General features: G+C 41.1%; 17 protein-coding genes and 7 long non-coding RNA genes across 38 annotated transcripts; 9 read left to right on the top strand and 15 right to left on the bottom strand.

Annotated features, from left to right (window-relative positions):
* Nucleotides 1–14,540: 14,540 nt before the first annotated feature.
* LOC146521143 (uncharacterized) lies at nt 14,541–17,989 on the top strand. The gene is made up of 3 exons (XR_014871575.1): nt 14,541–15,861; nt 15,958–16,302; nt 16,388–17,989. It is a non-coding gene; the product is annotated as an uncharacterized LOC146521143 (long non-coding RNA).
* A 1,450-nt stretch (nt 17,990–19,439) lies between these two features.
* On the top strand, nt 19,440–21,986 carry LOC146521142 (uncharacterized). Its single transcript, XR_014873243.1, has 2 exons — nt 19,440–21,727; nt 21,898–21,986. It is a non-coding gene; the product is annotated as an uncharacterized LOC146521142 (long non-coding RNA).
* A 5,785-nt stretch (nt 21,987–27,771) lies between these two features.
* On the top strand, nt 27,772–29,875 carry LOC146521141 (nuclear factor 7, brain-like). The gene is made up of 2 exons (XM_085154442.1): nt 27,772–27,921; nt 28,023–29,875. The coding sequence occupies exon 2, from the start codon at nt 28,040–28,042 to the stop codon at nt 29,423–29,425; it is 1,386 nt and encodes a 461-aa protein (XP_085010568.1). The 5' UTR covers nt 27,772–27,921; nt 28,023–28,039; the 3' UTR covers nt 29,426–29,875.
* A 1,120-nt stretch (nt 29,876–30,995) lies between these two features.
* Nucleotides 30,996–38,798, top strand: LOC146521140 (uncharacterized). Its single transcript, XR_014873223.1, has 4 exons — nt 30,996–31,497; nt 32,171–32,545; nt 32,669–32,770; nt 33,299–38,798. It is a non-coding gene; the product is annotated as an uncharacterized LOC146521140 (long non-coding RNA).
* Nucleotides 38,799–51,113: 12,315 nt separating this feature from the next.
* LOC146521139 (nuclear factor 7, ovary-like) lies at nt 51,114–53,591 on the top strand. The gene is made up of 2 exons (XM_085154425.1): nt 51,114–51,246; nt 51,348–53,591. The coding sequence occupies exon 2, from the start codon at nt 51,365–51,367 to the stop codon at nt 52,754–52,756; it is 1,392 nt and encodes a 463-aa protein (XP_085010551.1). The 5' UTR covers nt 51,114–51,246; nt 51,348–51,364; the 3' UTR covers nt 52,757–53,591.
* Nucleotides 53,592–56,470: 2,879 nt separating this feature from the next.
* On the bottom strand, nt 56,471–63,468 carry LOC146521138 (uncharacterized). 10 transcript variants are annotated; one of them, XR_014873205.1, is made up of 5 exons: nt 63,125–63,462; nt 62,712–63,005; nt 58,975–59,598; nt 58,034–58,869; nt 56,471–57,949 (listed from the first exon to the last, which is right to left on the bottom strand). It is a non-coding gene; the product is annotated as an uncharacterized LOC146521138 (long non-coding RNA). The 10 variants fall into 10 exon arrangements; XR_014873207.1 differs by having other exon boundaries at nt 58,034–58,858; XR_014873202.1 differs by having other exon boundaries at nt 58,034–58,195; nt 58,283–59,598; nt 63,125–63,460.
* Nucleotides 63,469–63,658: 190 nt separating this feature from the next.
* LOC146521137 (nuclear factor 7, ovary-like) lies at nt 63,659–70,028 on the top strand. Its single transcript, XM_085154432.1, has 2 exons — nt 63,659–63,811; nt 63,913–70,028. The coding sequence occupies exon 2, from the start codon at nt 63,930–63,932 to the stop codon at nt 65,316–65,318; it is 1,389 nt and encodes a 462-aa protein (XP_085010558.1). The 5' UTR covers nt 63,659–63,811; nt 63,913–63,929; the 3' UTR covers nt 65,319–70,028.
* On the bottom strand, nt 69,283–78,144 carry LOC146521136 (stress-associated endoplasmic reticulum protein 1). The gene is made up of 3 exons (XM_085154598.1): nt 77,876–78,144; nt 74,560–74,635; nt 69,283–70,965 (listed from the first exon to the last, which is right to left on the bottom strand). The coding sequence occupies exons 1-3, from the start codon at nt 77,957–77,959 to the stop codon at nt 70,925–70,927; spliced, it is 201 nt and encodes a 66-aa protein (XP_085010724.1). The 5' UTR covers nt 77,960–78,144; the 3' UTR covers nt 69,283–70,924.
* Nucleotides 78,145–79,878: 1,734 nt separating this feature from the next.
* LOC146521135 (C-type natriuretic peptide 2-like) lies at nt 79,879–83,476 on the bottom strand. Its single transcript, XM_085154588.1, has 3 exons — nt 83,163–83,476; nt 82,358–82,456; nt 79,879–81,781 (listed from the first exon to the last, which is right to left on the bottom strand). Exons 2-3 carry the CDS (start codon nt 82,454–82,456, stop codon nt 81,470–81,472), a joined length of 411 nt encoding a protein of 136 aa, XP_085010714.1. The 5' UTR covers nt 83,163–83,476; the 3' UTR covers nt 79,879–81,469.
* A 5,549-nt stretch (nt 83,477–89,025) lies between these two features.
* Nucleotides 89,026–97,012, bottom strand: eno3 (enolase 3, (beta, muscle)). The gene is made up of 14 exons (XM_085153756.1): nt 96,865–97,012; nt 93,854–93,943; nt 93,678–93,773; nt 93,536–93,594; nt 93,364–93,433; nt 92,365–92,498; nt 91,968–92,084; nt 91,777–91,882; nt 91,352–91,549; nt 90,538–90,614; nt 90,176–90,300; nt 89,989–90,097; nt 89,369–89,427; nt 89,026–89,280 (listed from the first exon to the last, which is right to left on the bottom strand). Exons 2-14 carry the CDS (start codon nt 93,936–93,938, stop codon nt 89,211–89,213), a joined length of 1,305 nt encoding a protein of 434 aa, XP_085009882.1. The 5' UTR covers nt 93,939–93,943; nt 96,865–97,012; the 3' UTR covers nt 89,026–89,210.
* A 3,762-nt stretch (nt 97,013–100,774) lies between these two features.
* On the bottom strand, nt 100,775–104,707 carry LOC146521133 (profilin-1-like). The gene is made up of 4 exons (XM_085153758.1): nt 104,563–104,707; nt 104,304–104,442; nt 101,292–101,484; nt 100,775–101,201 (listed from the first exon to the last, which is right to left on the bottom strand). Exons 2-4 carry the CDS (start codon nt 104,439–104,441, stop codon nt 101,104–101,106), a joined length of 429 nt encoding a protein of 142 aa, XP_085009884.1. The 5' UTR covers nt 104,442; nt 104,563–104,707; the 3' UTR covers nt 100,775–101,103.
* Nucleotides 104,708–119,190: 14,483 nt separating this feature from the next.
* On the top strand, nt 119,191–123,896 carry LOC146521132 (nuclear factor 7, brain-like). Of its 2 annotated transcripts, XM_085154440.1 has the most exons (4): nt 119,191–119,343; nt 119,445–122,662; nt 122,826–123,006; nt 123,378–123,896. In XM_085154440.1, exon 2 carries the CDS (start codon nt 119,462–119,464, stop codon nt 120,845–120,847), a length of 1,386 nt encoding a protein of 461 aa, XP_085010566.1. In that variant the 5' UTR covers nt 119,191–119,343; nt 119,445–119,461; the 3' UTR covers nt 120,848–122,662; nt 122,826–123,006; nt 123,378–123,896. The 2 variants fall into 2 exon arrangements, with proteins under 2 accessions (XP_085010566.1, XP_085010567.1); XM_085154441.1 differs by having other exon boundaries at nt 119,191–122,662.
* A 3,537-nt stretch (nt 123,897–127,433) lies between these two features.
* Nucleotides 127,434–137,465, bottom strand: LOC146521131 (uncharacterized). The gene is made up of 3 exons (XM_085154422.1): nt 137,091–137,465; nt 134,470–134,649; nt 127,434–129,075 (listed from the first exon to the last, which is right to left on the bottom strand). The coding sequence occupies exons 1-3, from the start codon at nt 137,260–137,262 to the stop codon at nt 128,012–128,014; spliced, it is 1,416 nt and encodes a 471-aa protein (XP_085010548.1). The 5' UTR covers nt 137,263–137,465; the 3' UTR covers nt 127,434–128,011.
* Nucleotides 137,466–149,313: 11,848 nt separating this feature from the next.
* On the bottom strand, nt 149,314–154,665 carry LOC146521130 (uncharacterized). Its single transcript, XM_085154424.1, has 3 exons — nt 154,326–154,665; nt 152,470–152,664; nt 149,314–150,971 (listed from the first exon to the last, which is right to left on the bottom strand). The coding sequence occupies exons 1-3, from the start codon at nt 154,495–154,497 to the stop codon at nt 149,947–149,949; spliced, it is 1,392 nt and encodes a 463-aa protein (XP_085010550.1). The 5' UTR covers nt 154,498–154,665; the 3' UTR covers nt 149,314–149,946.
* Nucleotides 154,666–155,605: 940 nt separating this feature from the next.
* Nucleotides 155,606–163,976, bottom strand: LOC146521128 (putative C-type lectin domain family 20 member A). Its single transcript, XM_085154504.1, has 4 exons — nt 163,453–163,976; nt 157,906–158,289; nt 157,465–157,809; nt 155,606–157,379 (listed from the first exon to the last, which is right to left on the bottom strand). Exons 1-4 carry the CDS (start codon nt 163,523–163,525, stop codon nt 157,177–157,179), a joined length of 1,005 nt encoding a protein of 334 aa, XP_085010630.1. The 5' UTR covers nt 163,526–163,976; the 3' UTR covers nt 155,606–157,176.
* On the top strand, nt 160,534–161,355 carry LOC146521129 (uncharacterized). Its single transcript, XR_014873247.1, has 3 exons — nt 160,534–160,608; nt 160,709–160,853; nt 161,178–161,355. It is a non-coding gene; the product is annotated as an uncharacterized LOC146521129 (long non-coding RNA).
* A 7,671-nt stretch (nt 163,977–171,647) lies between the features above and the next one.
* On the bottom strand, nt 171,648–173,724 carry LOC146521127 (nuclear factor 7, brain-like). The gene has a single exon (XM_085154805.1). The coding sequence runs from the start codon at nt 173,449–173,451 to the stop codon at nt 172,066–172,068; it is 1,386 nt and encodes a 461-aa protein (XP_085010931.1). The 5' UTR covers nt 173,452–173,724; the 3' UTR covers nt 171,648–172,065.
* A 12,392-nt stretch (nt 173,725–186,116) lies between these two features.
* On the bottom strand, nt 186,117–200,837 carry LOC146521126 (C-type lectin lectoxin-Lio3-like). Of its 3 annotated transcripts, XM_085154555.1 has the most exons (5): nt 197,878–200,837; nt 188,309–188,692; nt 187,868–188,212; nt 187,687–187,782; nt 186,117–187,619 (listed from the first exon to the last, which is right to left on the bottom strand). In XM_085154555.1, exons 2-5 carry the CDS (start codon nt 188,355–188,357, stop codon nt 187,501–187,503), a joined length of 609 nt encoding a protein of 202 aa, XP_085010681.1. In that variant the 5' UTR covers nt 188,358–188,692; nt 197,878–200,837; the 3' UTR covers nt 186,117–187,500. The 3 variants fall into 3 exon arrangements, with proteins under 3 accessions (XP_085010681.1, XP_085010679.1, XP_085010680.1); XM_085154553.1 differs by having other exon boundaries at nt 186,117–187,782; XM_085154554.1 differs by lacking the exon at nt 197,878–200,837 and having other exon boundaries at nt 186,117–187,782; nt 188,309–189,038.
* Nucleotides 200,838–220,697: 19,860 nt separating this feature from the next.
* Nucleotides 220,698–222,080, bottom strand: LOC146521125 (uncharacterized). The gene is made up of 3 exons (XR_014873233.1): nt 221,837–222,080; nt 221,496–221,673; nt 220,698–221,289 (listed from the first exon to the last, which is right to left on the bottom strand). It is a non-coding gene; the product is annotated as an uncharacterized LOC146521125 (long non-coding RNA).
* Nucleotides 222,081–223,614: 1,534 nt separating this feature from the next.
* On the bottom strand, nt 223,615–228,270 carry LOC146521124 (nuclear factor 7, ovary-like). The gene has a single exon (XM_085154447.1). The coding sequence runs from the start codon at nt 227,994–227,996 to the stop codon at nt 226,617–226,619; it is 1,380 nt and encodes a 459-aa protein (XP_085010573.1). The 5' UTR covers nt 227,997–228,270; the 3' UTR covers nt 223,615–226,616.
* Nucleotides 228,271–232,651: 4,381 nt separating this feature from the next.
* Nucleotides 232,652–249,627, bottom strand: LOC146521123 (putative C-type lectin domain family 20 member A). 2 transcript variants are annotated; one of them, XM_085154709.1, is made up of 5 exons: nt 249,054–249,625; nt 234,625–235,008; nt 234,187–234,531; nt 234,013–234,101; nt 232,652–233,929 (listed from the first exon to the last, which is right to left on the bottom strand). In XM_085154709.1, the coding sequence occupies exons 1-5, from the start codon at nt 249,091–249,093 to the stop codon at nt 233,840–233,842; spliced, it is 948 nt and encodes a 315-aa protein (XP_085010835.1). In that variant the 5' UTR covers nt 249,094–249,625; the 3' UTR covers nt 232,652–233,839. The 2 variants fall into 2 exon arrangements, with proteins under 2 accessions (XP_085010835.1, XP_085010834.1); XM_085154708.1 differs by having other exon boundaries at nt 232,652–234,101; nt 249,054–249,627.
* Nucleotides 249,628–255,334: 5,707 nt separating this feature from the next.
* LOC146521122 (putative C-type lectin domain family 20 member A) lies at nt 255,335–262,914 on the bottom strand. 2 transcript variants are annotated; one of them, XM_085154706.1, is made up of 4 exons: nt 262,760–262,914; nt 256,460–256,843; nt 256,022–256,366; nt 255,335–255,936 (listed from the first exon to the last, which is right to left on the bottom strand). In XM_085154706.1, the coding sequence occupies exons 1-4, from the start codon at nt 262,797–262,799 to the stop codon at nt 255,650–255,652; spliced, it is 1,056 nt and encodes a 351-aa protein (XP_085010832.1). In that variant the 5' UTR covers nt 262,800–262,914; the 3' UTR covers nt 255,335–255,649. The 2 variants fall into 2 exon arrangements, with proteins under 2 accessions (XP_085010832.1, XP_085010831.1); XM_085154705.1 differs by lacking the exon at nt 262,760–262,914 and having other exon boundaries at nt 256,460–260,673.
* Nucleotides 262,915–268,700: 5,786 nt separating this feature from the next.
* LOC146521121 (C-type lectin lectoxin-Lio3-like) lies at nt 268,701–270,041 on the bottom strand. Its single transcript, XM_085136652.1, has 3 exons — nt 269,651–270,041; nt 269,477–269,565; nt 268,701–269,393 (listed from the first exon to the last, which is right to left on the bottom strand). The coding sequence occupies exons 1-3, from the start codon at nt 269,967–269,969 to the stop codon at nt 269,268–269,270; spliced, it is 534 nt and encodes a 177-aa protein (XP_084992778.1). The 5' UTR covers nt 269,970–270,041; the 3' UTR covers nt 268,701–269,267.
* A 4,700-nt stretch (nt 270,042–274,741) lies between these two features.
* Nucleotides 274,742–275,484, top strand: LOC146521120 (uncharacterized). The gene is made up of 2 exons (XR_014870002.1): nt 274,742–275,232; nt 275,315–275,484. It is a non-coding gene; the product is annotated as an uncharacterized LOC146521120 (long non-coding RNA).
* Nucleotides 275,485–278,736: the final 3,252 nt, after the last annotated feature.

Here is a 278,736-nt window from a genome sequence, read left to right as displayed (position 1 = left end):
GAGTAGGGGTGGGCGATATAAACGATATACGATAGAAACTATATAAATATGGCCAACGATAGAGATTTCAAGGCTTGATCAGCCTCAATTACAGCAGCACAGCTTAAAATTTTGAACCCATTTTGTGTTCCCAAAAAAGACCTTTTTGTATAATTTTGAAATATGCATTATTTTTCACTTTTAGGTAACCTTACCTTTGTTTTAACCTCTGCCAGTTCATATTGTACCTTTACCATTTCAAGCTATTCATTGCACTTGAATGACTTGGTATGCAATAAATAACTGGAAAAATTGGGGTGTTCTAAAACTTTTGACCGGTATATTAATAATTATATGTCTTCTAAGTTCATTTAAAATATTTGATTATTTATTTATTTATTTATATTAATCATTTATTAAATTATCTGATGATGGTTTGATGATGACCCAGATGCTGACCGAGCTTTGGCCAGATAGACATTCTTTTCATGGCTCAATACCAACCAGGCCTACACACAGGGGTTTGGACATGTGTGGACCCAAAGTGTACTTTATCTTTTGAAATACTCTGTGTCTGTCACCAGCTACACTTTTAATATTTTTTAGAATTTAGTGGCTTATTCTTTCAATATTAGCAAAAGTACTCCAATGATCCCAGAGATGGCTGCCAGCTCACCTCACAAGTGGTCGAGTTGAAACATATTTTGCATAACTCTCGCTAACACCGGACTCGGATATTTATTCCTGGATGTTCATTCATGAGCAGATGTTGCTATTAGGAGCTGGTGTGTGTATGTGTGGTGTTCTTGAGTTTGTTTTCCTTTTTCGGCACAGGTAGGCGGGGCAGTGCTTTGCAGGATACCTGGTACACCTGCAGCGCATCAGATGATATCAGAGGGAGTGTTTTTGAAACTGATCAATTAACAGCTGATTGGCTTTTCTCTCTTGTTTGTTTATCGCCCACTTTGTGCCAGAAAGAGGAAACCAGCGGATAAACAACAGCAGCACGTTTAAGCTTGATCAGCTGTTGTTAGAATTTATTTAATATTACTTTCTAGTATCAGCTGATGTTTGCTGGAGCCACAGCTGTAAAAGCTGCTGGTCCTGTTATCGGTTTGTATATCTGGTGAGAGGGAAACATGAAGATGAAACCAGGAGTTGTCCTTACTGAATCATCAGAGCTGAACAGGTGATGGAGAAACAGGTTTACCTTTTAGGTGACATGAATGAGTTGAAGGGAAGTTATGAACTGTTTCTTTGAGACAAATAACACCAGGATCCTTTTCTAAATAGCTGACAGCTGGTAACTGTGCAGGGGCAGGTCTAGCAAAGTGTTGCCAGGGGGGCAGGTAGGGCATTAACAGGGAGAGGGGGGCACAAAGAAATACTTTTCTTTCCTATTCTCATTTAAAATGTCTCGCTTTTAAAAAAATAATTATCTGAGAATTACAACAAACAATTGATAGATTGATACATATATACCATATTCTCATTTAAAATTTCTATTTTTTTAATAAATAATTATCTGAATCTTACAGCCAAAGTGGTCATTTGATGTAAAATGTATAAAAATCATACATATACCAACAAGACCATGCACATCACTATCACAACAGCGTTTGGTGGGCCGGTCTCTAGTTGAAATGCTTGGGCCGATTTTTTGTCCTAGTCCAGCCCTGGTGACATACGTCTGGTGTCGAAGTATTGTTGCTTCCACAATGGTGAGGTGTTTTTGTAAAGACTCTCGGGATTGACACTACATATTCTAAGTATTCAGGATCGGGGCCACTTGGAGAAGAGGGTGCAAATCAAATTTTTAGAAGTTGAGAAATAAGCTGAAAAATCTACTGCAAAAGGCACAAATGACACAATAGGTTTCACCTCTCCTTCGCTCTTTCGCTCCTTGCTCTGTTTGTGTTCAGACTCACACAGCGCTCACCCCCTCCCCCAGCTAAACAGCCAATCGCTGTTAGTATGCAAATAACCCGGTGTCAGATTACTCAGTAGGCATGGCAGTGCAAAATGAATCGGCAAATCTCTGTCGTCAAATTCATAAGCGACTCGTCAGATAATTAACAACTAAAAAATACATCTATATTTGTACAGTCAATGGGGGACTTTTCCATTGTTCTTCTAACAGTTTCAGTCCTGTAGAGACGTGTTTCTCTCTGTGAGCCTGTTTGCTGCACAGACTGGAGGACCTGTGTCTGTCAGACCCACAAAGCCCTGCCCACTTTCAACTCTGCACTTATCAGTTTCCTTGTTTCATACACTGATGTAATCTCGGGGATTGCAGTAAAGCTTGTTCACTTTTGTTACATAAAGAGAAAGAAATTTGCTGGTCTTGGACCATGAGAAGTCCATAACAAATAACTTGGATATGGATCACTCTGTAACAATTTGTGGAAAATTTTGGGAAGCAGGAGACTGTTGTTGTAGAGTGGATTGAGGAGAAAGGAGAGTGGAGCTGTTCAGCTGCAAACAGAATTTAGTTCCTTGCAAAACAAACAAGGTTAAAACAAGACATAAAAGAAGAAAATGTTCTGTTCTACAAATTAGTTTGAGAATTGTAAGAAAATACATGGTGAATTGTTTGTTTCATTACTATGCCAACCCTTTTTAATTTTGTAAATATTACCTATATTGAGAGGTCTTATTTTATTCTTACTTTATTTAGCTAATTTATTTGAGAATTAGACCATTCAGTTAAGACAGATTTTATGTTGTTGGTTGTAAAGAGATTGATGGATATTTTATTCTTTTATTTTTTATTCTATTTTTGTCAGGATCCTGGGTCTCCTGACCCAGCGCTTTTAGTTCTTTGTGATTCTTGTATTTTGTACTCGTGTGATTTATTCTATGGTTTCTAGTTTTGATCCCTTGCCCTTCATGTTTCTGTGCCCCCTCTGTTCTGTGTAAGTCTGTGTCTTTGCATGTTTGAGTTTCTTGTTTTCTGTCACTCTGTATTGTGAATTATGTTCTCATGGTTGGTCTTTTGTTACTCCCTCGAGTCTAGCTTCTAGTCTTCAAAGCTTAGTATTTCCCTCTGTGTATTTTGGTTTTAGAGTCCTCTGCCTTATGGTTTATGTCTCTGTGTTTCTTAGCTGCTGTCTACACCTTGTCAAGTTTGTGTCTCTGTGTCATACTTCCTGTTTTACTTTGAAGGTCCGTGTCTTATGTGAATGTGTCCTGCTTTGCTTCCTTGTCTCGTCAGTCCTGATTTCTCCCAGCTATGCCCTCCTTCTGTGTCTCATCCCCCTCGTTATTTTCCAGTGTATTTAAGCCCTGTGTTTCTCTGTGTCAGTGTCACGATCTCCCTCATGCTGTGTGTGATTCTTCCTGTGTCTCCTGGTGTACATTATAATTAGCTTTTCCAGTTTAGTTTTGTATTTTTTGTGATCTGTTTTCCAGCAATAAAGCTGTACTTTTGAGTTCAAGTTCTGTCCCCGTGAGTTTGCGTTTGGGTCCAATTCCTGCCTGCCACACAGCCGAAACATGACAATTTTTCAGTTTTATTTGTCAAGATTTGGGGAATTGTATTTTTAATGCCTTTAATACCTTATTTTTGTTAATGCTGGCAATTGTTTTATTTGATACATGTCATCCAATAATTAAATTATGGTTGTTTTATTTTTCAGTTCTCCCCCTGAGGGTTTGCCACGTTAACATGGTCAGGGGGTTTGCATGCCTTAGTGCCACTAAGAGCTAAATTGGTCAGGTGTTAGAGTAGAGGCCTGACAAAGTGCAATCGAATTACATGGCAAAAACGGTTATCCAGAGCACCTCCACCACCCCACCCCTTTCCTGCCTCTGTTGCCACCATTTCCCCCCTTTACATTTCTGTCTGCCCCCTCATATATACCTGTCTAGAACCGGCCCTGTTCAGGATTTGTCTCTGTCAAGCTCTCTAAGTTTGTGCAGCTTTCCCGCTTGAAAGGGAGTGATGCGTCTACCACAGGTGTTTAACTGGATTTCACGCAATGACCAGGCAGATCTTTTGTTTCTCTTTTCTCTTTAATCTTTCTTCGGGCATAGTGAGCAATAGGTGAAATACTTCAAATACACAAATACCAACCATGTTTGTTATCACACATCTGTGAATATTGTGAACAATCCAAACCTTTTTTAACACATCAACAACAGTGTATAGGCTTTATGGTACTATGGTAATATTTACTTATGTATTTTTAAAATGCTGGAGTTATGTAATTTGCTCCAACCATTGTACACACAAGCTTAAAAGATACTGCTTATTTTTAAGGACTGAACCAAATGCCCGTTCGTCACTTTACTTATTTGTCTCAGGGCTCACCACCTGGTTTGGCTTGACAGTCTGCTTGCCTGTGTTCCCTTCCACTAGCTTGTCCCTCTGCTTGCTCGCCTGCCTGTGGCTCTGGAGATTGTATTCCTTGGTCTTAACGGAGATCTGCATCGCCCCAACCTGTGGTTCCAGAAGGCCTCTGCCTGCATCTGTATTTTCAGTTGTATCACGTAAGCTCTCCAACTCTCCCCGTCCGCATACGTTTTGCTCTTGGTTTACAGAGTCATTCCCTTAACTCTGTTTTGTCCTTCTCCCTTAGATTGCTCCAGTATGCCACCAATCCTCCCCGCACGCTGGCAACTCTGTGATTTCATTTTCTCCTCACTTTGGTGAGTGACTCATTAAAACTCGATTCAGTAAAAAGAATCAAATTTACCATCACTAGTAAACAACGTTCACACTTGTAAATAACCTGTCACTGTGAATAAACTTTATTCACTGCTACTTCCTAACTTAACTGTTGCAGCATTGCTACAGTGTTTTGCATATTGGCAGATTCCCTTGTCTGTAGAGTCTAGAGTCAAAAAACAGCTTTCTCCAGTAAAGTTGTACAAATTTGCCACACTTCCATTTGGCTAGTTTGGACACCCCCCCCCCACCACCACCACCACCACCACCACCACCACCACCTTCTAGTGCTTCATAGACCCAATACTGTGTCCATATGCTTCATATGCACCAAAGACCACAGCAACACCTGGAAGACCCTATTTTTGTTTAAAATTAAATGTTCTATAAATGATATGCGTCAGGGCTTAAAGAAGCAAGATTACCGAAAGGTGACTCTCCCTCACCAACATGAATATCATTAGGAAAATCAGGTTATTAAAATGAGAAACAAATGTACACAAGATCATACAAGGTCCTAGGAAGAGAAGGCATTTTATAATGTTCACAATTAAAAGACTTTTAATGACAAATAAACAAACTTGCAAGTGGAGCCACTCCCAAAAACCGAATAGTGGTATTTTTGCTCAAGTGACAGACAAAACCTGCAGGGACAACGGCCCTCGTGGACTGGGATTGGGGATCCCTGCTTTAAATCTTTCAATATTTCAGAGTGTAAAGTTCCACCAACAGCTCATTTGTTCAGCTGCAGTTGTAGTTTGGTAGAAATTATTTTAGTGATCTGGTCAATAATTTTGTGATTCATCTTGAAATTTTTATGATAAGCTTGGATTCATCGTTATTGTCCTTCTATGTAAGAGACCACACAGGCTTTGTCTTTATTGAGTTTATTGAGATCTATAGTTCTGTTTCACTGTGGCAGCAACCTCTGCTGACTTATTAAAGTGTGGACAACAAGCAACAAAACATTGCTTCATTTATGTCCAGTTTCTGCCTGGACTGTTTGATACCCATAACAATGGCAGCCATAAATGGGACCATAAGTGTCCCAAACCTTGCCTAATTTAAATCTGAATGATCCCTTTCAAGAGACAGTTAAAGATTCAAAAGCCTTATTTTTTATGTATTTTTATGCATTCACTACAGTTGGAGGGTCCCAAAATGAATGAAATAAGAACATCATTAATAGTTAATTAAATGTTTTATTAAATAATTAATTTGGAATGAATTAATAAAAGTACACTACCGGTCAAAAGTTTTAGAACACCCCAATCTTTCCAATTTTGAAAATTCTACAGTCAAATTATGAGTCAGGTCACTTTAGTACAAATAAGCAATTGTAGGCAAAAAAAGAAATCATGGAATCAATTTATAGACCAAAATGTATCCTAAGCTTATGACTCATCAAAGTCGCCACCTTTGGTAGATGTAACAGCTGAACACACCTGTGGTATTCTTTCTACAATAGAAATCAAATATTCTTCCCATATCTGTTCCAGAAGTTCCCACAAATGTTGGCACTTGTAGGTTGCTTTGCTTTCACTCATCCCAAACCAGCCCGATGGGATTTAAGTCTGGACACTCTGCTGGACACTCTGCTGGACACTCCATGTTTTCAAGCTTATCGTCTTGTTCTTTGTTCCTAAGGCGGTTCTGGCCTAGCTTAGACTAATGTTTTGGGTCATTATCTTGCTGTAGGGTGAACACCTGATCAACTAGGCAGATACCAGCGGGTACTGCATGGTCACTCATCAGTGCAAGTCACTCATCTGGGACAATTAGAAAGTAAGTCCCTGTCCAAAATGATTCAACAAAGTAATCCAGTCTAAATTCTTTTTTCTTTTTGAAATGACATCATATGGTGAGAAGCTTAATGTGACGAAAGAGTTTCCACTATCAGCAATAAATAATGAGTGAAATTAAAAATGGGGAACTGACAGGACTGGTAAAAGCTGACCAGACTTGACTGACTTTACCATTATGTAAGGGTGGATGTATTTGTCTGTGTGTTTGTTTTGTTGCAGGAGCAGGAGGAGGAAACTTTGGGTCACATGACTATGTGAACTCCGCAAATTTAGCATTTGCTGTAATTTTCCTGGGTGTCTGAATTTACCAGGGGTATGTTATTCACACTCACAGTGAAATTGTGTATATGTGCAGCGCTAACATTTACATTCTCTTTTCTACAGCAGATGGTTCATCATGTGATTTGATCATATGATTTATAGCAGGTGTGGGATAAAACAAATTATTTCACTGTTACTTATTATCTGTATTATCATTTTATTAATTAACCTTGCATTAAGTCATTATCATTGCATTAGAACCACATAACAAGCATTGCATTAAAGCATTTATTGGAGCTGTGGATATTACATTAAAGTCTGTATTTCAGGTGTTATCATAATCACATAATAATCTTTCATTGCAGGTGCAACTGTAATCGTTTTATACACATTGCATTTTGTGCCTATAAAAGAATTGTGGCTCTGTCTATTAATTGAAGGTCAAAAGCTTTGGCTGGCGATATGTCCAGCCAATCTATTGTGTAAGTGGCTTAGAGCTATGGAAGGATTGCATACACGCTTACAATACATACATCACATATAATCTAGAAAAAGGCCTGAATGAAGGCCTGAGTGTATTCAGCAACCTGCTGCGTTTGAGTTTGCTTGGTAACAGATGACTCAGAATAAGTCAGGAAGTGTACTTCTAAAATGTCTTTGTTTCCTCGGTAAAATGTGCATTTTTTGGTTGTTATTTTGAGGAGCTGTCTGGATGAGGCTATTTAAATAACCAGATTATTCATTATTATCTTTTATTCGTTTATATTCTTTTTTATTAAACTTTGAGTAGTGGCTTTTAATTAAAGCATTTATTCAATATATACATATATAGTTTTAGTTAGATTGTTACACATATGAGAGTGGCCTCTGTCTGGTTGTGAGTTTTAGTAGGTGAGGTGAGAGATGAAACAAAGTGCAATTGAGGTCGGGAGGCATACACACACATCTTAGGTAGACTTATATTCTAGGTAAGAGTTCAGAGATATTTTGCTTGCAATTGCATTTTTGGGCCTGCAGAATTGACAGTTTTGTTGCAGAGCATCTGAGGTTTTGGGGAAGCAAGAGCGAGATGAGCTACAGGAAGCACCTGGCTTGGAGGCGAAGAAAATGTTCTTTTCAAACTGTATCAAAAGTCGTTAACAGAACATTTGTGGTTTTGAAACTTATGCATGTGATGTATCTGTTTGACGCATGAGGGGGCATCATAAATAATACCCTGCTGTTATAAAAACAACTGCTGGTGTATTATTGGGCGGAGATGTCTGCGTACAGTGTTCATCTCCCCACGTGTGTGTTCATTAAAATCATCGTTTGACCTAACCCTCCTGGACCAGTGTTGTTATTTTGAATCCCTCCTGTATCCCTCCTCAATATTTGAACCCTTAACACAGGTCACAACTGGTTAATGTTTTTTCTACTACAGGATTTTCTGGGTTTGTGTGTGAAGGAAACTGAGTTTACAGGTTATATGTTGATTATGCTATTACACTGTGTTGAATATTACAGGGGAAAAATTTGAATACAGTGTGAGACACATACTGTGTTGAAACCAGTGTCACTCTTTTTCACAGCTACGGATGGCTGACTTTATGGTCTTTTTACTGCACCTCTGTAACCTGTTGACCTGCGCCTGACCACCAGGATCATCCATGCGTGTTGCTAATGTTGGTTTTTTTCTAAGAGTCCATGTAGAGGATTCAGCAGAGACAGACAAGTAACATGAGAAAACAAATGAGAGATGCAGTGTTTATGGAATAGTTTCATATGGGGCTAATTAGATGGCCACTATTGAGTTCCTAGTGATACATGAGTGGAGTAACTTTAATTAAGGAAAGTCAGCGATTTTATTAATGTTGCTAAATACATGGGACGATCCATGTCTGGGGCGAATTCTGGCAATGATTGTGGTTTAATGGTTTGAGAAAACCTGCACATGATACTTGTCTTTGATGCTGAATACTTTATTACTCTTATGATCTACAATTGTTTGCAAGTGTGAAGGTTGATTTAACTTATAGATCCTTTTTTCCAGGCCATGATGGTGTGTATGCAGGTGTTAAGCAATCCTAGTATGCGACACACACTGTCATCTGTTATCGGTATCGGTATATGCAGGTATGGAGAGGTGCTTCTCCGGAGGAGGTGACCTCCTGATGTTGCCTGGGACATGTTCTAACTAACCTTTTTCTTTAAGAAAGGAATCTAGTTTTGATGAGTTGACTCATGAGAGTCCATGCGTCAAAAGGAGGCGTCCAGAATTAACATGAAACTATGTTTTATATGTTTTATATGATTTTTGCAGTGATTTGTGGGATTAACAGGTTATTTACAGGTATTAAACCTATACAAGTGGTGCATCCATGTTTAGTTGAGGCTTTGATGGCCTATAAGTGAAGTTCACTGAACTAAAAGGGAAATGTGGTTTGATGATGGTTGTTTTCCATGTTTCATCTTCCATGTTTTCCAAATAGAAGTTTTTCCTTCTAGTATGGAGATACAGGTGCAGCAGTCAGAGTATTGCTCGGAGAAATCATCCCGAAGGTTGGAATCTCCTGAGAAATCTGAGGTCCAGTGAGAAGCAAGAACAATTAAAGGCATAGCTGACAGCCCAGGCAGTGGTTGAGGTCAAAGGTTGTGCTGGTTGGGGCCCTGCTGGTCATTATGAGAAGTTTCCAGAGCCACAGCAATGAACATAAAGCTACGTTGGAATGACAGCTGTGCCACGAGTCTTTCCAGAGGCCAACAAGAGGAGATTGTGGATGACAGACAGACATCTGAAGGATGAGGCGAGCATGCCAAGCTCCAATCAGCAGTGCAGAGGGAGTTCAAGGAAGCCATCATGATTCTGCGAAAATCACAGAAACCAAAAGCTATTTGCTGACGACAGCAATCTCCTATGAACATCACCTAATGCTTTGTCACTGTGCAATGCATACGTTGACACTCTGAACAGGGTCTTTGTGTCATTGTTGTTGTTATTTGCTTCATGACCACGTCTATAAGACTGCTGAGGTGACTGAACAGGTGGGATCATAACAGCAGTAAGACAACTGGATTGAACATCCTTTCCACAAAGGGGTTTTCTGCAGAGATGAATGGACAACAGAGGAGTCATAAAATCCCCCTCGCAGGACGAAGGCCTGAAGTGAGGTGATGGGGGTTGATAGAAGCCATAAAACAAGAGTGCTGATAAGGCCTGCACCTTTGAAGATAGCTGAAAGCCATGTTGACAAGCAAGAAACCCAGCTGGTATGTTTGAATGCTTATTCTACATACATTAGGAATCTGGTCCTATGGATAGTGATGGAAACAACTGGAAGAGACATTTATGACGCCCTGCAGAACTTAAACCACTCTGCAGAGAGACATGTGACTTACATGCCTAGAGGAGGAGCACCACCAAGTTGGAATGATTTTGAAAATGTTAATTTCTTATTTTAACTATTAACAATTCATTTGTTTGCTTGTTGGATGCGTTTAACCATTGAATGAAATCAATGAGGAATAGGATAACTGCTAATACATTTGTCAACTGTGTACCTCTACAGTAATTTACGGTGATTTGGACATAAGGTGATCATAACTTTGAAATTTCTAGCATAAATGTCAAACAGGGCGAAAATGTAGTTGGAAAAAATGAATTGGGTACTAATAAACTGTGAACTGAATAATGAAGACAACTGACAAGCACAGGCTCCATAATCCTTCTCACTTGTTGCTAAAACCACCCATGATCTCTGTTCCTAGAAACATGTCTGACCTTATTTGCTTTTAAATTTTTCCTGCCTTAAAAGCTTGATTTCCCTAATGTTTTACATGTTAGCAAAATAGAACCAACTTTGTGTAACCTTGGTTCCTTCTTTGAGAATTGAGACACGCCATTTACAGAATTTGTGGTTTTGAAAAGTTTTAGGTCACATGACCAAAAAATAAGATTAAGAATAACTTTATTTATCCCGAGGGAAATTCTTTTGTTATGTACATGCTCAAAGCAGCAGGAGAGACAGAGGAACAGATGAATAAGATATAAGATATACAATATATACAATAAGAATTTTAGTATACAGTAACATACAGTAGGATAGTGCAAGACATAGTATCAAATAACTCTAACTAACACAAAGGATTTACTGTGGCGGTCAGTTCTGCATTTCGGGGCAATGAGTCTTTTGTTGCCTTTGGTCTGATGGTCCATCATGGGGGTGTGCATGCGGTGGAAGGGGTTGTCCATGATAGAAACAAGCTTTTTTAGCATTCTCCTTTCAGACACCTCCTCCAGGTTCTCAAGTCTGACACCCAGGACAGAACCAGCCTTTTTAATCAGTTTGTTCAGCCAAAGTTTGGGGAGTGGCATCAATACAAGAGCTACATGTCGTTTTGTTTTGGAAATAGAAGTCTTTAAACATTACAGATAGGCCTTCCTTGGGATATAAAACTTTAAAATTTACACTATTCAATATTTAGCATCAAATGTAAACATTTTTATATTTAGAAAATGTTTTGAAGATTACAACACTTAAAAAAAACTGTTCTACAACCTCAAAACATAAACAAGAGATTTCGTTGATAAAAGTATGTTAACAGCATTTGCTTGACTACATGAATGTAATAACATTATAATTAACATTCATTAAAACACGTTTTTACTTCAACTCCACACGTGTCTAATTTCTACAGAAAGTTCACTCCCTTCAGGTGACCTGATTTGACAGTAAAATATATCAAAGGATCATATAAAGCCCGGGTTAAAAACTGAGCTTCCCTGAAGAGATCACAAGATACGTTGTCATGTAAGTCACCCATCATAATTTTTTTCTATTATTCTGATTTAAACTATTATTTTAAGGGAATTATAGGTTTTAAATGCTCAAAACCTTTTTGATATAATTATTTTGGATATGCATATAAACTAAGCAACTTATTGGACTGGAGATAAGAAACCTTAAATGATTAACATCTTTGATAATAATTATGGTACAATAAAAATATGATGATTATTTAGAGTTATACAGAAGCAAAGAATGGAAGACACCTGTTTATTCCTCATCCTGCTGCTCTCAGGTCTGTGATATTAATATCTTAAACATTTGAAATATAGTCTATAAACACATCGAGACAGACTGCTGTCATTTTGGTAATGAGATTACATGTAATGTTTTTAAACAATGTATTTATTAACACATCAGCCACAAGGAAAAAGATGAAATCTCATCTCCTCATGCTACAACACCTTCATTAATTTCAAATTTAAATTCATTTTTTTACATTTAATTTTGGATTTATTAAAGGACTTTTTGTAGTTATTTATGTAATATCTATTAAACTAAGTTGTTTTTCATGTTTTCACTGCTGAGTTAATATTGTCCCAATAATGGGGATTTTTTTTCTTGCTTCTTTTTCTTCTCCTTTTTATTATTGCTGTTATTAACCACAAACCAGTGTATTACTACTGCTGAGACTAAGCACAAACAAAGGAGAGTTCCATCAGGAACAATACCTGACATCAAGTCTTTGCCAAATGAAACATTTTGCTAAAAATGAGATTTGCAACAAGGTCAGCTGTGGTCAAGATATTTTAATTACTGCATGATGGAGAGCTGACCTTGGGACTTTGCAGCATCCCTTTTATAACATCACACATACTCTCTGTAACCTTTTACTTTCAACAGTTTTTTGTCCCCCCCTGACTGTTGCTGGGCAGGGAAGACTTTCCCACTATTTATTCTCCAGGAAGCTCTTGGCACTGGTCTTCTTGGGAGTTTCATTTTTCTGCCCTAATACTTAGCAGATAACATAGTTAAACATCGTTAAGCAAAGCTAAGCAGTTTTCATCAGGTCATATTGACACACATCTTTCATCTAAATCTAAATGTGAGGATAGACTAGTGTGCCATTATGGGTGCATGTCTGATGCAGGGGCGTTAACACCTTTCTTATATCACCACTCTGAAGACCGATGAGCGTTGTCAACAGGTTTACTGACATTCAAAAGTGTAAAACTAAAAACAAGACAAAAAAATACAGTCATTACATACATATGTGCGACATAATATGCATTTATATACCACAATGCTACTACATAGCATATGTCTAATTATGTAAACTTTTAAACTACTACTGATGCTATCCCAGACGACCTCCAAAATCGCGGGTAACTAGCTTAACAAAAGGACTAGCTTTACAGCCTGTGAAACTGTGTGCCGATATGTTTCCCTTCTTTTTGCTCACTTGCTTTTCTTGAACCGACTTCCTGTTCAATAAAGTTCTTTCAAAATAAAGCCGTTTCTAAAGTGCATTACTTGAAGCAACCACAGAGGGCACTGTAAACACATAATAAATAACAACTGACTGAGAATGATATTTTAGTGATAAAACATTTTGCAGCTTTTAGTGATAACAGAACAACTAGAATTTCCCCATTACAATACCCGCGTCTTTGTGGCCCATCTCTGTCTTTGTGGTAAATATTTCAAAACAAGGAGAATAATTCAGTTCAATTAAACAGCGCCAAATCACAACAACGGTCACCTCAAGGCGCTTTGTATAGTGAGGAGGTAAAATTATTATTAAGATAATCGACCTCTGTTGGAGTAGCGTTCAGATAGCTGCTCTGCCTAACAGTGGGTGGATTACAACTGTTTCAGGACCTGTAGCAGGAAACACATTTTAAATGAGCAAACTTAGTGTATAAAATTGTTAAATTTCTCTGTTCAAACATTTGTTCTGTTATTTTTTCTTCTTCTTTGAATACAAACTTGGCTCATGTGATTTAAAATTATTTTAGTTTTCTGCAGACCTGATGGCTTTGACCTTTTCGTGTCTATCTTCCATAAGTAATTTTGCACTCCAGTATCAGCACCCAACCCCACAACATAAATTAATTGTCATGGTCCTGGGTCATGCGACCCAGTATTTCTGAGCTCCATGCTATCCTGTCATTTCATCTGTATTGTAGTTTTTTTCTCCAGTTATCTAGATACATTTGGTCATGCCTAGTTTACAGTTTTACTTCATGGTTTATCAGGTTCCACTTGTGTGTTCACCCCTGTGTTAAAGTTCCTTGGTTGTTACGTGTGTCTTATCTGTCATGTTTTGGGTCTGTGTGATTCTCATTGTCAAGTCTGTGTCATATCCACATCTTCATGTTTCCTGTTTTATTTTTAAAAAAGAGTCCAGTGTTTTTTGTTTGTCATATTTAGTTTCACTTCCCTTGTCCTGTCATTATGTTCATTGTTGTCAGCTGTTTCCCCATGTGATTCCACTTCCCTTGATCATTACTTATGTGTCTTTAGTCTGCGTGTTTCCGTTCAGTAGGTGTCAGGTCATCTGATATCATCACCATTGTTACAGTCATTGTGTTTCATAGTTTACTCAGTTTATAGTTTATTCATGGTGTTTTAACTGAGTCTTTTAGTTTACGCAGTGTTTTCATTCATCTTTGTTTTCCTAGTTTCATGTTTTGCTATCTCTTACAGCCAAATAACGGCTCACCTTTTGTTAACACCTGCAACCGCAGCAGCAGTAGGTGCAGTGAGGGCCCTCACGCTCACTTTTGACGTATATGTGTGTGATAGAATTTAGAAAACACATGGGTGCAAATTATAAGTCTGTATCATAATGTCTTCAGTTTTTGTGTTTGTTGTAGGGCTGACGACGTTAATGCGTTAGCGCCGTCATCACGGTTAACGCGATTCAAATTAACCAATCTGCAGCACAGAATGGACAATCTTTGGACAAGCTACCGGAAATGTGTTGGCAGCGACATTTCAGGGATTTTGATTTACTCTGAGCTCCAAATAGATAAATTACGTTAAAAAATTTTTTAATCACGTTAATCGTGGTGACTGTGTTAATGTTGACAGCCCTAATTAGTTGGTTTGTTTTTATTTTGTTTTATTTTGCGAGCTGGTTATTAGATGCCACTAAAGCCAGCCAGAGAATCCTCCCTGTGTGGCAAGTTTGACTGTTTTTCACCTGGGGACTCTGGGTGAAAAACCCTCTAGTGTAGGTACTCCCACTCTTTTAGTGGGAGACTTCAATGGTTGTGTGGGTAATCCGGGGCATGATTGGAAGGAATGGCTGACCTGATCTAAACCCGAGTGATGTAGTGTTACGGCATGTAACACTACATCACTCAGGTTTAGATCAGGTCAGGCCTATGTGCAAACCACAATTTGAATCTCAATATCCTGGTGAAGAGGGAGGCTGAGCTGGTCAACTGATCAGGATGCACTCAAAGCAGCGAGAAGCAATTAAGCTGAAAACGGAGTGATAATATCAAGCTTAGTTAGCCTTTAGGTCTTTGGAGGCAGCTGATCCCGAGCAATATCTCCGGTGTGGGAAGAGTTTATTGAGGCCATAAAGAACCACTTTCAGATTTCCTCAAAACAATCTTACCTTCAACATATGTTACATATATTTAAACATAATTATATGTTTTTGCCTCTTTTTGCTCTTTTATTGTATAAGTCCCGCCAATGGATTAACCAGTAGGACTGTCTTTTTGGTGTTATTGTTGTCTCTGTTTAGCCTAAATAAGTTTGATGTTCAAAGGCGCACAGTGAGGTGAAAGAAAAAGTACAGAAATCTGTGTAAGAAAGAATAAAAGTAAATAAATACATGTCTTTATCTGATGTATTAATACCATATGTCCCACCTCATACTTGCATCATATACTAAATATTTGTAATTGTTATTTCTGTAAGTTTGTCTTTTTCAGCCCAAGAGCCCAGTTTCAACAATAATTAGTGATACTTTTCTCAGGAGGACTTTCCACTCTTCCTCCCCACTCCAGAGAATACCACTTTGTGAACCAGCGGAAGACCTGGACCGAAGCTCAGAGTTACTGCAGAGAACACTTCACTGACTTGGTCACCATCTACAACAGCAACATCAACCAACTGCTTTTCTCAATGGCACCAAACGTTGATGACTATGCTTGGACAGGTCTATATAATGATCGTTACAGCTGGAAGTGGTCCATGGAGGGAAACCTTTTTGATGTTGGCAGTACACATGAATTTTTGATCTGGGCTAACAGCCAACCAGACTGTGCATATGCAAAGGAATACTGTGTGGCTCTTCAGGGACAAACACAGATGAATGATTGACCCTGTGGAGATTCTTACCCTTTCCTGTGTTACAATGGTAGGAAAAAACATTTGTTGCCCTAGTTGTCCTACAATTTTACGAGCTTCATAGTCTGTGTGTTTCAAAATTAATCCTTTTCTGAACCTTTCGCAGCCAGCAGTACAAGTTACATCTTAGTGATGGAGAGCCGCTCCTGGTCAGCGGCTCAGTCATACTGCAGGACATACCACACAGACCTGACCAGTATAAGAAGCAAAGAGGAAAAATCCAACATCACACTCACTTTGAATGGATCAGGGGTTCAGTATGTGTGGATTGGTCTCTACAGGGATCCCTGGGCCTTCTGGTCTGACAACACAACCTCCACATTCACTAACTGGAAGCCTGCTGAGCCTAATAATCTGAATTTAGTTGAGTACTGTGCATCATTTCATTTACTCTCAGGGAAATGGTCTGATGGCATGTGTAGCAGCAGAGTCCGTTTTTTTTGTTTCACAGGTGAGGTCCAGAATGCAAACACTGTAAGATCGTGTCATCATGTAAAACACTAATGTTTGTGTTTTTATATGTGGTTCATATTTAGCAGTGACAAAGCAAACAGTGCTGAAAATGACGCTTTAAACAGAGGGAGACATGCACAGCACAGAGATCCAGCAGCAGGTTTCACAGCAGGTCAGCAGTTCAGTCACGAACACAAACTTGACACAAGTTCAAACTATGCTTCATGTTTTTCATCATCTGCACATTTTGTCCAGCTGTCAGGCCTCATGCTGTCAAAAGGACTGACAGACTTCAGGATTTGTTGGAGGAAAGTCCAGAGTTACCGTGACGACCAGTCACAGAAGCAGGATGGGGACGGTGGCTGCAAAACTGAAGACTGACTGGACTGAACCACTTCATGTGTGAAGTTAATAACATGCTGTGCTGAGCTGTCTCATCCTTTAAATCTTTCAATATTTCAGAGTGTAAAGTTCCACCAACAGCTCATTTGTTCAGCTGCAGTTGTAGTTTGGTAGAAATAATTTTAGACTCATTAATCATCAGTAATTCAGTAACTCAGTAATCATCTGAAGTTTTCGTGACAGACTTTCATCATTTTCGACACTGTCCTTCTGTGGGAGTCACTGCACAGGTTTTTGTGGAAGCATTGTATTAAGATCTATACTTCTATTTCTTTCTGACAGCAACATCTGCTGACTTGAAGAACCAAGATATAACTTAAGGAGGATGAAAAACACAAAACATCGCACTATTTATGTTTGTTTACTGCTTAGATAGACTGTTTGATTCCCATAACAATGGCAGCCATAAACTGCACCATAAGAGTCCTAAACCATACCTAATTAAAATTTGGATCATAGCTTTGAAGTGAGTCTAGTTGCAATGCATGCTGGATCTACTTGCATCTTACACTTTACCTTAACTGTCATTTTGGAGAAGCAGAGGAAGCGCACTCTACTAAGCAGAGTAGGTGATGTGTGAAGTTCTTTTTGCATAGTTACTGTTGTGGTCTTAGTTTTGTACTTTTTCTCCCATTCATGTTATCATGTTTGTCTACTTTTGTTATAGTATCTTTCAGATGCATACATGTTATATTTTACAGGGTTTTTATGTGGTCTTTGGGTGTTTGCTGTGCTTTAATATTTAGCAGCTCTTTGGATAGACGAGACATAGAGTAGGTATACAAAAACACTAAATATGAGGGTTCTACTTAATAAAAACAGCTTCATTTAGAAACGGTGACGTGTGTTTACTTGTGTTATCTTTGTGTGATGAACTGAAAATGTATATTTTATTGTAAAATGTATCTATTTTGATTGTAAGCCAAACAAGGGACAATTGTTAAAAATTAGCAATAGCTATAAACCTTTGTTTCATGTTTGTACTTGGACTATGTTAAACTGCACTGTCCCTTTTAAATAAATACATTCAAATTCAAAATTTGTTTAATAATCTGCAACATTGAAGTATGAGAAAGAAAAAAAGAAAATCAGGAAGGGGACAGACACTTTTGTAAATATGTAAATCTGAAGTGAAAAAAGTCATTACAATAAAATAAATCATCTTAGTTAAGTATTCCTTACCAGTGTATTCTTTTCAGTCTGAAAATTATTGTTATATAAGTAGCCCATTATAATATTATAGTGACTTTGACCTTCAAATCAGTCTGTTCCCCTTAAAGGAAAGGTCAGAGGTCAAATGTGACATTAAAAATTTGAATCTTTAAACCTGGGCTAATCCACTAAAATTTAAAGAGGTGTACTTGGAAATTTATTGATCATAATGTCAACTGTTAGATTACATACACATGCAATTAATAACAACATTTGACAAGTAATTTGACAAATAGTTCAAAAACTCTTTTTCATCACCCAACATAGAAGTGAACAAATTTCAAATTGTGAATGTTCAAATGAAGTGCTAAACTTCAGGAAAATGAAACAAAAAGCGAGGAAAAGCTTGAATTTCCCTCTTTTCCATTTTCTGATTAAACAATCTCAACCAACGTTGCAGATAATAAATCTCAACAAAGCTTAAAAGTTTGAAACATGTCAGAGCTTCTCTTTCTTACCCCCTATTAATTACAGAGAGAAACGACATCACTTAAAGCTATTTCACAAATGTTATGCTGAAACTTGAATACTTATCATTTATGAACAATTTGTTAAGTTCAGCTTCATGAATTTGATCATTTTCTTTTCTAAAACCCTTTTTGTGTATAAAGGATCTACACACACGTGTCCAGTTCATTTTATGAGAGAGAAGAAAAATATGCTGAAATTGCACATTTTCACAATTTATTGTTAAACTGTTAGAATTTCAATTTAGTTTTACATGGCGCCATTGACCTCCACCTCTCCAAACTGCTCAGAGTAGTGATGGTAAATTTGATTCTTTTTACTCAATCAAGTTTTAATCAGTGACTCACCAAAGTTAATCGGGTTTTTTTTGAGTCATTTGATTCACTGAGTCAGTCGACCAGAGAGTGCAAAAAATGTACATTTTCACTCAAACTTAATTTGTTTCTCTTTTCATGTAAATCCTACTGCTAAGATGAGTGATTCTGAAAGAAAACAACTATTTTATAGAGCAAAAAAGAGCAAAAACATTTCTAAAATTAAGCAATTTCCTATCAAAATTGCTTAATAAATATTTATTTATTTTTATTTGTATTTTATTAGTATTTTCCTTAAATGTGTTAAATATATATTTTCTCATCTAAATGTCCACTGAGCTGTGAGCCAGGGGGCGGTAATGCGCCTTAACATTGGTTGCCAACCAAGAAGAAGAAGCTGTGAGCCAGGAGGGAGGGGGTGAGTGAGTGAGTGAGTGAGTGAGTGATTCGTTCGCTCTATGATTCAGCACAGGAAGGGAGGGGGTGAGTCGCTCAAATGTGCTGTTAGCATGTTAGCAGAGCGATGCTACTGTGAACCTAGGAGCTATTTTCTTGATGTGAGCTTCTACTCAGGGCTTTTTCTTCCAGTTCAGAGCAGAAATTTTTTGTTAAGATACTGGATGTTGTGTTTTTCTCCACAATTTTAATTATAAGCTAGATACATTGCTGCTAACAGCAACAGGGATGAGTCAGTGAGTCAGTTGGGCTTGTGAATCATGATTCATGAGTCAGTAAAGTGATTCTCGAGTATTGAGTTCATGATTTGCGCATCACTACACCTTAGCCCTAAAGGGTAGTATGCAAGTGGGATGGGGAAGGGGGGGGCGTATAATTAACATTATAAGAGCCTTTTTGTTTTAGTTTTTGTTTAGTTTAGCTTAGCTTTTTTTCCCAGGGAGTCAAACTAATTTTTACATGGTGAGACAGAGAGATTTGATTTAAAGTGGACTCAAGCATCTGAAGGGCTCTCAGACTGTCAGGAAGAAGGTTTTGTGGTCTGATTCTTTTTGGTAGTAACTGTTAAAGAATAAATATATGTTCTTAGTGCTTATTTTCTGATTATATTGTTTTATGTATTTTAATAATAAAGGCTTGTATAAAGCAAGGCCATCTGTGAGAGAGTACTAGGTCAGAGGGTTACTCGCCTTAGCAACAGAGGTTTAAGTTAGTGGAAGTTTAAAAAACAGGAAGTTTAGTGCAGAGCTGCAGAGGCATATTAATAATATACAGGAAACCAGTATAGGGAGAAAAAGCAGAACTAATTAACACACACACACACATCAACTCAGGCCAGAAGAAATTGTTTTTATGGAAACTATGTGTGATGTGTAAAGGACCAAACTAACACCTATACGATACACATTTTTGGTTTCTAATGCTAGAGATTTTGCAACTGGCTTTGGGCTGTGCAGGTCTCTCTCTTCCGGAAGATGATTGAATAAAGAATTATAAATGTTTTGACCACTCCTGAGTCGGGTTTTTTTCTGCCAGAAAAGAATGAAAAAGAATCAGATTTAATAGTATAGTAATAGTATAGATTGTGTGGTCTGATTCTTTTTGGTAGGAACCAAAAACAAAACAAGAGATTGTGGATCCAAGCAGCAAAAACGAGCTTTGTCTGACGGGTGGGTGGCTTCTTCCTGACATAGGGTAGAGTGCTCAGTCATTTCAGTAGAACTGCTAATCCTCTTCAGTGAAAGGAGGCAGTAAAGTTGTTTCAGGATTCTGGTAAGGATGCCACCTAGGCAACTTCTGGGTGAGGTGAAGGATGCCCTAGAACAGAGTCAGAACACACTGCAGAGATTATATTTTTGAGCAGGCCTGGGAATGCCACAATTTTCCCTTGGAGGAGGTGTCTGAGGAGAGCAAGGCCTGGGTTTCTCTGTTCAGGCTGCTGCCTCTGCTAAACGAGTCACCGTTTACCTAGGCTGTCAATAGAGATTGAAAATGTGACGTCATTCAGGGGTGAAACCGCAAAGGATTCTGGGAACTCATGGCAAGAGGTACTCGCGCACGCAGGCTTTCAATTGAAATCAGTTACACAGCGATAAAAAGAAACACAAAAAATGGCAAGAAGCTGTTGTATTATTAAGCTGGTCGCATGACAGCCACGGGAAGCCGACAGGTAAAGAGATCGGTTGTTATCGGATTACGTCGTTGAAGAGAAATTGTTTGAGCCATGTTTCCGAAGTAACAAAGAGCCGAGGGATGGCCTGGATTGCAGCCATTCGAAGACCAAATATAAAGTCCCAGAACTCTCCAGCTCACATGTTAGTCTGCTCCAAGCATTTCCACAAAGGTCAGTCTTCTGTTGTAGTTAATACGTCATTTTTCATAACATAATTGGTGATATAGGTTACAAGCAAGTCTGGCGCTGAACAGAAATTGTCGCGCTATGCGCCTTTGTTTATTGTGCATAAATAGTGAATCATATATATATATATTTGTGGCAGGATGAATGTTATCCTTTGGTTCAACCCACTTTCAGCCCTGCGCATTAGGGGGCGCTAGTATAAATAGTGGCCATGTGAGCATACCTGGATCGCTTACCTGTGATCTCCTCTTTGGTCACCTGACTTCCCCTTGGTGTTGCAGAGATCATTCTGAAGCCTCCATCTCGGCTGCCTCCTATGAGCCCCTGCTCATGTTTCATGACGCGGGGTTACTCGGTACGTAATTCAATTTCGTCTCGATCCTTGCCTTTTATTGTTTGTTTTATAGTAATTATTTATTATGCTTTGCAGGAAGTGTGGGCCTTGGTTTTACGCAACGCCACACTAACTGAGGTGCTGCTGCTTTGCTTTGCTTAGCTTTTACCGTCTGTTCCCGTTGCGAAGTTTCTTTTCCTGCTGCTGTCCGCTTTTTAACGTGGACGTCGGCGTGGACAGCGGCCATATGCACGCCGGTTATGGGAGTCAGCTGGCGTACATATTGATGAGCGTATGATTAATTTATAGTCGGGCAGACGGCTAGTTGGAGTAATACGGCGATTCCGTTTGCTCCAGATTTTAAAGTTTTATCCAGATTGTATGTTGTTTTTCTGTTTTGATTTGTAGTTTGGATTTTTGTTACACCACTGGTGGGAGGCCCTTTTTATAGCTGCAGATCACCAGTGTGGTCCTGCAGTAGGGTTATCCCCCAGCGCTACATTAGTTTTGTTGTAATCTATTAAAATTTTCTTTGTTTCTTTTATTCAGATGCGGAGTGCCGACGTGGAGGAGACCAGGGTGCCTTGGTGGTGGGATCCTTTGAGTGTACACACCTGCCTTGTTTAGTTTATTAGTGTGAGTGTGTGATTTTTGTGTTGCACTTGTGTCTTGGTGTGTTTTCTTTTTTTGAGTTTGTGCGTGGCGTCCCTGCCCCTCCACTGGTAAGCCTCAGCTCTGAATATATTTTTAAGCATGTTTGTACATGGATTTTTACGACTGTGTTTTTATACGGTGTTTTAAATAATTGTTAATAAATTGTCAATTTGTCTTAACATTGAACCTCGTCTCTGTACTGAGTATAACAAACCTAACTGCCTTCGTGGTGATTAGTGTTACTTATTATTCTCTGGGTGAAATTCCCAGAGTGGCGTTGTCTTTTAAAACTGTGAAGAGTATTTACTTTATTCTCACCTCGTGCTGCCACATATACATATACAGCTGGGATGGTGGGAAGGTATTAATAAGGCCAAGGTCTGTGGGAAACTGACAGGCAGGTCAACGAGGACAGACTCAGAGAGAGCATCTGTCATGGTCGGTGTGGCAGATGGATGATCTGATATCGTCGTGTTGGTGTTGTTCCCACATCATCATGAAAATGTTGTTCCAGGTTCAACGTTGCAAGTGACCAATCACATTTTTGTGACGTTATTCTTTTGCGCGCCAAGCCATTCGGGCATTTATGAAATTTCAATGTTGCAAGGACAATATCAATTCTGCTTACCGTTTATTAAAGGGTTAGGGTTAGGGTTAGGGTCCGTTGATCGGCGGACAGAGGCGGTTTCTCGCAGCTTAAGTACAGCTTTTTGTTTTACGGCGGTTATTCCCGAAGTCGCAAAAGTATGACGTCACGACATTCTGATTGGTCACTTGCAATGTTGATCCTGGAACAACATTTAGTATGATGATCTGGGAACAACACCAACACGAGGATATCAGATCGTCCGTGGAAGACTGTGGGTGTGTAGGAAAGGAGGACCCAAGTTGCAGGACTTCTGCGAAGCAAACAGTGCATTTATTTACAGTGGAGTAAATAGTACACAATAAATTCCCCGTGCGTCTCCAACTCCCATGCCATGTCTCCTTCTCAGTGCCCGTGCTCCGTGTCTCCGCTCCCGTGATACTTGTGCTCGCTGCTCTCCCATTCACGCACTCCTGCTGGAAAACCACAAAGGCAGGCGTTAACCCTAACCTAACTCAATAGCGATTGACTTAGCATGCACTGACTTTGCTGGAAACACTGACGGGTAGTGCATTCATCAGTTTTCTACACCCCAGTTCACCCATTTAGCCTCTTTACCCTTCTTTTTCGAATTTCCCTTTGTTCCTAATTTAAATATTCCCATGCCTTCTTTTTCCAATTCCTCCTGTTCTTCTTTAAATCTTCTTTAATTTTTGTGCAATTGTCATAATAATTTTACTTAATGATATTCTTTTCCCCTCGGCATTTTCAGCATTTCTTTTCCTTCCCTTTTTGCCTCTTCACCATTTGTTTTAGGCACTTTTCTCCATGCAGTTACACATCACAAATGGAGAAGTTAGTGTGCTTTTTAGTTGTGCTTTTTAGCAAACGTCTCTTGCTCTGTGCTACTCTAGGATGGTTTGAGGGTCCTCAGTTCTCAAGTTCAGCCTAGGCTGCTGGTCCGCTGCTGCGTCCAGCCATCGTTGGGGGGACCAACCCTAGGACAAAACTCGGCCTGTTAGACATCAACCTGCAGTTGTTAACAAAAGTCTCTCGCTCTAGTGCCCAAACACTGGAAGAATTTCGCATGAGTGTTGTTCAACTTAGCGAACAGATAATTTAGAATTCATCCAATATGCACACTTTGATGTAACAGGTGGTGCTTACCTTTAAATTCTGTTGGACCGGTCCTCTGTTCGCCTCGTTTCACGACCCCACGATTGGGACGAATTCGTGTCACACACAGTTTTGAATCCCGGGTTTCGGCACCAAATATCAAATCTGGTTCTTTTATCCTCAGGCTTGTCAGAGAAGACGCGAACTCAGTGTGTTCAAAATCTATTCCATCACTTTATTCAATAAAAACTTTCTAGAAAGGAGATATGCACAGCGCGAAGCCTCCTGCAAAATCTGAAATATTACCTACAAGATGCTTGATTTAAACAACCCCACTCCTCACGTCTGGCTTCCAAGACCTGAAGGTTGTCTCCTGTTGTTATCATCTACCAACACAAACATGAGCTACATTCTCTGAAAAGTCTGCACTAAAAATCCTGTTTGTTCCAGTTTCTTGTCGCCAAGCAGTCTAATGAGCTAAAGCACAGTGTATAAACCCTCAACGCTGGCCTTTAATATTACCCATTAATATTACTTGAATGTATACTTTAATAGATGCTTTAATAAATCCTTACCAAACAGGCACTTGGATTATATTTTATAACACCATCGTGAATACTTCAAAGAGCTTCTTCACTTTTATAATGAGTCAGTGACAGAGGCAAGATCCTCTTATTTCAATAATATCCTAAATTGTCAAAAGTATTGTGTCTCCTCCACCTCATCATGCTGTGTTACTCTCTGATGATGAGTGTAATACATTTCTCAAACCATTTTTACACAAGTTGATTGACTTGAGATCCCAAATCTCCTCCAGTGGCTCCCCTTATGGAGGTGATGATCGTCAGTGTCCTGGGTCATTTACTTTGTCTGGAATTACACTTTCTGCTTTCTGGTTCTGGTGGCTGTAGCTCAAGAGGTGGAGCAGGTCATCTACTGACTGTAGGTTGCTGGTTTGATCCATGGCTCCCTCTAGTCTGCATGGGCAAGATTTTAACCCTAATTTGCTCCAACTTGTGTGTATGTGACAGTGACATGTTTTATTGAGTGCTCTGAGTTCTCTGTGAGAGTAGAAAAGCTCTCTATAAGTATCAGTCCATTTACAGTAATGGGTAAAATGAAGCCCTCATAATGCTCCTTAGATATATTATCTCCTTCTGTCCTTTCTGGGATTCTCACCAGCGTTGCTCCTTTATTGCTGTCTGTCATTAACATTTCACTGAGGCAGGTTGTGCTCCATCCTATTTTAAACATGCTGAGTTCACTCCTCTGTTGAAACACTGGAGTCTTGATGTCAGCTCTGCTGGTGATTATCAGCCTGTTTCAAAATTGTCATTTGTAAGAAAATTATTAGAAACAATGTTAGAAAATGAGTTCAGGTCTTTACTATGCAAATGACAGATTTGTGACCCGTTTCACTATGGCTTTAAAGCAGCATCCATTGAGACTGCTCTCTTGAAGGTCTGTAATGATCTTTTAATGGTTTCTAATGCAGGGATTTTTTCTGTAATCATTTCCTGTAATATTGACCATAAAATCCTACTTAATAGACTTCAGGTTTTGGCTGGTGTATCTGGCTCTGTGTTTTAATGGCTTTTACTTATTTCATAGGACTCTGTTAATAGAAACAAGTTCACCTCTAACATTGCCTCCCTAACCTGCAGGGTTCAAGAGGGTTTAGTTTGTGTCCATTGTTATTTTCTTTTTGCATGCTTCCTTTAGATGGCATTATTCAGTCTTTTAATAACATTTCTTATCATTTCTATGCCAACAACATTCAGCCTCATCAGCTCAGTAGGCTATCCACCCTAGTGCACTGCGTAAATCAGGGGACTGATTCCCTCTGTAGCAAACACTTTGTCTTAAACACCAACAAGACTGAGACCTTGATCATAGCTCCTCCTGAACAACAATATAAAATTGTTTCTTGCTTCTGTTTGTTCAACTGTTGAGTCCAACATTCAAAATCTTGGTGGAATATTTGATTCTTCTCTAGGCTTCAACTCACATATAAAATCTGTCTCGTTCCTGTTTCTTTCATTTAAGGAACATTTCTAAACTGTGACATATGGTCTCCTTGGCTGAACTGGAAAAAACTGTTCATACATTTGTGTGATCGTGTTTAGATTATTGTAATGTCCTGTTTACCAGCCTGGACAAATCACGTCGTTCTCACCTCCAAGCGAGCTCACATTACTGCTATTTAATTTTCTTTATATTGGCTCCCAATAAATTTCAGGATTTGTTTCAAAATTCTTGTTTTAACACACAGAACACTAAATGATCACGTCCTAGATTATTTTTCTCAGCTTCTTACAAAATAAACTGCTGCTCGTTGTCTCCGTTCACAGACTCATGATGTGTTAGTTGTTCCCTGTACACGACTAAAGACTAAGTGTGACAGAGCCTTTCAGTCTGTGGCACCAAGGCTGTGGATCAGTCTGCCTCCACAACTACGTTTAGTCGACTCTGTGGATTCTTTAAAAAAGCTGTTCAAATGTTTCTGTTTTACAGGCTTTCTAATGAGAAACATTTTAATGATTTATTATTTATTTATTTTAAAACTACCTGTTTATTTTACTGTCTTACTGAATCTTTATTTTCACCTAATGTTCATGTTTATTTGAGCCTTTTGTGTGAAGCGCTTTGTGACTGCTGTGAAAAGAGCTTAATAAATGAACTTTAATTACTTATCTCTGAAAATCAATCAATCAATAATCAATCAGTGAGTTTGTGCATTTGAGTTTGTGTGTTTCAAAGATGGAGGCCACGCTGCTCTCAGAGGACTGTGTGTGGTTGTGGTAAACGTGTGAGCTGCTGCTGCTTCTTCCTCACATCTTTGATATGTTTCATATTTCCAGCTGATGCTGATCACCCTAACCTTAACATCACAGACCATCCTTTGGTTCTTCTTCTGTTCCTCTGAAACTTCCTGTGTGGTGCCTTTCAAATTAAAAGCCCTCCCTGACTGTAAAGACTGGACTGTGCTGCAGCTGGTGGAAACAGTGTGTAGGTGTGTTGTGTTTGATGGAGGACTGAAGTGTGTGTCCAGCTGAGCTCTCTGTGTGCTCATATATGCAGATGCTGATGAACAAATGTTTGTGTTTGGACCCTGTTACTGATCAGGACCTGCTGTGTGTTTCCTGTCCACAGGTCTACAAAGAGTCGCACTTCCTGCTGTGGTTCAGATGTTCAGCGTGTTGCTTTGTTTCTCACATTTTGGCTCCACGGTCTCTGCTGCTGTGGGCTGATGTCATGCAGCAATACAGCTGCTCAACATCTGGCCTTGTTTTCATCAGCAGATATTTGACTTTTAGATCACATGATATTTGCATGCAGCCTTCAAATACGTGTGGAGAATTCATTATTTCTTTGAAAGATTTTTAGTAAATAACAGAAAAAAGAAAGTAAGAGAAACTTTAATTCCATAAAACAGTAAAAATTCCACACACATGTAACTCACCACTGTGTGAACATCACAGGGGAGAAATCGTTTCTCTGAGTCAGAGATGAGTGTCAGTAACACAAAAGTAACACTCAGTGTCATGCAGTGACTTTTACACAACCAGATCAGATGAACCAACTCACACTAAAACATGCATTTTGCTGCACTCTTTACACTTATTTCTTTTCTTTCTGCTCTTTTATATATTTTGTAAAACCACAAAAAATATTTTATATCAGCAGCAATTTTTCTCAAACTGCTGCATCACAGCTTTCATGCTCTGACCTGCATGTGAAATGAGATAAAAGCTCTTTATCAGTAACTTTTACAACTTCTGGCAGGTTAATGTCTGTAACTAAGTGAATCCACCTTAACACCACCTGTGTGTGTGTGACTGCATTACACTCCCACTGCTGGGAACTTGAACAAGAACCAGAACAAAGTCGAAAATAGAAGCTGACAAACAGCTGCACCACCGAGTGACGGTGAAAAGACACAAAACCTGTTTTATAGCTTTTGAGCTGCAGGCAGGATTGAAACACACCTTAGTTAAAAGTCAAACAGCAACATTTTTCTCTTCCCCTCATGTCACTCAAATGTGACAAACCAGGAAACAGGAAGTTCTTCGTCCTCAGTAAAGAGAGACGCACAGACGATCAGACTGAGTTCAGACCAAACTAGCAGCTTCCTCTGAGTGAGTCCAGCTACAGGAGAGAAAAGTGGAAAACACCAACACTGCTGCTTCAAGCTGCTGACGCTCCACACACTGAATGTGAGTTTGAGCAAAAACACGACTCAAAGGAAGTTTCAGTGAAGGTGGTAGAGGAGGGAGGGGAGCCAGGACTGACTGTACTTCCTGTCTGCTGTTTTCAGCTTCACTCACAGACTCAATGGCTTCCAGATCAGAGGAGGATCTCTGCTGTCCGGTCTGTCAGGAGGTCTTCAGAGATCCTGTTCTTCTGTCATGTAGCCACAGCTTCTGTAAAGACTGTCTGAAGAGATGGTGGAGAGAGAGACCAACACACGAGTGTCCAGTTTGTAAGAAAATATCAGTTTATGATCCACCTTTAAATCTGGTTTTAAAGAACCTGTGTGAGTCGTTCTTGCAGGAGAGAGATCAGAGAGCTTCAGAGGCTCTCTGCAGTCTGCACTCTGAGAAACTCAAACTCTTCTGTCTGGACCATCAGCAGCCAGTGTGTGTCGTCTGCAGAGACTCAGAAAAACACACCAATCACAGATTCAGACCCATCGATGAAGCTGCACAACAACACAAGAAGGAACTCCAGGAAACTCTGGAGCCCTTAAAGAAGAAGTTAAAGGTTTGTGAAGAAGTTCAAGTGAAGTTTGATCAAACAGCAGAACACATTAAGGTCCAGGCCCGACACACAGAGAGGCAGATTAAGGAGCAGTTTAAGAAGCTTCACCAGTTTCTAGCAGAGGAAGAGGAGGCCAGGCTGGCTGCACTGAGGGAGGAAGAGGAGCAGAAGAGTGGGATGATGAAGGAGAAGATGGAGGCTCTGAGCAGAGAGATAGCAGCTCTTTCAGACACAGTCAGAGCCACAGAGGAGGAGCTGAGATCTGAAGACGTCTCATTCCTGCACAACTACAAGGCTGCAGTGGAAAGAGTCCAGCGCTGCCCCCTGCTGGATGATCCACAGCTGCCCTCAGGAGCTCTGATAGACCAGGCCAAACACCTGGGCAACCTGACCTTCAACATCTGGAACAACATGAAGGACATGGTCTCCTACACTCCTCTCATCCTGGACCCAAACACTGCTGATCCAAACCTCATCCTGTCTGAAGATCTGACCAGTGTGAGAGCAGGAGGAGAGAGGCAGCAGCTTCCTGATAATCCAGAGAGGTTTGATTTGTTCTGCTCTGTCCTGGGCTCTGAGGGCTTTAACTCAGGGACTCAAAGCTGGGATGTTGAAGTTGGAGACAGTACACGGTGGGCACTGGGTGTGTTAGCAGAGTCTGTGCAGAGGAAGGGAGACATATGGTCTGGATTATGGATAATATGGTTTGATGAAGGTAAATACTCAGCATGGTCACCATCAGCAGAATCCGATCTCTCAGTAGAGAAGAAGCTCCAGGGGATCAGAGTGAATCTGGACTGGAACAGAGGAAAGCTGTCGTTCTCTGATCCTGATACTAACACACACATACACACCTTCACACACACTTTCACTCACAGGATTTTTCCATACATTGGCACTGATGGTAAAGTGAAGGTGTGTCCGTTGAAGGTGTCAGTGTCAGTGGAGCAGATGAGTTGAGGATGATGATATTTCTAATGTTGTTTCCTGTCAGTGAATTGAAGCTGTTAAACTGCAGCTGTCCTCCTGCTGCCTCGTTGTTCCAAAGCTCTTTGTTTCTCTTTTAGTTCTCACTGTTTCTTTCTGTTTCTGCTGTCCACCTTTTCACATGGAAAATCATTTCACTGTTTCTCACTGAATGACTCCCCAAACTAGATTTGAAATTCTATCAAGTTTCTAATCATTACAAGTGATTGATGTTTCTATTTGATGTGTAAATGGAGATGATTTAGTTTGCTGGGATATGTACTGACATGTGTTGAATGGGAGGAGCAGTTTGTTGTTGTCTTCTTGTCTGTTTATGACAACAATAAATATATTGTTGAAACAATGATTCATGTTTAACTCCATATATGAAATGTTTCTGATCTTTGAATTCTGTTTGATTAAAGACTTTCTTCATGACACAAATGAGATTTCAGTGTATTAATAGAACTAAATAAGCTCAGAGTTGAAAGGCTGGAGTATTATGTACGTGCTTCACTGTCAGTATCTTCAGGGGGATTCAAAGGGAAACATCAAACTGCTGTAATGAGATCAGCTAGTTGGGCTGAACACACTTATCTGTAGTTTGTCTCCATCCAGGATCATCAGAATATAATGAACATGTGTGAAGAGCCAAAAAATGCTGCTGCCCTCTCAGCATGATGAGCTCCAGCCTTTGTTAACAGGAAAACAGGAAACATGAGACAACTTTCAGAGACAGTAACCAACTGTGGCCACAAGATGGCAGCAGCTGATCTGAGATCCTTTATTGGACAGAACGACTCTGTGACATCATCACAGAGACGGCCTTCACTTTGATAGATCTGATGTCACGTCTGCACTGCGATGATGAGAGCTGATAAACACATTGTTATTTATCCATGAAATCACCTCTGTCCTCTCAAGTGTCAACCCGTTCTCACTCCCGACGCGTAAAATACTGACAATTTGTCACGTCCCTTAACTTCTCATGCTGACGCTAAAGGTACCCTTCCATGTTTTTATGCGACGCTGTGGGTTGTCAATTCTTTCCAATATGAACCCGCGATCAGAGATGCTTCGAGCAGAGGCTCCAGCCATCCATTTTCTCCAATAATAACCCTTTCACGGCGAAACATGACGCCGTGAAGCACAATCTACCTGGAGAACCGGGGACCCTCTCCGCGAACGGTTTTTTCTCCCTAATTTAATGCTTTCTTTTAATGACATCGTTATAATTACTCAACAAAAACACATGAAAGTATCACTGATGATTCAACAATAAAATTGCTTCATGTTGTGGCCATCACACAGTGTTTTCCAAAGTGATTCACAATCTGAAAGTGCGCAGATTTAACGTACATAAACCTTTGTTAGGTTTATTATTTTCACTTCACACGTAAAACCCATTTATAGATTCATTCACCACTCCTGTTAGTTTTGGATGTGCTCGGCTCCAACCAATCAGACGCAACCTGTGTAAGCAAAGGATGATGGGAGAACGGAGAGACCCATTTATAAGAATAAGAAAATGAGGCGGAACTGATTGATTCTAATGCAGGTATGTAAAAAATACATATATTTAAAGTAATACCTTGATGTGTGTTTCAAAGTTTGTTTTTCATAAAAGTTTCAAACAAACAGAGGTGACTGATCTCGGAAACGGTTTAATGCATTTAAAAATGGCTACAGCTACCGTCAGCATGCTTGCTAGGTAACGACTACACGTGGCTACTGCAGCATTAGCCATTTAATCCAACGATGATGGATTAAATCTATTACAAACTTTAAAGGACTTGTGTGTTGTAAAATATCCTCACATGGTGCGTAAAGCAGTTTTTGCGCTAAGAGTTCTGCTGGCTCTTTATAAACTGATAATGCTAACGTTAATTGCTAACGTTAACCGGAGCGCCAAGACTGAAAATCATTTGAATTGCGTTAGTTATGTGTTTATGTCACTGAGTTCTGCAAAAATCTCTTTCCTCTTTAGCTTGAAAATGAGTGATTCTGAGGATCCCGAGCTGGAGGAAGAGCTTCAGGCTGCTGACGAACTCCTTCAAGATATGCAGGTAACATTTTTAGTGGAAACAGTTGTTAAAGAGGGAACACGCTTGTCTAATATTTTGTACGGAGTAAATGTTATATTATTTGAATTTTTTAAATAAATTTTTATATATGTGTATATATAAGTTTATGTCAAATTAAGTTGGTTAACTTAAGATGTTTGATAATCTTTGCTTTAATCATGGACTGTATTTTAGGTGTTCCCTTTTTTCCTTGTTAATTGCGTAGAATGATGCACAGAGTGAACCTCAGCCAAGACCAGTGCGCTGGAAAAAACGTGACAGACAGGGAGATTTTATTCCTCAAAGACTATCAACCAGTCGAAGTACTAGTTGCATGCCACGTGGTCAGTGTTCACACAACCATTGATTTTATCTCACAACTTGTTTTCACCAAAGAATTTCAGTAAGTAAATATTCTTCAATCCCCCCCCCCCCCCCACCCTTGTGTCCAGAGATCAGCATCAATGTCCACGTGAAGAACATAGTCATGTTGCCAGTCTCAACCCAACAAGAGGTACTTTACCTTCTTGTATATGTTGTGATTTCTGTTTACTTTTATATTTGTTGTTATAGTTGAGTTATGCAGGGCTTTTGTACTGTGCTAAGAAAGATACTGCCTAGAGTGTTTTTCACTTTGTGGAAGAGTTTCTTCCTTTCTTTATTTTTTTTCTGTTAGTGTGTGGAACTGAGGTGCTTCGTCAGGAGCTCCTTCAGTTGTTGGAGGATGGAGAAGAGGACGCAGCCATGACTTGTGAGACGTCGTCTGAGTCAGCTGCTACTCACTGGGCGATCAGAAATATGGTGTCCTCGCAAAAGAGGAAAGAGGCCAGGCCTTGTCTTATAGACAATATGTTAGCTACTCTGGATCCACAGTAACACCGTGTGTGTCATTGTGGCAAACAAGTAGTTGTGAGGTGTCTGGACTGCCTGCCTCTTCCATTCCTTTGTGCTGACTGTAATATTGCAGTTCAAACACGCTTTGTCCTGCACAACAGAGAGGCAGTAACATAAGGGTTTTTGCAGCCTTCATCAGAGTTTCACAAGCCAATAGGTACAGTTTTTAAGTCTTATGCATTTCTTGCTATGTACTATGAGTGGGTGCTGTTATTGTATATTTATTGTGTATCAGTTAATTTCTAATGCTTTATATATATATTGTGTGTTTTAATGTTAGTTCGGCTGTTGCCTGTGCAAAGGCCAGACCATGTGTGTGACTGCCCAGCAGGTAACGTTGAGGTTTCACCCGGCGCAATTGTGGCTCTTGTAACCATAAATGGTAAATTGCCCTTTTGTCACACACTACATACACAATAGATGTGTTTGGAGGTTCAAATTGTGCATTGCTATCTTGGTTTGAATTACCCTCGGCCCGCAGTATATTGTGTGGCTGTAGCTCAGGTGGCAGAGCAGGTCAGCCACTAATCAGAAGGTCGGTGGTTCGATCCCAGGCTGCCTCCTGGCTGCATGCCAAATATCCTTGGGCAAGATACTAACCCCATATTTGCCTACTGGTGGTGTAGGCAACAGCCTCGCCTCTGTCAGTGCACCCCAGGGCAGCTTTGGCTACAATGTAGCTTGCCATCCCCAGTGTGTGAATGGGTGAATGACTGAATGTAGTGTAAAGCGCTCCTTAAGGACTAGAAAAGCGCTATACAAATGCAGGCCATTTACCATTTATATGTGGGCACCTGTCAAAGGTCATTTAGATTTACCAGACCGATTTGAAAACAACATGAAATCTTCACAGCATGAAAAAAATGAATGCTTTGAGCCATGACTGAATTTATCCTTAGCCTTTCTAAAGGCCGTTATAACCTTGCACTGCCAGTGGTGAGCTGCACCAGCTGTGGCCTAATGAGGTCCCCCTCAGTTAAGGACATCCTGGGTAGTGGATATTGGCCTGGCACCTTAAATTTCTGCACCCTGTTTTCAATGGATGTCTTTCAGTCTTTCTATGACATTAAGAAGGCTGCACCAGGGATGTCACTTAAGGAATTTGTTAAAATGCTGGATGAACCAACAGCCCATTTTGGAAGGGTGAGTTTCTAAATTTGCCAAGTTCAAGGAAATTGTGCAAATCAATGTTTATGATGACTGTCCTTGAATATTCTGTTGTATGTCCTCTATGTAAAAGACTGGCCGAATATCAGCTGATGCCTTCAGTAAAAGTTTCTTGGAGTGGAGTGCTGTAAAGTTTGAGGTGGACAGGATGTGCAAGGAGCCATGCTTTAGCTGCCCTGCCTGCACTTGTGAGGAATTAGAGAAATTATTTTACTGCTATTGTTAATAATCATCATCATTACCATTGCATTAATAATACAGTTTACAGTATTGATATTGTATTCAGATGTTTAAACATATTGGTACCCAATTAGCCTTTATTACAGGTGCAGTTATAACCACGTTAAACTGTTGAGTTAAGTCAATAATCTTAAATGCTTTTGAATGCTTGTTATAATCTGAAATGTGTACGTACTGGCCCTCTGTCTGGTGGAAAAGGTTACAAGTTTCAGCTGGTGAAGGGAGAGGTGAAACTGAGTGCATTTCATGCTGACACACACTCACACATTAGATAGAATCATTTATAGGTGAGAGGTTAATCATGTTTGCTTGTAACTCTAAAAATTGTCTCTGTAAAAGAGGAACAGTTTCTTGCAGGGTGTGGGTCTGGTTTTCCAGACAAGAAGTGAAAGTCAGAAGGCTGACAGGAAGCATCTGCTGTGGAGATGGAGACAATGTTATTTTAAATTGTGTTAAGTCATTGTGGTTTTGAAACCTATGTATGAACTGTATCTGAGTGACGTTTAAGTGGCGTCAGTAAATTTAAGCCCTGAAAGGTATAAAACACCTGCTTATGCTCTGTAAGTCGGGGATCGGCGCTGTCTGCGTACAGCGGCGGTCTCCCCACGCGTGTCATTAAAATCATCGTTTGACTCCACCCGGACGGATCAGTGTTGTTATTATGGAAGTTGATTACCTCCTGTATCCCTCCTCAATATTGAACCTAACATTTTGGGAGGCTCGTCCGGTTATTGAGGAGGGAGAGTGAGTTGGAGGTGTAGACGGAGAAATCCGGGGTCCGAGGTGGTCAGACGGGCAGGCACGAATATCAGTGGTCGAAGTAAATGGGCATAAGCCGGCTTATCCAAAGGTAAGGTACTACTACCTGTTGAATTATTTCCAAAATGTGCCAAATTGGACATGAAAAAATTAGTCTACTTACTGAAATTACTGGTGGGTGTCTGTTTTGATTTTGGTGAAAATCTCATGAGAGTTGAAAGTTGAAGTTTGAAAGGGTTAAAGTCCCTTAAAGAAAGGAAAAAAGGAAAACAGTGAAAGGGTTAAAGTCCCTAAAGGGTTAACCTCTTAAGCCCCAAGCCTACCTGATCTCCTGCCTTTTGCCCCCGTATCAGGGGGCGTTGGGGCTTAAGAGGTTAACTTAAATTTGTCGAAATTGTTTAGGCGCTAAAGCTGTGAGGCCTGACAGTGGTTGTAAATATAAGACGTCTGTGTATTATAAATAAGAGATCTCTGTGTGAAAGGAGGCTGAGGCAGTGCTGGAGCTATTTTTAAACTTTGTGTGTGTGAATGTGAAAATGCAAATTAGTAAGCAGTGAACTGCTTAAACCAGAGTTGGTTTTACAAATACTGCTGCAAACATTGTTGAATGTGTGTGTTTAAGATGCCATTTATGTTTATTAGAGGGCTATAAATAAAGTTTTGAGTTGCCGTAGTGGATGTATAGTAATTGACTGAGTTTGGAGATATATATAAATATATTGAGTGCATGGTATATACTTAAGACTAACATATTACGTTCAGTAGTAACCTCTCTTCAGCAATAAATGCTGGTGTGTTTTATTTTTTAATTTCTTGTGTGTGCTGTGAGAATTAATAGAGGTTTCAATTTTTCTTGACTTGCTCTTTCTGATTATGAAAGGCATGTCTAAAATACTCTTAGGAAAGCGTATTTTGAGTTATATTCCTCAACTTCTGTCACAGTTTAAGTGTGTGAATGCTGTGAGAAGCAGGTTTTGAGTGATTGGGTGTGATTTGTACAAAAATAATAAGTAAGAAAAGCACTACGGAAGTTGATAGTAGAGTGAGTGAAAAGGGGAAGTTTGAGAGAAAAGGCGGTGTGTGTGAGACGATTTCTGATGTCTGAAAAGAGCTCTGTGGAGCACGCTGAAGACTGATGTGAATGCTGACAAATGCAAAGAATTTAGTATAGTTAAAAGTGTGTGCGTGAAATAAGGGTGCATTGTTTTTAGATCAAGAATTAGTAGAACTAAAGAGTTTGATTAGGCTGTAAAATGGGAAAGAGGAACAGAAAATATGGCTGCATGTGTGACAGGAAATGGTGTGTGTAAAAGGAACTCATAAAAGGAACTCACTGTCACAAGGGAGCACCCAGAGAGAGAAACAGACGAGTTAAACTCTAGGCAGATGAAGCAAATGGAGGTTTTAAGAAAAGAAATGAAAAGGATATTAATTGTATGCTTTAGTGTGTCAAAGAGGTGGACTTCTCTCAACCTGGAACCTTGAGTACGGCGGCAAAACCATAGATTAACAGAATTCGGAGGAAAACAGGCCAAGGTTTTGGCTTAAATTTTATAGCTTGACCTCTCACTTTGTCCCCATCATGAGAAGAAGCTCAAAGGACCGTTAATCTCCTGATGAAGACTGACAGAACATCGTGGACTTGAAGAATTAACAGCAGGCAAAAGACAGTGCAACTGAACCATTATTACTGACGACGACTGACGACACCAGCAGCATGTAAGAAAAGCACGTGATGCAACATGTACTGTGAATTACAGGCTGGGCAGTTGAACAGTGGGATAAAGAACTGTGGGAAAGCACTGGACACTGATTTTCAGATTTGCCATGCTTGGAGCAATCTTGAAAGAGACGACTGGAAGTATCAAGAGAGAAGCAGAAACCACATGATGAAAACATGCACGGTGAACTGCAGGTTGGTAAGAGCAGTGTGACATGACTGTCTGAAGGCACGGAATGTGATATTTTGCCAGGCTGGGACTTAACCTAAAAGGAAAATACTGAAAAGATCAACGGAGAAGAAACAGAGAAGCAGCAAACAGTTGACTTGGGACTAAAGTGGCTGGAGATGTCAAGACAACACAGGACACTGTGAAGAGAAGGACGGAGACCAGTGAGAGGTGAAGCCCAGATGAGTTCGACTGCGAGAATACAGGGTATAATTGGGTTGAAATTGAAGCCTGAACTCATGATGGTTTAAAGATGTCCCCCAGATCACAACAAAGAGGTAAAAAGAAAATAGAAAACACACATACACAAATTGTTACATGTGAAATTATTTTTGGAAAGAATCAGAAGTGAGATAGTTTGAATGCAGAACTCAGTGAAAAGATGCATGAATTAAACCTGATTATAACCTACATAGGCAATGAAGAAACAGCTTACACTCACTGAACATTAACATGAATACATAAAATGCAATGAAGAACATGCTTACATACATGACATAAGTTGGTATTTCTGACCAGAGAGAGAAAAAACGGGTAGTTTAAGCACTCATGATAATAATGAAAATGTCTCAGTTGTGTTATTTTCAGGGGCAAAGCAGACCTGGATCAATTTTCCACATGTAGCGGTCGGAAGAAAGTTATAGGTTAACATCACTGGACATGTTAAGGCAAGTTTCTGGTTGAATTGTTCACAGCACCTGAGTCCATGAACCTGACAAGCAAGCCCTGACTCCTGGCTGAGGACCAGGAATGCTGTTATTTCAGGTGGGAAATTAAAATTTGGGTTAGCAAATTTGGGAAAGAGAAAACTGACTGCTTAAGTGGAGAATTGTGAAGGAGTCTGAAACACTGCAAAAAGCAACATATGCAAAATCACATATACAAGCAGAAAATGCTTGAAGATGAGGAATAACTCAAAGAAGCTATATGAAAAAGGGAGTGAGTTATGGAAAAGAAAAGTGATTAAAGTAGTTTTTATAAGAGTGACTTAGGAGTGCTCTTGTACTGATTGATCAAAGCAAGTGATTAGTATTGAAAGAAAATGAAAATAATTCAATAAGGTGGTAATGTTTAAACATGTATTTCTCTTGTTACGGCAACTTCTTGAGATATGACTCAGTATGCAAATTAGCTGGAATGAGTGGTGACGAAGAAGCTTCCTGTTTGTCTGTGTGTGACTGAGGTTTTCAATTGAGGAAACAGAGCAGTGACTGAGGAGGATTGCTTGGTGAAATATAATGATAAAGTAACAGGTTTTATTGTAATGGGTTTGGTTGTATTGGGTTTATATCTTATGCTGAATCTAAGTATGTTAAAGTGCTTAAAGGGGGCGATTGTTGTGTGCAAATTGTGTGGTTTTAACAAGATTTGCGGTGTATTGAGGAGGTGAAATTATGTCAGTTGACCTGGGAGTGTCAGGACTCTGGTGGCAAAACTTTGGCATGTTTAAGATTTTTGAGGTTGTTGTTGTGGTGTTGGGTTTATTCTGTTCGTTAGGTTTGGGTTGTTTTCGTTTTTTATTTTTAATAGAGGGAGTTTTATTAAACATGGACATGTCTAGAATTGGCCCCATTATTTTTGTAACAGTGCACTTAGAGAAAACCTGTCAGGTGTTTTTTTTTTTGTTTGTTTTGTGTTTTGATGAGCTAATAATCAGCTCTCTTTTTCTCATTTTTGTTCTGAGCAGGCCTGAAAGAGTGAATAACAGCGCTGACAAATTCTCGGGAGAGCAAATATAAGGTGGGCTTTCCAGATTACAACTGGCTGAGGAGAAGGCTACCTGTGGGGACCTAATCAGGTCGTAAGTCCCTGTCTAAAAGGATTGTAGCGATTCAATCCAGTCCAAAAGCATAAAGAACTGTTTTCCTAAAAACAAAATAAAACAAATGAATGAGCTCATGTTGCTGAGGGTGGAGAATCTGATTACTGGCGTGGGAGTCTCCACTATTAGCAAAAACCTGGTGTGAATGCATGTGAGTGAATGTGTGTGACTGGACCAAAGTTGGGATGACTAATTTTTTTTTATTTCCTAAGCTTGGGTGAAGCATTTTTGTTTGACACATGAGATGTGTCAAAAAAGGGGGAATTTAAGGTTTAATTTGCAATAGGTTTTAGGATCATTCTATGACTTTTGGAGTCTTTTGATAATCTAGATATGGTAAAACTGAAGCAGAAATTGTTATTTTTATGTTAAGGTTAAAGGATTAAAGTGAACTGAATCCTGTTTAGAAGATAAAATGCCGGTGTTTATAAGAAGCAGTGTAAAAAACTTTAAGGAAAACTGTGGGAATAAAAGATATGGGGAAACTAGTGAAGATTGTGGGAGTAGAAAATGTTTGATTTCTTTTTGATTTCTAGAAGAAGTGGTTATAATGTAGGCTTACACATATAGATATTACATAGATTTATCGTTAGGATAGAGGAGAGAGCTTATACGTAGAAATGATTTTTACACATTGCATTTTGGTGCTTATTAAAGAGTTGTGGCTGAGATTCAGGGACACATGGTGCCAAAAACAATTCAGCGAAAAACTTGCCTGAAATTTTCCAGTGATGGTAACCGATAACTGGAGGAGAAGATGTCCTTTAATCTTCTTTTTAGGGTGGGGACAAAGTGAGAGGTCAAGCTGTAAAATTTTAAGCCAGAGCTTGGCCTGTCTGTCGTCCCAATTCTGTTAATCTATCCTTTTGCCGCTGTACTCAGGTTTCCAGGTTGAGAGAAATCCACCTGCATTAAGAGACTAAAACATTCATTTACTATTTTCTGAAAACATTCACTTACTATTTCTTTTCTGAAAAAACATCCATTCGCTTCATCTGCCTAGATTTTACTCTCTCTCTCTTGGTGCATAGTTCACACAGTCAGGCAGTTGCCTTTTATGGGCATGCAGATTTCCGGTCACAGACACACAGCTACTCACCCCCAGCAGCTGCAAAGCCGTCTCCACGTTCTCTCTCAACACTCTCAGCCACAATTCTCCGCTCCTCAATATGAATGTATAAAACCAGTAATAATTATCCCTAGAAACACACCTTCAAGAAAATTCACTGTATTTAGTCATTTATTCATACTCCATGTGACAAATGCAATTCATGTAAAGAAGATCCCCAATAGGTGAAATTTCAATTCGGCACGACCCCGAAATAAGCATGCCTTTTATCTAAATAAAATGAAATTACTATACCACATCTATTGCTGAAATTCGTGCTTGATCACACCCCATATTATGATAAAACCAACAGTAAATCAAATGTAACGTCTTATATTATTGAACTGAAACAAGAACCACTTAAAAATCTTATAAATCCTGCTTTACACCACAAAACTGAAACAAATCACCCCCGTATTTATCACTCAATCATACCTTGCCGACTGAAATGCCGATCTAAATCATGCACGATTTGTCTCTCCTATATCAAAACCCAGCCAAACATCAAACATTCACCGTAGTCATTCAAAACTTTATTTGTAATATTATAATCAGCAAAATCAGCGTTTTGATTACAGGCATGTATCATTGTTTGCAAATCATACTTATAAAACTCAATAACACGCTAAACAGGAAGTGAAAGTCCTCTGTGCGCTTCACAGCAGCCACCTCATTTGCATGTTCACACACGGTCTAAAAATAGCTCGCAGCGCTGCAGCGCACTGTCATCACACACAGCCTTATTTCACAACCAACTCTCTATTTTAGTTTACAAAGACGTCTTATATTTGCAATCACTCTCAGGCCTGAAAGTTTTAGCGCCTAACAATTTTGACAAATTTAAGTTAACGGTCCAACCGAAAAAGTCCAACTTTTTTGTGATCAATTAACCAGTATCTGTCCAACAGTTTCTGGCCTCATCTCTAAAGTCCCTAACTCAATTTAAAAGTGTCCAACACCCAAGGTCCAACCTTTGCTGCCCAAAAAAGCACAGACACCGTTCCAAACGGTAAAGTGGTCCAACCACTAGTTATTCTGGAGAGCCCCAAGCTCCACAGTGACCAACTGACTATCCCTCAAAGATTACAAGGCCTAGGCGTCCCCGGCCTTGGCAAGCGTTACCTCTGAGCACTGCACTTCCTAGCGATATATGATCGCCGTTCTATAATAATTTATAATAATTTGAAACAACAGTCAACACCACAGAGCAAGAGTATAACTGAGGCAGGTCCAACCATGACCAATGGGGACTTTAACCCACTAAATGACCAATTCCCTATCAAGCTAAATTCACTCAGCAGTCCAACTGCTCTTTAATCTTTCTCAACAGTCCAACTGCTTTAAATCATCAGTACTGTCACTTTCAGCGTTTGTTTATCATTACTTCAGCTTCAATTCTCATGAGATTTTTTCATCAAAATCAAAACAGACACTCACTGGCAACTTTTAATGAATAGACATTTAATTTTATCGTCCAATTCAGCACACTTCGGATAAAATCAACAGGCCTGTGCCTACCTCTTTTATAAAGGCGCCTGTCCACTCAGTTCGATTGCCGGATAATGTCTGCCCGTCTGACCACCTCAGACCGTCCAAGCCTCCAAAACTTCCACCCTAATACCACAGGACGAGCCCCCAAAACTGTTACGGATTCAAATATTGGGGATGGATACAAGAGGAAAAACCAAAATAACAACACTGGTCCGGCCGGGTCAAGTCAAACGATGATTTAATGAACACACGCGTGGGAGATGGCCACCATACAGCAGACAGCATCAGATCTCAAAATGGTGGAGCATTGATCAAACTCTTATAGCCTCTAGTGGCCCCCACCTAATCATAAAAGCCTAAACATCCACATTATTTCTCTCACACAGCGCCTAAGCTACGACCTTGGCTCCCTGTTTATCTGCTCCTGCTGAGATGGGGCAGTATGCTCTGTTCTCTTCTAATCAGACAAATAAGGCGATGACTTTCGGCAAACAGTATTTCTTATAACTCAGCAGTATAATGCATCATAAAACAATATCATTCATTCACAATAAATCAACAGTCTAATGTAATGCAAATCAGTTTAACAAATGTTATCACCTTCTTCTGATTCAGGAGAATAATGCAAACTAAAACTACATAATAATTCACAATCTTTAATTAGGGGTCTAACATGGCATAAAATAATATTATAATCCAACACTGGGGAGAGGGAGGTCTGGGCCTCTTTGTTTAGGCTGCTGCCCCCGCGACCCGGCCTCGGATAAAGCGGATGAAGATGGATGGATGGATGGACGTTAGCTTATATTGGAGTAAAGTTGTTACTGTTTAAATGATGCTAGCACAGAAATATTAGCTTCTGTCATGACTGATGAAGTTACTAGTTAATAAAGTTTCTAGTAAAGTGTTTAATCGCAGCCACAGATTGACAGCAAATATCTCGATTAGCTTCAGTGCATCTGTAATAAATATGTACAAGTTTCAGTGCTTCGTTGTATGATACTTATACTGACCCAAGGTCAGTGTAAAATACAATCCTAGCTGTGTGAACAAAGCCTTGCTCCTTTAATCCTGCATGACAAACCTCAGGATGCAGGTTATTATTACTCTTTCCTGCTGGCACACCTGTCACACCTGAGAGTCAGCTAGAAACTTACAGTGACGTGGACATCATGCAAAGACTGCCAGACTCTGTAATACTGTAAATGATCAGTGACTCAGGTTAACACTAAACTTTAAACAGTACCTCTGTGTCTCTGTGTGCTGAACATTTAGGATTTCATTCATTTCATTCTTTTCTGTGTTAAAAGCAGGTTGAAGACGGCTCAGAAACATTTGAAGATTAAAATTCTCTACTCAGATATTTACACACACAACCAGTGTGGGGTAAAAAGAGCCATCAAAAAGCTGTCAGCCTGCAGAGATACAGATGTGCTAAAAGCTTTAAGAGTTAGAAGCTCTGCTTATGGAGAAACTTTCTAAGTCTAACAGGGGACAGGTACTCCTGCCCAAATAACATGATATAACCCCACATACAGCCCAGCCATAAAATGAACCAAGTCATTTAGTTAAAGACGGCATGGGACCAAATGCATGTAACCAGCCTGCACCAATCTGGCATTTCTTCCTCCTGAATTAAATGAATGAATGGATGAAAGTTAAATGACTACAAACCTAAAGCCACTAGTTCCCACACTGGAGTTCCCTGACACTGTGTTAACTGTATTTAGCTTGTATCAACAGTTGTAACAGGCTAAGCCACCTGAGACACTGCATTGAATTATTGTTCCTGTCTTAATGGTTTCAGCTGACTGGTTTCAGCTCAGATGTTCTTTTTCCTTTCAGTAGATCAAAGCAGCTCGTGCTCCTTCTGCTTCCATTTTAGAAGAAGAAGAAGAAGAATGCTTCAGCGAAGTGGTGTTCATGATCTCGGTGAACAGTCATGGTCACACACTGCATGTGGTTTTAAAAGCAACATGTCTGTTCACCACAACAATCGAGATGTGTAATATTAGTGCAGCTACGGTTTGTTCTTGAACATCAGTTCTGTTTTCTACTTTGATCACTTAGACCAAAAAAGTGTTGTTTTCAGATTCTTTCTTTTAAATCTGTAAAGCATCTGTTCATTTTTAATTAAAATTAGTTTCACATAAATATTAGTGTTTCCTTTATGATCTTTTAATGCTTACACTCCACTGTACACGTCAACATTAGAGACATTTCTGTTACCTATGTATGAGACTGGGCTGCTTGACTACGATTTGGAAGTAGATGCAAAATCACACGGATCGTGCTATTGTTTGTTTTTAATACGGTGGACTGAACACAGGAGGTGTCTGACTAAGCAAAGATTAATCTGATCCCATTTCTACCTGTCTCTACTGTTTCAACATTTCACTGAAGTTTTCTCAACTGTAACTGTCAGGATATATATTTATTCCAGCTCTCGTAGGGCAAAGGAATGACTCAGAGTTGTGAAATGTTCTTTCATTTGATACACAATGTGAAGTTCACAGTTTTTTTACAAATAAAACTCTAATGACAAACATGAACAGCTGTGCTTATTTCTGAGACATGATTTTTTTAATGTGTTGATATTTAGACAGTGTGCATCTGTATGCTGAAACTGTAATGGTGAACCTGAGGTGATGGTCAACAGAAGGCAAATATATATAAATATAAAACAACATTGAAGTAATGTCTTTACCCTCAGCAGCGTGTGGACGCTGTGCACACAATCACCTTATTCACTGTAGTAAACATGCACCGCTAGCTCACGACTGTCTCCATGGTTACATCGTATATTATTAGCTATGTAAACAGCTTCCAAAGATGCTGCCATAGCTCTCTGCAGCTGTAACACTTTCACGCTTTGCAAATCATTTCACGTTTTTGATAGTTATGAAGACAATATGTTTTTAAGGTCATGCTAGGCGGTTGCTATGGTGGTTGCTGTGGACTTGGGTGTACCGCGTCCGATTCCTGTTATTAGTTGTCCGCCATAGGAAGGCTGCGTTCCATTTAGAAGTAGCGACAGTCTGCCGTAACTCGAACTCAAACCCCCATTCATGACACGCACACACACACATAAAGCACTTTGCCTCACCATGACAGTGCAACTTTACTAAAACCTTTAAAGTATCTGATATAGGATAGAAAAATGAAGCAACCACAGATTTAATGATGAAGACTCTGGGTTCTGTAGTTCACGTTTTACAGTCCTGAATGACTCTTTGCATATAATTTATTGAAGAGGACTTTAGAATGCACTTTACATTTAGACTGTTGCTGTTTAATTGTTTACATTGTTGCTGTGTTATGTCATGAATAAGGTTCACCTGCTGGGGGTTTGATGGATCAGCTGGACAATACAGTCAAAGACAGACTTCATTCATCATATGCAAGAATCCTAGTTGGATTTTTGTTTTCACTCATATTTTTGAACCAAATATTGAAAACAATTCTGACAGACTGGATACCTGGCCAGGTGTACATTACCTTTCACTCAAGCATCCCAGGACAGAGCCCTGCCCCACCATGAGCCTGGGTGGATATGTGGTTATAATATAAAATGACTGATACTGAATATGAATATTTCACAAAAATCAAATTATAATATGAATTCCTAGGTGTTTGTTATATCCAGCAAGAGTAATATTGATTACATATGTCTGGATTGCTAACCCTAACCCTAGGTCAACAGACCACAATGCCCTGGACTGTCAGTATTATTACATGCTGTGAACATAAGTGGCTTTGATCACAGTTTATGTTGTAAAAGAGAAGGAATATTGAAAAAAAGATCAACATTGTGATATTATTTCTTCCAAACTGACCAGAAACATGCTTGTTAGACTCTCACAGCAAAGGATCAGACTCACTGTGCATGACAGCTCAGGCCAATGATGTCTGTTAGATTGTCAGTTGTTTAGTGCTTCTGTACAGTTAGGGTCACCGTCTCTATTTCAGAATAATTAATATACAGAAAACACTAAAAGTTGATTGTCTTCCAATATTCTAACATAATTAAAAAACTCTGACTTTGTAAGTACATATTATTACAGTCCTAATGCCAGTATGATTCCTCATAACTCCTGCTTTGAAATACTGAACTGTAAAATTTACCTGATGAAAGATAATTTACAGTGGCACTCTGTCAGGATAATTCTGACTATAAGATCACTGTATTAATCTGAATCCTTCTGAAATGTGCTGTGAATGAATGCTGATGCAACTCACTGTGGGAAAGCTGTTAATAAAATGAATCTGTGACACATGCAACACATTCACAGAGGAAGAGGACACAAAGGGAGGACACGCAGAGGCTGTGTTAAAGTCAGAAATCCAAATCTTTAGTCAAAAACAGGGAGCAAACAAACAGGAAGACAAGCAGTCCATCAAACAGTCTACAGGGTCAAACAGAGAATTCAAACAGCAGTAAAAAATAACTGGACACTGAAAAACAAAAAGCAATGTGTGACGGAATTAAAGGAAGCAGCGCAGTATATTCACTGAATTATCATCAATTACAAAAGAGAAAAGGAGAAAAACAATGATTTCTAAGAATTATTTTCTTAATTGCAGTTACAGTGTGGCTGGTAAAGATGGAAACATACAGAATGTAAACTGTGTGAGTTTGGTGAACTTTGTTAGTAACAGATGAGGTAAAGAAAAAATAGACAAAACAGAAAGAGGCTCTCAGTATTCATTAATAATTAGAAAGGATCTAAACATTCTGGTCATGGATTTTTACAGTCTTAGTTCCGCTCGCTGTCATCATTATAATCATCATGATCAATGGCGAGGGCTGAGGTGGGCGGGACTGTCTCTGGTGATGTCACCATGAAGGAACAGCATCTGGCACGTGTTGCTGAAACATCCCAGTACACTGGTGTAGTTTCCTCTCCAGTTGGTTGACATTTGACACTTCAACATTAAGGGGAAGAAGAAGAAACAGTGTTAGGTCAGGTGACCACATGATTTCTAAAGTAACTGACAGGAAGTAACCAGGCCGTTAGAAATGGATGTAATGTGTTTAGAGTTACTGTAGTTATTAGGTTACTCTACTTACCAAAAGCAGAAGCTGCTGAATGTTGCAGGAACATACTCATGTGTGGTGATCATTCAATGCTGCAGGTTAGACAGTCCAAGACTGATATGCTGCCCATTTGAGAGTTTGAAAACACACATGCAAAGATTTATTTTGTATTACAGTCAAAGTTGGATGTTCATTTTTGTCCTTTAAAAATGTTTGTGTATTTGAAAGCACTAACATTTAAGGATGACTCTGATCCTCTCTCTCTAAGAGTATCTCCTTTAAAGGGGAGATAAGTGTATCAACTCATCCACGTCACTTTACCTGGATGATGACTCCTCTCTCCCTCATTCAGAAACACTCCTAATATAACCAAGCAAATAAATAATATTGAAGATTTACTTACATCATTACAAAAACATCAAAAACATCTCCCTTTGATTCTATTTCTCCATTCCTGCTGAACATCAGGCAACAAATATCTCAATAAATCACAGTAAAATGTAAAGCACATATTTTCTCTGCTTTGTCTAACCTCTGCAGAGCCTCTGTCAAGAAAAACATATCTGTAAGCATAAAACAAATATACATTTCATAACACGTCACTGGACAAACCTCGGTCAGTTGATTTCCTCTGTGCAGTGCAGACGAGCATCAGTCAGCAAGTCAAGGTAGTGAGATGGACTGGTGTCCTTTGTGACTCTGCTAGTTCTTCTGAGGAAACACCACCGTCTCTCCACACCGTCACCATCTGTGAGCACAAACTGCTGCTCTGCTCTGCCAGCATGTAGGAAATCACATATCACACACACAAGGGTGAAGAAACATTAGGGCTCGACTTTAGATACTTTAGATCTAAACAGATCAAAGTAGCTCTTAGTTTCAACAATCAGTGAACAGACAGACAAAGATACCATACTGATTCTGTATGAATACAATATGGTATTTTCAATACTGGTGTCAAATTAATTTATTAAAACTAATACAGATATATGTATATATATATAAATTATAAGCATATCTTTTTAATTTTTTTATGAATCAACTGAATGAATTAAATATTGAACAAAAATATATTGTCACATTCTGCATTCTCAAATACAAATTTCACAAAGTAAATTTTTGATTAACATAAAAAATATAAATTACAAAAAATAATTGTATATTATTAAAATATTATCCAACCAAGGGGAAATTAGTTCAGCAGCAGCCAACATAAAAGTAGACAAAACAATAATATAAAATAATAATGACAATAATAGCAATAGAAAGTCACAGGATGGTTATTTGCCATTAAGAAGACGGAATGCAGTGGGGAAGAAACCTGGAGTCTTTTGGTCTTCCTCACAGGTACTCTAAAACGGCGGCCGGAAGGCAACAACTTAAACTCACTATGAAGTGGCTCATACAATTAGCAATAGAATGAGTCAGCAGATGGGAACTGGAAGTCCCAGAGAGCAGCCATTTGGCTTTTCTACCTTTAAAACCCGCTTTCCAGCCAAATGGCTGGTAGGCTTTTAGCTAATATCCTTAATCACCTGTGAACAGCTGCTTTTGTTATTTAAATAAGGTGGGGCCATGCTGAGCCACTTGGAGTGGTTAGTTTCCTGAGCCACAAGGAAACTTGTGTTTCAGTTTGCCATCTTAGGGAGAAATCAACACACATGGGTGTATTTCCTTTGTTGCTGAGATTTAATGATAAAAACAGTACAAAAAAAACAAGAAAAAACAACCATTTGTACACATATTTACAAATAATTATAAAAAGTGAGTGAGTACATTTCAACATTTTCAGCAATCACTCACAATCCTGGCACTGCCATGGTATCTGTAGTCTGCATTTACCACATGTGTATCTGTAGCAGTGAACACATCGCACAGTGGCATGATTGTTCTTGCATTTGTGTTTGACCTGACACATGGCTCTTTTTCCAGGGCTAGGTGTGGAGGGTTGTGTCCAAAGCAACTGTTCTTTTCTTGCCTTCCTCCCAGCCATATGAGAGTTAGCCAACTTTCTTCCAAACTCCACCAGGAAGTCCACCCGTCTTTCCTGCGTCCCGGTGCATGCTTGATACAGCACATGTGCATTCAGTGCTGCCATGTCAATTATGTTATAGAACACGGTAACTGGCCAGCGCCGTGTTCCTCTGCGGACAGTGTACTCCCGCACCATCTGGTCCATCACATCCACGCCACACTTTGTGGTGTTGTAAAGGGTGACAGTGTTTGGCTTCCTTTTGGTGGTGTTATCAGTCTGAACCACGCTATTCATGCTGCTAAGAATATAGACTGTCTTCTTCCATTTGGCCGCATTCGCCGTCAGCATGGCAGCAGAGGTTGAAAACACCTAAGAAATAAGATAAATTGTTATTTCCATAGCACTTTTACACACAATGAAACACATAAACATAGAACCACAAAAGACCTGCAACATACCTGAGTGGTGAATTCATTGCGATCTGTGTGTCTAGCGGATTGAGGAATTTCCCGGCGAATCTTGTTGACTGTGCCGAGGATGGTGGTTTTCCGTCTAAGACGTTTTTGCGCAAGTGAAAGCGATGTGAAGAAATTGTCCGTGGTAACATTTCTGCCCTTGTCTAGGAATGGTTCCATCAGCCTCATCTCTACATTTTCAGACAGTCTCTCCCCACTGGGACGATTGGGGTCCTTGCCAAGATATGGGAAGACATTGCAAATGTACTTGGATTTTAGGTCGCAAGCCACCCAAAACTTGATTGCAAACTTGTCAGGTTTACTTGCAATATACTGCAGGAAACAGCCCCGAGTCTTTGATGGGAAAAGCTGTTCATCAACGGTGATATGTAGACCAGGGTTGTAGCACGTGATGCAGTTCGTGACAAATGATCCCCACACACTGGAAATTGCAGCGAACTTATCAGTCTTTGCTCGATCACTGCAGGTGGACCTGTCATCAAAGCGTAGGTGTTGCATGATGTCTTGGAAGCGGTTTCGCTGCATAGTTCCAATGATCTGTGGGTTTCCCAGGTTTGCTGACCAGCAGTCACGTAGTGATGGAACCCTAGTAACCCCCCGCAAGATGACAATTGCAATAAATGCCATTAGTTCAGGGAGGTCCATGAACCAATGAACATGCTCCGTTTGCTGTGCATGTTGAATAGTCCATTCTTGAATGCTATGAAGCATGTCAAGAGTGATGAAACACAGGAAGCTCTGCAGGGGACTCGAGATACTTTTCCTGGCCTTAGTCGTTGGCTCTCCATCTGCAGCATACGCTTCTATTGGGGTGAAAGGGAGACAGGTCCCCACCTGTTCTTCACGCCACACTGTGCCATCTTTCACTTACTTGTTTGAAATGAAATAGGAAATAATATGAAATGAAACCTAACCGGAAGACTGATCAGACAGCTCTGAGTCCGAATCCGGCTGAAGTTCTAGGTCTTCTCTATCCGAGTCACAAATGTTGACTTCACTCAGGATCATTTTCAAGGCCTGCTGAGTGGTGAGTCTTCTCTGCATTTTCTTTCCTTGGAGAGGAGGTTCGTACACCACAGAATTCTTCAGGGCAATGAAGTGCAGTGAGATTGTATCCACCTCAACACAAAAGGAAGTTCACAGCTTTTAGCAGCTCCCCCCCCCCACACACACACACAAACAAAGAGGCAGTTGGCAGTTAGAAATCAGCAATCATTCACACACCCCCACTCCCCTCCAGAATTCTCAGGTAACGACCTAATTTACATATGAATTGATGCTAAAAGACTAGCCAAGTTAGCTTCCACTTGGCTGACAGAGGGTTAGAAAAGTCTGGGACTTCAGTCATCCTCTGTGAAACACACACAGATAACATAGAATACAACACACACACACATACAAATGCTCTAACTGAAATTGTTTCGATTTCAAATAAATAGCACTTACAGGTGAATGACTCAAAGGTAATTGTATGGTATGATCATGACCCTGGGATGCAGGTGACTTACTCAGTCCAACTGTGTCATGTTTTTTGGACCGTACAGCAGCCTCTGTGGACTCACGATGTTTGGGCTGCACAGCAGAATTATTTTGATGTGACTGTACAGGAAAGCTGAGTTTCCCGCTTGTCAGCCGTCACTCCATAGGTTCAGTTCATTATTTATTTCAAACATATACATTCACCAACATTTCATAATATCATTCAATGCAGTTGTTTGAAAAGGAGTAGCCAGAATTAGATACTCATCTAGCCCTACCCCCTTAGGTTTACATCTCAATCATTTCCTCATCATCTAAATTTGAACAACAAAAACTTATACAATGGTTTCAACTTAGAACATAACGTCACAAAAAACATTTTCTCATATTCCACTAAAACTATGTTTAGATTTACTGACTTGCAAAAGAAAATAAACATCACTTCGACTTCTGTCTTGGGGTTAATTACATTTTCTTCATTCTTATACTTAAAATTTCTTTTTTGAGTTTTTTTTTAAACTGGTTTATATAATAAACATATAAGCAGAATTTCCTCTAACACTTTACCATTGTAGTCTGTTTTCTCACTCACCCATAATGAATGGTGTGCATTAAAATGCCCACACCATATAATATTTCCTTTCATGTCTATTTCCTCCAGCTTATATCGTAAAGTCGATAACTTACTGTAAAGATAAAAGAAATGCGACTTTTCCAACATAGCGGAGGTGCCGTTGTTGTTTTCTGGTGATGCAACTTCCGTCGACATACGATTGGTAGTCTACAGTGGGCCAGCTCTCCTATTGGTCCACAGTTTGCAGGCGCGGCGAGCCCTTCTAATAATCAGAAGAAAGTTTGAAGGAAAAACTGCCAAACAGCTGCAACACCGAGTCATGCTTTATTTTCTGAGCTTCACAAAATGTTAAATTTTTGACCTGCGGTGACAGTCTGTGCTCTGCTGTCACACTTACACATTTATTAGAGAAAGTTAAAAGTAGCTCCGCCCCCCAACCTGTTTGGAAGGATTTGAGGATGTGTTTTTTTAGGTTTTTTTTAGCGTCGTTCCAGACCATACTCCATACCAGTTGGTGGCGGTAATGCACCTTTCAATTGTTTGCCAACCACCAGTACAAATGTAAGAAAGAAGAAGAAGAAGCTCCGCCCCCCACGTGTTTAACATGCAACAAATCAGGAAACTGGCTATTCTTCGTCCTCAGTAAAGAGAGAAGCACAGACGATCAGACTGAGCTCAGACCAAACTAGCAGCTTCCTCTGAGTGAGTCCAGCTACAGGAGAGAAAAGTGGAAAACTCCAACACTGCTGCTTCAAGCTGCTGACGCTCCACACACTGAATGTGAGTTTGAGCAAAAACACGACTCAAAGGAAGTTTCAGTGAAGGTGGTAGAGGAGGGAGGGGAGCCAGGACTGACTGTACTTCCTGTCTGCTGTTTTCAGCTTCACTCACAGACTCAATGGCTTCCAGATCAGAGGAGGATCTCTGCTGTCCGGTCTGTCAGGAGGTCTTCAGAGATCCTGTTCTTCTGTCATGTAGCCACAGCTTCTGTAAAGACTGTCAGAAGAGATGGTGGAGAAAAAAAAGGGAACGTGAGTGTCCAGTTTGTAAGAAAATATCAGTGTATGATCCACCTTTAAACCGAGCTTTAAAGAACCTGTGTGAGTCGTTCTTACAGGAGAGAGATCAGAGAGCTTCAGAGGCTCTCTGCAGTCTGCACTCTGAGAAACTCAAACTCTTCTGTCTGGACCATCAGCAGCCAGTGTGTCTCGTCTGCAGAGACTCAGAAAAACACACCAATCACAGATTCAGACCCATCGATGAAGCTGCACAACAACACAAGAAGGAACTTCAGGAAACTCTGGAGCCCTTAAAGAAGAAGTTAAAGGTTTGTGAAGAAGTTCAAGTGAAGTTTGATCAAACAGCAGAACACATTAAGGTCCAGGCCCGACACACAGAGAGGCAGATTAAGGAGCAGTTTAAGAAGCTTCAGCAGTTTCTAGCAGAGGAAGAGGAGGCCAGGCTGGCTGCACTGAGGGAGGAAGAGGAGCAGAAGAGTGGGATGATGAAGGAGAAGATGGAGGCTCTGAGCAGAGAGATAGCAGCTCTTTCAGACACAGTCAGAGCCACAGAGGAGGAGCTGAGAGCTGAAGACGTCTCATTCCTGCACAACTACAAGGCTGCAGTGGAAAGAGTCCAGCGCTGCCCCCTGCTGGATGATCCACAGCTGCCCTCAGGAGCTCTGATAGACCAGGCCAAACACCTGGGCAACCTGACCTTCAACATCTGGAACAACATGAAGGACATGGTCTCCTACACTCCTCTCATTCTGGACCCAAACACTGCTCATCCAAACCTCATCCTGTCTAAAGATCTGACCAGTGTAAGATATGGAGGAGAGAGGCAGCAGCTTCCTGATAATCCAGAGAGGATTGATTATTATTGGTCTGTCCTGGGCTCTGAGGGCTTTAACTCAGGGACTCACAGCTGGGATGTTGATGTTGGAGACAGTACACCGTGGGATCTGGGTGTGTTTGCAGAGTCTGTGCAGAGGAAGGGACGCATACAGTCTGGATTATGGATAATAGGGTTCCATAAAGGTAAATACTCAGCACTCTCACCATCAGCTGCTCTCACTGCTCTCTCAGTCCAGAAGAAGCTCCAGAGGATCAGAGTGAATCTGGACTGGAACAGAGGAAAGCTGTCGTTCTCTGATCCTGATACTAACACACACATACACACCTTCACACACACTTTCACTCACAGGATGTTTCCATATTTTGAAAATGTGGCTGGTAAAGTGAAGGTGTTGCCGTTGAAGGTGTCAGTGTCAGTGCAGCAGATGAGTTGAGGATGATGATATTTCTAATGTTGTTTCCTGTCAGTGAATTGAAGCTGTTAAACTGCAGCTGTCCTCCTGCTGCCTCGTTGTTCCAAAGCTCTTTGTTTCTCTTTTAGTTCTCACTGTTTCTTTCTGTTTCTGCTGTCCACCTTTTCACATGGAAAATCATTTCACTGTTTCTCACTGAATGACTCCCCAAACTAGATTTGAAATTCTATCAAGTTTCTAATCATTACAAGTGATTCATGTTTCTATTTGATGTGTGAACTATTAAGCTTTAGTAAGCTATTATTAAGTTCTTATTTTATCATTTATAAAGCATTACTTCTCCTTACTGTTCATTTCTAAATGTTTATTCTTGGTTAATAAAGCCCCATATAACATGTTCATTGTATCCTTTTTAACTAAGTGATAAAGTATTTAGATGCACATCTATCTGTCTGTCTGTCTACATTTATCTATATATATACATATATACATATACGGAGCTCCATTAATAATTAATTATGTGAATAAATGTTTTATAAATGCTTTTTTTAAATATAATTTTGTAATTCATTGTTTGCGACAGTTACAAGTTATTAAGTTTTTTCTGTGACCTCATCTAAAGTGAAGTGTAATTTTGCCTTAAACTGTTTTTATAGTTGACTCAAAAAAGTCTCACATATCCTCACTACAGAAAAATGTCACAAAGCACAGAGAGATGCAAAACATTCAAATATTTTTTTTGCCAGATTGAAACAAAGCCCACCTGAGGTTTGCAGGAGAAGAGTCTGAGTTTGTAGGAGGAGTTTAAGAGCGAAAGATGCACTGAGCCTCAGGATAGCCCAGCTTAAAGATAAAATATGAATAATGTTATAACGAAACAATATTTCACAAATAAGTGTTAACACCATGAACAAATTGTCCATCATGGCTGATAATGCAAGAGTTTGTAATGTCTTTAGTTGATTCCACTTTCCGCTGGTTTGTAGTCTGTTAGCTTTAGTCAGACAAGACAGCATCCAGTCAGCTTCAGTTTCAAAATGCTCCTGAAGTAAAAGAAATACATGGAGATGATTTAGTTTGCTGGGATATGGACTGACATGTGTTTAATGGGAGTTTGTGTTTGCCCTCTTGATTCTTTATGACAACAATAAATATATTTTTTAAACAATGATTCATGTTCAACTCCATATGTAGTGGCGGCACTCCGTCTCTATTTCACTCTTCTGTACTACCTTTAGGAGTCAGTCCGGCAACATGCATTTGAAACGCGAGCAAGTCCAGGTACTTTTCTCGCAAAAAAGTTTTTACATGGCAAGACTCGGTCAAAAAACAGTGTTGCTTCCAGCTTATCTGACTCCCCAACTACATAATTACAGTGTGCCGGAAGCCCAAAATACTAAAAAGCGCATAAGAATGTCGCACTTGTATATTCTGTACCTTTAACAAAACAGTATTTTGAAATTAACTAGAAATTATATTCTTAACAACAAACGTGTATTTCTCCTCTAATCCTTTTACCAGTACCAAAAAATTAACTTTTAATTGGATCTTACACCATATATGAAATGTTTCTGATATTTCAATTGTGGTTGATTGCATTTGATTGACTTTGTCTGATTATAAAGAAATTGAGATCCTTCTACTGTGGAAGTAATGAGTCAGCAAACTCCATCCATCCGCTTCCGCTTCTCCTTTTCAGGGTCGCGGGGGGTGCTGGAGCCTATCCCAGCTGTCATAGGGCGAGAGGCGGGGTACACCCTGGACAGGTCGCCAGTCTGTCGCAGGGCCAACACACAGGGACAGACAACCATTGCGCACTCACATTCACACCTAGTGGTAATTTGGATTATTCAATTAACCTGTCCCCACAAGCTGCATGTCTTTGGACTGTGGGAGGAAGCCGGAGTACCCGGAAGGAACCCACGCAAACACGGGGAGAACATGCAAACTCCACACAGAAAGACCCCAGCCTGATGGTGGAATTGAACTCAGGACCTTCTTGCTGTGCGGCAACAGTACTAACCACCGTGCCACCGTGCTGCCTTAGTCAGCAAACTGCAAAATGAAAATGAAATCATGTTTAGGCAAAACCTGTTTAAAAGACAAAAAAATAATCAAGTGCTTTCTTTGAACCTTCAGGCGTTTTCTTTTTTGTCCTCTATATTAAAAGTGTTAACATTACAACAATATGAATTGGGACCAATTTAAGAACGCACAGAAACCCATGAAAGTTTAACAGTGTTTAAGAGAGCTCACGAACACTTGATGGACTGACAGTACAAGCTCTTATGAACTTAACAGGAAGACTTCAAAGTGTAAGAAGCAGTGTGTAGATCACTGGTGCTTACACACTTACCTGTAGTTTGTTACTCATCAAGGATTACGAGAGTTACCAATTCTGAGAGAACTGGGTGAGGTAAGGAGAGGGAAGTGACGGAAAATGCCGTAGGTCACATTAGATGCTGGAGAGTTGACAAGAAAAAAACCCTAAATGTTAGCTCAGAAAGCTTCAGTTATAATATACAATCAATTGACAAATAATAAACCAAATTTGTATAATCATCTCCAGCAGCCTGGAGGACAGGGAGGAGAAATTAGACGCTCTCCAAGAATACAACGACTTTACTGACATCCTGGAGTCAGTTGATAGGCGATTGTCCAGCTTGGATGCGATGTTGTCCCTGCTGAAGATTTTACACCAGGAATTTAAATCCCTGCGGGAATCTCTGGAATTCAGCCAGAATAAGGTGGAAACGGTCGCTGCTAAAAAAGTCCTCGCTACGGGACTGAGTTAAGTCTGTAACTGAGAATGTGGCCCATCTTAATACAGAAAATAAATGCAGGCCTGTAGTATGAGAGAAAATATGTGTTTTCTGGTATCTCAGAGTCTGCTGAAGAGGATGCAGAAGCAACTAATTAAAAGCTACGATCGAGTCCATCGTCTCAGACCTAAGAGGGTGCTGGGAGACAGCATCCTGTTGTGGAAAGACCAGCGAAAAGTTGCATCAAGGAGGTGAAAGGATCGGACCATTTCCCTAAAGAGATCCTGGAGCAACGCAATGTCCTGTTCCCAGTCTTCATTAATAAGGGCTCTACGTGGACGGACAGCTCTATCGTGACCCTGCATCACGCCCTGGTTATATTAACATCACTGCAGATAAGAATCTGAGATGTTGCTTCAGACGCCAACTACACTTAAAGAAAACAGTTCTGTGAAAATGAATTCTTGCTGTAGAAAAAGTTGAAAAATATTCAATATTCACAGCTTCACTAAAAGGATATTTGATTAAATATGAAGATTTTGTAAGGCTGTTGTACTTTGTATGAAAACAAAGTGAAAAAACATGGACGTATTATTATTTATAGGTATTTATGTTATGATTGTACTGCTTTGGCCCACTTTACATCTAATTAGGCTGCATGTTGACCCGTAAACCAAAACGACTTTGACACCCCTGATATACACTATAATAACCTGACTGGAACATCAACATCTTTCCTCTGGGAAGCAGGGAAAGCTGTGATGAGGTAAAATTATTTCTTTCTTTTTTTTTTAATGAAAAAAAGAACAAAAATATTCCTGAATTGGAAACAAAAACATCACCAGGGGTGGTAGTTACATTCATAGGAGGAGATCGAGATAGAGAGGGATCCAGGGGCAACAACAAGAGACAACATCGACACATTAGAAAAGTACAGTATAGAAAATAAGCGACATCAAGAAAAGAAGCAAAATCTGAAACCATTTCAATTTTATTGATAATACAAAGGCAGAGTGTAGAGTGTGCAAGAAAAGGATATCACATAGAACTCAAACACCCTGCACAGACACCTGAGAACAGTCCACCCATCAGTGCACTGGGAAGATAAAACACAGTCAAATGAGAGTGATGTTAATGAAGGTGCCAGTGTGTCTACTGCAACTGTAGCTGCTGCAGTATCTACAGCATCATGCAGTATACCACCACAACCACCTAAACCAACCCAGAGCTCTATGAGAAAGTTTTTGCAGACGTCTGTGACCCCAGCAAGACAGAACTTAATTGATAAAGACCTGTCCAAAATGATTGCACTTGATTTCCAACCATTTTTAGCTGTGGATGATAAAGGATTCAGGAACTTATTCATGCACTGAATCCTATGTATGTTTTGTTGCATGCAGATTGAGGATAGTTTCTTGCTGACGGTTGAAGTCCCGCATAGTCTTGATGTTTATTTTAGAAAGAACCGCATCTTCCACCAGAACACGATGCTGGATTCGCTCACAGGCCTTTAAAATAGAGAGTTTCTCTGGACTGTTGTGACTACCCTGAGGTGAGCACAACCACAAGTGTTTAGTTTAACTGTTGCTCCGAGTGCTGATGGGACGTTGTGCGGGTCCCTAGCCCTTGGTCATCTTTACTGTTTGTATAAGAGCAGCATCAACGAGGTCATCCCTGTAAGTGTGGCAGTAGAGGGTGTTGTCCCAGTGGGTCTTGTACAGTTGGTTAAACTATTGTGGCTGCTTGTCATGCCCCTCCACACCGAAGGACCTTGTTCCTCTGCTCAGCGGTAAGTGATAATTTGTCCTCTATCAGGCTAATCTCCACTAACACAGAGCAGAACATTTCCAGCTTTTCAAATCCAGGATGGCTTTTGTACTGCAGGCATCTTCCTGTAAAATGGATCCCATACAAACTTGGTCGGTAAATATATAAACAATTGTCTTTGTTTTCAGACAAGCAATGCGTGTTTTAATCCTTGCTTTGATGTACAAACTTTGTCCCTCATATGAAAAGTAAACCTAGCTACTCACACAGACTGGAGGGTGAACAGTGGAGGTTATAATTGGTGAGTGTAATGTGGGGAAGGACAGCATGCAGCACAGTGTCGCATGCCTCCTCGTCACTCTGCAATGTTTCACCGGGATCATCTAGCTCGGGTTGCTCAGGCTGAACCACCTCCTCCTCAGGACCAGGTCCATCACTGACGATGTCCTACAGAGAGAAAATTACAGAGTCTCCTCTGCTCTGGCTGAACAAGTACTCCAGTCTGAGTAATTCAGTGGATGTGAGATCAGCTGGGCCACAGATGTTTACTTCTACAGGTTCTCCAAACAGCTGCTGACAGCGAGTGTTGAGGCGACTGATCAGTGCTGCAGAGTAAATCCTTTACCACCAAATACAGCATCTGAGCTCCTCCTTCCACCTTGCAATGCCACTTATCAGTGAGGACCTGAAAACAACAATAATAATGGAAATGTCAATGACATGACCACAAGTGTAATTTGTCACAAGTATACAGATTACAGCTGTGTACCTGAAATCATGTTAGGAAGTTCTTCGTGAAAACCTTCCAGGCTGTTGCTTCCACGCAGACATTTTTAATTGGGAACATCCACCTTGTTTTTTCTTGTGGTAGCCACCCTGTACATGTTTGTGTCTGCTGGGTCCTGAATGCACTCCAGGTGTCACTGCTGTGCTGCCCTCAACAATGACCCCTGGAAATAAACAGAGAAACTTTGTGTGATCTTCAGTTTGTCACAATGTAAATTCTTGTTTTAATAACCTTCTGGAATGAGGACTTTCCTACCAGGTGTTTTGAACTCAATAACCAAATGGATGATCCGAAATGTTTCCTGAGGCGTCAGTGTGACCCTCCGCACATGCTGTTTTAACTGTCCCTGGAAATGTACAGGCAGATAACTTTGGATCCAGACTGCATTGTTACTGGGTCCTTTGCTCTGACGACCCTTATAAGCAGCTCGAGGTCTTCGCGGTTTTAAGGCAGCAGCGCCCCAGCTAGTGCAGACTTAAATGCAGAGTACTTTGCACGAGACTCTGTACGGATGGCTGCGTCAAACCAGGGGATCCAGTGAAAGATGTCCAGACACACAACCATCCCACAGTCCACCCAACGCTGAAACAAGGCCTCTACTACTGATGGTCCCTTTGCACGACAACAAGCATCCAAAATGTTGGGAACAGGCTGGTTGGCCAAGTGAAACCTCTGACTCCACATCACATTGGTTCCAGCTTGTCAAAGGACTCCTCACAGGTTAGCACAGAGTGTGATTCGTGTGATTCTCTTTATCTGCCGCTTCTGTCTCTCAGAAGGCGTGCAACATTCTTATCCACACCACGCCTGCAAGGACTCTCACAATTAGGATCTCGATGTTAAATTGAGTGAGCGATTGAAAAATTGAAAAAAAAACTTAAAGCTTTTAAAATACACGTGAACATGATGGTCATTTTACTCACTTGCTAGTAAAGATGGCAGGGAACATGGCTTGATGTCCCTCACTGAGCTGTGATTAAATTGCTGAACTCCAGGCGAGCCACCGATCCACTTTTCCTCCTCTGCCACTTCTGCCTTTGTCCATGGTCCGCAGCACAGGACCTCAGTAAGCATCGTGTACCAGTTGGACACATCACAGATGTGACGTACCTTAAGTATATAAGGAAGAAGAGGGAAAATGTAAATATGAATCCAGGATGGCGGTTTTACTGTTTACATTTGAGTAAAATATTAATGTGAAATTACACGGTGGTGATAGCCAGACTTATATAGGTGAACCTCCTCACACTCATCAGCTTGAGGATACTTCTAGGAGCACTTACACACTCCAACAGAGTGCCACAAAAATATGCGGCTGTGAAAAAAAGAGCTGTACACTGATCACAGCACCTCAGGAGGTTCTGGTGGGTAAAAACAAATGCGATCTGATTTCATCACCCGTCGCCTCTTTAACACACCAGTAGTGTCCTTGTATGTCTGAACAGGGGTGAACAGCCTTCTGTCAGTGTCCTTTTTAAGCCAGGAAAAGTGAGCAGATGGGATATATCAAGATTTTCCCAGAGACACACCCATCCCTCTGTCTTCACCTGAAACACACACAGATAGAATAGAATATTGGTTATTGGTAACTATATTGAGGGACATTGATTTGGAGTATGTCCGTACAAACAAACAGACAACCAACAAATCACATACACACTCCAAAATAATATAATATAAGCCTGAGAAAACAACCTAGATTTTTCATTAAAAAAGTACAATATGCAATGGCAACACCACTCATGGTTTAGTGTTATTAACTATGATAATAGCAGTAGGTACAAAAGACAATCTATGTCTCTTTGTCTTCACTGCAGGCACTTTATAACGACGACCTGATGGAAGCAGTTGAAAATCATTAAAGAGAGGATGATCTGAGCACAACAGGACAGAGGTTGCCTTCCTCAGCACCTGCCTGTTATAAAAGTCCACAAGCTGGACCTGAGACCTCCCTGAAATCTTACCAGCCAATTTAACCAGGTTGTTAAGTCTGGTCTTATTATTCAGGGACATATTACCGTACCAAGCAATGATACAGAAGGTTAAAACAGATTCAATAAAACTTTTAGAAAAAAGAGTCATCATTTCAGATGAAACATTGAAACCTCTCAACCTCCTTAAAAAGTCTTTGTTGAACCTTTTTCACTGTAGCAGCAAGATGTGACTCAAAGGACAGAGTCTTATCAAGAACAACCCCCAAATACTTATAACTGTCCACCAGTTCAATGGCTGCACATTTACCACTGTTAGTGCAGGATGGGGGGATGTCTTCCTGAAGTCAATAACCATGTCCTTGGTTTTCAAGGTGTTGATCATTAAGAAGGACTGGTCACACCATGAAACAAACTCATCCACAACAGGCCCGTAGGAATCCTCTTCACCATAAAGGAGGCTTACAATGACTGTGTCATCTGCATATTTAATGAAATGCCTGTTGGCCTGTGTACTGCGAAAGTCATTAGTGTACAAAATATACAGTAGAGGAGAGAGACAACAACCTTGTGGTGAGCCAGTAGAAGAGTTCAGCTGTTTGGAAAAACAACCGTTTACTCTCACACACTGAGATCTGTCAGTTAAAAAGTCTAAAATCCAACCAACGAGATTAAAATCAAGTTTAAACTGGTTAAGAAGTTTATCAACTAAAAGATGTGGCTGGATAGTATTAAAAGCTGAGGAAAAATCAATAAATAAGAGCCGAGCGTGAGCTTTGGTGCCATCAAGATGGCGATAAAGGAAGTTCAACAGAGTGACCACTGCATCATCAACACCTCTACGAGGCCTGTATGCAAATTGTAGTGGGTCTATAAACTTCTCTACTTGCTGCAGGATCTCCTTCCTGACAAGTTTTTCAAAGGACTTCATCACTAAGGATGTTAAAGCGACAGGCCTAAAATCATTTAGTGATGTAGGTTTTGTGGTCTTAGCAACTGGAGAAATAATAGATTTTTTCCATACATCTGGAACCTTCTGTTGCTGAAGAGATAAAAGAAAGATGCAATAAAAAAATATTGCATAATTGCTCACTTCCTCACTTCTCAGTAAAGTCTTGTAAACTGGCAGAAGATGCACCGTGTTGTGATCCGAGGATCCGAGGGCGGGGCCAGCCACAGATGTATACGCACTTTTTATGGAACCGTAACATAGCTCCAGAGTCTTATTGAAGCGTGTGGGACAGTTCACATACTGATAAAAACTGCTCAGTGTTTCCTTTAAGTTGCAGCGATTAAAGTCCCCAAGAACAATATTAGGAGCCTCAGGAGAGAGAGATTGTAGTGAGTTGATGACGTTGAAGATGGTGTCAGTCGCATTCCTAGGATTCGCTTTAGGGTGGATGTAAACGACGGTGACGTTGATCTGTGGGAATTCCCTCGGCAGATAAAACGGCCTCAAAGACACAGAGAGGAGCTCAATGTCAGGCAGGCACACTTGTCTACAAACGGTCACGTTTTTACACCATTTCTGATTTATATACAAACACACCCCTCCTCCTTGAGATTTCTGGGTTGCTCCGGGGTCTCGATCCAAACGTATGGGAAACCCGAAGCCATTTAGTTCCAGAGAACAATCAGGGTCAGAATCCTTGAGCCAAGTCTCTGTGAATGCCATTAGACATGTATCCCTGTAGTCACGTAAGTGTGCGACATTCAAATGCAGTTCATCCAATTTACTCCTCAGAGACTGCAAATTAGCCAGGATTATTGATGGCAAAGGAATACGATTGTACCCCGCTTCCTTGCTTTGACTCTGTTAAAAACAAAAGTGCCCCTGTCGTTACTGGATAATCCATAGCTGGGAAACACTGGAGGGTGAGAAGAGTCCAGAGACGGGCCTTTCCACCGAAGATCCAGAAGAAACTCCCGTGAGTATGTAATTGTTTGAGAGTAGCAAACAAACAAACAACCATCAGGATTGCCAATAAAACCATGCGACAAAGCACAAGCCGATGCTATAGGATTTCCTCTGGCAAAAAAAATATATAAAGGAATAAAAGAATGAAATAAAATAAGTTAAAACACTGACACTGACAGAGAGAGACAACCTGCAGGTCGCCGCAAGAGCAGCGCCCCAATACAACACACACACATACATACCAATGCTCTAACTGAAATTGTTTGGATTTCAATTAAACAGCACTTACAGGTGAATGACTCAAAGGTAATTGTATGGTATGATCATGACCCTGGGATGCAGGTGGCTCACTCAGTCCAACTGTGTCATGTTTTTTGGACCGTACAGCAGCCTCTGTGGACTCACGATGTTTGGGCTGCACAGCAGAATTATTTTGATGTGACTGTACAGTGGTCTCTAACTTCTTGAACAGGAAAGCTGAGGTCTGCCCAGTTCCCCACTTGTCAGACTTCACTCCAGAGGACGAGGAGTGTTGGGACTTTAGTACATCCATAAATGGGATGAAAGAGTGGTTTTGTAATTACGATTACTTTGTAGAAAAAGGTGGTTCCCCATCTCTCCCTTTCTTTGTGGATTTGTCAGCTCCATACTGTGCCTGTCAAGTATGCTGGAATCATGCATACCGTCAGCAATATCATAGTGAATGTTACACACTTAAAGAAAGTTTACAACGAGCAACATTCGCAGGTAAATGAGTATTAATGGTTTAGTAATCCTGCCTAGTATGATATTAAATATATGATACACTTACTACTTCATATATCCGACATCGTTTGTAACGAGCCACCGAAGCGGTGCCTTTTCATATTGTCCTAATGGCACCACCAGCTCTCCCAGACACTGCTGACGTGAAGGCGCGTGGATACAATCTGCTCGGAGAAGCTTCTCTGCGTGAGTCAACGCAGTGATTTGGCTGAGCAGCTCCAGTGGAGGTTTGGAGAAGACCAAACTTCCCACAGTAACGTGCCTCTTTGGTTGTAGGGCCGAGTGACGATGTGCACGGGCATCGACATTAGCAACGCGAATTGCTGGTGTAAAGAAAAGACTAGAAATGGGAGTAATAGAGTAGATATTAGCCGTGAAGTAAAAGGGTTAAATGAGCTTTTCATCCTCATGTCATTTCAGCTAAATCCAGATACAAATATCTTAAAGTCGATAACTTACTGTAAAGATAAAAGAAATGCGACTTTCCAAACATAGCGGAGGTGCCGTTGTTGTTTTCTGGTGACGCAATTTCCGTCGACAGACGATTGGTAGTTTACAGTGGGCAAGCTCTCCTATTGGTCCACAGTTTGCGGGCGGGGCGAGCCCTTCTAATAATCAGAAGAAAGTTTGAAAGAAAAACTGCAAAACAGCTGCAACACTGAGTCATACTTTATTTACTGAGCTTCACAAAATGTTTAATTTTTGACCTGCGGTGAAAGTCTGCGCTCTGCTGTCACACTTACACATTTATAAGAGGAAGTTGAATGAAGCTCCGCCCCCCCCCCCACGTGTTAAATATGCAACAAACAAGGAAACTGACTGTTTTTTTTTGTTTTTTTTTTTGAGCGTCGTTCCAGACCATACTCCATACCAGTTGGTGGCGGTAATGCACCTTTCAATTGTTTGCCAACCGCCAGTACAAATGTAAGAAAGAAGAAGAAGAAGAAGCTCCGCCCCCCACGTGTTTAACATGCAACAAATCAGGAAACTGGCTATTCTTCGTCCTCAGTAAAGAGAGACGCAGAGACGATCAGACTGAGTTCAGACCAAACTAGCAGCTTCCTCTGAGTGAGTCCAGCTACAGGAGAGAAAAGTGGAAAACTCCAACACTGCTGCTTCAAGCTGCTGACGCTCCACACACTGAATGTGAGTTTGAGCAAAAACACGACTCAAAGGAAGTTTCAGTGAAGGTCGTAGAGGAGGGAGGGGAGCCAGGACTGACTGTACTTCCTGTCTGCTGTTTTCAGCTTCACTCACAGACTCAATGGCTTCCAGATCAGAGGAGGATCTCTGCTGTCCGGTCTGTCGGGAGGTCTTCAGAGATCCTGTTCTTCTGTCATGTAGCCACAGCTTCTGTAAAGACTGTCTGAAGAGATGGTGGAGAAAAAAAAGGGAACGTACGTGTCCAGTTTGTAAGGAAATATCAGTGTATGATCCACCTTTAAACCGAGCTTTAAAGAACCTGTGTGAGTCGTTCTTACAGGAGAGAGATCAGAGAGCTTCAGAGGCTCTCTGCAGTCTGCACTCTGAGAAACTCAAACTCTTCTGTCTGGACCATCAGCAGCCAGTGTGTGTCGTCTGCAGAGACTCAGAAAAACACACCAATCACAGATTCAGACCCATCGATGAAGCTGCACAACAACACAAGAAGGAACTTCAGGAAACTCTGGAGCCCTTAAAGAAGAAGTTAAAGGTTTGTGAAGAAGTTCAAGTGAAGTTTGATCAAACAGCAGAACACATTAAGGTCCAGGCCCGACACACAGAGAGGCAGATTAAGGAGCAGTTTAAGAAGCTTCACCAGTTTCTAGCAGAGGAAGAGGAGGCCAGGCTGGCTGCACTGAGGGAGGAAGAGGAGCAGAAGAGTGGGATGATGAAGGAGAAGATGGAGGCTCTGAGCAGAGAGATAGCAGCTCTTTCAGACACAGTCAGAGCCACAGAGGAGGAGCTGAGAGCTGAAGACGTCTCATTCCTGCACAACTACAAGGCTGCAGTGGAAAGAGTCCAGCGCTGCCCCCTGCTGGATGATCCACAGCTGCCCTCAGGAGCTCTGATAGACCAGGCCAAACACCTGGGCAACCTGACCTTCAACATCTGGAACAACATGAAGGACATGGTCTCCTACACTCCTCTCATTCTGGACCCAAACGCTGTTCATCCAAACCTCATCCTGTCTGAAGATCTGACCAGTGTGAGAGCAGGAGGAGAGAGAGAGCAGCTTCCTGATAGTCCAGAGAGGATTGATCGTTACTGCTCTGTCCTGGGCTCTGAGGGCTTTAACTCAGGGACTCACAGCTGGGATGTTGATTTTGGAGACAGTATACGGTGGGGACTGGGTGTGTTAGCAGAGTCTGTGCAGAGGAAGGGACGCATACAGTCTGGATTATGGATAATAGGGTTCCATAAAGGTAAATACTCAGCACTCTCACCATCAGCTGCTCTCACTGCTCTCTCAGTCCAGAAGAAGCTCCAGAGGATCAGAGTGAATCTGGACTGGAACAGAGGAAAGCTGTCGTTCTCTGATCCTGATACTAACACACACATACACACCTTCACACACACTTTCACTCACAGGATGTTTCCATTCATTAGCACTGGTTATGAAGTGAACGTGTGTCCGTTGAAGGTGTCAGTGTCAGTGCAGCAGATGAGTTGAGGATGATGATATTTCTAATGTTGTTTCCTGTCAGTGAATTGAAGCTGTTAAACTGCAGCTGTCCTCCTGCTGCCTCGTTGTTCCAAAGCTCTTTGTTTCTCTTTTAGTTCTCACTGTTTCTTTCTGTTTCTGCTGTCCACCTTTTCACATGGAAAATCATTTCACTGTTTCTCACTGAATGACTCCCCAAACTAGATTTGAAATTCTATCAAGTTTCTAATCATTACAAGTGATTCATGTTTCTATTTGATGTGTGAACTATTAAGCTTTAGTAAGCTATTATTAAGTTCTTATTTCATCATTTATAAAGCATTACTTCTCCTTACTGTTCATTTCTAAATGTTTATTCTTGGTTAATAAAGCCCCATATAACATGTTCATTGTATCATTTTTAACTAAGTGATAAAGTATTTAGATGCACATCTATCTGTCTGTCTTTCTACATTTATCTATATATATATATCTAAAGTGAAGTGTAATTTTGCCTTAAACTGTTTTTATAGTTGACTCAAAAAAGTCTCACATATCCTCACTACAGAAAAATGTCACAAAGCACAAAGAGATGCAAAACATTCAAATATTTTTTTTGCCAGATTGAAACAAAGCCCACCTGAGGTTTGCAGGAGAAGAGTCTGAGTTTGTAGGAGGAGTTTAAGAGCGAAGGATGCACTGAGCCTCAGGATAGCCCAGCTTAAAGATAAAATATGAATAATGTTATAACGAAACAATATTTCACAAATAAGTTTTAACACCATGAACAAATTGTCCATCATGGCTGATAATGCAAGAGTTTGTAATGTCTTTAGTTGATTCCACTTTCCTCTGGTTTGTAGTCTGTTAGCTTTAGTCAGACAAGACAGCATCCAGTCAGCTTCAGTTTCAAAATGCTCCTGAAGTAAAAAAAAAAAAAAAAAGTTCTGCAAAAATAGCCAATAGTTACAAAAAATGTGCTTAAGCCATCAGAAAAAACTGTAATATAACCAGGGAGTGTGCTTGGGCTGATTGCAAAGTGAACTAATTATCTAAAAAAGTTTTCACATGTGACAGTGTGCCAGACAGTTGGCAAAATAGTGTATAGTTGATCATTTGGGAATTGAGTGTAAAGCAGTGAGTTGTGTTTACAGTTCTGCAAAAAGAGTGCTGTGCTGTGGATTGTAGCTACAGGTTTGCAAAGTGTGTGTTACAAAATGGCAAACTGAGTGCAAAGCAGTGTTTGTGCTTTTAGTTTTGCAAACTCAGTGAGTGGTTTTGCTATAAGTATTAATAGTTTTAGAAATTGTGCTTTAAGAATCACAGTTTGGGTTTAAGCATTCAGAAAAAACTGTAACATCACTGCAGATAAGAATCTGAGACGTTGCTTCAGACACCAACTACACTTAAAGAAAACAGTTCTGTGAAAATGAATTCTTGCTGTAGAAAAAGTTCAAAAAAATATTCAATTTAATGTAAGTCAACAGCTTTACTACAGATTAGTTTGGCTTAGTGGCATCCTATTGTTCATGCAATGCCATAAATGTTAAAGTGCAATACTATGTTGTCAGTTCCAAATGTCTTTGGCTTAAACTTTTGTTTGTATTTGTGCAACACGTGAATTAAGAAAGCAAATGTTGTTATGTTTTGAAAAGGGATATCTGATTAAATATGAAGATTTTCTAATGGACTTGTACTTCTTTGCATGAAAAAAGAGAAAAAAACATGGGCTTATTATAATTATTAATATTAATAGATAATTATGTTATGATTGTACTGCTCTAACCCACTTGACATCTAATTAGGCTGCATGTTGCCCCATGAACCAAAATGAGTTTGACACCCCTGATCTACACTATAAAAATCTGCCTGGAACATCAACATCTGTTCTCTGGGAAGCAGGGAAAGCTGTGATGAGGTAAAATAATTTCATTTCATTTTAAAAAGAAAAAACAAAACAAAATATTCAGGGATTAGAAAAAAAACATCAACTCCGTCGAAGAAGCCTTCGTGTCCCACCAGGAACAGGAAATACTGAACAAAATATGTAAAACTAGAATTAAATGAAATTATTAATAAGACAGTGAAGCAATAACGCTGGATTCACCGCTGACAACAGGTGAACTCCAGCAGGAATTGGACAGGCTATAGTGACTGAGGGCATAAGATGCAAGAATGTGGAACATAAAAACAGTCTTTATGCGGATGATGTTTACTTTTTCTCCAAAACTCACAAACCACTCTCTCTGAGGTAATTATATTAATAAACTCTTTTTCAAGATTTTCAGATTATTCAGTAAGCTGGTTATATCTACCCTTCTTCTGATTGATTGCTCGTTTCTTCTTCTTCTTCTACACCACTGCAGTCTAGAAATATAAACCCCCGCGTGTTATCTTAAAGGACCAAGGACAAAGAAGGACTAGATCTGCCTAACTTCTTAGCCAACAGGCTTAAGATGGTTAAAACATACCCTTTCAGATGAGCCCTGGCTAGACGTAGAACAGGCTCTAACAATAACAGATGGATTTTGGAACTACCATTTATCAGCTCAAACATCAAATGACATCAATATCAGCTCCTTCCTGACAGCATGGTGGGAGTTTCTAAAAATAATGAGTCTTCATCAATCCCATGCAAACGTTCACCTATCTGGAACAACCCTGACATATTACAAAACAATAATATGATTAACTTCCCAGATTGGAGTTGTAAAAGAATTAAATACTTGTAACATATATTCTAAGGAACAGACTTTATTCCATCTGACAGACTAGTTATACAGTGTGGGATTAACAAGAATAGATTTTTAGAATATCAACAAATTAAATCTATAGTAAAAAAAACTAGCAAAAAGGAATTTAAGGCTAATGAAGTTAAATAACAAACACCATCACAATTCCTTAATCTTAAAACCCCCAAAATACTGTCTAAAATACACAGGACAGTCTCCAAAATAGATGAATCCATATCTCTTCCTATTGCAAAATGGGAAGCAGATTTATCAGTCAGTTTAGACCAAAGGTTCTGGTCTCAGATATGCAAAAAGCTTTAAATTGATAAGAAATCCCAGTATAAAACCAATACTACGCAAAACACTACATAGAGTGGACTATACAGGTCAGTGGATGTTCAGGGTAGTTTCTAACAACTGCTCACGCTGTGGGAATACACCTAGCAACAAGGTGTATTAGGAGGATACAAATAATTGTCAGGCAAAATGTCCTCAGTTTGATGAAATAATCCCCTCCCATAATACACCTACCGTAGCACAACACTGGCTTCATAGACATTTATCCTTTCTTACTTGAACAAATTGATCTGTTGGAGGCTGGATGAGTCACTTTGGTAATACAACTGATAAACAGATGTCTTGCCCAGAGGTGTGTATATATGTACTTTGACATTGGAGTTGTGTCATTTATTTTTATTGACTATTGCTGCTAATTATTTTGTATTTTGAGTACTACAATTGTAGTTTTTCCTCTTTATGTTTTACGTTATTGTGCTACTGATGTTAATGATGGTAACTCTGTCTTCTTCTGGGCTCACTGGTGGCAGTCAGTGTGCAGTCAGGGTAACGGGCTTCATGTTAGCACCCGGTTTGGTAGTGGAATTATGGATTGAGTGCGATCACTGAGGTGCTCCATACTGTTCTGCATCCTCCATCTGTCTCCTTGTTTCCCAACTTAATCTTTAGCAGGACAGGTTGATTTGTTTTGGATAACAGTACAAATTCAATAGTGCCAACCCCTCTTCTTCAGAACAGCTGTTAGTAAAGCAAGTTTACAATGATTAACTTCAGCCACAAGATGGCAGCAGATGGTCTGAGATCCTTCATCGGAAAGAACAATTCAACTCTCAGGTGTCATCAGAGACAGTCTTCACTTTCAGAGATGAATTCATGCCTGCACTGCCTTGTTGGTCCTACACGTGGCATTAAGAGGTTCTTTTTCTTACAGAGAAAGCAAAGACAAAGAGGAGCCGGGAGGCGTGTAGAGAAAAATATTGGAGCTTTATTTAGTATCAAAGCGGAGCGTGTCGTCCAGCCGAAGGAACGTCTCCGACTGCTTCACATGGAAACGTCAGCAGGAAGTTTGTAATGATGGAGCTCGTTTCATCAGCTTGTTTTACTTCATTTACAGCAGAAGAACTGAAAGTGTGTGGAGGGGAAGGGATTTAAAGGGGCAAAGCGCTGTTTTTAGAGCCTTAAACAAATCACATTTCCAGTCTGAATCCTGTAAACTTCACACGATGATCCAGCATGAACCTGCATTCACAATAACTTCCTGTGTGCTTTAATTCAACGTCTTTTCACCCTGCTGACAGTCTGTTTGTCGCTTCATCGGCACGACGTCATTAAAGCCCAGATTCATTTACTTTAAATGACTTTGGACCTCTGAAAATCTGAGAGCTAAAAGAAGAATTTACGAGGCCCCGTGAGACATTCGTAACTAGCGCTCACAGTTAGAAGATGAAGCTTTGACTTCTTCTTCACGTGATTCATGTATTTCCTGTTTCACGCTCACTCACAAAAAAGTGTTTTGGATGACGCAATCTGCAGATTTCAACCCTGAGTTCAAAATAAACATTTTATCTGTAACTTAACTATTTCATTAATTCATCACAAATATAACCAATCACAGCTCATGCAGGGTTCATTGTGAAGAAGATGCACTAAGTGTAAGTGAACGTTACCAGAGGAGAGATTAGAGTAACCGCTGTGGTTGAAACTAAAGAGCTCCAGCAGAAAAGCTAAAATTGCTTCTTTAAAGTAAATGTTTGTCTTTAAACCGTTTCCAATATTAACACTTATGATATGTGACTGAAAAATCAGCGGAATGAATTAAACGGCTCCTCAGAAATAAATAAATTTGTTCTTTTTGTTTGTTTCACATTTGAAACACTAAGTAACAAGCAGTCGTTAAACAGCGGTTAGCAACAGCACTCGAAATCACATAAATCACTGTGACAAAAATACAAAATTCACAACAAATACACTCAATATGAACTGAAACTAGAACAGGTGTGTTAGACTTTTAATTTGGAAGACATTCTTTTTTTTTTTCACATTAAAAGTCTTCCAGGCTGGGCTGCTCTTGTCAGGCTTCAATGTACAAAAGGTTTAAAATCTGAGGCGTGCTGCATGTAAACATCTGTCTGAACCTTAACTTTGTCCTGTTATTACAATGATTCACAGTATGATGGCTGAGTCTTTCTGAGTAAATGAGCTCAGACTGAAAATCACGAGGGTCCTAAAGACCGAGCGACGGTCTGAGAAAGGAGGCGCGTTCACATGATTTACGATTAATGAGCCGACAGCAGGAAGAACAGCGCTTTGTCCCTTTAAACCGGGGACTGAGAAAAGCAGCGGAGACGAGAGAGAGCAGCTGGACGACCGACAGGAAGAGGATTTAAGACTTCATCTGACAGGAACCAATTATCAATATGTGATGGATCAGCTTCATCGACAGAGACGGGAGTAAACAAACAGACTATGTGCTGCAGAGAGAGAGGGAAGAGTCCAGACTCCACAGGTACAAGTGTGTGTGTGAGAGAGTGTGTTGGGGGTGTGTTTTGAAGGCGATGTGCCCCTCCCTCCCTCCATCGGGCTCAGCATCTCTGGGGTCAAAGATCATCACATGCCCTGCCTGATGCTCTGGATGATCTGGAAGATGGCTGCAACAAACACAAAGGAGGCATTAGCAGCAGGTCACATGACGCAAAAACAGCTCATCCGTAGACACATCAGAGACGCTGACACCTGTTTTCTTAAACACTCTTAAACTGTATTATTGCTCAGCGAATCAAACTTGGAAATTGTGGCACAAACGTTCAAAAAGCAACCACAAACGCCGCAAAGCAACGAGCCACGATCGCTTCCTGCGTCTTACTCCGAGGGCTGGAGGCCTGCCAGCCGCCTGTGTTTGTCACGTAACACTAACTACAGTATTTTAAAGAAGATAAATGTTATGAAACGGAGGTACCAAACAACCGCGTGCAGCAGAGATACGATCGCGTGAGTCGTGTTTGCAGTTTGACGTGTGGACGCGCTTGGAATGATGGCGAGGTGATGTGCTCTGTTGTTGGCTGCAAATGCAGAAGTCTCTGCGTTATCACTCTGCAGCTGCTCGTGTGGTTTCACACGTGTTCCTCACGAGCTCGCAGGAGTCTTAAACAAGAACGCTAACCGTCCAAAGACTCCGAGCGCACGCAGTCATGACTGACGTGTTTATAGCAACGTTTCTGTAAATAAAAGTACAGTTTGTCTTTTCATAAGCTCCTCGAGTCTGTGAGGACTAACTATGAAGCAAAGACGCAGGGACACAGTGTGGTTTAGGAACCTGTCATAAGAACAGGTTTCCACCTTAAATGAGCCTGGGCTCAGAGCTCATTTAAGGTGGAAACCTGTGCTTATTTCACCGTCAGTGTGTCTTCAGGTGTGGATGTTCCTGAGCACACGCAGAATCAGGTCAGTTTCTAATGCAGCGCTGACACCAACATTCACACTGTGCAGCCAAATCCATCAAGTCATGAAATCTCAATGACGTTATGACTAAATATGATGGAATCCACAAACATCTGTAAGAAAGTTTTTACTGTTCAACTAACGCAGCCACCAAAGATTCTGCTTTTTTCAGCAACACGATGCCAAAGCACATTGTTGTAAAAGAGCCCAGCTGCCACTGACCAGCATGAAGACTTGAACGGTCACCCACTGAACTTTATAAAACCCAACATATGAGCAAAGAGCTGCTTGAATCCTAGATAAAGTGAAAAAATGAAACATTGTGGTTTCAAACCACAAGCTTACATCCTAAGATCATGAACACTTAAAGAGTTACGTTAGAAGAACAACGGCCACAGCTCAGTGGGAAACATGCTCCTCTATGTGTCCATCTACCTACAGTTACCTTCTAAGATATGTGCAGATCCACCTACTGACAAACCTACCAAACTATGTTCCCACCTACTTCAGGGCTCGCAAAATTTCAAAATCCCCGGTAGCCCTTCGAGCAGGGACTCTTCACTTTTTGGTAGCCCAAAATAAATTTAAGTAGCCCGAATAAAAAAAGAGAGCAATTTTTTGATTGATGTTTTGTTTCCATTACAATATTATACATTAAAGTATAATATTGTAACGGAAACAAAACATTAATCAAAAATTGTTGAAACACAAATTACAACATTGTATAAAAATTACAATCATCAACTCAAATACTTGGTTCTAATTGAACAGAAATTTCTATGAACTTGTAAGAACTGTGTAGGACATGAATCAGTCTGTGTCAGATCCTGAATCTGAAATTTCCACTGAAGTCACGGGTAAGAGGCAAGTGGAACCAAGATCGAGGCCATTTGCTTTTTGAAGTTTGCAAAGACTGCTAAATTGTGCCAGTGGTAGTTCACTCTTTGCAACATAGTACGCTGTTCTAAACAGATTTTTCAGGATTATTTTTAGTATGTTATTTGCAATTGGTGGCAAACACGTGTTGCAACTTCTTATCTTGTGCGCGTTTTTTATTTTGACAGCGAATGCGCACCTGCGGACCACTTATGTGCAGCCCTGGTTATTTAGCTCGTCATATTGCAGCCACAGAAATTTGTTTGTCCGTGAAACCATAAAGCTGCACTTTCTTTTTGCCTTATAGTCTGATTTGTCATAACTTTTCCGTTTTGTGGTAAGCTTTTCTTTGGCTGTCACTTCTTCACCCTGACCTGTCTTATTTGGCTCAGCAGAACTAAAATATATATCCTGCTGCTTTTACACAGGCACTTACACAACGCTCAGCGATTCTCTGCGCGATCAACCTCTCACATGTTTAAGCTGCGGGAGATTTCACTTGTCATGTTTGCATAGTAAGCTAACAATTGATAAGATGATGTCAGAGGAATTGGTGAGCAAATTATCATCACTCACCAATCAGTGCTGTCGCTCTCTATACACAGTTCGCGCGATTGCAAAGTGAAAGCAAAAAACAAGCGCAAATTCAAACGTGATTTCAATATGTCACATATTCACAGTGGCTCACCGATGCCAATGACATAATTACCCAGCTACATTTCCGAAAGAATGCAAAAGCATTGACATATATTTTTCCTTCCTATGATAGGCCGACGGGCAGGGCAGAGATAGATTTTGGTAGCTCGACTGGAAAAATTGCTAGCCCCGGGACATCGGGCTAGCAGTTTTGCAAGCCCTGTACTTATCCACCTATATACCAACCCATATCTATCTACCATCATACCCTCTACCTGCCTAAAATCATAGGTAACCATCTATATACTCTCTATCTATGCACCTACCTGCCATTATGCCCACCCACCCATTTATCTACCTACTTATTAACTACCTGTGTAATGATCCATATACCTACCTACTGATATATGGCTTAATCCACTTTACCAACTGTCCTGTTTATCTTATCCATAGGCAAGTATTCATATACTTACCTATGGATGTGCCTGCCTACCTACTGAGGTATCAAGACTAGAGACACCCCATTAAATTTGATGATCGGGTGCTTTAATAGAGGACTGTTAATAGCTTTTTATCTTCAGAGGCTTTGATTGTGATCGCAGTTAATCCAAAAAGTAAAGCAAACATGTTTTTCTCTCTCCAGGTTTATTGTCATGTTAACGAAGATGTCTGTTTGCCACAACAGCAGAGTGTTGAGCCTCGTAATACTTTTTATTCACACACACGCTCCTAAATAGATGTAGCAATCTGCACATGTATTTTTAGTCGCAAATGTGAAACTTTCGCAATGTCCAGCACCGCTAGCGTCAACTTCCTGTCCTTAAGAAAAGCCTCTTTATTCCAGTAACTCTGATACTTCCTTTAGTATGAAACAGTCAAGTCTTCTGCTGGTAGAAGCAACATTAATCTGCTTAATGAGCAGGAACATCACGGGAAACCCAAACCGGCTCTATGCCTCAAAGCCACGCCACAAACAGAGATTCTATTGTGACGTACAATTAAAAAACAGGCTGAGAAAAGCAGGAGAGCTAACTCCCATCTATTTAAAGGGACTGTTTTTGACATGTGTTACCAAACGCTAATTAGAGGTGGCAAGTCCTGACTGGCAGCAATAAAAGTGCAATCTGTCACAGGAAGACAAAACTTCTGGGAAAAAATGTGACTCAGAGTTTCAAGAGCTGATAGGGTTCTGCAGAAACACCACGGAGATAAGATCAGCTGAGCGGGAAGCAGAGCCCGTCTGCATCAGCAGCTGTATCAACATCTGTATCACCTGCAGGGGAGAAACTCACCTGATCCACAAACCACAAAGACGAACAGAGCGAGCAGCCACGGGCCCACCGGAGACTTCTCATCGTTTACTGGCCGCTGGAAAACACACAGAGAAACCACGCACCGTTAAAAGCGTCCCGTGGAAGCCTTTTGAGTTTTACTCCTACGTAGAACTTGGCTCTTTTTATTCTGATGATGATGATGATAACACCTCGTGGTGAAAACAGGCGTCTTTGGCGTTTTCACAACACTTCACTTATGATACCTTTACACTGTTTACATTATATGCGACTTTGTTTCACACATTTCACTTGCTTAATCCTGAGATTTAAGCTTGTGCTTCATGAAGCCTCGTTTATGCAGCAGGGTGAGTAAAGTAGAGAAACACGAGGTGAGACAGTTCTAACTAACTGGTTTGTCTACTGCAAGGACAGACGAGCTGAAAAAAATGACATTTTGTGACAGGTGAGATGGGAGCGTTGGCAGTAGGGGTGGGCGATATAAACGATATACGACAGAAACTATATAAATTTGGCCAACGATAGAGATTTTGATTATATCGCTCTATCGCTATAGCGCATATTGATGATGTCATCAAGCTGCGCCTGTTTTGGTCGAAAGCATCGCAGCGGCTAAAACCGTTATCATCTGCAAATTATGGCGACAGTTACAGCAAAGAGATGAAGCACTTTTGAAATATGTGGAAAGCCAAAAACTGCGCTTCCTCCACTTCCGTAACATTGATTCATTAATGCTGAATTCTCTCACAGCTGTTCTGTTCCCATGTTGTTGCAGTATATTAATAACTAACCTCGTATTGTGGATGAATAATCTCAGTTGTTCTCCTGACTGAAGTTTGGCCATGTATAGCATCCTGCTATGTGATTGCATTTGTCCCTGACCACCAGAATCCCTCACGTTAACTTTTATCGAGTGGAAAAAAAAGTTGGCGTTCATCCTCCAGCTTCACTGTGCTAATGTTATGCTAATATAGCTGCGTCGCTAGCAATCACGTAGCACAACATGTTTAGGTGGAAACTAGCGAGTTAACTTCCTGTTAACTTCTAACTCCGTTAAATTTAATAAATTCTGTTTCCATGGATGTTAAACGTAATTGTTACACCTGGTAAAGCAGCAACGCTGATGATTTAATTAAAGATGAACGAATTTAGACCGTTTTTAACTCTTAGTGTTCGTTTGACTTTGGGACCTGAAAAAGATGGAGTTTTGGACCCAGATTCCTCCGCGAAGCTCCTCACTACGGCAGCCGTAATGCTCTGACAATCCATCAAAACATTTTTAACAGATTTCTGCAGCCAAAATCTGTTTGAGGTCAGTAAGCACATCCAGAATTCATACATAAGACACACTCGATTTTTGAGAAAATTAAAGGATTTTAAGTGCCTTACAGTGTGGAAAATACGTTATACAGAAGAAAATAATATATTGCGATATATATCGTTACCGCACGTGCTTCAAATTATATCGCGATGTGGATTTTAGGCCATATCACCCAGCCCTAGTTGGCAGGTCAATGCTAAGAGAAAACCGAAAGTCTCCAACAAACCAAAGACAACCTGAGAAACCGAACTGTAGACAGGACGGGCAAACAGAACGTACGACAGCCGCTGAATATTTCAGCTAACATCCCCGCTGTAATCGTCCCGTTTCCAAGACTTCTGCTAGCAAATGAAAAGATTTCTGTGAACAGTCAGTGTTTACTGTGTCCACCTTAACGTATGGAGGTCATCATTATAGGGCCAAACCCTGGCTGATGAGATCCATTCATGCCTCAGAGCTCCAAGCTCTGACGTTTGATTTATTTTAAACACTAGAACTTTAAAAATGTTTAAATTATGTAACTCTGTTAAAATAAAACCCATCATGTTACCATTTGCAATATGTGGTATAACAGGAAGGCCACTTATACATCAAACCGCCGAAGACGTCACGTTAATACAATAATGAACGCAGCACTGGACATTAATGGCACACGTAGTTGCCTAGTAACGCACACTGTTTACATACATTTTGGCTGCTGTAACATAAGCTAAAGTTAGCTCGATGTGACTGAGCAGCAGGGACCATGTAAAGATGCCAGTATAGCCTCAGCATTGGTTGAGTCACGTGGTGCTGCTTCAATGAAATATTCGTTGTGCCAAAGCAGTGCAAATATCACTAGAACTGTAATAAATGTATATTTAAACCAGATTTTAAGAGGGGTTTTACAGGTATTCAAACATCAAATACTTCTTTGTTCATCAAACAGAAAACACAACAAGTAGTTCTGTTATGTACGGTGTGACACCACCAACTGAATCAAGGCAAACTCTGGTTTTGTCACAGTCGCCCACCACAGACTGTAAATATCCTGAGCTAGCGTGCCTGCTGATGGCACACTAGCTAAATTTCTCTGAATTTAAGCTTCAAAAGCTGGGTGTTTACAGATGTTTACTAAATCACATCTGTGGCTTTGAGTTCCTTGCGGTCTTCACGGTAATGAGAATCGCCTCACAGTAAAAAATGTTAGGCTGACTCTGTGTGTGTCACACTCATAACTGCTCACACACACACAGCTTTGTGTGCCCTCACTCTGTTGTTACACCTGACAGCATTCAGCATCAAACCAGCCACTCTGCACCAGACTCCATTCAGAAAACAGCTCATTTAACGCTGCTCTCTGTCTGCACGGACAGAATCGAGCAGCTGATCTTCATTTAAACGGTCCGAAGCCCTTTGTTAAATTCGGCCTGCGTGTGATTCCCTAACATCACCTCCTTTGACACAAGTTCTGTTTTAAATGTGCGCACTGAGCCGCACGCCTCCGCCCACTCCCTCTGTTTACACCTCATCACACAGAGGGGGTGGACGATTAAAGCCCCCCAAAAAGCCCACAAACACCCAACAGCTTTATGTGTGCGTGCCGATTGAACACCACAAAATAAAACTTTAATATATTAGAATAAAATCGTATTTCTATAAATTACAATCGAGCGGCGCGCTAAAACTCCAGCTTTCCTGAAGGACTCTGGCTCTCTTTAAGCTGACACACTAAGCAGCCACTCACAGCGCGCCAGCAGCGGGACCTCTGTTACTATCCCACCATTTCACTGGTTTTTAACAACAATTACATGCGGCATGATGGCGACTGTGATGGTAACAGAGCTCCGTGGCTAACTTAGCGAGCTAGCTGCTTCCTGGATTCGACTCTAAATAAACCAAACAAACGTATTTAAATGCTCACTTCTACACGAACATCACATCTACAGACCACACGCCGGCCACAGCCCACAGGCTCTAAGTTAACGGGTCAGCCGTTAGCCCTGGTTTCCCTACCGACGTTTTCTGGACGTGTCCCCGCTGTGTGATCGTCTTGCTGTGTCGCTCGTTTGCCACTTTCATCCGCTGCACTGCCGACATGCTTCAGGCTTATTGACCGGTGCGGACCAGGAGGACGGAGGAAGAGGCGGGAACAGCCGGGATCCAGAGGCAGGAGGCGCGCTGGTAGCGGAGGAGAACGTCCCGGAGGAGAGGACAGTCAGCTCGTTCTGTTTCCGTGTTACCGTCAACGGTTTGCTTGATGTTAGCTGAGCGAGCCCTGACCCCGGAACTACTGACCTCGTCACGTGACAGGGAACAGCCAAATGTCTGCATGCTGCCCCCCAGAGGCGGTAACAATCTGTGCATGTCAGAAATTTCACCAGAAATTCAAAAGTAATTATATATTATATTCTTAAAAAACGTAGAAATATTCAAGATAAATGTAATATTATTAAACAATATAATGAAACTGGTTCAGCATCAGGAAGTCATATGAATGTTTGCAGATGATGTTTTGATCTGTTGGGAGAGAAGGGAGCAGGAGGAGGAGAGAGAAGAGGAAATAAGACAGATAACATGTGTGAGAATGAGGCTAGAGGATAAGTGAACGTGCGAGGAGTAAAAGGAGTGACGTAGATGAGGTTCCTGGGGTCAACCATCCAACTGACAGTGTACAAGAGAGGTGAAGAAGAAAGTGCAGGCGGGGTGGGGAGGATGGAAACGAGTGTCAAGGGTGATTATTTACAGAAGCAGCAAGAGTGAAACAGAAGGTTTATAAGATGTTAGTGAGACGTGCTGTGATGTTTGGTTTGAAGACGGTGGCACTGATGAACAGACAGAAGGCCGAGCTGAATGTGTTAAGAACTTCATTGGGAGTGATCGGGATGGAGAGGATGAGAAATTAGGAAGAGCAGTTTGGAGACAAAGTTATAGAAGCAAGGCTGAGATGGTGTGGACATGTGCATCGGATGTTGAAAATGGAACTGCCGAGCAGATAAGATGCACTGTGGCAACTGCTAAAAGGAGGATCCAAAAGAAGAAGAAGAAGAAGAAGAAGGAGAAGAAGAAGAAGAAGAAGAAGAAGGAAATCGCTTTGAAATGATTGGTGATTAAATTCAAGTTTTAGGTAACATGTCTTAAAATGTATTTCTTCTTCTCAAGTTTCAACCTAGACCACCTTAATAATAATAATAATAATAATAATAATAATAATAATAATAATAAGAAGAAGAAGAAGAAGAAGAAGAAGAATATTCTCTTTTATTATTTCTAGTCAGGCTTTTTCAGTGTGAATGAATGGCATTTTCTCTAACAATGTAATGATATGATCCTTTTTGTATTTTAACCTTTAACCGGTAAAATTATTAACGCCTCACACATTTTATTAGATGTGTTCCATACACCACCAACACCATGAACCATCCACTGATGTAAATGGCACTCGGTTCAGAAAACCCTGACCAAAGAAGAATTATAATTAATTAAGAAAACTTGGTATTTGCACAAGATATTAATATCTATCCAAAAGAACTTCACAATCAACGTTTAATAGAGCTGGTCATATCACTGACTTCAACTAGAAGCTTCAAATTATGAGATAAAAGAGAAAAACTGATAAATGAAAAGTGGCAGTGGACGTATCATTAGAAAGCTTTAGGAAATATGTAAAAGGAAGTCAAGTGGTGTCTTCACTGTCTGTTTCAAAATAAGAGACTTCTGTTACACACCAACAACAGTGACACAACTCCAGTGAACTGTTGCTTTCATTATGTGTTTCATAATCTTTAGTTTAATAATTATCAGGTTTATTGTATATTTGATAGTCATATGTAAAAAAAACAAGCAAACAGACAAAATGTTTCCGATGTGAAAGTGCAGCACTAACCTGCTACATTTGACTGTGTTGACGAGGACTCCTGTATGCCTGGACTTCTATATTATGTATTAAAAAACATTACGGTAAAATTATTTAAATAATATGATTTTTTTATATATAGAAATAATTTGTAACCCTAAAGAGTAATATTTATGTAAAGGTCAGTAAAACGAACAGCTGACCTGTTTATTTATCACAAACAGGTTTATGATAAATTAATGTTATTTGAGGAATACTCACACACGTGTTTTTAAAAACACTTCTTCCTTGTTCCAGCTTGGTTTTAGTGAAGCATGCGGTGCGCAAACTTAGGTAACTGCACTCACTGGCATCTGCCACATGAGGGCGCACTAATAACACAAACTAAAGGAGTCTCACATGGAGACAAGGTAATAAACCGTTTCCTAAAGAAACAGATGAATGAACACAGGGTAAAAGAATAACTTTTCAAAACCAGATCACAGACAATAAGAAGTAACCCTTGTGGCAAGGCTAATAAAAGTCTCTCCTGTTTTCTTGCTCATTTGCTGTGATTCTGTCTTTTCTGTTAAACTGCATATATAAATAACTCACTTTGCTAAATTTCATACAATGGGATAAACCTGTAAAAATAATCCCAGTGAGCCAAAAGCTCAGGCTTCAGACTTGCTAAACAGTCACCTTACACATTACTGTTTACTTCATAACAGCCTGACGTCATCTCAGTGGAGTAAGTAATTACAGTAAGGTGAAAACAGTTGAAATTAGGCTTTTATTTTAAAAACCTAGCATTGACTATTATTTTGGTCATCTCATAACATTAATGGTAGAGCGGTCCTGCGCAGTATCTTAGCTGTTCCTAGGACCGCGCTCTTCTGGACAGTGATCTCCGATGTTGTTCTTCTCAAGCTCTTCCCTGAGCCCTTGGTATTTCTCAAGTCTTTAACCTCAGAATGTTTTCCTGGTTAAACAACAGATAAATACATTCCTGCTGGTACAGAGCCATAATATTATTCTTCCTTGTTGGAAGCACCATAACGTCCTTTCAGTGTCACCATAAACAGGAAGTTCACACAGTAAAAACTGAAGCTTTCATTAATATTAATGTTGTAATAAATATCTGTGTGATGTTATTTACCCGTTGAATCAAAGCAACACAAGCCCAGTGAGGTTTTCTCTGTAGTTTATTGTTGCCTGCAGTCCATCCACACAAACACACACATACCTGCATGTTTAACACATGGTCGTCTATTAAGCTGCTTGCACACATGCCCCACTGCGATCAGCTTTCCAGTACATCACCCGACAGAGACACGTGTAAAAGCGCAAAAATGTGCAACACTATCAGATTGGACATTCATGTCTTTAACCTGCCATGTCCTGCACACATTATCCAGACTCCGCCCCTCACTGGAGCAACACAGAGTACTTCCTGTAGTGAAAAGGCGTGTGAAGCGGATCATTTCCTGCTGTGAGCTAAATGCCTAATGTTCTTACACACACAAATATATCTACATGTTTAAAACATGTTCGTCTCTCACACACACAGAGTCCTGCTGGCTGCACTGGAGCCAGGCGTCAGAGGTCAGAGGTCATTAGTATGACTCTCTGTACGTTTCCTTTAGTCCTTTATTAGTAAAGTTCCAACATGAAGTCTTTGCCCAGTGGAAAAATTCATCCTTCTGGAGGTCAGAGGTCAAGCAACGTCAGGTGGAGCTTAGGTCGTAGTGTAGTTACCATGGTGACACATATGTCTAACAGCCCAGACCACTCATGGACCCAATACGGTCCATTTTCATCCCAAAGCATCCTCTCCCTCCCATCATCGACTTGCGGCTCCACCTCCTCATCTTGGTCTGTCGCCGCAGGAAGTTGAGAAAGAACTGAGGGACTGCCTCAGTTCTGCTGCTCACTCGCTTTGCAAGGGCGTGGCTTACAGGCAGTACTGCAGAAGGAGTTATGGAGGCCTTGGTGAGCTGTCCGGCTGATCCCTCTGTGATGTCATCAAGAGTGGGAGTGGCCAAGATGAGAGTTGAAAGACGAGAGCCAAACAGAGAGTGTAAAACCTGAAATACAGTCAGTAATCATCTGTGTAATTTTTCCTTTTCTAGTGAATGTTGATAACTGTACCTCAAGTACACAGAGTAGTCAAGTAATCAGATTACTCAGATTACACACTGGTCCCACATAACAGAACTTAGAGTAAGCCATATCATATATTTGTTAGTATTCTTGTAACGATGGGTCCTTTGCCCCATATTTGAGTCTTTAAAACATCAAACAGGTGACATTTTTTAAGTGTCACATTAATCTTCCTATTATGTGTCACTGATCTGTGGAGCACTGAAAAATCTTGCACAGACTCACTTATGCTGATGACACCAGGTCACTGAGCTGTTAATCTAAGATCATCTCTGACTATGCAACAGCCAATTAAAAAAACTGAACACTTTGAATTTCACAGCTCATCAGTGAGATCTGTTTCATTGTATCTCTTTATTAAGGCTGAAATAATTAATAAAAAAGAGCAGAAACTATAGATGAAGACGATGAATGAAGATAATGAGGACAAAGATAATGATTAAAATAAAGGGTGTAAAAAGAGAATGAAGGTAATGATGAAAAGGAAGTTCTCCACTGACCTGTTTGTTGTCTCGTTGAGGTGACGGTTTTAACTCCGCAGCAACAGCGAGGAAGAGGAGGAAGATGAGGGAAATGAAAGGAGATGAAGCAGCAGCCATCTATGTACAAAAAACATTTAGTTAAAAACACACCACCATGACTGTTTTTAACATATAAGCTTTAAGAAGAACATGAAATAGCTGAGTTAAGTGTAGCTCTGACTGAAGGTTATTAAAGCCTACAGCGCCACCTATCGGTCAGAGGATTGTTGTGACTTGATAAAAGTGAATATTGTGGTGAAATAACCTGATCCAGAGATAAAAACTGATTGGGTCAAATTTTGTTGTGGTATTAAAAAAGAAACAAAAATATATTTTTAACACAAATTTGAATTTATTTGTGCATCTTAACAAATTTGTAGCTTTTGTTTGTACAATTCTGTTTTTTTACAATGTGGTCATGAATAGTTTTTTTTAAATTGATTATTACAGTCTTAGATTGCAGATGTAGATTATAGTCTACCAATCTGAAGGTGTTTGGATTTTTATTATTGAATTCAATTCAATACAATGGAGTTAAAAAACAGTTTAAGTAAAAGAAGGCTAGTTAGAAAATTTAGACTTAAAATAAATTTGGATTTTGTTATTTTATTATTAGAGATGAATTAATCTTCATTTGGTTATGGGTGTTATTAAACTGGATTATTTAGTAAATTTCAATTTAGATTTTCTTTAATTTGATGAAATTTTGAAGTTTAAATGTCATTTTCTGATATTTATGTATTAGTAAATTTGATGAATAGAATAATAAAGAAGCAGAACTTACTGACAAACAGTTTCTCAAAAATATTCCAACAAAAATCAAAGTCAAATAAAAGATTCTGCTGGTCGTCCGATCAATCCAAGTGTTTTTCTCCAATCACAGTAATTGATTATCAGTCTCAGAAGAAGTCGTAAAAGCTTTTGGTTTTTCTTTTTTTTTTTTTTTTTTTAACTATTACTGGTGTCTGTCCTGTCTCATCTCAGGACCAGTCAGTATCTGTGTGCCGGCGGCGGGCTGACACTTTTATACGACTTGGCGCTATGATGTCACACATTCTTACTGCTGTCACCCCAGACAACGGGTTCACACACTCACAAAGACGCACACACAGATGAATGTGGACTCAATGGATGCATGTGTTACAAAAAACACTCAAAAAAACAAAATAGATAAAAATATTCAATCGACAAAGTTTAATCATGAAGTTCTGGAGGAAGTTCAAGGAATCCTTGAAGAGGCTTCTTTGGTTTGAAATAGTTTCCTTTGGTGTTTTAATAGCATCTCGAAGTCCTTGTGGTGTTTCAAAGACCATAGGAGTGTTCACAAGTTTCATGAGGGTCTCAGATTGTCCTCATTGTAGCTCCAGGGTCTTTCCTAGGTCAGTTTGAGGTGTCTTTACAACATTCAATGACTGAAAGGGTTGTGGGCCTCCAGATGTCATCTAGTGACCTGTAATAGAGCTAAAATGTCTTGGCTTTGAAAGCTTTCCAGGTGAGACAAACCCTCAAAACTACTCTCAAACAACTAGATGTTCTTGAAGAAGGCGAATTCTTCCATGAGTAATTAAGAAAGCACTAAATGGAAAGGAACAGGCTCATACAGTCCTGGAAATGTTTCAGGGTTCTTGAAAAGTTTCCAGGAGTCACAAGGTGCAAGTGGTATTTGAACATGTTCTAACAGTGATGACAGGAGACAGAATGGGCCTCCTTCTACTGTAGTTTCAAGTGTCTATTGTTGTCATTGAGGAAGTTCCAGGAGCACTTTCAGAGTTTCTGGAAACAGATGTTGTTAAAGACGCGATTGCAGTAGGGTAAGTTGGAAATAGTTTGTCTGATTTAGTCACTAAAGTACTAAAAGTATAGTAAAGAAGTATAGTCTTTGAAATGTTTCAGGGCTCTTGAAGATTCTGAAGGTAAAAAACAAAACAGAAAACTTTCTAGTTCAGGGGAGTCAAACATAATTTATTTTGTGAATTAACAAATAGTTTTTATAACTATAATTTTATAATTAAAGGTCAGTCTGGACAATGAGATACCAGAACTTTATTTTTCCAAACACATTTATTTCTAACAATTTAAGCCCAAAGAGTTGTACTGAGAAATTTCCTTCTTTACTCTGAAGAACTTCTAGGAGATTCTGAAGAGCTTTCAGAAGAGAAATGATCCTGTATCCCTGCAGGAGGTTTAGGTATTCTTTGTAGGCTAGTTCCACATATACTTGACAAAATTCATTGAGTTAAATGGTGTATTGGTTCAAGGTTTCCAGGAAAAGTTTAGTAAGTTACTGAAGGTGTTGTAGATGTTCTTGAGAGAAAGCCAAAGGATTGTCCTTAAAGACGTTCTAGGAGGCCATGAGGAGCTCTAGACTTTCTTGAGAACTAACAGTCAGTAAAGATGTTCATGCAGACCAAAATATATTCCACAAGTCAGCAACTTGTGGAACATTTTAAGGTACATCGAGATTCTCCAGCAGTTGAAAATAGAGAATCGAGCATGGAGAGAATCAAATAGATCTTGACCATGGTCCTCAGGGTCCTTAAGGGAAAATTTGATTTCACTTCCAGGATTCTTCCAGATAGAATGAATGACTCAGTCTTTCAGGGGCTTCTCGGATTCCTGGAATGGCTTGGGTCTTTTAAGTGAGATACTTAAAATCTTCCAGGGTAATATGAAGATAATCCCGGAGTCCCAGATTAAGTTCCAGATGTTGAGTTGAATCCTAGAATATTCGGGAGCCGCCATTATAATCGCACCCAAAAGAAAGGATAGCTTCGCCTTTCCCTCCATCTCCTTGTGACCCCTGACCTCAGTCGTCCCGTCAGCTCGTAAAGCATCACCGTGGAGACTGAGTCGTGGTTTGCAACTATTTCCTGTGGAAGGGGCGGGGCCACAGAGGTTCACATGCTCCGAAGGATAGGTGTGTATGTATGGGTGTGTGTGTCTGTGTGTTTAATGACCCCCTGCTGTCTTTGTCCTCATCAGACAAAATCCCGCCCCCCATTCAACCTCACACGTCATCAGCCACGCATAAAACACACACGCACACAAGGGCGGAATAACAGATCATCAATCACCTCATTAGAGAGGAAGATGGGTTATTATGTGTGTTTGTGTGTCAGCATGACAAGCAAGAAACAACAGCGCCTTTACTTCCAAAGGAGGCCAATCACAGGTCAGAGAGCAGCTTGTTCTTAATACAATAACACAATATTTACCTTTGTGTCACTTTCGGTGCATTTCAGCACGACCAGTGCTGTACGGGTGCAACACTGCACTGTAACACACACAGCTGCAATTGTAAAGTAACAAGTAATTATTTCTAAATGAGTTTTGATTGTTTTCAGAGTGAACTTCGGCACGGCCGCTGCTCATATCCAGGCAACAGGCTGCCTTCAGCCTAAACTCCTCCACCAATCAGCATTGACGTCACACCAGCGTGTGTGTGTGGACATGAATAGTGGACTCCAGTTGAGTGTGAGAAATCTGCCCTTCGTTCACAAGACTGAACACAAATGTTTCACCTCTTTCTCACCACAGGATTTTATTTAAAGCTTATTTTCATATGAAAGATATTTACAGCTAAAACCTATTTAAAAACCTTCCAGAATAACCGGAAGCTATCAGCAGACCTAAGAGACCTGATCGTGGGCCAAAATAGGCCCTACAATGATGCTTGGAAGTTGAGGAAGAGGAAATGCAGATGGAGAGAGGTATTCTAATGAAGGCCAAAGACCCTGGAAAGCACCAAATGCTGCAGGAAAGAAAACTCATCTTTAAAGAAAGAAATTTCAAGGAGGAAACGAGTTGCTTTCCACCACTGGAGACTACCCTTAGAGAATAAGTGACACTGAACTGGCATAATGTCCTTTTAACAGAGGCTGTTTGTAGCTGTGGGCAGAGCTGAACCAAGTGCACTGAAAGAGTTCAAAGATTTTTAATGTTAAATGTTCAACTAGGAAGTCAGAAACAAAAAACACACTTTAGCTGCTCACAAATAAACAGTGATCCACACACTGGCATATACAAACTGCTTTGAATCAGTTGGCTACTCTTCATTGTGAAGCGTAGGAGTTTATCTGATGTAGTAAAACAGTCGTGCCTCCTGTTACACTCGTCGCACACCATTTGCATCTTTTCTGACTGCTGCAGGAAGCTGAGAGGGAACCTGCAGCTCTGCACATCCACTTCCCCTTTAGATGCATTGCTCAATCCTCATGTACTTTCATGGTATAACAACACTGAATGTGCAGCCTAATGGCATGAAAACCAGCCCCTTATCTAACACTCAAAGCTTATCTGTAGAGATCATGCAAGCTAAGATATTCACTGATGCTTATATTTCTAACTATTTTGACAAACACACAAGGGTTTTAAATGTTTGTCTTAATCCTATAGAGAAGGACCGAGAAACGTTCTCTTTTTAAATCTTCTTTTAGTTTGTAGCACAATAAAAATCACGTGTAACAAGACGGAACTTTAATTCATTACACAAACATTATGTAGGAATATTATTTCTAAATAACTGGACACTGATAATGACATGATATAATATACTACACTATTTCTAACCAGGAAGCTTATTCTCATGTTTTAGGCTGAACGCGAAAGGTAGATGTGAAACCTAAGAGGTCAGCTCATGTGTGACATATTTGAATGCCCCACATCAGTCCGCGTCGTCAGGAAGAAATTGTTTTAAGTAGCTCTGTAGCATTATCACCTTAACCTTTCGGGTTGATCAGAGCTTGCAGGAGGTGTCATTTACACTTTATTTATAAAGTACTTCATGTTGATAACACTTTTTCTTTTAAACCATTGTAGTTGTCTAGTTATAAGGCATTTGTCAGTTTGACATCACCAAGAAGTCTTTGAAGACCTTGTTGGATGATAGCCCCATCTTCAAATTGTCAAAATGATTGTACAGACAGGGGGGGGGGGGGGGGGGGGGGGAGGAAAAAAACAAACGAAAAAAAAACCCAACCTCAGACAGGAAGTAGATTCTGAGATGATTCCTAAACGAGTTCTTCAGCCTTTTGGATCTATTTTTGTCAGATCTCATTAAACAGATGCTGATCAATCACCTAGCCAAGCCCAGAGATGGTCCATGTTGGTCACTATGAGAACGCCTCACAGCTGGAATCAGCTTTGATAAAAATCCATTACTGACTGCTCGATTATCCAGGCTGCCTTTTTACTGATGCAGTTCAGATAATTGTTGGATGGCTAAAATGCTGATATACACTAACCAAATAGAAATGGCAATGGGAGGGAGAAAACTAGACCCAGCCAACAAGGGGACATGAACCCAGAACCTTTGTCCAACCAAAAATTAATTTCTGAGTAGACTGTCCCATGGTGTTTGGCTTGATAACTCCCATTTGATTTGTAGGTAGGGATGGGTATCGAAAACCGTTTCTTGTTGAGAACCGGTTCCCACTGTTTCAATTCCTTGGAATTGTTTGCCATTTTTGCAAATGATTCCCTTATCGATTCCAGTCGCCTGAATGACGTCACCACGTTGCGGAGCGTCATTTACCTGGCAGGAAACACGGCGCCTAAGCGGCTTAAACTCTCAAAAGTTTGGTCATATTTTATGAGAACGGATGACAACAAGGCAACTTGCAATACTTGCAAAGTAGATATTTCATTTAAGGGAGGAAACACTACGAATATGCAAAAGCATTTGCTCACAAAACACGCGATGACCTTAAATGAAAGTCGTGTTTTTAATTCCGCTCCGGACTCATGAATCTCAACCCAGCAGCAGCGGTAACGTTTGCATGTCCTCTCCCGTTAATGCAGCAGGTAAATAATCAACTAACAGTGCATATTATGTTAGCGCGATCTGCCTTATTACAAAACCTGCCATTACTGTGCGTTTAGATGACCATGATGAGAGAGACAGAGTCTGGCTCAGATGCTGGCAGTTCTCGCTGCAGTCTACCGTAGCGTCTCCTTTCAGGCAGGATAGACGAATGTCACCAAGCAGAGACTCAGTTTGTGGTCAAAGGCTTGCACCCATTTGCCACAGCAGATGATTTTCAGTAAGTGAATGTGTTTATTTGTAGGCAGGGACATTACTGGATATTCTTGTGTAATTGCTACAGAAGAATATTTATTGTATTATTTTACATTTACAATTTTCTTTCCTGGGGACCCTGTGACACCCCATTGAAGAGACATAGGCTGGATCTCTTAAGATCTCACTGTTGGGTTTTTAAGGCCATGTTACTCCTAAATTTCTATCTTGTTCAAAGAGAAGATATAAAACAAAGTTTTAAGCTAATCGACCTTAGTGTTCTCCTTTTTTAAAAATAAGAATCGATGAAGAATCGAATCATTAAACAGAATTGAAAATGGAATCGTGAAAATCTTATCAATACCCATCCCTATTTGTAGGAGTTGCAGAAATGCATTTTAAGCACACCTGAGGATTTTGAGGTGGAAAGCTGAAGGAAAACTTCAGAATATCAGTCTTTCCTATTAGGAAACGATGAGTTGTTCACATCAAGCAGAAGCCTGTTCTGAATGAGTTTTGTTCACCATTGCTGGTGAGGATCTGTACATGCATGATGCATTGAAAAGCTCAGCTCTTTGAGTTTGAATGTAAAAAGACTATAAGCAGCTTTAATAAATTCAACTCAGAAATGTTTCCTTTTCACTCTTTAATGTTTGTCTTTTGTATAGAAAACATCATTAATGGAATTACATCTAGAAAGACAGTCAAGCCCACTATGACCTCTAACCCCTCACCCCCAGTGGAAAGGGGTAAGAGCCTTCTGGGGTCATCAGGTGTCAGTCAGTTACCACAGCGACAGGAAGGCAGCATGGTGCTTTAGTTGATCTTTGGGTGGCGGAAGTCTTTGCCAGCGAACTTGGCCTTGTCTCCAAGCTCCTCCTCAATCCTGCAAGTCAGAGGTCATGATTAGCTGTGCTTTGTTTTTCTTAAACGTCTACTAGCCTGAGAATGACAAAAACTCATGAAGTTCTTACCTCATCAGCTGGTTGTATTTGGCCAGACGTTCTGACCTGCAGGGGGCACCGGTTTTAATCTGAAAGAAACAGAATGAGGTTAGCACTGAAGTTGTGGTTTGTTCCCTGTAGTGACCCAGTTTCCTTCCCAGCAGATTTAATCAGAAATAGGACCAGACAGTTCAATAGTGGTTGCACTGCTTTTATGTAACCACTTATTTAAAAAGGCACAAGTCACATTTATTCTTCTGCCTGCAACTGACCAGTGATTTTCCCACAGAACTCAAAACTTTGGGTCTTATAAGTACTGATGCACTTTAATTTTCATTTTGAGTCAGACCTCTGTAGCTAATCAGTGTTCATATCAGTCCTTGATTATCAAGGCATTTTGCACAACCAGCAGTTAAGATTCAAGTGATTTTCTTACAATTTTGCTTCAAAATGATCTTAAATCTTTCATTTAAGCTCAAATACATGAAGCAGTAGATTGACCAGCCATGTGTGAGCAGTCTGGCTTTTTCAAATGACTTTACAGGGAATAGTTTATAATCTCAGCCTTTTTGTTTTTAAAGAACAAAAACTTCAATTATTCTTTGTGAACAGATTAATCTCACTGAGACTGTCTGATGAAGTTTAAATACCTGTCCAGTGCAAAGTCCAACCACCAGGTCAGCGATGAAGGTGTCTTCAGTCTCTCCGGAGCGATGGCTAACCATCACACCCCAGCCGCTGCTCTGAGCCAGCTTACATCTGACAGGCAGATGCATTTAATTAACTTTCAGCAGAAAATGTTAATGTGGACTAAAACAACTCCGATTGGTGTCTTACGCCTGGATGGACTCAGTGACCGAGCCAATCTGGTTGACTTTAAGCAGCAGACAGTTGCAGGCCTTCTTGTCCACTGCCTGCTGGATCCTCTTTGGGTTGGTGACAGTCAAGTCGTCACCTACGATCTGATTAGAGCAGAAAAACCGATGTGTTACTTTAGTAACACTATATTCCCGTTACTGAAGGTTTTCCTTGCTGGTTCTTCCTGGAAGAACGCGCTTGTATACTTGAGATTCCAGAAGGCTAACAAACATCTAGTGATGCCAATCATTGTGGCAAAGAGAAAAAAAAAAAAAAAAAAAAAGAAACCGAATGACAGTCAAGTTGTGTCACATGTCTGCATGCCTGTCTGTGCACCTCACCTGGATGTCTACAGAAGAAGTGAATTTAGCCCACTGCTCCCAGTCATCCTGGTCAAATGGGTCCTCAATGGACTGGACTGGAGAAAGAGAGACACTGAGGAGAAAGTTTCCACAATAGAAATGCCACAGACACCCAATGATGCTACGGTGCTTAACAGTTACATGAATTCAATTGGAAATGTGCACACTGCACAAATCTTTGTGGTTCTCCAAATTAATTTTATCAGTTGAGCATCACACATTTTTTAAATGGAAAAAAAGAAATTTAGAACCCCTCTAGAGAGATTTTTAAGAGCATTTTTCCTGCAATGAACAAGGCAGTCTGACCACTTCCTGAACCCAAAAGGCTTATTTCACTTCCTCAAGTGCTCAAGTGAGCTAAACCAACTAAACATTTTTAATACTTCTGATCCACGTATTCAAGAAGGAATTTGAGTTTCATACTTGGCAGCCTTGTTTGAAATTTAAATGGTAAATGGCATGTATTTATATAGCGCTTTACTAGTCCTAGTCCCATATTCCCTTCCAAAGACACTCAGTTAAACCACAGACTCAAAGCAAAGTGTAGCTACAGAATTTGTTTTGTTTCCTAGGTTTTTGAAAGACATTTAAGACCATAAATCAAAGTCAAATCTCAAGATCAATTTGACACATCAGTGCAACATTGGTTTAGTTTAGTGGTTCAGCATTTCTCAAAGGTCATGGCTAAACACATTTTAATACATCTAGTCTACATTCAGGATGCAAACAGAGCATCATTGTTTATGTTCTGAAGGCATTCAGTGGTCATAGCAGCAGTTCTAGTCAATCTTACCAGGGTAGTTCTTGATAAAGCTGCGGTAGAGGTCACCCAGCTTTTCACCAGAAATGTGTCTAGAGGGGTCATCGGGGGACTTGAAGTCCAGGTCGTACTTTCCACTGCGGAAGAACTCTGAGGCGGCCACGTCCATGCCAATGATGATTTTGTCGGGGTAACCGGCCTTCTCGATGGCACTCTTCAACAGCTCCAGAGCTGTGAACAAAAAACTCATTATAACTTAAATCTTGAGTTGTGTCAAATGTGTATTATTAGTTTTCTAGTAATCAGCTCATCCACTGGTTAATTTAACTGTCTGACTAACTGAAGCAGCAATACACACAAGTCTGCTTTAAATTCTATTGCATTAGCAGTCACATCAGTCCCAAGATAAACTACATAATGCAATGCCTCGTCACTGCGTGGTCACGTGCAGCTCTCACCCTCATTATTCTCCAGGATGTTTGGAGCGAAGCCTCCCTCATCTCCCACGTTGGTGGCATCTTTTCCATATTTAGCTTTGATGACATTCTTCAGGTTGTGGTAGACCTGAAAACAAAGTATATAAACAGTTTAGACATCGGTTTTACCGTTCATAGCAGAAACATTGCAAGAGGGCAGGGTTTAAGTAAACCTCAGCTCCAATCCTCATGGCCTCGTGGAAGTTGGAGGCTCCAACTGGCAGGATCATGAACTCCTGCATGGCCAGTTTGTTTCCAGCATGGCTACCACCATTAATCACATTAAAGGCCTGCAGAAAGAAAAAGATTCTAAAAATACCATCCATATGCAGACTAACCAAACATAAGTTACAAAAGACCTCTGGAGCTTAAATGAAACCACTGAATTGAAAATAAAAATCTGGTGCACGATAAAAATTGTCCAGAGGCTCACTAGAAATTTCCCCATAGGCTTGCATGTTAATGCAAACTAAATAAAAAAAATAAAATAAAAATATAAAATAAGTTGAGTCAAGAAGTTTGGGTCTTTAAAGCCAGTTTTCCCACTTTGCTTAAGCCCCTCCCACTCACAGGCACAGGAAGGATGACATCTTTGTGTCCAGCAAGGTCAGCAATGTGGCGGTAGAGGGGAACTCCTTTCTCTGCTGCTCCAGCTTTACAGACAGCCAGCGACACACCCAGGATGGCATTGGCACCAAACTTGGCTGCAAACAAAGCATCAGACATGCATCCTTGCTTCAAAACAATCTGCATACAGTTGCACAGTAGGGCCAAACTACCAGGTAAAGAGGGTCAAGAAATCCTCCAAGTTGTTTGAACTCATCTGAGTTTCCCCAAAAGTTTAGTATAAATATAACATTTGAATACATTCAGCATATAAATGAAACCTGAAGAGTGTTAAACCATGACTCAAAGGATGTCAATTGACTTTCCTTTACACGATTTGAGGGTTTCTCAAATATAATTGCGGGTTAAAATATTCTTCTTGCTAGTGAAGAGCTGATTTTAACCTGCCACTAGAAAGGTTAAACAGATTGGAGTCCATGTAACAAACATGGACTCAAGTTGAAGTAATTAATACAGTCATTTATTAAAGTTCCATCCTTCAGTACACAAACTTGGCAGACACAACTTTAAGTGCAGTGGAATTAAAAAGTAATTTCCTCATGCCCAGTGAGTGAACGTGAAATGGTGATCCTCAGAGAGTCCATACCAGGTGTTCACCTGAGTCAGTTACAATGTCAGAGGATCAGAAATCCTAATGAAATATTAAGAAATCTGTTAGATGGCACATTTATTTCAGGCTATATAGACGAGTGCACCAGTATACCTGTATAAATGCCAAAGAATGCAGTGCTTCCAGCTTTGTTTTCATTCTGTTTCTACAATTCACTTCAGCAGTTCATTTCCTGTTAAATATTTTGTTTACCCAGTTCTTATAACCTAATATAGTTTGGACTGGTTTTAAAAGAATTTGCCATTTTACATCGCCACCCTTCCATGTTTTTACATAAAAGAAACAAATCTTAAATTAAACTACTTTTATGAGGCGAATTTCTAAGTCCTTACATTTGTTTTCAGTGCCATCCAACTCCAGCATGAACTTGTCGATCTTCTCCTGCTCGACAATGCTGAATTTCTGTAAAGATGGGATGAAGTACCATTAGCCTGCAGTGAATCCCTGCAGTAGTTAAACTGCATTAGCATCAAGCTAACATCAGCAATCCAACTTAACAGATACCTTCTCAATCAGCTTGGGGGCAATCTCCTTGTTGACATGCTCCACAGCCTTAACGGTACCTGCAGGGAAACACAGGTGTTAGCAGCTACGCTAAAAGTAGCATTAATGCCATCCCCAGCCCCACACACTTGACTCCTCCCACCTTTGCCCAAGTAGCGGCTCTTGTCTCCGTCACGAAGCTCCAGAGCCTCATGGACTCCAGTTGAAGCACCGCTGGGAACAGCAGCCCTGAACAGACCTGAGATAAAGTTTGACCGTCAGGTTACTGAACTCACTGCAAACAGGAAGTGCGTCATGGTCAAAGTGACAGCTGCTCACCTTTGGCTGTCCACAGGTCCACCTCCACTGTGGGGTTTCCCCTGGAGTCCAGAATCTCACGAGCGTGGATCTTGGTGATAGACATCCTGACTGAAGGGGGGAAGAGAACCAGGTGATTAGTTCAAATACAAAGAAAATCTTTCATAGAAGTGTCATCCGCACTGGGTCAAACATTTGTTTAATCTGAATTTTGACATGTGACTAAAAATAAATATATATATATATATATATATATATATATATATATATATATATATATATATATATATATATATATATATATATATAAATAAAAAAAGAATAAAAAAAAAGAAGAAGAGGCGGTCAGATTGAGTGAGAGACCTGCTGCAGAAATCCTGTTTAATGCCATGATGCCTCCATGATGACCTTTCTTATCAGACTCCACCCACACAACCAATCACAGCCCTGCTCTCCTGACTGACAGCTACAGGGCTCAACAGAAGAGCGGGACAGACCATTCTGCAAGCACGAGGGGGGGTATCATAGTCTGGCTGGGTTATTTATACCAACACCAGCCGTGTGGGAGCCTTTGACTTTTTCCCTGACCTTTCTGCAGAGGTCAGGACTTCCTCCCTGCTGTTCTTGAGTTACACAGACTCTTATTAATGCTTGTGACATTTGAAGAGGCATTTGTGACTGAGCTGATATTAGCCTCCACTGTGCATGACCCACTTCACCTCACAGCTGAAGGACTGGGCTTTATCTGGTTGCTAGCTCTCATACAGTAAGCTCTTCTGATTCTGTGCACCCTGAGAAACGCTGCTGTAGTAAAAGTGTTCTGGTCCAACTGTGTGAGCAGGTTCAGAGCGTCCGTCACATCTGCTGTGTGTTATGCAAGAGTGTGTGTCTGGGCAGATGCCATTTGAACAGCTGAGCTCTTACAGTACACTCCAAACCCCTGATGGCTTTTACAAACACTGTACACCTGCTTCGAGTTTAACTTGGCTGCAGATGAGTGTGGGTCAGCCAGCCTCTTTCAGATCTGCTTTCAGAATGAATAAAGTTACTATAACATCAGCAGTCTGACAAAGTCTGGTAAATACGAGGAACAGCAGCTCCAACCAAATTCTGAAGTCGCTAATACTTCAAAGTATTAGTGTTTTTCCTGTACACAGGTTTGGTACATCTGAGCACCTAGATGTTGTTTTGATCCTATGTCAAGTCCAAACAGATGAGTCACTGAAGTCTTTAAACTTTTAGGGGAAATCTGTTAAAACCCCGTTTTGTTATCATGAATCTACCGTTAAACGTCTCAGGCAGATGGAACGAGGCCTGTTCATGCTGGTGTGCTGAAAACTGAGCAAATTAAAGCTGACTGAGGACACTTAAACTACTCATTTCACACAGTCTTCTCACGTTTCTTTAAAAGGCATCACAATAACGCTGACCACTAAAAACTGTTTTTAGGTAGCTTTGTTCATCAAGACTTTCAGCCGTCAAACCCAAGACACTCACCTCTGCAGCTTTTGGCCTTAACAGCATACAAGAGGCTATAACTGACTCTCACAATGCAAAGCCAATCATATTATTAGAGTCCATCTTTGTAAGGATTTCTTATTCCTTTATGGATTCTCTCCTCACCAACCCCAGTTTAACCCCTGACAGGCTCACCTAGAGAGGTTCTGACCTGCTCAGAAGAAGAGTAGGCTTGGACAAACCCATTTAACAGTTTTGTAAGTGGAGTTTAATTCACCCAAGCATAAGTATGTTTATCGGTTTATGGTCAGAAATAAAATGAGGAGAAAGGCAACTTCATTGGGTTTTACTACATGCAGGCCCAGCAAGTGGCCGACATGCTTTCTGGTGTCAGCTGTGAATACATTCAAGTCTAGTGAGTAACAGAACAGCTCACACATGAGATCAAGCATGTGGCACCACGGGTCTGAGCTGCTTCTGCTCACTGTTGGTCAGCTGTGGAGAAGCATGAGTTTTAACATACAAACTGGTTCACCAGTCTAATATGTTTATCTCACAAACATCAGACCACTGAAGGACGATGGGAGGGGGCTTCACGTCGATAATCAGCACAATAGCTTTAAGTCCATGAGCGCTCACATTATAGTTATATTTACAGTGATGCATTCAGGGGGACAGACTAGTCCACGCATGGCTGCTTTGATACAGAAACACCATTTTGCAGGATTAGTGCCCCCCCCCAGCCAGCCCCCCTTAAACCACACCCCGGTCTCCCAGACCCCTGAGGGGAGGATACGCCTCATTTTAAGGTGCAGAGTGGCCATTTAGACACCCAGCAGGTCACGTTTAAACCACCTGTGATCATTAGCTTTGAGTGAAGTCTGCTGCTAGACCACGTGGGACGAATGAAAACATCTTTTATTGGCTGAATGAGCCTTAGCAGAGGGGCAGGTTTAGAGACACTTTGTTTCAGCCTGCTAAACAAACAAGAAATGAACCAATAACACAATAAAATGTCTCCAAGTGTAAAACTTATCACACAGAAAGACAAGTGTTACACTACAGATGAATCAAAGTCACTCAAGTAGAAAGTCAGAACAGACGTCTTTTCAAAATGTAACAAAACCCTTTCCTTTAAGGTGAAAAGTCAGATTCAGGAAGTGTTGCTTGGAGTTTATATGACCTGCTTAAATGTGTGCAGATCTGAGCTCAGGAGGACTTTTAAATGCTAAAGATTCACATTTAAAGCTCCCTGTGAGCACATGGAGGGTGTCCGTCCGTCCGCGGACTTTGAGCCTCTCACGTCTGTCTGTCACTCTGTGACCTTCAGTCCACTCAAAGTCAAACCTGTCAAACTTTGTTCCCCCTCCTGCCATAAACAGGAACAAAACGAGTCTCCAGAACAGGAACTTATTTAAGTTAGCACCTCAGGAGAACTTCTGCAAACTGAACTTTCAGAGTAAAAGTCTAAAACGCATGCCACCAAACCAGAAGCAGTCTGAGCCGGAAACAAACAGGAAGTTACTTAAAAAATCTCCAAGCAGAGCCCTCAGCTGTCTGCCGTCCCAGCTTACCTGTTCAGAGGCAGTGAGCAAGAAGAGGGGGTCGCCTGTCCGTCTGTCTGACTGTCCGACTGACGTGGAAAGTGTCCGTCTGTCCCCCAGCAGGGCTTTTATAGCCTCTCCCTGCAGCTGCAGCAGAAGGAGGAGGAGGAGGAAGGAGGGAGTGTGTGCATGTGACAGGACGGAGACAAACAGAAAAACCTCCCAGCTGTAGTTAATCATCAGATCCTCACTGCTGTTTGCCGTCTCCAAACATAATTATAAGAGCCTTAATGTGGGGCTGTGTAAGTTTCTATGAGGACTGCAGTCCTAGTGTAACATGCTCAGATATGTAAATACTTCCGGTCTCTTCCTGAACACACACATTTCTAGTGCTTCCCAAAGAGCCAAAAGGAAAATCACCAGCAGCGTAACACAATCCAGGAAGTCTTTAAACTCAGGTACAATGAATGTTTCTGTCCGTCAATTGCTCTGAAATAAGAGCTTAAAGACTGCAGGGGACATGGATGCACTGGACCAACAGTGTGATATAATCTTTATTTAACCCAAAAGTCATTAAGTGCCCGTGTTACTGCAGCCAAAACATTAGACACAGCCTGCAAAGGCAGGAGAGCTCAGGTAAATAACAAAATACATAATAATAATAATAATGAAAATGAAATGGAAAAGTCTGAAAATAATGTAAGAAATGTATAAAACCACCTCTTCAACAGTAATAATAAATAATAATCAGGACCGGCTGTGCTGCTTTAAAAGGAACTGCTCTTTGATTTTATATCTGCACAGACGATTTGAATCCAGGAAGTGCTGCGACTCGAACACTCGAGTGCTATCATCACTGTTTAATTTAATGCTTTCAAACACAAGAATCGTTAAACAAATGTGGCTCTGTGTGCATGATCTAATCTAAAACTTTAAAATCACTGTGGCGCTCACAGAACCCCAGAGCTCGGGCTCATCTGAGGGAAAACATCGCATGTTCATTTGTCAAATAAGCAGTTTGTTCAGGTTTAATATTTATTCAGAGGAAAACCTAAAGAAACCAAATCCCTGATGATGTAGTGTTTCAGTCCCATCTGTGATTAGAAAACGTGTCTCTTTGGTTGACAGCAGTAGAAACCTGCAGTCATTTCAGGTACACAAGCTCAGACTGGTGAGGTTTAACGACTGTATCTGCATATTTAAATTGCATTAAAGCTTAAAGTTTGCATTTTTACAGGCGTGGCCTCTTTGACTCACAGGTGCATGGCGACACGGGCAGCTGCAGCAGCTGACCACTGCACACAGGTACGAGTTCAGAAAGGTTTCAAAATGCAGCCCAACTGTTGAAATCCAGCAGACTGATTAAATAAAACGATTTCGTTCATCATTGGTGCGAACTGGTGTGACATGAACATCCACAGAGGACTTTCCTCTTAAACAAAAGCCACAAAGGAAACAAAAATTTACATTTCTACCATAATGCGGTGAAAAAAGGCACAAATGAGTTCAAAACATCACAAGAATGAAGGAAAAAAAGTATTTTTGTGGCGCCCAGTTTTACTCTCAGTGTGCTGAATGACTGTTATGCTGTGGGGTGAACAAGAGTGATGGTCCCTAACGCTCACAGAGAAGGTTAAAGTTCATCTAAAGGGGAAATGTGAGACCAGCTCAGCATTCACTGCAAAGGGCAGTAACCCCAGCACACACACACCTTACCCTTTACGCTCACCTTTAACTGTACTTCACACACACCGAGTGGATACACGGCGGCCTGTCCAGCGTCCCCGGTGCCTTTACTAAATATAACTGCACTTTACTGGAGTGGTGGGGGAGGGGCACACTCTGTATATGGCACATAGTGTAAGTTCTCCTGCAGCGCTGCATTTGATCGTACTGTCTGTGTCAGTAAAGTGGAAGTTTGTCACTTCTACTTCACCGTGACATGTAGTTCTGCAGCAGTACGAGTGGGCTGCAGTACTAGAGCAACAAAATCACATGTTGCACTAGAAGTTCACAATTTTATATTTCAATAACACTACTTTTAGTTTTACTACTCTTAGTAGTAATCATTTATGTCGTATTTTAACCACATACACAGATGTTTGTTTTTATGCACCTGTGGGGACCCGTGTTTACAAAGGTCTCCAACTAAAATGTGAACAGCAGAGTGTTTGTAAGAGTTTTTGGCTGGTGCCATGTTGATCTTTTTACCGTCAGGCGTGGCCATGTTTGGATGAGAGTTTGGAGTGCTAAGTTATGACCTTATGCCATCTTGCAGGGTTATAAAGTCGCGTCCATGGACTGAATGAGTGCACCACACAGGCACAGATATCTGAATTTCCCGTATTAAAAGTAGAGCTCAGCCTTTTTGGGCATCTTGCACAAACATGTTTACTTCAGTTCTACGTTTGGACGTTTTAACTTGGGAGATCATGGGGACTGAATTACTGTTGGAGGCCTGAGTGGACATTACAGGAACTGCAGTTTTTAGCATTTCAGCTCTTGTCTACAGGTCAGAGGTCAGCCGATCTGTCCCTATAAAGCACATTCATTACTAGTGTGTTACACACATAGGTCTGTTTGGTCTGTGTTTTCTAACATTTTATAAGCTAAGGTATATTTTCCCATTTCTTCAATTAGATGATATTCTCAGCTGCCTTAAAATAAAATTTTCTGTGAAAGAGTGCATCATACAAAGCTCTAAAGTCAGCCACACCTCTTCACTGAGGTAAGACTTTTATTCCCCTTCTGCTTAGTTTTCCTCTAAATTACTTTTAAGCTGTCTGTGCTGATATGTTTTAGGCTAACGAGGTTTCTGTGACAACTATAAGGATCTTTATGCATATGGGACCTAATTTAAAGGGTGAGTTCAAGAAGAAAAAGTCATTTGTGGGCGGCTATGCTTGGTATATTTTTACTATGTGACTTTTAAATCAAAATAAGAGCACATTTTTACATTATAGGGATATTTCAGAGAGTCCTCGTGCCTTTGAAAGACTAAAGAGCCATGATAAGCCTCTAGGTTAAGATGTGCCCACACATGTGTAGGATGACACGTGTCTGGGCTTGTACAGTTTTCATTGTGAGAGCCATTTTTAGCTTGACTCCAAAATAATGCGAATGTTTCTACATTATGAGAATTTTTTTCAGTCATTGTCACGTTCACACCCACAGTTAACCCAACACATGTGTTTTTGGACTGCGGGGTGAAGCTGTAGTTCCCCTAGAGAACCCAAACAAGCACAGGGAAAACAAACAAATTCAGTCTGGCCTGGTTTTGAGGTGGAGGGCATTTTTTAATCCTTTTTTATAAAGCCACAAAAGCCTTTTCTGCTTCATAGTACAGTGTGAAGGGAAGGGAGGCGGGAGGTGTGAGGGCTCATATCTGGTTTTGGAGTCAATTACTTTTGAACTTGACAAGCCAGTATGTTAATGTGTACAAAAAGCAATTTGGATGTGTGCACACATACCTGTGCACGAACCTGCGCAGGTTTTAAACCAGAATAATGAAGACATTCAGCATGTGATGACATTTATGTATGAAGAGGAAGTTTTGTATTTTATGGAAAAGTTGGCCTTTTCTCCTTCAGAGCACTCTTTGAACACAAACGTGGCTTTGAGGTTCAGGTTTAGATCAGGAGACTTGATAAGGCAGTGAGTCGATATGGGTCCCCACTTATGCAGAAAGACAAAAGTGTGTGTATTGTTTAACGCTATATAAGCTCTAACAAGGAGTTGTGCGTAATACTAATACTACAACTTGTTGTGGCATATTTAATCAAATATTAGGTGTGATGCGTGCATATGAGTGCACTAGACTGTCTTATTTTTTTAGCTGTGTGTCGCACAATAAATCAACCCCTGAAGAAGAGGTGTTTGTAGAAAACATTTGAAGCACACACACACACACACACACACACATAAAGACACCCTCACAATGTAAGTATAACCATGTTTGTTTTTATTTCATTCAGGTGTGCAATCAGTTTTCACAGAGCTCTGATTGGACGCTGGTCAATCGCCACTGTAGAAAAATAATGGTAACACTGAGTTCCTGCGTTAAACATGAGGTGTTCTCTCAGGTTAAAAGCTACCACACGGTAGACCAGAGAAAGCACTCTGATTCATCTCTTACAGCAGGAAACACACCTGAAGATTGAAAATGACTTAAAAAAAAAAAAAAAAAAAAAACGAAAGAAGCTCAGATATAGAAACACAGGGAGGCGGGAGGTGGCATCCATCTCATGAGATGAAGGTGGCTGTCTTGTCCTAATAACCAGCCTTCCTCAGGTAATCAGTGATTTTGAACACCTTGCTGGATATCTGACCACCAGAGGCGTCTTTCGTGCCCTTGGCTATGACTATCGCTGTAGAGACAGACAGGAAGCAGGAGCGTGTCAGAGATTTGGAATGAATTCAAAGGATAAAAATGTGCTGAGTCAATGGAAACATCTTACCTGTTTTTGCCTTTCCGACACATATGCTGAACGTGTTTCCTTCGGCATCTGCTGAGGTCTTCAGGTCCAGCGCAAAGACACCGTCAAAGTCCATCTGGTCTCGGATCAGCCGGCACCTTACTCCGCCGATGTAAGCGCCATTCTGAGCGAAGCTCGACCGGTCATTAGCACCCAGCTTCTTGATCTCGTCGACCTAAAAAAGGGAAACAGAGCGAGAGATAGAGATTAGTGGATCTATTCAACTGAGTCCTCCAAATTCCCAGCCAGCTTGAAGTACCCACCATGACCAGCATGGGCTCTTCTCCTTTTACAGCCTGAGTTTATTTAAATCTCACAATAAAAAAGCAGCCGCAGTGTGCGGAGGATCATAAACAAGCGTCGGAATAGGAAGCTAAAGTCATTGAAACATGATTTAATGTGGTGTGATCATTGTGAGCATGCAGAGTAGGAAGTGAAAGAGAGAAAAATGCCATTCTGGTTCACTGGTTTGTGTGTTTCCAGCTGGAATTGGAACAAATAATAACTTTGTTGCGCCGCCCGTTGATACTGGTTTTACTGGTTTGTCTGAGCTTTGTTAGTGGTCACACTGACACAGCTGACGCACTGGCCTAGTTCGGACACCATCCACTAATCATAGTGTTTTTACCAGCCATGAGGTCACAGAAATGTTTTAATTTCATGCATTTATCACAAATAAAGTCATTTTTTCATGATTATGCATCTGTGATAAAACCTGTATTCACATAATTTTCTTTTAACTTGAAAATTAAAAATGATCTAACCTGGTTTTAGGACTGCATCATATTTATAGCTTCAGGTATTGATTTATCTATTAATTAATCCCTTGTTTTATAAGTCAGTTACCTATTAACTGCATCATTAATACTGCTAACTAGATTATTTTAAATCAGAAAAATAAAACAGTATAATCAATAATTCTAATAAAAACAAAAGCGTTACTTTATGTTTTTTTAAATTAAAAATAAAAGATTATTATCATAGTATATAGTAATATACACTGTTATGGAACTGCATTGGATTTCTGGGGATTTCAGTCTGGTTTTATTATTGAAATGAAATTATTAATCAAATGTATTTGTTGAAAGTTGAGATGCGGTTGAAGAAGTTGAAGTGTTGACTTGCAGAAATAAAAAGTGATCGCTGCTGTCAAAGAAACTGTGACTGCACTTTGCTCTGAAGCAGCAGAGCTGAATCACATGAACTGTGATGACAGCTAGTTTCACATCTGTCATGTACGTGGACAGATTTGACGTTGTGAAGTGTTTCTTCTCAGAAGGAAAAGTCTTCACTGCACTTCATTTCTCAGAAAACATGTTTTGTGAGTGAGGCTCAGAGAGGAAGGAGGCTTCAAGTGCCTTCAAACTCACCAGGAAGTACATGCATTGTAGCTTTAAATGCAGTCTGTGTCAGATCTCCATTTACACATATGAACCTGACATGCTTAGATTCAGCATGACTTCCTCTTTCTGAGGCCTTCTTTAACTAACAAACCTGCACACATCCACACAGAACAGCGTCTGATTCGAAGCTGATCACCGCCAACTGTTTTTGATAGATTTAAAGTCAGACGTGCTCAGGGTTCAGCCTCACGTGTAACTGAATTCACACTTCCTGCTTTCTGTCAGCTTTTGCTCTGCTGCTCTGAGCTCACACGTGAGATTTAACCATCGCTCTGTTTTTGTGGAGACTTTTCTGAGAAGTGAAGGGAGCTGCAGGAGGATCGAGGAGGAAAGAATGTGAGGACGAGTCAAGACATGAACACACACACACCAAAATGCACACGCTGCTGCCTGCACAGGCAAAACCACTTCCCAAAAAACATCAACCAATCAGAGAGGAGACTACTAGTGAGTGTAACAAACCCACGCAAATGCACACAGAGTGTTTTTAAAAACAGGAACGAACTTCTTTAATTGTATAATTTAAAGTTTACAAACTGTAAAAAAGACAAATCCTGCAAGCGTGTGTGTCCATGTGTGTGTGTTTGAGACATTGTGCAGCACTCCACTCCTTACCTCAGTGTGTGTGTGTGTGTGTGTGTGTGTGTGTGTGTGTGTGTCTCAGAAACAAGAAGTGATCGTCTCGTCTTCCTGTATTCGCTGTTTTTCGACATTGTCTCCTTATAAGGTAGTTAAAGCAAACGCACAGCACAAACACCCGGAAACTACCGGAAACTCACAACCGTTACGCAGCCTGCTCTGAGACATTAGCATTCATCTTCCATTTCCATTTTCCAAAATGTGTAGAAAAACGAGCACCTCAGGTGAAACGGTTTTTGTCACACTGAAAGATTATTTTATGGAAATTAAATAAAACCTTGAATGACACTCGTTTTATTTCCAGTTATAATTAACACCATTTCCAGAAAACTACATGTACTGTAGCATGTTTGTGCTTTCTGGCAAAAGTTAAAACGAGGAAGTTTAAACACATCTCCTGAACTCCTAAAAAGTTGTTTCTACACCTGAATTTGGATCAAAACTAAAAAAAAAAACAAACATAAAAAATCCCATTTCTCTTTGTACTTTTAAAAATTAAAAGCTAAGGGAAGCAGCCAATGAGCTGAGAATTGTCATCTTGTTGCTCAGTGAGTTTCCCCTTTGAAGCCAAGCTTTAAATTTCTGACTTTTTTTTTTTTTTTAAACCTGTATGGCACACGTGTTTTCCTGCAGCACCTGAACACAGCACTGAGAGCGGGAAGTGAGCTAGACAGGCAACAAACTGAACACACCCAAAGCTCAAGAAGAAGACACGGACATGCAAAATAAGAAGCTATTTCCAAGAAATTTTCTCATAGCAACAGAAAATGAGCCAAAGGAGTGGCAGTTTGTGCAGGTTGATGTCACCAGTCTGAGCAAGTTTTTGAGTGTGAGGTTGTTTGAAAACTCTTGGCAGAAGCTTTAAAGGAGGAAGTGGACATTTTTTTTTACATATATTTAGCAGTTTGTAGAGGCAGGAAGAGGAACAGTGTGTGTGTTTGTGTGTGTGTACCGTGACTTGGATGCCGGGTGAGCTGGCCCAAACGCTCTCCTGCCCAGATGTGATTCCACAAATGGCTGCCTCTGACACCGGGCACGTCCCGCTGTTGTCGGGCGTCTTCAAATTATCAATATAACCTTGCCACGACATCCTGATCAATAACACACACACTGATCAATAACCTGGATTCACAAGCACCAAATCAATATTACGTTTTGCTATGTGTAAAAAAGAGAGAGAGAGAAAGAGGTGGGACAGCTCGCTAGCTTACCTGTGCAGGTAGAGTCTTGGGTGTGAGGAAGAGGGGAGAGAGCAGTCGAATGCAGAAAGAAGGAAGAAGAGTTGTCTTTTATACACCCAACCACTCCCAGCCTGCTGGCAGCTTCCTCTCTCACTGTCACTGTTGAGTGAGAGAGTCGCCCGACCCCTCCCCCTCTCTGTCACTCTCTCTCACTCACCTGGGAAGTAAAAAAAAAAACACAAGGAAGTGATTTGATCAGCACACAAACATCCACTCATTTAAACCTTTAAAACATCAGTCCTGTAACCCGCTGAGCTGTAATCGGTCAGTCGGCCTCTCTGTGGAGAGACCTGCATTATTAAATTGAACCGTTAACCAAGCATTAACCTCCAGTGCTGAAAAAGGCACGTGCAGTTCCTCTAACATCCACTTGAAGCAGTGAGTCAGTCAGCATAGACTCACGTTATACTGTCCAACTTTACAGCAGATATAAACCCATTTACAGCCTGATTTGATGTAGTTTTCTGACAGGTTGTGGAGTTCCACACGGCTCTATTATCGGTCCTCTGCTTTTTATTCAACTTTGTATTATAGTCTTGTTTTTAAAAGCACATATTAGGGAGGTTAATATTTAACATATTGAAATTTTATTAATACTTAAAGTTACATTAGGGTGTTGCCTCTTTGACGGACAGGTAGGTATAGATGCTAGATTGTAACTCCATCTCAGCTAACTGGACCTCTGGACTGTGTATATGCCGTTGGAGCCGTTTTAACATTTTTTATGCAATTATCAAAACAATAATATGGCTGCTGTGTCAATAATTGTACTGAGAGTCCATGAAGCTCCAGTTTTGGTAACATAAACGCTACTGAGCACTAATTAACAGCTGTCATCGCGTGACATGATTGTGTGTGTGCTCCTATACAGTCTGTGGATGTAGCTTTTTAACCAAGCTTGTTAGCATTAGCTAATAGCTGAGTGCACCACTCACCTCTTTTCTAAATTTGGTCACTTCTGGCTCAAAAAATCCCCAACCACCTACAATATAGCAGCAGTTTTGATCAGTGGGATTGAACATAGTGAATTGCGCGTTAACTTGAAATGAGAATTTGACAGTGACTGTTGTGCTACTTGCTGTAATTTGTGAACTTTTAGTTCTTGTTGAGGCTCTGATCAGACATAATATTAAATAATTATAAGAGTGAACAAATCTCAAAATACACGCCATAAACATGCTTGTTTCAGCTGTAAGATTGGACATCTTAAAATGGGAGTCTGTGTGGTCGATATCTCGAGTGGACATCTGAGGCACTGCAGGATTTTCTGCAAACCTCAGGACTGGCACTGGGGTTAATGGTTAGATTGCACTGTTAGTAACTAACCTAGTTATCCTTAATCTCTTAGTGAGTGAGTGCAGCGGAAGGTTTTTGAGGTGTGAGCAGCTCAGTTAAAACCGTCAGCGAGCAAGAAGCTGCTGAGAAACTTGTCGTCCCACACAAACCACTTCCTCCTGACGCGTTTCACTTCACATCCACGACGACTCCCATGGCTGAGATGTAGCTCACATTCAGAGACATTAAAACATGCGACCGTTGTATTAAAGTAAACCTATATTGATCCCCAACTGTTAACCTTAGACATCAGCAGGCTCACCCACAGTTGCAGTGCATTGTGGGAGCTGCAGTTCAGCAGAGGTGAGTACCTAGAAGGCAGATTCAGTGAAAGCCATGGCGTCTTTATCTGCTCCCACATGCTGCATACCTCAGGTTAACACACACACATACCTGAGCTAGTTCAGGCCTGTGTGTGTCAGCGGCGTGTTTAAACACGGCGGTCATGCTATCACTATCTAGTACTCCCACCCAGTCACAGTGTGTACTTTTACTACAAACCAACATAAATAAAGTGGTTTTCATGAAATCAGTAACACGAACTGGAGGAGTAACTTCAGGGTTTTGCATCTCTTGGAGGACCGGCTCCTCAGCAGCATGCAAAGTAAGGGAAACAAGTCTAACGGGTACAAGGTCTCTTCCTCAGACCTCTGACTCCAGGCAAAAAGGTTTGTGAAGAATGAAAAACATGCTGAAGCATCAGTCAGGTCGAAAGGGAAAAGAAATGTGAGGTGAATTGGGAGGGACAGGTTGATACAGGCCTGCATGTAGAATATGCATACCCTGAGGAAATGCTCTTTCTGCCTTTCTGTGGCAGGAAACAGGAACCAAACCTCATTGACATTTTGTTCGATTTTACCTTAGACTGCAGTTTGACAAGACTCTGATCTTTCTTGTTCCCACTCATGTTCTACTAAACTTCATGTCATGATGCTGCCTATGCAGTATCATATGCATCACACCTTGATGCAACTCAACGTGAATGAGTCACGCTGACATGAAGATGAAATGCTCACAGATCACAGAGGAGGGAAGGCTGAAGGATCCGCACTGTCAGACAGTTTATTTAAAAATCTGTAAAAAAACACGTTTGGACACTACAGAGTGACAGAAAGCTGTGCACTATGCTGTGGTTGTTAGCAGAGCTTAAAGTGAGATATGGCGGGTGTGGCAACCCCTAGATAGCCTGCAGCGTGGTGAAAATGATCACTTCACACAGTAATTTGCACTGTGAGCTCCCGTAGATTCCTCTTTGTGTGCAGACTGTGGTCAGCTGACTTGCTGCTGCTGAGGTTTCCTGTCCTTTGTGGACAGTTTTTAACCAGCTGAATTAAATAAGTTAAAAATAGATGTTATATGAGCTTCAACAGCCGATTTCCAGCACTGTATGAAGGTGGTATACAAATCAGAATTCAGTGAGCCACTCTAATCAGCATCGTCATCTTAAATTTAGACTGATGTCTGCCACTTGATGTAACCTTCAAGTAACCTTGACCATGAACACCACAGTCTGCGAACGTCACCACAACACTGCAAACTAATCAGTTCACTCTGCAGTAAACGCCAAACTGTCTCTGTGTTCACGCAACATTTCACATGACAGGTAAGAACACAAACTACAAAACATCGTGTCTGATATCTGATTTAACTCCTTTTAAAGTGTTGTTTTATGGTAGTGACCACCAAGTCTTCAGCTAAAGCTAACCGCATGCTATTTGGAGACTAAACTTGACAAGTCGGTAGTTTTAAATATGCAAGACAACGTGCAAAACATATTCTGCATTGCAGGCCTCCAAAGATAAGGATCAGAGACTGTTATTTCTGAGAGGCTGATACAGCTGTGGGACCATAGGTCACCATGTGCTGGTGGCAGGGCGCCGTTATGTGTCACTGATTTGCGTTGACAACCAAGAGTCATCCACACTAAGTGAACAGAAAACTGGATTCTTGAGTAGTTTTCAGCTCTCCTGTGGAATGAGGACTTTCCATCAGTTATATTGGGAGCAGGAATCTGGCGTGATGCTCATCTAGAGAATCATGAGCTGATTAAATCAAATTGAAACTCATTCTTTAGGCTGTGTGCCGCGCTCTGACGCAAGAGAGAAGCACGCTGAAGTGAGAAAGCTTTCAGTAGAGACGAGTCTTCGCTCGGATTGATCAGCCCTGATCAATCAGTCAAATCAAAGAGACGCCGGAGGCCTCCAGTCTGCAGCTCAGGCACCATTTATGGAGGTTAAAGCAGAACGTGCAACACACACACACACACACACACACACACACACACACACACTTCCTCAGTAACTGAACTCTTGCTTTCTGACTCAAGTTGAAAGAAGTCGAAGCGAGTGAGAGAAGAGGAAGTGGTGTTCTCCTCAGTCTCACACACACTTTACTGCACTTTAAGTACTATCAAGTGTGTGTGTGTCCTTATATGGAGAAGCACAGTGAAGTGAAGTGTGTGTCTGTGTGCTTGTGTGTGCACATGTGTGATGGCACGCTCACACGTTTAGAGCATGTAAATTGACTTTTTATAGACGACACTTGTTGAGTTTAATGGGAAACAGAAAATTTAAACTGTGCTCAGTGTCTTCTTTAGGCCACACCCACTTCCTACCACTAGCTCGTTCTTCCTGTGACACACAAACACACATGCACATCTCCACCCTTCCACCTGTGCAGAGTTGAACAGATGCTCTCACTTCATTTAGAGGAGGAGGAGGAGGAGGAGGAGGGGCATTGCACTAAGGAAGATGCTTCAAATTTGGTGTTTTTTTAGTCTCTTTGTAGTTGCTCGCTGCTTTTTTACTAAACTGTGACTTTCTAACAGGAAGTAAAGACGCGTTCATGCAGGGACTCAGAGCGATAGGCATTGATGCAGACTTTGTACAAGCAGTGAGTGCTTTGTGGTAAAAACAATAAAACACCCCTGAGTTTAAATGTGTGTGAGGATTGAGAGCAACAGAGATGATGGCGGAGGTTTAACTCTCATTCTGAAGCAAAGCTGCAGTTTTAAGGCCTCTGCAAGCATTGGAATGAATTCAGGATCTCTTTCAAAATATCTGCCCGTAGGTGTTGTTTCTAGAAGGACTTGGATTCAGGGTGAAGACGCCGCCTGCCTGAACACGACTGCACCCCCCTCACACGCCCGTGATGATCCAACACAACAGCACATCAGTGTTGAAACGGCCGCTTGTTTTGTAATTTTGTGTCTTAATTGCAGAAGCCATTTCACACCATCCTATCACTGCACAGAAGTCTTGAACCATCCCTTGAAAATTAAAAATGGGTGCAGTCATTTATTGAAACACCAGCAAACAAGCACGAAATATGGAATATGGGGCAGAAACAGAGTTTTTACAGTTCTCACCAGCCTTCTGAGCAGTTCACATAATTTATTTTAAAACTTTCAATTCTAAGTTATAATAGTGTTCAATTTGAAACCTATTCTAAACATATCTGTCCGTCTTCTATAGCTTGTAGTCAGATTCATTTAATCTCCTTAGCTATTGCAACATGTTTATTAACACATTAAATCACATTTCCTATTAATTAGAAAAGGTGTTATTACAACATGTTCCCTTTTTGGGGGGTTTTAATTTGACGTGTCGTAGCCACAGTACTGAGGGCTTCCCTTTTCTTTTTATTAATAAACATTTGGTCTGAGTCACAGCAGCCTTTCAGCCTGAACTCTCTGAGGAGCTTCCTGTAATGTCTTTAAGTATCTTCAGGAATAGTTCTCTGGGTTTTTGAAGATTATTTAAAGCTCTTTTTTGGATGTTTCTTCCTTTTGTTACATTCTGTCAAGCTACGCTGACGTCCAGGCTCTGATAGTGTTCACCGCACTGGCCTTGTGTTTGGCATCATTGTCTGAAAATAAAGCTGCTGCCAATCAGATGCTTTCCAGATGGTATTACAAGATGGATTAAAACATGATGGTACTTTTCTGTTGAACATACCTGTTCCAATCATTTTAACTCCACTTCTTTCCCCTCCTTACTCTTTTACTGCCTTCCTGGATTTTTTTCTTAAGGTCATGACTTTCAGATATTGTTTATCTGCTGGAGATTTTCAGGCCCCACATTTCTTCTTTATCCTCCACTGGGCCAGTTTTAAATTTTTTTTTAGATTCAGCTAAAGAAATTGTACTGAGGGCTGTTTTTGTGACAGGCTGCTGGTAACAAATGACCCAAAGATACAGTTTAAAACTGGTTCTTTGCTAAGTTGCCTTTAGGCACAACGCTGGTTCATTCACTGTGTTGGGAGCCTTGGTTACAGTTGAATGATTCGCAAGTCAGAATTAAACATTCCTATGAAAATGTTTAGGTACAAGGACTGGACTGAAAATTAGTGAAAAAGCAGCCAGTGTCCAAATAAGTCATTGACTCCTAGAAAGCTTCAGAATTTCTGCTTAAAACCACTTTAAATATCAGAAGAAAGTTAAATCATTGGAGGCAAAATGTAGAGAAATACCAGGTGACTCAAGACTTTTGCACAGTAATGTCTGACAGTGATTTTTCTGGAAAGAGCTGTATGTGAGGAAATGTTGTAGATCTACACCTGTGTGTGGATTGTGATCACTGAAGCGTAGCTGGGCCCAGCACGCAGTGAACACACCAAACAGACTGAAGGTCAAAAGAGCTTGAGCACAGATCACCCAACAAAGATGGAGGAGAAGTGCAGAGTGATCCTTAAGGTTTGAGCTTAGTGAAAGGGTCATGCTGAGCAGGCATGATGGAGGGTTGAGCTCATGTGACACTGAATTGAGGGCTAACAGGTCATCATAGAAAGACAAAGGTTTTTAAACATGACAGAAACATTTAATCTTTATTAGGACCTTCTATAGGTTTAGGTGATCAGTGTGGTGTTGTCTAACAGAGATGTCATGAAAATTAAAACACTTGACCGATTTTTATCCTGATCCTCTGTCCAACCTCGTTTAGATGACTATCACAGCAGGTGTAAAACACCTTTTCTGAAGCTTTTAATCTGAAACTTTTCTTAGAGCCATTAAACCCTATTTCCCCTTTCATGGCGTCTTAGAAACTTCTTAGGGACCTACGACTTATTTCTTATTTCCAATGTGTTTTTCTGGGGATTTTAATTGTTTTAAAACTGTTGATTTTCTAATGAACCCTTTTCCAGCACATTTTACTTTGCTTTAAATGCCAAGCTTTTAATTTGAAAGTTGACTTAGCGCTATAACATCATCTTTTCTTCTTCTGTGGTTTTAAATTGTTGTTTTTTTTATTTTGTATATTACATCATATTTATTAACATATTAAATCAAGTTTCCCTTTAATATGAAACATTTCTGGTGTCACTGTCACATGTTCCCTTTTCTGGAGCTTTTAATGTGACATGTTGCAGCTCTGGTACTCTGTGCTTCTGTTTTCTTTTAATATTAAACCTTTGGCTCGAGCCACTGCAGCTTTTCCAGACCACATTAAATAATCACACTGCAGACTCTGACATATTTGGGTTTAATGTCAGGGGATGTTTGTGGATGAAAGTTATGATAGATGAAAGTTTTGGTAGGACACATGATGTGGACAGTCTGGCAATCACAGAATATTCTAGTCTAAAACTCCAGACAGCTCTAGAGAAAGTTTCAGATTAAAAGCCCTGGAGTGTTTTACATGTTATTCTGTTGGATTAAATCTGACAGAGCTGATTTATAAACACTTCACTGCCAGGTATCAGGTGACCTGCAGAGACTGATTCTACAAACAATCCACATCTCAGAAACAGAGAAAACCAAACTGCACCACAGTGATCAGACGAAACCTTCCTGACATGAACACAGCTCCTCAGTAAAAACCATGAACCAGCAGAGAGACTACACCCAGCACCATACACCACCTCTCTGACACAGTACACCCTCGGGCAGGTGGTGTCCCCATAAACAGTCTGAGAAGCTCTGATTATTTACTATGTTCAAACAAACTGAGTGTCCACAAACGTCTGAGCTCACAGTGAGAGCTGCTGGCACAGTTTGGAGGTGTTCTGCCCCCTGCTGGACACACAGAGCTACAACATGAGGATCAGAGGAGGCTGGTGCTGCTTCACGTTTAGACACAAGAAGGAGGTCAAAATATTTAACAAAAGAGATTGTTTTAAAACCTGTAAAGGGGGAAATCCTCACGAACCAATCCACAACCAGAAAAAAAAGACTAACTCTGTAATGGTCCAATCAGGCGTCAGCTCTGTCAGTGTACAGTCCCAGATAGCAAGACGACATTGAATTGATGTTGATTTTTCATCCAATCCGTCGTTATGGTCAGGGTTGAAATGCCACTGTTGTAACAACATTGAAATACTGTGGTAAACCGACTGTGGTAAATCTTACTATAGGGACGTTGTAATGATGTTGATTTACCGTTGTTTTTTTGTCATTGATATTTGATCTATTTGTAGTCGACCAGGTGACAACAACAATGTCGAGAAAACGTCTATTTATAGTTGACCATCATTCCGCGCCGGCCACCATCAAAAAGCCATTGATTTGTAGTTGAGCGTTAAACTGCTCTGGTCTGACAGCATTGTTAACATCTTTTGTGAGGTCGCATCTGTTTCAAAGAACAATTCTAGAAAGATTAATGGCTTAAGCAGTGAGAGGCGAAAAACTAATATATCCATAAGTGATGGTGTAACATTCTGCATTCAAGTATAAGTTGTTCTAACTGCTAAAAGTGTTTGCTAGTTTTTGCCTGTCACATATATTTGATATTTGTATATGTAGCTTGCCATCACCAGTGTGTGAATTGTGTGTGAATGGGTGGATGACTGGTTGTGTAAAGTGCTTTGGGGTCCTTAGGGACTAGTAAAGCGCTATACAAATACAGGCCATTTACCACTGTTATCATCTTCAATGCCCTATACCAACATAGAGCAGAGCAGCTATCTGAACGCTACTCCAACAGAGGTCGATTATCTTGTTAATAATTTCACCTCCTCACTACGTATGACTCTGGATACTGTAGCTCCAGTGAAAACTAAGGTCTCTAATCAGAAGTACCAGACTCCGTGGTATAATTCTCAAACACGTAGCCTAAAGCAGATGACTCGTAAGCTGGAGAGGAAATGGCGTGTCACAAATTTAGAGGATCATCATTTAGCCTGGAGAAATAGTTTGTTGCTTTATAAGAAAGCCCTCCACAAAGCCAGAACAGCTTACTACTCATCACTAATTGAAGAAAATAAGAACAACCCCAGGTTTCTCTTCAGCTCTGTAGCCAGGCTGACAAAAAGTCAGAGATCTTATGAGCTTTGACGTTAACTAGTAATGACTTCATGAACTTCTTCACAAATAAAATTTTTATCATTAGAGAAAAAATTACCAATAATCATCCCAAAGATGTAATATTATCTACAGCTACTCTTAGTACCATTGATGTTAAGTTAGACTCTTTTTCTCCAATTGGTTTCTTTCTGAGTTAACTTCAATAATTACTTCCTCCAAACCATCAACGTGTCTTTTAGACCCCATTCCTACAAAACTGCTCAAAGAAGTCCTGCCATTTATTAATGGTTTGATCTTAAATATGATCGACCTATCTCAAATAATTGGCTATGTACCACAGGCCTTCAAGGTGGCTGTAGTTAAACCTATACTCAAAAAGCCATCTCTAGACCCAGCAGTCTTAGCTAATTGTAGGCTAATCTCCAACCTTCTTTTGTTTGACAAGAGTAGTTGTCAAACAGCTAACAGATCATCTGCAGAGGAATGGCTTATTTGAAGAGTTTCAGTCAGGTTTCAGAGCTCATCACAGCACAGAAACAGCTTTAGTGAAGGTTACAAATGATCTTCTTATGGCCTCTGACAGTGGACTCATCTCTGTGCTTGTCCTGCTAGACCTCGATACTGTTGACCATAATATCCTATTAGAGCGATTAGAACATCCTGTAGGTATTACAGGTACTGTGCTGCAGTGGTTTGTATCATATCTACCTAATAGACTCCAATTTGTGCATGTAAATGGAGAGTCCTCTTCACACACTGAGGTTAATTATGGTGTTCCACAGGGTTCAGTGCTAGGACCAATTCTGTTTACATTATACATGCTCATTAGGAGACATAGCATAAATTTTCACTGCTATGCAGATGACACCCAGCTCTATCTATCCATGGAGCCAGATATCAAACACCAATTAGCTAAACTGCAGGAATGTCTTAAAGACATAAAGACCTGGATGGCCACTAACTTTCTGCTTCTTAATTCAGATAAAACTGAGGTTATTGTACTCGGCCCTGAAAATCTTAGAAAAATGGTATCTAAGCAGATTCTTACTCTGGCTGGCATTACCTTGGCCTCCAGTAACACTGTGAGGAACCTTGGAGTCATTTTTGACCAGGGCATGTCCTTCAACGCACATATTAAACAAATATATAAGACAGCTTTCTTCCATTTGCGCAACATCTCTAAAGTTAGGATTTTTTTGTTGTTCTTTTGCCATCAGAATTGTTGTCTAAAGGCAAAGAAAGATGCCCAATGGATTTACTTTACCAAATGGAACATCCCAGCCTTGACGTATTGGTCTATTTGATTCAGCTTTTATTGTTTATTTTTTTTGTTTTGTTTTGTTTTTTTTGTTTCTTTTGTTTTTTCTTTTTTGCCTGTCCCGTTTGGTTCTTTTGCCATCCAAATTATTGTCTAAAGGCGAGGAAAGATGCCCAACAGATTTACTTTACCAAATTGACCATCACAGCCTTGCCGTAATGGTCTATTTGATTCACCTTTTATTGTTTATTTTATTTTTTATTTTTTTATTTTCACTTGCTAGATACGGGACAGACTTGAATGAGGAAAAGAAAAGGGAGAAAGGAAGAGGGGGAAAAAACAGCGAAGAAGAGGGACGGGGATAAAGGGCAAAAAAATAAAAACCAACTAAATAAGCAGACAAAAAAAATACATATATCAATCACCTGGATCACCTGTTGAGAAAGAAAAAAAGAAAACAAGCAGAAGAAAACGAGAGCAATACAATAAACAACATCACAATGATATATGGGAATATAACAGTAAATACTAAATATTAAACATTGTTGTGCCGCACGTAATATTGACAGCGCACAGTGTGCTTTGATGTAGGAGCCAAAAAGGGTGTAGTTTGTGTGTGTGAGCACCCGTGTGTACACCTGTGAGCATGGACGCGCTTGTTTTTAAAAGATTCCTTCATGTAATGATCTGCTAGAGGGTGTGGGGAGCCACAGCCCCGTCCACCAGGGCATGAAGCAGGTATGGAGAAGATCAAAACTCCTCCATACCTGCTTAACCCTAACCCTAACCCCAGAAGTGGCCCGAGCGAGTCCCAGGCTCCAGGCCCCGATAAGCAGCCACCAAGGAGTGAGCCGGTGTGTACCCGGGAACCCATCCCCGGACACAAAGAACCACCAACGCACCGATGTCTGAGGGTGTCTGCCACCGGCAGGGGAAGTGGTGGGGGAGATAGGCCTCCATACATTGGAGGACCTGAGATGTCCCCAGAGAGGTGGCGTCTGATACCCAACATGACATATAGACACAGACATACAGGCACACACAGATGCAAACATCCATTCCCACCCTCATGCTCTCATATGCAATTACTCAACACTAAACTAACATGGAGAAAGACATAGAGAGACACTGTACACACAATCACACTCCCCAAGCATACTTTAAGAACTGGGTCTTTGTACCTTTGCCCCTGGAGGGGGAAACTGCACCCAGACCCAGGTGGTGTTACCCTTTTCCCTGCGGTGGGGAGAAGCAGACCGCCCCGACTCCGCAGCAGCAGGGAGGCCCCACACTCCAGACCCCAGTCGGACGGCCAACTCCTCCTCCTGGCCCCCCGCTCCAACAGGTCGCAGAGAACGGGGGTGTGAGAAGACTCCAAAACCTCCCTCCGCCCACTCATATGTAGTGTTGATGCATGTGTGTTCTAAGGTCCATTTAAAACCCAGGAGAGCATGGAGCTACATGCCAGAGAGCAGCAGGTAAACGCATAGCCCCTCCTGATAGCCCTCAGTGTCTACGTGTATTTAAAATTGAGAGGTGGGCAACGACACCAGGGGTGAGGTGTAACTCTGATGGTCTTTTGGAGTCCGTGTAGCGTGCCCATCCACAAGATCCTATATGTATGTGTTATGAGAGTGTGAGTAATGTGAATATCTAAGTTGTGAGATAAAATTGAGGCACAAGAAGCCAGAAGGGGACAGAGGGGGGGAAGCCTCCACTGCACCCTGGTGACACACCTTTACCCCAAGGCCCTGCATGTGTGGGTGATTGTGGTGGAGCGGGAAGAGGGAGGCAGCTGGAGATGGGGAGGGAAGAAAGGGAGGGGCAAGTGACCCCTCCCTGGGGCCAGCTCCCCCGCTGACCCCAGTAGGCACCCCCATACTCCGCAACCCACCAGGGAAAGGGGGCCCAGGCCCATCCGGACCGGGGCCCAGAACAGCAGCGCCACCCGGCCCCACAGAGCCCGGGACAGCCCACCTGACCCCACCACAGAGAAAACTGCACCCACGCCGTCATCCACTCATCTTCCAGACTACACATGACAATAGACGCCCAGGCTGAGATTTTCCTCCACCTCTCCTGTATCTCCCCCTCCCGCAGAGTGAGTTCCTGAAGAGAGGAGAGCTCCTGCAAGGTGTTACAACCTCCCCCCTCCAGTTGAAGAGCCCCCCAGGTGACTCGATGCGCTGGCAGCACCCTGTGCCAGGGCCGGGCCCCCATACACCCACCCGCCCACAACCCCGGCAACATACCAACCAGGACCCAAGCCCCCGAGGCCCAGCCAAGGCACCAGCCCGGAGACGGAGCACTCCCAGAACCTCACGCCCGTCCCGGACCCACCCAGGGGCAGCCAGGCTACCAGGTCAGTAACCCACGTCCGTCAGCACAGACACTCCCCTAGCCTCGCTGCACGCAGCCACGAGGAAACCGTCACCTAAGAGCCAACATAGCCCCTAATAGGCCATGACCGCTACCCAGGGTTGAGCCCCCCAAGGAAGATGTTCCTGGGGAACCCCCCGACGCCCTAAGCCTGTCCCTACCCCCACACCAATCACAACAGCGAAGGTGGGACCAAACTATGACCCCCCACCCCCACTAGGTGATGGAGCTGATCAAAGGGGCCCAGAGCAACTGATCTGATGTGGTGGCAGAGGCTGTATCAAGACTAATGTAATCTAATAGATAATTTCTATATTGGTTAGAATTAAGATTATTTTTATTTTTCCAGTTCATGAGGACTGTTTTCTTGGCTATGCATAGGGCAATGAAAACCATATGGGCTATATTCTTATCTGTAGTGATGTTATCTAAGCTGCTCAACAAACACACTAAAGGGGAAGTTAGAATGTTACATTTCAGACACTTTGATAAGTCTTCACATATCTCGCGCCAAATTTTCTGAACTGGTGGACAGAACCAAAGAGCGTGGATATAATTGTCCGGTGAATTGGTTTGGCAGTGTGAGCAGTTGTTGGTAGACGTAAAGCCCATCTTGAACATCCGATGACCTGTATAGTGCACTCTATGTAGTATTTTGTATTGAATTAATTGAAGACTGGGATTTCTAATTAGATGAAAGGTTTTTAAGCAAATCTGAGACCAGAAGTTTTGGTCTAAGTTAACTGATGATTCTGCTTCCCATTTTGCAATAGGAAGTGATGTTGATTCATCTGTTTTAGAAATCATTCTGTATATTTTGGAAAGTAATTTGGGGGTTTTAAGAGTAAGAAATTGAACCACACTTGGTGGTGTTTGTAGTTCAACTTGACCCGGTTTAAATTTCTTTTTTTTTTTTATCTCACAACGTAGACATTCACATTACTCACACTCTCATTACACATACATATAGGATCTTGGGGGTGGGCACGCTACACGGAATCCAAATCACCATCAGGGTGTACACCTCACCCCTGGCGTCGTTGCCCACCTCTCAATTTTACATACACGTAGACACTGAGGGCTAGCAGGAGGGGCTTTGCACTTACCTGCTGCTCTCTGGCAGGTAGCTCCATGCCCTCCTGGGTTTTAAATGCACCTTAGAACACACATACATCAACACTACAAGGGAGGGAGGTTTGGAGTCTTCTCACACCCCCGTTCTCTGCGGCCTGCTGGAGCGGGGGGGCTAGGAGGAGGAGTTGGCCCTCCGACTGGGGTCTGGAATATAGGGCCTCCCTGCTGCTGCGGAGTCGGGGCAGTCTGCTTCTCCCCACCGCAGGGAAAAGTGTAACACCACCTGGGTCTGGGTACAGTTCCCCCCTCCAGGGGCAAGGGTACCTAGACCCGGTTCGTAGAGTATGCTTGGGGAGTGTGATTGTGTGTATAGCGTCTCTTTATGTCTGTCTCCACGTTGGTTGAGTGTGGAGTAATTGCCTATGAGAGCATGAGGGTGGGAATGGATGTTTTTATCTGTGTGTGCCTGTATGTCTGTGTCTATATGTCAGGTTGGGTATCAGACGCCACCTCTCTGGGGACATCTCAGGCCCTCCAAAAAATTTTTCATGACAGTGCAGATTTCTGACATTTTGTGTAATTTAAGCTGTAACAATGTGACTGTTTTCTAACAAAAAACAGTGAAACTTAAGTTAGACTTGTGTTTGTAAATGAACCGCCCCATGTTGTGTAGTATTCTGGATTTTATACTTATTGGGCTACATGTTTATTTATCATACAGGCTATACAGTACATAGCATCAAAACTCACATGTTTTATGTAAGTAAAGTGTTTAATTATATGGGCTAAAGAAAATAATTAAGTTGTAGACTATATTTATATGAAAAACATGTATACTTACTGCATTTGAATCATTTTAACCATATGTAACCACCTGCATATGTGTTTGGGGGAAAAAAAGGGCTTCAATTTTCCCACCCTCATGCCACCCTAAGAAAATTTCTCTAGATCCGCCCCTGGGTGGAACGAGGGACCAGCACGCACAGGGTATGCAGGAACACGATGGCGGGGAGCACACACATGGGAGTCTAGGGGATTTTGTGTGCATCTGTTATTTACCTCACCGTAAACAAACGCACTGTTTTCACTAAAGAGTCTCTCCTCCTTCCCCACATCCCATGGTTTGCCCTGGAAAACCGTGACATTAGGAGCATATTAGTCAGCTTAGGACACGCAGGTTCTACAGGGATTTAATAATAGATACACAAAACGGAGCATGCCTTTTCCGGCCGGCTTTAAAGGGTTAAAGTGAAACAGCAACATTTTACTCCTCCCCTCACATCACTCAAATGTGACAAACCAGGAAACAGGAAGTTCTTTGTCCACAGTAAAGAGAGATGCACAGACGATCAGACTGAGCTCAGACCAAACTAGCAGCTTCCTCTGAGTGAGTCCAGCTACAGGAGAGAAAAGTGGAAAACTCCAACACTGCTGCTTCAAGCTGCTGACGCTCCACACACTGAAGGTGAGTTTGAGCAAAAACACGACTCAAAGGAAGTTTCAGTGAAGGTGGTAGAGGAGGGAGGGGAGCCAGGACTGACTGTACTTCCTGTCTGCTGTTTTCAGCTTCACTCACAGACTCAATGGCTTCCAGATCAGAGGAGGATCTCTGCTGTACGGTCTGTATGGAGGTCTTCAGAGATCCTGTTATTCTGTCATGTAGCCACAGCTTCTGTAAAGTCTGTCTGAAGAGATGGTGGAAAGAGAGACCAAAAAACGAGTGTCCACTTTGTAAGAGAAGATCTTCAAAGAAGCATCCACCTTCAAACAAGGCTTTAAAGAACTTGTGTGATTTGTTCTTACAGGAGAGATATCAGAGAGCTTCAGAGGCTCTCTGCAGTCTGCACTCTGAGAAACTCAAACTTTTCTGTCTGGACGATCAGCAGCCAGTGTGTGTCATCTGCAAGGACTCAGAAAAACACACCAATCACAGATTCAGACCCATCGATGAAGTTGCACGACAACACAAGAAACTTCAGGAAACTCTGGAGCCCTTAAAGAAGAAGTTAAAGGTTTGCGAAGAAGTTCAAGTGAAGTTTGATCAAACAGCAGAACACATTAAGGTCCAGGCCCGACACACAGAGAGGCAGATTAAGGAGCAGTTTAAGAAGCTTCACCAGTTTCTAGCAGAGGAAGAGGAGGCCAGGCTGGCTGCACTGAGGGAGGAAGAGGAGCAGAAGAGTGGGATGATGAAGGAGAAGATGGAGGCTCTGAGCAGAGAGATAGCAGCTCTTTCAGACACAGTCAGAGCCACAGAGGAGGAGCTGAGAGCTGAAGACATCGCATTCCTGCACAACTACAAGGCTGCAGTGGAAAGAGTCCAGCGCTGCCCCCTGCTGGATGATCCACAGCTGCCCTCAGGAGCTCTGATAGACCAGGCCAAACACCTGGGCAACCTGACCTTCAACATCTGGAACAACATGAAGGACATGGTCTCCTACACTCCTCTCATTCTGGACCCAAACACTGCTGATCCAAACCTCATCCTGTCTGAAGATCTGACCAATGTGAGAGGAGGAGAGAAGCAGCAGCTTCCTGATAATCCAGAGAGGTTTGATCATTCCTGCTCTGTCCTGGGCTCTGAGGGCTTTAACTCAGGGACTCACAGCTGGGATGTTGATGTAGGAGACAGTACACCGTGGGGACTGGGTGTGTTAGCAGAGTATGTGCAGAGGAAGGGAGACATATGGTCTGGATTATGGATAATATGGTTTGATGAAGGTGAATACTCAGCATGGTCACCACCAGGTCCTCTCACTGATCTCTCATTCCAGAAGAAGCTCCAGAGGATCAGAGTGAATCTGGACTGGAACAGAGGAAAGCTGTCGTTCTCTGATCCTGATACTAACACACACATACACACCTTCACACACACTTTCACTCACAGGATGTTTCCTTACATTAGCACTGTTGATAAATTGAACGTGTGTCCGTTGAAGGTGTCAGTGTCAGTGCAGCAGCTGAGTTGAGGATGATGATATTTCTAATGTTGTTTCCTGTCAGTGAATTGAAGCTGTTAAACTGCAGCTGTCCTCCTGCTGCCTCGTTGTTCCAAAGCTCTTTGTTTCTCTTTTAGTTCTCACTGTTTCTTTCTGTTTCTGCTGTCCACCTTTTCACATGGAAAATCATTTCACTGTTTGTCACTGAATGACTCCCCAAACTAGATTTGAAATTCTATCAAGTTTCTAATCATTACAAGTGATTCATGTTTCTATTTGATGTGTAAATGGAGATGATTTATTTTGCTGTGATATGGACTGACATGTGTTGAATGGGAGGAGCAGTTTGTTGTTGTCTTCTTGTCTGTTTATGACAACAATAAATATATTGTTGAAACAATGATTCATGTTTAACTCCATATATGAAATGTTTCTTATCTTTGAATTCTGTTTGATTAAAGACTTTCTTCATGACACAAATGAGATTTCAGTGTATTAATAGAACTGAATAAGCTCAGAGTTGAAAGGCTGGAGTATTATGTTCGTGCTTCACTGTCAGTATCTTCAGGGGGATTCAAAGGGAAACATCAAACTGCTGTAATGAGATCAACTAGTTGGGCTGAACACACTTATCTGTAGTTTGTCTCCATCCAGGATCATCAGAATATAATGAACATGTGTGAAGAGCAGTGTCGTGTAAGTTACTTTACAATTCCCAGATAGCAAGGAAACATTGAACAGATGTTGATTTTCCATCTGAACCATCAGAATTGTCAGGGTTGAAATGTCAACACAAAACCAATGTTGAAACAACACTGAAATACTGATGAAACCGCTTACAGCTGCTACCACTTGGACTATTCCATAGCCCCCCCTCTCACAGTGGTACATCCCTTCAGGTAACCATTGTCTTGTACAGTAGAGAGGGACATTAGATTTACTCTCAGCGGAATTGACCGGAGAAGGCATCAGTTCATGCACTGCACTGGCCTGCACCACGATTAATATAAGGTAAGAATGAATGACTTTTGTTCTATTCGTTATTTCCACGGTTGCATTTGAATAACAGTAAAAAAAACAAACAAACTTGTTAATGTAAAGTTTCGGACAAAATGTGGGAGCCCGAAATTGTGTCTACTTTCATCTTACAATCCGGCAACAAATAAATTGCACTGCGAACAAAGTCAACAAAGAAAACATTTTCATTTCATACTTTTCCGTTATATTCCCTTACAAAGCTAGCTTAACGCTTCGAGGGTTCCTTTGTTCTTGCCGTCGCCTCGGCGCTTGACCCAGATTTTCGCTCTGTAGTTGCTTTTTAGCATAGTACTACAAAAAATTGTAAATCTGTGATATATAATTGATAAACGCAAAGGTAACTGTATAAATGTGTTCAATGACTTTGTTACTTTTAATGATTGGAGAGCACCCGCTTCGATTCGCACTCAATTCAAACTTTACGTTGCACGCTCACCTAACTTTACGTTGCACGCTCACCTAACTTTACGATGCACGCTCACCTACCTTGCGTTTGCACCTTTTGTCCACACGTAAACTGCGTTTATCATTTATATATTAGTTTTTCGCCTCTCACTGCTTAAGCCATTAATCTTTCTGGAATTGTTTTTTTAAACAGATGCGACCTCACAAAAGATATTAGCTATGCTATCAGACCTGACGACAGCTGTTAACGAACTCCGTGAGGAGGTCAGAGCCATCCGCCATCCCTGTTGCAATGAATCGGTAGATGCTGGGGTATTGCCTCTGGATTTGCCCTTGCACAACATTGAGGAGCTAAACAATGCAGAGGCAGCTTTTCAATCATAAGAGGCAAATAAGGCAATGGTAAGTATATAAAGGTTATGTACACTTTGTAACTATAAAGTGTAATAGCTGTCAGATGTGATTTAAATACATGACAACGGCCTGTTGATTAAACACACAAGCACTTGCATACACATTTAAGACATGAGACACGCTAATTCCATCTCTTAAAATGTGTCTATAGGTGAGACGCTTTGCCTTGATTGGAGGGACCACACTGGAGGTGCGAGTCCGCCGTGTAATGGCTTATGCCATTACAAACGAGCTGGCCTCGGTACTCAACTGGGCAGGGAAAAAAACCAAGGACCAGACAAAGCAAAAAATGGCATTTAAAGATACCGCGCTCTGCAAATGCATATATGGTGGTAAGTTTTACAGTTTTTTTGCTATATTACTTTGTCTTTCTTAATAACAAGACTTTCATGTCCGGTTAATCTGAAGATGGAGTCTTTGGTCTTTGGCTTGTTTAGTCCTCGGGTTGTAGTTGTACAGCCCGAGGACCCCATGTTTATTTTGTTTTAAAGGATACACGGCACACCATGCTAAGACTTATCACTTATCACAGCTCATAGCTCTTTGGGAATCAAATGCGGCAGTTTGCAGATTTACGCCTGGTGACTTTCATGTTTATCAGCCTAGGAGTTTACATACTTTCTCCCCGCTGAAGACAGTTAACAAGAGCTTATTCATGTGCTCTAATTCACTTTTTTTGTTTGTGTGTGTATTTTTTTCCTAGATGGCCTGACGCAGCAGTTAGGGGCAAACTCTATGTCCAAGTTTGTCTTTGCACAAGCAGTGCAGAAATGGCTCCGATACGCCCCAGATCGTATGGGTATGGGTGGTGCAGGACGCACATCATGTATCCCCATCCCAGAGTAAAAAATTACAAACTTCTGTGAAACATATAAATGTAAATAGGAAACTGTCTTTTAATAAAGTATTTAGCAAACGAAACATGCCTATTGACCTTTTTTTGTTTATTTTTTTTCTCTGTTACATCACATGCAATGCTTTCTTATTTTAGGATATTAATATTGACATGATACATTGTGAGACATTTGTTGTTGTTTTTTTATAAAGGGTGTCCAATTTGAGGAATAAGTACAATTATGTGTTTAGGTGGTTTAAGTATTGATGGAAACATGCAGTAGTTTAGTATTGGTTAAAATACCTATAAAGAAAGGTAGATTTCCAGTCATGATTTAACTGTTGTTTTAATAAAAAGCAACTGTGCGAAAGAGGTGGAAAATCAACACCATAGCTCAACAGTGTTTCAATATCAGAATCTGACATTGTTTCAATGTCAGGTTTCAACATTGATTCAACATCAAAACCTGACGTTGTTTCAACATTAAAAAAGGGTGCAAGAGTGACGTTAGGTCAACGTCACACTTCAACGTTGATTCAATGACGTCGCCTGATATTGACTCAACGTTGTTTCAATGTTTCCTTGCTATCTGGGTTGTAACTTAGTTACATTACTAGTTCTATCAAAATTAACTCAATTCAGTTCAATTCAATTTTATTTATATAGCGTAAGACACTTTATATTGTACAGTAGATCCAGAGAAAATCTAAACAATCATATGACCCCCTATGAGCAAGCACTTTGGCGACAGTGGGAAGGAAAAACTCCCTTTTAACAGGAAGAAACCTCCGGCAGAACCAGGCTCAGGGAGGGGCGGGGCCATCTGCTGTGATTGGTTGGGGTGAGAGAAGGAAAACAGGATAAAGACATGCTGTGGAAGAGAGACAGAGATTAATAACAGATATGATTCAATACAGAGAGGTCTGTTAACACATAGTGAGTGAGAAAGGTGTCTGGAAAGGAAAAACTCAATGCATCATGGGAATCCCCGGCAGCCTACATCTATTGCAGCATAACTAAGGGAGGATTCAGGGTCACCTGGTCTAGCCCTAACTATATGCTTTAGCAAAAAGGAAAGTTTGAAGCCTAATCTTGAAAGTAGAGATAGTGTCTGTCTCCTGAATCCAAACTGGAAGCTGGTTCCACAGAAGAGGGGCCTGAAAACTGAAGGCTCTGCCTCCCATTCTACTTTTAAATACTCTAGGAACAACAAGTAGGCCTGCAGAGCGAGAGCGAAGTGCTCTAATAGGATGATATGGTACTACAAGGTCATTGAGACAAGATGGGGCCTGATTATTTAAGACCTTGTATGTGAGGAGCAGGATTTTGAATTCAGTTCTGTATTTAACAGGAAGCCAAAACAGGAGAAATCTGCTCTCTCTTTCTAGTCCCTGTCAGTACTCTTGCTGCAGCATTTTGGATTAGCTGAAGGCTTTTCAGCAAGTTTTTTGGATATCCTGATAATAATGAATTACAGTAGTCCAGCCTGGAAGTAATAAATGCATGAACTAGTTTTTCAGCGTCACTCTGAGACAGGATATTTCTAACTTGTTGATTTTGTTGATATTCTAAAAATCTTTTCTTGTTGATCCCATATTGTGTAACTAGTCTGTCAAATGGAATAAATTCTGTTCCTTCTAATATATGTTCTAAATATTTGATTCCTTTACCACTCCAATCTGGAAAGTTTATCATATTATTGTTTTGTAATATGTCAGGGTTGTTCCAGATAGGTGTATGTTTGCATGGGATTAATGAAGACTCAGTTGAGACTTAATTTTAGAAACTTCCACCCTGCTGTCAGAGAAGAGCTTTTGAAGGATGTTTGAGCTGATAAATGGTAGGTCTGAAATCTCTAGATTATTGCAAAGTGCTTGTTCTACATCTAGCCAAGGTTCGTCTAAGAAGGTATGTCTTAGCCATCCTGAGATAAACTGAAGCCTGTTGGCTGAGAAGTAGTGCTGAAAGTTAGGTAGTTCTAATCAACAAATTAAATCCATAGTAAAAAAGACATTTAAACCTGGTCAAGCTGAACTACAAACACCATCAAGTGTGGTACAATTTCTTACTCTTAAAACCCCAAAATTACTTTCCAAAATATACAGAATGTTTTCTAAAACAAATGAATCAATATCACTTCCTATTGCAAAATGGGAAGTGGATTTATCAGTTAACTTAGACCAAAACTTCTGGTCTCAGATAAAAACCTTTCATTTAAACCTTTCAAGTCTTCAATTAATTCAATACAAATTACTACATAGAGTGCACTATACAGGTCATCGGATGTTCAAGATGGGCTTTACGTCTACCAACAACTGCTCACACTGCCAAACCAATTCACCGGACAATTATATCCACGCTCTTTGGTTCTGTCCACCAGTTCAGAAAATTTGGCGCGAGATATGTGAAGACTTATCAAAGTGTCTGAAATGTAACATTCCAACTTCCCCTTTAGTGTGTTTGTTGGGCAGATCAGATTATGTCACTACAGAAAAGAATATAGCCCATATGGTTTTCACTGCCCTATGCATAGCCAAGAAAACAGTCCTCATGAACTGGAAAAATAAAAATAATCTTAATTCCAACCAATATAGAAATTATCTATTAAATTACATTAGTCTTGATACAGCCTCTGCCACCAGATCAGATCAATTGCTCTGGGCTCCTTTGATCAGCTCCATCACCTAGTGGGGGTGGGGGGTCATAGTTTGGTCCCACCTTCGCTGTTGTGATTGGTGTGGGGGTAGGGACAGGCTTAGGGCGTCAGGGGGTTCCCCAGGAGCCTCTTCCTTGGGGGGCTCAACCCGGGGTAGCGGTCATGGCCTGTTAAGGGCTCTGTTGGCTCTTAGGCGACAGTTTCCTCGTGGCTGCGTGCAGCAGGGCTAGGGGAGGGTCTGTGCTGACGGACGTGGGTTACTGACTTGGTAGCCTGGCTGTCCCTGGGTGGGTCCGGGACGGGCGTGAGGTTCTGGGAGTGCTCCGTCTCCGGGCTGGTGCCTTGGCTGGGCCTTGGGGGCTGGGGTCCTGGCTGGTGTGTCGCCGGGGTTGTGGGCGGGTGGGTGTATGGGGGCTCAGCCCTGGCACAGTGTGCCACCGGTGCATCAAGCCACCTGGGGGGCTCTTCAACTGGAGGGGGGAGGCTATTACATCTCGCAGGAGCTCTCCTCTCTCCAGGAACTGACTTTGCAGGTGGGGAGAGATATAAGAGAGGTCGAGGAAGAACTCAGCCTGGGTGTCTATTGTCTTGTGTAGTCTGAAAGATAAGTGGATGACGGGGTAGGTGCAGTTTTCTCTGTGGTGGGGTCGGGTGGGCTGCCCCGGGCTCTGTGGGACCGTGCGGCGCTGCTGAACTGGGCCCTGGTCCGAATGGGGGCCCTAGGGGGGACTAGTAAAACGACAAAAGACTGACTGTGTCCAGTCTGTTCCAAATTTGTTAGAGGGCTATCAGCCATATCATCCTGAAACGCTTGACTGCAAATCTGAAGAAGACTTCCTACAGATCCTCAGTGCTGATGAGGTGAGGAAACGGTCTTCCTGTGACATACACGTCGCAAATTATCTATGACATTCCCATTCTATGTAACTTGGTCTTCAGTTTGGAGATGGTACTTTGTCTCACTCCAAATAATGCTGAATCTTGGTTTTGTGGAATACCAAGTTGAAACAGCCCTATAGCATGGACCCTATCTAAATCTTTTAAATGTGGCATGCTTAGAGCAGATACCCATGGACTGCTGTATCAGGGTCATGCTAATCAGGAGCCAATCAGCCACCTGATTTTCAGCACCTGGTTTACTGGAAGCTCACAAGAAACAATAGCAGAACAAGCGGTTTGTCATGGATGCAATCTACATACTCTGCTGCTCAACCCACAAATACATTTTCCTTATAAATGTGGCTCCATTTAAAGGGAAAGAAACAGGCTTTGCAATAGTATAGGATTTATTATCAAAAAGCATTGTTACAACACACAAATAAACAAACACTAATTGAATCACTTTTGTGCTGCATGTTCTCTAAATGTTAAAAAAAAACAAAAATAAAACAACATCTGTTTGTACATCTCTTTAAAAAACAACAAAACAAAGAAAAACTCTGAAATGAGACAGAACTGTCTTTTATGCTGCTTACATATGTTAGCGATTGCCCTTCAAAAATAATTTAATTGAATGAATTAAATATTTATTTAAAATTTAACACACGTTGATAAACAAAAGAACTAAACAATGATCTGGAAGAAAAGGAGCACACTGAATTTTAACCATCATTAAATGTAAGATCAGGGCTTCCCTGATACAATTATAAGAATAATGTAATGAACTGAATAAAGAATGCTGAGAGTTTTTACTGCTCTGGACAGAAAATGCTGATTTAAATATTGGTCATCTTTTCACTCAGGTGTTGTAATGATTTGACTCCTGGTCAGTGTGAGCTCTACTACCAACACACTGCTATGACTCTGTCCCACATTTTCTGAATATAACACTTTTAAGCAATATCAATTATCGTATCTCATTAACAAAATCCTTTTCCACAGATTCTACAGCCTTCATTCCCTTGTGTGAATTTGTGTGAGCTTTCAATCCTGATTGATGAGGGAAACTTTTTCCACAAGTGCTGCAACTATATGGCTTCTCACCTGTGTGACACCTCATGTGACGATTCATGTTAATCCATTGACTAAATTCTTTCCCACAGGTGATACAAGGATAAGGTTTCTCACCCGTGTGAATTCTGACATGTATTTTCAGGTTGCTTGTACTCTTAAAAGTTTTTCCGCATGTCATACAAGGATATGGCTTCTCACTTGTGTGAACCCTTCTGTGAGCATTCATTTTTGAGTTGGAAGCGAACATTTTACCACAGGTGCTACAGGAATATGGCTTCTCACCTGTGTGAACTCTAAAATGTGTAGTCAGAAGGGATCTAAGGAGAAACGTTTTACCACAGATGCTACAAGAATATGGTTTCTCACCTGTGTGAACCCTTGTGTGAACAACCAATTTTGACTTGTAATTGAATACTTTCCCACAGGTGCTACACAAATAAGGCTTCTCACCTGTGTGAACTCTAACATGTGCAATCAGGCGTGACTTAAACAGAAAAGCTTTTCCACATATGTCACATTGTTCAGTCTTTTTTCTTGTCCCACTTTGACCCTGACTCTCTGACACAGCAGCCTTTTTTACTCTCTTACTATCACTTTTCTTTCTGCAATGTCTCCTTTTCTTCACCTCTGCATTTTCAGGTGACCCCAAGTCCACATGGTGGCTTTCTTCCTGATCTTCGCTCTCAGCAGAGCTGTGAGAGATTTGTTCACTGTTTGGTTCTGCTTCACTGTGGTCACTTTCCTCATAAGCAGGAGTCACCATGAAGGTATCAGGCTCCAGCTTCACTCCCAGCTGCTCTCCCTTCTGACTGCTGCAGAGATCCTCCTGTTCCTCATTAATCTGTGGAGGGTCTGGGTCCTCCTGGTCTACACTGGAGCTCCTCACCTCGCTATAGATTGGCTGGTTTGCGAGTGGCTCCTCCTCCTCCTCCTCACAGACATGTAGTTGTTGGACATCTGAAAAGAGAAATGGAAAAAAAATTTTTTCTAAAACAACAATCACCAGAGAAAATATATTTTGATCTGAACCATAAACAGGTCTCTACATAGTGAGAATTTGGCCCACTGAACTTTGCAGAACTGTTGTAATTCATTAATTAGAGGGTTTTCGAAAAACCGGCTTTTTACGGTCACGCCACAGCGAAGTCTTCATTTTGTTTTTCTTAAGGTGAACTTGCTGGTGTGTTTTGGATTATTATTCTGCTGCAGAATCCTAGTGCCCTTCAGTCTCTAATAAATGGTCGGATATAGGGCCGGGCCATATTATACCGTTCACGGTAATACCGGTACAATGTTAAGCAACGATAAGAAAATGAAATATCGCGATACAATATGGGTGAAACGCACATGCGCAGTGCCTTTGTTTTCATATGCACATGGCCGAAAAAGCATGGAGGCAACAGAGAATGAGAAGGGAAAAAGCGGATCGTTGAGTGAAATGGATGAACCAGTATTAGTTTGTAAAAATGGTGCCACTTCAGTGATGTGGAACTGGTTTGGTGTTTGTCCATCAGATACACAACAAAGCACTTTTTTTTTCTGTAGAACATGCAAGCGGGCCGTCGTTATTGCCGTATAAGGCGCCCGTAAATCTGGGTCTTAAACTCCGTCCACTTCAGGTCCCAAAGTCAAACGAACACTGCAGCATCCCTGAGAGTTAAAAACTGTCTAAATTCTTTCATCTTTAATAAAATCATCAGCATTGCTGCTTTACCAGGTGTAACTATGAAGTTTAACATCCAGGCATCCATGAAAACAGAATTTATTACACTTAACAGAGTTAGAAGCTAGCAGGAAGTTAGCTTGCTAGTTACCTAAGCATGATATAGCATGTTCTGACTGAGAGATTTCTGAAAAAATTCAAACGTATAGCTCTGCTATCACTTCTAACATAAATGAAGACCGGTAACTAAACAGCAGTGACGTTTGTAAGGTTACTGAAGTTGGACTAGCTGGTTTATAATGATGTGCTACGTGATCGCTAGCGACACAGCTATGTTAGCATAACATAAACAGCTGGAGGATGAACGCTAACACTTTTCCACTCGATAAAAATTAACGTGAAGGTTCCTGATGGTTAGAGACAAATACAATCTCATGGCAGGATGCTGTAAACGGACCAAACTTCAGTCAGGAGAACAACTGAGAAAATCCATCCACAATAGAAGGTTAGTCAATAATATACTGCAACAACATGGGAATAGAGCAGCTGTGATAGAATACAGCATTAATGAATCAATGGTACAGAAGTAGAGGAAGCAAGAAGAATGATTTGAATAAAGTTTGATTTATCTGACTGCTTTGTTTCGCTTAATATGTCTTATAATCCCGTGCACCTTATGGTCCGTAAAATACGTAGGCTTTTTTATTTGACACACTGCAGTTTAATGTAGCAAAGCACCTCTTTTTAACTTCAGTGGATATTAAACATGGTTATACTCAGGATATGTCAGCACATTTCTACTGGAAATGCCTTTTGGTTAAACTTTCAGCACTAGTAAAGTTGTGGAGTTGTATTTTGTCTCGCAGAAATTATATCGTCAGTTATATCGTTATCGCAAATTTTCAAATATATATTGTGAGAAATATTTTTGGCCATATCGCCCTGCTCTAGTCGGATATTCTCCTTCAGGATGTTTTTGTAGACAGCATAATTGATGATTCAATTTACCACAACAAGCCTTGCAGGTGTGAGGCAGCAAAACAGCCCCAGTCCACCAACACTGCCCTCACCATATTTTACTGTGAAAATGATGTTCCTGTTCAGAATTGTTGTTACTTTTACACCAAATGTAAAGAGACACATGTCTCCAAAAAGTTTCCCTTTTGCCTTGTCAGTCCACGGAATATTTTCCCAATGTCTTGGAGATCATTGAGACTTTCCTTTGGCAAAACTGAGACAAGATTTTATGTTACTTGTACTCAGCAGTGGTTTTCACCTCGTAACTCTGCCATGGATGCCATTTTTGCCCAGTCTCTTATAGTGGAGTCATGAACTTTGACCTTAATTGAGGCAAGTGAGGCCTGGAGTTCTTTGGATGTTGTTCTAGAGTATTTTGTGACCTCCTGGATGAGTTGTCACTGTGCTCTCGGGAGTAATTTTGGTCATTCAGTCACTCCTGGGAAGGTTCACCATTGTTCCAAGTTTTCTCCATTTGTGCATCATTTGGCTCTCACTGTGTTTCAGTGGAGTCCCAAAGCCTTAGATGTGGCTTTGTAACCCTTTCAAGACTGATAGATGTCAATGACTTTGTTTCTCATGTTTTTTTTTACATTGTGGAATGGTGTTGGTTTTTGGGATCTCTTAGCCGGCTTCGCTTTGTCAGAAAGGTTCTATTAAAGTGATTTCCTGACTCAGCCTGCAAAAGGATGTGATTAATCAGTTAATTTGTTATTTAACAAGGGGGCAATTCCTTTTTCACACAGCACCAGGCAGGCTTGGATAACTTTTCTCCCTTAATAAATGAACTCATCGTTTACGAACTGCGTTTTGCATTTACTCAGCTTATCTTTGTCTAACATTTAAATTTGTTTGATGATCTGAAACATTTAAGTGCGACAAAAAGTCTATAATATTTTGACTTTAGACTTGAAAAAATGTTCTACGACTTGTAACTTTGTTAAGTCTAATTGTTGAATGTTGTCATTGTAGTTCTTAAATTTGTAAAGTCATAGTTCAAACTATAGGATCAAGACATTCCTTTGTCCCCCTCCCCAGCCTCTCGAGGTTCTGGGAGGAGGCTGTAGTGTTTTATTACAGACACATCCCTTGTAAAGATTCTGTTTGATGTTGCTTCCAGCTTTCATGATCCTTTTGGTGAGCAGGAGGTCACACAAACGCACCCGCATCACACACACACACACACACACACGTTCTTACACATACACATACATAGTGCCTTGTCTTTGTAACCAAGGGGGGTTTTACATCAATACTAGAGATGGTAAATTGCCTGTATTTATATAGCGCTTTACTAGTCCCTAAGGACCCCAAAGCGCTTTACACATCCAGTCATCCACCCATTCACACACACATTCACACACTGGTGATGGCAGCTACATTGTAGCCACAGCCACCCTGGGGCGCACTGACAGTAAAGCTGGAGGGTGAACACTAACAAATGGACTTTTTCCATTCGATAAAAATTAATTTGAGAGTTCCCAATGGTTATAGGGACAAGTGCAATCGCATGACAGGATGCTATAAACGGACCAAATGTCAGTCAGGAGAACAGCTGAGATAATCCATCCACAATACGAGGTTAATCATCAATATACTGCTGCATGGGCTGTAGTTACATCGTAAGTGTTTAAAAACACTTTAGCGGTAATAAAAACCGAGAAGCCGACAGTGATCACCGACTGTTTTTAGGGGCTTGTTGAGATTAAACAGAACAAGATACAAAGCATTAAAACATGTTAAAAACACAACAGTCTTATTAAATGCAGACTACTTTGGGCCCGGAAGCACGATTCATCACGTTATTACTTAAAGACCGAATACCGGTCATGGAGGCTAACAAGGGCTGCCCAAAGAACATCTGGAATAACATACGGCTTCAAAAAGTTTAGGTGCTTTACAACAAACGCTTAGTCGCGGTTGCCATTGAAAAGCAGTAGCCGCATACACACCAGTAGTTTTCCCTCACTCTCTCATCCTCATGTGACGGATTGTTTTCATCTTCATCAAAACTAAGTGCTGGTTAACTATTTTCTTCCTCTCTCTCGGTTGCTCTGGTCCAAACTGCAAAGGTTGAACAGAAGCCATGTCCAATGCACTGCTAACTGTGAACTTGATGCGGTGCAACCGTATGACGTCACTACCCAGAGTGCATTGAGAAGTAAATAACAATGGTGGCCTATTGGTAAATCGGTTTTATATAAAATGTGCTTAAAAGGAAATCATATGTGGTATTAAAATACGCCAAATGTGTTATTGAAAGCACAGTACATATTTTAGCGCAATCACGTCTTAAAAGCCGGGGTTCCCTTTTAAACCTACACCATCCTTCCTATTCTGGTATTTTAAAGAGTACTTAGCGGAAATATTAAACAACCTAAGTAATGTCTGTGAAGGTTCTCAGTCATCCAGGTCACCGCAGTCAAAGGAGCTTGCAAAGAAAAGCGTCTGGACTTCTTTAAGTTACTTGAAGACGTTTCACCTTCATCCGAGAAGCTTCTTCAGTTCTAAGGTCAAATGGTGGAGAGTCCCAGATTTAAACCTAGTGGGAGTTTCCCCCCACAGAGGGACAAAAGGACCCCCTGATGATCCTCTAATCACCTGAGCCAAGGTGTGAAACTGGGTGTGGGTCCCAATCAGCCAGAGTTTCGGGTGAGGTCAGATGGCCCAGGATGTGAGTGGGCGTTAAAGTGTCTGGGGAGGGATCTCAAAACAGGATTATAGATGGCAGACAGTTGGTGTCGTAAACCACCGCCTCTGTTCAAAGATGGTCGCTCACAGTGGACATAGATGCTTCTTTCACTCCTCTTTCAAACCATCTGTCCTCTCAGTCCAAAATGTGAACACTGGCATCCTCAAAAGAGAGTCTTTTATCCTATGATGCTTAAACGGCGTAATCGACTTCAATTTAATGCATGTGCAAAACAAAAGCGAGTTTTCAGCTATGATGGCATCATTCATTGTGCACAAATGACTAGCAGAGTTTTGGCCAGTTTGGTCTTTTGCAAATGCAGAATAATTAACTGAAATAACTTAAAGTGCACATTTCTGTTCATTGTTCAGTTTATATATTTTTGTTTTTCAATCTTTCTAACTTGCACACTGACACATAAAAAATGTACTGCAATGAATCTTTGTTTTGTACTTCACGAATGTCTACACTGTTTGTCTGCTTTTGAAATTTTTCATTGAATGTTTATTCTGTGAATTTATAGTTTAAAGAAGGACTATTACTGCAGCCAAGTTTAATTGAGCTGTATAATGGAGGTGATATTTTATCATTACTCTGTGTATATTTTGTAAGTTCAGTTACACTTGTTTCATTGTGTGTCAAGATAAATACAGATTTTTAAAAGAACATATGGTCTGTTATTTACATTTAACATATATTTGCAACACTGTTTAAAAAAGACTAAATGGGTATTGAAATTCAAAGTTTCAAAGTTGAGGATAAAGATTTGAGACTTGCAAAATAATGACTTGTTCCCATCTCTGTTCCAAAGAAATATCATATCCACGTGCTTTCAATGATTTTGAAGGACAATGAACATCTCAATCAACTCTGTTACTGAAGCATCTTAATTGGTTTTAACAGAAACGTGATGCATTCTTGCTGCTTATTAAAGTTCTGACCTTTATTTCTTCCTGTGAATCATCCCAGTTTTACAAACCTATTCTGTGCAGCTTTACATCGGGTTTCCAGGTGGTCGCCAGCAGTTTGAGCCACTCATCATCAGTTCTGACGCCGTCAGCCTCCAGCTTCACTCCCAGCTGCTCTCCATCCTGACTGCTGCAGGGCTCCTCCTCCTGTCTCTCTTTCATCTGTGGAGGCTCTGGATTCTCCTGGAATTCTGAAGAGAGAAATAGAGGGAAAAAAATGGAAAAAAAAACCTAAAAGAAATAAAATACACACAAACACACACACAAATATAAATATATGTGTATATACACACTCAGCTGTTTACTACTCCATTGTGAGCTGGAGGCCATCACCCGATGAAGCCAAGAAATTCACATCATCTTCAAAAAGCAGAGATGAAACTCTGAAACCACCAAGGTTGAAGCCTCATTTAGTTTGTTTTTGATGCATACAGACAGCAAGCCGAGGAGATACCACGACACCCTCCCTATCTTCTTGTGACGCCTGATAAACGGTAAATGGGCTGATTCTTATATAGCGCTTTTCTACTCTCCAGGATAACTCAAAGAGCGTATAAAACGTGCAACATTTACCCATTTTTGCCTTCTAGCTAACATTCACACACATTCATACTCTGATGGATGCATCGAAGATCAACTTGGTGTTAGTATCTTGCCCAAGAATATTTGGCAGACTGGGGGAGGCAAAAACCAACCTTAAGATCAGCAGATTTAAGTCACAGATCATCAAATTCAAATAATAATAAATAAATGCTGAACTATGAAATATTTTGGGTGCAGGCTATTTTTTGCATACAGAATAGCTTTAGTGTTTTGGTTTTTAAAACTTGACTATGAACTTATAGAAAATGCAGCGAGATATTTATAAAAAAGCTTTGAGTATAAAATACACTATATCAGATTCATATCAGTATCTGACATAAAAACGTGGTATCGTGCCATCTCTACTAAACAGTTTCCAACCACAGGAAATTTTAGTGTCTTCTTTTTTTTATGTTTGAGATGCAATTTTTATATACACTGTAGGAAAAAATATTATAATGCAAATTTGCATCAAAATAAACTATTTCCAACAATGTAACTTAAATTCTAATCATCCCAGAAACTATACAGAAAGACATAAACTCAAACATGAACTTTAAGAACATCAGCAGATCTTTGTAAATGCCCTATAGGAAAAAAAAGTGAAAGTCTAAGCTCGGAAAGAAAAGCGTCTGGACTTCTTTAAGTTGCTTTAAGACGTTTCACCTCTCATCTGAGAAGCTTCTTCAGTTCTAAGGTCAAATGGTGGAGAGTCCCAGATTTAAACAAACTGGGACAAAAGGACCCCCTGATGATCCTCCACCTAATCACATGAGTCAAGGCATGAAAATGGGTGTGGGTCCCAATCAGCCAGAGTTTCGGGTGAGCTCATTGTGAAACCTGGCCCCACCTTATCATGCGAATTCCTGAGGTCAAACGGCCCAGGATGTGAGTGGGCGCTAAAGCGTCTGGGGAGGGATCTCAAAACTGGATTATAGATGGCAGAGAGTTGGTGTCGTAAACCACCGCCTCTGTTCAAAGATGGTCGCTCACAGTGGACATAGATGTTCATGTAGAAATTCATGCCCTCTCAATTAGCTCAAGATAAAAAAAAAAGGCTAAGTTTGGACACATCTTCTTGTTTAGTCTAAGGAGCTCGGAAAGAAAAGCGTCTGGACTTCTTTAAGTTGTTTGAAGACGTTTCACCTCTCATCTGAGGAGCTTCTTCAGTTCTAAGGTCAAATGGTGGAGAGTCTCAGATTTAAACAAACAGGGACAAAAGGACCCCCTAATGATCCTCTACCTAATCACATGAGTCAAGGTGTGAAAATGTGTGTGTGTCTCACAATCAGCCAAGGTTTTGTGTGAGCTCATTGTGAGACCTGGCCCCACCCTATCATGTGATTTCCTGAGGTCAGATGGCCCAGTATGTGAGTGGGCGTTAAGGCGTCTGGGGAGGGAACTCAAAACTGGATTATAGATGGCAGACAGTTGGTGTCGTAAACCACCGCCTCTGTTCAAAGATGGTCGCTCACAGTGGACATAGATGGCTTCTTTCACTCCTCTTTCAAACCATCTGTCCTCTCTGTCCAAAATGTGAACATTGGCATCCTCGAAAGAGTGACCTTTATCCTTAAGATGCAGATGGACCGCTGAGTCTTGTCCTGTGGAGGTGGCTCTTCTTCTTCACGGGACAAGACTATGTTTTGCTTTTTATACTATACTTACTATGTTTAGCAACATATGAGGAAATCAGGGGCAGCTCAAGACTTAAACACCTGAACTACATGCTGGCCTTAAACTCGCTGCTTTATCAGCATCAAGGCGTTTATTTCTTTTCAGGGTTTTACTCCTGCTAAACAATGATCTCACAGATGAACTCAAACTGCACTGATTGTTTCAGTACGACTGTGAAAGGCAGCCAAACACACCTGACTGCAGTCTTTAGCTGACGCCCAGTGTCTGACATTTTACACAAATTTGACTCCGAAATTAAATTAATCACCAAGGTAACAGCTTTCTGCTCCCAGCTAACATCAGAGAAATCCCGGAGACGAGCTTTCGTGTTTTCATCAGCAGAGAGGAACCTGAGCTCAGCACACGTCCGTACCTGAGCCGTGTGAGTGTGTGTCGGGTCTCCGGCTGATATCCAGCAGCCTGCGCTGACGCTGGATCTCCTCCTCATACTGGACGATGGTTTTCTGAACCTCGCAGAAGATTTGTTGACAAACAGCAGTCAGCCTCTCCTGTATGAACTCTCTCAGAGACTCCGCTGAACACATGGCTGCGTCAGCTGCGGCGGGTCGATAGAAGCGGCAGCGACGCTGTTTTATTGATGTTTGATCGAGAGGAACAGGAGCGATACTTTACTTTGTGTCTGAGCTCAGCCCGCTTAATCAAACCGGGACCAATGTCTGCGCAAGCGCAGCTCCTATCCCTGCTCTGCTGTGGTTTGCCGTGCGCGGTCACGTGACTCCCTGCAAACCGTCCCAAATCTTACGGAGTCCTGAGAGGGACAAAAGAGATAAACGGATTCTCGAACTGATACACACACGTTACCATGACAATGACACGCTGTCACATTTTATAATTCTCCTCTAATGCCTGTGTTATTTGTGGTGTTACTGAAACCATCGTTTTTAAAAAGGTGATTGTCACAAGAAATTTATAACATTGTTGAAAATGTTGTTATTGCGATGTTGTTGTGTACAGCTGGGTATTCAAAGTTTAACCAAACTTCAACAATAGTACTGTAAGTGCTAAAAACCTGTATGTTGGGCATTTTTGTGACATTGACTTTCAGGGGTTTTAATAGTGAGCTTCATAGGAAACTGCTCCCTGAGGCTACACCTGCATACTCCTGCCTACTGGCCCTTACACTATAAAATAAATTAATCTCATTTTGTTATTTAAACAAACCCACTTGTACCTGCAATGAATTAACCTGTGTTTGAAAAAGGAGTTAAAGACTTTCTTCTTAAAATAAAGTAGAAGGTCTAAAACGCTCCATCAGAGAACTACATTTCAATATGTTCTTATTGTTGACACCATCAGACTCTTCTTAGCTGTAAAAACGTCTTTACATGAAGTCTAATACAGTATGGATGGTCAAATATGAGGCTGCTTTGATGGGGCACAGTTTGCAACACAGCAGCCCAGCCTCATCACAGCAGAAATCCAGATGCCTTACAGGCACAGCTTTATTATGACAGGATAGAAACTGCTAACAAACCATCTGTAATTCTGAACAAATGAAAATACTGTGAGGTTCAACTGTGGAGCCTTTTCCAGTTTTAAACCACTCATGCCAAGGACACCTAGTTATCAGACAGAGTGCACACTAGTAACTGTCTCTTCTTCTGACAGAAACCTGCAGGATAATATCTGCAGCTGTAGTCACAAATGTTGTAAGTGTGTTTTTAAAACAGTTGATAATGGACAACTAGTTTAAGTGGCATATCCCCAAGAAGCACGTTATGATTCTCTATGGGAGAGAGTTGATAAAGTCTGAGCTACTGGTGGGATAGAAGCTGGTTCTCCCATATCTGAATTCATTTCTTTGTGTGCAGAACCCAAATACACATGTTAACAGGTGTGTGTCTGTGAGTTAATTTTTCCATTTTTATCTGTGCAGATTTTACGTGTTTATGGATGTTTGAAAGGAGAAAGCATCGTTACAGTAGCCCAGTAACAGGGACAGATTCATCATATGCAGAACTGAATCATTATATTAATGTTAGGACTTCTTTAAGCAGCCTTGGGTCTAAAAGACACGTTGATGATTTGGAGGAAGTAATTATTGAAGTTAACTCAGAAAGATCAATCAGAGACAAATAGACTAAATAAATATCAGTAGTATTAAAAGTAGCTGTACGTAACTGCTCCTGACCCTGAATCCTCCCTTAGTTACGCTGCAATAGGCGTCATGGGAATCCCCCAGCCGGCTGCTATAGATGATTTTCTCAGCATTTTTTAGGGTCTTTGCCTTATGAGCACGTCCTTCATTTCTTCTGTTGGGTTCCAACTTAATGTTTGAATTATTTAGATTTCTTTAAACTCTTATATAATTTCTCTATATTTTGTATAAGAGGGGCCAGACTTGGACCTAGTTTTTCTTTTTTTAAGTGTTCTGCAGGCTTGATGAAGGTGTTTCAAAGACATTATTTGGACATTGCTTTTTAAGTCCTGTCCTCGTACGTTAGAGGGAAGTGTATTCCTACTTAAATTCCTACTATTTAGTTTTTCTTGTTTCTGCTGAAAACTTCAATTTGCTTCAAGGAGGAGAGTTCATGCTCTCTCAATTACCTCAAGATTAGAAAAAGGCTAATGTTCTGATGTTGGCGTTTCATGAACGCAGCTCTGGGAGCAATTGTTACGGCTGTGGCAATGTGTGGGCTGTTCTGTCTTTGTCTCTTTGCTGTGTTTCAGACTCTTTGCAGGTCCCTCCCCCCAATGAAGAGTAGTGAGCAGCTGATTGGACCGTGGAACACGTGACAGTGTTCAAAAAGCCGCTCTGACAGCTCCCGCCAGAGAGAGAGAGAGTGTGGAGCGAGCGAGCAGCTTGACAGCCGACGCGGTCCTGACCCTGGTTACCAACCTATACGTTTGTTGTACATTTGTGTGAGCATGCTCTGTGAGAGCCGCTCCGGCTGTGTTAACTTAGTGCTTCGGCACCCTTAGGCTGAAGCGGAAGGGGTGAGCCGCCTTTTTTCTTTGGGGACAGTTTTCTCCTGTTTTCCGGGTTAGGGAGCGAGGGCTAGTATTGTTATTTGTTTGTTCTGTTTTCTTTCGTAGGGTTTAGTTAGTTTTCTACCTTATGTGCGTCTCTACACGCCTAGATTAGGGGCGTAACAGCAATCTAAATAAACTAAACAGTCATCTTCTGTCAGATCATTCCACCAGGTAGAAACTACTTCTGCATATTTTTAGGTCGCACTATGTTGTACATTCCACATGATGTCACATTAACAACAGTTTTAGTAACAACACTCTGGACTGCATACTGCAAAAAAGGTGATTTTAACAAATTTAGTTCTTTCCTGTAAATTTTACTGGTTTATTTCCTACATTCAGGTTAAGGGGTCGTGGGATGATGACAAAGCTATGATTGCAGAAACAATATAGAAACTGGATAAATGTATATCATTACAAACTGTTAATGCTCTACCTGTCAGGACATGGAGGTTTTCCACCTATAACTAAATAAATACATACTGCAGGTTGGACATTTATTTGGTGGACATGTACCAGTTGTTGGAGTTGGAGTGTCCCTTTCACAGTGCAATATTTTTGAACCAGGGTATTAAAATAAATCTCAATGGTACCACTATGACAAACCAGTCAAAAGTTTGGACACACCGTCTTCTTCTTCTTCTTCTTCTTCTTCTTCACTATGACTCTTAATTTATTTGGAGAGCAGAAAGCGTAAGAATTACCCACAGTTTTAAGCAGAGTACCAGAGCATCCTCCTTGTTATGTTCATGTTCAGAAACACAAGTAATAATCATACATTGCAAGCATCACTTTCTGTCTGGCTTGTTTGGTTTGCATAACCTGTATTTTATTAGCTGCAAACCAACACTACCAGTCAAAAGTTTGGACACATCTTCTTGTTTAATCTAAGGAGCTTGGAAAGAAAAGCGTCTGGACTTCTTTAAGTTGTTTGAAGACGTTTCACCTCTCATACGAGAAGCTTCTTCAGTTCTAAGGTCAAATGGTGGAGAGTCCCAGATTTAAAAGAGTTTCCTCCACAAACAGGGACAAAGGACCCCCTGATGATTCTCTACCTAATCACATGAGCCAAGGCGTGAAAACGAGTGTAGGTCACAATCAGCCAGGGTTTTGTGTGAGCTCATTGTGAAACTTGGCCCCACCCTATCATGTGATTTCCTGAGGTCAGATGGCCCAGGATGTGAGTGGGTGTTAAGGCGTTTTTAGGACTTTACCACACAGTGTTTTCTGGTGTGTGATGCAGTGATATGCTGTTAACTCACTGATAGAGTTCTCCTGCATCTGTACTCGCATCCTGCCGACTAGTCCACTTTTTTCACCACACAACACTCAAACAGCCTTCCATAAAGGAAGATTACCAGGTTGGCCCAGTTATGTTAGATATTAGGGCTGGGCCATATCATACCGTTCACAGTAATACCGGTATAATGTTAGGCAATGATAAAAAAAAATGAAATATTGCGATAGAATATGGGTAACCTGCCTTTCCGAACAGATTTTAGGTGGCACAGGGCACTCAAAAATCTGTCAAAAATGTTTTAGTATGACTTTGCTAAGCTGCGCAACCGCACTGCTTGATGGATTGTTGGAGCATTACAGCTACCGTAGTCGGGAGCCTCGCGGAGTGATACGTACTGTGCTTCAACGTAATATTACTGCATTGTGTGTGTTTAACCTCACATTAAGTTTTGTGGATATTATACATGGTTATGCTGAGGATATGTCGGCCAGTTTCCACTGGAAATGCCTTTTGGTTAAACTGTCAGCAAGAAATTTGCACTGTTACATTTTTATATAACTTTAATGCACATAAAAAACAGCTGCTTGTTTAAGTGAAAATACATTGATGGGGGGTTTTTTTGCACTAATAAAGTTGTGGAGTTGTAAAGAGTTTTGTCTCGCGTCAATTATGTTGTCAGTTATATCGTTATCGCAAATTCTCAAATATATATCGTGATAAATATTTTTAAATATATTTTTTTGCCCTGGAGTGCTGCTTCACTAGATATAAGCATACTTCAAATTACTGTGTATGAATGACAATCAAGAGACAATCAAGAGACAAACTTTGATAAAGATGCAGAGTTATAAGATTTTAAGAGTTAAGATTCTGATTATGCGTTGGCTCACTAATGTGCTGGATTAGATCAAAGTTATGGAGGACATCATTTAATGCTTTTGTTCCGCTATCTTGAAGCTTGTCAGTATGAATGTTAAAATCTCCCACAATTGCTATCTGGTCATAGTCTAGAAATATTGCAGAGCAAATGTCATTGAAGTCATTAAAAAAGTTTGTATTAGATTTTGGTGGTCTATATATGTTTAGAAATAAAACTTTTTTTGGTTCATTTATTCCAGTAGCTAAATATTCAAAGGTGCTGAACTCACCTAGCGATACCTTTTTAAAGTTTAGTGATTGGTGAAAGATTACAGCAAGACCACCACCTCTTTTTTTTTTTCTGGTCTCACTAATGAAGTGATAATCAGTTGGGCAAGTCTCTATTAATACAGCTTGTTCTGAATTTCCATCTAACCAAGTTTCTGAAAGAAAGAGAAAATGTATATCATGTAAAATGATGTAATCATTAATTAGGAGGGACTTCCCTGATAGAGATCTAATATTTAGTGCAGCTGCTTTAATATTTCTTTCAGTGATTGAGAGATTATTTTTGCACAGTATTATATTCAGATTCTGTACTGTTCAATTATAAGTACTTTTAGTGTGTAAGGATCTGTTGCCTATAATAACTGGTATTTTGCTTTCAGTATATGAATGAGAGTGACCGGACACATTTTGGTGGGAATGATGCAATCTGGTAACGGCGTCCGGTCGGTATCAGAACTCTTAGCGCAAAAACTGCTTTACGCACCATGTGAGGGTATTTTATAACACACAAGTCCTTTAACGTTTGTAATAGATTTAATCCATCATCGTTGGATTAAATGGCTAATGCTGCAGTAGCCAAGTGTAGTCGTTACCTAGCAAGCATGCTGATGGTAGCTGTAGCCATATAAAAATGCATTAAACCATTTCCGAGATCAGTCACCTCTGTTTGTTTGAAACTTTTATGAAAAACAAACTTTGAAACACACATCAAGGTATTACTTTAAATATATGTATTTTTTACATACCTGCATTAGAATCAATCAGTTCCGCCTCATTTTCTTATTCTTATAAACGGGTCTCTCCGTTCTCCCATCATCCTTTGCTTACACAGGTTGCGTCTGATTGGTTGGAGCCGAGCGCATCCAAAACTAACAGGAGTGGTGAATGAATCTATAAATGTGTTTTACGTGTGAAATGAAAATAATAAACCTAACAAAGGATTATGTACGTTAAATCTGCGCACTTTCAGATCGTGAATCACTTTGGAAAACACTGTGTGATGGCCACAACATGAAGCGATTTTATTGTTGAATCATCAGTGATACTTTCATGTGTTTTTGTTGAGTAATTATAATGATGTCATTAAAAGAAAGCATTAAATTAGGGAGAAAAACCCGTTCGCGGAGAGGGTCCCCGGTTCTCCAGGTAGATTGTGCTTCACGGCGTCATGTTTCGCCGTGAAAGGGTTATTATTGGAGAAAATGGATGGCTGGAGCCTCTGCTCAAAGCGTCTCTGATCGCCGCGAGCGGGTTCATATTGGAATGAATTGACAACCCACAGCGTCGCATAAAAACGTGGAAGGGTACATTTAGCGTCAGCATGAGAAGTTAAGGGACGTGACAAATCATCAGTATTTTACGCGTCAGGAGTGAGAAGGGGTTGACACTTGAGAGGACAGAGGTGATTTCATGGATAAATAACAATGTGTTTATCAGCTTTCATCATCGCAGTGCAGACGTGACGTCAGATCTATCAAAGTGAAGGCCGTCTCTCTGATGACGTCACAGAGCAGAGTCGTTCTGTCCAATAAAGGATCAGCTGCTGCCATCTTGTGGCCACAGTTGGTTACTGTCTCTGAAAGTTGTCTCATGTTTCCTGTTTTCCTGTTAACAAAGGCTGGAGCTCATCATGCTGAGAGGGCAGCAGCATTTTTTGGCTCTTCACACATGTTCATTATATTCTGATGATCCTGGATGGAGACAAACTACAGATAAGTGTGTTCAGCCCAACTAGTTGATCTCATTACAGCAGTTTGATGTTTCCCTTTGAATCCCCCTGAAGATACTGACAGTGAAGCACGTACATAATACTCCAGCCTTTCAACTCTGAGCTTATTTAGTTCTATTAATACACTGAAATCTCATTTGTGTCATGAAGAAAGTCTTTAATCAAACAGAATCCAAAGATCAGAAACATTTCATATATGGAGTTAAACATGAATCATTGTTTCAACAATATATTTATTGTTGTCATAAACAGACAAGAAGACAACAACAAACTGCTCCTCCCATTCAACACATGTCAGTCCATATCCCAGCAAACGAAATCATCTCCATTTACACATCAAATAGAAACATGAATCACTTGTAATGATTAGAAACTTGATAGAATTTCAAATCTAGTTTGGGGAGTCATTCAGTGAGAAACAGTGAAATGATTTTCCATGTGAAAAGGTGGACAGCAGAAACAGAAAGAAACAGTGAGAACTAAAAGAGAAACAAAGAGCTTTGGAACAACGAGGCAGCAGGAGGACAGCTGCAGTTTAACAGCTTCAATTCACTGACAGGAAACAACATTAGAAATATCATCATTGTTCATTGAGAAAGGGATACAAAATCTTGAACATGTTATACAAAATGGAAAGTTTATTTCATTTCAAGCAGTTGTATCCAGAAATGGAATCATCCATAAACACATTTCTTAAATATCAGCAACTGAAATGAGACATGCTGGAAAATTTAATCCCAATCAATTGAATCTAGAAATATCTATACCTAAAGATATGTAAATATCTGTGCCCTCAAATGGCTATCAAAATGTATAAGCTTTCATTTAAAATTGATTCATCAATTTCTGTCTCAACTGTAAAGTGGAAGCAAGATCTTTTCATTAATCCAGATTAAAACGTCTGTATGTGCTCAATACCTTCAAAATGAGTGAAAGCCCAAACGTACAGGACAAATGCCAGCTCAAATGGGCCTCACACACTCAAACATATGCACCCATTCTAAAGACATCTCTGCTGAGAACTATATGCAAGCTATATGGTCCTGCACGCCTTTCTAGATGTTCTGGCAGAGGATGTCTGAAGACTTCTCCACATTGTCTAGTTGCAGTATCCCAACCTCACCCAAACTGTCCATGTTAGGTGACATCAGTAAACTACACAAGTAAACACATCACATCACTTATCATATGCATCACTAAGAAAACTGTGAAATAAAAAAAAAACAGTTTGTGTATCAATCAATACTGACATTTATTTCTAGATCACATCAGTCAGCAGATAGTGTTTTCCTCCTCAAAAGATGAACTGCGTTTATTAGTTTCTATCTGGTCCCCACTGATTCATCCCATTATTTAGTAGGGGTGGTGTCATTTGCCTGGGTTCCTTAATAGTGAATGATGGCATTCTCTGAAACTTAGAGGTCTGGTGGCTTCCTGGGCCCTAAAGAGCTGTGGCTGTAGTTTTGGAGTGTCTGGGTTTCTGCCTCAGTTCGTGGTGGTGGGGGACTGGGGTGGGTGCTGCCTAGCGATCTTGGTGTGTGGGGCCTGGAGTGCTTGTGGGTCCTTCTCTCTAGTTGGGTGGCTGGCCTCTTCTAGGTGCCTGCAGGCCCATTGTGCGGGATGGGATGGGGTGTCCATGTGAGGGAGTAACCAGTGCTGAGTGCAGCTTGTGTCTTCTTCCTTTCTGGTGTTGTGACACAGTCACAGCCCCAAGATGTGGGACTCATCTACACACTATAGTGTACTCTCTGTGGTGGGAGGAGTTATTTCCTGGCTCTCCACTTCTGGGTAGGGATGGGTATTGTTAAGGTTTTATCCAATACCGGTGCCAAACTGGTACTTCTGAAATGGTGCCGGTGCTTAAACGGTGCTCGAACCGGTGCTTAAAGAATGGAGAACACAAACTTTGTCCTAAAACCTCTCATGTTTAGCTGTGTTTTTGTAAAAAGAAACAATGTTAGCCTTTTCTGCAGCTATAGGGCACATATGGTATCACTCTTGGCTGGAAGCAGTGCTTAATCAATGGAAAAAACACTAACTTTGTCCCAAAATGTCTCATGTTTAGCTGTTTTCCATTTTTTCTTTGGTCATTTTAGCCTTTTGGACCAGGGTGAAGGGAGTATCTGCCATCGTCATCAGATTTGAGGCGTTACCTCCTTTGCACAGTATAACCTTAAAGCACTTGTTGCAGGCTGCTGAGTTTGCATCTTTTGCTGTGGAGTGCACCCAGACTTTTGACCGCAATCAAATACCGTGCATTTCTCGGCTTTAAAAAAAAAAGACAATATACATTGTCAGGTTCGTCATCAGATTTGAGGTGTTACCTCCTTTTCACAGTATCACCTTAAAGCACTTGTTGCAGGCTGCTGAGTTTGCATCTTTTGCTGTGAAGTACAGCCAGACTTTTGACCGCTTCACCTTGGGCATTTTTACTTGTTGGTTCCAGGGCCGGTGGTTGGACATTGTGGCGTGGTAGTTCACCGGCTTCCTTGGTGGCCAGGGGTGGCTTTGAGCTCTTCCGTGTCAGGAGTTAACTGTCTTGTGTACTGGCCAGTTCTTCAGCACATGGAGCCCTGGGACCCTGGTCTCGGCTCTCACCTATAGTGGGATCTGCTGCTCATCGACTGGCCCTCTGGGGCTGTCACCCTTTGGGCATAGGTGCCCATCTAGGGCCTCTTCCCTTTTTCCTTCTTGCCCTGCCGTAGACAGGATCATACTCTATACAACATATATTGTAATAACCAAAATCGCATGCATAGACGAAATGAACAGTTAAACCTTAAACAAGGGGAGCCCATAGAGAATATACAGAACTGATTTGGAAAAGCAAAATGTGTTTGGCACAACAGTGCATTCAAATCATAATTCTGATTGCAAAGGCTCCCAGACAGAACTGGATTTTTAAAAGGAAAAAAGAGGAAAAACAGAAATATCATCATCCTCAACTCATCTGCTCCACTGACACTGACACCTTCAACGGCAACACCTTCACTTCATCATCAGTGCTAATGAATGGAAACATCATGTGAGTGAAAGTGTGTGTGAAGGTGTGTATGTGTGTGTTAGTATCAGGATCAGAAAACGACAGCTTTCCTCTGTTCCAGTCCAGATTCACTCTGATCCTCTGGATCATCTGTGCTGCGAGAGCAGTGGATCCTGCTAATGGAGACCATGCTGAGTATTTATCTTCCTCAAACCATATTATCCATAATCCAGACAGTATGCTTCCCTTCCTCTGCACAGACTCTGCTAGAACACCCAGTCCCCACCATGTACTGTCTCCAACTTCAACATCCCAGCTGTGAGTCCCTGAGTTAAAGCCCTCAGAGCCCAGGACAGAGCTGTAATAATCAATCCTCTCTGGATTATCAGGAAGCTGCTGCCTCTCTCCTCGTCTCACACTGGTCAGATCTTCAGACAGGATGAGTTTTGGATGAGCAGTGTTTGGGTCCAGAATGAGAGGAGTGTAGGAGACCATGTCCTTCATGTTGTTCCAGATGTTGAAGGTCAGGTTGCCCAGGTGTTTGGCCTGGTCTATCAGAGCTCCTGAGGGCAGCTGTGGATCATCCAGCAGGGGGCAGCGCTGGACTCTTTCCACTGCAGCCTTGTAGTTGTGCAGGAATGAGACGTCTTCAGCTCTCAGCTCCTCCTCTGTGGCTCTGACTGTGTCTGAAAGAGCTGCTATCTCTCTGCTCAGAGCCTCCATCTTCTCCTTCATCATCCCACTCTTCTGCTCCTCTTCCTCCCTCAGTGCAGCCAGCCTGGCCTCCTCTTCCTCTGCTAGAAACTGGTGAAGCTTCTTAAACTGCTCCTTAATCTGCCTCTCTGTGTGTCGGGCCTGGACCTTAATGTGTTCTGCTGTTTGATCAAACTTTACTTGAACTCGTTTGCAAACCTTTAACTTCTTCTTTAAGGGCTCCAGAGTTTCCTGAAGTTCCTTCTTGTGTTGTTGTGCAGCTTCATCGATGGGTCTGAATCTGTGATTGGTGTGTTTTTCTGAGCCTCTGCAGATGTTACACACTGGCACTGTGCTCTGCTCTCTGAAGACCTCCTGACAGACCGGACAGCAGAGATCCTCCTCTGGTCTGGAAGCCATTGAGTCTGTGAGTGAAGCTGAAAACAGCAGACAGGAAGTACAGTCAGTCCTGGCTCCCCTCCCTCCTCTACCACCTTCACTGAAACTTCCTTTGAGTCGTGTTTTTGCTCAAACTCACATTCAGTGTGTGGAGCGTCAGCAGCTTGAAGCAGCAGTGTTGGAGTTTTCCACTTTTCTCTCCTGTAGCTGGACTCACTCAGAGGAAGCTGCTAGTTTGGACGAAAAGTGAGTGTGATTCCAGTGTTGTTGTTACAGCCCCTACAACTCGGAGTGTGCTTCATTCCAAAGTTCAGACTGCCAGAAGCTGCAAAAGTTATTGATTAACAGCGTTTATCTCATTTCACCCACACAGGTCAGTGCATAAAATCAGCTGTTTGAGAACGTTTAGCATCAATATGCTGCAGGAGCATGAAAACATGATGTTGCTTTTTTCTGGTTTGGTGGATAATTTACAATATAGAGGCATGAACAAACTACATTTATATAATTCATTGTATGAATAGCCTCTTTGGGCAGCTTTGATAGTGTTGTTTTTGTTGCAAAGTAAGCAAAGCATTTCATCGTGAATCACGTGTAATTTAAACAGAAGAATACCTCGATATAAACTCAGTCATTCAGTTCAGAAAATTACAAAAAGGTTGGATGTGTTCAACTGGACGTAGCGTTTCAGTCAGAGAAATGTTTCGTCACTCATCCAAGTGACTTCTTCAGTATCAACTGACCTGAGGTTTCCCCAAATCTTATAAACAGCACATTTGCACAATAACTAAAACCCGCCCACAGGGGACTGTTGTTGTGAGGTTTCAATAGTCTAAATGTTATGTTCTGTCAGAATGAGATTCCTGAACAAATGTAACAATTATAAATAAATATTGTCGCACGCATGTAAATGAATGTCAACACTGCTCCCCCTGCTGAATACACAAGACATTACCACTGCTTTTTCTTAGCGTCATCATTAGTCCTTCTTGCATCTTCCATGTCATAGACGGGGATATCATTACGGTGGCCCATCAGCCGGTAATCGGTGAGGATTCCTTCAGTGATTTTGCTGTATCTGTACAAGTTGATTAATTTATGTTTCTTGCTGAAATAAATCAACTAAGCACAAAAAGTACTGTGTCTCACTCCAAATAATGCTGAAACTTGGTTTTGTGTAATAACAGGTTGAAGTTGCTAGATCTGTCTAACTGCTATAACAGATTCTGCTAGTCAGGAGCCGATCAGGCACCTGATGTCATCACCCGGTCTTCTGGAAGCTAAAAATTATGACACAATAGCAGAATAAGCTGTTTGTCGTGGATGCAATCTACATCCTCAACTCTGCTGCTCAACCCATGAATAAAATTTTCCTTATAAATGTGCTTCCATTTAAAGAGAAATAAATAGGCTTTGCAATGGTATAGGATTTATTGTCAAAAAGCATTGTTACAACACACAAATAAACGACCAAACACAAATTGAATGACTTTTCTGGAGCATGTTCTCGAAATGTAATTTTTTTTGTTTTCTTATAAAAATGTACAAAGAATAACTGAAAAAAGACAGAACGCTCTCTTATGCTGCTTTTGTTTGTTACTGATTACACTTCAAAAAATGAATGAAATCTCAATTTCAAATTTAACATGCATTAATAAACAACAGTACTGTGATCTCAAAGAACAATGATCAGAACAGATCAGAACAATGATCTCGAAGAAAAGGAGCACACTGAATTTTAACCATCATTAAATGTAACATCAGGGTTTCTCTGATACAATTAGAAGAATAATGTAATGAACTGAATAAACAATGCTGAGAGTTTTTAATACTCTGGACAGAAAATGCTAATTTGAATATTGGTCATCTTTTCACTCAGGTGTTGCAATGATTTGACTCCTGGTCAGTGTGAGCTCTACCACCAACACACTGCTATGACTCTGTCCCACATTTTCTAAATATAACACTTTTAGGCAACATAAATTATCACGTGTCTCATTAACAAAATCTTTTCCCACAGATTCTGCAGCCTTCACATAACCGTGTCACCTGTGTGTATTCATGTGAACTTTCAAGCCTGATTTGTAAGGGAATCTTTTCCCACAAGTGCTGCAGCTATATGGCTTCTCACCTGTGTGACGCCTCATGTGGCGATTCATGTGTATCCATTGACTAAATTGTTTCCCACAGGTGCTACAAGGATAGGGTTTCTCACCTGTGTGAACTCTGACATGTTTGTTCAGGTAGGTTGTACAGTTAAAGGTTTTACCACAGGTGCTACAGGAATATGGCTTCTCACCTGTGTGAACTCTTGTGTGAGAGGTCAATTGTGAGTTGGAAGCGAACGCTTTCCCACAGGCGCTACACAAAAATGGCTTCTCACCTGTGTGAACTCTCACATGAGCATTCAGCAGGGATCTAAGGAGAAACGTTTTATCACAGGTGCTACAAGAATATGGTTTCTCACCTGTGTGACGTCTCATATGTATATTGAGTTGGGATTTAACCAGAAACGCCTTTCCACAGGTGCTACAAGAATGCGGTTTCTCACCTGTGTGACGTCTCACGTGTGCAATCAGGCGTGATTTAAACTGAAAACTTTTCCCACAGATGTCACATTGTTCAGTCTTTTTTCTTGCCCCACTTTGACCCCGACTTTCTGACAGAGCAGGATTTTCGACTTTATTACTGTCATTTTTCTTTTTGCGACGTCTGATTGTCTTCACCTCTGCATTTTCAGGTGACCCTGAGTCGACATGCTGACTTTCTTCCTTATCTCGGCTCCCTGCTTCAGCAGAGCTGTGAGAGATTTGTTCACTGTTTGGTTCTGCTTCACTGTGGTCACTTTCCTCATAATCAGGAGTCACTGTGAAGGTATCAGCCTCCTGCTTCACTCCCAGCTGCTCTCCCTTCTGACTGCTGCAGAGATCCTCCTGTTCCTCATTAATCTGTGGAGGGTCTGGGTCCTCCTGGTCTACACTGGAGCTCTTCACCTCGTTATAGTTTTCCTGGTTTGTGAGTGGCTCCTCCTTCTCCACCTCTTCCTCACAGACATTTAGTTGTTGAAGGTCTGAAGAGAAAAATGAAAACAATTATTTTTTATATAAAACAACAACAACCACCTGAGAAAATATATTCTGATCTGACTGATTAACAGGTCTCTACATAGTGAGAATCTGACCCACTGATTTTTGCAGAATTCTTGCAATTCAACCAGACTGGCTGGGTTTTTAGTATGAACTGTCTTTTTAAGGTGAAAAATCAAAACCTTCACAGCCCTGTGTGAGAAAGTGATTGCCCCCTAAACATAATAACTGGTTGGGCCACCCTTAACAGCAACAACTGCAGTCAAGCATTTAAATGGCAATGAGTCAGTTACAGCTGTGAAGGAACTGTGGCACACCCTTCTTTGCAGAATTGTTATAACTCAGCCACATTAGAGGGTTTTCGACAAACCAGCTTTTTATGGTCACGCCACAGCATTTTCAGGTCAGAACTTTTTCTAGTCCAGTACAAAATCGTCATTTTGTTTTTCTTAAGGTGGACTTGCTGGTGTGTTTTGGATCATTGTCCTGCAGCAGAATCGAAGTGCTGTTCAGCTTGAACGTCTCTAATAGATGGCTCAATATCCTCCTTTGGGTCGTTTTTGTACACAGCAGAATTCATGACTCAATTTATCACAAGTCCCGAAGCAGCAAAGACTGCGATAACCTGGATGATTGAGAACCTACACAGACATCTCGTAGTACGATGTGTTGGTGTTTTGGTTCTAGAAAGGTTGTATTTAAGTGACTTCCTGATTCAGCAAGTTTGCTATTCATTTTTCATGAGCTTATTTAGTGAAACTGGACTCAGCTTTCAAAAAGATGTGATTAACTTATCATTTAATAAGTGGGCTATTCCTTTTCACACAGAACCAGGCAGGCTCGGATAACTTTTCTCCCTTAATCAATGTTCACTTACAGTTTTGTAAGTTCACTTAACCTCTGTTAATTTTAATATCTAATATTAAAATTTGTTTGACAATCTGAAACATGTAAGTGTGGCAAAATGTGTGACAAAAAGTAAAATTAACTTGAAAAAAAATGTTCTCAGACTTGTAACTTGACCTCTACACCAATGACTTGAACCTATTTACTTGAAAACTTCATATTTTACCCCAAAAATACAGATCTTTAAAAGAACACATGGTCTGTTATTTAAATCTAACATATATTTGCAACATTATTAAAAAAAAAAAAAAAAAAAAAGACTAAACAGGACTTGAAATTCTTAGTTTCAGACTTGGGACTTCACTTCAGAGTTGGGGATAAAGATTTGAGGCTTACAAAACAATCACCTGTTCCCATCTCTGTTCCAAAGAAATATCTTATCTCTGTGCTGTCAACGATTTTTAAGAACAATTAATATCTCAATCAACTCTGTTACTGAAGCAGCGTAATTGGTTTTCAGACTTCATCATCTTCTTAGACTTAGACAATGTAGGTTCAGTGTCAAATTTTCATTCTTGCTGCTTATTAAAGTTCTGACCTTTATTTCTTCCTGTGAATCATCCCAGTTTTACAAACCTATTCTGTGAAGCTTTATCTCGGGTTTCCAGGTGGTCGCCAGCAGTTTGAGCCACTCATCATCAGTTCTGACGCCGTCAGCCTCCTGCTTCACTCCCAGCTGCTCTTCATCCTGACTGCTGCAGGGCTCCTGGTTAAAGACCTGCTGTTCTGTCAGAACCTCCTCTTTCCCACAAACATGAAGCTGTTGGAATTCTGAAGAGAGAAATAGAGAAAAAGATGATGAAACAACTCCTTAATAAAAACAAATAACATGCCACATTCACTCATTTTTGCTTTCTAACTAATAAGGCTGCCACCACCAGTAGACTAGTCACGATTACCTCGACTATCAAAATCGTCTATGACTAATTTGATAGGTCGTTAACGGGTCGTTTCAAGCTTGGCAAGATCCTGAAAGACGAAGGAATGAGAAGTAAGATTTGAGAGTGTAATAATGGACTGAAATAGAAGATGCAGCAATGCATCAACAAGGATGCCAGCCGCCCAGTAAACGCCAAAAGAAGAAGACGCAGTCTCTGAAATCAGGAAGGGGGGTAAAGACTTTTTAACAACACTGTAGACTGAATTTATCAATTTTGTTTCACAGGCATTTTACCCTGCTGTGCCATCAAAAATATAAATTACAATATAGTAATAATGAAATCATTAAAAATTATTTGGTGTTTTAGTCTCTTTAATTATTCTTAATTGGATTCCACAAAAGCAGAAAAAAATGACTGAAAGTCTAAACTCTCTGGAATAGCTGCTTCAAATTCTTCTTTTTATATGTGACAGGTGAGACCTGACCTTTGTCGCTGGTTTTCCCCTTTTAGGCAACAGAACATGTCCCACTTGAGTTTCTGTAGTTTGGCAGAGGCTTAAAGTCATTTTTACTCTTGTGGAAGGAAACACTGTTTTATTCCTGCGGAGAAATGTGTAGTGGACTCCGCCACCACTTGCCGATACTTATTAGGGTGTGACCCTAAATTGTGAACAGGGATATTCCTGCTGTGGTAAACTGTTCAGTGTAAGTGATGTCCTGTTTTCATTTACAGATTGCCAAGATGCTGCTTTGCTTTGCCTGGATGGATTTTTGGCTGCAGGCCGAGGTCTTTTAATTTGTTTTAGACTGGTTTAACTCGACAGCGAAGAGCTGAAGATTATTGTGACAGCTGTGACTGTCGATGTTGTTTTGTTTATTTGTTTGTTGTTTTTCTTCATTATATCAGTAGGCACCAATGTGTGTACTATTTACTTTTATTTTTTTAATATATCGTTGCAGACAGCGAAGGCGCTGCACGGAAACTCATCTTTTTCTTGCCACTTTTGCATGCACCGTGGTGGTGAGCTTGGGTGGAGATAGCAATGATGATTTTCCTTTTTATACTGTTTTGCCCAGTTGGGGGAACTGACTATATACTTACAGCTGCATATACGCTGCAGCTCCATCCTATTGAAATAGGTACCTCAGGTCACATATTTTATTTATGTTTAGCAACATATGAGGAAATCAGGGGCAGCTCAAGACTTAAACGCCTGAACTACATGCTGGCCTTAAACTCGCTGCTTTATCAGCATCAAGGCGTTTATTTCTTTTCAGGGTTTTCCTCCTGCTAAACAATGATCTCACAGATGAACTCAAACTGCACTGATTGTTTCAGTGCGACTGTGAAAGGCAGCCAAACACACCTGACTGCAGTCTTTAGCTGACGCCCAGTGTCTGACACTTTATACAAATTAGACTCCGAAATTAAATGAATCACCAAGGTAACAGCTTTCTGCTCCCAGCTAACATCAGAGAAATCCCGGAGACGCTGACGAGCTTTCGTGTTTTCATCAACAGAGAGGAACCTGAGCTCAGCACACGTCCGTACCTGAGCCGTGTGAGTGTGTGTCGGGTCTCCGGCTGATATCCAGCAGTCTGCGCTGACGCTGGATCTCCTCCTCATACTGGACGATGGTTTTCTGAACCTCGCAGAAGATTTGTTGACAAACAGCAGTCAGCCTCTCCTGTATGAACTCTCTCAGAGACTCCGCTGAACACATGGCTGCGTCAGCTGCGGCGGGTCGATAGAAGCGACAGCGACGCTGTTTTATTGGTGTTTGATCGACAGGAACAGCAGCGATACTTTGTGTGTGAGCTCGGTCTGCTTCATAGGACGGCAGCCACGTCTGCGCACGCGCAACTCTTCTCCCGCTGTCGCTACTCTGCTGAGGTTTGCTGTAAACGGTCACGTGGGGCGCTCATATCCTACGGATCGCCGCATGGGACATTAAAGCAAAAGAAATGAATGCGTGTTTTGAATTAATTCCAGTTAAGTTATGTTATTACACAGGGAACACAACCGGTTCTTTTCTAAACCTAAAACCTGGGGTTAGGTTAATTGGTCATTCTAAATTGCCCATAGGTGTGAATAGTTGTTCGTCTTTATGTTTTAAACCAACGGTGTCGAAGTCTAGGCCTCGAGGGCCGGTGTCCTGCAGGTTTTAGATGTGTCCTTGATACAACACAACTGATTTAAAGGTAAATAACCGCCTCAAGATGTCTTGGAGTTTTCCAGAAGCCTGGTAATGAACTAATCATTTGATTCAGGTGTGTTGACCCAGGGTGTTATCTAAAACCTGCAGGACACTGGCCCCCGAGGCCTGGAGTTTGACACCCCTGTGTTAAACCAATGACAGGATGGCGCCCTTTCCAGTGTGTACCATGCATCTCACCCCATGGTAGCTGGGATGCACTCCAGCCACACCTTCTTTGCTTTGTGTTCATACCTAACAGAGAAAGATCACGTGTCCTCATTAGGAGAGGGATTTGTTGGTGTGTAGGGCTGTAGCCTCAGGTTTTTATTATGAGACAGCGTGTTTCAGATCATTTTACAGAGTAACATCCAAGTAACTTAACGAGTAGTACAAGTTAGCTAATTACACACAGGTCTTTCTCCTGGGTGTAAATAAGTAAATCATGTCTGAGCAGGGATGCTGAGATTAGAACTTTTACTACCATTGGTGAAAAGTGATCTATTAAACAAAACTCTACTATAAAGCATAAGCGCAACACCCATGACTCATAACTAAAATATAACTTAAGGTCCTTTACATTTGAATGCCTTTGATTTTGACATGGACCTCAAACTTACACAGATGGATAAAAAACAAAAGAAACAAAAAAACCTTCAGTGTCAAACTAGCTTTACTTTCATGGATTTGTAGCAATTTCACCTGATTTATCACTCAGTGTCAAAACACACAAATGACTCATTCATTTATTAACAGAAGAGTACAATCAAGTTACCTACACCACAAATTAAGTTCACTCCAGCTAAGCTAATGAAACAAACAAAGATGTCAATATTGGCAAAATATAAATTTGTTCAAGTCAAATTATATTAATAAATAAGAAATTAATCTATAAAAGGCAATAAATAATGGTTCGACCGTTCTGTTTACTTACTATTTTAATATATCTCTCTCATTTTGTATTACTTTTTCTATACCTGTCTACATGGATTCATCATTTTCAACCCAAATAGCTGTGTATTATTTGTAACACACAAAAACATGAATGAAATCACAGAACACATTAAAACCTTTTCAAATATATCATGAAGAAAGCTGAAAGCTACAAAAACAAAAAGTAGACAAACATGTCAACACAGGCGAAAATACACATCAAAACTAAGATCACAACAGTAACTATGGCAACACCAACACAAACTTTACCCACCACCTGCAGTTCTTACTAGAGTGACTGTGACTTTGTCTGTGCCTCCAAAGTGACAGTCAAGTTAAAGTGTCAGATACGAGGACATCCAGCATGCTTTGCAACTGCACTCCATTGAAAACGATGATCCACATTTATATCAGGTAAGGTTTGGGACTGTTATGGTCTCATTGATAGCTGTTAATTGTTCAATCAGTTGTTTAATTCTTTCTCTCTTCCACAGCATGTCTTTATCCTGTTTTCCTTCTCTCACCCCAAACAGTCGCAGCAGATGGCCCCGCCCCTCCCTGAACTGGAGGTTTCTTCCTGTTAAAAGGGAGTTTTTCCTTCCCACTGTCGCCAAAGTGCTTGCTCATAGGGGGTCATATGATTGTTGGTTGTATGTTTTTTTTTCTCTGAATTTATTATTGTAGGGTCTACCTTACAATATAAAGCACGTTGAGGTGACTTATTTTGGTGCTATATAAGTAAAATTGAATTGAATTGAATTGAACTGAATTCATGGCTGTTACAGTTAGCAAACAGTATAAGTAGAAACAGGACATAAACAGTACAATGTTTTTTTTGTACCCCTGACCTCCTCAAGCAGATCTCTGAGTCTCCTCACTTTCTTCTCCATCATTTCTGTAAGTCAGCAGAGGTTGCTGTCAGATGAAACACAACTATGGATCCTAATAAACTGCGCACAGACTGTGCAGTGACGTCCACAGAAGAACAGTGTCTAAAGTGTTGAAAGAGATGCCGCAAAACAGAACAAGAAACTAGAGCCTATCAGGAAAACTAGTGAGTGGACCTCTGATTAAAGAATTTCTACCAAACTACAACTGCAGCTAAACAAATGAGCTGTTGGTGAAACTTTACACTCTGAAATATTGAAAGATTTAAAGGATGAGACAGCTCAGCACAGCATGTTATTAACTTCACACATGAAGTGGTTCAGTCCAGTCAGACTTCATGGTCGTCATGGTAACTCTGGACTTTCCTCCAACGAATCCTGAAGTCTGTCAGTCCTTTTGACAGCATGAGGCCTGACAGCTGGACAAAATGTGCAGATGATGAAAAACATGAAGCATAGTTTGAACTTGTGTCAAGTTTGTGTTTGTGACTGAACTGCTGACCTGCTGTGAAACCTGCTGCTGGATGTCTGTGCTGTGCATGTCGGCCTCTGACTGAAGCTTCATTTTCAGCACTGTTTGCTTTGTCACTGCTAAAAATGAACCACATATAAAAACACAAACATTAGTGTTTTACATGATGACAGGATCTTACAGTGTTTGCATTCTGGACCTCACCTTTGAAACAGAAAAAAGAGATTTTGCTGCCACAGTTGCCATCATCCCATTTCCCTGACATTAAATTCATTGTTCCACAGTACTCAACTGAATTTGGGTTATCAGGCTGACCAGACATCCAGTTAGTGAATGTTGAGGTTGTGTTGTCAGACCAGGAGGCCCAGGGATCCCTGTAGAGACCAATCCACACATGCTGAGCCCCTGATCCATTCAAAGTGAGCGTGATGTTGGATTTCTCCTCTTTGCTTCTTATACTGGTCAGGTCTGTGTGGTATGTCCTGCAGTACGACTGAGCCGCTGACCAGGTGTAATTCTCCATCACTAAGATGTAACTTGAACTGCTTGCTGTAAAAGGTTCAAAAAAGGATTAATTTTGAAACACACAGACTATGAAGCTCATAAAATTGTAGGGAAACTATCCCAACAAATGTTTTTTCCTACCGTTGTAACACAGGAAAGGGTAAGAATCTCCACAGGGTCTATCATCCATCTGTGTTTGTCCCTGAAGAGCCACACAATATTCCTTTGCTTTTACACAGTCTGGTTGGCCGTTAGCCCAGATCAAAAATTCATGTGTACTGCCAACATAAAAAAGTTTTCCCTCCATGGACCACTTCCAGCTGTTACGATCACTATAGAGCCCTATCCAAGCCCCACTACTAATCCTTGGTGACATTGAGAATAGAAGTTGGTTGATGTTGCTGTTGTAGATGGTGACCAAGTCAGTGAAGTGTTCTCTGCAGTAACTCTGAGCTTCAGTCCAGGTCATCAGCTGGTTCACAAAGTGGTATTCTCTGGAGTGGGGAGGAGGAGTGGAAAGTCCTCCTGAGAAAAAATGAAAAGTTGTTATTGTTGAAGGTGGGCCGTTAGATGAATAACTGAAAATACAATTTTTTTTAACTATTGAAATAGTCACACTATATGGAGGCTATCCAGAGGTTAGAAGTAACAAAGTCTAAATATATATATATTTTTTTAATAATACTAAAGTAGAATTTTCTGGTATTTTAATTCTACATGTTACATTTTTACAAAGATTTCTCTCCTTTTAGTTTGTATAACATTTGGTTCAACACATTTGGGGGAAGTTTCACATCACTGTGTGGCTTCAAACATCAAAGTTCTTTGAGTCTAAATGGAGGGATGATAACACATAAAAGAAAGTCCTGCTGGTGAATCAGTTATATTTTAAAATTTTATTTTTCTCTTCTCTGTAGTCAAACTGCAACAAGGATGTGTAGTGCAGCCATGTACAACTAATATAGTAAATCTAATAATACATGTATTACAACATTTTTGGCACACTGGCCTGTGAATCCTCAAGATCCCATTTTGATGGGTTGGGATCTATTCTTCTCTAGCTCAGAACACTTTTGTTATGTAAAGGCTGTGTGCACGCAGGGGTGGTGATATTAAGGACCCAAAATGCAGACTCACGGAAATCAAAGGTGAACTTAAATACAGCTTTAATGCTGAACTCAAACAGAACAAAAGGAAGAAGCCAAATAACTTACAGGGGAAGACAAAACACACAGCTAGATAAGGGTAGATCGCGACAATGACAAACTGAAACACAGGGCTTAAATACATAGAGGGAGCAATCAGGGAATGGACAACAGGAGGGAAACACAGCTGGGGCAAATCAGAACGTACGAGACAAGGAAGCGTAAACTGAAAACACTGAGATAAGACAGAGACCTTCAAAGTAAAACAGGAAACACAAAACAGACTGAACAAAAGACACAGACTCACATGCAGGCACTACAACAGAGGGAGCAGAGATGTGGGACCAGGGCAGACACAGACACTGACTGGACACGGGGATATAGCAGACAGGGGAGACAGCAACTAAGGATTACACAGAGACAAACCATAAGACATGACTCTAACGAAAACCCAAAGACTAGAAATTATAAATAATATAATAAACTCAAAAACCCTGGGTCAACGACCCAGGCATCCTAACAGTATCCCCCCCTAAAGGGCTGGCTCCCAGACAGCCCAACCCGAAACACCAAAACAAAAAACAACCCAACCAGGGCGGGCGGCGGGGGAACAGGACGGAGGGACCGAAATGAAACAAACACACGGAGCCAGAGACAAGAAATACAGGGAGCAAAAGCCCAAAACAGAACAAAACAACAGCACCGCGGCCCAGCAACAGTCCAAAAGAAAACAGACAAAAAGCCCACGAAAGGCGCAGAGGCCCAGGTACCAGTCTCGAAAAGGTTCAGGAGGCCGGCCCGGAGGCTGACGGCACAACAGTCCAAACCCGGGCAGTTCAGGGGGGCGGCCCGGAGGCAGGCGGCCCAAGAGCCAAGAGGACAGTTCAGGGGGCCGGGCAGGCGGGAGGCACCGGCGGCGACGGAGCAGGTCAGGAGGCCGGCCAGGCGGGAGGCACCGGCGGCGACGTAGTTCAGGGGGCCGTCCATGACGGATATGATGTCCAGTCATCGGCCCGGAACGCGGCCGAACGGGCCGGATAGGACGTGCAGGACGAGCAGGCCGGACAGGACGAGCAGGACGAGCAGGACCAGACGGCATGGGGACCTCAGGCGCAGACGAAGCTAGACGGAGCGAGGCAGGACCAGGCGACGCCGAAGGCGAAGACTCGGAGGCTGGACCAGGCGACACCGAAGGCGAAGACTCGGAGGCTGGACCAGGCGAAGCCGAAGACTCGGAGGCTGGACCAGACGAAGCTGAAGACTCGGAGGCTGGACCCGACGAGGACGGCGCTGCAGGGGACGGCGTGGGAGCCACAGGTGGTGGCGCTGCAGGCGACGCAGGTCGATGGACGGGCCCCTCGGACCCTGCAGCGGAGGCAGGTCGCTGGACGGGCCCCTCGGACCCTCCAGCGGGAACAGGAGGCTGGACGGGCCCCTTGGACCCTCCAGCGGAGGCAGGAGGCTGGACGGGCCCCTCAGACCCTCCAGTGGGAACAGGTGGCTGAAGCGGTCCCTTGGACCCTCCAGCGGGAACAGGCCGCTGAAGCGGTCCCTTGGACCCTCCAGCGGGAACAGGCGGCTGAAGCGGTCCCTCGGACCCTCCAGCGGAGGCAGGGGGCTTTTAACCAGTTACAGACTCTGATGACGAGCAACCTCCAAAATAAAAGTTTTCCCCAGGACCCATGTGTGAAAGTACCAGGTAATAATGTAATGTTGTGTGTGTGTGTGTGTCTGAGAACAGGAACCTTTGCAGACGAGTTGTATGCAATCTTTAATTTTTTAAACATTTTTCTAAACAGGCTCCACCACTCTGCAGTCTGCCCCCCAACCCACTACTAGCAACCATCATGATGCCCCGGCCATCTACCGGCTCCTTTCGCCAACCTACACAGCTATGCAACCTCCCCAGCAAATAGTCTGCGTTCAGTGCCTTCTCTAACGACGGTATGCTTTGAAACAATGAGCTGCATCATAATTTCATTGTAATCTTAACTTCAAAACACTAATTTATGCTGCTGAGTATCATCATATTTTGGTTTTTAAAGATTCCAGAAAGTCTGAGGCAAGTTCTAAAATGTTGTACTTTTTACATAGGATTTCATTTATATGTAAAAGGCTAAATTGTAAACAGTTTTAACAGATTGAACTACTTAAACCTGAATGCAAAATGTGAAGCCATCACTTATGGATATAGTTGTTTTTCTCATCACAATGCTTATCCAGTTTATCACAAGCCAGTATTCTTTGTGTTATTGTTCTTTTCAATAGATGCAGCCATCCAAAAACTTATAATCATGATAACAGAGCTGATCAGAGAAGTCGGGGACCTCCGTGAGAAGTTCAGAGCCTTCCGTCAGTCCTGCAGCACTGACCCTGTTCATGCTAGGGTATTGCCTCCGGATTAGCCATTTAACAACATAGATGAGATGAACTGCAATGACCGGAGGCAAATAAAGCAATAGTAAGTTCTTAAAGGTTGTGGGACTTTAGTAGCCCTGAACTTTAGAAATTGCTTAAAAATGGCCTTCTCCTGTATGTTCTGCTTGAATAGACAACAGCAGGCTATCGTTGGCAGATCCAACACATAGGAATAGAAATGCATTTCACTGCAAATAGTTTAGTTTATTCATTTTATCTTTATAGGCTTTGAGTTTTTTAGCTGATGGCTCTTTGAGAATCAAAGTGAGGCAGCAGTTTGCTGATTTCTGTCTTGTGACTTTCATATTAATCAGCCTAGTAGTTTAGATGCTTTCTCCCCGCTGAAGACAATAGACAAGAGGTTATTCATATTTAAGCTCTAATTTGTTTTTGTTTTTTTCTTTTGTGTTTGTTTGTGTCCTAGATGGCCTGACTCAGTGGGTGGGGGTAAACGCGGTTTCTGAGTTTGCCTTCGCCCAAGCAGTGCAGAAATGTCTCCGCTACCCTTCAGAAAACATGGGTGGTGCAGGATGCCCGATATCCAGTTTGATCCCCGAGTAAACTAAAAAAATAGGTGACCTGTAACCAATACATGTAACAAAGAAACTTTTTAAAAAATATAATAAATTACTTTGTAATTGATACAGAGATGTCTGTCATTTTTATTACATAATGCCAGATGCTTCATTTTATAGGGATAATATTATGGAAATGACAAATTGTAAGACAATGTCCAGCATATTATGGGTTTCCTATTTGTAGATCATATACAATTGTCTTTTTTGCAGGTTTAAGTATTGCTGGTAATTTGCAGCATTTTTTTTATTAATACAAAAACCTGTTAAGTACTGATTTTTAATCATGACTATTGTTTCAATAGTAACCAAGGGTGCAAAAGTGATGGAAAATCAACATCAGAGTTCAACAGTGATTCAATATCAGAATCTGACATTGTTTCAACATTAACAGTGTTTGAAAATTTGACGTTGAATCAATGTCAGCATTCAACATTGATTCAACATCAAAACCTGACGTTGTTTCAATATTAAAAAAGGGTGCAAAAGTGATGTTGGGTCAACGTCAGATTTCAACGTTGATTCAATAGAAGCACCTGATATATATGAAACAATGTTTAGTCAATGTTTCCTTGCTATCTGGGGAGTGTTTCATTACTTTTTTTGCATTACATGTTTTGGTTATATCTGTTAAATTGTCCCGGGAAGACTCCGGCCTTCCTGTTTACTAATTTGACACACCTGAGAGGTGACAGCCGGTGGTGATTTAAGGAACGTGCGCGGAGATGCAGAAGGGCGGCGTTGGTGCAGGTTGGTGTGCAGTACGTGGTGAGGGAATGCGACGGCCAGTGCGTGGAGAGGCAGAGGGAGCTGTGCTGCTGTTGGAATAGCTGGATGCCAGAGGACGCTACGGTGGGGGATTAGTTGGCAGCGAGACAGCGCCCTAGCTCCCACCGCGAGACCATAGTGCTGGTGTGACACAGAAAAAAGCCGATGCTTTATAGTGAATCAGAAGAGTCGACTCCCATTGTGTGAGAGGCGGTTCCTCACTTTTTTTTAACAAGGTTTGTTGTGTTGCCACAGTATTTACCTGTTTAATCAAATTGGATATTGATGTTTTCATATGGGAATTGATACTGCTGGTAATGGCAGTATCAATATTTCAGGATCGCTCTGCACATCACTACCCCTCGGTCAATGAGTGAGACGTTAGACAGCGGTGAGGAAGAGTATCGCAAAAACACATAAATATGACTGACACCCATAAATGAAGCAGCATCTGGCTGCAGTTTAAAGAAGAAGCAGATACTCACTAAAAGGATAAACTGAATCGGCCCATCCAAGCGGAGGCATTTGATTTTCATCAATGTCAACCTCCCGATCTCGGCTTCTCTTGGCACTCCCCTTCATATTAGCTCCAGTTATCTCTAGCCTAAATTTTGTTTTCATTTTCAAAGTTGTCTTGTTTTTCTCGTAAAAGAGAAATAAACTCTGTATATAGTTCACTGTCATTCGTGTTAAGTCTACTTCTCAGTCCTGTATCTGTGAGAACATCGTTTCATGACACTCAGTGTATTTATAGGCTATGTTAAGATATTAATATTACTGACCTGAGAGCAGCAGGATGAGCAGTAAACATGTTTCTTCCATTCTTTGCTTCTGTATAACAAATATAGTGATCATGATTATTTTCGTTCTCTAATTATCATCAAAGGCGTTTATCATTTAAGGTTTCTTATCTCCAGTCTAATAAGTCGCTAAGTATATAGTTTATATGCATATCCAAAATAATTATATTCAATACTTTTTAAATATTTACGTAATAAGTACTATCACCCATCTTTATCGTGTAACGTTTCTTATCTCCAGTCTAATAAGTTGCTTAGTATCCAAAATAACTATATCCTTTTTTTACCCTACTTTTTAATATTTTAAATCTATTGTGTCTTTAAATAATGGGTTAAATCATCATTTTTAAGTTTTAGAATAACGTTTAAAAAATATAAACATATACAACAATATAAGTTCAAAATTAATGATGCATATCTTACCTGACAGCTTATCCTTTTCTCTGTTGACTGAAGCTGACTTTTAACAAGGTCTTTGTTTGTTCTTTTCATATATTTTACTGTCAAATGAGGAAACCAGAAGGGAGTGACCTCTCTGTAGAAAAAACACTTTTATCTAAACTATTATTGTATGTTCTGAGGTCTGACCAGTTTATTGATTATCCCCTTAGCTTCTCTAATTGGAGATCTTACGAAAAATTGTTAAGCATGAAAATGTTTCAATTTAATGTTTCAAACTCAATACTGTATATGTAAATGTCTTCAAGTGGTCCTATTTGTAATTTTAAAAAAGGTAGCAAGTGGACTTGCAGATATGTTCTACAGAACCTGTGAGGCAACAGATTTTTTCTATACAGTCATCAAACGTTTTTGCAGTGGCATCAAAGTGTTAAACTTTTATTTAACATGTCTCAAGGCATTTATAATGCTCATGTTTCAAAGACTTTTATTTACAAAAAACAACTACATGTAGTTCTAGAAGTGCTGTCACTCCCACAACTAAATATTATGGTATTTTTGGGCATATGACCATACTTGTGCTTTTTAAAAACCAGGAATTCTGTAAATGGTATGCCTCGATGCTCAAAGAAACACAAGCAAGGTTATGCTAAAATGATTCTGCTTCACCAACATGCAAATCATTAGGAAAATCAAGTTGTTAATAAGTAAAAAAAAAAAAGGAAATTAGCTCAGGCGTGGTTCTAGGAACAGGCGCAGTTGTTAGTAGAATCAAGTGGGGAAGGATTGTAGAGTCTGTGCTTGTTATTTGTCTCCATGCTTCAGGACACTGTAGAGTTTGTCAGTGAATCTCAGGGATGGGAATGCTTAAGCTTCTAAGATAAGATAAGATAAGATAAGCTTTATTTGTCCCACAGGTGGGAAATTTGTTTTGCCACAGCAGGAAGTGGACAGTGCAAAGGTTATATAGCAAAAAATTGAATACAGGAAGAATAAAATACTGTACAAAACGGTACAGAATAAAATAAAATACTATATACAGTAGAATAAAATAGAATAAAATGTACAATAGGATAAAAGTAGAATACAAATTCTATATGTAACTGAGTAAAAATACACTTTGTCAGAAAAAGAGTATTGCACTTAGTGTTATTGCACATGTGTGGATGTGTGTGTTTGATCAGTTGAAGTCTTTGTTTTGGGATTTCTCAGGTTACTGAGTTTACTGAGTTTATACAGTCATTAAAGGGTTGGACAGTGGCACCAAAGTATTAAACTTTTATTTAACATTTAACTGTGATATATTGACCAACAAGCATTTTATAATGCTCATGTTTCAAGAGTTTTTTGACAATAAAACAAAACATCGTTCTTGAAGTGTGGTCCCTCCTAAAACAAAATATAATGGTATTTTTGGCCATGTGACCATACCAATGCATCTTTAAAACCAGGAATTCAATAAATGACGTGGCTTGATGCTTAAAGAAACATAAACAAGGTAACACAAAGATTATTCTGCTTCACCAACATGCAAATCATTAGGAAAATCAAGCAGAAGTAGATAAAAACAAAACAAGCAAATAAGCTCAGATGCGGTTCTTGGAACAGACGTAGTTGTTAGTAGAAACAAGTGGAGAAGGATTATGGAGTCTCTGCTTTCCGTTTGCCTTCATTATTCAGGGTGCTGGACAATTTGCAATTATTTGCAAACCTCAGGGATGGGAATGCTTAACAAATCTAAAGTCTAACCTCTGAATTTGGTTGAGAGAAGAGAGAGAATCAGTGAGTGTGATGCAGCCCTACAGAAAGCTGACATTTGGGCCGTTTTTTACCTTGTGTTTTGTATTTGCTGTGTTGTTTTCTGTGTTTTTAGCCCTGCTTGGGATTACCTTTTTTTTTTTTCAGCTCCAAAATCCCAACAGACAAGACAGGATAGGAGAAATGTAAAAGTTTTTTCCCAAAGTTAAAAATCAAATGAATAAAACTAGAATGGTTAATGCTGAGCAAACCGATTTGGATAATGACTTTAATAGATGCGTATACTGTTTTTACCACTGAAAACCAGCAAGAAAGAACCGAGGTAGACTTTGGTCAGACCTTCTGTGGATCATCATTAATAATTTTCCTGTAATACATGTAGAGTTACGTGTGTGCCCAAAAAAACACTATAATTACGGCAATGCATTTAACAAGAACCACATTCAATATGCAATATAAGCAGTTTATTATAGTTGCCTGTCCAGTACATTCGAGGTGGCTGTAGCTCAGGAGGTTGGCGGTTTTATTGCTGGCTGCTCTGTCGCTGACGCATCTTTCAGAGCGTGAATGTTAGAAAGCTTAATTATCATTGTCCTGTATTTGTCAGGTTGCGCTGTGTGCAGGCAGGAATGGTGGACCCAAAATGCAGACTCCGGAGACAGAAAGTAACTCAACAGCTTTAATTGCTAAACACAAAACTGAGTATCCAAAATAAACTTACACGGACAGACAGAACACACAGCAAAATGAGGGTAGATCGCGACACGGACACAGAGAAACACAAGGCTTAAATACACAGAGGGAGCAATCAGGGAATGAGTAACAGGAGGGAAACACAGCTGGGGCAAATCAGGCCTAATGAGACAAAGGAAGCACAACCAGACGCATTTACATGAGACACGGACTTTCAAAGTAAAACAGGAAACATAACACAGACTGAACTTACAGACACAGACAGGCACTACAGAGGGAACAGAGACGTGGGACCAGGGCAAACACAGACACTGACTGGACACGGGGATATAGCCGACAGGGCAGACAGCAACTAAGGATAACACAGACATAAACCAAAAGACAGAACTCTAACAAAGAAACCAAAGACTAGAAAAGAAATATAATGAACTCAAAAACCCTGGGTCAACGACCCAGGCATCCTAACAGTACCCCCCCCCTAAAGGGCTGGCTCCCAGACAGCCCAAACTCAAACACCAAAACAAAAAAAAACAACCCAACCAGGGTGGGCGGTGGGGGAAACAGGACGGAGGGCTCGAAACAAACCAAACACAAGGAGCCAGAAACAAAAAAAAGGTGCAAACGCTGGAGCCCGGAAAGCAACAGAACAAAAACAGGCTCACAACAGGCGCAGGCAGCCACGAAAAACAGTTCACACAAAGTTCAGGGAGCAGGCCGTGCAGGACGTGCAGGTCGAGCAGGACCAGACAGCATGGGGACCTCAGGCGCAGACGAAGCTAGACGGAGTGAGGCAGGACCAGGCGCAGACGAAGCTAGACGGAGTGAGGCAGGACCAGGCGCAGGCGAAGCTAGACGGAGTGAGGCAGGACCAGGCGCAGGCGAAGCTAGACGGAGTGAGGCAGGACCAGGCGCAGGCGAAGCTAGACGGAGTGAGGCAGGACCAGGCGCAGGCGAAGCTAGACGGAGTGAGGCAGGACCAGGCGCAGGCGAAGCTAGACGGAGTGAGGCAGGACCAGGCGCAGGCGAAGCTAGACGGAGTGAGGCAGGACCAGGCGCAGGCGAAGCTAGACGGAGTGAGGCAGGACCAGGCGCAGGCGAAGCTAGACGGAGTGAGGCAGGACCAGGCGCAGGCGAAGCTAGACGGAGTGAGGCAGGACCAGGCGCAGGCGAAGCTAGACGGAGTGAGGCAGGACCAGGCGCAGGCGAAGCTAGACGGAGTGAGGCAGGACCAGGCGCAGGCGAAGACTCGGAGGCAGGACCAGGCGCAGGCGAAGACTCGGAGGCAGGACCAGGCGCAGGCGAAGACTCGGAGGCAGGACCAGGCGCAGGCGAAGACTCGGAGGCAGGACCAGGCGCAGGCGAAGACTCGGAGGCTGGACCAGGCGCAGGCGAAGACTCGGAGGCTGGACCAGGCGCAGGCGAAGACTCGGAGGCTGGACCAGGCGAAGCCGAAGACTCGGAGGCTGGACCAGAAGTGTCCATATGACGGCGACGTGAGCGCCGTTTCTTTTGGGCAGAGGTAGCTGGCGGCGTGAGCAACTGAGCCTCTGGCGCACAGAACGGTGACGTGGAGGTTGGAGCGTGAGCGCCTGAAGCCACACGGAGGACTCCCAACTGAAGCGGCCGCATCTTGAGTGCCAGCGGAGCAACAGGTGGAGACTTCTGGCAGCTCCGGGGACCGCCGGGAGCCAGCCGAGTGCCATGGAAAATCCGCCCGACGTCAGGGGTGAGCCATGGCTTCCAGCGGAGTTCCTCCTCCAGCTGGGCAAAGGCTGCTCAGCGTCGCTGCTGAAGTTCAATGTTTGCTGGGTCCATAGTATGTTCGCGATCTTCTGTCAGGTTGCGCTGTGTGCAGGCAGGAATGGTGGACCCAAAGTGCAGACTCCGGAGACAGAAAGTAACTCAAAACAGCTTTAATTGCTAAACTCAAAAAACTAATAAAACTGAGTATCCAAAACAAACTTAAACGGACAGACAGAACACACAGCAAAATGAGAGTAGATCGCAACACAGACACAGAGAAACACAAGGCTTAAATACACAGAGGGAGCAATCAGGGAATGAGTAACAGGAGGGAAACACAGCTGGGGCAAATCAGGCCTAACGAGACAAAGGAAGCACAACCAGACGCATTTACATGAGACACAGACTTTCAAAGTAAAACAGGAAACATAACACAGACTGAACTTACAGACACAGACAGGCACTACAGAGGGAACAGAGACGTGGGACCAGGGCAGACATAGACACTGACTGGACACGGGGATGTAGCCAACAGGGGAGACAGCAACTAAGGATAACACAGAGACATAAACCAAAAGACAGAACTCTAACAAAGAAACCAAAGACTAGAAATTATAAATAATATAATAAACTCAAAAACCCTGGGTCAACGACCCAGGCATCCTAACAGTATTTTTATCAAACTTATTTTTTACAATGTGGTTCATAAGAGATTTACGTCATTAGCTTATAACTGAGACTAAGTTGAAGTTAAAAGACAAAAAATACAAAAAATAATAAATACATATGTTCTATCCATCCGTTTGCTTCCTCTTATCCTCTTCAGGGTAGCAGAGGTCGCTGGAGCCTATCCCAGCTGTCACAGGGTGAAAGGCGTGGTACACCCTGGACAGGTCGCCAGTCTGTTCCTAACACACAGAGACAACCATTCATACTCACATTCACTCCTACATTCATGCCTATGGGCAATGTGGATTGATCAATTAACGTATAAGTGCAAGTCTTTGGACTGTGGGAGGAAGCCAGAGTACCAGGGGAGATGGGGAGAACATGCAAAGTGTTTTCGTAGACAGTCAGTCATAAAGTGCTGTACACAGTGACACATGATACACAGTAATATGAGATTGAATGCAGCCTGTCCTGTACAGATGTGTTGATATGTTCTGATTTAATGGCAGATTTCTCCACATGCAGGACAAAGAAATTACTGCTTCTGTAACAAAAAATTGAACCACATATTTGTTTTGAATTTGAATATTTAATCTAACCTTTCTGTTGCGTTCGGGTGAAATAATTACAATTTAAATACTATGTTTTACATCTGATTGTCTCAAGGCCTTATGATATCCTCCCCACTATGCACTTAAACATATAAAAGTGATGATCACCTCTTTTTGAGTGTTTTAATCAACTGTCATGGGGTTTGGGCAGGTAAGGGCAGCAGAGAATGGAGCTGATAATCCACGAAAGCACAGAAATCCAGGGCAGAAATGTGAGTCATTTTCCCAGGAGATAACAGGTTTTTTTATGGTAAAAAATATTTTGTACTTGTAAATCAAATGCGTAGTTGTGAACTTTTTTAACCTTGCAAACCAAAATATCTGAAAGTTTTATGTTTGTGCATCTATAGATTAAAAAAAGTTACATTTTGTTTCTTAAGGCCTGATTAAATATACAAAGCAAAACCCTACGTGTAAAACTCCGCACTCAAGTTGCCTGGCTGTGTGTGAGTTTCAACTTTTTTTTTTTTTTTACCTAATTTTTTCTTCCTTTCAGCTGATTTGTCATGTCAATCCCAAATTTAAAACTCCAAAAACAAGATGCAGGCACATCTAGTACACGCAGAGCTGCCACACAAAGAAACGTCAGAGCATAGAGCGTAGCCAGCACTACAAATTTTGGATCCTCAGCTCTTAGTTAGCGGTGAGCGCAGTGCATGCTACATCCGCTGTGAAAGGGCCTTTATCCTGTGTAGTGTGACTCACAGCAATGGTCCCGGGTCAGCCCTGACTTTGTGTTAAACTAACCCTAAAGTAATAATGGTATTTCTAACCACTGATAAACCACAACTTCAACAGCTTTCAAAAGTTAGGGACCTAGCTGGTATTAGCCATATCGTTATTATAAAGATCCTCCAGCTTCAAACTGTATTACCCTTCCAGGACTCGAAGCTCAGTAAAGCACCCCTCCAACATGTTGTCTGATTGGATTGTTAAATTTGTGGGGGGGAGAGATTCTGACCCGCATGTATTTGCATACATTATAGAGGCCACTAGTGCTGGCCAGGCTGCCATCTTTCACTCTTCCCATCTTTTAATGGCTGCTTCAATCTCAGCTTGACCCTCTAAACCGCAGGCAAGTAATCATTTTTACTACATCTGGTGAAGTTGTGGTAAAATGTCTGTGAAGGTTCTCAGTTGTCCAGGTCATCGTAGTCAAAGGAGTTTGCAAAGAAAAGTATCTGGACTTCTTCTGGTCCTGAAGTTACCTGAAGACGTTTCACCTCTCATCCAAGAAGCTTCTTCAGTTCTAAGGTCAAATGGTGGGGAGTACCAGATTTAAACCTAGTGGGAGTATCCCCCCACAGAGGGACAATAGGACCCCCTGATGTCCTTCTTATCCTCCCTCACTGGTGTCTGATCTTCTTTTCTGTGCATCTTTGCTGACTTTAAGAACGCCCATTTAGGATAGCCGCACGTTTTGAGTGCTTCCTTTACATGTGTGTGTTCCTTCGTTTTTCCTTCAAGCTTAGAGGGAACATGTTCTGCCAGGTGGTGTAGGGTCCTAATTACTCCAAGTTTGTGTTCCAGAGGGTGATGGGAGTCAAAGAGGAGGTACTGGTCGGTGTGTGTGGGCTTCCGGTAAACTTTGATGTTGAGGTTGCCGTTCTCTTCAGTGTGCACAGCGCAGTCCAGGAAAGGCAAACAGTCGTCTTTGTGTCTTCCCTGGTGAACTTGATGTTCTTATCCACAGCGTTAATGTGTGCAGTGAAGGATTCCACTTCTTGTGTCTTGATTTTGACCCAGGTGTCGTCTACATATCTGTACCAGTGGCTGGGTACTCTTCCTTTGAAAGAGCCAAGAGCCTTCCTTTCCTCTTCCTCCATGTAAAGGTTGGCTACAATAGGTGACACGGGGGAGCCCATGGCACAGCCATGTTTTTGTCTAATACTAATAATATTAGTAATAATAATAATAATAATAATAATAATAATAATAATAATAATAATAATAATAATAATAATAATAATAATTATTATTATTATTATTATTATTATTATTATTATTATTATTATTATTATTATTATATAAATGAAACAAATCGACAAACAGCAGCATTTTTTGGCTCATCACACATGTTCATTATATTCTGATGATCCTGAATGGAGACAAACTACAGATAAGTGTGTTCAGCCCAACTAGTTTATCTCATTACAGCAGTTTGATGTTTCCCTTTGAATCCCCCTGAAGATACTGACAGTGAAGCACGTACATAATACTCCAGCCTTTCAATTCTGAGCTTATTTAGTTCTATTAATACACTGAAATCTCATTTGTGTCATGAAGAAAGTCTTTAATCAAACAGAATCCAAAGATCAGAAACATTTCATATATGGAGTTAAACATGAATCATTGTTTCAACAATATATTTATTGTTGTCATAAACAGACAAGAAGACAACAACAAACTGCTCCTCCCATTCAACACATGTCAGTCCATATCCCAGCAAACTAAATCATCTCCATTTACACATCAAATAGAAACATGAATCACTTGTAATGATTAGAAACTTGATAGAATTTCAAATCTAGTTTGGGGAGTCATTCAGTGAGAAACAGTGAAATGATTTTCCATGTGAAAAGGTGGACAGCAGAAACAGAAAGAAACAGTGAGAACTAAAAGAGAAACAAAGAGCTTTGGAACAACGAGGCAGCAGGAGGACAGCTGCAGTTTAACAGCTTCAATTCACTGACAGGAAACAACATTAGAAATATCATCATCCTCAACTCATCTTCTCCACTGACACTGACACCTTCAACGGACACACCTTCACTTTACCAACAGTGTTAATGAATGGAAACATCCTGTGAGTGAAAGTGTGTGTGAAGGTGTGTATGTGTGTGTTAGTATCAGGATCAGAGAACGACAGCTTTCCTCTGTTCCAGTCCAGATTCACTCTGATCCTCTGGAGCTTCTTCTCTACTGAGAGATCGGATTCTGCTGATGGTGAGTGTGCTGAGTATTTACCTTTATTGAACCATATTACCCATAATCCAGGCTCTATCCGTCCCTTCCTTTGCACAGACTCTGCTAACACACCCAGTCCCCACCATGTACTGTCTTCAAAATCAACATCCCAGCTGTGAGTCCCTGAGTTAAAGCCCTCAGAGCCCAGGACAGAGATGTAACAATCAATCCTCTCTGGATTATCAGGAAGCTGCTGCCTCTCTCCTCCTCGTCTCACACTGGTCAGATCTTCAGACAGGATGAAGTCTGGGTTTGCAGTGTTTGGGTCCAGAATGAGAGGAGTGTAGGAGACCATGTCCTTCATGTTGTTCCAGATGTTGAAGGTCAGGTTGCCCAGGTGTTTGGCCTGGTCTATCAGAGCTCTTGAGGGCAGCTGTGGATCATCCAGCAGGGGGCAGCGCTGGACTCTTTCCACTGCAGCCTTGTAGTTGTGCAGGAATGAGACGTCCTCAGCTCTCAGCTCCTCCTCTGTGGCTCTGACTGTGTCTGAAAGAGCTGCTATCTCTCTGCTCAGAGCCTCCATCTTCTCCTTCATCATCCCACTCTTCTGCTCCTCTTCCTCCCTCAGTGCAGCCAGCCTGGCCTCCTCTTCCTCTGCTAGAAACTGGTGAAGCTTCTTAAACTGCTCCTTAATCTGCCTCTCTGTGTGTCGGGCCTGGACCTTAATGTGTTCTGCTGTTTGATTAAACTTCACTTGAACTTCTTCACAAACCTTTAACTTCTTCCTTAAGGGCTCCAGAGTTTCCTGAAGTTCCTTCTTGTGTTGTTGTGCAGCTTCATCGATGGGTCTGAATCTGTGATTGGTGTGTTTTTCTGAGTCTCTGCAGACGACACACACTGGCTGCTGATGGTCCAGACAGAAGAGTTTGAGTTTCTCAGAGTGCAGACTGCAGAGAGCCTCTGAAGCTCTCTGATCTCTCTCCTGTAAGAACGACTCACACAGGTTCTTTAAAGCTCGGTTTAAAGGTGGATCATACACTGATATTTTATTACAAACTGGACACTCACATATCTGTTTTTTTCTCCACCATCTCTTCAGACAGTCTTTACAGAAGCTGTGGCTACATGACAGAATAACAGGATCTCTGAAGACCTCCTGACAGACCGGACAGCAGAGATCCTCCTCTGATCTGGAAGCCATTGAGTCTGTGAGTGAAGCTGAAAACAGCAGACAGGAAGTACAGTCAGTCCTGGCTCCCCTCCCTCCTCTACGACCTTCACTGAAACTTCCTTTGAGTCGTGTTTTTGCTCAAACTCACATTCAGTGTGTGGAGCGTCAGCAGCTTGAAGCAGCAGTGTTGGAGTTTTCCACTTTTCTCTCCTGTAGCTGGACTCACTCAGAGGAAGCTGCTAGTTTGGTCTGAGCTCAGTCTGATCGTCTCTGTGTCTCTCTTTACTGAGGACGAAGAACTTCCTGTTTCCTGGTTCGTAGCATTTCAGTGACATAAAAGCCGGAACTTCATTCACTTCATTCAGAGTGTGACAGAGTGCAGATGTTTATTGCAGATCAGAAACAAAACCTTTTTTTAAGCGTAGAAAATAAACTGTGACTCCAAGGGCGTATATTTGGTTTTGGCATTGGTGGGGACGGATGATTCAACCACAGAACCCTGCCCTTTTTCTTTTCTTCCCCCCTTTTCGTATTTGCTTCTTGATAAAAAAAAAAAAAAGGAGAAATATACTTGCCTACATATGCTATTCTACATGCTTTTAAACCATTTAAAATTACAATTCATAGTTTTATATGTGAAATATATAATGTTAAATTACTAACTAAGTATTTTAGGCTTTAGTTTACTTCAGCCATATTCCATATAAATCAGGTATCATACAACAACAAAAAATAGCTTCAAATAGAGTCATGACAATAAAAGAATATGACTTTAAGGACTTAACAACATTAGTTCAGTTATACTACACCAACATCTCTGATACATTAGCACTAAGGGAACACTGAATGACCTGGTGGGTTTTGTCCATAAAACTACTCATCTAAGATTACCACAAAGTAACAGATCTCTCAGCAAAATTATGCAACGTTTTAGGCACTATTGCCCCGATCAAATCAATGAGTTGGGATTTTTTTATTCTCAACATGAACTACTGTAACAGCAACAAACATGGACTACTGGTGCCCCACACAACAACTCAATGTCCACTATGTGAAGGAGTCAAACACATGCCTTCTCCTCTTGTTAACTGAGATAAACTGCTGGCATACTGGTTTTACATCTATACTGTCCAGTCTCTCCTTGTGGACATGGCACACAGCAGCATTGTTTAATCTCATTTGTGTCATTGTTGACCTTAGCCATGTTTTTAGTCTTCTGAGAGCACTGAAGATTCTTTTAAATTCAAATTCAAATTTTATTTGTCACATACACAGTCATACACAGTACGATATGCAGTGAAATGCTTACACAACTGCTCGTGACCTAAAGAAAAAAAGAAAAGGTTATGAATAAGATAGGAAATAAATATGAAAATTAAAAAAGGGTAAATTTAACTAGGAAGGAATAAAATAAAATAAAATATATAAATTAAATTTGAAAATAAAATAACTGTACAACAAAATACACAATACACAATATAGAAATATATAAGAATGTATGAAGAAATATAAATATAAATATATATGTACACAATAACAGCAGCTGTACAAGTATTAACTGGGAATGAAGAATATAATGTCCAGTGTTGTGCAATCAACATTTGTAAGTGTCTTGTGCAGTGCAAATATACTTAAAGTGATGAAGTGAAAACAATGTCCAGAATGTCCAGTGTGTGTGTAAGAACTATATGTGTGGGTCAGTACTGTGTGGTGGTGTGATTGAGAGACCGTATCGCCTGCGGGAAGAAGCTCCTCCTCAGTCTCTCTGTGTTGGTCTTCAGGGAGCGGAATCGCTTTCCTGACCTCAACAGAGAGAACAGTCTGTTGCTGGGATGGCCGAGGTCCTTCACGATCTTCCTGACCTTGGTCCAGCACCGCCTGCTGTAGATTGAGTGCAGGTCAGGGAGCTCGGAGCGGATGGTGCGCTCAGCTGATCGCACAACCCTCTGTAGAGCTCGTCTGTCCTGCATGGTGCTGTTCCCGAACCAGGTTGAGATGTTTCCCGTCAGGATGCTCTCTATGGTGCAGGAGTAAAGGTTCCTGAGCACCTTGGAGGGCAGTTGGAAGTCTCTCAAGCATCTGAGGTGGCAGAGACGCTGTCGGGCCTTTTTTAGTACATGCATTTTATCCTCAGATTAAAATTATTATTCTGTGCTTGATGTGCCTCACCTTTGGCCCTGGCTCTTCCCCTCTGACTGCACTAGGGCATATTGCTACCTGTTAAAATAACACATTGATTCGTGCCATATAAAAAGTGAGACATGTCAATTCAGATTCTTTGTCAAATATACACTAATGCATCAATTTACATCAGCAGCCTGACAGTTGTCATGATAATAAATACTAGTTAATCTATAGCACCAAATCATCAGCCAGTCACCTGTGACCTCGCCTCTTCACCTCTGTCCGAGCTACAACATGGCAGAGCTGCCTCTGTCACCTGATAAATAGGACATACATGACAATAAGAATAAAATGTGGAGCTGCTTCAGTGTTTCTGTCACTTTGTGCAGATCTTGACTCATCAGTAATGTTTGTAGGCTGAGTGCATTTTTAAAACAATTTGTGCAAACTGCACTACAAGGTGGATATTTGCAAAATCATGACTACCTCATGACATTTTGTCTCAAAAATGAACCCTATGAATATGTCAGTACAATTAGGATGAAATTATTGTGTCACCAACATTTAACGTTAGACATATAATTTTAACAGCCTCTGTAAACTAATATCCTGGCTGCTCGAGGCTGCCGTTTTCTCTGACAGTTTCAATCAAAATTAGAAACACTACTCTAAGACTGAGAACTAATAGTGCTGCCTGTTGTGCAGTTAGTTTTGAAAACTCCCTGAAAAGCACAGCCAATGACATTGGCCATATTTGTCACATGACGTAGGACTCGAGTAGAGAATGTAATTTAACTTTTTTTTTTCTTTTGCCTGTCCCGTTTGGCTCTTTTGCCATCAGAATTATTGTCTAACGGCGAAGAAAGATGCCCAACGGATTTTCTTTACCAAATTGACCATCCCAGCTTTGCCGTAATGGTCCATTTGATTAACCTTTTATTATTTATTTTATTTTCACTTGCTGAATACGGGACAGACTTGACTGGGGGAAAGAAAAGGGAGAAAGAAAGAGGGAAAGAAAAACAGTTGAGAAGAGGGACTGGGGAGAAGGGCAAAAAACAAAAACCAACAGAATAAGCAGACAAAAAAAAAGAAAAAAGAAAAAAGAAAAAATACATATATCGATCACCTGGATCACCTGTTGAGAAAGAAAAAAGAAAACAAGCAGAAGAAAACGAGAGTAATACAATAAACAACATCACAATGATATATGGGAATATGACAGTAAATACTAAATATTAAACATTATTGTGCAGCACGTACAGCGCACAGTGTGCTTTGAGGTAGGAGCCAAAAAGGGTGTAGTTTGTGTGTGTGATCACCCGTGTGTACACCTGTGAGCATGGACGCGTTTGTTTTTTTAAAAGGTTCCTTCATGTAATGATCTGCTAGAGGGTGTGGGGGGCCACTGCCCCGCCCACCAGGGCATGAAGCAGGTATGGAGGAGATCAAAACTCCAGACATCCAGAGGCCGCCAGAACACAAGAGACCAAGGAAGACCAACAGAGGGGCAGCTGCACCACTGTCCCAGAAAGAGCTGAGGAGAGTCCCAGATGAGGGGTCATTCAGCAGCCACGGAGCAGAAGCCAGGGGGGGTTGCAGTGACGTGCCCGTGAGCTCCGCCGGCAGCCAGCTGTGCCTGAGTGACCGAGTCCCACGCCAAGAGGCCGGGGGCACCCCACCTCCGAAGTGGCCCGAGCGAGCCCCAGGCTCCAGGCCCCGATAAGCAGCCGCCAAGGAGTGAGCCGGTGTGTACCCGGACGCCCATCCCCAGACACAAAGAACCACTAACGCACCGATGTCTGAGGGAGTCCGCCCCCGGCAGGGGAAGTGGTGGGGGGAGATAGGCCTCCAAACCTTGGAGGGCCTGAGATGTCCCTAGAGAGGTGGCGTCTGATACCCAACCTGACATATAGACACAGACATACAGGCACACACAGATACAAACATCCATTCCCACCCTCATGCTCTCATATGCACTTACTCCACACTCAACCAACGTGGAGACAGACATAAAGAGACACTGTACACACAATCACACTCCCCAAGCGTACTCTACGAACCGGGTCTAGGTACCCTTGCCCCTGGAGGGGGGAACTGCACCCAGACCCAGGTGGTGTTACCCTTTTCCCTGCGGTGGGGAGAAGCAGACCGCCCCGACTCGGCAGCAGCAGGGAGGCCCCACATTCCAGACCTCAGTCGGACGGCCAACTCCTTCTCCTACCCCCCCCCCCCCCCTCCGCTCCAGCAGGCCGCAGAGAACGGGGGTGAGAGAAGACTCCTAACCTCCCTCCACCCGCTCATTGTAGTGTTGATGTATGTGTGTTCTAAGGTGCATTTAAAACCCAGGAGGGCATGGAGCTACCTGCCAGAGAGCAGCAGGTAAGCGCGTAGCCCCTCCTGCTAGCCCTCAATGTCTACATGTATTTAAAATTGAGAGATGGGCAACGACGCCAGGGGTGAGGGTGAATCAAATAGACCATTACGGCAAGGCTGGGATGGTCAACTTGGTAAAGTAAATCCGTTGGGCATCTTTCTTCGCCTTTAGACAATAATTCTGTTGGCAAACGGGACAGGCAAAAATATGACTCAAACCACTGAAGTGTGTCATAATAAGCAACATGCAGTGACACATGATACACAGGAATATGAGTGTGAATACAGTCTGTCATGTACAGATGTGCTCATGTGGTCTGGTTTAACAGCAGATTTCTCTACATGCAGAGAAGTTCCTGCCTCTTTCACACAAGCAGTGGACAAATATATATTTTTGGAATATTTCATCTTTAAAGTATGATGTGAGCCATGTGCTGATATCATTGCTTCTGTCCAATCATCAGTGCCCTTCGATCTCTGATGAATAGTAGGATGTTCTAGCTTTACAGAGGGCTTTTTATAGAGCAACATACTCTTTTTCCAGGCTAAATGAAGATCTTCTGCATTACTGAGACATCGTCAGCTTATGAATGATCTGCTTTAAGGTTTGTGAGTTATACCAGGGAGTCAAATTCCTATGATTTAAGGTGTTCTCCTTTAGAGGAGCCACAGTATCCAGAGCTGTACACAATGAGGATGAAACTGTTATGGTTCAGGGTCAACTGACTCAGTATTTTGAGTTGTTTATAGTGTTGGGTCTTCAGTGTGTCAGCCTGTCATTCCCCCTGTGTTAAAGTCTCCCTCTCCTTTGTTTATCCCAGTTATGTCTTTGTGTCTTGTCTCCATTGTCTGTCCTCCTTGCGTTTCATTCCTTTTTTTCCCAGCCCGTCACGTGTGATGGGAAATTCTACTTAGCCCTCACATTTAGATTTATGTGGTTAGAATTTCACTGTATGTTTTTTGTGTAACCTTTTCATGCTTAGATGAAGTATGTGTGTGTGTCAGTATGACCTCGTGAAATAAAAAACAGCTTAGCTAGGCCTAACAATGTTTCACTTTGTTATCTGCTAACCACTTTTCTCAAAAGGATGAAACTAAGAGCCAGCGCCAGGTGCCGGCCTGGGAAAAGATAGTGGGAGTCTTCTCTGTTCAGCAACAGCGTGGGTTGGACAAAAGACTGTTGTAACTGAAAGATACACAGAGTTTGTGCGATGTTATAAAAGGTGTGCTGCGATGCCCCATGGTCAGAGTGCTAATAACTTGATGTGTGTATCCCTTTTCCTGTGCACAGTAATAAATAGCTTGACCAAAGCTCTTTCCGTGTTGCAGACTATTTATAAAAATTCCACAACATATGTCTCTCTCCGTTTCTCTCTCGTGTGTCCTCACTCCCTCTTGTGTCTGCCTTTTCTCAACCCCTGTGTCAAGCTCCTGTTGTCACAGTCCATGTTTCACCATGTTCCTGTTTTATTTTGACAGTCTTGTGTTTCTTGTGCAGTGTGTTTAGTTTTACTTCCCCTGTGGCGCTTTGTTCATTTGTCTCAGCTGTGTTTCTACTTCCATCATCAATCAATCAATCAATCTTTATTTATAAAGCACTTTTCATACAAAAAAAAAATGTAGCACAAAGTGCTTTACATGGTTAAAAGCAGCCCCCCCTCCCCCCTCCCCCCCCCCCCCCCCCCACACCACACACACACACACGCACACACTTAAAAAGTAAAATTGGACTGGGTACGCATGAGCCAAGTGAGGAAACACTATCATGGGGAGCCGTCTGCACCGGAAGCCGGTCACAGACCGCAGCCTCCAGGCTGGGCACACAGCAGGAGGGAGGCAAAGAAGCCCCCCAGCCAGGCTGAGAGGACCCCCAGAGCCCCAGCAGCCACGGTCGATCACAGCCCCGGTGCAGAGACCCTCTGGTCTTCGTCAGCACACGAGCTGCAGAGTTTTGTAAAAGTTGTAAAGTTGAAATATTCTTTTTAGGAAGACCAGAGAGCAGGGCATTACAGTAATCAATGCGACTGGTAATAAAAGCATGCATCAACATCTCCGTGTTGGCCCGAGAGAGAATAGGGTGGACTCTGGCTATATTTTTTAGATGATAAAATCCAATTTTGGTTACATGTTTAATATGTGGGATAAAACCAAGCTCAGAGTCAAAAATAACACCCAGGTTTTTCACTTGTAGCGAAGGACATAGTGAAAATGCCTGTAATTTAGACAAGAGTTTCTCTCTCTGAGCCTCAGGACCGACGATTAAAACTTCAGTTTTGTCCTGGTTAAGCTGTAAAAAGTTTTCTGCCATCCAAGATCTTATATCTAAAATACAGTTAAAAAGGGCATCCATTGGTCTGGTGTCATCAGACACACTCGTATCTGTTTATTGTGTAAGCTGTCATTCATTCATTTGTCAGCAGGTATTACATACAGATACACATTACATACAGAATTTCCCAGAGGAACCCTCCCGAGGGATTTATAAAGTCACTATCAGCCAATCACATGGCAGCAACTCAGTCATTTAAACATGGAGATACAATAAAGACATCAATGAAGTTCAAACTGAGCATCAGAATGAAGAAGAAAGATGATTTAAGGGACTTTGAACATGAGGGGCTGGTCTTGGTGTTTCAGAAACTGCTGATCTGCTGGGATTTTCCCACACATGCATCACTAGAGTTTACAGAGAATTGTTGTAAAAACAGAAAATATTCAGTGAGCAGCAAGAAAGTGTTTTTTTGAGCTCAGAGGTCAGAGGAAAATGGACAACCTGCCTCAAGTTGATAGGACGGCAATGGCGAGTCAAATAACCACTCTTTACAACCAAGAGCTGCAGAAGAGCATCTCTGAGTACTCAGAACACTGAACCTTGAAGCAGACAGACTACAGCAGCAGAAGACCACACCAGGTGCTGCTTCTGTCAGCTAAGAACAGGAAACTGAGGCTACGTTTCACATAGACTCACCAAAAGTGGTCTGATCAGTCTCAATTTATTCTTAAATATTCAGATGGTCTCATTTTAGTTTAGACAACATGAAAATGAAAACGTGTCGTATCAGTGTTTCAGGCCTCTGGTGTTGTATTGGTGTGTTTGATATTTTCTACTTCCTTACGGTGCGTTCACACCGAACGCAATAGACGCGACCAAAACACGGCAGACGCCCCTAGCTGGTCGCGTGCACATTTGCACCTTGACGTGCATCCAACGCAAATTGGTCACACGTCAAAATATGCAATTTTCACACGAGTGAAGCAAAAATGTGGGAGGAAGTAGTGCCAGACGGTATGTTTGCAAGATGGCAGCTGTTGAGCTAACGCTCTCTTAAAGAGAGAGTCTTGTGGTTGTCACAATGGAGAGTAATTCTTCACATTAGCAGTAGGTGGATCACAGCTTCCCAATTTCAATTTAAGTCAAAAACACAAAAATCACAGGAGGAGCAAAGTTCTATGCCAGCTGTTTTATTGAACAGTGCAGCTCAGCAAAACAGAAGGAAAAGCAAAGCTTTCGCTGTAAGTGCATGCAGGTTGGGACCAACCCTAACGGACAGACAGCAGGAAAAAGCCCCAAGGGCTTTCCCAGGTCCCCTTTTAAAGGTACCAGTAGTCCCACCTCCTGCTGCTGAGTAACTTTCCCACGCGCCCAGGAACAGCAGGTGCAGGGTCAAGTACGGGCCAGGGTTCGGGCAGGGCTCTGGCTGAGGGCCCTGCCCAAAAGGACACCCTTAGGCTAGCCCTTTGCTTTGCCTTATGACAATAGGTCACACCAAGGGCGTAGATTTGGCATGGACGGAAGGGACATGTCCCCACCAATAATTTGATCTCTTCAAGTAAAGAAAAACAAACCCGATAGAAAGAAGAAAAAACGATCTGTCAGCATCTCATTCACCCAGCAGTGCAGAAAGAGTTAAATTACGTTTTCTACTGGAGGCCAATGTGATTGGCTGAGCCTTTCAGGGAGCTCTGTTTAGTTTTAGCAGCGGCAAGCCTGCGCTGCGAGGAGGAGAGGAGGACGGCAGCAAAAAGGAAGAACCTGGATGTAACAAAGTATTCTTCAAAGAAACCTGTAAGTCACTTAAAGCCAAGTTCACTCATAAAATGTGTCCGTCATAATAACGTTACAGGCTATGCTAGGCTTTGGCCCACATCAGTCTAAAATTGTATGTAAACCATGAATAATGTGTTTTGGAAACTAACTGCACAACAGGCAGCACTATTAGTTCTCTCAGTCTCAGAGCAGCATTTCTAATTTTGATTGAAACTGTCAGAGAAAACGGCAGCCTCGAGCAAGCCAAGATATTAGTTTACAGAGGCTGTTAAAATTATATGTCTAACTTTAAAATGTTGGTGACACAATAATTTCATCCTAATGGTACTGACATATTCATAGGGTTAATTTTTGTCTGTGGGGTTTTTTTTACAGTAAAAAATACTACTAGGATTTTAAGTTCTTTGTGTGATTTCAGAACAGTAATACTAATGCAGTATGTCAGTGAAAAAAACAACTAAATTCAGTTGAGATGAAAAGATACCAAACAAGGCAAGGGGGAAAAATAAAATGAAAACAATCTGAGGGTGAAATACAAACGTAAACTCAAAAGGAGTCAAAAATGGCCGGTTGTATTTCAGACCTCAGTGGGTTAATCCAACAAATCATGAAAAATTAGGTTAAAATTTTTGTTCATGATTGCAGATTTCTGACATTTTGTGTAATTTAAGCTGTAACAATGTGATTGTTTTCTAACAAAAAACAGTGAAACTTAAGTTAGACTTGTGTTTGTAAATGAACTTCCCCATGTTGTGTAGCATTCTGGATTTTATACTTATTGGGCTACATATTTATTTATTATACAGGCTATACAGTACATAGCATCAAAACTCACATGTTTTATGTAACTAAAGTGTGTAATTATGTGGGCAACAGACAATAATTAAGTTATAGACTTTATATAGTCTATAACTTAATTATTGTCTGTAGCATGGGATGTATATGAAAAACGTGTATACTTTCTGCATTTGAATCATTTTAACCATATGTAACCACCTGCATATGTGTTTGGGGGAAAAAAAAGGCTTTGATTTTGCCACCCAATTTGATTTCTTTGCCACCCTAAGAAAATTTCTCTAGATCTGCCCCTGGAAGCGGGTGAATAAAGTCACCCAGTCACTAGCTGTACCATTACCCAGCATACACCACTCTCTCCATAAATGCAATAAACGATACAAAAGTAATAGCCTATAATTAATTTATCTGCTATATCTGCTGTTTCTCAGGTAGTTGTTTACATTATATAATTTATTGTGTTCTGTATACGTCACTACAATGTGATTTCAAAAATGTATAAATATACCGTCAACAGGCTCTTCCGCGGCAATCTCTTGTCCTCAATAAACAATGTTTCGGGAGCTCGATAGGTGAAGCAGAGGGAGCCTGACCATGCGTCACACATTTGACGAGTTGGGAGGGAGAACGTGTTGGACAAAGAGGCAGCTGTGCAGCTCAATACCATTTTCTTCTGTCTGTGATAAGATTGATTTCAGAGCCCAAGCAAGGGGGAGGGTGCATCCAACCTCCTCGGCTGTAATTGGTCCAGCCCAGAGTCGAACATGACAAATTGGCCAATCCACCGCCTTTCATTGTTCATACCATCACAAAAGATCCCCCCTTCAAAAAAAAACAAAACAAAAAAACATCTGCCTATAAAAACAAAAATCACCATCGGCCCAGTGGTCGACCAGTCCAGCTGTGATCAAGATGGATGTGAGTGTAAGCTGTTTCTATCACGTTTAACCTGAGACTGAATTTTTTGTAATTTTTCTACAAAACTTAACAAGTATGAAAAAAGTGTTTTTCATGTTTTTTTTCCGAACCATGAAAGTGTTTACCCTGCAACTCTGCATTTTGCAAAACTTGAGTCTGTCCATCGTACAGTCAGACTTAGCAACAACAACGCACAGACATCCGAGCTCCATATATTGGTTGTTAAGCTTAAAGTAGAAATGCTTTACTAACATTCAGAGATGAACTTGCACACTTGCTTTACTTCTCTGGGATAGCCTACTCTGAGATGAAATGCCAGTTTGGCAGCATCTAGTGAGACTTCAAATGCTTTCAGTGGGAAGTAAACATCCAGACTGCCTACAGGTGTTGCAGCCGCTCTATCATGTGACGCATACTGCTCCGATGTGCTACGCCATGTCACAAGTTTTGTGAGGTGCTTTTGTGATACTTAATGGATTTGATTACATTTTTATTTCTCCCCCGATATCCGATCCAATAATTTAGTTCAGGATCGGACCGATATGTATCGGTATTGGTCCATCTCTAATATTAAGTATGATATTAATTATTATTAAATGTATGTTTATGTGTAAAGTTACACATAATAATACATATTAAGTTGTCAGCAAATGGGTTGCAAATCCTGTTATTACATTAAATATGACTGAAATGTACAAGACTTAATAACATTCAAATTCATGAATAAAACCCAGATAACAATACTTTTTGTTTGAGCCTGATTATTTGATCATTTGCATTAACCACACTGAAGGTGTAAACAGTAAGCAGTGGACTGATAGCTTCCACAGAAAAACTCTGGGTGGATCTGGACGTGGTCCATACAGGTGTAGAAACAAGTGGTGGTTATGGGCTACAGTCTAAATCTAATGTTTTTAATCTCTCTTGGCTGTTTGTCCTATAGCAACAACTACAGGATTATGCATTTGTATTTGGAGAGGTAAGAAGTCAGTTACTGCAATCTACTAAAATCTAGGTGATGTCATTTAAGTCAGTGAGGATTTGTTTATTAAATATTACGTGCACACTGGGACTGGGCCAAAAAAGACACAGAAATGACTTAAATTTACAGTGGGTTATTTTTTTTTTTACCACTGTATGCAGCTATTGTGTGAGTTCATGACAGTACTTTGACATTTCACAGGATGTTTCCTACCATCTAAATAACCTACATCTGAATGTTCTCTGAAGACAGGAAGCGGTTAGTAGCTGAATAAGTTCATCATCACAAAAGTTATTAGGTGAAAAGTCACGTAGACACATAGATTGCTTAGTAATCAATAAAAAGGGCACATCTCATGAAGCTGGTCACATTATATACAATTTTTCCTCTGACAACAGTACTTTGACATTTCGCAGGATGTTTCCTACCAAAAAATGGTTTCTTTCTTATTGCAGGACTTTTATTTGTTATTTTCTTGCCAAACAGCTCATTTAAGTGAGAGTCTGATTTGAATGTCGTCTGTGCTCGAGGCTGGAAGAGAGGTAACAGTCAATAAAACTGACATGTTGTGAAATGTTTCACCAGTGGGTGTCAGTAGACTGCAGTCAACTAGGATCTGTTTTCTTACCCCTCCGAATTCAACTGCATAGTCCTATCATGTTTCTATTACTGTGGGCACCAGATCCAGATGCACGCTGACGTTTTTCCACATCCGTGGAAGGCTCGTGTTTTTTAAACTGTCTTAGAAGTGGATGTAACTTTGCTGGACTCTGACACTCAGTAAATGAACTCTCATATAATGTGAAAAAATATTGAAACTGTTTGTCAGCGGTAAAGTGGGATTTTATTATGACACATAAACCTTACATTCAACCTGGGCTACAATAGCCAGCTACTGTCAGCTGTCCAGAGGCATCCAGAGACCGTCTGCCTCAAAGTCAACAATTTGAAATGGGGACAGCTTTAATGTGTCAGTCTGTGAGTAAAAACATTATGTCATTGCAACATGCCAAAGTGCAACAATAACATGTTTTTCATATATCTTTTAGCATGTGAACTATAAGCTGAAAAAAGTTTGAGATAAAAAAAGAACAGTTTAAGCTCTTTATCTTTATCAGTGACGTACAACAATGCATTTTTACATCTGTTATATCTGTTACAGTTTATGTTCCTACAGATGTGGTAATCTCAAGTCGACCCTAAGATTTAAGAGTTAGTTTTTTCTTTTGTGCTTATTTAAGGTTTTTTTTTTCTAGTGCTTTCATGATTGCCCTGGTTAACCTGTGGTTAACATCACAGTGGTATAACCTGTGAGTAATGCCTTAAGTTAAAGTCTGCAGACATACAGACGCACAGAAAATATTCAAGAGAACTTTGTGAGACGTCAGGCCTCCAGTTTTACTCTGAGACAATGTTCAACCTTCATGTCTGAGCAGGAACATTGGGATTTGACCTTTTACTGTCATTGATAAAAAGTTATATATTAAACACAATTGTAGTACAAAGCATAACTGCAACATGTGTATAACATACTTCCCAGCACCAGTTTAACTAAACATGTATAAGTTTCTCTGGAGCTTTAGTCAGCTGTCTTCTCTCAACCTTCCTGTTTCCACTACAGCTGCTCTTTTTTAGATTGTAGAAATCACATTCAGGCCTTTTACATTTGAAAACCTCTGATTTTAACATAAACCTCAAACTTACAGAGAGAAAAAAAGGAAACAAAAAACTTGAGCGTCAAAAATATTTATTTTCATGCATCTGGAACAATGTTACATGATTTATTACTCAGTGTAAAAATCCACAAAGTACTCATTCACTTAATAATAGAAAAATAGTCCCTATTTTCATGTAAATGTTCTATAGTCAAATAATATTATTGAATAAGAAAAGGAGCTACACAAGGCAATAAAAACCCTCTGCATATTTCCATTATTTTTTTTAAATATATATCTCTTGCTTTATATACTTTGTATATAACTATAACTTTACTTTTTGTATACCTGCCTACATCGATGCATCGTTTTCAACCAAATAGCTGTTTTATTATTATTTATTATTATTATTATTATGAAATAAAAAAAAACAGAACACGTAAAAACCCTTTAAATTATAACTAGAAGAAAGCTGAAAGCTACAAAAACAAAAGTAGACAAACATGTTAACACAGGAGAAAACACAAGTCAAAAACTAAGATCACAACAGTAACTATGGCAACACCAGCACAAGCTTTACCCATCACCTGCTCTGCTTACTACAGTTAGGTCTCTGTGACTTTGTCTGTGCCTCCAAAGTGGCAGTCAAGTTAAAATGACAGATAAGAGGACATCCAGCATGCTTTGAAACTGCACTCCATTGAAAGCGATTAACCAAATTTCTATCAGATAAGGTTTATGGCTGTTACAGTAATAAAACAGTATAAGTAGAAACAGGACATGAACAGTACAATGTTTTGTTGTCCCCCCTGACCTCCTCAAGCAGATCTCTGGGTCTCCTCATTTCTCCTCTATCATTTGTGTAAGTCAGCAGAGGTTACTGTCGGATGAAACAGAACTATGGATCCTAATAAACTGCACACAGAATGTGCAGCGACGTCCACAGAAGGACAGTGTCTAAAGTGTTGAAAGAGACGCTGCAAAACAAAACAAGAAACTAGAGCCTATCAGGAAAACTAGTGAGTGGACCTCTGATTGAAGAATTTCTACCAAACTACAACTGCAGCTGAACAAATGAGCTGTTGGTGAAACTTTACACTCTGAAATATTGAAAGATTTAAAGGATGAGACAGCTCAGCACAGCATGTTATTAACTTCACACATGAAGTAGTTCAGTCTAGTCAGACTTCAGTTTTGCAGTCACCGTCCCCATCCTGCTTCTTTGACTGGTCGTCACGGTAACTCTGGACTTTCCTCCAACGAATCCTGAAGTCTGTCAGTCCTTCTGACAGCATGAGGCCTGTGCAGATGATGAAAAACATGAAGCATAGTTTGAACTTGTGTCAAGTTTGTGTTTGTGACTGAACTGCTGACCTGCTGTGAAACCTGCTGCTGGATCTCTGTGCTGTGCATGTCTGCCTCTGACTGAAGCTTCATTTTCACAACTGTTTGCTTTGTCACTGCTAAAAATGAACCACATATAAAAACACAAACATTAGTGTTTTACATGATGACAGGATCTTACAGTGTTTGCATTCTGGACCTCACCTGTGAAACAGAAAATGTAGTTTTTGTAGTTACAGTTGCCATCACCCCATTTCCCTGACATTAAATTAAATGCTCCACAGTATTCAACTGAACCATAGTTATCAGGCTGACCAGAGACCCAGTTAGTAAATGTGGAGGTCGTGTTGTCAGACCAGGAGGCCCAGGGATCCCTGTAGAGGCCAATCCACACATACTGAACCTCTGATCCATTCAAAGTGAGCGTGATGTTGGATTTCTCCTCTTTGCTTCTTATACTGGTCAGGTCTGTGTGGTATGTCCTGCAGTACGACTGAGCCGCTGACCAGGAGCGGCTCTCCTTCACTAAGATGTAACTTGTACTGCTGGCTGTGAAAGATTCAAAAAAGGATGAATTTTGAAACACACAGACTATGAATCTCATAAAATTGTAGGACAACTATGCCAACAAATGTTTTTTCCTACCATTGTAACACAGGAAAGGGTAAGAATCTCCACAGGGTCTATCATCCATCTGTGTTTGTCCCTGAAGAGCCACACAGTATTCCTTTGCATATGCACAGTCTGGTTGGCCGTTAGCCCAGATCAAAAATTCATGTGTACTGCCAACATAAAAAAGTTTTCCCTACATGGACCACTTCCAGCTGTAACGATCACTATAGAGCCCTGTCCAAGCCCAAGCATTAATTTTTGTTCCTATTGAAACAAGCAGTTGGTTGATGTTGCTGTTGTAGATGGTGACCAAGTCAGTGAAGTGTTCTCTGCAGTAACTCTGAGCTTCAGTCCAGGTCTTCAGCTGGTTCACAAAGTGGTATTCTCTGGAGTGGGGAGGAAGAGTGGAAAGTCCTCCTGAGAAAAATGAAAAGATTTCATTGTGGAAACTGGGCTGTTAGACAAACCACCGAAAAAGACTGAAAAATTCAAACCATTTAGTACCAGAAATAGTACTAAATGGAGGTTTATCAGAGGCAGAAAGTAAAAAGCAAAAATAATTTGTTATAGTACTTACCTAGATTATTGAGATATTTTACTTTCTTTGTTACTTTTTTACATAGATTTCTGTCCTTTTAGTTTATATAATATTTAGTTTATCACATTTCTTCGTTCAACACATTTGATTGAAGTTTGTTTTTCATATCACTGCATAAAAGAAAGTCCTGCTGGTGAATGAGTTATATTTTTATATTTTTTATATTTTTAATTCTATTTCTTTTTCTCTTCTCTGTACTCAAAATGCAAAAACTATGTTTAGTGCAACCATTACCACATTTTTGGAACATCACTTTTTTTGTTTATCAAAAAAAAAAAAAAAAAAAAAATATATATATATATATATATATATATATATATATAGTTTTAATTGGTGATGTACAGAGATTTTGCAGAAGGAACTTTACAACATACATGGGGACAGAGATCAAATAGCCATATACATTGTTGGTCAACATATCCAACAGAATTTCAATTTCTCAAAACTGTAGTAAGATGTAAGTGTAACAATGTAAAAGAATGAATATGGTTTTGTTGTTGTTAAATTCCTGTTAAACTTGGGTTCGCAACCATGGGTTTATTTCGAAACCTTTATTTTGAAAATCCGCAGCGGAAGTCTGCTACTGGTAAACGGGCTTCCCCTAAGCTTGTCCGTTAGTAGCAATGAAGCTTTTGTTGTGGTAAGTCCTTCCTCAGTCTGCCCTGACTGAACATGAGTTTAAAACATATTTGAAAATCCTCATTGAAGTTAACATGGCAGTGCATTAACAGCATGAACTGCCCATACAGTAGCATCTGAGTAGATTTCAGTTTTATGATCTTGTTTTGCAATTAACGGGTTAGACGGTAGGAAAAATGGACACGCTGAGCTAGCGGCTAACAGCTAGAGGAGACTGTCGTGTCTAATAACTTTGAAACTTCTTTTGATAGTTTGGGCGGAATCCTGTTGCTGGAAACCCATGGTTATTCATGTCCCATGTTATTGCAGGTATGTGTATTTTGAAACATGTATTTGGTTGAGCTGCAGGCTAATTCTGTTTAAGAAATACTGCTTGTTAAGTTTTGCCCAGTAGATGGCAGCATTGTTCCATTTACTATTGTACATGAAAGGAAATTTGGCTTTGGTCTGGAAGTTTGTTTATATTTACATGACCGTGCACTTAAGTGAATTAATTTCTCTTTTGTTACCTAAACCACAATGCAGTAATGTTTTTATTTTATTTTCCGTAATAAGTTTTGTTGCCATTTTATTTTTCAATCAATATTTGTTTTTTATTTATTTTAAGAAAACTGACAGTTCCACTATACGATCATTAGCTTATCGCGAGTAGCAATGAAGCTTTTGCTGTGTTTGGGCGGAATCCTGTTGCTGGAAACCCATGGTTATTCATGTCCCATGTTATTGCAGAGACCCACAAAAAGGGGAATAAACCACGCCTGAGCTCTACCCATCTCGAGTCCAGAGAGTTTTACTCATGCAGCACCGGAGATAGAGACTGAGGGGGGGTGACATAAGTAATAGTTCCCAGTTGTTGTAATCTTTCTTAATTGTCCAAAACTCAAAGATCTAGACATTAATGCTCAAAAAGCATCTCACACAACATATCAATATTAACGCAAACGATTGCCTCAGTTGTTGAGTACTATTAAATTTAACAGCTTAACCCTCTGGGGTCCAGGGTATAATTGGCCGTTTTTGACTACTTTTGATTTTACCTCTATATTTCACCTTTAAAATATGTTTTCTGGCCTTGTTTGGTATCATTATTTTCAAATATCTGAAATTTGTGTTATTTTTTCATTTTGGTATACTATATTAGCACAGTTGACATACTATATGGCATACTATATGAGCATAGTTGATTTAAATTCAGACAAAAAATTCAAAATCCGGGTAGAAAAAAGTTATATTTTTTACCGTAAAACCCACAAACTTATTTAACAAATCATTTTCATAACTTGAAATACAAATAGAAATTGTACATTTCTAAAAATTATGCACAAATTTTGCAAACACCAAAGTTATATGGTACTATTTACCAACAAATGCAGCCAAGGCCTCAGTTTTTTTATAGAACCATTTAAATCTATTTACAGAACAATCAGGTGTTCTGCATCAAATAAGAAGGCACACAAATTATTTGTGCCAGTCCAAAAAAGATAGTTTGTGTTCAGTATAAGACAGAGGAGAACACCACAGGCCTAAACCCTGCAGGTCTGACAGCAGGAGGTGCATCAGTCCAGTTTTCCATGTGGGAACAGCGTTTACACTGGAATCTGCCTTTGATGGCTTTTTTTGGAGAAAATATGAAATTCAGCAGTCTAACTGACACACAATACAAAACAATAACTACACACTAACTACAGCCTCCAAACACGCTAAACGTAGCTAATGTCTCGCATATGAAAACTCGCTCTCTCTCTGTCTTTCGCTCGCCCGCTTTCCGTCGCGGGTGTCACTTCTAAAAACTTCCCCTTCTCCCTAAACAACCAAATGTCACATGTTGCCTTATCATTTTTTTGATTGGCTGACATGGTAAACTCTAACACCAATGGGGAACGGGTGTTTTTTCTTTTTCTTTTCTTCTTCTTCTTCTTTCACTCACAAGTGGAGAGTGTTTGCTAGCGCTGTCTGTAGAAAACGGCATTTTTACCATTCTTCCCGCTGTAAACACCACTGTTTTGTTCAGAAAAAAACATTGCGTGTATTTTTTATCATTTTATTATCATATAATTCAAAAAATGGTATATAGTTTGAAGTCCGCACTTTCAACCCAAGTTGAAATGGAGACTCTGACGCGCTGCATCTTGATTTTGATGCGCCGGCGCGTCCGCCGACCCCAGAGGGTTAATTATATTTAATCAGTCTCGAAACTTCGACTTATTAACTCAAAATTTTGAGAAAATAACTTAAAATTTCAAGTTAGCGCTGCCAATCAGTAATCTACGTGAATGATGTAATTTTCTTGTTACCCGGTAGTGATGTGCGGATCGATCCTGAAATATCGATTCCTCCGATACCAGTCATTTATGTTCTAGAATCGATTCTCACATTAAAATATCGATATTTTAGTAATTTAGAGTAAATTTGTAGTTTATCATTAACAGGAACACAGTGGAAAGAAACTATATATATATAACATTCGGATTGTCTACATTCAAAGGAACTACTTCCTCTTCTGCCTTTCATTGTCATGTGCGAAATACGGCTGTATAAATGTCTCGCAGCCCCTTGGCGTGCGCACTCACAACAATGGCTGAGCATAACTGTGCGGACGTATTTTACCTCCACAAACAGCTGAGACGTGGTTTGCGATACATGTGGCAAAAAAGTGAGGTGTTGTGGCCAACCTTGAGACCTCAGAATTAGGGAGACATTCAAAAGGGTTGTTGGGGAGGTGTAGCTCCCTCGGTGGAGTGAAACTCTGCCGTCTGCTCCTTGCTATCTAAAATATAACCGGGCGCTGACGTAAACTCTCAACCGTCTCACACTTTGTTTAATTAGTTTTCTGTTTGACGTTTATTCAGCTGTGTGAAAACCCTGGAGGAACCCTCCCGAGGGATTAATAAAGTTAAATTAAATTTATTCTAAGAGATGTTGGCTGTCCGATTGGCCTCCCTGCTGCTGCGGAGCCTGGGACGGTCTGCTTGCCTCCACCCCGGAGGGAATGGTAACATCTCTTGGGTCTGGGTGCCGTTTCCCCCTCTGGGGGCGAGGGTACCTGGACCCGGGGTATAGAGTATGTTTGGGGAGTGTGATTGTGTGTACATGTCCATTTACATTTATTCCTACGTTGGGTGAGTGCTGAGTGTTTGTATATGTGTGCATGAGGGTGGGAATGCATGTCTGTGTCTGTGTGTGCCTGTTTGTCTGTGTCTGTATGTCAGGTCGGGTCTTAGACTCCACCTCTCTGGGAACTCCCAGGCCCTCCAAAGTGTGGAGGCCTATCTCCCCTCACCACACTCCCTGCCGGTGACTGATGCCCTCAGAGGTCGGTGCATTGGTGGTTCTTGGTGTCCGGGGCTGGGCGCTCAGGTATGTACCAGCTCACTCCCGGTGGCTACTTGGCGGGGCCTGGCGCCTGTTGCTCGGTCAGGCCTCTTCCGAGGCGCGGAGGGCCCTCTGGCCTCCGGCCTCTGTGCCTGCGGCCCGGTTCACTGTGGCACAGCTGGCTGCCGGCGGAGCCCCCTCTAGCTTCTGCCTGGTGGCTACTGGGTGACCCCTCGTCTGGGGATCCTCAGCCCTTCCCATGAAGGTGGCACGGATGCCCCTCCGGTGGTCCTCCTTGGGCTCTTGCACTCTGGGGCGTCTGGATGTCTGGGGCCTGGATCTCCTCCAGGCCTGCTTCATGCCCTGGGGGACAGGGCTATGGCTCTCTACATCCTCTTGCAGACCATTACATGGGGAAACCATTTGAATACAAGCGCGCCGATCCACACAGGTGAGCACACGGGTGTTCACTGTTTGTAGACTTAAATCACACCTTTCTTGGCTGCTACTTCAAAGCACATTGTGCGCTATCTGTCCTGCGTGCTGCACAACAACATTCAATATTTAGTATTTACTGCTGTTTACATTTAGCTAGATTAATGCGATGGTGTTGTGTTTAGTATGTTGCTTTGTTATTTTTTTTTGCTTGTTTTCTATTCTTTTTCTCTCAACAGGTGATCCCGGAGATATTTTTTTCCCCCCTTCCTCACTGTCCCTCTCCCCTTCTGTTTTTCTTTTCCTTCCTCTTTCTTTCTCCCTTTCCTATCCCTCACTCATGTCTGTCCCGTCTGTAACAACTGAAAATAAAATAAAATAAATAATAAAAACAAAGGTCGATCAAATGGACCAATACGGCAATGCCATGATGATCCATTTGGCAAAATAAATCCATTGGGTATCCTTGTTGGTCTTCAGACAACAATTCTGACAGCTAAAGAACCAAATGGGACAGGCAAAAAAAAAAAAAAATTAAATTCATTCTAATCTAATAACTTTAATCTCAGCCAAACCGATTTACTCACGAACAAATAAAACACTGAAAAAGCCAAACAATAACATTTTTAAGTTATCAGAGTGACTTATATATCATGTTTAACTCGAGTAGTGAAAGACCGCGGGGGTTTGAAGACGATGTGTCGGTCGGCTCAGATATTTGAAGTTTACACAGCTACATTCTCACCTGAAAATATGTTAAAAGTCTTTTTGCGACTCAGAAAGAGAAATAAGAGTAATATTAAAACTAAGTCGCTGCCGCCATTGTTGGAAACTGGAATTGGCTGGGCCGCGCTATGAATTCTGCGATATGGTTTTTCAATTTTGTTGTCCGGGTGGAAAATTGGGAGAATGGTGGCTCCGGGATTCTCCCAGAAAAATCGGGAGGGTTGGCATGTATGGTTGTGGCAACATCATTAACCTTGTCAAACACCTCAAAGTAAATCATATCACAGAATATGATGAGCGTATGTTGACATGAACTGAAGAGGAGGAGAGGGACAGGTGCTGCTAGGGCGAGACAGACGTCACTCATGGAGTCCTTTAGTCCTGCAGGCAGGCAAGGTGTTCAAATCGCGCCCAACTTCATTTTTTTTTATTTCTGTATGATGAAGCATTATTAAGTGATAAGAACACGTAATCTGATGTCCTGTAATCATTATGACGCTATAATTTGAAATACAATAAATAAAATAAGTTTTTGTACAAAGTATCAGTATCGGATCAGTATCGTCGATACCACCCTGAATATTACTTGGTATCGGATCGGAAAGGAAATCAGTGGTATCGCACATCACTATTACCCGGAAACTGAAGCCCTCAGCTACAAATGCTACAGCTAAGCTACCAGTATTACATCCAGTCATGAATGCACAGATTGCTGAGTATTTTCAGCGTGGCTTCACAAATGATGAAATCTTTGTGTTATTAGCTGAATCACATACTATCAGCAAACGTACTCGCAAAAGCGCCAATTTGTTGCAATCCGGTTTTGAGTGCCCAGTCCTCTGTGCCATATGCTTCTGGGCAACAGGAGAGTGACTTCATTCGTAAATTACTGATTGGCAGCTAAGTCAAAATTTTGAAATCTCGAGTTATGTTTCTCGAAATTTTGAGAAAATAACTCAAAATTTTGAGAAAATAACTGGAAATTTCGAGTTATGGATACCTGTTTTTTAATTTATTTTTAGTGCCGGAAACGGGCTTCCATAAACAACACTGCACTGTTAATATTTAAAAAAATATTAAAATATACCATTTTTCAAATTATGATTTGATTTAATCAAATCAAATGCCAAAAACGATATGTAGTGTTGAATATCTAAATAGCAGAAAACTATTTAAACTCTAATATGTACATATACTATACCACTGTTATGGGTTTCTTATTTTAATATTTGCAATACTTGCTTGGTTAACATTCATATTCAAAACAATAACAATGAGAAATTTCTTGTAGTCCAATTTTTGCAACAACAAAAAAATTAAACTGAGTAGTGTGCTCTGATAGACTGATCCAGATTCGAGTTTTTAAGTTTGTGAACAGGATCCAGGCTACTTTACTCTGAATGAATACAGTGTCATTCAACCCCTTGGTCATAATTGTAGTAATATGTGTAGTGTATAGATCCAAAGACCATTCATATGTATATTATCTCTTTACAGAAAAACATCTCCGATTACCTTGCAGCAGTGGTTCTCAAACTGTGGTACACGTAGTACTGGTGGTACTTAGGCTCTCTCTAGTGGTACACGGGGAAATCTTTGATCAGTTTTTTAAGATTTAACAATATACCATTTTGGAGCTATGCAAAGATGACATGAGAGGTTCTTCTGGGAGCTGGAGTTTTCCAGAAAATATTTCCCCAAGCTTGAGTGCTCTATGAAGAGTAGCCTTTCCGAAAAGCTTCTTACAGTTCTAAAGTCAAATGGGGGAGAGTCCCAGATTTAAGTCCTAAGGGAGTGTCCCTCAAGGGGGTCACAGAAAAAAAGATTAGACACCAACTGTCTGCCATCTATAATCCAGTTTTGAGATCCCTTCCCAGACGCCTTAACGCCCACTTTCATCCTTGGCCTTTTGACCTCAGGAAATTACATGATAGGGTGGGGCTAGGTTTTGACAGCGGCTTCACCTTGGCTGATTGTGACCTACACCCGTTTTCACACCTTGGCTCGTGCGATTAGGTAGAGGATCAATAGGGGTTCTCGACCCCCTTGGGGGACCCTCCCCTATGACTTTAATCAGGGACTCTCCATCATTTGACCCTAGAACTGAAGAACCTTCTCAGATAAGATGTGAAACGTCTTCAAGCAACTCAAAGAAGTCCAGATGCTTTTCTTTCCAAGCTCTTTAGACCATGTATCAGCAGCCAAAACATTAAAAACTAGTTAGTTCAATAGCTACCATAGAAATAGCTGCAAACAGTCATTCGAAAAATCTAAATTTAATGATTTTAAAAAAGCAACATAATTAATGTACCTCCTGCATAGAGCCCACTCACACCTCGATGGGGGAAAAGGCATGGTCAGGATCCTGTTTCTTGACTTTTCCAGTGCCTTTAATACCATCCGGCCCTGTCTGCTTCAGGAAAAACTGAACAGGATGGAGGTGGACCCCTGCCTGGTGGCTTGGATCTCCGACTACCTCACCGACAGGCCACAGTACGTCAGGCTGAAGGACATCACGTCTGACACTGTGGTCAGCAGCACAGGAGCACCACAGGGAACTGTGCTGTCCCCTCTTCTCTTCACCCTGTACACCTCTGACTTTTGCTACAGCTCTGAATTATGCCACATTCAGAAGTTTGCAGACGACACAGCCATCATGGTGTGTATCTGGGATATTCAGGAAGAGGAGTACAGAAGTCTGGTGAGGAACTTTGTTGCATGGAGTCACAAAAACCACCTGCAACTCAACACCTCAAAGACTAAGGAACTGGTTGTGGACTTTGGGAGGTCCAGAGCAGGTCCACTGCTGGTTCAGATAGAGGGGGAGGAGATGGAGGTGGTCAACAAGTACAAGTACCTCGGGCTGTGGGTGGACAACAAACTGGACTGGTCATGCAACACAGAGCACCTGCATAAAAAAGGCCAAAGCCGACTGTACTTCCTCAGGAGGCTGAGGTCTTTTAACATCTGCAGGAAGCTCCTGAGGATGTTTTACCAGTCGGTGGTTGCTGGAGTACTTTTCTATGCTGTGGTGTGCTGGGGGAGCAGCACAGCAAAGAAGGACTCATCCAGGCTGGAAAAACTGATCAGGAAGGCTGGCTCTGTGGTCGGCATGAAGCTGGACACTCTGGTGACAGTGGCAGAGAAAAGGACACTAAAGAAACTGCTGGACATTATGGACAATGCTGGGCATCCTCTGCACACGGCCATAAACAACCAGAAGACTCTGTTCAGTGACAGGCTGCTTCTCCCAAAGAAAAGAACCAACAGACTTAAAAACTCCTTTGTCCCACACGCCATCAGACTGTTTAACTCCTCTCTGGAGGGGAGAGGGAGGGGAAACAGGAGGACAAAGGAGGGAGGAACAACTAAGCTGTAGTGACTCTTCACTTCACTGTGCAATACCTTTTGTGCAATACTTTTTGTTAATAATCAGCGGTGCAATAGACTCCATACTTGAAATGTGCAATTCACTTGTATTTTTATTTTTATTTTTATTCCTATTTATTCTATTTATCCCCTTTGTATATTTTATCTATATATGTCTTTGTATATATATATATATATATATATATATATATATATATATATAATATTCTGTAACTCTGTAACTTCTGTCAGTGCTGTGCTTTTTTTGGAAACCAAATTTCCCAGAGGAACCCACCCGAGGGATTAATAAAGTTTTATCTTATCTTATCTTATCTTAATTGAAAATTAATGCAGGTATAGTGGTATTAGGAGGTAAAGAATTTCTCCCGGTGCTTGCGGTTGATGTGTTAATAAATACATTTTTTTAAAATGTGCATGTAATTTGATTACCCAAATGACATCAGTCTGTCTCAATGTGTTTATAGGATATATTTGAAATGTTTAATATATTAATATTACTGACCTGAGAGCAGCAGGATGACCAGTAAACAGGTTTCTTCCATTCTCTGCTTATGTATAACAGATATAATTACCATGATTATTATTGTACCATATTTATTACCAAAAATATTTATTTAAGATTTCTTATCTCCAGTCTAAGTTTCTTGGTATATTTAATTTAATTTATTTATTTAGGACAGTGCATGTTAATGAACATAAATGTAAAAAATTACATGAATGTAAACATACCAGATTAGAGCCAAGGGCTAATTTTCATCTGTTGTCCATAAACATAAAAAATAGACATAATTCATAAAAAAGTTATAATTCATTCATAATAAAAACTCCATCACCAAACTCACACATAAACACCATTCTGTTCCCAAATAAAACATTTAAACTATACTTATACATGATCACATCCTTGATTTGTCCATAACCAGTTTTTAACCTGTGCCTTAAACACAGTTTATATGCATGTCCAAAAACATTATATCCAATACTTTTTAAACATGTAAAATCTATCGTGTCTTTAAAATGGTTTAAATCATCATTTCTAAGTTTTAGAATAATGTTTAGAATATAAAATACACAATAATAAAATTTTAGAATTAATGATGCATAACTTACCTGACAGCTTATCTTTGCATCTGTGTACTGAAGCTGGATCTTAAGAAGGTCTGTATTTGGTCTTTTCATATATTTTACTGTCAAATGAGGAAACCAGAAGGGAGTGACCTCTCTGTAGAAACACACTTTTACCTAAACTATTATTGTATGTTCTGAGCTCTGATCAAAGGCAAAACCAGTTTACTGATTATCACCTTACCTTCTCTAATTGGAGATGAAAATGTTTCAGTTTAAAGCTTCAAACTGAATACTGTATATGTAAATGTTTGATGTCTTCAAGTAGGTGTATCTGTAATTTTCAAAAAGGTAGCAAGTGGACTTGCAGATATTTTCTATAAAACCTGTGGGGCAACAGGCTTTGTGAGTCAATACAGTCATCAAACGTTTTTGCAGTGGCACCAAAGTGTTACACTTTTATTTAACATATTTCAAGGCATTTTATAATGCTCATATTTCAAAGACTTTTATTGACAAAAAACAACAACATGTAGCTTTGTAGTTCACTACCAAAACTTAATATTGTGGTATTTTTGGCCATGTGACCATACCTGTTTCTTTAAAACCAGGAATTCTGTAAATGACGTGCCTCAGTGCTTAAAGAAACATTAGCAAGGTTACACAAAGATGATTCTGCTTCACCAGCATGCAAAGCATTAGGAAAATCAAGCTGTTGAATAGGGAAAAAAGCAAATAAGTTCAGGCATGGTTCTCCATGATTCAAGGCACTGTACAGGTTGTTAATGGATCTCAGGGATGGGAATGCTTAAGCCTCTAAATCCTAACCAGTTGCTGGCTTTAGACAGGAATCATCCAACTGTTTTTAAACGTCTGAAACACCTAAAAAAATTTCAATGGTTTCTGAAAGCAGCAACTCTGTGCTTTTCAATGAGATTAGGGTCATCTCAGAAATCCCAGGCAGTGTCACAGCAGCTCCACAAAGCTGAAAGTTTAGAGGAAAGATAGTCAATGAGTCTGACGCAGTTTACATAAAGCTGGCATTTTATTGGACACTTGGTTGTTTTAGTAGGGTTTTTTTGTTGTTTTGTTTTGTTGTTTTCTGTATTATTTGCCAAGATTTGGATGTGGCGCCCTCTCTGCGATTACCATAACGGCCCTAATAATACTGAAGTCTTTGAAAATGAGAGCACGGTCACTTTCCAAGCAAAGGCCTGTGAACACAGTTCCTAAATCCCAACAGACAAGACAGGATAGGAGAAATGTAAAAGTTTTCTTTTGTAGTTTTCAAAGCTAAAAATAACCCGAATAAAACTACAATGTTTAACTTTGAGCAAACCAATGTGGAAAATGACTTTAATAGATGTGTACACTGTTTCTTCCACTGAAAACCAGCAAGAAAGGACAGAGGTAGACTTTGGTCAGATCTACTGTGGATCATCATTAATAATTTTCCTATAATACATGTAGAGTTATGTGTGTGCTGTTAAATATCAACACTTCACCGAGTTCTTTTGATTCCTCAGAGGCATCCGATGGAAGAAAAAACACTGCTCAGTAGATCATTTCACACTTTTATTCTCTTTCACATTTATTCTAGATGGGAGATGCGTCCTGCATGACACGCTGTCGTGGATCTCAAAATGGTGATGTGCCCCCAACAGTTGTATTGCAGAAGCTCTCTCATTCCAGTATAAACAACAGTGTCTCAGTAACTTTCCACTAGAGATGGTCCCCTCTTATCTACATTTTCCCAGGCAAGCGTGAGTGAGAGTCTGCAGCTTTCTACTCCCCAAGGACACATGGTCTCATGCCTTTATTTTTCAGGGCTGTATCCACTTAATACTACACTATATGACTTCATAACACTTATTAATAAAAAGCATAGCATTATTGTGGCACTGCAAATAATTTCATCTCAAAAGTGCCCAAAAAACATTACCTATGCATCAATGAATTTAACAAGAAGTTAACTGCATTCAGATGAAATATAAGCAGTTCATTATTAAAATATGATCCATACCTTGAAAAACTAAATCACTCGTGATATTAAACTCACCTTGTTTTCACAGAGTATGTGATCTCTTGAAACCAGCTGCTCTGGATCATCACCATCTTGTCTGCTCATCCAGTTTCAGTCAGTGGAGTCTTAGAGTTACCAGCAAAACAACTGGTGGTAACACAGCCAAAAATAATTTTAGTATTCACTAAAATGTAAAATTTAAGTCGTCCTAAACCTAAATCACGATCATCATTCAAACAACCAGCAAAATATTCCTGAGTTGTCTGCTCAGTACATTGGGTGTGGCTGTAGCGCAGGAGGTTGGTGGTTCGATCCCTGGCTGCTCTGTCTCTGATGGATCCTTCTGTGTGAATGTTAGAAAGAACTTCAGGAAAACTGATATAACTATATATATATATATATATATATATATATATATATATATATATATATATATATATATATAACTGATAAACTGTACAGATGTGTGGAATGAGACATGTTGAGTGCTCAGGTAGAGCAGAAAAGATGCTGCATACAGATCAGACCATCTATTTGGAATATAGTTTCTACAGTGTAAACAAGTGGAAGTTAAAAGACAAAAAATACATAAAATAAATATGTTCATGTGCGAATGAACATAAATGTGTTAGAAACATAAACATATAAATAAATATCCATGCAGTGACACATGATACACAGTAATATGAGTCTGAATGCATTCTGTCCTGTACAGATATATGTTCTGATTTAACAGCATCAGCGGCCTGTTCTTCCCTCCTACTCTCCTATAGCCACTATCAGCACTTTATGTCCATCACTGGTAACTCACTGGTGTCTCATCCTTTCTGTTTGGTCTCCTTTCTCTGTCACTCACAGTCACCTAATATCCCAGAAAGTAACACGCACCATGAAATATTCCCAAATGCAATGTTAAGATTACTATAGGGACATTGTTGCCTCAGTTCATGTGTTGTTGGCTTCTTGCTCTCCTTCTTTATCATTTCTTTCCCTGCTGTCCTGCACGTCCCACCGCTCACGCCTCCTTCACGGTCTCTGTCATCGCCATCGACCGTCTCAGTGTCTCAGTGTCACCATTACCCTGGATGCTGAACCCCTAATGGCTGGCCCTTAACCTTTCACTGCTGTGGGAAGCAGATCATGTTTAAATGCTGAGAGATGTTTATTAAGGCTGATCGATAACCATAAAAACAAACCGTAATTGGACAGTAAGACTTTGATTTTTAGATTGAAATGTGTAGTCAAAGGTTTAAATCAGAAGCTAAAAAGGTGGATAAGTTCAGAGTTTAAATGTTCAGTAGGTCTGGTGACCGTGGAGAACAGTCAGCACTCCTTAGTCTTCAGGTGGGTCTTCAAAGCTTCGAGGTGTGTGTGTGATCATCATCTGCAGCTGTGCTGTTGCTCTCTCTCCTTACATTCACATATAGGTGCTCAGGACAAACAAGGCAGGCAGTGCAGACGTGACGTCAGATCTATCAAAGTGAAGGCCGTCTCTCTGATGACGTCACAGAGCAGAGTCATTCTGTCCAATAAAGGATCTCAGATCAGCTGCTGCCATCTTGTGGCCACAGTTGGTTACTGTCTCTGAAAGTTGTCTCATGTTTCCTGTTTTCCTGTTAACAAAGGCTGGAGCTCATCATGCTGAGAGGGCGGCAGCATTTTTTGGCTCTTCACACATGTTCATTATATTCTGATGATCCTGGATGGAGACAAACTACAGATAAGTGTGTTCAGCCCAACTAGTTTATCTCATTACAGCAGTTTGATGTTTCCCTTTGAATCCCCCTGAAGATACTGACAGTGAAGCACGTACATAATATTCCAGCCTTTCAACTCTGAGCTTATTTAGTTCTATTAATACACTGAAATCTCATTTGTGTCATGAAGAAAGTCTTAAGTCTTGAATTAGGTTTTGGTTTTTTGGTTTAATTTAGCCACAGTCATGTCTCTGATAAGTTTTATTTTACACTATGTTCAGTGAGAGTGCATCTCCTTTAAAATAAAAGCTGAATCATTTACCTCAGCATTAAATCTGCAAGTTTTTAACGGAGTTTGGTTGTCAGCAGCACGTCTGTGAAACAAAAAAAAACCTCCTACATTTAGTCAAATATTAATTTAAAACATTGTTTACTGACAGAGTGTGAGGCAGGCATTTCGACACTGTGTTGAGCTTCCGAAGCGCAGATGACAAAGCATAACAAAACACACAGGTCACATGACCACGACTAAAACAGATTTTGGTGTGCTTCACATCAGTTTTGGCAGGTGGTGTACCTGCTGCTTCTACACTCTGCCGCCGGCAGGATTCACATTTTCATGGAGCACAGTCATTTGTATTCACTGAATTAATGTTCTTGATAGGACTACTTTAACTTATTACACGTGCATGTGTAAAAGAAAGCAATCCCGTCTCTCTCATTATTATTTTTAATGTGGATTATCCAATCACTTAAACACTGGAATCAAAAGTGTAATCAAGTAAATATTATTTATAATATATGTGAATCTATATTTTGCTCTGGATTTTTTACTTTCAGCAGAAAATGTTCTTTACTGCATCAGGTGACATTGTCCTCACTATAACCCCTTACTCAGACACTGCACAACCTTAAAGAATATATATCATAATGTTAAAGCAAGAGTTAGAAAACCATCCATTAATTACAGGTGCTGCTTAACAGTGTTGGGTAAGTTACTTTAAAAAAGTAATTAATGACTAATTACTTAATCAATATTGTATTTAAAATACTTATCTAATTACTGTGTCTGAAAAGTAACTTAATTACTCAATAAATAATTTAACTAAATACTTCTTAAAACCCCTATAAACCTTGAGTGGACAAACAATAGAAATTAAACTCTTTAAATAATAAATATTTTTTTAAAGACAGAGACTCTACAGCAGCAGTCCCCAAACTTTTTTGCGCCACGGAGCGGTTTATGCCTGACAATATTTTCACGGACTGGCCTTTAAGGTGTCGCGAATAAATACAACAAAATAAAACTAGTACCGGTACTGAAAAAAAGAAGATTTATTCATAACACACGTGAAAAGACCCAGGAAAACCGAGTTAACGATAAAAACGATAACAAAATAACGCTGAAAACCGATAAAAACCCTGAAAACTATACATTTCACACCCGAGCCTCACTATTCTGAGCGCACGTAAAAAAAAAAAAAAAATTGAGTGCATGTAAAAAAAAATTGCAGGTGCAAGTGTTGCATTTTGAGGAGAAATTTATTTTGAGCGAAGAAAAGCTACATTTGAGTGAACAAAATTCATTGCTGCGTGCAAAAAATGTATTTCAGTGTTTGCTATATTCCACACACACACACACACACACAATAGCAGCCCCTCTCGCTCAGTTTTTGCGTTTGCTCTTGCTCACAATGTGTTGCTCGCGCTCTCAACATTTCTGTTTGTGTGCGCTCAACTCTTTCTGTTCACCGTTATATTTGTGCCACAAAACCAGCCCATCACAGACTTGGATGCAAAAAAATCTGATTGTTTTGGTCTCCAATCAGCTCGAAATTACGAAATGCAATATCTTATATAAACTTTTAATATATTTTCATGCGGTGTAAACTTTAAATATCTGCTTGATTTATCAAGACATATTTGCAAAAGTGCTCTAATGTTTTCGGAGATGCACCTTCACAGTGGACCCATTGTAGACTTGAAAATCTCCAGACATCCTATTTAAGGGAGGTGACGGCCAAGCAGAAAGAAAGGTCATAATTCTCTCTGTGAGGGAGAAGGTTTTAAGGATTGGGCTGAAGGTATAGCCCCCTTGAGATATAAGAGTTGTGGAATGTTCTTTATCTGTCTGTGTCTTTAACATGTGAGGGCAGCGGCCAAATTTCAGAGATTATCCTAATGTTTAGCTGTGATGTTTCTCTCCACATTGCAATGTGCTTATTAAACCACTTCAAAACGCTCCCTGGGGTGTTGGAGGTTGTTGTTAAAATTTCAATAGCAGCACAGACGTCCGAGATCCATAAATCAGTTGTTAAGGTTAATTTAGGAATGCTTTACAAATATTAATTGATGAACTTACACACTTGCTTTACTTCTCTGGGATAGCTTTCTTCGAGATGAAACACTGGTTATATAGCGAGGCTCCAGAAGACTTCAGTGTAAAGTAACTCTAGACTGCTGACAGGTCTTCCACACAACATCCACTCTATCATGTGACGCACACTGCTCCGACTTGCTAAGGTCATGAGCCGGGTTACGCCATGTCACAAGTTTTGTGAGGTGCTTTTGTGATACTTAATGGATTGAATTACAGTTTTTATTTCGCCCCGATATCCGATCCAGTAATTTAGTTCAGGATCGGACCGATATGTATCGGTATTGGTCCATCTCTAATATTAAGTATGATATTAATTATTATTATTACTTTTTATGTGTAACTTTACACATAATGATTCATACTAAGTTGTCAGCAAATCAGTTGCAAATCATGTTATTACATTAAATATGACTGAAATGTACAAGACTTAATAACATTCAAATTCATGAATAAAACCCAGATAACAATACTTTTTGTTTGAGCCTGATTATTTGATCATTTGCATTAACCACACTGAAGGTGTAAACAGTAAGAAGTGGACTGATAGCTTCCACAGATAGAGAAAAACTCTGGGTGGATCTGGATCTGGTCCATACAGGTGTAGAAACACGTGGTGGTTATGGGCTACAGTCTAAATCTAATGTTTTTAATCTCTCTTGGCTGTTTGTCCTATATCAACAACTACAGGATTATGCATTTGTATTGGGAGAGGTAAGAAGTCAGTTACTGCAATCTACTAAAATCTAGGTGATGTCATTTAAGTCAGTGAGGGTTTATTTATTAATGATGTTATAATGCACATTGGGACTGGGCCAAAAACCTGTGAAAAATAAAGCCCGACAGACACAGAAATGCACCGTCTTGTATATGCAGAGCACCAGTTTACAGGCATCATCAGGCTGTGTTCAGCCGGGAGGATGATCAAACACACACCTGCAGCTGATAAAGCCTCGTCAGAGGAGTGTGATTGAGCTCTCTCCAAGCTGGATCGTTATGTGAGACTTCCCATCAGTTTCCCAGCAAGTCAGTCTGCGAGAGTGTTCTTACGTCTGCCTCTGTGATTTTCCAAGGAGGACTGCAAAAACGAGAGGGCAGCAAGCACGGGGTGCACGGACACTAGGGAGCGAGGACACTAAGCACGGACACTGGGAGAAGACACGTCATAGAAGTCGGGGACGCATGAGGATTTATTGTTCCTGTGTATGACTTACTTCACGTAAACAAACACACTGCTTTCATCGCACGAAGTCCAGCATTTGGGTCCTACTTCCCCACATCCCCATGGTCTGCCATCGCACACCATGACACATGGATAAGTTTCTCAGGAGTTTTCAGTCATGTCTTTTTTTGTCAACCTTTCTGTTTCCACTACAGCTCCTCTTTCATAGACTGTATAAATGTATAAATGACATTCAGGCCTTTTACTTTTGAAGGCCTCTGATTTTAACATGGACCTCAAACTTACACAGAGAGAAAAAAAAACTTTGCAGGTGGGATTGAGCGCCTGTAGTTAGTGTTTAGGCTGGCAATGCTGGAACCGATGCGGGACAGCAGGTCCTCAAACTGGGCGAGGGAAAGATGGTGGTGCCGCTGAAAGCGGCCGTCATCCAGGTGCAGCTCCTGGAGCAAATGGTGAAACTCACCAAGCTGCTCACGCTTCTGGAGGAGCTGATGGACCCAGGTACGGCGAGGACGTCCTTTATGCCGCTGCTCTGCTCTCCACAGTAAAGAGAAGGGAGACTCTGGCTCTGTCTCAATATGCGTAATTGTGCGTACTTGCCTTCTCGTGTACTCGTGATACGTCATCAGTCGGAGACCAAGTACTGTTCCAATCCGAAGTACGAATCAAGCTGAGAATGCGAAAAATTCCCGGATGTGTTCTCGCTCCGCCCATTTTATCGAGCATGCATCGGTGGTGACTTGTGTCACTACCCGATCTGTACCGGAAACCCGATCGGTACCCCGCATGCGAAAATGTTACATCACTTCCTCTCTTTGCCAACATTGCGACATTCAATATATTTGAATGATACGGTTAGCCTCCAGTTAGCTCCTAGCATTTCTCAGCAGCTCTGCCTCCTTTTCGACTACCGGGACATTTAAACAATGGATAATCCGTATACAAACAAATTCATGCTTTTCTCCTCAACAGAGAGCGTCCCCCGATTGAACAACAGCGCCGTAAAATAAGAAGAATGGCGCCTAATTACAGAGTTAATAATTCAGACTTTGTAATATGTCACGTGAAGATTCAGCAGCCAGATTAAGTGTTTACTGGCAATTGACAGTGATAGCGGACATCATCATCACTATTCCAACAATCCTCTCCACACAGACAAACATAAACACACTCGACTATCACTAAATCAAAATTAACACACGTTTGTAATGACGCTAATTCAGTTTACAACACGGTTCATTCGCTCGGTCAGCAGGTGGCAGTATCCTCTTACGCTGGGGAGTAAACTGCCATTAAACGAACAGAAGAAGAAGAAAACCCCTGCACATGCGCGGTACGGATCGGGTAGACCCGATTTGTACGGTCTGACTTTGTACATGCGCAGTAAGGATCGGGGAGCCCTGATCCGTAACTATCTTTTTATTTTTTTGTTTTTGTCTACATTATATTGAAATGTTTCATTATTGGAAACATTTTAATAGATACTTGTTATTCTTAACATCTTAACAGATACTCTGACCTGTAACTATCGTAAAACGCTTCGACCGGAAGTAGACACCTTTCGCGCATGCGGGGTACTGATCGGGTTTCCGGTACGGATCGGGTAGTGACAACTTGTGTGGACTTGGTACAGCTAAATATCCCAGAATGCATTTCGCAAGACCTCTGTGAAAATGGCCGAGGAGAAGGCGCATAATTGTAAGTTAAATACTACTATTGTTGTAATATGCAGTGCAGTTTCAATGCATTATAATGCCAGAATATAGTTATTTAAACTTCAAATATTTAGTCAATTTAACATTACAGACCCTAATTAAAAATTTCCTATGCTGTTTTCAAAGGGGCTTTGCCCGCCAAATACCGAGCACAAGAGGTCCGGCATTTTGAAACTTCCGCTATCTCTAAAGGCTCTGATTTAAATCACTTTGGCAATTTTAATAACCAGTCGTTCACACAAATCTTGTACTATCCTGTATAATGTTTAAAAACCTTAAGTTATTTTCACGTTTGTAGAACATTAAGTTTTAATAAAGCACCTGATTGTTTTGCTGTCATTTTCCCCTACTTTTATTTGCTTGGATTGTCAATATATTAATGCAATATTTGATATTTGATATTTGAATCAAGGGACAAGTGAGGAAACACAAGCTCTCATTGAGTGGTGGACGGAAAATGAGAGCCTTTTTACAGGAAAGAGAAATTCCTGCAAGACTGGATGGGAGTAAGTACTGACTGATTTTGCTGCTCCCTGTTTTCTAGGGAAGGATTAGAGGAGCACATCTTATGATAACTAGCTATCGAAATGACCCTCTTTTCCCTTTGGGACTTTTTTAGCTCTTCAGGCCTGACCATAACAGCTAAGCAAGCACAAAAGAAATGGAACAATCTGAAGGCCAAATACAAGGTAATGTTTTTGGTTTGTTTTTTGGTAATTAAATGTACTTTGCCATTTAATAATAGAGTAATTGTATCTGTGATAATATAGCAATTAATACATATTTTCAGGAGCTTAGGGACCCACCCACAGGCAAGGGAGTAGAGGAAGGTAGCCCGACTGCCGCCACCTGGCAGTGGTACAAAATGATGGATCATGTGCTCCAGGGGCAGCACTCAATAAGTCCACCCCTGGTAGTTGCAGCAAACCTCACATCCACTGCAGGTGGCGCAGTCAGCACTCCGGCCTCGTCCCCTTCTACCGAAGTGTGGAGGAAGAGCCAGAGGAAGAGGCCCAGGGACAGCCAGGCTGTACTTCAGTTTCTAAAAGAGCAGGCGGAAAGAGAGAAAGAGAGAGAGAGACAGGCGCTGGCTAGGGAGGAAGAGAGGGAGAGGGCAGCTACTGAAAGGGCAGACCGATATCTATCACTGTTTGAAAAACTTGTCAAAAAGCAAATTAAATCTCAATGATGAAGTGAGGTTTTTGCTGCATGTATAACAGAGAATCTCAGTAGTCAAAGTAAAACACCATTTAAACAAGTGTAACAGTTACAATAACTTTTAACATTGGATTCAACCTATACAACCGTGAGCACACAAGCAAATATACAAAAAAGAACACTAATGTACACTATTTACAAGCTGAACAAATAAAAATGGGTTTTAACTAATTAACTTAACTAACTAACACTAATTTGGAAAAAAAATATGATTTGAATTTACTTTTTTTTTTTTTTTTTTTACCAACAGGAGGCTTTTTCTTTTGGCATTAGCTGCCTACCTATCTGTTTGAGCATGACTACATCTTACAAATGAAACCTTTACCTAGATGTAGTCATGTTCAAACAGACATGCAGACAGCTGTTCAGGAGCAGACACTCGTGCAGCAAGCCTGGCTTGGATACAAGCTCCTGAAAGCTCCCTGTCCACGCCTGTGCCTTCTGTTTCGGTTTCTGGTCCTGCTTGTGCCGCCTCCTCCTTGTCTCCTTCATCTTGGCAGACGTCATCTGTTGCCACACAGATGTTGTGGAGGATGCAGCAAGCTCCCACAACTTTGGGAGCAAACAGAGGCCGGATCTCAAGGGCTTGCAAGAAAATGGAGCGCCAGCGTGTTTTTGAGGATGCCAAAGGTACGCTCTATGATGTTTCTGGCCCTGGCGTGGTGCCGATTGAACCTTTTTTCAACTTGAACTTTGAAAGAAAGACAGTACACAATTTTATTCAGTGCTTATTAAACTTTCAATTAGTGTAATAGGTAGAATTATAATATTGCATTTGTTTTCTTAAAGCTCTGCATGCTTCACAGTAATAGATGTAGCACTACATGTGTTTGTAGGTGTAAAGAAAAGGGGAATTATTTTCTTACTTGACACAGGCTGGCGATATGGGGTCATTATTGCCACTGGGTGCTTAAGGCAAGGGTATCCTCCATCTCCCAAGAGGAAGTAGCCTGCTGGTGGATACAGGGCCTGTTTGTACATTGGGGATCTTCGCAATACCAGTGCATCATGCACAGATCCACAATTACCAATGTACACATCTAGGAACGCACCTCTGGAGTCACAGATGCCCTGCATCACAATAGAGGGAAACAGTTTCCTATTGATATATGACCTCTTATGTGGTTCCCCAGGTGGAAGAATGCGGATGTGGCATCCATCAATTGCACCAGCTGTGCAACGGAATGCCTCATTGCCAGCAAGGCGTGCAAAGCCTGCCCCAACCTCCTCCATCTCTTCTGCCTTTGGGAAATGAATGACACGATGCAGAATTGTCATCATTTCCTCTATGACGTTGTGGACAATCCTGCACACTGTTGCCACCGGCATGCTAAAGATGTCTGCTGTCACTCGGTATGAGGCTCCACAGGCCAACCAGTAAATGGTCACTGGCACCTCAATTTCGTGGTTCCAGCCGTGTTGTTTTTCCAGGGGGAGCATTTGCACAAGCATGTTAATGCTTGCTCTTGACAGTCTGAAGGTTGGTTTTAGGTCAGCTCCAGTAAAGAAGATTCAAAGGATGGGGATACTGTAATTAATTTGTGTATGTATTTTTGCTGGGCTTTTCCCCTGTTTTAAAAAAGAAAAAAAGATACTTGCGGTATTTAAACAGATATGATTCAGGTTTTTTATATATTTATTGAACAGTTACTGAAATATTTATTGGGTTTTTTTGTGTACATTATGTCATGTTTACTTAAATTTGTGATTATAACATGATATAAACTTCAATGGCTTTCTTAAGTGTGTATTTCTGACCATTTCCATGACATACAAATGTCTTGTTTGTGTTGCTAAGTTACTTAACAATACGCTTGTCTTTGGAGAGTAAAGCTTGTTTCAGTACTCCACAGTGATATTTTTGTTAAACTGTATAGGCTTTATGTAGTATTGATCTACCACCATATGTTATTATAAACAGCAAATGTGACCTTTTCTCTAGATTTGGGAGTACATGCATAGAAACACCAGGCTACTAATTATTTTTTTAAAATGTACCGAGTCAAGAAGGCACGCCATCAAGGCACGTCTCCTCTCCCTCATCTTCATCCTGGCTCTTCTCTCCCGGATCCGTCTTCTCAGTTGCGCTGCTTCGGTTTCAGCCTGAAGGTACAGAATGGCGGCAGCAACTGTGACAACCACCCGATCCATTTTTCCTTTTTTCTCTTTTCCTTTCCTTATCTTTTTACTGACTAGATCAACCACTGATACCACAAACTATTCCCGCTTATTTCCCGCCGGTGGCTCTTTATATAGGCGCACATCTTGCTATAGTGCAGGTAAAGTAGTTAATAAAATTATTTTTCATGTATTATTTTTTCAATGAAAACACACTGAGTAGCGTTTATATGTAATTTTATTTCAATCTTTATTGATAGTGGAGCAGCCGATCCAGCCTGGTGATGTTAGCCTGACCTGTGACATCATCTAGTACGCTGGTGTTCCAATTGTACAAATCGCGAGTCCGTGCTCACTTACTTGGGAATTGAGAAAGGGCCTCTCTCTTCAAGCGCTAGCTCGACAGCTGCCATCCTGCAAGCATACCGTCTGGCAAAACTTCCGGTTCAAGCGTTGGAAAATTGCATATTTTGAATTGCGACTGTTACGAACTTGCATGTTCATGTGTTTGTTTTGTGCAGGTGTTGTATCTTTTTATGTTAATTTAGCTGTGCCAGGGCCCTGCTCTGATTGGTGCGTGGATACACTGCCCCGACGTGACTGGTTCCAGTTGGAGGACCCGCCCATTAAAAGGAGGCTGGAGTGCTACAGCGGGAGAGGTCCTCGCGTTTCTCCTCACAACCCAGCAGTATTCCTGTGGCAGCCGCTGGCTGCAGTGCGCTTAAAAGTTGTGGAAGTGGAGTGGGTAGGGGTGAGCTGCCGTTTCTTTTGATCACCCGTTTTCTCCTGTTTTGAGTTAGTTAAGGAGGTTAGACTCTGTCTTTATTTTTGACTTTGTTTTGGTAAGGTCAGGGGTGCGGGATTTGTGTAGATTTATTTTGTTTATTGTCTTAGCCTTGGCTCACCCTGAAGTGTTGACACTCCCGTTTTGGTTCCCTTTTTTTCACATTGTAAATAAATCACCTTGTAACTAACGGATTTGTTTCCTGTGGCTGCTTGGGTCTTGGGGGGGAAGCGAGTGCCTCACTCAAGTTATTGCCTGGCCCTAGACGGGTCGTAACACGACCAATTTGCATTGGACATGTGTCGAGGTGCGAATTTGCACGCTTCAAGTTAGGGGCGTCTTGGTCGCGTCTATTGCGTTTGGTGTGAACACACCATTAGAGGGGGAAGGTGGTCTGGGCTAGGAGCTGGGCAGGGAAGTAGGCAGGTGAGTAGCAGTGAGAACTGTGAGCAGACCAGTGGCTGAATCAGCAACGGCGGTGCGGAACAAACTCAAGACTGCTGTTGGTTAACTTTTTAAGACCTACCATAGATCTAAGTCCGCCAGAGCTTATATTATATTTTTACATGATGTAGTGCCATTTTTGGGAGCATAAATCAATACAACCATTATAACTATTAATAATTATGTATGCATTAAGTGCATAGAAACTACATAAATTGCAAAAAAGTGCAATAAACTACAAAAAAATTGAAAATCGTTTTTGTTTTTTTTAACATATATTTCTAGTTAGAGAAATTTAAGACGTTTATCCCTCAAAACTGCAAATACAAAAAAGTTGCACAAAATAGTTTCCCATCACAGGAAATTTATTTTGAGTGTCTTCATAGTTTTATTTTTGAAATACACCAATTTTAATATAGTCAAAGGAGCTTGCAAAGAAAAGCGTCTGGACTTCTTTAAGTTACTTGAAGACGTTTCACCTGTCATCCGAGAAGCTTCTTCAGTTCTAAGGTCAAATGGTGGAGAGTCCCAGATATAAACTGTTACGGATTCAAATATTGGGGATGGATACAAGAGGAAAACCAAAAATAACCACACTGGTCCGGCCGGGTCAAGTCAAACGATGATTTAATGTACACACGCGTGGGAGATGGACACCATACAGCAGACAGCATCAGATCTCAAAATGGTGGAGCCTTGATCAAACTCTTATAGCCTCTAGTGGCCCCCACCTAATCATAAAAGCCTAAACACTCACATTCTTTCTCTCACACAGCGCCTAAGCTACGACCTTGGCTCCCTGTTTATCTGCTCCTGATGAGATGGGGCAGTATGCTCTGTTCTCTTCTAACCAGACAAATAAGGCGATGACTTTCTGTGAACAGTATTTCTTATAACTCAGCAGTATAATGCATCATAAAACAATATCATTCATTGACAATAAATCAGCAGTCTAATGTAATGCAAATCAGTTTACCAAATGTAATAGTTATCACCTTCTTCTAATTCAGGAGCATAATGCAAACTAAAACTACATAATAATTCACAATCTTTAATTAGGGGTCTAACATGGCATAAAATAATATTATAATCCAACAAAACCTAGTGGGAGTATCCCCCCACAGAGGGACAAAAGGACCGCCTGATGATCCTCTAATCGCCTGAGCCAAGGTGTGAAACTGGGTGTGGGACCCAATCAGCCAGAGTTTCAGGTGAGTTCATTGTGAAACCTGGCCCCACCTTATCATGCGAATTCCTGAGGTCAGATGGCCCAGGATGTGAGTGGGCATTAAGGCATCTGGGAAGGGATCTCAAAACTGGATTATAGATGGCAGAGAGTTGGTGACCCTACACCACCGGGCAGAACATGTTCCCTCTAAGCCTGAAGGAAAAAAGAAGGAACACACACATGTAAAGAGCACATCCTTGCACTATATCCTGGGTTATAATGACTTCATGAGTAATTGACTGATATTCCACATGGACATCTACACTATATTCTCCAACCTCTATATCTGTGCCATTGTTGAAGTACTGTGGCTGTGATACATTAAAGCTAAGTGGATAATACAGATATATCATCTCTAAAGCAGTTATAGGTGTATTGTTTATGACTTGTCCATATGTCTATATGGAGTTTGTTTTATACTCTTGTCGCTGCTCTCCATCGGCGGTCTGTTCTTCCCCTCCTACTCTCCTATAGCCACTAGTGGTGCAACGGATCAAAAATCTCACGGTTCGGATCGGATCACGGTTTTAAGTCACGGATCGGATCAATTTTTGGATCAGCAAAAAAAGAAAAAAGACAAAAAGTTAACATTCTCTTATTCACTTATTATTTTTTGCCTGTTAAAAACATTCAACTCAAGACTCATTCCATGCAATTATTTAAAAAAATAATTATGGTTCAATATAGGGCAGTACAGGGTTTTAAATCTACCACTCAATTCAATTCAATTTTATTTATAAAGCGCCAAATCACAACAACGGTCGCCTCAAGGCGCTTTATATTGTAAGGTACACCCTACAATAATACATACCACTCATTATATCACACTCCGCTGTGATACAATGAGCTGTCATGGTCACGTAGCTTTCCGTTGCCCTGGAGGTCTACCCATTTGTAGTAGTTTGGGCAACAGAAGATGCCTGGGACAGTTCAGCCATAACTTTAAACTTTTCCTGCTCATACATGCTTGGAACGATCTTGCCACTAAAGTGGATGTGCAACGGGATATCATAGCGTGGCTCAAGCACGTTCATCACAGTTTAAACCCCTTGTTTTGCACAACGGAATACAGCTTCCCATCTGCAGCTAAACACCCCAATAGCTTTTGTAATAGCTTTAGCCCAGTCTGGGCAGCAAAGGGCTGCTTAAATACCGCAATTTCCTCTGCTCCTCCACTTGGACCGCTAGCGCTGGCCATAACTATCGCTTTGACAGACCCAGCACGCACACCATACACATACTTTTTTTTCTTCCTTTTCGAATCTTCGGATCATGTGCGTGCCGAACCGTGGAGTGGGATCAGTTTGGATTACGGATCAACCGTGATCCGTTGCACCACTAATAGCCAACGTCAGCACTTTATGTCCATCACTGGTAACTCACTGGTGTCTTATCCTTTCTGTTCAGTCTCCTGTCTCAGTCACTCACAGTCTTCTAACATCCCAGAAAGTAATGAGCACCATGACATACTCCCCATTGCAATCTTATCAGATGCAATGATAAGATTACTAGAGTTGGATGTCTCGAGACCGGTCTTGGTCTCCCGGTCTCGAGACCACTTTTATGTGGTCTTGGTCTTGTCTTGGATTCGGATCCCTCGGTCTTGTCTTGGTCTCGCTATCTCGGTCTCGCTTTCTCAGGTCGACATAGGCTGTATCCCAATTCAGGGTCTGCAGCCTTAAAGTACGCAGCCTTAACGGTCCACAAGGGCCGCGTACTCAAAGACCCCTAAGGCCGGAAGTGCGAGGCTTGTGAAATGGGACGGTCTAGCCTCCGTCGCGCTGCGCAGGTTGCCTAGCAACCATGATACTAACAGCTGGAAACTTTTCAGCTTTGTTTGACAGAAATGAAGGAGAAAATCTTTAGTTCATTTGCTTGTTTGTTTCTACACGACCTTTGATCATTCTCTGTAAGATTTAGGACAGCTATTGAATGGCATATATTTTAAACTAAAAGCTTTAAAACCAAGTTAGTACAAACGTCACTATTGTCACATAACTTTGCCGACATGTGGCCAACAGTAATGTTTTAATGTTCTTCGTTATTAAACATTTACACACTTACTTAAAGTTTACTCTTTGGGCGCCCCTCATCCGCCGTTTTTTTCCGGCAAAATTATCCACACCCACCGCCGCGCTATGCATTATGGGATATGTTGGGCCACGAAGTCTACACCGCCACATCCTTAAAATTCAGGGAAGTGAAGGACGCATTTGAGGGCCGCATTTCGAGCAGCCTTCGAATTGGGACAGCCTTTGTCGCGTCGCTGTGACGTAATTGGCCTTAAAATGCAGCCTTTAAGGCTGCAGACCCTGAATTGGGATACAGCCATAGTGTTCGGGAGATATGGAGTCAAGTCAACAGTATCCATGACACACAACGTAACGTTCGATAATGTGTCATGCACAAAAGCGCCAGCTCTAAGAGCCGTGCTTAGAGAATGCTTTGTAGTGAATCAGAAGAGTCGACTCTTACTTAATTTCCTTTCGCTGCTCAGCTTTCATACAGTGGCTCAGCTATGCTCTAATCCCTCCATGTTGTGGCCAATCACATGCGAGGATATAGGATAATATCATTATGTGAAAAACAGAGAGTGTGAGAGACGCGACAGTCAAGTGGAGCGTGCATCTTTCCTCTCAGTGAGTGAGACAGTAGACAGCGGTGAGGAGGGCTGTGCGAAAGCAAAAACACATAAATATGCCTGTCACCTGTAAACGTAGCAGCATCTGGCTGCAGTTTAAAGACTTTTTTGTCTCGGCTTGGTCTTGTCTTGGTCTCGATACCCTCTGGTCATGGTATTGTCTTGGACTTGGTTTAGGCAGTCTTGACTACAAGTCTAAAGATTACTATAGTGACAATTTTGCCTCAGTTCATGTGTTGTTGGCTTCTTGCTCTGCTTCTTCATTGTTCCTTTCCCCGCCGTCCTGCACGTCCCACCGCTCATGCCTCTATCACAGTCTCTGTCATTGCCATGGGCCATATCAGTGTCACCTTTGCCCTGGATGCTGATATGGCCCTTTGTGGCTGGCACTTAACCTTCACTGCTATCCAGCAGGACGTATCATGGTACCTCTCTTTAAGATTGAAAGGTGTGGTCAAAAGTTGAAATCATGAGGTAAAAAGGAGGATAAGTTCAACTCAGTTTAAATGTTCAGTAGGTCTGGTGACCGTGGAGAACAGTCAGCACTCTTTAGTCTTCAGGTGGGTCTTCAAAGCTTTGAGGTGTGTGTGTGATCATCATCTGCAGCTTTGATCCACTGTGCTGTTGCTCTCTCTCCTTAAATTCACATATAGGTGCTCAGGACAAACAAGGCAGGCAGTGCAGACATGACGTCAGATCTATCAAAGTGAAGGCCATCTCTCTGATGATGTCACAGAGCAGAATCGTTCTGTCCAATAAAGGATCTCAGATCAGCTGCTGCCATCTTGTGGCCCCAGTTGGTTACTGTCTCTGAAAGTTGTCTCATGTTTCCTGTTTTCCTGTTAACAAAGGCTGGAGCTCGTCATGCTGAGAGGGGAGCAGCATTTTTTGGCTCTTCACACATGTTCGTTATATTCTGATAATCCTGGATGGAGACAAACTACAGATAAGTGTGTTCAGCCCAACTAGTTTACTAGTGGAGATATCAAAGATAGGCACTGATTCAGCCTTTGAGCACTACGGTCACCCCGGTGTGTCGGCCAGAACACCACTAAAGGCCAAATTGTTCCATAGTATGAAAGAAGAAGGGAGCTTGAGGTTCCGTTTGAGGCACTTTATTGTCACCACTCAATTTCTGGGGCTGTAAACACAGCGGGTGTACATAGGTGTGTGTGTGTGTGGTTTTCTACAAAGGAAATAAACAATGGAAACAATAATAAATAAAAAGAATAGACAAGTAAAACACTCAAATACAGACATATTACAATATACTTAACATAATTAACCCTTCAAAACCGGTGGGAGCGGGCACGCTCTGTTTTGCTTAACTATTTTTAAATCCCGGTAGCTCTGCAACCACGTAAGCTAGCGCAATATTTTTTTTTGCATATGAAACCGGAGGAGTTGTACTTACATCTTATGCCATCAGCTTGTCCTCGGTCACAGTTTCCTTCCACATATAGCTTTGCAAAAACTGCATAAAAAGCTCTTGCAGCAAAAAAAATATAATATTCCAGAAACATGCTTTGCCGATCCGATCAGCTGTTTGTAACACTTCCTATGTTGGAATAGACGTCAGCGCGAACTTTTCCATGTCCGCCATTACCTGCCCGAAATTGGAAGTGACGTCATTTTCGCGGAAATGTATTTTTTTTTTTTTAACCATATAGCCTCATGAGTCTATACTGGTGTTTTTAAAAGTTATGTTTGACTTCATGACTTTCTGTGTCATTTCTGGGATGCTTACAACTCATATTGCACTGCTTGAAATAGTTTATTTTGATGCATATGCTGCTTTTTTGCAAATTTGCAGTATAACATTTATTTTAGTTTTTCCTGCAGTATATAAAAATTGGTGTATTTCAAAAATAAAACTATGAAGACACTTAAAATAAATTTCCTGTGGTAGGAAACTATTTTGTGCAATTTTTTTGTATTTACAGTTTTGAGGGATAAGCCTCTTAAATTTATCTAACTAGAAATATATGTTAAAAAAGCAAAAACGATTTTCAATTTTTTTGTAGTTTATTGCACTTTTTTGCAATTTATGTAATTACTATGCACTTAATGCACACATATTATTAAATTCTGGGCTATAATGGTTGTATTGATGTAATTGATGTAAAGCAACTTGAAATGCTCCCAAAAATGGCACTACAGCATGTAAAAATAAAATATAAGCTCTGGCGGACTTGGTTCTATGGTAGGTCTTAAAGGGTTAAATATAAAGATCAGAAAAATATAGTACACTTCAAACTGCTCACACTATGCAACTAAACAGCATTAGTTACTGTGGGGACATAGGAACTACTTCCGGTAGTTGTACAAGATAAAAGCGTCCAAATTATAATCAGCCGTAATGCTCTTATTGCGAAGGGCAAACGGGAACGCCATACTTCCGGTCGAACTACATTTGCTATTTTATTAATCCTCGTACCTAAATGTAACAGGGTCATATATCACATTGTTATAATTACACAAGATGTGTTCTAAACCCCCAAACCGTTCCTTTTATACCTGACTTTTAGGACCTCCAAGCCTGTAGTTATGTTTATTATCAGTTAGAGCCCCTCCTCATTCTTTTCTTCTTCTTCTTTGGTGCAACCCTATGAATACAGTGTACCCCTTTTCCCTCTCCCCTTTTCTACAATTCCCCTGTGGGAGAGGTGGGTGTCATTTCTTTCCAACACTTTAAAACACACATAATGCATATTTAGCCACTAGTGATGGGTCGTTCGCGAACGAAATGGCTCTTAGAGCCGGCTCTTTGAAGTGAACGACGTGAGCCGGCTCCTTATTGGGAGCCGTGAGGTTTTTTGTTGTTTTTTTTTTTCCTTCTCTCACCCTCTCTCTCGCCCTTTTTTCCGCTAAATGCGCGGCCTGTACTTTGCGCTGGGCAGAGGGGGGAGGGGCGTTAGTTACACTCGCAGTAGCACAGGAACAGAGCCAGAGAGAAAGAGAGCGAGGGACAACAAGGTCACATTAGAAAGGTATAGTAATCATCCGCTATTTTCAGTTGCAGATGATAAAGGATTCAGAAATCATACAGGCCCATATGTTAGAGAATGTGCATCTTCTTTTTGTTTTAATATTTTAATTTATATTTAATTGTGTTGTGGTTTGCAGTGTTTTGTGTTGTTTCACATTAAATTTGTTTAAAAGGAAAAAGCTGAAAATTTAAACAGTTACAAGTTTAAAATGTAAATAGTTGTTTTTTGTGTTATATGATTTATTTATTACATTTTATGTGTAGTGAATAAATAAAGTATATTTATGGTGGACCTTAGAGACAAAGCACGTACAAACTCCAAAACACGTACAAACTCCTAAGCATGTACAAACTCCAAAACGCGTAAAAACTCCAAAACACGTACAAACTCCTAAGCACGTACAAACTCAGAAGCACGTACAAACTCCAAAACACGTAAAAACTCAGAAGCACGTACAAACTCCAAAACACGTACAAAAAACAACAGAAGTGCTCCAGGTTTCTAGGGCGCAGTGTTGAGCTTTTGTTACCTAGTGGCTACACAAGCCAGGAAGTATCAACAACCGGATTTGGTGTGTGGTAGTAACAGGTAAATGAACTTTTTTTTAAAATTATTTGAATAAATATGAGTGCTTGTCTTTAAATACACGAACAATACACACATGTTTTCAATTGTGTAATTTAAGTGATCTGGGTAGCTCTGTTTTGGAAGTTCAGTAAACGCTAGAAATATGTTTTGGAGTTTGTACGTGCTTTTTGGAGTTTGTATATGCTTTAGAGTTTGTACGTGCTTTGTCTCTAGGGGCCATATATAAACATATATAAATAAAACGACTTTTTTTACATTAGTAATTCCTTTTCTGCATAATTTTATATTATTGTTAATGATTAAATAATTAAAGCAACAAAACAACCTGAAGAGCCGGTTCGGAGCCGAAAGAGCCGGCTCTTTTTAGTGAGCCGAGCCGAAAGAGCCGGATCTCTAAAAAGAGCCGGAAATCCCATCACTATTAGCCACCTGGATGTTTCTGATTGTGATTTTAGTTTAATTATTGTCATTATTAAGCCTGTTTTTTGTTAGATGTTACAAGTGTGTAGTGTGTATGTATCATAAATGGGTTTTCGGCGCCATAAATGCTAGCATGAATATATACTTCTTGCTCGCTTGGAAGTTGTGGTGGGTTGAGCTAACCCTCTTCCCCACTTTTTCGTATTTGGTCGTAGGAGCTGGAGTGGGCAAATTATTTACTTGGAGGCCTTTCTTTCTTTTACCTTTTTTATCAGACACAACGCAGAATCACACCGGTTACACTCACACTATGCAACTAAACGGCATTAGTTACCATGGGGACATAGGAACTACTTCCGGTAGTTGTACAAAATAAAAGCGTCCCCATTATAATCAGCCGTAATGCTCTTATTGCGAACACCATACTTCCGGTCGAACTACGTTTGCTATTTTTTTAATCCTCGTATCTAATTGTTCGCTACAAACTCCACTACTTTAAAGTAAACAATCACAAGCATCACATACAACATACAGAGAAGGTCTGATAACACAGGAATGACGTTATGGACATACGAGTGACCGTACATGCGTCAACAAAGCTAAACCGGGGTAACCCAGATAGCAAGGAAACATTGAAACAATGTTGAGTCAATATCAGGCGATGTCATTGAATCAACGTTGAAGTGTGACGTTGACTTAACGTCACTCTTGCACCCTTTTTTAATGTTGAAACAATGTCAGGTTTTGATGTTGAATCAATGTTGAAACCTGACATTGATTCAACGTTATATTTTCTAATACTGTTGACATTGAAACAATGTCAGGTATTTTAACCAATACTAAACTACTGCATGTTTCCATCAATACTTAAACCACCTAAACACATAATTGTACTTATTCCTCAAATTGGACACCCTTTATAAAAAAACAAATGTCTCACAATGTATCATGTCAATATTAATATCCTAAAATAAGAAAGCATTGCATGTGATGTAACAGAGAAAAAAATAAACAAAAAAGGTCAATAGGCATGTTTCGTTTGCTAAATACTTTATTAGAAGACAGTTTCCTATTTACATTTATACGTTTCACAGAAGTTTGTAATTTTTTACTCCGGGATGGGGATGCATGATGTGCGTCTTGCACCACCCAAACGATCTGGGGCGTATCGGAGCCATTTCTGCACTGCTTATGCAAAGACAAACTCGGACATAGAGTTTGCCCCTAACTGCTGCGTCAGGCCATCTAGGACAAACACACACACACACACACACACACACAAACAAAAAAAGTGAATTTGAGCACAGGAATAAGTTCTTGTTAACTGTCTTCAGCGGGGAGAAAGTATGTAAACTCCTAGGCTGATAAACATGAAAGTCACCAGGCGTAAATCTGCAAACTTCCGCATTTGATTCCCAAAGAGCTATGAGTGGAAAAAGTGATAAGTCTTAGCATGGTGTGCTGTGTATCCTTTAAAACAAAATAAACATGGGGTCCTCGGGCTGTACAAACTACAACCCGAGGACTAAACAAGCCAAAGACCAAAGACTCAATCTCCGGATTAACCGGACATGAAAGTCTTGTTATTAAGAAAGAAAAAGTAATATAGCAAAAAACGGTAAAACTTACCAAATATGCATTTGCAGAGCGCTGTATCTTTAAATGCCCTTTTTTGCTCTGTCTGGTCCTTGGTTTTTTTCCCTGCCCAGTTGAGTACCGAGGCCAGCTCATTTGTAATGGCATAAGCCATTACACGGCGGACTCGCACCTCCAGTGTGGTCCCTCCAATCAAGGCAAAGCGTCTCACCTATAGACACATTTTAAGAGATGGAATTAGCGTTTCTCATGTCTTAAATGTGTATGCAAGTGCTTGTGTGTTTAATCAACATGCCGTTGTTATGTATTTAAATCACATCTGACAGCTATTACACTTTATAGTTACAAAGTGTACATAACCTTTATATACTTACCATTGCCTTATTTGCCTCTTGTGATTGAAGAGCTGCCTCTGCATTGTTTAGCTCCTCAATGTTGTGCAAGGGCAAATCCAGAGGCAGTACCCCAGCATCTACCGATTCATTGCAGCAGGGATGGCGGATGGCTCTGACCTCCTCACGGAGTTCGTTAACAGCTCTCGTCAGGTCTGACAGCATAGTTAATATCTTTTGTGAGGTCGCATCTGTTTAAAAAAACAATTCTAGAAAGATTAATGGCTTAAGCAGCAAACTAATAAATAAATAATAAAACACAGTTTACGTGTGGACAAAAGGTGCAAACGCAAGGTAGGTGAGCGTGCAACGTAAAGTTAGGTGAGCGTGCAACGTAAAGTTAGGTGAGCGTGCAGCGTAAAGTTAGGTGAGCGTGCAACATAAAGTTTGAATTGAGTGTGAATCGAAGCGGGTGCTCTCCAATCATTAAAAGTAACAAAGTCATTGAACACATTTATACAGTTACCTTTACGTTTATCAATCATATATCACAGATTTACACTTTTTTGTAGTACTATGCTAAAAAGCAACTACAGAGCAAAAGTCTGGGTCAAGCGCCGAGGCGACGGCAAGAACAAAGGAACCCTCGAAGCGTTAAAGCTAGCTTTGTAAGGGAATATAACGGAAAAGTATGAAACGAAAATGTTTTCTTTGTTGATAGACTTTGTTCGCAGTGCCATTTATTTGTTGCCGGATTGTAAGATGAAAGTAGACACAATTTCGAGCTCCCACATTTTGTCAGAAACTTTACATTAACAAGTTTGTTTGTTTGTTTTTACTGTTATTCAAATGCAACCGTGGAAATAACGAATAGAACAAAAGTCATTCGTTCTTACCTTATACTAATCGTGGTGCAGGCCAGTGCAGTGCATGAACTGATGCCTTCTCCGGTCAATTACGCTGAGAGTAAATCTAATGTCCCGCTCTACTGTACAAGACAATGGATACCTGGAGGGATGTACCAATGTGATAGGGGTGCTATGGAATAGTCCAAGTGGTAGCAGCTTTAATTTCCCACTCAACCATAAATCGATGGTTTTTCAACGTGATTGTTGTCACCTTGTCAACTATAAATAGATCAACAATCAACGATGACAGAACAACAGTGAATCAATGTTATTTCAATGTCAGTGTCAGTTTCATCAGTATTTCAATGTTGTTTCAACATTGGTTTTGTGTTGACATTTCAATCCGGACGATTCTGATGGTTCAGATGGAAAATCAACATCTGTTCAATGTCTCCTTGCCATCTGGGAAGCTAACAACATAAATTAGCATATGAAATGAGGGTGAACTCACGCGTTGCATGCGTGGCCTACCGCTCCCATTATGGACTACATTAGCTCCTAAATGGTAACATACTACAGTACTGACACAAACAAAGGCAAAATACAACACAGGTCAATACTTACTTGTCATTTACGCACACATAACATTCCCCAGGAATCAGTGCACCCCCTCTGGACCAACACTGCTCATCCGACATTAAACTGCCCACCTTACTAACCGGATGATGTGACTAGAAGGTGGGCTGGCCCAAACTGACAGAAGACTGAATATTAAATGAACTTATATAAACTTATAAACACCAATAAAACTATTCTCTGAACTTTGGGGCCTTTTACACAAGTTTATCTCATTACAGCAGTTTGATGTTTCCCTTTGAATCCCCCTGAAGATACTGACAGTGAAGCATGTACATAATACTCCAGCCTTTCAACTCTGATCTTATTTAGTTCTATTAATACACTGAAATCTCATTTGTGTCATGAAGAAAGTCTTTAATCAAACAGAATTCAAAGATCAGAAACATTTCATATATGGAGTTAAACATGAATCATTGTTTCAACAATATATTTATTGTTGTCATAAACAGACAAGAAGACAACAACAAACTGCTCCTCCCATTCAACACATGTCAGTCCATATACCAGCAAACTAAATCATCTCCATTTACACATCAAATAGAAACATGAATCACTTGTAATGATTAGAAACTTGATAGAATTTCAAATCTAGTTTGGGGAGTCATTCAGTGAGAAACAGTGAAATGATTTTCCATGTGAAAAGGTGGACAGCAGAAACAGAAAGAAACAGTGAGAACTAAAAGAGAAACAAAGAGCTTTGGAACAACGAGGCAGGAGGAGGACAGCTGCAGTTTAACAGCTTCAATTCACTGACAGGAAACAACATTAGAAATATCATCATCCTCAAAAAAGGGATTGGCCATCTCTTGGATTTATGTAAGTATAGTGCCTATATTCAACACAATTGCCTCATGCTTTAAAGTTAAGTGTAACTATATAGTGTAGAAATTACATGATATGCAGAGAGGGTATATAAAATTGTTCATATCATGTTTGAGTGAAATAAGTCAGTAATGTAACAATGCTAAATCTCCCAACACCGCAGGCGATTTCCACTCGCGAGTTTCAGATTGTGGTTTGAGGAAGTTATCCATCTCAGTCAAGTCAAGCAGTCACCTCTACTTTTTTTGGAATACCAAAAAGGAAATTGGTTGGTTTTTACATTTACAAAAATCTAACTTATAATTTGAACAAAATAATTTCATATTTTTATGGTGAACGTAATGAAATCATGTAGGATCTGTATGAAATTCATCAACTTAATTTGTTCTTGTTGAGATGACATGATACAATCTAGTAAGAGTGGCTTGTTGCTGGAGTCATGAAATCAACAAGATTGCACAAGATTTCAAACTGCAGGAAAATCACTGGAATTATAAGAGGCAGACAACTACACACACGCCACGTGAATGCTATCGCTATTTATTGTGGTTTAACCTGTCAAGGACAAAAACCTACAGAAAAATCTGCATCAAGCCTGGTAATTATAGCTTTCCTGCTCTCATTAAGCCTGGAATGGTGGTGTTGTGTTTAGGGCTGTTACCTCATAGCAAGAAGGTTCTAAGTTCAAATCCACAGTCTGGCTAGTTTGCAGTGGGTTCCCTCTGGGTATTTTGGTTTTCTCCCACAGTTAACAGTCACACAATTGGAGTTGGGTGTGTTGGTTATTCCAAATTGCCTATGCACTGAAAAAAAGGCCATGTTGGATTTACTTGATTCAATAGTGGACATTGGTTGCACACAAATGTTTTGCTTTGGCCGAAACTTAAACAATTGAGTTAAATCAACACAACTTTTTCATATGTAATAAACATGTGCATTTTGTGTTCATAAAACACGATTGAAACATGTTTAGATGAAGTATGTTGAGCTCTTGGAATATTTTAATCCTTCACAATTTTGTCATTTTATTTCAACACTATTCAATAACTTTTACTCCAGTACTACTTGGTCACTTAAATACTACGTGTTGTCTTCATATTACATAATGTTCAACAAAGTCTAGAGTCTGGTTACCATAAAGATTGAATGGATCTACAATAGCTACCATCCTCCTAACCTTATTCTGGTGCAGGGGGGCTGGGAAATAACCCTGAAGTGACAGGTTACAAGGCAGGACAACTCACAAGTCTATCACAAACCACCATTTGCACTTACATTCACAGGTAATTTAGAATCACCAATTAACCTAACTCTAACAACTGCTTAACTTTTAACTGTGGGAAGAAACCAGAATACCCAGAGAGAACCCAGTGAAAACTAGCCAGATTGTGGATTTGAACCCAGGACCTTCTTAATGTGAAGCAACAGCACTAACCACCATGCCACCAATCCAGACTTAACAAAAGCAGGAAAGCTATGATTTCAAGGCTTGATGCAGAATTCTTTTGTACGTTTTTGTCCTTGACAGGTTAAACCACAATAAATAGCAATAGCATACATGTGGTGTGTGTGTAGTTGTCTGCCTCTTATAACTCCAGTGATTTTCCTGCAGTTTGACATCTCGTGCGATCTTGTGAATTTCATGAGTTCAGCAACTAACCACTCTTACTAGATTGTATGTCATCTCAACAAGAACAAATTAAGTTGTTGAATTTCGTACAGATTCTTCATGATTTAATTCATTCATTCATAGAAACATGAAATTATTGTGTTTAAATTACAAGTTAGACTTGTTTAATGCAACAACCACCCAATTTACTTAGAGGCGGCTGCTCGATTTGACTGAGATGGATGCCTTCCTGAAACCACGATCCAAAGCGTGCGAGACTGAAATCCCGTGCGGTGTCGCAGTAAGTTATTGACTTACTTCACTCGAACATGATATGAACAATTTAATCTAGCCTCTCTGCATATCATGTAGTTTCTACACTATATAGTTACACTTAACTTTAAAGCATGAGGCACTTATGTTAAATACACGCAAGATGCTTATGTAAATCCAAGAGTTGGCCAATCCCTTTTTTTCAGTGTGGATGTTAGTGCAAATGGTTGTTTATCTGTATGTGATAGACTGGTGAGCTGTCCAGGGTGTACCCTGCGGCTTAACCTATCGCAACCTAAGCCCTACAACCCGGATAAAGATAGGAGAATGGTAGTTGTTGTAAATCCATTCAATTTTTATGTTAGCCAGACTCTAGACTTTGTTGAACATGTCATATGTAATATGAAGACAACATGTAGTATTTAAGTCACCAAGTAGTATTGGGGTAAAAGTTATTGAATAGTGTTGCAATAAAATGGCAAAATTGTGAAGGATTAAAATATTCCTTATTATTGAATATGAATCAGGTGTGTTGATTTAAATAAGTTATTTAAGTTTCTGCCAAAGCAAAAAAAAAATGTGTGCAACCAATGTCCACTAATGAATTAAATAAATCCGACAAGCTCTTTTTTTAGTGCACTGACACTGACACCTTAAGTGGCAACACCTTCACTTTACCCAAAGTTTGAATGTATGGAAACATCCTGTGAGTGAAAGTGTGTGTGAAGGTGTGTAAGTGTGTGTTAGTATCAGGATCAGAGAACGACAGCTTTCCTCTGTTCCAGTCCAGATTCACTCTGATCCTCTGGAGCTTCTTCTCTACTGAGAGAGCAGTGAGAGGAGCTGATGGTGATCGTGCTGAGTATTTACCTTCATAGAACCATATTCTCCATAATCCAGACTGTATTAGTCCCTTCCTCTGCACAGACACTGCTAACACACCCAGTTCCCACCCTTTACTGTCTCCAACTTCAACATCCCAGCTGTGAGTCCCTGAGTTAAAGCCCTCAGAGCCCAGGACAGAGTAGAACAAATCAAACCTCTCTGGATTATCAGGAAGCTGCTGCCTCTCTCCTCGTCTCACACTGGTCAGATCTTCAGACAGTATGAGTTCTGGATGAGCAGCGTTTGGGTCCAGAATGACAGGAGTGTAGGAGACCATGTCCTTCATGTTGTTCCAGATGTTGAAGGTCAGGTTGCCCAGGTGTTTGGCCTGGTCTATCAGAGCTCCTGAGGGCAGCTGTGGATCATCCAGCAGGGGGCAGCGCTGGACTCTTTCCACTGCAGCCTTGTAGTTGTGCAGGAATGAGACGTCTTCAGCTCTCAGCTCCTTCTCTGTGGCTCTGACTGTGTCTGAAAGAGCTGCTATCTCTCTGCTCAGAGTCTCCATCTTCTCCTTCATCATCCCACTCTTCTGCTCCTCTTCCTCCCTCAGTGCAGCCAGCCTGGCCTCCTCTTCCTCTGCTAGAAACTGGTGAAGCTTCTTAAACTGCTCCTTAATCTGCCTCTCTGTGTGTAGGGCCTGAACCTTAATGTGTTCTGCTGTTTGATCAAACTTCACTTGAACTCGTTTGCAAACCTTTAACTTCTTCTTTAAGGGCTCCAGAGTTTCCTGAAGTTCCTTCTTGTGTTGTTGTGCAGCTTCATCGATGGGTCTGAATCTGTGTTTGGTGTGTTTTTCTGAGTCTCTGCAGACAACACACACTGGCTGCTGATGGTCCAGACAGAAGAGTTTGAGTTTCTCAGAGTGCAGACTGCAGAGAGCCTCTGAAGCTCTCTGATCTCTCTCCTGTAAGAACGACTCACACAGGTTCTTTAAAGCCAGATTAAAAGGTGGATCCTCCCTTGAAGATCTTCTCTTACAAACTGGACACTCGTGTGTTGGTCTCTCTCTCCACCATCTCTTCAGACAGTCTTTACAGAAGCTGTGGCTACATGACAGAAGAACAGGATCTCTGAAGACCTCCTGGCAGACCGGACAGCAGAGATCCTCCTCTGATCTGGAAGCCATTGAGTCTGTGAGTGAAGCTGAAAACAGCAGACAGGAAGTACAGTCAGTCCTGGCTCCCCTCCCTCCTCTACGACCTTCACTGAAACTTCCTTTGAGTTGTGTTTTTGCTCAAACTCACATTCAGTGTGTGGAGCGTCAGCAGCTTGAAGCAGCAGTGTTGGAGTTTTCCACTTTTCTCTCCTGTAGCTGGACTCACTCAGAGGAAGCTGCTAGTTTGGTCTGAACTCAGTCTGATCGTCTGCGTGTCTCTCTTTACTGAGGAAGTAAAGACCTGGTTTCCTGGTTTGTCACTTTTGAGTGACGTAAGGGGAGGAGTAAAATGTTGCTGTTTCACCTGTGACTGAGGTGTGTTTCATTCCAAAGTTAAACTGTAATCCTGCCTTCAGGTCAAAAGCTATTAAACAGGTTTTGCATCATTTTCACCTTCACACGTCACAACATGAAACCTTTTGTTAATTCTATAAAATAAAGTTTGGCTCAGTCGTGCAGCTGTTTGGCAGCTTTTATTTCAGACTTTGTTCTGGTTCTTGTTCAGGTTCCCATCAGTGGGAGTGTAATGCAGTCACACAAACACAGGTGGTGTTAAGGTGTATTCACTTTTTTGCAGACCTAAAAAAGTCAAATGGATCATAGATGTGTGTTTTTTGTTCCTCTTACCGAAGAACCAGCAGTTACTCTAACAGCAGCTACATTTCCATCAGACCAACACCAACATCAAATTGTCTTTTGGAAAAACTACAGCTCTAGATTGAATCTTTGAGTTTAAGTCCTCCTGTTTATTCCCTAAAGCACAATTAGATTAATTCATTGATTATTTTAGTCAGAAATTTCGTTTATTACCATTAAATATGTTTAAAAATTACACATTTACAATTCATTCATGAGTGCACCTGCAACGCTTACCTTTTAAAGATCATGGTTGATGTAATAACATTATTTAAGACCAGCATCCACATCTCCTTTTTGCCAGTTTGTCAACTTTCTCTATATCCACCAGTCGCTCTGCCTGCAGCTCGCCCACTTCTCGGACATCCTTTTCACTTGGTCACCTGAGGCAGACTCAGCCTTTAGGCAACTAAAACATCTGTTCACTTCTGTACATCCTGACTCATCCAGACACTAGCAAACCATTCAATGCTGAGGCTGATGCCTCAACTGATTCTACAAGCCTGTGCCTTTTTTCCCATGGTTCAACCCCTACTGAGTGAAATTATGATGTTGGTGAGCGAGAACTGTTGGCCCTTGAGGAATGGTGTCTTCTGTTAGAGTGGACAGAACAATCTTTCATCACATGCTTCAAGTACACCACCCTAGTGTCCCTCGCCAAGTAAAACAACATAATCTGTTTGAATGACTATTGCCCCATTGCACTCACTTCTATTGTAATGAAGTGTTTTGAGAGGATAGTCATGTCCCATATCAAAGAAGCCATCCCGGACACATTAGACACTCTGCAATTTGCATATTGGAAGAATCGTTCTACTGAAGATGCCGTTAATGCAGCCATCTACACAGCCCTCTCACACCTCAAAAATAAGCACACCTACGTTCAAATGCTGTTTAGACTACAGCTCAGAATTTAACACCATCATCCCAAACAGACTGGTGGAAAAGCGCTCTCCTCTTGGACTGACACCCCTCCTCTGTCGCTGGGTCCTAGACTTCCTCACAGGCAGAGAGTTGGTACCAGGACATCAGGTACAAAGATAGTGAGCACAGGGACTCCCCAAGGCTGTGTGCTCAGTCCACTCCTGTACACCCTCTTCACTCATGACTGTGTCCCCTCCTGGAGGAACACCTCCATCATTAAGTTAGCTGACAACACAACCATCGTTGGCCTGATCACTGGTGGAAAGGAGACGGCCTACAGGGAATAGGTGGCTCAGCTGGTGTCCTGGTGCCTGAAAAATGATCTCTCCTTAAATGCTGAGTAGACTAAAGATTTGATTATTTACCTGGGATGAGGAAAGACCAGCACGCCCCAACACACACCTTGTTGGGGCGTCTTCACCCTCTCAGGTGGAGAGGGTGAAGACCTTCAAGTTCCTCACCACCCACATCAGTGAGGAACTCAACTGGATCCATAACACACGGCAGATCATCAAGAAGGCTCAACGACGAATATAAGAAAGCTGAGAAAATTTGGATTAACTATAAAGCAGTTTCTATCCACGGGCCATCAGGCTACCGAATCACTGACTATGTCAAACTGTTTATCCATAACTGTAAATTTGCAATTTTGTACATCTCTACATATACACCTTAATATTGCATATTCTGTATATATTATCACTGTGACAGTGTTGCAACTACTTGCGCTTTAAAATTCTGTTTACACTCACACATAAACTACAAGATCTACAAAGCACTATTATACTTATTATTTCTTTTTTTAGTCGTGTGAAGAGAACCTGCAAAGTAAGAATTTCATTGCTCTGCAAAACCGATTCTGTCTGTAAAAGAAGATGCACGTTCTCTGCCATATGGGCCTGCATGAATAAACTTTCTGAATCCTTTATCATCTGCAACTGAAAATAGTTGTGGATGATTACTATACCTTTCTAATGTGATGTTGTTGTTCCTGGCTCTCTTTCTCTGTCTCCACCCCCCTCCCGCTCTGTTCCTGTGCTACTGCGAGTGTAACTACCACCCCTCCCCCCTCTTCCCAGCATTTAACACAAGGCTCGCATGCGGAGTGAAGCGTAAAAAAGTGCGAGAGAGAGGGTGAGAGAAAAAAAAAAAATCCCACGGCTCCCGATAAGGAGCCGGCTTGTGTCGTTCACGTCAAAGATCCGCCTCTAAGAGCCATTTCGTTCGCGACCGACACGTCACTACCTCATACTGGACGATGGTTTTCTGAACCTCGCAGAAGATTTGTTGACAAACAGCAGTCAGCCTCTCCTCTATGAACTCTCTCAGAGACTCAGCTGAACACATGGCTGCGTCAGCTGCGGCGGGTCGATAGAAGCAACAGCGGCGCTGTTTGATTGGTGTTTGATCGACAGGAACAGGAGCGATACTTTACTTTGTGTGTGAGCTCGGTCTGCTTCATAGGACGGCAGCCACGTCTGCGCACACGCAACTCTTCTCCTGCTGTCGCTACTCTGTTGAGGTTTGCTGTAAGCGGTCACATGGGGCGCTCATATCCTACGGATCGCCGCATGGGACATTAAAGCAAAAGAAATGAAGGCGTGTTTTGTGGGATTCCGCAAACGTTTTAAATTATTTCCAGTTAAGTTATGTTATTTCACAGGGAACAGAACCGGTTCTTTTCTAAACCTAAAACCTGGGGTTAGGTTAATTGGTCATTGTAAATTGCCCATAGGTGTGAATGGTTGTTCATCTTTATGTTTTAAACTACCGGTGTCGAACTCTAGGCCTCGAGGGCCGGTGTCCTGCAGGTTTTAGATGTGTCCTTGATACAACACAACTGATTTAAAGGTGTGTTGACCCAGGGTGTTATCTAAAACCTGCAGGACACTGGCCCCCGAGGCCTGGAGTTTGACACCCCTGTGTTAAACCAATGACAGGATGGCGCCCTTTCCAGCGTGTACCATGCATCTCGTCCCATGGTAGCTGGGATACACTCCAGCCACACCTTCTTTGCTTTATGTTCATACCTCGGGGCGATTGTGGCTTAAGAGTTTGGTGTTCGTCTTGTAATCGGAAGGTTGCCGGTTCGAGCCCCGGGCTCTCTGTCCTGGTTGTTGTGTCCTTGGGCAAGACACTTCACCTACCGCCTACTGGTGTTGGCCAGAGGGGCCGATGGCGCGATATGGCATCCTCGCTTCTGTCAGCCTGCCCCAGGGCAGCTGTGGCTACAACTGTAGCTGCCTTCACCAGTGTGTGAATGATAGAGTGAATGAATAGTGGCATTGTAAAGCACTTTGAGGGGTCCGAAAAGCGCTATATAAATGCAAATGCAATGCAATTGTTATTATTATACCTAACAGAGAAAGAACACGTGGCCTCATTAGGAGAGGGATTTGTTGGTGTGTAGGGCTGTAGCCTCAGGTTTTTATTATGAGACAGCGTGTTTCAGATCATTTTACAGAGTAACATCCGAGTAACTTAACAAGTAGTACAAGTTAGCTAATTAAACCCAGGTCTTTCTCCTGGGTGTAAATAAGTAAATCATGTCTAAGCAGGGATACTGAGATTGGAACTTTTACTACCATTGGTGAAAAGTGATCTATTAAACAAAACTCTACTATAAAGCATAAGCGCAACACCCATGACTCATAACTAAAATATAACTTAAGGTCCTTTACATATGAATGCCTTTGATTTTGACATGGACCTCAAACTTACACAGATGGATAAAAAACAAAAGAAACAAAAAAACTTCAGTGTCAAACTAGCTTTACTTTCATGGATTTGTAGCAATTTCACCTGATTTATCACTCAGTGTCAAAACACACAAATGACTCATTCATTTATTAACAGAAAAGTACAATCAAATTACCTACACCACAAATTAAGGTCACTCCAGCTAAGCTAATGAAACAAACAAAGATGTCAATATTGACAAAATATAAACTTGTTGAAGTCAAATTTCATTATTAAATAAGAAATGAATCTATAAAAGGCAATAAATAATGGTTTGAGCGTTCTGTTTACTTACTATTTTAATATATCTTTCTCATTTTGTATTACTTTTTCTATACCTGTCTACATGGATTCATCGTTTTCAACCCAAATAGCTGTGTATTATTTGTAACACACAAAAACATGAATGAAACCACAGAAAACATTAAAACCCTTTCAAATATATCATGAAGAAAGCTGAAAGCTACAAAAACAAAAAGTAGACAAACATGTCAACACAGGCGAAAATACACGTCAAAACTAAGATCACAACAGTAACTATGGCAACACCAGCACAAACTTTACCCACCACCTGCAGTTCTTACTAGAATGACTGTGACTTTGTCTGTGCCTCCAAAGTGACAGTCAAATTAAAGTGTCAGATACGAGGACATCCAGCATGCTTTGCAGCTGCACTCCATTGAAAACGATGATCCACATTTATATCAGGTAAGGTCTGGGACTGTTATGGTCTCATTGATAGCTGTTAATTGTTCAATCAGTTGTTTAATCTCTGTCTCTCTTCCACAGCATGTCTTTATCATGTCTTCCTTCTCTCACCCCAACCGGTCCCAGCAGATGGCCCCGCCCCTCCCTGAGCCTGGTTCTACCAAAGGTTTCTTCCTGTTAAAAGGGAGTTTTTCCTTCCCACTGTCGCCAAAGTGCTTGCTCATAGGGGGTCATATGATTGTTGTTTTTTTTTTCTCTGAATTTATTATTGTAGGGTCTACCTTACAATATAAAGCATGTTGAGGTGACTTATTTTGGTGCTATATAAGTAAAATTGAATTGAATTGAACTGAATTCATGGCTGTTAGAGTTTTCAAACAGTAGAAGTAGAAACAGGACATAAACAGTACAATGTTTTCTTGTCCACCCTGACCTCCTCAAGCAGATCTCTGAGTCTCATCACTTTTTTCTCCATCATTTGTGTAAGTCAGCAGAGGTTGCTGTCAGATGAAACAGAACTATGGATCCTAATAAACTTCACACAGACAAAGCCTGTGCAGTGACGTCCACAGAAGGACAGAGTCTAAAGTGTTGAAAGAGACGCTGCAAACAAAACAAGAGACTAGAGCCTATGAGGAAAACCAGTGAGTGGACCTCTGATTAAAGAATTTCTACCAAACTACAACTGCAGCTGAACAAATGAGCTGTTGGTGAAACTTTACACTCTGAAATATTGAAAGATTTAAAGGATGAGACAACTCAGCACAGCATGTTATTAACTTCACACATGAAGTAGTTCAGTCCAGTCAGACTTCATGGTCGTCACGGTAACTCTGGACTTTCCTCCAACGAATCCTGAAGTCTGTCAGTCCTTTTGACAGCATGAGGCCTGACAGCTGGACAAAATGTGCAGATGATGAAAAACATGAAGCATAGTTTGAACTTGTGTCAAGTTTGTGTTTGTGACTGAACTGCTGACCTGCTGTGAAACCTGCTGCTGGATCTCTGTTCTGTGCATGTCTGCCTCTGACTGAAGCTTCATTTTCAGCACTGTTTGCTTTGTCACTGCTAAAAATGAACCACATATAAAAACACAAACATTAGTGTTTTACATGATGACAGGATCTTACAGTGTTTGCATTCTGGACCTCACCTTTGAAACAGAAAAAGGAGAGTCTGCTGCCACAGTTGCCATCATTCAATTTCCCTGACATTAAATGCAAATCTCCACAGTATTCAACTGAACCGTAGTTATTAGGCTCAGAAGACATCCAGTTAGTGAATGTGGAGGTTGTGTTGTCAGACCAGAAGGCCCAGGGATCCCTGTAGAAGCCAATCCACACATACTGAATCCCTGATCCATTCAAAGTGAGTGTGATGTTGGATTTCTCCTCTTTGCTTCTTATACTGGTCAGGTCTGTGTGGTATGTCCTGCAGTACGACTGAGCCGCTGACCAGGAGCGGCTCTCCTTCACTAAAATGTAACTTGTACTGCTGGCTGTAAAAGATTCAACAAAGGATTCATTTTGAGACACACATTATGATTCTCATAAAATTGTAGGGAAACTATGCCAACAAATCTTTTTCCTACCATTGTAACACAGGAAAGGGTAAGAATCTCCACAGGGTCTATCATTCATCTGTGTTTGTCCCTGAAGAGCCACACAGTATTCCTTTGCATATGCACAGTCTGGTTGGCCGTTAGCCCAGATCAAAAATTCATGTTTACTGCCAACATAAAAAAGTTTTCCCTCCATGGACCACTTCCAGCTGTAACGATCATCATAGAGCCCTATCCAAGCCCAATCATTGATCCTTGGTGAAATTGAGAAAAGCAGCTGGTTGATGTTGCTGTTGTAGATGGTGACCAAGTCAGTGAAGTGTTCTCTGCAGTAACTCTGAGCTTCAGTCCAGGTCATTTTCTGGTTCACAAAGTGGTATTCTCTGGAGTGGGGAGGAAGAGTGGAAAGTCCTCCTGAAATTTTATTGTGGAAAATGGAAAATGTTAGAAGAATCCTTGGAAAAAGACTTAAAAATTTAACCCCTTTAAATAGTTATACTGTTTGCAACCTAACCAGAGGCAAGAAATAACAATGTATAAATGCTTTATTTAGTACTTCCATAGATTTTTTTCAAGTATTTTACTTTTACTAATTACATTTTTAATAGATTTCTGTCCTTTCATTTGTATGATGTTTGGTTTATTACATTTCTTGGTTCAAACCATTTGTCTAGTGTGGGTCTCTGTCAGTCGTGTACTTCCTGTTTTATTTTGACATTTCTGCTCTATGCTCAGCCTCTGTTCCCCATCTCATCACTAATTAGTGCCAGCTGTGTTTCCCTTCTGTCTCCCATTTCCTGATTACTAAGTCATGTATTTTAGTCCTCTGTCATCCCCTGTTTGTTGTTGTGTCATCCCTCATGCTGTGTGCTTCTTCCCTGTGTGCCTCTCCATGAGTTTAGTTCATATTATCTCAGTATCTTTTTTGTATTGTTTTTCTTTTGAGGCAGCAATAAAGCTGCTTTTGAGTTTACGCTTTCGCCTCCGTGAAGTCTGCTTCTGGGTCCAATCTTTGCTTATTCTTCCAATACCTGCTTGGTTAACAATCACATCTAAAACAATAACAATGAGAAAATTCATGTAGTCCAGTTATTGCAACAAAAGTGAAACTAAAGAGCAAAAAATTAAACAGGACACTGTGCTCCAATACACTAATCCAGACTCTTGAGTCTCTAACTTGGTGAACAGACTGCTACTAATGAGGAGGTGTGTAAAGTATTAGTTGTAACCAATGACAAGCCAGTTGTTCACAGTCACTCATGGATCAATCCCATGACCCTCAATTGGCAAGCATATCTGAACTGAGCAGGACATTGTGTGCACCATTTCTAGAATTCTGTGACGCAGAAATGGAAGTTCAGCATCGTGGAAGAGGGGTGAGGATGCAGGGGGGACAAAACAGGGAAAGAGGGAGAAGACGCCAAATACATTAGGCAGATTCCTAATAAAATTAGGGCAACATTTGTTGACCATGTTGTCAATCACAGCCTCACAATGGATGAGGCTGGTCAGAGGGCGCAACCAAATGTCGGAAGAACCACTGTGAATTCAATCATTCAAACATTTCATAGGGAGAACAGGTATGTATAGTATGGGACAGTAATCCAACATCTCATAATATCTCATGTTTAGTGTGCATTACTGTAATTTTACTGTAATCTGCACCACAAAGGATTGAACAGCAACCTTGCAGAGGTGGAAGACGGCCCCCTTTTACCCCGCAGCAAGAGGAAGCCATTTGTGCAATGGTGATTGCAAACAATGCAATAAAGTTGAAAGAAATCCAAAGAGGATAGAGGATAATGGTGTATTTGGCAATACTGCATCTGTGTCAATTGCAACAATGGACAGAGTTCTCAAGAGAAAAGTAATGTGCATGAAATAATTGTACAAAGTGCCATTTGAACAGAAAAGTTAAAGAGTGAAGGAGATTGGTCACCAGTATGTACGGGTTAAACATGCCTTCTATGTATACTCTAATGTTCAGCACTGTAAACTGTTTTACTTTGTGTAGTTTTATGCTTAGCAATAGACTAGCAATTCTGTACATATATTCACAGAACATACAAAATGCATTATGTTACACAGAAAAAGTTGTTACATTTCTGTCTTTCTCTCTCTCTCTCTCTCTCTCTCTCTCTCTCTCTCTCTCTCTCTCGCTCTAAAATGTGTAAAAGTAGCTGGAAGCCAGGGAACCACTGCACACATTCACATATGTTGATGAGGTGGGTTTCAACCTGGCCAAAGGCAGAAGTCGTGGAAGAAATCACATTGGACGAAGAGCAGCCACTGATGTCCTAGACCGGTGCGGTGGGAATGTTACAATGTATGCAGCCATCTCAGACAATGGCATCCTCACTGATGTTCCCCTTTTTGGTCCATACAATACACAGCATCTCTTGACTTTTTTAAACACTCTTTACAGGGACATAGTCCCTGAGAATGAGAGGGGTGGAGGCCAACTCAACAAGTACGTTGTTGTGTGGGATAATGTCCGCTTTCACCACTCACATCTGGTCAGACATTGGTTTGCAGTGCATGACATAATGCTGGTTTAACATCTCCCTCCCTGCTCCCCATTTCTTAATCCAATAGAGGAGATTTTCTCTGCCTGGAGGTGGAAGGTTTATGACCAACATTCACATGCACAAATGGCCCTGCTAGCAGCCATGGATGCAGCATGAGACGACATCACAGAGTCATGCAGAGGGTGGATTCGCCACTCCAGGAGATACTTTCCTCGCTGCATTGCAAGGGATGATATCTGTTTTGATGTAGATGAAATTATGTGGCCAGACAAACAGGAACGTCTGGATGTGCCAGAATGATTTGCGTATATTCAGTTACAATATGTACTGTTATATTGTTCACATCCGTGCACAGCTCTACCAAAAGGGTTTTTTTTATAATTATTCTAAATAAGTGACTGTAGAGTATTTTTCTTTTGCACAATGTTGTAGAATTACAAACAGCCTACACAGTAAAAATGTGAAACATACGTATTCACTGCCTTAAACTCACTTACTCCACTAACTACAGGAATGTCTAACTGTACTGTGGATTTTACTGTAATTAGCTGTACAAAAAGTGTACATTTCTGTCTTGAGCATTTTCAGGTGATGACCTTTTGGCATTGGAAAACACTGAGAGAATACTGTGAACTGTCATAATGAAAAAATGACAAAGCCATTTGACTATCTTTTTCATAAAGATGTCAAAACGTATCATTTTGATGACACTGGCAGTTTCGTTGACATGAATACTTGCTTTTGAGGAATGGATTAAAGATTTTGAGCAAGTGACCTGTTTTTACATGTTATCCACTGGGTTTTGCAGTTTGCACCAATTGTTTTGAGAAATACACTAACTGCTGTTCAAATGTTAATAGTTATGTGAGAAAAGCAACAAACCAACTGAGAAAAACTGTAATCAGGACCAGAGATGGGCAGTAACGTGTTACGATTAGTTTTTCAAGTAACGAGTAAAGTAAGGGATTACTATTGCAAAAACGTTATTAGATTACTGTTACTTACCCGTAAGCATGCTGCGTTACTGCGTTACTAAAACCGTGATTTTCTTGTGAGAATGTCTCATGACAATGACGTAAGCGAGTGCCACGTTCGTGACAACAGCTGTGTAGATCAACAATGGATAATATATCGAGTGCGGGAGAGAGTATGAGCGTGCATTGTTTAAAGCGTGGAAGTACTGACCTTACTTTGAGTTTGAGTCCATAAAAAGCAGTGTTGGGTAAGTTACTTTAAATTAGTAACTTAGTTACATTACTAGTTACTTCTATCAAAAGTAACTCAGTTACTTCAAGTTACTCGTTACTTTCAAAGTAACTAGTTACTAGGGAAAGTAACTTTGGTTTTACTCAGAATTCTCTTGTTAATGTGTTGCTTCCATAACTTTGCCAGTCTTCTAGCTTGCTTACTTGCCACAAGTGCACTGTGCCACCTACCAAAAGAAAGGAAAAAATAATATGCATATTTCCACGAGAGAAACCCCACGCCTGGACCGTTGTTGACCGCTGCTATGATTCTAGCCTACGTCACAGCGTCATGTGCGCTTTTTACATCCAACACAAAAACTGCAGTCGTGGTGCTTCGATTGTACTCAGAACTCGGAAATTCTGCCTTCCGAATACGAAGATGTAGGCAACACCAGACTGCAGATGAGCTGCATACAGGGCTGGACTGGGACAAAAAATCGGCCCGGGCATTTTGACTAGAGACCGGCCCGCCATTATAAGAAAAATCATCAAGCCTTTGAATGAAAACAAACACTGTTGGGACAGTGATGTACACTTTTTTGATGGTATATATATGTATCAATCTATCAATTGTTTGTTATAAGATTCAGATAATTATTTTTTAAAAGCGAGACATTTTAAATGAGAATAAGAAAGAAAAGTATTTCCTTGTGCCCCCCTTTTCGCTGTTAATGCCCTACACTGTAAAAAAAACATCTTAAAAAAACTGTAATATTCCAGCAGCTGGGGCGCCAAAATACTACCGTAAAATAACAGAAAATAGCTTTCTCATGAAAATACGGTTATTTTCAGTAATGAAAATAGAGTTTGTTGCGCTAATTTTACATGGGATTCTGCCTTTTCCAATTGCTTTTAGACATTAAATTAGGAACATTCTAACGTGATCAAACAATGAAATTACCTATAAACAAGGTCAATGAATGTGGCAATATGAATCATTATACGTAAATGTACAGAAATATACAGTTAACAGTTGGTTTAAATAATAATGGATTGCATGCCCTGGGAAAGAATGACAGAGGCTAGGCTGCCATATCGCACCATCGGCTCCTCTGACCATCACCAGTAGGCGGTAGGTGAAGAGTCTTGACCACGGACATAATACCGAGTGTGTCCGAGCCGGGGCTCGAACCGGCAACCTTCTGGTTTGTGTTATTTGTTATTTGTTATTTGTCTCTCAGAAACAGTTCATAACTTCCCTTCAACTCATTCATGTCCTAAAAGGTAAACCTGTTTCTCCATCACCTGTTCAGCTCTGGTGATTCAGTAAGGACATCTCCTGGTTTCATCTTCATGTTTCCCTCTCACCAGATAACCAAACCGATATCATGACCAGCAGCTTTTACAGTTGTGGCTCCAGCAAACATCAGCTGATACTAGAAACTAATATTAAATAAATTCTAACAACAGCTGATCAAGCTTAAACATGCTGCTGTTGTTTAACGTGACCTCCACTGGTTTCCTCTTTCTGGCGCAAAGTGGGCGATAAACAAACAAGAGAGCCGATCAGCTGGTCATTGATCAGTTTTCATGATTGAAGTAGAAACAGGAGAGGGAGGGAGAGAATGAGAGAAGAAGAGGCAGCTGTGCAGCAAAGACAGAAAAACTCCAGATTTGTGTCTTTTTCATTGTAGCTGAAGTACTGGACAAACTGCGTTCCTTTTCACCTCAATACGAAACGCGCAATATTTTCTCTGAATACGAGACGATTCTGTTTTTTACGGAACGATTGGCAACTCTAATAATTAACCTTATGAACAAAATAAAGTTCAACATCATTAACATCATAGCACCCACCCAGCTGTATAGAAACTCCGTCATGCTAGCTAGTACGCAGTACGGAAAAAGTCAGAAAAACGAAAATAAACTCCACCTAAACTTGGTTTATGTCACGGCTGGCGGGGTGAGCCGTGTGGTGTGGAGGAAACGGAGGACCCAAAATGCAGACAGCCGATATGATGATGAGAGTGAGGGTTTAATTTACAGTGTACAAATAACAGAACTGAGGGCAGGACAGAACATAACCTAAACTGGGTGAGCTAAATAACAAACCGGATCATACAAATGGGGTGGGAGGCAGAGAGACGCAGACGAGGAACAGACACCATGAAACACAGACGAGCCGACGACGAACACAGACCGACACCCACTATAAATACACACACCAGGTAATCAGGAAATGGCAGACAGGCGGGGACACAGCTGGAACTAATGGACATAACGAGACACAACCCTACAAAGTAAAACAGGAAACACACAGACTGTTTTACATAACAACACGGGGACATGAACAGAGCACCGAGGGAGACGCAGGTAGGGAAGATAAACACAACCAAACACCAACAACCAATACAAGATCAGAAATAAACTAGAAAACACTAATAACAAACTCAAAGCGCTGGGTCACCGACCCAGAACCATGACAGTACCCCCCCCTCAAGGGCTGGCTCCAGACAGCCCAACAGAAACACAAAACCCCCCCCCCAAAACCCAAGAAACGGAAAACGACCCGACCAGGGCGGGCGGCGGGGGTCCAGGACGGAGGGACAGAGTCCAAAATGGCCCAGACGGACAAGGTCAGGGGGCCGACCCGGAGGCCGACAGCGCCGGAGGCCAAAACAGTGCAGTTCCGGGGGCCGACCGTGCGGAAGGCAGTGGCAACGACGGGGAAACAGTTCAGGGGGCCGACCGCGCGGAAGGCAGCGGCAACGACGGGGAAACAGTTCAGGGGGCCGACCGTGCGGACGGCGGCGGCGGCGAGAAAACAGTTCCCGAGGCCGGCCGCGGCGGCGAAGATGCCCAACACGCGGCCCGGCAGATGACCGACGATGTTGAGGCGGCAGTTGGGAACCTGAAGGCTGCGTGGCCTTCGCTGGACCAGACGAAGCGGATGCAGAGGCTGGACCAGACGAAGCGGATGCAGAGGCTGGACCAGACGAGGCGGATGCAGAGGCTGGACCAGGCGAGGCGGATGCAGAGGCTGGACCAGGGGAGGCGGAGGAAGCCGGAGCTGGACCAGGCGAGGCGGATGCAGCCGGAGCTGGACCAGGCGAGGCGGATGCAGCCGGAGCTGGACCAGGCGAGACGGATGCAGCCGGAGCTGGACCAGGCGAGGCGGATGCAGAGGCTGGACCAGGCGAGGCGGATGCAGAGGCTGGACCAGGCGAAGCTGATGCAGAGGCTGGACCAGGCGACGATGAAGCCGGAGCTGGACCAGGCGACGATGAAGCCGGAGCTGGACCAGGCGACGATGAAGCCGGAGCTGGACCAGGCGACGATGAAGCCGGGGCTGCAGCTGGCGAGGATGAAGACACGGAGGCTGCAGCTGGCGAGGATGAAGACACGGAGGCCGCAGCTGGCGAGGACGAAGACACGGAGGCCGCAGCTGGCGAGGACGAAGACACGGAGGCCGCAGCTGGCGAGGACGAAGACACGAAGGCCGCAGCTGGCGAGGATGAAGCCGCTGCTGCTGCCGGCGGTGTAGATGAAGACACGGAGGCCGCAGCTGGCGAGGATGAAGCCGCTGCTGCTGCCGGCGGTGTAGATGAAGCCGCTGTTGCTGCCGGCGGCGTGGATGGAGCGGCAGCCGGCGAGGATGATGATGAGGCTGCAGCTGGCGGCTGGACGGGCTCCTCGGGCCCTCCAGCTGACGAGGCAGAAGACTGGATGGGCTCCTCGGGCCCTCCAGCTGACGAGGCAGAAGACTGGACGGGCTCCTCGGGCCCTCCAGCTGACGAGGCAGAAGACTGGACGGGCTCCTCGGGCCCTCCAGCTGACGAGGCAGGAAGCAGGCTGGGTTCTCCTGAACCTCCAGCTGACGAGTCTTGGGGCTGGACGGGCTCCTCGGGCCCTCCAGCGGACGAGTCTTGGGGCTGGACGGGCTCCTCGGGCCCTCCAGCGGACGAGTCTTGAGGCTGGACGGGCTCCTCGGGCCTTCCAGCGGACGAGTCTTGAGGCTGGACGGGCTCCTCGGGCCCTCCAGCGGACGAGGCAGGCGGCTGGACGGGCTCCCCGGGCCCTCCAGCGGACGAGACAGGAGGCTGGACGGGCTCCTCGGGCCCTCCAGCGGACGGTACAGGCGGCTGGACGGGCTCCTCGGGCCCTCCAGCGGACGGGACAGGCGGCTGGACGGGCTCCTCGGGCCCTCCAGCGGACGAGACAGGAGGCTGAACGGGCTCCTCGGGCCCTCCAGCTGACGGGACAGGAGGCTGGACGGGCTCCTCGGGCCCTCCAGCTGACGGGACAGGAGGCTGGACGGGCTCCTCGGGCCCTCCAGCCGACGGGACAGGGGGCTGGACGGGCTCCTCGGGCCCTCCAGCGAGAATAGTCACAGGACCAGCGGGCACAGGGGCCCCTGGCAGGCGCAGAACAGAACCAGCAGGCGCGGAGACCTCTGGCAGGCGCAGAACAGAACCAGCAGGCGCGGAGACCTCTGGCGGGCGCAAAACAGACCCAGCAGGCGCGGAGACCTCTGGCAGGCGCAGAACAGAACCAGCAGGTGCAGGGGCCTCTGGCAGGAACGGATCAGAACCAGCAGGCGCACGGGCCTCTGGCAGGAACGGATCAGAACCAGCAGGCACACGGGCCTCTGGCAGGAACGGATCAGAACCAGCAGGCGCACGGGCCTCTGGCAGGAACAAATCAGAACCAGCAGGCGCACGGGCCTCTGGCAGGAACGGATCAGAACCAGCAAGCGCACGGGCCTCTGGCAGGAACAAATCAGAACCAGCAGGCGCACGGGCCTCTGGCAGGAACAGATCAGAACCAGCAGGCGCACGGGCCTCTGGCAGGAACAGATCAGAACCAGCAGGCGCACGGGCCTCTGGCAGGAACAGATCAGAACCAGCAGGCGCACGGGCCTCTGGCAGGAACAAAGCTGACTGCAGCTGCACCGAGCATTGACTCAGCTCAGGCAGCGACAGCCGGGTGCAGTCCTCAGCTGGCTTCTTTACCTCCAGGGGTCCAGAGTCTGCTGGGGGCTGAAACCCAGCCTCTGGGGAGGCCCTGGAGTGCATCTCAGAACTGGCCAGCTCTTGAGGAGTGTTTTCAGGATTGTGTGGTTTGTCTCTCTGCAAAAAATACTTAAAAAAAGAGTCCAAAATGGGAGGCAGAGACGCAGCCTCCTGTACAGAGGGAGTCGGTGAAGATGGCAATGATGACTGGGCTAGTGGGGATACCGGGGGCCGAGCTGAATGCTGTTGTGCAGCTAAACGAGCTTGCGGCTGTGCAGCTAAACGAGCTTGCGGCTGTGCAGCAGGCTCAAAAAACACAGCCCCGGTATAAACCGTCACACAGTCCAAAACAGAAAAAGGGTCCTTCTCACTCACCACAGCCTGCAGTGCTATAGTCCTGATATCCAGCTGTGGGGTGACGCGCCGACGGCGCGATCATCGCCTCCTCCCTGCGGACGACTCCGGCGGGCCGGGCAAAACCTCCGGCGGGCCGGGCAAAACCTCCGGCGGCCCGGGCAAAACCTCCGGCGGCCCGGGCAAAACCTCCGGCGGCCCGGGCAAAACCTCCGGCGGCCCGGGCAAAACCTCCGGCGGGAGAAGCTGACGTGGCTGATCCGGGGCGGCCGTAGTCCGCTGCTGCCGGACAAAGTCTGTGGATTCCCGAGCTTGCACCACCTCCCGGGCTTTATGCAGGTTGCGAATTAACTCCGAAAGTCCCTTGAACCGGCAGAGGTAGGAATTTCCTTCCAGGATCGCCTCGATGGCTTTTAACCCCACCACCTTCGCACTTGCGTTGGTGGTGTGGGTTACCCAGTCCATCAGGCGTTGGATGCGTGCGAGGTCGCTCTCCCCAGACAAAGCTGCTGGATCCATCTTGTGGTCGGCTCGTACTGTCACGGCTGGCGGGGTGAGCCGTGTGGTGTGGAGGAAACGGAGGACCCAAAATGCAGACAGCCGATATGATGATGAGAGTGAGGGTTTAATTTACAGTGTACAAATAACAGAACTGAAGGCAGGACAGAACATAACCTAAACTGGGTGAGCTAAATAACAAACCGGATCATACAAATGGGGTGGGAGGCAGAGAGACGCAGACGAGGAACAGACACCATGAAACACAGACGAGCCGACGACGAACACAGACCGACACCCACTATAAATACACACACCAGGTAATCAGGAAATGGCAGACAGGCGGGGACACAGCTGGAACTAATGGACATAACGAGACACAACCCTACAAAGTAAAACAGGAAACACACAGACTGTTTTACATAACAACACGGGGACATGAACAGAGCACCGAGGGAGACGCAGGTAGGGAAGATAAACACAACCAAACACCAACAACCAATACAAGATCAGAAATAAACTAGAAAACACTAATAACAAACTCAAAGCGCTGGGTCACCGACCCAGGACCATGACAGTTTATATCTGACCCAGATAGACTGTAGGCCATAACTTCTTACCTGAAGTTCAGTTCACACTCGGACCGGCGGCCGCCTCGGGTCTCTCCTTTTGCCTCCCCTTTCTCTCATCCCCCTGCTGACCTACACCACTTGCTAATGTTACTGAATCTGTGGAAGCTCCGCGATAGCACCACACGAAGTAACGAGTAACGACCCTATCTAAATCCCAGTAACGACTAACGCGTTCCTGATTTTGGCATAATAACTAGTTACCGTGCTTTTTACCACAATAATAACGTAGTTACTGTAACTGTTACTTAATAACGTGTTAGTCCCAACACTGATAAAAAGTGACAAAAACATTAGCGTCCGCTGGTCACTGCGTGGGAAGAAAACTTCTTTTTACAGTGAAAAAAACCCCCATAACTTCCGAGCAAGCACCGAGCGCGCTACCACGTAATGTGAAATTCACAGAGAAACTCACGGATTCTTCAACTGAACACCGCGGCACACCTGCACTAGGGCACACCTGCGCCTACGCCACTCCTACTATACAAGTGAAAATAGAGCAAAAGGACCGCTAGTCTTTGATTTTATTTATTTTCTGCTATGTTTCACTTGCGTTTATTTGAAAGACTGAGTGTAAACACAAAAAATATTTTATTTTATGTGCTGGAATGTGCAGAAAATAGGTTTAAATGTTAAACAAATTTCTTCCAGTCAGTGAATCTTGCATATAATTTAATTTTTGCTTGATGCATAAAGTTAAAAGATAAGTTTTAAAAAGAGACTTTTTCATTTGATTACATTTTGTATGATGGATTATGCAGGAAAAGATGAATTGGCCTGAAGGATCTCTTGTTTTATCACCTATTCAGGGTGTAAATCATGTTTTTAAAAAGTAACTAAGTAATTAATTACTTTTGAAAATAAGTAATTGGCAAAGTAACGATGATTACTTTTTGGGGGAAGTATCAGTAATTAGTTACTGATTACTTTTTTCAAGTAACTTGACCAACACTGATCATGTTTAGATGGAAGCTAGCGAGCCAATGCCCTGCTAACTTATAACTTTAAATTTAATAAATTATTTTTTCATGGATGCCTGGATGTAAAACTTAATTGTTACAACTTGTATAGCAGCAACCCTGATAATTTTATTACAGATGAAATAATTTAGACAGTTTTTCAACTTTCAGTGATGCTGCAGTGATCGTTTGACTTAGGAACCCGCAGCAGAGTTTGGGCCCAGATACGGCTAATGACATCAGAACCCCCCATCCCCCCACAATTGGCATGAACTCAGCAGTCAGCAGCTAACACATGGGGAAGGGTCTGACATGTGAAATGTGGGGAAGGACATGTGAAAGAGCCTTTTGTTCTTTTTTGTTTTTTAAGGGGAATGAATCACTAAAGGGATTTCCAAGGGGTTGTATGTTGAATGTATCCTGCTCGGTTCAGTTCTGTTTTTAGGCGATTGCCTGATTTCTCCCATTTCAGAAAGTTTTTTGTCTTCAACAACTTTTGCCTCTGTTCAATCTCCACTACTCTCCTCTTTTCCATCTGACAACCCTGGTTTTTCATTTTGGTCCTGTTCCTGTATTATATCAATAACTACTTTTATAAGTTCAATATGTCTGTGAAGGTTCTCAGTCATCCAGGTCATTGTAGTCTAAGGAGCTTGGAAAGAAAAGCGTCTGGAGTTCTTTCAGTAGCTTGAAGACGTTTCACCTTCATCCGAGAAGCTTCTTCAGTTCTAGGGTCAAATGGTGGCGAGTCCCAGATTTAATATTTGGAAGTGTCCCGTGGAAGTGTCCCCCCAAAGAGGGACAAAAGGACCTCCTGACGATCCTCTACCTAATCACATGAGCCAAGGCATGAAAACGGGTGTGGGAAGCGCATCTGTAACTCGAAGGTCGCCGGTTCAATCCCCGGGATCTGTGTTGGTCGTTGTGCCCTTGGGCAAGACACTTTACCCTACCGCCTACCGGCGTTGGCCAGAGGAGCCGATGGCACGATATGGCAGCCTCGCTTCTGTCAATCTGCCCCAGGGCAGCTGTGGCTACAACTTGCCTCCACCAGTGTATGAATGTGAGAATGAATGAATAGTGGCATTGCAAAGCGCTTTGGGTGCCTTGAAAAGCGCTATATAAATCCAATCTATTATAATTATTATGTGATTTCCTTAGGTCCGCCGTTTGACCCTAGAACTGAAGAAGCTTCTCGGATGAGAGGTGAAACATCTTCAAGCAACTTAAAGAACCTCAAGTTCATTCCAAGCTCCTTAGACTACGATGACCTGGATGACTGAGAACTTTCATATTGAACTTATAAAAGTAGTTAGTTGAGTCTTTTTAACCCTTTAAAGCCGGTCGGAGCGGGCACGCTCCGTTTTGCGGAACTATTTTTAAATCCCGGTAGCACTGCAACCACGTAAGCTAGCGCAATAATTTTTTTTGCATATGAAACCAGAGGAATGTACTTACATCTTATGCCATCAGCTTGTCCTAGGTCAAAGTTTCCTTCCATATATAGCTTTGCAAAAACTGCATAAAAAGCACTTGCAGCAACAAAAACATAATATTCCAGAAACAGGCTTTGCGGATCCGATCAGCTGTTCATAACACTTCCTACGTCCATCAGCACAAACTATCGTATGTCCTCCATGTCCTGCCCGAAACCAGAAGTGACGTCATTTTGTGGAAATGTAGTTTTTTACCATCAGGGCCTTATGAGCCTATACTGGTGTTTTTAAAAGTTATGTTTGACTTTATGACTTTCTATGTCGTTTCTGGGATGCTTAGGACTCATATTGCACTGCTGGAAATAGTTTGTTTTGATGCATATGCTGCTTTTTTTTCAAATATGCATTATAATATTTATTTTCATTTTTCCTGCAGTATATAAAAACTGGTGTATTTCAAAAATAAAACTATGAAGACACTTAAAAAAAATTTCCTGTGGTGGGAAACTATTTTGTGCAACTTTTTTTGTATTTACAGTTTTGAGGGATGAGCCTCTTAAATTTCTCTAATTAGAAATATATGTTAAAAAACAAAAACGATTTAAAAAATTTTTTGTAGTTTATTGCACTTTTTTGCAATTTAAGTAATTACTATGCACTTAATGTAGACATATTATTAAAATGTTGTCTATAATGTTTATATTGATGTATATCAACTTGAAATGCTCCCAAAAATGGCACTACAACATGTAAAAATATAATATAACCTCTGGCGGACTTGGTTCTGTGGTAGGTCTTAAAGGGTTAAAGATTGCAGTTGATGCATGCTTAATTTTAAGGCTCCAGTAAATTCATTATTTTTTTGATAAATTGTTTTTAAAATCATTATGTAAGGTTTCAAAACAGAAGTAAAAACAACAACAACAAAAACTATTTGTTAAACTTTGTGCATAATGTTAATGCAAGAACCTGTGAGAAAATGATAAAAGGACATTTTAATCTGTTATTACTACTCTATTAAGTCTTTTATGTTTGTGGTCCAATTGACCCCAGGAATCAAAACCTTTCAAAGATGACAACCATACAATAGAAATAAATAATTCAAACACATCATTAAGTTGATCAGAAACTAATTTAGTAACTTATTTAGTACCAGTACCAATGTATGTACCTTCATTCTCTGAAGCATATCAGCCAGTTCTTTCCCTTCACAGTCATAGTCCCTAAATTTAAAATCCTTACTCTCAGCCTTTACCTCTCACTATTTACACATATTCCCCTGTCCTCCTCCTTTGTCTAAGCCCAGCAGTTTTTAATGGTGCTGTTATTAGCAAGTGTTAACTCAGGTCACATCCTGTATGGAAATTCAAATTCTTATCCACATTTGATTTGGCAGTGATTTGACGTCAGGTGTCAATAATGATCTGAAAATAATCTTACCATTTTATCTGGGCTTGGGACAAACTATAGGTTTACGCTGGCTTGTTGTTAATAACAGTAACAATAAGAATGAGGAGGAAAAGAACTGAAGAGAAAAAAATATTTATTCCCAAAGCAGTAGAAATGCCACGAATCAACAGCCAAAGCTTAAAAATCTATTTGGTTCAATAGATATCATTATAAACAACAACAAAAAGTCATTCAATGAATCAAAATCCAAGTATTAACAAAGGAAGATAATTTGACATTAATGCAGGTGTTGTGGTACGAGGAGATAAAGATTTTCTAACTGTTCTTGTGGTTGATGTGTTAATAAAAAAAACTGTACATGTAATCTGATTACCCAAATGACATCAGTCTGTCTCTGTGTGTTTATAGGCTACATTTCAAATTTTTAAGATATTAAAATCACTGACCTGAGAGCAGCAGGATGAGCAGTAAACAGGTTTCTTCCATTCTTCTGTATAATAGATAGTCATCATGATTATTATTGTACTGTAATTATTATTGATAGTGTTTATTATTTAAAGTTTCTTGTCTCCAGTCTAATAATTTGCTAAGTATATAGTTTATATGCATATCAGAAATAATTCTATTCAATAATTTTTAAATATTCCAAAACTATCATGTCTTGAAAATGGTTTCAATCATCATTTCTAAATTTTAGAATAATGGATATAATATAAACATATCCAAGAATATAACTTTAGATTAATGATGCATATCTTACCTGACAGCTTATCTCCTCCTCTGTTGACTGAAGCTGACTTTTAAGAAAGTCTTTGTTTGTTCTTTTCATATATTTAACTGTCAAATGAGGAAACCAGAAGGGAGTGACCTCTCTGTAGAAACACACTTTTATCTAAACTATTATTGTATGTTCTGAGGTCTGACCAGTTTATTGATTATCCCCTTAGCTTCTCTAATTGGAGATCTTACGAAAAATTGTTAAACATGAAAATTTAATGCTTCAAACTGAATACTGTACATGTAAATGTTTGTTATCTTCAAGTGGGCCTATCTGCAATTTTCAGAAAGGTAACACGTGGACATGCAGGTATGTTCTATAAAACCTTTGAGGCAACAAGTTTTCTGAGTCTATACAGTCATCAAATGTTTTTGCAGTGGCACCAAAGTGTTACACTTTTATTTAACATGTTTCAAGGCATTTTATAATGCTCATGTTTCAAAGATGTTTATTGACAATAAAACAACTACATGTAGTTCTGGAAGTGGTGTCACTCCCACAACTAAATATTGTGGTATTTTTGGCCATGTGACCATACCTGTCCTTTTTAAAAACCAGGAATTCTGTAAATGACGTGCCTCAGTGATTAAAGAAACACACACAAGGTTACGCTAAAATGATTCTGCTTCACCAACATGCAAATCATTAGGAAAATCAGCTGTTAAATATGAAAAGAAGCAAATAAGCTCAGACGTGGTTCTCGGAACAGACATAGTTGTTAGGAGGAACAAGTGAGGAAGGATTGTAGAGTCTGTGTCTCCATGATTCAGTTTGTTAGTGAACCTAAGGGATGGGAATGCTTAGGCCTCTAAATCCTAACCAGTCGCAGGCTTTAGACAGGAAACAGCATCTGTAAAACCTGAAAAACTGAAAGCAGCGACTCTGTGCTTTTCAGTAAGATTTGGGTTATTTCAGAAATCCAAGGCACAGTGTCACAGGAGAAGATGAAAGTCAGACAGAGAGTCAGTGAGTGTGATGCAGCTCTTCAGAAAAGTGACATTTTACTGGACATTTGGGCTGTTTTAACCATATTTTTGTTGTTTTGTATTTGCTGTGTTGTTTTCTGTGTTTGTCGCTGAGATTTGGATGTGGCGCCCTGCCTGGGATTACCGTAATGACCCTAATAGTAGTGAAGTCTCTCAAAATGAGAGCACTGTTACTTCCTTAGAAAAAACCTGTGTGCCTGTGAACACAGTTCCTAAATCCTAACAGACAAGACAAGATTGGAGAAATTTAAACATTTTTTTCTAGCGCTAAGAATAAAATGACATCAGCCTGTCCTGTACAGATGTGTTCATGTTTTCTGATTTAACAGCACATTTCTCCACATGCAGGACAAAGAAATTGCTGCCTCAGTAACAAAAAAGTGAACCATATACTTATTTTGATTTTGAATTTTTCATCTTTAAACTATGAAAGGGGAAATGTACTGACATCATTGATAGTCACCTGTTAGTCTCGTTCTGTCCTATCATTAATTTTATGGAAACATGCAAGTGAGAAAAGTCGCAGAACATTTGAAGCTATTGCTTTGTTTCCTGTTTTGGTGAATTAATGGCCTGATCATGTTGAGTACTCAGAGAATGGAGTTGATAATCCACAAGAGGACAGGAATCTAGGGAAGAATTTTCAGTCATTTTTCCAGGAGATTCACCTGAAGACAGACGAGAAGGCCGAGCTACTAACAGAGCAGGATGCAAGGAAATGGAGTAAGAAACAGGGAGCTTGATCACGATCACAAAGGTGAAAAGAATCAGAGGCACGAGCTGGTGACTGGAATAAGAAATGGTTGTTAGGATTGAACCAGGAAAATTCGCCCCAAAGGGGAAGCAGCAAGGGAAAGATGGTCCACCTTATTACTTATTAGTACTACATGGGTAAGATTAAAGCTTTAATAATCGAAGCAACTCAACATGACTGCTCTTGTAAACTGGCACCATATAAATGTATTTAATTCATTTACTGGTTTGATAGTTTCTAGAGCCTCAGTTATAGACATGTGGGGGCCATACCATTACTTCCAGTACTTCTTGTTTTTCTTTACACTGGAGATAGTTCTTAATGACTTTGGCTTTGGGTTTTGGGTTGTTGTCCTGCTGCTGAATAAATTTGTTGCCAATAAACAATCATTTATATATTTATATTCTTTCTTTACAACATTTTTTTTAAACCTGCCTAAAATGTTTAATAATAATAATGGATTGGGTTTATATAGCGCGAGGATCTCTTTGGGGAACTGGTTGTTCACGCTGAAGTCCGTTCCTTTTAATTCCCTGCCGCGGCTTTTCACATGTTCCTTTTGTTTGAAGTGGCCGAATTTGGCCACAATAGGACGTGGTCTCCCGGTCGCAGCCCGCATGGGGCCGAGGCGATGTACCCTATCGAAGATATATGTATTTTTTGATCTGATTATTTAGTTGGTTTTTGGTTTTTTGCCCTTTATCCCCATCCCTCTTCTCCACTGTTTTTCCCCCTCTTCCTTTCTCCCTTTTCTTTTCCTCATCCAAGTCTGTCCCGTATCTAGAGAGTGAAAATAAATATAAATAAATAAAATAAACAATAAAAGGTGAATCAAATAGACCACTATGGCAAGGCTGGGATGGTCGATTTGTTAAAGTAAATCCGTTGGGCATCTTTCCTCACCTTTAGACAATAATTCTGATGGCAAGAGAAACAAACAGGACAGGCAAAAAAAAAAAAAAAAAAAAAAAGGATTTATATAGCGCTTTTCAAGGCACCCAAAGTGCTTTACAATGCCACTATTCATTCACTCTCGCATTCACACACTGGTGGAGGCTACAGTTGTAGCCACAGCTGCCCTGGGGCAGACTGACAGAAGCGCAGTAATGTAGTTATGTAGGTAGGTAAATATACATATTGATACAAAAGGACAAGTATGTGTGCAAACATGTGTTGTGGGTTGCAAATCTTCCAAGCTATCAAATGGCTTGCAGCCTGTCATGCCTTTGGGTCACTGTTTCTTTTAGTTTTCCTTTTTTTTTTTTTTTACTGTTTTTTTGTTGTTGTTGTTTTTTACCCTACCAGATTCCTGCAACACCAAACTAGATGGCCTGTCACATCAATTCATCACCAACACAGATACAACTGAGCCCATTACCATCCTTCCACCCACCTGTAAAATCGGTTACTTTACCTAGGATATGGAGGGGGCCATTCATCAAGCTCTTGTATCAGCACCAGATCCCAACACATGTGGCAGGGCCTGCAACACATCGCTGATTTCCAGCAAAGTAGCAGCAGAGTCACAGTCATCTGCAACACGCTACCAGACGACCTGAGGTGTATGTTCGCTTTTACACCCTCAACACCAACCAAAACAGAGAAATTTTATCAGCAGAGGTAGCACAGAGCTCTTCACTCACTCTGACTTTGGCTGAGGTATGCAAGGTTCTGAGGAGGACTAACCCCTGAAAAGCAGCCCGCCCTGACAACATCCCTGGCCTTGCTTTGAGGGTCTGCTCTTCAGAGCTGGCTGAGGTGTTTACAGGCATTTTCAATTTGTCCCTCACACGGTCAGCTGTGCCCACATGCTTCAAGTCCACCACCCTAGTGTCCCTCGCCAAGAAAAACAACATAATCTGTTTGAATTACTATTGCCCCATTGCACTCACTTCTATTGTAATGAAGTGTTTTGAGAGGATAGTCATGTCCCATATCAAAGAAGGCATCCTGGACACATTAGACACTCTGCAATTTGCATATTGGAAGAATCGTTCTACTGAAGATGCTGTTAATGCAGCCATCTACACAGCCCTCTCACACCTCAAAAATAAGGACACCTACGTTCAAATGCTGTTTAGACTACAGCTCAGAATTTAACACCATCATCCCAAACAGACTGGTGGAAAAGCGCTCTCCTCTTGGACTGACACCCCTCCTCTGTCGCTGGGTCCTAGACTTCCTCACAGGCAGAGAGTTGGTACCAGGACATCAGGTACAAAGATAGTGAGCACAGGGACTCCCCAAGGCTGTGTGCTCAGTCCACTCCTGTACACCCTCTTCACTCATGACTGTGTCCCCTCCTGGAGGAACACCTCCATCATTAAGTTCGCTGACAACACAACCATCGTTGGCCTGATCACTGGTGGAAAGGAGACGGCCTACAGGGAATAGGTGGCTCAGCTGGTGTCCTGGTGCCTGAAAAATGATCTCTCCTTAAATGCTGAGTAGACTAAAGATTTGATTATTGACCTGGGATGAGGAAAGACCAGCACGCCCCAACACACAACAACGGGACTCAGGTGGAGAGGGTGAAGACCTTCAAGTTCCTCACCACCCACATCAGTGAGAAACTCAACTGGACCCATAACACACGGCAGATCATCAAGAAGTGTCATGGCCTGGGTCTGTTGACCCAGAGCTCATGTATTTTTGGTATATTTTTCAGTATGCTATGTTTTTGGTGGTTCTCTCTCCCTTTGTCCTTTCTCCCTGTGTTCTCCCGGAGGTTTTGGGGTCGCTGAGGGGACGGCGACCCGGAAGTGTTCCCGCACTGGAGGCTGCCCCACCTGCCGCTCATTAGCCTTCACCAGCTGCAGCTGATGGCCTCATGAGAAGCGTCGTATTTAAGAGGGTGGCGGAGCTCCAGTCGCCGCGGGATTATACTAAGTCAAACCTGTTAAGTACCTCCGTTGATTAGTGAGTTTGTGAACAGCTTCGCTAGTGAAGGCTGCCTGCTGAGCTGTGTGTGTTTTTGTGTCACCAGGAGTCGGGAGTCAGGAACGTCGTCACGAGGGAAAATCACGGAGTGGAATCGGGTTTTTGGAGTTGTCACCTTTTTCACTGTAATAGACACGTACACTGTGTGGGATTCATAGGGGAATCGCCACAAGAGTCACAGTGCTGGAATTGTATATAGTTGTTGTTTCTGTCCACTCACTACAAATAAATCCACTGTCCTTCACCAGAGTCTCGCGTTTGGGCCCTACTTTCTCTACAACACTGATGAAAATTCTCATAACTAAGATATAACTTAAGGCCCTTTGCATTTGAATGCCTTTGATTTTGACATGGACCTCAAACTTACACAGACGGATGAAAAACTAAAGAAACAAAAAAACACTTCAGTGTCAAACTAGCTTTACTTTCATGGATCTGTAGCAATTTCACTTGATTTATAACTCAGTGTCAAAACACACAAATGGCTAATTCATTTATTAACAGAAAAGTACAATCAAGTTACCTACACCACAAATTAAGTTCAAATGAATAAAATGAAATTATTTTCATGGGTTCACTCCAGCTAAACTAATGACACAAACAAAGATGTCAATATTGACAAAATATATATTTGTTGAAGTCAAATGATATTATTAAATAAGAAATTAATCTCAAAAAGGCAATAAATAATGGTTCGACCGTTCTGTTTACTTACTATTTTAATATATCTTTCTCATTTTGTATTACTTTTTCTATACCTGTCTACATGGATTCATCATTTTCAACCCAAATAGCTGTGTATTATTTGTAACACACAAAAACATGAATGAAACCACAGAACACATTAAAACCTTTTCAAATATATCATGAAGAAAGCTGAAAGCTACAAAAACAAAAGTAGACAAACATGTCAACACAGGCGAAAATACAAGTCAAAACTAAGATCACAACAGTAACTATGGAAACACCAGCACAAACTTTACCCACCACCTGCAGTTCTTACTAGAGTGACTGTGACTTTGTCTGTGCCTCCAAAGTGACAGTCAAATTAAAGTGTCAGATACGAGGACATCCAGCATGCTTTGCAACTGCACTCCATTGAAAACGATGATCCACATTTATATCAGGTAAGGTTTGGGACTGTTATGGTCTCATTGATAGCTGTTAATTGTTCAATCAGTTGTTTAATCTCTGTCTCTCTTCCACAGCATGTCTTTATCCTGTTTTCCTTCTCTCACCCCAACCGGTCGCAGCAGATGGCCCCCCCCACTTTCTTCTCCATCATCTGTGTAAGTCAGCAGAGGTTGCTGTCACAATGAAACACAACTATGGATCCTAATAAACTGCGCACAGACTGTGCAGTGACGTCCACAGAAGAACAGTGTCTAAAGTGTTGAAAGAGATGCTGCAAAACAAATCAAGAGACTAGAGCCTATCAGGAAAACTAGTGAGTGGACCTCTGATTAAAGAATTTCTACCAAACTACAACTGCAGCTGAACAAATGAGCTGTTGGTGGAACTTTACACTCTGAAATATTGAAAGATTTAAAGGATGAGACAGCTCAGCACAGCATGTTATTAACTTCACACATGAAGTAGTTCAGTCCAGTCAGACGTCATGGTCGTCACGGTAACTCTGGACTTTCCTCCAACGAATCCTGAAGTCTGTAAGTCCTTTTGACAGCATGAGGCCTGACAGCTGGACAAAATGTGCAGATGATGAAAAACATGAAGCATAGTTTGAACTTGTGTCAAGTTTGTGTTTGTGACTGAACTGCTGACCTGCTGTGAAACCTGCTGCTGGATCTCTGTGCTGTGCATGTCTGCCTCTGACTGAAGCGTCATTTTCAGCACTGTTTGCTTTGTCACTGCTAAAAATGAACCACATATAAAAACACAAACATTAGTGTTTTACATGATGACAGGATCTTACAGTGTTTGCATTCTGGACCTCACCTTTGAAACAGAAAAAAGAGATTTTGATGCCACAGTTGCCATCATTCAATTTCCCTGACATTAAATGCAAATTTCCACAGTATTCAACCGAACCGTAGTTATCAGGCTGACCAGAGTCCCAGTTAGTGAATGTGGAGGTTGTGTTGTCAGACCAGAAGGCCCAGGGATCCCTGTAGAGACCAATCCACACATACTGAACCCCTGATCCATTCAAAGTGAGCGTGATGTTGGATTTCTCCTCTTTGCTTCTTATACTGGTCAGGTCTGTGTGGTATGTCCTGCAGTACGACTGAGCCGCTGACCAGGAGCGGCTCTCCTTCACTAAAATGTAACTTGTACTGCTGGCTGTAAAAGATTCAACAAAGGATTCATTTTGAGACACACATTATGATTCTCATAAAATTGTAGGACAACTATGCCAACAAATCTTTTTCCTACCATTGTAACACAGGAAAGGGTAAGAATCTCCACAGGGTCTATCATTCATCTGTGTTTGTCCCTGAAGAGCCACACAGTATTCTTTTGCATATGCACAGTCTGGTTGGCCGTTAGCCCAGATCAAAAATTCATGTGTACTGCCAACATAAAAAAGTTTTCCCTCCATGGACCACTTCCAGCTGTAACGATCATCATAGAGCCCTATCCAAGCCCAATCATTGATCCTTGGTGACATTGAGAAAAGCAGTTGGTTGATGTTGCTGTTGTAGATGGTGACCAAGTCAGTGAAGTGTTCTCTGCAGTAACTCTGAGCTTCAGTCCAGGTCATTTTGTGGTTCACAAAGTGGTATTCTCTGGAGTGGGGAGGAAGAGTGGAAAGTCCTCCTAAAATTTTATTGTGGAAAATGGAAAATGTTAGAAGAATCATTGGAAAAAGACTTAAAAATTTAACCCCTTTAAATAGTTATACTGTTTGCAACCTAACCAGAGGCAAGAAATAACAATGTATAAATGCTTTATTTAGTACTTCTGTAGATTTTTTTCAAGTATTTTACTTTTACTAATTACATTTTTAATAGATTTCTGTCCTTTCATTTGTATGATGTTTGGTTTATTACATTTCTTGGTTCAAACCATTTGTCTAGTGTGGGTCTCTGTCAGTCGTGTACTTCCTGTTTTATTTTGACATTTCTGCTCTATGCTCAGCCTCTGTTCCCCATCTCATCACTAGTTAGTTCCAGCTGTGTTTCCCTTCTGTCTCCCATTTCCTGATTACTAAGTCATGTATTTTAGTCCTCTGTCATCCCCTGTTTGTTGTTGTGTCATCCCTCATGCTGTGTGCTTCTTCCCTGTGTGCCTCTCCATGAGTTTAGTTCATATTATCTCAGTATCATTTTTGTATTGTTTTTCTTTTGAGGCAGCAATAAAGCTGCTTTTGAGTTTACGCTTTCGCCTCCGTGAAGTCTGCTTCTGGGTCCAATCTTTTCTTATTCTTCCAATACCTGCTTGGTTAACATTCACATCTAAAACACTAACAATGAGAAACTTCATGTAGTCCAGTTATTGCAACAAAAGTGAAACTAAAGAGCAAAAAATTAAACAGGACACTGTGCTCCAATACACTAATCCAGACTCTTGAGTCTCTAACTTGGTGAATAGACTGCTACTAATGAGGAGGTGTATAAAGTATTAGTTGTAACCAATGACAAGCCAGTTGTTCACAGTCACTCATGGATCAATCCCATGACCCTCAATTGGCGAGCATATCTGAACTGAGCAGGACATTGTGTGCACCATTTCTAGAATTCTGTGATGAAGAAATGGAAGTTCAGCATCGTGGAAGAGGAGTGAGGATGCAGGGGGGACAAAACAGGGAAAGAGGGAGAAGATGCCAAATACATTAGGCAGATTCCTAATAAAATTAGGGCAACATTTTTTGACCATGTTGTCAATCACAGCCTCACAATGGATGAGGCTGGTCAGAGGGCGCAACCAAATGTCGGAAGAACCACTGTGAATTCAATCATTCAAACATTTCATAGGGAGAACAGGTATGTATGGGACAGTAATCCAACATCTCATAATATCTCATGTTTAGTGTGCATTACTGTAATTTTACTGTAATCTGCACCACAAAGGATTGAACAGCAACCTTGCAGAGGTGGAAGACGGCCCCCTTTTACCCCGCAGCAAGAGGAAGCCATTTGTGCAATGGTGATTGCAAACAATGCAATAAAGTTGAAAGAAATCCAAAGAGGATAGAGGATAATGGTGTATTTGGCAATACTGCATCTGTGTCATGTGTAACAATGGACAGAGTTCTCAAGAGAAAAGTAATGTGCATGAAATAATTGTACAAAGTGCCATTTGAACGGAAAAGTTAAAGAGTGAAGGAGATCGGTCACCAGTATGTACGGGTTAAACATGCCTTCTATGTATACTCTAATGTTCAGCACTGTAAACTGTTTTACTTTGTGTAGTTTTATGCTTAGCAATAGACTAGCAATTCTGTACATATATTCACAGAACATACAAAATGCATTATGTTACACAGGAAAAGTTGTTACATTTCTGTCTTTCTGTCTTTCTCTCTCTCTCTCTCTCTCTCTCTCTCTCTCTCTCTCTAAAATGTGTAAAAGTAGCTGGAAGCCAGGGAACCACTGCACACATTCACATATGTTGATGAGGTGGGTTTCAACCTGGCCAAAGGCAGAAGTCGTGGAAAAAATCACATTGGACAAAGAGCAACCACTGATGTCCTAGACCGGTGCGGTGGGAATGTTACAATGTATGCAGCCATCTCAGACAATGGCATCCTCACCGATGTTCCCCTTTTTGGTCCATACAATACACAGCATCTCTTGACTTTTTTAGACACTCTTTACAGGGACATAGACCCTGAGAATGAGAGGGGTGGAGGTCAACTCAACAAGTACGTTGTTGTGTGGGATAATGTCCGCTTTCACCACTCACATCTGGTCATAAAGTGGTTTGCAGTGCATGACATAATGCTGGTTTAACATCTCCCTCCCTGCTCCCCGTTTCTTAATCCAATAGAGGAGATTTTCTCTGCCTGGAGGTGGAAGGTTTATGACCGACATTCACATGCAAAAATGGCCCTGCTAGCAGCCATGGATGCAGCATGAGACGACATCACAGAGTCATGCAGAGGGTGGATTCGCCACTCCAGGAGATACTTTCCTTGTTGCATTGCAAGGGATGATATCTGTTTTGATGTAGATGAAATTATGTGGCCAGACAGACAGGAATGTCTGGATGTGCCAGAATGATTTGCGTATATTCAGTTACAATATGTACTGTTATATTGTTCACATTTGTGCACAGCTCTACCAAAAGGTTTTTTTTTATGATTTTTTATGACACAATGTTGTAGAATTACATACAGCCTACACAGTAAAAATGTGAAACATACGTATTCACTGTCTTAAACTCACTTACTCAACTAACTACAGGAATGTCTAACTGTACTGTGGATTTTACTGTAATTAGCTGTACAAAAAGTGTACATTTCTGTCTTGAGCATTTTCAGGTGATGACCTTTTGGCATTGGAAAACACTGAGAGAATACTGTAAACTGTCATAATGAAAAAATGACAAAGCCATTTGACTATCTTTTTCATAAAGATGTCAAAACTCATCATTTTGATGACACTGGCAGTTTCGTTGACATGAATACTTGCTTTTGAGGAATGGATTAAAGATTTTGAGCAAGTGACCTGTTTTTACATGTTATCCACTGGGTTTTGCAGTTTGCACCAATTGTTTTGAGAAATACACTAACCGCTGTGCAAATATTAATAGTTATGTGAGAAAAGCAACAAACCAACTGAGAAAAACTGTAATCAGGACCAGAGATGGGCAGTAACGTGTTACGATTACGTTTTCAAGTAACGAGTAAAGTAAGGGATTACTAATGCAAAAACGTTATTAGATTACTGTTACTTACCCGTAAGCATGCTGCATTACTGCGTTACTAAAACTGTGATTTTCTTGTGAGAGTGTCTCATGACAATGACGTAAGCGAGTGCAACGTTCGTGACAACAGCTGCGTGTAGATCAACAATGGATAATATATCGAGTGCGGGAGAGAGTATGAGCGTGCAGCGTTTAAAGCGTGGAAGTACTGACCTTGCTTTGAGTTTGATTCCTTAAAAAGCAGTGTTGGGTAAGTTACTTTAAATTAGTAACTTAGTTACATTACTAGTTACTTCTATCAAAAGTAACTCAGTTACTTCAAGTTACTCGTTACTTTCAAAGTAACTAGTTACTAGGGAAAGTAACTTTGTTTTTACTCTCTTGTTAATGTGTTGCTTCCATAACTTTGCCAGTCTTCTAGCTTGCTTACTTGCCACAAGTGCACTGTGCCACCTACCAATAGAAAGGAAAAGATAAGGTGCATATTTCCACGAGAGAAACCCCACGCCTGGACCGTTGTTGATCGCTGCCATGATTCTAGCCTACGACACAGCGTCATGTGCGCTTTTTACATCCAACACAAAAACTGCAGTCGTGGTGCTTCGATTGTACTCAGAACTCGGAAATTCTGCCTTCCGAATAGGAAGATGTAGGTAACACCAGACTGCAGATGAGCTGCATACAGGGCTGGACTGGGACAAAAAATCGGCCCGGGCATTTTGACTAGAGACCGGCCCACCATTATAAGAAAAATCATCAAGCCTTTGAATGAAAACAAACACTGTTTGTTATAAGATTCAGATAATTATTTTTTAAAAGCTAGACATTTTAAATGAGAATAAGAAAGAAAAGTATTTCCTTGTGCCCCCCTTTCCCTGTTAATGCCCTACACTGTAAAAAAAATCTTAAAAAAACGGTAATATTCTGGCAGCTGCGGCGCCAAAATACTACCGTAAAATAACAGAAAATAACTTCCTCATAAAAATACGGTTGTTTCCAGTAATGACAATACAGTTTGTTGTGCTAATTTTACATGGGATCTTGCCTTTCCAAAGACATGCAGCTTGTGGGGATAGGTTAATTGGATAATCCAAATTGTCACTAGGTGTGAATGTGCGAATGAATGTGAGTGCGAATGGTTGTCTGTCCCTGTGTGTTAGCCCTGTGACAGACTGGCGACCTGTCCAGGGTGTACCCTGCCTCTCGTCCTATGACAGCTGGGATAGGCTCCAGCGCCTCCCGCGACCCTGAAAAGGATAAGCGGAAGCAAATGGATGGATCTTGCCTTTTCATGTGATTTTAAACATTAAATTAGGAACATGTTAATGTGATTAACCAATTAAATTATCTATAAATAGGAAAAAAAATCCTAAAAAAACAGTAATATTCCAGCAGCTGGGGCGCCAAAATACTACCGTAAAATAACAGAAAATAGCTTTCTCATGAAAATACGGTAATTTTCAGTAATGAAAAAAGAGTTTGTTGCGCTAATTTCACATGGGATTCTGCCTTTTCCAATTGCTTTTAGACATTAAATTATGAACATTTTAACATGATCAAACAATGAAATTACCTATAAACAAGGTCAATGAATGTGGCAATATGAATCATAATACGTAAATGTACAGATATATACAGTTAACAGTTGGTTTAATTAATAATGGATTGTACGCCCTGGGACAGACTGACAGAGGGGAGGTTGCCATATCGCACCATCGGCCCCTCTGGCCATTGCCAATAGGCGGTAGGTGAAGTGTCTTGACCACGGACATAATACCGACAGTGTCCGAGCCAGGGCTCGAACCGGCAACCTTCTAGTTGGTGTTATTTGTTATTTGTCTCTCAGAAACAGTTCATAACTTCCCTTCAACTCATTCATGTCACCTAAAAAGTAAACCTGTTTCTCCATCACCTGTTCAGCTCTGATGATTCAGTAAGGACATCTCCTGGTTTCATCTTCATGTTTCCCTCTCACCAGATAACCAAACCGATATCATGACCAGCAGCTTTTACAGTTGTGGCTCCAGCAAACATCAGCTGATACTAGAAACTAATATTAAATAAATTCTAACAACAGCTGATCAAGCTTAAACATGCTGCTGTTGTTTAACGTGACCTCCGCTGGTTTCCTCTTTCTGGCGCAAAGCGGGCGATAAACAAACAAGAGAGAAAAGCCGATCAGCTGATCATTGATCAGTTTTTATGATTGAAGTAGAAACAGGAGAGAATGAGAGAAGAAGAGGCAGCTGTGCAGCAAACACAGAAAAACTCCAGCTTTGTGTCTTTTTCATTGTAGCTGAAGTAATGGACAAACTGCGTTCCTTTTCACCTCTAAGTTTACAGTTTACAAGTTTAAGTTTAAGTTTACATACCTAACTTATTTAATACCAGTACCAATGTAGGTACCTTCATTCTCTGAAGCATATCAGCCAGTTCTTTCCCTTCACAGTCATAGTCCCTAAATTTAAAATCCTTACTCTCAGCCTTTACCTCTCACTATTTACACATCTTCCCCTGTCCTCCTCCTTTGTCTAAGCCCAGCAGTTTGTAATGGCGCTGTTATTAGCAAGTGTTAACTCAGGGCACATCCAGTATGGAAATTATTATATATATATATATATATATATATATATATATATATATATATATATATATATATATATATACAAGTATTAACAAAGGAAGATAATTTTACATTAATGCAGGTGTTGTGGTAGGAGGAGATAAAGATTTTCTAACTGTTCTTGTGGTTGATGTGTTAATAAAAGAAACTGTACATGTAATTTGATTACCCAAATGACATCAGTCTTTCTCTGTGTGTTTATAGGCTACATTTCACATGTTTAAGATATTAATATTACTGACCTGAGAGCAGCAGGATGAGCAGTAAACAGGTTTCTTCCATTCTTCTGTATAATAGATAGTCATCATGATTATTATTGTACTGTAATTATTATTGATAGTGTTTATTATTTAAAGTTTCTTGTCTCCAGTCTAATAATTTGCTAAGTATATAGTTTATATTCATATCAGAAATAATTCTATTCAATAATTTTTAAATATTCCAAAACTATCATGTCTTGAAAATGGTTTAAATCATCATTTCTAAATTTTAGAATAATGGATATAATATAAACATATCCAAGAATATAACTTTAGAATTAATGATGCATATCTTACCTGACAGCTTATCTTCTCCTCTGTTGACTGAAGCTGACTTTTAAGAAGGTCTTTGTTTGTTCTTTTCATATATTTAACTGTCAAATGAGGAAACCAGAAGGGAGTGACCTCTCTGTAGAAACACACTTTTATCTAAACTATTATTGTATGTTCTGAGGTCTGACCAGTTTATTGATTATCCCCTTAGCTTCTCTAATTGGAGATCTTACGAAAAATTGTTAAACATGAAAATGTTTCAATTTAATGCTTCAAACTGAATACTGTACATGTAAATGTTTGATATCTTCAAGTGGGCCTATCTGTAATTTTCAGAAAGGTAACACGTGGACATGCAGGTATGTTCTATAAAACCTTTGAGGCAACAAGTTTTCTGAGTCTATACAGTCATCAAATGTTTTTGCAGTGGCACCAAAGTGTTACACTTTTATCTAACATGTTTCAAGGCATTTTATAATGCTCATGTTTCAAAGATGTTTATTGACAATAAAACAACTACATGTAGTTCTGGAAGTGGTGTCACTCCCACAACTAAATATTGTGGTATTTTTGGCCATGTGACCATACCTGTGCTTTTTAAAAACCAGGAATTCTGTAAATGACGTGCCTCAGTGATTAAAGAAACAAACACAAGGTTACGCTAAAATGATTCTGCTTCACCAACATGCAAATCATTAGGAAAATCAGCTGTTAAATATGAAAAAAAGCAAATAAGCTCAGACGTGGTTCTCGGAACAGACATAGTTGTTAGGAGGAACAAGTGAGGAAGGATTGTAGAGTCTGTGTCTCCATGATTCAGTGTGTTAGTGAACCTAAGGGATGGGAATGCTTAGGCCTCTAAATCCTAACCAATCGCTGGCTTTAGACAGGAAACAACATCTGTAAAACCTGAAAAACTGAAAGCAGCGACTCTGTGCTTTTCAGTAAGATTTGGGTGAACCATATACTTATTTTGATTTTGAATTTTTCATATTTAAACTATGAAAGGGGAAATGTACTGACATCATTGATAGTCACCTGCTAGTCTTGTTCTGTCCTATCATTAATTTTATGGAAACATGCAGGTGAGAAAAGTCGCAGAACATTTGAAGCTGTTGCTTTGTTTCCTGTTTTGGTGCATTAATGGCCTGATCATGTTGAGTACTCGGGTAAGAGCTACAGAGAATTGAGTTGATAATCCACAGGAGGACAGGAATCTAGGGAAGAATTTTCAGTCATTTTTCCAGGAGATTCACCTGAAGACAGACGAGAAGGCCGAGCTACTAACAGAGCAGGATGCAAGGAAATGGAGTAAGAAACAGGAAGCTTGATCACAATCACGAAGGTGAAAAGAATCAGAGGCACGAGCTGGTGACTGGAATAAGAAATGGTTGTTAGGATTGAACCAGGAAAGTTCGCCCCAAAGGGGGAGCAGCAAGGGAATGATGGTCCACCTTATTACTTATTAGTACTACATGGGTAAGATTAAAGCTTTAATAATCGAAAGCAACTGAACATGACTGCTCTTGTAAACTGGCACCATATAAATGTATTTAATTCATTTACTGGTTTGATAGTTTCTAGAGCCTCAGTTATAGACTTGTGGGGGCCATACCATTACTTCCAGTACTTCTTGTTCTTCTTTACGCTGAAGATAGTTCTTAATGACTTTGGCTTTGGGTTTTGGGTTGTTGTCCTGCTGCTGAATAAATTTGGTGCCAATAAACAATCATTTATATATTTATATTCTTTATTTACAACAATCTTTTTTAAAACCTGCCTAAAATGTTTAATAATAATAATAATAATAATAATAATAATAATAATAATAATAATAATAATAATAATAATGGATTGGATTTATATAGCGCTTTTCAAGGCACCCAATGCGCTTTACAATGCCACTATTCCTTCACTCTCGCATTCACACACTGGTGGAGGCAAGCTACAGTTGTAGCCACAGCTGCCCTGGGGCAGACTGACAGAAGCGCAATAATGTAGGTATAAATATAAATATACATATTAATACAAAAGGACAAGTATGTGTGCAAACATGTGTTGTGGTGTACAAAAGTGACAGGATGCATTAAGGTGATCAATTCTCTTCCACGTGTGTGGACTTGACCCAAAAGGATTAATTCAAGAGTCTAATAGCAGCTGGAAGGAACGACCTCCTGTAACATTCCCTCAGACAGTGGGGTGGAAAGAATCTGCAGCTAAAAATGCTCTTCAGATTGTCCAGTGTGTTATGGAGTGGGTGGGAGTCATTGTCCATGATTACCAGCATTCTGTCACTGATCACCTCCTCCAGGGTGCTGAGCTTCATGCAGACAACAGACTCAGCCTTCCTTATGAGCTTGTTCAGTCTGTTTGCGTCCTTTGCTTTGATGCTTGCACCCCAGCACGCCACAGTGAAGAAGATGGTGCTCACAACAACAGATAAAACATATAGAGCAGCCTGAAATCAGTTTTCATCACCCACTGAAGGAGTCTCAACTCACTAAGTGTCTGAATACAAAACTGTGGCATTTATCACAGTACATGCTTTACACCTGAAATACTGAGCTCTTTGCTGGTTGCACATCATGAGTCTAACTCATTATTCATCAACTTCAAAAATACACAAGAACAACCTCCCTCAAAATATTATGCAGACATGCTCTGTGGAGGTTTTCAAAGCAAAATTTAAAACCCACTTGTTCATCCTATCCGACGTGTCTTTATTCCATGCCTAAAGTTTTTACTGGTTCTTTTTGTTGTTGATTTTTTTATCTGTTTTTAAACTGCATTGTTTTTATTTATTTATTCTCTTTACCTTCAAATAGCTGTTCAGCACTCTGATTGAAAGCATTTGATAATACAATTATTTGTATTAGAAATGTGGAAGACATGAAGATGTATCCCATGCTATAATGTCTAACTCCCACCACTGGATTTTTGCATAATGACGGATTTGTTTAACCTGCAAAATCAGTGGCTGAAAGTCTATAAGCCTCTGAATCTACAAACACATGAAGTTTTGGCAGAGTTTTCCACATCTTAACATCCTACTGTTGGTCTCTCATTAATCCCCTGTAGCACTATAATGATTTCATGAGTAATTGACTGATACTCCACATGGACATCTACATATTCTCCAACCTGTGACATTGTTGAAGGACTGTGGCTGTGATGCATTACAGCTAAGAGAATAATACAGATATATCATGTCTAAAGCAGTTATATGTGTATTGTTTATGACTTCTCATGTCCATATGGAATATGTTTTATACCCTTTGATATTGCTGCTCTCCATCAGTGGCCTGTTCTTTCTCTGTTACTCTCCTATAGCCATCATCAGCATTGTGTGTCCATCACTGGTAACTCACTGGTGTCATAATCCAACCAACGTAGGATTATGCATTTGTATTGGGAGAGGTAAGAAGTCAGTTACTGCTATATACTAAAATCTAGGTGATGTCATTTAAGTCAGCTGTTAAATATGAAATATTTAAAAGCTAACATATTTGCCATTTTCACCTTGTGTGTTACTTTTCAATAAACCTCCTTTGCACCTCCATGAGTGCCTGCACTTGGATCTTCATTTATTTTCTCCACACGGCTTATCCCATTCGCCGTGACATTAAGTTAACATTACAGCACTATAAATTGTGAGTAATGCCTTAAGTTCAAGTCTGCAAAAATACAGACTCACAGAAAAATATTCAAGAGAATTTTATGAGGCCTCAGGTTCAGGTTGTCCTCTGGTACAACATTCAGCCTCCATGTCTGGGCAGGGACATTGGGATTAGACCTTTTACTAGCATTGATAAAAGTTATATATTACAAACAATTCTCTTATAAAGCATAACTGCAACATTTATATATCATACTTCGCAGCACCAGTTTAACTAAACATGTAAAGATTTCTCTGGAGTTTTCAGTCAGCTGTCTTCTCTCAACCTACCTGTTTCCACTACAGCTGCTCTTTTTTAGATTGTAGAAATCACATTCAGATCTTTTTACATTTACATACCTCTGATTTTACCATGGACCTCAAACTTAGACGGAGAAAAAAAACACAGGGAAACAAAAAACTTCATCATCAAACATTGTTACGTTCATGGATCTGGAACAATGTTACCTGCTTTATTACTCACTGTAAAAACCCAGAAAGCACTCATTCATTTACTAATAGAAAAATAGTCCTTATTTTCATAAGTCCATTCCAGCTAAGCTAATGAAACAAACAAAATTGCCAATATTGGCAAGATGTAAATGTTCTATACTCAAATAATATTTTTAAATGAGAAAAGGAGCTGCACAAGGCAATAAAAAACCGATAAACCTGGATGCTTCCATATTTTTTAATTATGTATCTCTTACATTGTATTACTTTTTCTATACCTGCCTACATGGATGCATGGTTTTCAACCAAATAGCTTTTCTATTACTTGTAGCGCACAAAAACATGACTTAAACCACAGAACACATAACAACCCTTTAAAATATTACATTGAAGAAAGCTGAAAGCTACAAAAACAAACATGACAACAAAGGAGAAAACACAAGTCAAAAACTAAGATCACAACAGTAATTATGGCAACACCAGCACAAACTTTACCCATCACCTGCTCTGCTTACTACAGTTAGGTCTCTGTGACTTTGTCTGCTCCTCCAAAGTAACAGTCAAGTTAAAGTGGATACGAGGACATCCAGCATGCATTGCAACTGAACTCCATTGAAAACGATGACCCTAATTTATATCAGGTAAGGTTTGGGACTGTTATGGTCTCATTGATAGCTGTTAATTGTTCAATCAGTTGTTTAATCTCTGTCTCTCTTCCACAGCATGTCTTTATCCTGTTTTCCTTCTCTCACCCCAACCGGTCGCAGCAGATGGCCGCCCCTCCCTGAGCCTGGTTCTACCAAAGGTTTCTTCCTGTTAAAAGGGAGTTTTTCCTTCTCACTGTCGCCAAAGTGCTTGCTCATAGGGGGTCATATGATTGTTGGGGTTTTTTTCTCTGAATTTATTATTGTAGGGTCTACCTTACAATATAAAGCACCTTGAGGTGACTGTTGCTGTGTTTTGGTGCTATATAGGTAAAATTGAATTGAATTTAATTGAATTGAAATTAATTCCTGGCTGTTACAGTTTTCAAACAGTAGAAGTAGAAACAGGACATAAACAGTACAATGTTTTGTTGTCCACCCTGACCTCCTCAAGCAGATCTCTGGCTCTCCTCACTTTCTTCTCCATCACTTGTGTAAGTCAGCAGAGATTGCTGTCACAATGAAACAGAACTATGGATCCTAATAAACTGCACATAGACTGTGCAGTGACGTCCACAGAAGGACAGAGTCTAAAGTGTTGAAAGAGACACTGCAAAACAAATCAAGAGACTAGTGTTATGGCAAATGCAGATGGACCCAGGAAGCAGAACGCATGGAGGCAGAGTTGCGGTGAAGACAGTTTATTTACAGTGAGGGGGAAGTATTTACAGGGACAAAATATATACAACAGTGTATGAATGGGGACGTGGAGCCAGGACGTGCAGGTGACGAAAACACACACAGGTAGTGCACTCGATCTAAAAAAGGAGAGTGACGAGATTTAGGAGGGTCTTGCCCGATAACCGAGAAAAGCTTAGTATTAAACTTTACAGAGAGTTGGAGAGCTTACTTGGTACTGTTTGATGCCAAAACCTCCAGACGGAAAACAAACCAGTCGAGGCAAAATCCTAGGGAGGAAACAAAACTCCTTACAGTCACCAAAAATAATCCAAGGGCTCCAGCAGGCAGGGGCAGAATTTCAGACGCTCCAAAAAACGCCAATACTCCGACACTAGTCTTCTGTCAGGTAGCTCCTAAAGAACACTTCTCAGGAAAGCATCGGATGAGTAACAGGTGTGCCAGGTACAGTGACTCATTGCCCCGCCTACAAAAAGAAAATACAAATAAAAAAAAAAAATACAAAAATACAAAAAGGGAAAAAAACACCAAAAAACACATACAAACAAAAACACCACATAACCAGAACCCAACTCCTTACAACTAGAGCCTATCAGGAAAACTAGTGAGTGGACCTCTGATTAAAGAATTTCTACCAAACTACAACTGCAGCTGAACAAATGAGCTGTTGGTGAAACTTTACACTCTGAAATATTGAAAGATTTAAAGGATGAGACAGCTCAGCACAGCATGTTATTAACTTCACACATGAAGTAGTTCAGTCCAGTCAGACTTCAGTTTTGCAGTCACCGTCCCCGTCCTGCTTCTTCGACTGGTCGTCACGGTAACTCTGGACTTTCCTCCAACAAATCCTGAAGTCTGTCAGTCTTTCTGACAGCATGAGGCCTGACAGCTGGACAAAATGTGCAGATGATGAAAAACATGAAGCATAGTTTGAACTTGTGTCAAGTTTGTGTTTGTGACTGAACTGCTGACCTGCTGTGAAACCTGCTGCTGGATCTCTGTGCTGTGCATGTCTGCCTCTGACTGAAGCTTCATTTTCAGCACTGTTTGCTTTGTCACTGCTAAAAATGAACCACATATAAAAACACAAACATTAGTGTTTTACATGATGACAGGATCTTACAGTGTTTGCATTCTGGACCTCACCTGTGAAACAGAAAAAATAGATTTTGCTGCCACAGTTGCCATCAGCCCATTTCCCTGACATTAAATTCATTACTCCACAGTATTCAACTGAACCGTAGTTATCAGGCTGACCAGAGATCCAGTTAGTGAATGTGGAGGTTGTGTTGTCAGACCAGGAGGCCCAGGGATCCCTGTAGAGGCCAATCCCCACATACTGAACCCCTGATCCATTCAAAGTGAGTGTGATGTTGGATTTCTCCTCTTTGCTTCTTATACTGGTCAGGTCTGTGTGGTATGTCCTGCAGTACGACTGAGCCGCTGACCAGGAGCGGCTCTCCATCACTAAGATGTAACTTGTACTGCTGGATGTAAAAGATTCAGAAAAGGTTTAATTTTGAAACACACAGACTATGAATCTCATAAAATTGTAGGACAACTAGGGCAACAAATCTTTTTCCTACCATTGTAACACAGGAAAGGGTAAGAATCTCCACAGGGTCTATCATTCATCTGTGTTTGTCCCTGAAGAGCCACACAGTATTCCTTTGAATTTACACAGTCTGGTTGGCCGTTAGCCCAGATCAAAAATTCATGTGTAATGCCAACATATAAAAGTTTTTCTTCCATGGACCACTTCCAGCTGTAACGATCATCATAGAGCCCTATCCGAACCAAAGCATTGATCCTTGGTGTCATTGAGAGAAGCAGTTGGTTGATGTTGCTGTTGTAGATGGTGACCAAGTCAGTGAAGTGTTCTCTGCAGTAACTCTGAGCTTCAGTCCAGGTCTTCAGCTGGTTCACAAAGTGGTATTCTCTGGAGTGGGGAGGAAGAGTGGAAAGTCCTCCTGAGAAAAATGAAAAGTTGTTATTGTTGAGTTTTTATTGTTAGACGAATAACTGAAAATACTGAAAAAACTATTGAAATAGTCACACTATATGGAGCTATCCAGAGGTTAGAAGTAACAAAGTCTAAATATGTTTTTTTATAATACTTAAGTAGAATTTGTTACAAATGAAAATGTTACATTTTTTACAAAGATTTCTCTCCTTTTAGTTTGTATAATATTTGGTTCAACACATCTGGGGGAAGTTTCACATCACTATGTGACGTTAAACATGAAGTTCTTTGAGTCTAAATGGAGGAATGATAACACATAAAAGAAAGTCCTGCTGGTGAATGAGTTATATTTTAAAATTTATTTTTCTCTTCTCTGTAGTTAAACTGCAACAAGGATGTGTAGTGCAACCACGTACAACTAATATAATAAATCTAATAATACATTTATTACAACATTTTTGGAACACCAATCGTACGCCGTTGCCAACAGGCCAGGTGATGTGTTTGGAACCCAAGCTACCCAATTAAAAGCGATTGTGTTCTTAACTGGGCAGACGCTCCTGCTATGACTGATCCTGCTTCAGATAGAATACGCTATGGCCTTCAGGACCTGGTCATTTCACCAGCGATATTGCCTGTTAAGTCTAATTGTTGAATGTTGTCATTGTGTTTCTTAAATTTGTAAGGTCTTAGTTCAGTCTATAGGATCAAGACATTCCTTTGATCCTGACCACCTCTCCAGCCACTCTGTGTTGGGGGAGGTTTTATTGCAGATACATCCTAACTGGAAGGTCTGTTTCTTGTGTTGTAAGCTTCCGGCTTTTATGATCCTTTTGGTGAGCAGGAGGTCACACAAACGCACCCCCAGGACACACACACACACACGTTCTTGCACATGCATACACATACACACACAAATAGTGCCTTGTCTTTGTAACCAAGAGGGGTCTTACGAGGGGAGGTGCTTTTTCTGTGATGAGTATTGTAACAGTTTGTCAATAAATAGCTGCGAGGGAAGCTGCTCTTTGAAGAATTTGAGTTTGGAGTCAGGTGAGGAGCGTGAGCTCCGAGAGCTGGTTCTGACCCAAAACTTCCCTCATTAGCGAGTTGTTCTGTTATGTCTTGTGTTCTTCATGAGGAATAAGTCTCTAAACTAGCTGGGTATGTGGAAACACCGACCCAACATTGCCCTTCGCACAGGGCTTTTGGGCAGCAGTTTAGAATGTGCTCCAAGGTTCCTTTTTTCTGGCAGAGAAGGCAACCTGGTGTCTCTACCTTCCCCAATTGAAGAGGTTAGATGGACTTGGTAGCGCGTTGTATACGACCTGGATCATGTGAGATTATTATGCTGTCATATGTTATCCTATGCCTGTAATCGAAATAAGTGAATCATGATACTGCTGTAAGCTACACCATACCTCTTATTATAGAGAGTATAATCAGTATGTAGTTTTAGTTTGCATTATACTTCTGAATTAAAAATAATGTGAAAATCATTCGATTTATTAGATAGGTTTGTATTATCCTACACTGTTGATTTACTGTGAATGAATTACACTGTTTCATGACATTTCATACTGCTGAGTTAAGAAGAGAATACTGTGTGCAGAGAGCACAGAGCACATTCCTCAGGAGCTTCACCCCCACCTTTGTTGGAAGTAGAAAAACAGGGAGCCAAGGTCATAGCTCAGGCTCACCGAGAGTTAGAAAGTATATGGATGTTTAGGTTTTCACGACTGGGTGGGGGCCATCAGAGGCTATACGAGTTTGAATAACCCTCCTTCAGCACAAGGATTAAAAGAATTGGGAGGATTCTTTTAATCCTTCTTTTAATTTGACTTGTTCGCTTCTCCTCAACTCCTGCTCACACCTCCTCAAGGATCAGCAACCGCTGCTCGTTCCCCTGTGCCTTGTCATAGTTAGGTGTTCTACTGCTACCTAAGCCTGCTCTTCCCTGAGCCACTGCGACCACCTGCAGCCTTTGCTCTAGCCTTTGACACTGCAATGTCTACAGTCTACAGATGTCTATGACTCAGCAACTCTCCTCTTCCACCCAGTCCTGACCTTGATTCCAGCCAGGGCATCCCTGAGGGGTTGCTGGACTCCCGATATTGTAGCAGCTCCCTGAATCAACTCACCATGAACTCCTCACTTAGGCTGCCAAAGGAGAGCTTCAGCTTGATGTTATGACCATACAGAGTGATGCTGGTCAGGCTTCATGGCAGTCCCAACCACCTGCGCGGAAACCTGCTGATCCTCCTCCCAAAGCAATCCACTGTTCAGATAGGGAGTTCATAGACTAAGAGGGGCCACAGAATCCAAGGGAGGATTCTGTGTTAAAGACAGGCCTTAAATTCACCAGGAAGGCCAGATTTGTCCACCACAGCAAGCCAGGTCTCCAGGTCTTCGTTAGTTGCTTGTATGGAGGCTACATCTTTTAGGCTATAGTTAAAAACCTTACCTAAGCTCTTCACGGGCGCATCAGTAAGTGATGGTATCTTGATGGTGCCCTGTGAGAAGCAATACTTAGTGGGTTTGAAGCTCATGCGAGCCCAAGAAATCATCTCCTCAAGACCCTTTAGGATCCACCTGCAACCTGGGACAGATTTAGTTGTCACCGTTGGAGGAAGTCGGTGTAGTAATCCAGGATGAGGTCTCTGAACTTTTTAGGGATGTAGATGTCATCCGGGGAAGGACACATTTTGTTTTGAAGTTGTTTTGCTTTGCATGTTTGCTGTGTTTCTATGTGGAGTGTTTTATTTATTTCTTTGCATTGCATGTTTTGGTTATATCTGTTAAATTGTCCTGGAGAGACTTCGCCCTTCCTGTTTACTAATTTGACACACCTGAGAGGTGACAGCGGTGGTGATTTAAGGAGTGTGCGCGGCATTGGTGCAGGTTGGTGTGCAGTACGTGGCGAGGGAATGCGACGGCCAGTGCGTGGAGAGGCAGAGGGAGCTGTGCTGCTTTTGGAATAGCTGGATGCCAGAGGACGCTACGGTGGGGGATTAGTTGGCAATGGGACAGCGCCCTACCTCCCACGGCGAGACCATAGTGCTGGTGTGACACAGAAAAGCGCCGGGCGGAGTTAGGAGCTTTGCCCATTCGGGGTAAACTTTAAAACCGTTTCTGTATAATAAATTATATTTTAGTTTTATTACCGTTCTATTTCCTTGGCTGCTCCACTGCTCCGTCTGTTTTTTGGAGGATTTGCCTCCTGGTGAACCACCTTACATAACGCCGATTCAGTGCTTGTTCTACCAGCTTGTGGGGTATAGATCAATAGGGATTTTTCAGGTCGAGCCCAAGTACTGCCAGGTCCCCTTTGTTCTCCCTGGCTTCCCTAATATGCTGTGTGAGTCTGTATGCTCCAGACACCCTGATACCACCAAGAGCCCTCCTTTCTGGACTGAATTATTGATATAGGAGTTCTACAGAAGGTAGTCTGTCAGTGGCCTAGCGACGATGTTAAAGAAGATCTTCCTTTCAACACTCAACAGCAGGATGGTTCGGAACTGTTCGATGTTTTGGGATCATTTGGGATCCTCACACCTTCTGCTTGTCTCCACTGGTTTGCTACCTTGCCCACAGAATTTTTCATATTCTGGTAAGTAGCCTTGGACAGTTCTTATAAACTTTGTAATGTACTCCATATACTACACCACTGTTTTGATTTTGTTATTTTTCAATACCTGCTTGGTTAACATTTATATTCAAACCAATAACTATCATACTAACTATCTTGCAGTACAGTCATTATAACAAAAAAGGAAATGAAATAAAAAAACAAATTAAACAGGACACTATGTTCTGATACACTGATCCAGACTGATTCAGTCTCTAAGCTGGTGAACAGGATACACTTCACTGTACGCTAAATGAATACAGTAGTGATATGTCATGAGCAGCCGATGCTTTATAGTGAATCAGAAGAGTCGACTCCCATCGAATGAGAGCCGGTTCCTCACTTTTTTTTAAACAAGGTTTGTTGTGTTGCCACAGTATTTACCTGTTTAATCAAATTGGATATTTATATTTTCATATGGGAATTGATACTGCTGGTAATGGCAGTATCAATATTTCAGGATCGCTCTGCACATCACTACCTCTCAGTCAATGAGTGAGACATTAGACAGCGGTGAGGAAGAGTATCGCAAAAACACATAAATATGACTGACACCCATAAATGAAGCAGAATCTGGCTGCAATTTAAAGAAGAAGCAGATACTCACTAAAAGGATAAACCGAATCTCCAAGCGGAGGCATTTGATTTTCATCAATGTCAACCTCCCGATCTCGGCTTCTCTTGGCACTCCCCTTCATATTAGCTCCAGTTATCTCTAAATTTTGTTTTCATTTTCAAAGTTGTCTTGTTTTTCTCGTAAAAGAGAAATAAACTCTGTATACAGTTCACTGTCATTTGTGTTAAGTCTGCTTCTCGGTCCTGTATCTGTGAAAACATTGTTTCATGACACAGTGTGTTTATGTCAGGATCTGACGGCGCCCTGACCGGTCGACCTGCCAGTGTGTATATTTGTGTGCGTGTGTATGTGTCTCTCCTATCACCCTGTCTTCCCCTCCGGCTCCGCTGTGTGTTAGGAGGTAACCTAGCAACAGGCTACCTCCGACCCGGAAGTGCTGTCGCCCGGAGCTGCCGCTCCTGCAGCCAATCCACCAGCTGCTGCCCATCAACGACAATCTTCAGCAGGGCTACTTAATGGTGTGCCTGAGCGACAGACAGCGCTGGAGTATTGCACTAAGCCTGGTAGTGTTTTCAAGTCGCTAACGTTATAGAAGTACTGTCAGATCTTCGTATTCATTTTGCTGTCGTGTGTGTGTTCACCCAGGGATTGACGGAGGATTCACGGACACAAAGGAAGCACTTGGAGGAGAGACGGGCACTCACTACCATGCACGGGCTTACACGGAAGGAGGGACGCACTATCACCATCGTTGCACATTTTGAACTGTTGTCACCTTGCTGCACTGTAAATAAATGCACTGTCATTATTTCTGAGCTCCGCGCCTGAGTCCACTCTTTAACAACCGTGACAGTTTATAGGTTATGTTAATATATTAATATTACTGACCTGAGAGCAGCAGGATGAGCAGTAAACAGGTTTCTTCCAGTTTTTGCTTCTGTATAAGAAATATAGTGATCATGATTATTATTGTACCATCATTATTATCAAAGATGTTTATTATGTAAAGTTTCTAATCTCCAGTCTAATAAGTTGATTAGTATATAGTTTATATGCATATTAGAGATGGACCGATCCGATATTACGTATCGGTATCGGTCCGATACTGACCCAAATTACTGGATCGGATATCGGCGAGAAATAAAAAAAATGTAATCCGATCCATTAAATATCAAAAAAGCACCTCACAAAACTTGCTACATGGCGTAACTCGGCTCATAACCGTAGCACGTAGCAGCAGTGTGCATCACGTGATAGAGCGGCTGTGTGTATTTGTAGCCTAGCTAGCAAACCAGCATTTCATCTCCGAGGAAGTTTTCCCAGAGAGAAGTAAAGCAAGTGTGTAAGTTCATCTCTGAATGTCTGTAAAGCGTTCCTACCTTAAGCTTAACAACCATACCTGGAGTGACTGCCTCTCTCTCTCTCTCTCTCTCTCCTGCTGCTGCTGCTTCAATCGTGAAACTGATCAATGATCAGCTGATCGGCTTTTCTGACGCGAGTCCGTCTCTCGTCTTAGTTTTTTGGCCCACTTCTCACCAGAAAGAGGAAACCAGCGGCTGAACAACAGCAGCACGTTTAAGCTTGATAAGCTGTTGTTAGAATTTATTTAAAATTACTTTCTACACCAGGATCTTTTTCTACGTAGCTGACGGCTGGTAATTGTGCAGGGGCGGATCTAGCAAAGTTTAGCCAGCGGGGCCGATAGGGCATGAACAGGGAAAAGGGGGCACAAAGACATACTTTTCTTTCTTATTCTCATTTAAAATGTCTAGTTTTTAATAAATAATTATCTGACTCTTACACCCAAAGTTTTAATCTTGTGTAAAATATATATATATATAGTCCATTACTGTATATAGTAACTGTTAAGTCTAATATACCCTAGTAAGCTATACTACTTTTCCTTTGGGAAGATACCATCTGTGCAGTCTGCAATTCTGTTAAAGAAAGATGTTGAATCTATTTAATTATTCTTGAAAAATAATTTATTTTTGTGCATTTTCCCCCTGCATCAAATTAAATTTGATTACATCGATTAAGCATCATGAGGTGGAGGGTGGTTCCCTATTTTTTTTTTTTGCTGGGAGTTTGCAACCCTATTAGTTAGGTTGCTTAAAATTTCTTCTAAGTACTCTTTAAAATACCAGAATAGGGAGGATGGTGCAGGTTTAACTTTATTAGATTGATCAGTGTTGCTGAACTATGAAATATTTTGGGCGCAGTGTATTTTTTTTACATACAGGTATAACAGAATAGCTTTAGTGTTGTTATTTATTTAAACTTGAGTATAAACTTATACAAAATGCAGCAAGATATTAAAAAAACGTTTTGTTGATTAAAAAATACACTATATCGGATTCATATCGGTATCGGCAGATATCCAAATTTATGATATTGGTATCGGTATCGGACATAAAAAAGTGGTATCGTGCCATCTCTAATGCATATCCAAAATAATTATATCCAATACTTCTAATATTTCAAATCTATTGTGTCTTTAAATAATGGCTTAAATAATCATTTATAAGTTTTAGAATAATGTTTAGAATATAAACATTTACAAGAATATAAGTTTAGAGTTAATGATGCATAACTTACCTGACAGTTTATCTTTTCATCTGCTAACTGAAGCCGACTTTGTTTGCCTCTGTCTTTGCTTCATCTTTTCATATATTTTACTGTCAAATGAGGAAACCAGAAGGGAGTGACTTCTCTGTAGAAACACACCTTTATCTAAACTATTATTGTATGTTCTGAGCTTTGATCAAAGGCAAAACCAGTTTATTGATTATCACCTTAGCTTCTCTAATTGGAGATCTTACAAAAAAAACTGCTAAACATGAAAATGTTTCAGTTTAATGCTCCAAACTGAATGTTGTATATGTAAATGTTTGATAACTTCAAGTTGGCCTATCTGTAATTTTCAAAAACGTAAAAAGTGAACTTGCATATATGTCTGTGAAGGTTCTCATTCATCCAGGTCATCGTACTTGAAGACGTTTCACCTCTCATCCGAAAAGATTCTTCAGTTTAGTTCACAGATTTAAACACCCTGGGAGTATCTCCCCAAGGGGACCTGACCTGGAAAAGGACAAAATCATTGACTGCATTACATATCACCGCCTTTACCCAGGGAATGCCATACCCTGCATTTACGGACTTCCTAAGATCCACAAAGAAGGTGTCCCACTCAGACCCATAGTCAGTAGCATAAACTCAGCTACTTGCAACATTTCAAAACACCTTCCTACCATCCTAGCACCACTCATGGAGAAAACCCCACATCACATCAAGAACTCCACCGACTTCACCGACAAGGTCCAGAAACTTACCCTGGATCCAGATGAAACCATAGTGTCCTTTGATGTAGTCTCTCTCTTCACTTGCATACCCACCACGGAGACAGTGGAAACTGTCAGAAAACAACTACAAGAAGACAGCTCCTTGGAAGACAGGACCAGCTTCACCACTGATCAGATTTGCACACTGTTAGACCTCTGCCTCACCATTACATATTGCAAACACAACAAGGGTTTCTACAGATAAAAACATGGCTGTGCCATGGGCTCCCCCGTGTCGCCTATTGTAGCCAACCTTTACATGGAGGAAGTGGAAAGAAAGGCTCTTGGCTCTTTTAAAGGGAGAGTAACCCAGCCACTGGTACAGATATGTAGACAACACCTGGGTCAAAATCAAGACACAAGAAGTGAAATCCTTCACTGTTCACATTAACGCCGTGGATAAGAACATCAAGTTCACCAGGGAAGACACAAAGGATGATTGTTTGCCTTTCTCAACATCAAAGTTTACCGGAAGCCCACACACACCGACCAGTACCTCCTGTTTGACTCCCATCACCCTCTGGAACACAAACTTGGAGTAATTAGGACCCTACACCACCGGGCAGAACATGTTCCCTCTAAGCCTGAAAGGAAAAAGAAGGAACACACACATGTAAAGGAAGCACTTAAAACATGCGGTTATCCTAATTGGGCATTCTTAAAGTCAGCAAAGATGCACAGAAAAGAAGATGAGACACCAGCGAGGGAGGATAAGAAAGACAGACA

Source organism: Neolamprologus multifasciatus, chromosome 3 (genome assembly GCF_963576455.1).
Source record: "Neolamprologus multifasciatus chromosome 3, fNeoMul1.2, whole genome shotgun sequence".
Classification (NCBI taxonomy): Eukaryota; Metazoa; Chordata; class Actinopteri; order Cichliformes; family Cichlidae; genus Neolamprologus; species Neolamprologus multifasciatus.
The sequence above is the reverse complement of the archived record's forward strand: the minus strand, read 5'-3'. Positions and strand labels throughout refer to the sequence as shown.

Coding starts and splice junctions, on each gene's coding strand:
- LOC146521141 (XM_085154442.1), top strand. CDS start 28,040: ATGGCTTCCAGATCAGAGGAGGATCTCTGCTGTCCGGTCTGTCAGGAG.
- LOC146521139 (XM_085154425.1), top strand. CDS start 51,365: ATGGCTTCCAGATCAGAGGAGGATCTCTGCTGTCCGGTCTGTCAGGAG.
- LOC146521137 (XM_085154432.1), top strand. CDS start 63,930: ATGGCTTCCAGATCAGAGGAGGATCTCTGCTGTCCGGTCTGTCGGGAG.
- LOC146521136 (XM_085154598.1), bottom strand. CDS start 77,959: ATGTCGGCAGTGCAGCGGATGAAAGTGGCAAACGAGCGACACAGCAAG. Junction 74,636..77,875: donor GACACGTCCAGAAAACGTCG/GTAGGGAAACCA, acceptor TGTGTTTTCCAG/CGGCCAGTAAACGATGAGAA. Junction 70,966..74,559: donor CTTTGTGGTTTGTGGATCAG/GTGAGTTTCTCC, acceptor TGTTTGTTGCAG/CCATCTTCCAGATCATCCAG.
- LOC146521135 (XM_085154588.1), bottom strand. CDS start 82,456: ATGGCTGCTGCTTCATCTCCTTTCATTTCCCTCATCTTCCTCCTCTTC. Junction 81,782..82,357: donor CTCAACGAGACAACAAACAG/GTCAGTGGAGAA, acceptor ACTGTATTTCAG/GTTTTACACTCTCTGTTTGG.
- eno3 (XM_085153756.1), bottom strand. CDS start 93,938: ATGTCTATCACCAAGATCCACGCTCGTGAGATTCTGGACTCCAGGGGA. Junction 91,550..91,776: donor CATCCTGGAGAATAATGAGG/GTGAGAGCTGCA, acceptor TTTTGTTCACAG/CTCTGGAGCTGTTGAAGAGT. Junction 90,301..90,537: donor CTTCTTCTGTAGACATCCAG/GTGAGGTGCACA, acceptor TGCTCTAATCAG/ATCGTAGGTGACGACTTGAC.
- LOC146521133 (XM_085153758.1), bottom strand. CDS start 104,441: ATGTCGTGGCAAGGTTATATTGATAATTTGAAGACGCCCGACAACAGC. Junction 101,485..104,303: donor CACCCGGCATCCAAGTCACG/GTACACACACAC, acceptor TCCCTTTTTTAG/GTCGACGAGATCAAGAAGCT. Junction 101,202..101,291: donor TGTCGGAAAGGCAAAAACAG/GTAAGATGTTTC, acceptor CTGTCTCTACAG/CGATAGTCATAGCCAAGGGC.
- LOC146521132 (XM_085154440.1), top strand. CDS start 119,462: ATGGCTTCCAGATCAGAGGAGGATCTCTGCTGTACGGTCTGTATGGAG.
- LOC146521131 (XM_085154422.1), bottom strand. CDS start 137,262: ATGTGTTCAGCGGAGTCTCTGAGAGAGTTCATACAGGAGAGGCTGACT. Junction 134,650..137,090: donor CACACACTCACACGGCTCAG/GTACGGACGTGT, acceptor TTCTCTCTTCAG/AATTCCAGGAGAATCCAGAG. Junction 129,076..134,469: donor TGTAAAGCTGCACAGAATAG/GTTTGTAAAACT, acceptor TTCTCTTTTCAG/ATGTCCAACAACTACATGTC.
- LOC146521130 (XM_085154424.1), bottom strand. CDS start 154,497: ATGTGTTCAGCGGAGTCTCTGAGAGAGTTCATACAGGAGAGGCTGACT. Junction 152,665..154,325: donor CACACACTCACACGGCTCAG/GTACGGACGTGT, acceptor TTCTCTCTTCAG/AATTCCAACAGCTTCATGTT. Junction 150,972..152,469: donor GATAAAGCTTCACAGAATAG/GTTTGTAAAACT, acceptor TTTTCTCTTCAG/ACCTTCAACAACTAAATGTC.
- LOC146521128 (XM_085154504.1), bottom strand. CDS start 163,525: ATGATCACTATATTTGTTATACAGAAGCAAAGAATGGAAGAAACATGT. Junction 158,290..163,452: donor GCTCATCCTGCTGCTCTCAG/GTCAGTAATATT, acceptor ATTTTTTCTCAG/GAGGACTTTCCACTCCTCCT. Junction 157,380..157,464: donor CTCTTTTTTCTGTTTCAAAG/GTGAGGTCCAGA, acceptor GTTCATTTTTAG/CAGTGACAAAGCAAACAGTG.
- LOC146521127 (XM_085154805.1), bottom strand. CDS start 173,451: ATGGCTTCCAGATCAGAGGAGGATCTCTGCTGTCCGGTCTGTCAGGAG.
- LOC146521126 (XM_085154553.1), bottom strand. CDS start 188,357: ATGGATGATAGACCCTGTGGAGATTCTTACCCTTTCCTGTGTTACAAT. Junction 188,213..188,308: donor CCCTTTCCTGTGTTACAATG/GTAGGAAAAAAC, acceptor AATCTTTCACAG/CCAGCAGTACAAGTTACATC. Junction 187,783..187,867: donor CTACATTTTCTGTTTCACAG/GTGAGGTCCAGA, acceptor GTTCATTTTTAG/CAGTGACAAAGCAAACAGTT.
- LOC146521124 (XM_085154447.1), bottom strand. CDS start 227,996: ATGGCTTCCAGATCAGAGGAGGATCTCTGCTGTCCGGTCTGCCAGGAG.
- LOC146521123 (XM_085154708.1), bottom strand. CDS start 249,093: ATGGAAGAAACCTGTTTACTGCTCATCCTGCTGCTCTCAG. Junction 235,009..249,053: donor GCTCATCCTGCTGCTCTCAG/GTCAGTGATTTT, acceptor ATAAAATTTCAG/GAGGACTTTCCACTCTTCCT. Junction 234,532..234,624: donor CCCTTTCCTGTGTTACAATG/GTAGGAAAAAGA, acceptor AATCTTTTACAG/CCAGCAGTACAAGTTACATT.
- LOC146521122 (XM_085154705.1), bottom strand. CDS start 256,886: ATGATTCTTCTAACATTTTCCATTTTCCACAATAAAATTTTAGGAGGA. Junction 256,367..256,459: donor CCCTTTCCTGTGTTACAATG/GTAGGAAAAAGA, acceptor AATCTTTTACAG/CCAGCAGTACAAGTTACATT. Junction 255,937..256,021: donor CTCTTTTTTCTGTTTCAAAG/GTGAGGTCCAGA, acceptor GTTCATTTTTAG/CAGTGACAAAGCAAACAGTG.
- LOC146521121 (XM_085136652.1), bottom strand. CDS start 269,969: ATGGAGAGCCGCTCCTGGTCAGCGGCTCAGTCGTACTGCAGGACATAC. Junction 269,566..269,650: donor CTATTTTTTCTGTTTCACAG/GTGAGGTCCAGA, acceptor GTTCATTTTTAG/CAGTGACAAAGCAAACAGTG. Junction 269,394..269,476: donor AGCAGCAGGTTTCACAGCAG/GTCAGCAGTTCA, acceptor CATTTTGTCCAG/CTGTCAGGCCTCATGCTGTC.